General features: G+C 47.4%; 3 protein-coding genes across 5 annotated transcripts; 1 reads left to right on the top strand and 2 right to left on the bottom strand.

Moving 5' to 3' along the window:
- Nucleotides 1-13,942: 13,942 nt before the first annotated feature.
- CIB2 (calcium and integrin binding family member 2) lies at nt 13,943-50,505 on the bottom strand. Its single transcript, XM_075342654.1, has 6 exons — nt 50,179-50,505; nt 36,329-36,363; nt 31,085-31,196; nt 20,934-21,081; nt 17,807-18,002; nt 13,943-15,129 (listed from the first exon to the last, which is right to left on the bottom strand). Exons 1-6 carry the CDS (start codon nt 50,227-50,229, stop codon nt 15,108-15,110), a joined length of 564 nt encoding a protein of 187 aa, XP_075198769.1. The 5' UTR covers nt 50,230-50,505; the 3' UTR covers nt 13,943-15,107.
- A 29,058-nt stretch (nt 50,506-79,563) lies between these two features.
- Nucleotides 79,564-112,427, top strand: IDH3A (isocitrate dehydrogenase (NAD(+)) 3 catalytic subunit alpha). Of its 2 annotated transcripts, none has more exons than XM_075345500.1 (11): nt 79,564-79,647; nt 82,394-82,456; nt 92,699-92,782; nt 104,683-104,797; nt 104,885-105,072; nt 106,945-107,078; nt 107,237-107,339; nt 107,443-107,507; nt 109,251-109,335; nt 110,395-110,547; nt 111,021-112,427. In XM_075345500.1, exons 1-11 carry the CDS (start codon nt 79,615-79,617, stop codon nt 111,102-111,104), a joined length of 1,107 nt encoding a protein of 368 aa, XP_075201615.1. In that variant the 5' UTR covers nt 79,564-79,614; the 3' UTR covers nt 111,105-112,427. The 2 variants fall into 2 exon arrangements, with proteins under 2 accessions (XP_075201615.1, XP_075201616.1); XM_075345501.1 differs by lacking the exon at nt 79,564-79,647 and adding an exon at nt 79,735-79,809.
- A 1,653-nt stretch (nt 112,428-114,080) lies between these two features.
- ACSBG1 (acyl-CoA synthetase bubblegum family member 1) lies at nt 114,081-269,902 on the bottom strand. Of its 2 annotated transcripts, XM_075345498.1 has the most exons (14): nt 269,733-269,902; nt 230,523-230,610; nt 200,131-200,351; nt 193,931-194,019; nt 169,172-169,292; nt 156,783-156,863; nt 152,683-152,832; nt 140,998-141,174; nt 138,859-139,040; nt 134,018-134,251; nt 119,635-119,852; nt 115,734-115,873; nt 115,060-115,306; nt 114,081-114,729 (listed from the first exon to the last, which is right to left on the bottom strand). In XM_075345498.1, exons 2-14 carry the CDS (start codon nt 230,578-230,580, stop codon nt 114,647-114,649), a joined length of 2,001 nt encoding a protein of 666 aa, XP_075201613.1. In that variant the 5' UTR covers nt 230,581-230,610; nt 269,733-269,902; the 3' UTR covers nt 114,081-114,646. The 2 variants fall into 2 exon arrangements, with proteins under 2 accessions (XP_075201613.1, XP_075201614.1); XM_075345499.1 differs by lacking the exon at nt 269,733-269,902 and having other exon boundaries at nt 230,500-230,576.
- Nucleotides 269,903-281,122: the final 11,220 nt, after the last annotated feature.

Genomic DNA, 281,122 nt, shown 5'->3' with positions numbered 1-281,122 from the left:
GCCAGCATGATGAGCGATTGTGCCTAATACCCACATCTTGTCCCCTGAGGAATCCTTATGTATATGGAGCGGAGGAACGCGTTGGAACGGTACCCTCTAATCTCAGTGACCAGGAGTCCGGAATAAAGGATCTCTGCATCATACCTAAGCTAAGTATTCACTAATACTTTGCCCTTACAAGTAAAGGTACCATCTCACATAACGAGATCGCTAGCGAGATCGCAGCTGCGTCATGGTTTCTGTGACGCAGTTGCGATCCCGTTAGCGATCTCGTTATGTGTGACACCTACCAGCGATCAGGCCCCTGCTGTGAGATCTCTAGTCGTTGCAGAATGGTCCAGGCCATTTTCTTCAAAGGTGATGTCCTGCTGGGCAGGACACATCGCTGTATGTGAGTGACACTGTGTAACAGGATCACAGTGACTGCTGAGATCGTTATACAGGTCGCAACTGCGATCTGTATTGTTCTGCATCGCAGGTAAGATCTGACTGTGTGACATCTCACCTGCGACCTCACAGCGACTTACCTGCGATCCCTATCAGGTTTTCGGGATCGCAGGTAAGTCGTTATGTGTGAAGGTACCTTTACACAGTGTCAAACACAGCGATGTGTCCTGCCCAGCAGGACATCGCCTTTGAAGAAAATGGCCTGGACCATTCTGCAACGACTAGAGATCTCACAGCAGGGGCCTGATCGCTGGTAGGTGTCACACATAACGAGATCGCTAACGGGATCGCAACTGCGTCTCGTTATGTGTGACAGTACCTTTAATTAGAATGCCAACCTCTGCGTCTAGCAGGACACAGCTTCCAACTAGGACTTAAATAGGGAGTATTTGCATATAAGTCCTTATATTTTTACTCTTGGTTCCCTAATACACTAAAATATCTCCCCAGTCATACAAATTATATGCTACACGTCTGGGTCAACAGTTGACCCTATATGGGTAGCTTATCTATTTATTGTTTACACTAATCTTACTAATTATTTTGAGGTTATTTTTAAATAAATGTAAAAATAATTAATAAAAAAAAGTAAAGTTTTAAGCCGTGCACGACCTGACGTAACTTTACGTCATGGTTAGACAGGGGTACACAAGCTAAGAAGACGTAAACTTACGTCATGGAGATCGTGTGGGATCAGGAGCTATGCCCACATGATTGCTGTCGAGAGCTCAGCATAAATTATAGCCGAGCTCCAGCTGTCAAAGTCAAGGACGGTGCTCACGCTGTCTCTGGCTGTTTAACCCCTTCAAAGCCGCAAACAATAGCTATCACAGCTTTTAGGAGGCTCCCTGCGACTTGTTCTCAGGGACCATATCGTTGCCATAGTAACCTGAGGTCAAATAACGATCTCCAGGTTAGGTGGATATGGTTGGCTGTTAGACTATGTGAGGAGTATGGTCTAAAAGTCATTCTGTCAGTGTAAGACACCTCTCAGACGTCTTTGTTTCAAGTACGTGTGACATCCGTTTTTAACACGGATGCCACACGTACCTATGTTATTCTATAAAGTTACACACACGTCCGTGTTTTCACACACACTATGTGACACCGCGTGGCTCCGCATGCACACACTTAGACATGTCCGGTTTTTCTCTGGCAGCACTGATGTTACACGGCCTGCACACTGATGTGAACTGTGTGACATCAGTGTGACATGTAGTGGAGAAAACACGTGTCTTTGAAATAAAAAAGAAATAAAAAAATTTGAAACAAAAAGATTTTCTATACTTACCTGTATCCAGCACTGCTTACTTAGGCTCTGCTGTTTCCTGTTTCTGACCCCCGCTCATTATACACATAGAATATTCACTGCACCTTGGAGCTGGAAGCCGGAGCATCGCTCGGGACAGTGCCGGGTACCGCATCGCCGGGGACAGCGCTGGGGACAGGTCAGTATTCAGCAAGCAAGCAGTGTGTGTGCAGTTCCCAATGAACTCTGATGAACCCATGATTCACCATCGTGACACCTGCTGTAGCACGGATGTCACGGAGGTGTCATCAGGAGATCATCAGACTCCGATGACCTCCTGAACGTCACTGTGCACACATTGCTTGCTGGATACTCACCTGTCACAGGCAATGCGGTCCTCAATGCTGTCCCCAGCAATGTGGTCTCTGGCGATGTCCCCAGCGATGCTCCGGCTTCCAGCTCCCAGGTGAAGTGAATATTCAATGAGTATAATGAGCGGGGGTCAAAAGCAGGAGACAGCAGGGCCGAAGAACGCAGCGCTGGATACAGGTGAATATAGAAAATGTTTTTCTTTGAAAGACATGTGTTTACTCCAGTACGTGTCACACGTATGCAAACACAGATGTCACACGTGTGACACACATATGACAAACGTATGACCATCCCATGCGTGTGGTTTGTACCTGATTAAACACGGATGTCTGAAACCAGCCTAAGACTGACAGATATAATGTATTGCGATGGTTGTGTAACAAAGTGTATGGTTCATTTTCTTCAATTACCCTTTTTGAAAATTAAAACTCTGGAGCCAAAGAAACATTTTAGTGGAAAAATGGTAATTTTTAATTTTAACAGACCAATGTTATACAATTCCGTGACTCACTGGAGGGTTAAAATACTACACCCCTAGATTAGTTTCTAGAGAGGTGTAGTTGCTAGAATGGGTTCCCTTGTTGGGGGTTTCTACTGTTTTGATACATCAGGGGTTGTGGAAATGCGATATGGCGTCCACTATCTATTCCAGCCAGTTTTGTGCTCAAAAATTCAAATAGCGCTCCTTCCCTTCCAAGCCCTGCCATGCGCCAAAACAGTAGTTTTCCAACACATATATGAGGTATCGATGTACTCAGGTTTGTTTAAGAACAATAGGGATTGAACAGCATCATGAAAACAAAGGGACACACCAGACAGGTCAGAGATAAAGTTGTGGAGAAGAGTAAAGGAAGGTTAAGTTATAAAAAAAAATAGTCCAAGCTCTGAACATCTCACAAAGCACTATTCAATTCATCATTCAAAATTGGAAGGACTATAGTACAATTTCAAACCTACCAAGACATGGCCATGTCCATCTGAACTGACATCCCAAAAAGAGCACTAAATAGAGAAACAGCCAAGAGGTCCATGCTCACACTAGAGGAACTGCAGATATCCACAGCTCAGGTGCGAGAATCTATCCACAGGACAACTATTAGATGTATACTCCAATAATTTGGCCTTGATGGAAGATATACAAGAAGAAACAATAGAAAAAAAATTCTTCCAGCTGAAAATACAGTTAAAAAAAACAGAACTGTTTTCCAGTGGAATTAAAAAGTAGATGGCATCTTAAATTGCATTCAGCAATAGAGTATAAATGTCCTTGTTTTTCTGACTGTAAACCAGTCCTTAATCATAGATAACCAATTAAGGAGGAAGGACTGTTTTGCAGTCAGAAAGGCACAGGAAATGTATACTATATTGCTGAATGTAATTGAAGATGACATCTCCTTCTTAATTGCACTGGAATAAAGTTCTATGTTTTACCTGGATTTTCAACTAGAGGAAATTTTTACTATTGGATCTCTAAAGCGCTGAGTCTAGCAGGGGTGGCTTCCACTGTACAGAGGATCACAGTCAGGGCCGTATTTACCATTAGGCACCCGTGGTCCCGTGCCTAGGGCGGCAGGATGCAGGGGGCGGCACCTTCTAGCAGTAAAAAAAAAAAAATTTGAGGGAGGCTGATGCTGGGGGTGGCTGGGAGGAGAGAGGCTGATGCTGGGGGAGGCTAGGAGGGGGGAGGCTTTTGCTGGGGGAGGCAGGGAGGGGGAGGCTGATACTGGGGGAGGCTGGGAGGAGGGAGGCTGATGCTGAGGGAGGCTGATGCTGGGGGAGGCTGGGAGGAGAGAGGCTGATGCTGGGGGAGGCTGATGCTGGGGGAGGCTGGGAGGGGGAGGCTGATGCTGGGGGAGGCTGGGAGGAGAGAGGCTGATGCTGGGGGAGGCTGGGAGAAGAGAGGCTGATGCTGGGGGAGGCTGATGCTGGGGGAGGCTGGGAGGAGAGAGGCTGATGCTGGAGGAGGCTGATACTGGGAGAGGCTGCGAGGGGGGAGGCTGGGAGGGGGGAGGCTGATGCTGGGGGAGGCTGATACTGGGGGAGGCTGGGAGGAGTGAGGCTGATGCTGGGGGAGGCTGGGAGAAGAGAGGCTGATGCTGGGGGCAGAGAGGCTGATGCTGGGGGCAGAGAGGCTGATGCTGGGGGAAGCTGGGGGAGAGAGGCTGATGCTGGGGGAAGCTGGGGGAGAGAGGCTGATGTTGGGGGAAGCTGGGGGAGAGAGATTGATGCTGGGGGGCTGGGGGGAGAGAGGCTGATGCTGGGGGAGGCTGATACTGGGAGAGGCTGTGAGGGGGGAGGCTGAGGCTGGGAGGGTGGAGGCTGATGATGGGGGGGCTGATGCTGGGGGAGGCTGGAAGTAGTGGGTCTGATGCTGGGGGAGGCTGGGAGAAGAGAGGCTGGTGCTAGGGGCAGAGAGGCTGGTGCTGGGGGCAGAGAGGCTGATGCTGGGGGAAGCTGGGGGAGAGAGGCTGATGCTGGGGGAAGCGGGGGGAGAGAGGCTGATGCTGGGGGAAGCGGGGGGAGAGAGGCTGATGCTGGGGGAAGCTGGGGGAGAGAGGCTGAAGCTGGGGGAGGCTGGGGGGAGAGAGGCTGAAGCTGGGGGACGCTGGGGGGGAGAGAGGTTGATGCTGGGGGGGGGCTGGGGGGAGAGAGGCTGATGCTGGGGGAGGCTGATACTGGGAGAGACTGTGAGGGGGGAGGCTGATGCTGGGGGAGGCTGGGAGGGTGGAGGCTGATGCTGGGGGGGCTGATGCTGGGGGAGGCTGGGAGGAGTGAGGCTGATGCTGGGGGAGGCTGGGGGCAGAGAGGCTAATGCTGGGGGCAGAGAGGCTGATGCTGGGGGCAGAGAGGCTGATGCTGGGGGAAGCTGGGGGAGAGAGGCTGATGCTGGGGGAAGCTGGGGGAGAGAGGCTGATGCTGGGGGAGAGAGGCTGATGCTGGGGGAAGCTGGGGGAGAGAGACTGATGCTGGGGGAAGCTGGGGGAGAGAGGCTGATGCTGGGGGAAGCTGGGGGAGAGAGGCTGAAGCTGGGGGAGGCTGGGGGGAGAGAGGCTGAAGCTGGGGGGGCTGGGGGGAGAGAGGCTGATGCTGGGGGAGAGGCTGCTGGTGAAGGCGGGGGAGAGCGGCTGCTGCTGGGGGAATGGGAGAGAGGGGCCAATCCTAGAGACAGAGGACAAGGGTTGAGGGATAGTGCAATGACAAAATCGATGTAAGGACTCAGAATGAGAGGGGGGCAGCATTGGGAGCTCATTATGGAGAAGGGGCAGCATGTGTGGGCTCAGTATGGAGTGGAGCAATGTAGGGGAGTCAATATCAAGAGTCAGCATAAGCGTTAGTGTGGTGGTCTTAGTATGATGAATGGGGCAGCATGGAGGTGTCATTATGAAAAAGAGGAAGGCAGCATTAGGAGCTCATGGAGAGCGGCAGCATGCATGGGACATTGTGAGGAGGGAACAGCATGCATGGGAAACTGTGAGGAGGGAGCAGCATGCATGGGACATTGTGAGGAGGGGGCATCATGCATGGGACATTGTGAGGACGGGGAAGCATGCATGGGACATTGTGAGGAGGGGGAAGCAAGCATGGGACATTGTGAGGAGGGGGCAGCACGCATGGGACACTGTGAGGAGGGGGCAGCACGCATGGGACATTGTGAGGAGGGGGCAGCACGCATGGGACATTGTGAGGAGGGGGCAGCATGCATGGGACATTGTGAGGAGGGGGCAGCACGCATGGGACATTGTGAGGAGGGGGCTGCATGCATGGGACATTGTGAGGAGGGGGCAGCATGCATGGGACATTGGGAGGAGGGGCAACATGCATGGGACATTGTGAGGGGGGACAGCATGCATGGGACATTGTGAGGAGGGAGCAGCATGCATGGGACACTGTGAGGAGGGGGCAGCATGCATGGGACATTGTGAGGAGGGGGCAGCATGCATGGGACATTGTGATGAGGGAGCAGCATGCATGGGACACTGTGAGGAGGGGGCAGCATGCATGGGACATTGTGAGGAGGGGGCAGCATGTATGGGACATTGTGAGGAGGGGGCAGCATGCATGGGACACTGTGAAGAGGGGGAAGCATGCATGGGACATTGTGAGGAGGGGGAAGCATGCATGGGACATTGTGAGGAGGGGGCAGCATGCATGGGACACTGTGAGAAGGGGGCAGCATGCATGGGACATTGGGAGGAGGGGGCAGAATGCATGGGACATTGTGAGGAGGGGGCAGCATGTATGGGACATTGTGAGGAGGGGGCAGCATGCATGGGACACTGTGAGGAGGGAACAGCATGCATGGGAAACTGTGAGGAGGGAGCAGCATGCATGGGACATTGTGAGGAGGGGGCAGCATGCATGGGACATTGTGAGGACGGGGAAGCATGCATGGGACATTGTGAGGAGGGGGAAGCACGCATGGGACATTGTGAGGAGGGGGCAGCACGCATGGGACATTGTGAGGAGGGGGCAGCACGCATGGGACATTGTGAGGAGGGGGCAGCACGCATGGGACATTGTGAGGAGGGGGCAGCATGTATGGGACATTGTGAGGAGGGGGCAGCATGCATGGGACATTGGGAGGAGGGGCAACATGCATGGGACATTGTGAGGGGGGACAGCATGCATGGGACATTGTGAGGAGGGAGCAGCATGCATGGGACACTGTGAGGAGGGGGCAGCATGCATGGGACATTGTGAGGAGGGGGCAGCATGCATGGGACATTGTGAGGAGGGAGCAGCATGCATGGGACATTGTGAGGAGGGGGCAGCATGCATGGGACACTGTGAGGAGGGGGCAGCATGCATGGGACATTGTGAGGAGGGGGCAGCATGTATGGGACATTGTGAGGAGGGGGCAGCATGCATGGGACACTGTGAAGAGGGGGAAGCATGCATGGGACATTGTGAGGAGGGGGAAGCATGCATGGGACATTGTGAGGAGGGGGCAGCATGCATGGGACACTGTGAGGAGGGGGCAGCATGCATGGGACATTGGGAGGAGGGGGCAGAATGCATGGGACATTGTGAGGAGGGGGCAGCATGTATGGGACATTGTGAGGAGGGGGCAGCATGCATGGGACACTGTGAGGAGGGGGCAGCATGCATGGGACATTGTGAGGAGGGGGCAGCATGCATGGGACACTGTGAGGAGGGGGCAGCATGCATGGGACATTGTGAGGAAGGGGCAGCATGCATGGGACATTGGGAGGAGGGGGCAGCATGCATGGGACATTGTGAGGAGGGGGCAGCATGATGTGAGGACAATGTGCAGATCATATTTCATAATTGAGGAAGGTGTGGTGGGTATAATTTATAAGGGAGGGCAGTGTGTAGTTTATTAGGGGCAGTGTCACAGTCACAGTATATAAGTGGGGACAGTGTGGTGGGAATATTTTATACTCATGCTATGTTTTGATGTGCCCGTGGTGATCCCCATTGGGGGGGGTTTAGTGCCCTTCGTTTCTCATTGATACTTTTTCAAGTGTTTTACAGAGTAGATCTGCCTTACACAGATGTCGTGTGCGAAAACTCAGTGTTACGTTGTCACTAAGGGGCGCGACCACTTAAAGTGCCTAGGGCAGCACGAAGGCAAAATACAGCCCTGATCACAGTCATATAGCAGGGGTGACCTGGTTGTTCCTATTTATGCAAGAATTAAGCCATTTTTTTAAAGCAAGCCATAAGACGTGCCGTTTGCCGTTTGCAAAAAGCCATGTAGGGGCACAGCTAGAATGTGGAAGGTGCTCTGGTCTGATGAGACCAAAGTAGAACCTTTTGGTCCATTGGCGCACACAAACTGAAAATGGTCCCTGCGAAAGAAGCTCTTTTGAGCCCAAGAGCTAATAAAAATGCAAAATTGCACCTGCTTTGGAGGTAGAAATGGGCCCCCCTTAACTTTTGGGCCCCTGTGCGGCTGAACAGGTTACACCAATCGTATGTCCACATCTGTTTTGGTCAACAGTGCTGGCCAAAAGTATTGGCACCAATGCAATTCTGTCAGATAATACTCAGTTTCTTCTTGAAAATGATTGCAATCACAAATTCTTTGGTATTATTAACTTCATTTATTTTGCTTGCAATGAAAAAACACAAAAGAGAATGAAACAAAAATCAAATCATTGATCATTTCACACAAAACTCCAAAAATGGGCCAGACAAAAGTATTGGCACCCTTAGCCTAAAGGGGGCTTTACACGCTACGATATCGTTAATGTTTTGTCGTCGGGGTCAAGTTGTTAGTGACGCACATCCGGCGTCATTAACGATATCGCAGCGTGTAACACTGACCAGCGACCTTAAGCGACCTCAAAAATGGTGAAAATCGTTCACCATGGAGAGGTCGTCCCAAACTCAAAAATCGGTAAGGGTTGTTTAGCGTTGTGGTTCATCGCTCATGCGGCAGCACACATCGCTATGTGTAACACCGCAGGAGCGAGGAACGTCTCTTTACCTGCCGCCGGCCACAATGCGGAAGGAAGGAGGTGGGTGGGATGTTACGTCCTGCTCATCTCTGCCCCTCCGCTTTGATTGGCCGGCCGCTTAGTGACGTTGCGGTAACGTCGCTGTGATGCCGAACGTCCCTCCCCCTTGAAGGAGGGATTGTTCGGCAGTCACAGTGACGCCGCCGACCAGGTAAGTATGTGTGACGCTGCCGTAGCGATAATGTTCGCTACGGCAGGGATCACAAACAATCGCATGCGCGACGGGGGTGGGTACTTACACGCTCGCTATCGCTACAAATTGCTAGCTATATCGCTACCGTGTAAAGCCCCCTTAATACTTGGTTGCACAACCTTTAGCCAAAATAAATGCAAACAACCGCTTCCAGTAACCATCAATGAGTTTCTTAGGCTAGCATTGCGTTGTGTGACGGATGCAACGGATGCGTTGCATATTGTGGCACAACGGATGCTACGGATCGTGCAAAACAACGGAAGCTTTTTTTTTCTTTACAGTTTTACCGGCAGCAGACTATTGTGAACGATCAGCTGATCGCTCTCAATAGCCGGCAGCCGGGCGCTCAGCTGGGCGCTCTCACATGCCGGCGGCCGGGCATGCCGGCGGGCGCTCAGCTGAGCGCTCTCACATGCCGGCGGGCGGGCGCTCAGATGAACGTTCGGCTACTGAGAGACAAAATAAAGTTTGTGATTTAAAAAAAAAAAAGAGCATGCACAGTGAAATCCTACGGATTGCGCTGCTCAAAAAAAGTTACATGCTGCGTTTCTTCCACCCGACGCAGCGTCAAAATAACGACGCTGCGTCATCTAGCGGATGCAACGCTGACACTTGCGTTACAGTGCGTCGTCCATACAAGTCTATGGAGAATAGCGCAGTGCGATAACGGACTGTGCTATTCTCCATAGTGACGGACTCCGCTGAACGCAAGTGTGAAAGTACCCTTACAATGCTCTGCTGGAATTTTAGACCATTCTTCTTTGGTAAACTGCTCCAGGTCCCTGAGATTTGAAGGGTGCCTTCTCCAAACTGCCATTTTGAGATCTCTCCACAGGTGTTCTCTGGGATTCAGGTCTGGACTCATTGCTGGCAACTTTAGTAGTCTCCAGTCCTTTCTATCAAACCATTTTCTAGTGCTTTTTGAAGTGTGTTTTGGGTCATTGTCCTGCTGGAAGACCCTTGACCTCTGAGGAAGACCCAGCTTTCTCACACTGGACCCTTCATTATGCTGCAAAATTTGTTGGTAGTCTTCAGACTTCATAATGCCATGCACACGGTAAAGCAGTCCAGTGCCAGAGGCAGCAAAGCAACCCCAAAACATCAGGGAACCTCCGCCATGTTTGACTGTAGAGACCGTGTTCTTTTCTTTGCCTCTTTTTTTTTTTCCTGTAGACTCTATGTTGATGGCTTTTCCCAAAAAGCTCTACTTTTGTATCATCTGACCAGAGAACATTCTTCCAAAACGTTTTAGGCTTTCTCAGGTAAGTTTTGGCAAACTCCAGCCTGGCTTTTTTATGTCTCGGGGTAAGAAGTGTGGTCTTCCTGGGTATCCTACCATACCGTCCCTTTTCATTCAGATGCCGATGAATAGTACGGGTTTACACTGTTCTACCCTCGGACTGCAGGGCAGCTTGAACTTGTTTGGATGTTAGTCGAGGTTCTTTATCCACCATCCGCACAATCTTGCGTTGAAATCTCTCGTCAATTTTTCTTTTCCTTCCACATCTATGGAGGTTAACCACAGTGCCATGGGCTTTAAACTTCTTGATGACACTGCACACCGTAGACACAGGTACTTTCAGGTCTTTGGAAATGGACTTGTAGCCTTGAGATTGCTCATGCTTCCTCACAATTTGGATTCTCAAGTCCTCAGACAGTTCTTTTCTCGATGCTCAATATGGTACACACAAGGACACAGGACAGAGGTTGAGTCAACTTTAATCCATGTCAACTGGCTGCAAGTGTAATTTAGTTATTGCCAACACCTGTTAGGTGCCACAGGTAAGTTACAGGTGCTGTTAATTACACAAATTAGAGAAGCATCACATGATTTTTCAAACAGTGCCAATACTTTTGTCCACCCCCTTTTTTATGTTTGGTGTGGAATTATATCCAACTTGGCTTTATGACAACTTTTTTATTTTTTTTCATTGAAGACAAATTAAATGAAGATAATAATACCAAAGAATTTGTGATTGCAATCATTTTCAAGAAGAAACTGAGTATTATGTGACAGAATTGCAGGGGTGCCAATACTTTTGGAAAACTTACACTACACATCACTCTGAAAACACCATCCTCACCGTCACATATGGTGGTAACAGCATCATGCTGTGGAGATGCTTTTCTTCAGCAGGGACAGGAAAGCTGGTTACAGTTGATGGCAAGAAGGTTGGCTCTGAATACAGGGCAATCCTGGAGGAAAACCTGTAAGAGGCTACAAAACACTTGAGACTGGGACGTAAGTTCACTTTCTAGCACAAGGACTCTAAACAAACTGCTGGAGCTACAATGAAATGGTTTAGATCAAAGCATATTCATGTGTTTGAATGGCCCAATCGAAGTCTAGACTTTGACTGGGACATTGAGAATCCCATTGAGGATCTGTTACAAAATTCGAAAATTTCTGTTAATGCATTCTTTCCAGTCAATTTCACTGAGCTTAGAGCTATTTTGCAAAGAAGGGACAAGAATTCTGCCTCTCACAGACCTGTTACTTTTTCATTTACAAGCCCTCCTACTCTGTGCTCATTACCTGTATTAATTGCACCTGTTTGAATTTGTTACCTGTATAAAAGATACCTGACCACACACTCAGTCAATCACATTCCAATCTCTCCACCATGGCCAAGACCAAAGAGCTATCTAAAGACACCAGGGACATAATTGTAAATCTGCACAAGGCTGGGATGGACTACAGGACAGTAGGAAAGCAGCTTGGTGAGAAGGCAACTGTTGGTGCAATTCTTAGAAAATGGAAGATGACTGTCGATCTTACTCGGTCTGGGCTCCATGCAAGATTTCGCCTCGTGGGGTAAGGATGATTCTGAGAAAGGTCAGGAATCAGCCTAGAACCACACTGGAGGACTTGGTCAATGACCTGAAGAGAGCTGGGACCACAGTCTCAAAGATTACCGTTTATAACACACTACGCCGTCATGGATTAAAATCACCCTGCTAAAGTCAATACATGTCAAGGCCCGATTGAAGTTTGCCATTGGAAATCTGGATGATCTAGAGGAGGCACGAGAGAAGGTCATGTGGTCAGACGGGACCAAAATAGAACTTTCTAGTGTCAACGCCATTTGTTTGGAGGAAGTACAAGGATGAGTACAACCGCAAGAACCCTGTCACAAACGTGCAGCATGGAGGTGGAAACATCATATTTTGGGGGTGCTTTTCTGCAAAGGGGACAGGATGACTGCACTGTACTGAAAGGAGGATGGATGGGGTCATGTATAGCAAGATTTTAGCCAACAATCTCCTTCTATCATTAAGAGTATTGAAGATGGGTCTTCCAGCATGGCAATGACCAGAAACACACAGTAAGAACTAAGGATGGCTCTGTAAGATGCATTTCAAGGTTTAGGAGTGGCCTAGCCAGTCTCCAGACCTGAACCCAATAGAAAATCTTTGGAGGGAGCTGAAAGTCAATGATGTTCAGCGACAGCTCTGAAACCTGAAAGACCTGGAGAAGATCTTTATGGTGGAATGGGCCAAAATCACTGCTGCATTTTGTGCAAGCTTGGAAAATGACCGGCTGCTGTAAGGTGAGGTCACTGACCTTACTGAGGTCAGGGTACTTGCGATCACAGGTAAAGGACTGTGGGAACTGCCAGGTCTGACGGAAAATAACCTAACTGACGTCATCGGTCATAACGCAGCTCAGTCACTACCTGAAGCTCACAGTGGGCAGTCGTGTTCTAAGGCCACAAACTGTCAGCTCAGATGTAGCAGGAATCGTCATGAGAGCTCGTGAGTATTACATCAGACCTGAGCAATTTTGGGGTTAATAAATTGGTGAAAGAGGGTGTTTTTTGTACTTTTATTTCAAATAAAGGATTTTTCAGTGTTTGTGTTTATTTCTTTTCACTTACAGATTAGTAATAGGGGGGGTCTCATAGATGCCTCCCATTACAAATCTAGGGCTTAGTGGCAGTTGTGGGCTGTAATTAACGCCTTATAACCCCGATTGCCACCGCACCAGGACAATCGAGAAAAGCCAGGTAGAGTTAAGGGATTGTCATATCTAATAGATGCAACAATCCTGGTTGGCTGCAGACTGCTATTTTTAGGCTGGGTGGCCCAATAAGAATGGGTCTTCCCAGCCTGATAATACCAGCCCCCAGCTTTCGGGCTTTATCATGGCTGGGTATTAAAAATTGACGAGGACCACACACCATTTCTAAATTAAAAAAAAACCCACATGCGGTTGTTTTATTTTGATGCACAGCCAAGATAAGCACACATCTGGAGACTGCAGCCATCTGCTTTATCTGTGATGGGCAACATAATACGGGGAGACCCAGTGTCAATTTATTTATTTTTATACCACGATAGTGACCCCCAGAAAGGGTCTGTGTTGGCAAGCAGCTAGACACACTGTCACAAAGGTTGGGGGCACGTCTGACTGCAACCAATCACAGACGCCAGGACTGCCGGTGGGTGGGGGAAGCAGTGAATATGTGAAACTTTACGGATCTGGACTTTTACAGTCCGGGTCCACTTATCACTACTGCTGATCATGTGAAATTCGGAACCAAGAATTTTGACGTCTTTTTTTCTTGGCCATTTCCTGTGCAGTTGCAGCACACCTCCATTTATGTGGATAGAGCAGTGTTACAGTTCCTTGCACATTATATTTGGAATATTACTTAACTTTGTGACCCCCATCTTTCTCAGCATCAGTGTGGACACTCAGTCCCCACTGATCAGTTCACTTCTAATATTATTTCAGCACCAAATTTGCTCCTTGTTGCAGAAAACCACATTGAAACAGTTATTTAAGTAATTTAAAAAAAAAGCCACATGCGATTCCTATTTTGATACACAGCCAAGATAAGCAGAAGGCTGGGTGCTTCAGCATGTATGCTTTATCTGTGCTGGGTGTCATAATATGGGGGGAACCTATGCCAATTTTTTAATTTATTTTTACACCGATATAGACACATAAGTAAGTATAAAGCGCTTGTCCCATTCCCTTATCCTGTCTACCACCATTTTTAAGCGCCTGATTCAGGTCTCCATAGACTTATATAGGGACCGGTGTCCGGCCAAATATCTGGGATCAATTCTGGGCCCAAACCGAGGTTTTTTTAAACCAGGTTGGACACACCGATCTTGGGTATCTGCAAGTCTGCCCATCTCTAATCATCATGAAGAATCATATGTTAAAAAAGAGTGATAATCGTGAACTTGTGCAACAGATTTTTCTTTACTTAGAACAGAAGATATATTTAATTTATTTAACCGAATACAATTCTTTCAGAACAAAACAAATGTGTCCATTCCTTGAAACGGACAAAAACTCACAATGATTATAAAAGGCACCTTGTTAACTCCAAGAGAATCTTTACTACCTCTATGTACATCGCCCATATGAGCAATGCCTCTTAGAAATCCACTGATTTGTCACGCTAGAGGCCTTGACGTTTTGTGACCTCCTTTTTCATAGACTGCATGGATGAGAATAACTGTCCTTGAATTCAAGCTAGCCCTTATAATTGTCCTTTCTTCCATGATAGGTAGAGTGAAGCTCCGAGAATACTGCTACTACGTCTATGAGCAGATTAGTGGCGAGGCCATCTGGCAATACTTATTCACCGAATCTTCTTTTGTCGGACACAAGATATGACACGGAATGATTAAAATCGGTATTGAAAACCCAAATGGAGTCTGCAGGGTTTTCAACATTTGTTTGCAACACATATACGTGACTATAATAAGCCACCAAATGTCCCCACATTCCAACATCATGCAATGTATGCATGATAAGTCTTATTAGATCTTCATATGAAATTGTTGGTACATTCATGACTTTCCTCCTGCAAGACTTTCTTTAAAGTGTTCCTCTATTTAATTGTTCCTGAGACGTCTTAAATGCCGGTCAACGACAGTCCAAAGCGGCATTTCCTTCCAACCTCCAGTTAAGTTCTTTTTTCCACCAGACATACTGTAAGCCCTTTGTATTTCATGTTTTAGCCTAAATTGACAGATTTACACTTCGTAAAAAAATGAGTGATCAAAAATACATTGAAGAGGTGGATGAATATATTGTGCAGTTCTATATGAACATCCATGTGTTAAGGCCCCCGCATAGTCAACTTTCATCCTTTTTCTGAAGTGACATTCTGTAGAAAATCCACTTTTTTTTTTTTGCTTTAACAATGACAAAAGTTTCACAATGCAAAAATGCAGGCAAATTTGTCATTCAATTCTAAGAAGACTAATCTTCCTGTTGTGACGTCGGCTTTCTGTGAAGAGACGCCAAGAAATTTTTTGCAGTTTGGGAAGGCTGGGTCCTATGGATGCCTGAGATCCAATTGTTCTGAACCATTCATTGAATTACGTTGCAGCATATTCATATTCTTATATGAAAGGTACTACAAGAAAAAGAAAAGGAGTTATTCAGATAGCAATAAATAGAAAAACTACAAAAAGGCCTAAAAAAGTAACTTTCCTTTTCATTTTCCTTTCATAAATCAATAGTACATATGAAAATAAGAAACTTTGTAATATATCTTCGCTTCTTTTCCCTCCTGGACTTATTAATTCCTCTGTAAACTCTGTATTCAGTGGTAAAATCTGTATACACTGAATACTGTATTTTTCGCTTTATAAGACGCACTGGATTATAAGACACACCCCAAATGTAGAGAAAAAAAAAGGTAAAAAAATATGGGGTTTGTTTTATAATCTGATGGTGTCGTACCGGGGAGGGGCAGCAGCGGTGGTCACAGGAGGCAGGGGTGGGGCTGGAGTACGGCGATGCTGCGGGTGGTGTAGAGGGGGCCCAGATGCTCACTGCGGACTGCGGCACTGTCCTGGGACAATGGGCACTGCTCTGTGTTGGAGCTTGCTGTGAGTGGTGAGGCACGGGCCATTCTGAAGATGTCGGCGGTGTGGGCTTCAAAGAAATGAAGGCTGGACTCAGCGCAAGCACTGATGAGCTGGTAGCTCCATCTGAGCATGCGCCGACTCTGGGCGCCATTATTTGAAGCCCTCACCACCGACATCTTCAGAATGACCCGTGCCTCACTGCCGACATCTTCAAAATGGCCTCACCGCCAGCTGCACAGAGCCTCACAGCCCGTTAAATGGAGCCTCACCACCCGCCGCACAGAGCCTAACCGTCCTTTGCACAGAGCCTCACCATCTGCCGCACAGAGCCTCACCGCCTGCCGCACAGAGCAGCGCCCACAGCCCCGGCACAGAGCAGCGCCCGCAGCACAGCATTGCCCCTGCCTCCTGTGACCCCTCTCCACCACCCCCCAGTAAGCTACATTTGGATTTTAAGATGCACCCCTCATTTTCTTCCCAAATGTTTTTGAAAGAAAAGTGCGTTTTATAATCCAAAAAATACGGTACATATTTTCACATTTCTGTGAGATGGCAGATGTCATTTCAGGAGAACCTGGAGCAGAATACCTGTCTCTTTCTCAAGTTCCTCCTTCCTTCCACCCTTTACTTCTCCATAGAATCTTACGAGCAGCCAATGTCATCTCAGTAATGTGAAAGTCTCTATTCATGGAATACAGATTGCAACCATGAACTAAAAATACTGAGAATAAAACATCAGTCTAGGAGAAGAAAGAAGCTATTTTCTTTGATAAAATATATTATAATGTTTCTTATTTTCACATATTTAAAAATAAAACAAAATGATTTCTGCATAAAAAATATGGTCCATGCAATCAACTCAAGGAATCTAAATTAATGGGACATTTTAAAGAAGGTCTAATTCTTTTTAATGAACTAAGTTATTTAGTAAAAAATAGATAATTTTCTGAAACAAGATATATATATATATATATATCTATATATATATATTTAATATAGTCATAAAGATAAATACAAAATATGTTACCCTATAGTTAAAGGAGAAATCACAAAAAGTTAAGCCACCACCACTGTTTTAAGAAAACTACTGAAGTGATAGTATTCCCATTTCAGCAACTTGAAGGATGGGACATCAGGATGTCACTGTACGCTGTCCACCATACATCCTGGTATCCCAACCATTCCATTTACCTAAACCCGACTGGAGGACCAGATAGGATGGATAAGGTGCAGCGGTCCTGAATGGAGGTGAGTGTGTTATTCACAATTTTGTACTCACCACCATAAACTATTCCCTTAGAGGTCCACCCTTCTATCTATCAATATTTAGGCCTCCCTAGTTATAACAACTTGCGTTATATACGACTTGCCTACTTTGGACACATCATAAAAACAGAGAAATCACTGGAGAAGAACATCGTAGTCAGAAGAAAAGAAGGAACAAGGCGATGAGGAAGACCATCAACCCTATGGCTTGTTACAATCAAGTAAGCGGCGGAGAAGATGTTGGTGGACCTATCTAGGCTTGCACAAGATCGATCTTCCTACCTAGTGTTCATTCCAGTCACCCTGGCTTATGATTGAGCTGAAGGCCGTTATATAATAATAGTTGTATCGGCTTACTCGTGCATATCAATTTGCAGGACCTGGTCCATTGGCTATGTAATAGTTTTTTTGCTATTGGACTAGGGCCCTGAGAACCACATACTACCTCATGGCATTCACAGCTCTTCTTTTGATTAGACAACCTGGTGCAATGTCATGCATATCATCCCACCAGCTGTGCCGGCTAATCGGCCGCAAATGCCAGGAGATAATAGGAGGCTTTCAGGGCTAATGTCCAGCAGCCACAGATTACTGATGTAGCCGATGGACTGGGTCCTGCAATTTTCAACTACTTTATAGCACACCCTTTGGCACTATGCTTCACTATCCTATTACATGGAGGCACAGCATGGGAGATCCTTACAAAAAAATTGTGATGCATAAATTATTATGGATGGTATTGCATTATTATGGCATTCTCCCTTAGTAGCATTGCTGGACAGTCATGTGGCAACAGAGCACCTAATGGTTTGTTATATGGATGATAGTGACTCCATTTGCTGCCGCACCCAGGCTATGCCTTTAGCATTATTTCACACACAACTCCATTGCATGTGTAAACAGCTTGATATTACTGTACATATTCACTGTTCTTTACACAAAAAAGTCAATTACCTGAGAAAATCTGGTGCTTTAGAGATCATGTTCTCAAAGTCTGCAAATGCCAGTTTTCCATCCCCATCCATATCTGCCTCCTCAATAACCTTCTCACAAACCAACGTCACCTCTTCCTCCTCCAGTTCTTCTCGTGTCAGCTTATTGAGAGTTTTCTCCAGATCAGATTTACAAATAAAGTTATCTGTGTTGAAATCTAAGAACAACAGAAGGGAAAACACATTTTCAATATTTAAGGCCACTTTAGATGGCTCAATTGTGTCCATTAAAGAAGCACTCCCATCAGACTTTTTATCTTCTTAAAGGGAACCTGTCATCAGAAATTTAGCTATAAAGCTAAAAGTTTCCCCCTCTGCAGCTCCTGGGCTGCATTCTAGGAAGCTTCCTATAGTTTTTGTGGCCCCTTTTATACCAAAATAAATACTTTATAAACTTGTACCTTTTCGTATGCAAATTTTGAAAATTATCCATGGGGGCGGGCTGCCTGGTGTCGGTTACTGTCCTCTTGCCGATTTACGCCGCCCCCGAACGCTGAATTTCAAACCTCAGGATGCCGCCCCTGGGCGCCCGTGGTCCCGCGCATGCGCTGTGCGACTGTAGCGGTGCCGTGCACTGTGTGCACGTGTGACCGCTGGTGACGCTTTGCGCGGGCACGAGGTTATGGGCAGCGCTGTGAGTGTCATCAGCAAGTGCCGCCCATAACCTCGTGACCGCACTTTCCCCTTTGCCTCCTGCGTTCTGCGCAAGCGTCTCCTCGTAACCTGTGGTGGCCTGATCCGCTCCTCCCATCTATTTCCTGCTGCAGGGCAGGATGGGAAGAAGGTGACGTCGGATCATTTGGCCAGCACTTGCGCAGAAAGCAGGAGGCAAAGGGAAGAGCGCGGCCACGGTATTATGGGCGGGCATTTGTGATGCATTCACAGCGCCGCCCATAATATCGTGCCTGCGACCACGTCACCAGCAGTCCTCGTGTGCACGGGACCTCGGGCGCTGTGGGCGGTGTCCTGATCTATGAAATGAAGCAATGGGGGATGGCGTAAACCAGAAGGAGGGACAGTAACCGACACCACACGGCCCGCCCACATGGAGAATTTACAAGAATTGCAGACAAAAAGGTACAACTTTATAAAGTGTTTAATTTGGTTTAAAAGGGGGCACAAAAAGTACAGGAACCTTGCTAGAATGCATCCCAGGAGCTGCAGAGGGGGAAACTTTTAGGTTTAAAGCTAAATTTCTGATGACAGGTTCCCTTTAATATATTGCAATCAAATAAAATTTAATTTTATTAGCAAAAAATATATATCTTGCAAGGACAAATCAAGGAATGGACAACTAGTGAGAATCGTGACAAATTACCAGCAGAAGAGGGATTACAATGGTGATATATATAAATATATGGACCCGTAGAAGCAAGGTTACTTGCGAAACGGCTGCCGTCGGCCGACGTGGCACCCCCTCATCCTCCCTCACTACCTGTACCCTGATGTGATCGTGGAATAAAAGAAATTCTTTATTTGACCATTGGAGTGCGACCTGTTCATCTCTACCTTGTGGATCTTGTATCGTCTTTGCTTTGGGACACGCACCCAGGTCTCCACCTGCACGGAAGCGCAGCTTTGTCAGCCTCAAAGGGGATCAGCGGTGCCCGGTATCCTCCACCCAGCTTTATATATAATAATGTGATATGACAAAATATGTGTGACAATATAAATCACTTATCTGAATGACCCGCCCTAAACATTAGGTTTTCAATGAAAAATAATTCTGCAATATGGAAAGAAAGCACATGAGACCTGAATCACCCGGAAAACAGCGAGTGCACAGCAATGCAAGGAAAGTACATTGTACATAAATAAGTGACATATGCATAACATAATATGTGGATATATGTATATGTATCAAGGATAAATATGAAAACACATTAAGTACATAGCATCTTTTCTGTTTGTTCTGTATATTCTCTATATTGCAATCATCATATTATAAGCCACTGGATACTTAAAATTGCTCATTTTGTTTTTCTACCCAGTAAATTCATTTCTTTTCTCTGCTCTATGTAGAAAGAGATAAGGGTGGCTTTACACACTACGAGATCGCTAGCCAATGCTAGCGATGGCGAGCGTGATAGCACCCGCCCCTATCGTTATGCCGATATGTGAAGATCGCTGCCGTAACGAACATTATCGCTACAGCAGCGTCACACGTACTTACCTGCTCGGCGACGTCGCTGTGACCGGCGAACCGCCTCCTTTCTAAGGGGGCGGTTCGCTCGGCGTCACAGTGACGTCACTAAGCGGCCGCCCAATCAAAGCGGAGGGGCGGAGATGAGTGGGACAAACATCCCACCCACCTTCTTCCTTCCTCATTGCTGGCGTGTGGCAGGTAAGGAGTGGTTCCTCGTTCCTGCGGCGTCATACGTAGCGATGTGTGCTGCCGCAGGGACGAGGATCAACTTTGCCCAAGCGACAGCAGCGATAATTGGGAGAGGACTCCCATGTCAACAAGGAGCGATTTTGGACGTTTTTGCAACGATCCAAAAATTGCTCCTAGGAGTCACACAAGAGATCGCTACAGCGACCGGATGTGCGTCACAAAATCCGTGACCCCAACGAGATCGCTGTAGCAATCTCGTAGCGTGTAAAGCCACCTTAAGTCTCTTGTCCCTGCATGAATCATCCCCCTCTTCAACCCATGACACAGCTGCACCCTCCTACCTTCTGCTATTTACTTTGGCAGTGATGACTCCTGTAGGGAAGAGATTTCCTGTTTCTACATAGAGCTTAGAAGGATTCAGCTAGTCTGTTTTTAATCACTTGAGGTCATATACCAAATGGAAAACAGAAGAATCGGTAGAATGGTAAAATGAGCAATTGCCAGTAGTGTTATATAACATGATCCCTGCAATAAGTTAAGAGGATAAAAACTTTGATGGGAGTGCTTATTTAAATGACTGCTGACCGGCTACATGCCAACTAATCGGTGGCCATTTAATGGCTTGTTTAAACAGACCGACACTACTTCTATGTTCAAAGGACGATCGTTGATGTTTCGCTGAATCTCTTCTGACTTCCTCTATATTAAGACATACACTGAGGTATACATTAATATGATATTACATATAAATTACCATAGATCTTAAAGGCATAGATTGCTTTCAGCTCACGGGGAGCCATCTCGCTCATCACAGAGAACATATCCACAAAGTCATTGAAGCTAAGGTTCCCTTCTCCATCTTCAGAAAAAGCCTGAACGATTCTCTCCTTGAATGGATTTTCCTGGAATAAAAAGGTCATTTAGATTTCACTCTGATGTATGAACTAAGCTCCTTCAGTTTTATGCCTCTTATATTGATTGCCTTTATAAAGACCTCATGCAATACATCACATGATATGTGCCGCAGACTGAAAAATCCAAAGCAAAGAATAGTAACTGCACAAAAATTGTCCACAGCACCTGGATGAGATTTCTAAAATTTTACTCTGCTGTTACTGTAATCCACTGCAGATTTTCCATCCCCAAATTTAGTCTGAAAATCTGCGTCAAATCTCCAATGCGTGAATGTGCCTCAAGAGTCACATGCGTGTAAGTGCATTTTAATGTGGTGCAATTTAACTAGTTTAAAAATGATCTTTTAGCACTTCTAAAGGGTTAGTATTAGTGAAAACCATGACCATGGCCACAATAGGTCTTCTGGTAATTTTCATACCATGTGTACCTGATTAATAATGAGGCAGTACAAGCTGCCCTATGTTAATGGAGTGTATAATGTAGCTATAATTTTTATATGCTAGTAAAATAAAGGCAGAAAGGAGGATGTTGCTGAATTTTAGAAATGTTAGAATCACACCGGACAAAGTCAAAGATGATTTGGACAATGTGAGAGAGATATAGGAAAGAGTTGCATTACTAATTTAAAGAGGTGGTCCACTACTCATCAGTAGTAGCCACAGCAATATAAAGCTCACACAGAAGGCTTTTCTCAAATACCTTGTGTTGTAAATTCTGATTCTACGCGGCACTATTGTGTTATGCTCATCCCCATCACGTGACCCCCATGCTACATGACCTGTAAGATCCGATGATGTCACGTCAACTTACAGTTGACATGACATCACCTAGGCGGGACCCAGTCTGCCTGACTGGGCTGTGGGCGAAGTTTCATTGCTCGTCACAGCCCAGCATCACTCCTGCTTGCGGTGCTCTGCAACGAAGGAGAGAGCACAAGAGATGCTGGGCTATCATGAGTGGTGAAACTCCACCCACAGCCCAGTCACTCACTGAGACTGGGGCCCGCATTGGTGATCATGGGTCAACTGGAAGTTGACGTAACATCGCTGGATCTCAGAGGTCATGGAGCCTGGGGGTCACATGATGGGGCTGAACGGACCGCAATAGCGCTGCTCAGAATCAGAATTTACTACACAAGGTATTTAAGAAAAGCCTTCTCTATGAGCTTCACATCAATGTGGCCACTAATGCTCAGTAGTGGACCACCCCTTAAATTATAGATTTTAATACTTGGAGCTAAAATGACCAGGAAAAAATAGAAGGAACAGTAGAAAGCAGAGTTCTACTAAAGTTTATTTCAGCATTATGAAGTCTTAGGGAATGCAGATGTGAAGCCCCGAGAACGCTGTGTCGGTGCATTACCTTCAGGGACTCCACGTAGCTGGATCTGGTCACAGGTAGGAGATCTTCTTCTTGTCGTGACGCCACTCTCAGTATTGCGGCCAGTAGGGACCGCCACTGCAGGTTGAGGGTCGCCTGGGGCTGATGGTGTGTGCAGTTAGTTGGAATAGCCTCCTGAGAGTGAGGCAAGCCCCAGGGCCCGGTGTAGGTGCGTAGTACCACAAGGCGCAGAATGACTCAACACAGGCAGGATGTCTTTCAGGGTTTTTACTCACAGTTGATGGCAGGGTGAGTGACCCGGGCGTAGCTGGGATGAACCAAGTGGGAACCAGGTGTCCTTCAGGCTGACTTGTGAGGGTGACTACTAACTCGCCTTCCTTAGCCCTTGGTGGTTTGGGGTAACCCCGACTTTGAGTCCCTATGGGGGTCACCCAGGGAAGATGCTGCAGCCTCTCTCCCCTTCGTTTGCCGTTTGCTTGTCGCCTGGACCAGGCCACTCCAGCTGCTTGCCTCCTGTGACCTATGGGCCCTAACTGTGGCTACGTGGCTGCGGCTTTTGTGGTGTTGTGGCGTGGGCTTTGAGAGCCCCACACCGGCAGGTTTAGCAAAAGAAAGCTGGATCTATCTCCGCTTCGGGATCTGCCGCCCGTTTGGGCCTGGTACTCTCTAGCAGTCTCCTTACTTCCCACTCCGTGCTCTCTCTTTAGCTGAAGATGGATTTCGGGTAGCCCTCCTAGTTGACCGTTCTCCCCCGTCAGTATCCACTGCGCGGGCGCTGTCAGACTGCACAGCCCCAGGGATCTGCTCCTCACTCGAGCTCCCTGGACTCTACACTGCTCTGGCTCACTGCCCCTCCTCTCCTGTTCTTGCCTATGCCACCTAGCAACCAGACTCTCTTACCACACCCCTTGAGAGGAGATGGAGGCTTTTGGCCCCCTCCACTATTCCAGTGAAGGTGAAGGCTTTTCCCCCTCCTGGGATCCCCAGGGGTCCTCTCATGGGTACATGTGTGAGACCTGATCACTATGCGCCTGTGTTCCACACCCCAGTCAGCCTTCTGGATTACCTGTATGGTACTGTCCCCAGCATGGGTGCAGTACTCAGTGGTGCCTGACCAGGTCAGGGGCGCCACATTCCCCCTTAGTTATCACCAGCACGTCCTCGGGCTGCAAGACAACATTTTAAAATGCATAAAACATTAAAACATGTAAAACATTTTTAAAAGCACCAGGTACCATACATCACCACCCTCCACCCACAAGTCCGTTAACCCACCCAAAACCCTTTCACGTTGGCCGCGACTTCAGCCACTTCTGGCAGGATGTAGAGGCGGCTTTCATGGGCTGGTGGTCTTCAGGGTATACCTAGCCTGGTGGATCCGCGCCTTCAGCCTCTTCTGGCAGGATGTAGAGGCGGCCTCCACAGTTGGTGCTGACCAGGTACCCTCTTTGTGGTGGAGAGCCAGGCCCCATAAACAGGCATGCTCTCTGGTCGCAGGTAAGCCAAGGCCCTATATACGGACGGGCTCCCCGGTTGCAGACGAGCCAAGCCCCTAAACAGGCTGACTCTGGTGGTGGTGGTGCCCTTTTGGTGTAACTATTTACACTGCGAGAGTTTGTGGCTATAGCCAGTTCATAGCCTTAAGGTTTATTTCTCACAATAGTTTATGTGGGCACATTCTTGAACTTTAAAACGTTGCAAAACAAACTTTCCAAACTGGTCAAAACTTTAACTTTTCAACTGCTGTACTTCTTACTTTAGGCAGATTCCTCTTCACCAGGGCTTGGGCCTGTAGGGCTGCGGCACCTGTTGCTTTCTTGACCTTTTTCCTCATCTGTAGTTGTCTCGTCAGTAGGTCCTTTGTCTTTTCTTTCTTCTTCTTTGGGACATGGCACTACATCTAGCGCATACCACCCTCTTTCTCCTTGGTGCATGGTGAACTGCACTGTGTCTCCCATCTTTAAGTTTCTGCCAGGGTGTCCTCTGGGCAGATTAGCTCTGACGTCTCTCCTATTGACAAAAATGCCTTCTTTGATACCAGGTGCTACGATGAACCCGTATCCTGACTTGAGGCTGAAGTCATCCACTACTCCTCTGCAAAGGGGTCCTCGGACCTGTGCTTTGGCTCTTCTCAGGAACCTTTTTTCTTGTAGGTCTCTGGCCGTGATGTCATCTCTCTGCTCTGGGGATGGCGGTGCAGGGGAAAACTGAGTTCTGCTGCGGCGCTGCGTCTTGCGGGCTGGATTCTGCGAAGTGCAGCTTACAAGCTCCCAGGTAGGGCGGTTGGGCAGGTCTTCTTCGTCAGCAGGAGGTGTCAGGTCTTCTTCGTCAGCAGGAGGTGTCAGGTCTTCCTCGTCAGCAGGAGGTGTCAGGTCTTCCTCGTCCCAGCGGGAATAGGGCAACATCTCCGGCTCGGGGTATGAATCCACTGCTGGTGGCTCCTGAGTCAGCTCCTCAGCTTCCTGGCCTCCTCTCCCCCTTAGTTCTTCGCTGCACTCTGGTCGTGGCAGCGCCGGGGATGAGTGTTCCTCAGCTGGCCCAGGCGGTGGACTCTTCAGCGTGGTTGCTGCAGGGGTTGCCTTAGGGGTGTGCGGAGGGAGCATGTATCGGTCCACCATCTCCTGTGGGAACTTGGCCTCCATGTCAGCCTTCAGCTGCCAGTATGCGGGGTCCTCCCCCAGCGTGGGCTTTCCAGCAGGGACCTCTTTGGACTGGGGAGCGGTGTCTGCTCTGGCCTTGCAGGCCGGGGTAAGTGGTGATGCAATCTCTTGGCGGGCCGCGCCCTGTATGGCGGCGGCCTGGTCTTGGCGGGCCGCGCCCTGTATGGCGGCGGCCTGGTCTTGGCGGGCCGCGCCCTGTATGGCGGCGGCCTGGTCTTGGCGGGCCGCGCCCTGTATGGCGGCGGCCTGGTCTTGGCGGGCCGCGCCCTGTATGGCGGCGGCCTGGTCTTGGCGGGCCGCGCCCTGTATGGCGGCGGCCTGGATCGGCGTCGCAGCTGCGATGGGATCTGTGCAGGTGGAGCTGGGCATCGCTGCAGTGATCGGGGCTTGACGGGCCGCACCTGGCGGGGCTGCGGCCTGGTTCAGCATCTCACTTGCGGCTCGGACGAGCGTCGCTGCTGCGGTGGGGTCTTGGCGGACTGGGCTCAGCAGGGTGGCAGCCTGGGTCAGCGTCACACCTGCGGCACGGATGAGTATCGCCGTGGCAGTCGGACCTTTGCGGGCCAGGCGGGGTGTCGCTGCGGCGGCCTGGATTTGGCGGGCCGCACCTAGCGTGGCTGCGGCCTCGCTCAGCGTCGCCGCGCCAGGCGCCTCTTCTGGGACCGCGGTCGTAGCAGCAGGGGTCGGAGCACTTGCGCTGGCCGGGGCAACTCTGGACTCACCCATCGGTGGCACCATCGGGATCTGAGTCGTCGCCGCTCGATCTGGCAGGCGTCGCGCGGCTCCCTCCTCGTAGGTCCGAACCGCCGCAGCCATCTCCAGAAGCTCCATGCGTTCCTCTCTGAGCTGTCGCATAATCCTGGCCTCCAGCTGATCGCAGAAGATAGCAAGCTCCCGGCACCACCAGGCAGCAGAGCCTGGTTCTGGGTATCCACGTCCGGACTCCATTTCTTTTCTCTGCAGCAGCAGGCTTGTGGCTCTCTTTCCTTCCCGCCGTCTCCGGACGCTTCCGCTTTCTTCACAAGCGAGGTCAGAACTCTGCAGGGGATCTCTGGGTAGCCACACCTCTTCGTGGGCGGTAACTTCTCCCAGCGCGGGCTGCTGTTGTTTTTCAGCGCGCTTTTCATGGTGGCAATATGGCGGCGCTTCCAATTTTTCAAGCGGACCGCCCAGGCACATGGTCACCTGTCTGAACAGGTCTAGTCCTTATCCTGTTCGTGACGCCAGATGTGAAGCCCCGAGAACGCTGTGTCGGTGCATTACCTTCAGGGACTCCACGTAGCTGGATCTGGTCACAGGTAGGAGATCTTCTTCTTGTCGTGACGCCACTCTCAGTATTGCGGCCAGTAGGGACCGCCACTGCAGGTTGAGGGTCGCCTGGGGCTGATGGTGTGTGCAGTTAGTTGGAATAGCCTCCTGAGAGTGAGGCAAGCCCCAGGGCCCGGTGTAGGTGCGTAGTACCACAAGGCGCAGAATGACTCAACACAGGCAGGATGTCTTTCAGGGTTTTTACTCACAGTTGATGGCAGGGTGAGTGACCCGGGCGTAGCTGGGATGAACCAAGTGGGAACCAGGTGTCCTTCAGGCTGACTTGTGAGGGTGACTACTAACTCGCCTTCCTTAGCCCTTGGTGGTTTGGGGTAACCCCGACTTTGAGTCCCTATGGGGGTCACCCAGGGAAGATGCTGCAGCCTCTCTCCCCTTCGTTTGCCGTTTGCTTGTCGCCTGGACCAGGCCACTCCAGCTGCTTGCCTCCTGTGACCTATGGGCCCTAACTGTGGCTACGTGGCTGCGGCTTTTGTGGTGTTGTGGCGTGGGCTTTGAGAGCCCCACACCGGCAGGTTTAGCAAAAGAAAGCTGGATCTATCTCCGCTTCGGGATCTGCCGCCCGTTTGGGCCTGGTACTCTCTAGCAGTCTCCTTACTTCCCACTCCGTGCTCTCTCTTTAGCTGAAGATGGATTTCGGGTAGCCCTCCTAGTTGACCGTTCTCCCCCGTCAGTAGCCACTGCGCGGGCGCTGTCAGACTGCACAGCCCCAGGGATCTGCTCCTCACTCGAGCTCCCTGGACTCTACACTGCTCTGGCTCACTGCCCCTCCTCTCCTGTTCTTGCCTACGCCACCTAGCAACCAGACTCTCTTACCACACCCCTTGAGAGGAGATGGAGGCTTTTGGCCCCCTCCACTATTCCAGTGAAGGTGAAGGCTTTTCCCCCTCCTGGGATCCCCAGGGGTCCTCTCATGGGTACATGTGTGAGACCTGATCACTATGCGCCTGTGTTCCACACCCCAGTCAGCCTTCTGGATTACCTGTATGGTACTGTCCCCAGCATGGGTGCAGTACTCAGTGGTGCCTGACCAGGTCAGGGGCGCCACACAGATATTCGATATTCACTAATTCAGACCAGTCAGCAGAGCCTATAAGAGCCTCCATTAGGCCGGGTTCAGATCACTGTATAAATAAATTGTCACTTTTTCAACCAGTAATAAGACAGTTTTTCATAGAAACTGTCATCCATATGACAGCAGTATGTCTGTTTTTTTGTTATTCCTATGTCTTTACCTTTCCATCATGTACTTTGCAGTGGTCCATGATAACTTTCCAGGATCCATTCATTTCCAGGGCCATAGTTGGGGCACTGACATTTATGTTCCTATGTGCTGCTTCCTATGTGTCAGCAGACTAATTCTTAAATGCATATCTATCAATGTGTGATATTTCTCTTTCCATCACTTACATCTTCAAAGGAGTATACTCCCCTGTCAATAACATTTATTTTTCTTTCCTTTTTCTTATTTTTTCTGCCTCATTAAACATTGACATTTCAGCTGATTTTTGCCATGGTGCACATTGTTAAAGAGAAGGTGTCGCATTTTTTTATTTTGTATTAATAATAGTGATTATGAAATCAAGTATTTATAATACAAAAGTATATTAATTGTTTATTTAGTTTTTATTTAATTCTAGTTTTACTGAAGCCCTGGGCGCTGCTATCTTGAATTTGCTGTGAGTAACTCACCTCCTTTACGGCAGCCCCCAGGGCATAAAAGACTCTTGTCGGGCTCCGACTCTATACTGCAACATAGAGGAGGCATCTGCTGTGAAATGGACGCACCTCCTGGGCTGTCCAGATCACAGCAGAGGGAGGAGATCAGCGCCATCTTTGTGGAGCTCACAGAGTATGCTGTGTGCTCCACTTTCCCCCTGTCAACTGTCGGGATGTGTGACTAAGGGCCGCCCCTTCCCCCGCTACCATCTCCAATGACACCCCCTCCCCCCGCTCTACCCAGCCCCACTCCCCCACCCCACCGCCGCCGCTGCCGGCGTGCATGCAGCAGAGCATTGTGTGTGTGCGCATGCAGAGCATTGTGTGTGTGTGTGTATGCAGCAAAGCATTGTGTGTGTGTGTGTGTGTGTGCGTGAATGCATGCAGAGCATTGCGTGCAGGCGTGCGTGCATGCAGAGCATTGCGTCCACGTGTGCGTGCATGTGGCAGAGCATTGCCGCCCTCATGCTGCTCGGTCACACACACAGTACACACAGTATATAGTATATACACACACTGGCTCCGCCGCCCTCATGCTGGTCGGTCACACACACAGTATATACACACAGTATACATGGTATATAGCATATACACACACTGGCTCCGCCTCCCTTATGCTGCTCGGTCACACACACAGTATATACACAATGTACACACGGTATATAGTATATACACATGGTATATAGTATATACACACACCCACTGGCTCCGCCGCCTTCATGCTGCTCGGTCACACACACAGTATATACACACAATACACACAGTATATAGTATATACACACACACACTGGCTCCGCCTCCCTCATGCTGCTCGGTCACACACACAGTATATACACACAATACACACAGTATATCGTATATACACACGCTGGCTCTGCTGCCCTCATGCTGCTTGATCACACACAGTATACAGTATATAGCATATACACACTGGCTCCACCTCCCTCATCCTTCTCGGTCCCACACACAGTATATACGCACAATACACACAGTATATAGTATATATACACACACTGGCTCCACCACCCTCATGCTGCTCGGTCACACACACAGTATATACACACTGTACAAACACACTGTGTGCGTGCGTGTGGCAGAGCATTGAAGGCGGGCGTGTGGCAGAGCATTGTATGTGTGCGTGCATGTTGCACAGCATTGTGTGCGTGCATGTGGCAGAGCATTGTGTGTACATGTGTGTGGCAGAGCATTGCGGGCGTGCATGTGGCAGAACACTGCAAGTGGGCGTGCATGTGGCAGAGCATTGGTGGACTTGGGCATGCAGAGCGCTATGTGGGGAGCACTATGCAGCTGTCCTTGGTGACACGTTAGACATTTGTGGTCACCAACAAAATGGCTCCGCACTGTGTCCATAAATTTCATCTTCCCTTATCCTTTTGGCAACACCCAGATTGGGAGGGGGAAGTGACATCACATACAGATTCTGCCCACTTTTACTGCAGCTGTAATGTGAGCTAGTTCTACAGTAGCTCTGCAGCAGGATTTCAGCAGCTGCTCCCCCTAGTGTTTAAGAGAAGAAAATATCAAACTTTTTAATTGTTTTTTATATTTTGCTCAATTAAAATTTAAACAAAACATTAAAAAAGATTAATACTTTACATTTTTTTAGTTATTGAATTATTTTTTTTTTTGGACGACACCTTCCCTGGTTTTCCTCTAGTCATTATACATGGTTTATAAGGGGTTGTCCAGTGAAAACAAGTTATCACCTATCACTAGGATAGATGATTATTTACGGATAGTTTGTGTCACATGTATAGGGACAAGCTCAGGGCTAGCTCTCACCTGAGCATCTAGGCCATGCACTTTAAACGGGTTCTTTTCATTTAGGCACTCGTGGGGTTAATGCACATTCTGTTGCAGCAGCAGACTGGCTCAGCTGGCAGCAGTTTATCAATTGCTGGCCGGAATTTAAGCCCTCTGCTTCCTGGACTTGTTGCTGGTTATTTTTTCAGTTAGGATCTAGCCAGGGAGCAGAGAGGATGGCTTGTTAACTACTACTGCTGCTATCTGGTCTTTGTTGTAAGTTGTTCTACTACCTCCTTTCCTTTGTACCCTTACCCGTACACCTTCTATTATCCCCTGGTGCAGGTTTTTGGGGTGTATGTTTTTTGTTACTTCCGTCTGTTGTTCTCTGTTGGTGAGTTGTTGGGCTCCTTTCGGGTCAATCTCCTGGGTGGAGGGGACACAGTTGTTAGGGCCTGGACAGGAGACAGGGTCACGTTGGAGGCTCGACCCTGTTAACCATTAAGTCTACCGTTGGGATAAGGGGCAGCTCAGGGTCGCTAGTCATAGGGTCAGCCTAGGAGTCCCTGTACCATCCTATCCCCCTGTTGTTATAATTTGGGTCTGACTGCTGGGACCTTCCCCGATCAGCAGAGCAAGATATTTTATTTCTGTGACTTGGAACTTTTATCCATTACAAAATACAGGGGCAGATCAGCCACCCAACCACCACTACATTCATTCTCTAGAAGCTGGACAAAGCTGAAGAGTATAGCACTCCACATCCCCATGGGGTCAAGCATGACAATTACCACTCAAGGCTAGAAAGGATAAAAGAGACCAGCCTATTGGTGTGGTTTCCAGCAGTAGGATCCCCACAATCAACTTGTTATCACCTATCTTGTGGTCAGGTGATAATTTTTCACTAGAAAGCCACTTGAAGCTGAAGTGTCAGATATCCATTCATAGTATAATTAGGATATCAAACTCATTACAAGAAGACCCTTTGTGGTAATGCTATGTAAAACATGTTGACAAATCTATGACATTCAGTCACAGTCACGGATACATTTTATAGATTTTTCCAGTAGTATAAGAAACTTTCTAGTGAGATTGTTTCAGTAATAAAACCTTGAGAATCAATCAGCGTTATTTCCTCCATTCTATGGCATTCATTCATGATTCAGCAGCTAAATCTCACCATTAGTTCTGGCATATTAATGATCAGTTGCATGGGTAGCTTGACATCAGGGTCATCTGTGTAATCCATTGGGACTATACTAGGCGCCAGTTCATAAAACCTTCCGTGCAACCTGCAAGAAACCCATAAATATCTTCTGTGAAACGTTAAAACATATTAGCTAATTCAGGTGTCATTTCTAAGTGTTTATCATAATTCCAGGAAGCTATTGCCACTGTATACGGCAGAATAAAGAACGAGATACAGCATGTGCCAATATATCACCTGAATAGGACTATTTATCTTACATAATGGAACCTGTGTCAGATGTCAGTGTAACCAGTGTCACATGCAGTAGATGTCAATAACACTGAATTGCTGGCCGTTCATCTCATTGTCATCCACCAGCAAGCTAAAAGTGTGTCCTTGGATAAATCTTACATGTTTTAGATATAGCAGCCATAATATTCGGTTCTTGGTGTACCGGAACCAGGAAAAATTGACACGTGCGAGGATCTGAGCATCCTTGACACATGCAAATTGTGATGAACAGACAACTGTATCAGAGCATCTCTAAAACATCATGTCTTGTTGGGATATCATAAGATCATTGTTGTACTATACCAGGATCCACAATATAAAGGATATCAAGGAAGACCAAAAGTTGAAATGGAAAAAGGGACAGGGATGGATGCCACAGGCTTATGGATGCCCATGAACAGCAATGCTTATCCCATCTGCTCTTATCATTCTGCAGAAAGCTACTGTAGAAAAAAATTCTGAGCATCACAACTGGATTTTTGAATAATGGAAGAAGGTGGCCTGATCTGATGAATCCAGTTTTATACACCATGGGGATGGCTAGGTGACTACTTAGGAAATAGTTAGTACCAGGATGATATATAGGAAGCAGGCAAGCCAATCGAGATATTGTGATGCTCTGGGCAATGTTCTGCTGGGAAACATTGGGTCATGGAATTCATCTTGATGATACCTTAACACATACATTTTCCTTAAAGATGCCAGAAGCCACGTTTACCCTAATAAACATACAGTAGCTACTTCATACAGTGTAACAAACACTGCCAAGCTACAAAATTTGTTCCGGAATAATTTGAAGAACATGACAAAGCACTAAGGATGGTAACCTGGCCTCCAAATTCCCCAGATCTCAAGCTGATTGAGTATCTGTAGGCTGTGCTGGAACACAAGTCTGCTCCAGAAAGGCCTTGGCCTCACCTCACAGGACCTGAAGTAAACCTGTCACTCGATTCATGCTACCCAAACCATGGGCAGCCAGGTATGGTTTACTTTGCTGTGGTATGTCAGAGAAATTAAAGTTTGAAGCACTAACTGGGGGTTATATGGAGAGACCAGATTGGGTTAGCGTCAGCTTCTCCTTGCACCGCTCATTGATTGACATCTTTCCAATGTAAGTACAAAGCCAGAGACTTATCAAAAAGTGGAGTGGGGTGGGAAGCTGTCTGGTGGCCATGGTGGACTAGTCACATCTGTCCCTATAGTTCCCAGATGGATCCTCAAATTATGTTTTCTCTGAAAGGCCAGAGCCTTTCAAAGAAAAACTTAAAGCACCACTCCATTGGGTTTTTTTTCACCACTGGTGTGATGCTTTTAATCTAAGGTTTTTGTCCCCTGCCTTATTCTCACCTTCTGGCATCTTTGCCTTCTATCGCTGAAACTACAGTCGGTCTCCTACAGTTGACTTTTTGATCGCTACAGTGTTTCATGGAGAGAACCGAAGGTCACTGTTCTACGCAAGTCTATGATATCCTCGTTCTGACTTTCTTTAGACTTGCATTGAGAGCTTGTGACGTAACGTCTGACTTCTGACCATTCAAAAGTTGCGATTACAATATGGCACAGCAGGACCACAGCTGTGTTGATAAAAGGTGAAAACGCAGGAGAGTGAGTAAATGACAGGGAAGGGGGCTTAGATTTAAAGCACCACTCCAGTGCTGAAAACAAACAAACCACTGAGGTGGTGCATTAGCTAGTAGCAATAGTGCAGCAAGACTCTGATTCATGCTACCCATGGTTTGGGAAGTATGATTCAAGTGACAGTTTCCCCTTAAAACATCTTCTCCTAACATCCTGGCACCACATACAGATGTATCTCAATAAATTAGAATATCATCAAAAAGTTAATTTATTTCAGTAATTCAATACAAAAAGGGAAACACATATATTATATAGTCATTACACACAGAGTGATCTATTTCAAGTCTTTATTTCTGTTAATGTTCATGATTATGGCTTACAGCCAATGAAAACCCAAAAGTCATTATCTCAGAAAATTAGAATATTATATAAGACCAACTGAAAAAATGATTTTAAACTCAGAAATGTTGGCGCCTACTAAAAAGTATGTACAGTAAATGCACTCAATACTTGGTCGGGGCTGCTTTTGCATGAATTACTGCATCAATGCGGTGTGACATGGAGGCGATCAGTCTGTGGCACTGCTGAGGTGTTATGGAAGCCTAGATTCCTTGATAGCAGCCTTCAGCTCATCTGCATTGTTGGAACTGGTGTCTCTCATCTTCCTCTTGACAATACCTCATAGATTATACTGTTTAGGTCAGGGGAGTTTGCTGGCAAATCAAGCACAGTGATACTGTGGTTATTAAGCCAGGTTTTGGTACTTTTGGCAGTGTGGACAGGTGCCAAGTCCTGATGGAAAATGAAATCTCCATCTCCAAAAAGCTTGTCGGCAGAGGGAAGCATGAAGTGCTTTAAAATTTCCTGGCAGACGGCTGCGCTGACTTTGGTTTTGATAAAACACAGTGGACCTACACCAGCAGATGACATGGCTCCCCAACCCATCACCGATTGTGGAAACCTCACACTAGACCTCAAGCAGCTTGGATTGTGGCCTCTCCACTCTTCCTCCAGACTCTGGGACCTTGATTTCCAAATGAAATACAAAATTTATCTTCATCTGAAAACAATACCTTGGACCACTGAGCAACAGTCCAGTTCTTTTTCTCATTGGCCCAGGTAAGACGCTTCTGTCTCTGTCTATTGGTCATGAGTGGCTTGACACAAGGAATGCAACAGTTGTATCCCATGTCTGGGATACGTCTGTGTGTGGTGGCTCTTGAAACACTGATTCAAGCAACAGTCCACTCCTTGTGAATCTCCCCCAAATTTTTGAATGGCCTTTTCTTAACAATCCTATCAAGGCTGCAGTTATCCCAGTTGCTTTTGCACCTTTTTCTACCACACATTTCCTTCCACTCAACTTTCCATTAATATACTTGCATACAGCAATCTGTGAACAGCCAGCTTCTTTAGCAATGACCTTTTGTGGCTTACCCTCCTTGTGGAGTGTGTCAATGACTGCCTTCTGGACAGCTATCAAGTCAGCAGTCTTCCCCATGATTGTGTAGCCTACTGAACCAGACTAAGGGTACCTTCACACTTAGCGATGCAGCAGCGATCCGACCAGCGATCTGACCTGGTCAGGATCGCTGCTGCATCGCTACATGATCGCTGGTGAGCTGTCAAACAGGCAGATCTCACCAGCGACCACTGAACAGCCCCCAGCCAGCAGCGACGTGCAAGCGACGCTGCGCTTGTACGGAGCCGCCGACTGGAAGCTGCGGAGACTGGTAACTAAGGTAAACATCGGGTATGGTTACCCGATGTTTACATTAGTTACCAGCGCTGTGTGCAGGGAGCAGGGAGCCGCGCACACTGAGCGCTGGCTCCTTGCTCTCCTAGCTGCTGTACACATCGGGTTAATTAACCCGATGTGTACAGCAGCTACATGTGCAGAGAGCCGGAGCCGGCAGCACAGGCAGCGTGAGAGCTGCGGAGGATGGTAACTAAGGTAAATATCGGGTAACCACCTTGGTTACCCGATGTTTATCTTGGTTACAAGCTTACCTCAGCTGTCAGACGCCGGCTCCTGCTCCCTGCTCGCTTCATTTGTCGCTCTCTCGCTGTCACACACAGCGATCTGTGTGTCACAGCGGGAGAGCGGCTTTGAAGAAAACGAACCAGGGCTGTGTGTAACGAGCAGCGATCTCGCAGCAGGGGCCAGATCGCTGCTCAGTGTCACACACAGCGAGATCGCTAATGAGGTCACTGCTGCGTCACAAAAAGCGTGACTCAGCAGCGATCTCGGCAGCGAGCTCGCTGTGTGTGAAGCACCCCTAAGGGACCATTTTAAATGTTTAGGAAGCCTTTGCATGTGTTTTGTGATAATAATTCTAATTTTCTGAGATAATGACTTTTGGGTTTTCATTGGCTGTAAGCTATAATTATCAACATTAATAGAAATAAACACTTGAAATAGATTACTGTTTGTAATGACTCTATATAATATAAGCATTTCACTTTTTGTACTGAATTACTAAAATAAATTAACTTTTTGGTGATATTCTAATTTATTGAGACGCTCCTGTATCTCAAGACACATTTAGAAGTCTTTTGTACTTCATGTTGCCGATTCATTAAGGTCTGAAAAGTTGTGTAAAAGCTTTGAAAAATTACAAAAAAATGTTGCAACGTTTGGCGTTTTCATGCCAGTTTGAAGTAGCTCCACCAAAGTTGGCAGAGCTGGTGAGGGAGGCTGTGTGGTGGTGAAATCTGCTTGAGTCCCCGAATAGACACCTACCCAAAATTAGGTGGGAGGTTTTAATGTTGTGACTGATCAATATATGGGGTATAAGACCTGCTTCATCTACATGCAATTATTCTGCAGTTACCTATAGACCCTAGGGAAAGCCAACTGTATACAGACTTCCACAGTTCCCATTGAGTTCAATGCGAGCTGTATAAAATTATCTACAGTTCAAACTCCTTTCTCAGAACAGCCCTGTCCCCTGACTGCACTTTATTCACCCCCGTCAAGCTCTGAGTCTCCACCACTGTCTGTTATTGTCTGCAGCGTTCAGGTCATGTTGAAAGAGCTGCAGCCCATCAGTGAGCTCATTGGCTCTGAGGAGCTTGTGTTGTCACCTCAGACAGAGCTGCTGAGCTCACTGATTGGTGCAGCATTGCAGACATTAACAGACACCATGAGCAGCGGAGGAGACTCAGCACTGGAGCTTCGGACTTTGATAAAGGACAAGTTTTTTTTTAAAACAAACTACAGAAAGAAGGCAGGGTCTTTCTAAAAACAGAAGACCCCGTTAATTTAAAAAAAAGTGTAGTATAACTAGAGATGCTGGCAGTGGGTAGTAAAGCCCAGTTTTTAGGGCCCTTTGATTTCTGTGTATATGCTTGAGCAATACTTACCGGAGGATCTCTTTACGTGTGAAAAATGTACAGTCCTAAAAGATAAAATCAAAAACGGTTTGCATTAATTTGTAAAAAAAAAACACCTCAATTGCAGCAGAGTCAAATTGTGTTATTTATATAGTTGGTACTTCTGCAAAAAGTACTGTTGTGAAAGTTCAGAAGTTTAGTGATGAGACCAAAGTACTGGATAAATATAAGAGATAATAAGACATACATACACATTATATCAGTCATAGAAAAACATGTAAATATAATTAGCCCATATTGAATAGGGGACACTGACTAACCATTTTGGATTATAAATAGATCCTAATACTAACCATCCATTAGTGTGAACGTAGTGCTACAATATTTAGTTACAACTTTTAAAAGGACCCTATAATCAGAAAATGACCTATTGTTTAACCCCTTAAAGGGAACCTGTCATCAGAAATTTCGCCCAAAAGCTAAAAGATTCCCCCTCTGCAGCTCCTGGGCTGCATTCTAGGAAGGTCCCTGTTATTATTGTGCCCCATGTGAGACCAAAATAAAGCCTTTATAAAGTTCTACCTTTTTGTATGCAGCTTCTGTAAATCCGTCACGGGGGCGGGCTCTCTGCCGTCCGTTATTCTGCCTCCTGGTCCTGTATGCCGCCCCCCATCGCTCCTTTCCATATCTGATGCACCGCCCACTGCTCCAGCCATCCCCACGCATGCCCAGTGCCAGTCTCACAGGACTGAGCAGTTTGACCGCTGGTGACGTGTGCGCAGGCAAGTGATTATGGACGGGGCTGTGACTGTTATCAGCAAGTACCCGGCCATAATCTCTTGAGCGCGCAAACCTCTCCAGCATTCACACTGAGCTCAGTGTAGATGCTAGACTGTATGGGCTGCTTCCAGGAATGACGTCCCTTTGTCATGTGATAGGGGCGTGTTCGAAATACTATCACGTGACAAAGGGATGTCATTCCTGGAAGCAGCCCATACAGTCTAGCATCTACACTGAGCTCAGTGTGAATGCTGGAGAGGTTTGCGCGCTCAAGAGATTATGGCCGGGTACTTGCTGATAACAGTCACAGTCCCGTCCATAATCACTTGCCTGCGCACACGTCACCAGCGGTCACACTGCTCAGTCCTGTGAGACTGGCACTGGGCATGCGCGGGGATGGCTGGAGCAGTGGGTGGTGCATCAGATATGGAAAGGAGCGATGGGGGCGGCATACAGGACCAGGGGGCAGAATAACGGACGGCAGAGAGCCCGCCCCCGTGACGGATTTACAGAAGCTGCATACAAAAAGGTAGAACTTTATAAAGGCTTTATTTTGGTCTCACATGGGGCACAATAATAACAGGGACCTTCCTAGAATGCAGCCCAGGAGCTGCAGAGGGGGAATCTTTTAGCTTTTGGGCGAAATTTCTGATGACAGGTTCCCTTTAATGTTTTTGTTTTTTGAGATCCCCGCATCCAATCAGCGCCAGCTTCCTTCTTTTAGCTACTTGACATCTTTTTTAAAAGCAGATAAAAGACACTCAAAAGCCTGAACCTATGCACAAAAAAGCAAGTAAAAACGTGGCTAAAACACACAGTAAAAATGCCTTAAAAGGTGTCAAAACCAAGTGTATTGTATGCAGCATTTTTCCTGCTATGGCCGCCTTCACGCTGCGTTCCTCTCCCTGTTCAGTGGTCCCATTCTGTACGACCCCCCCCCAAAAACGGGTTTTAGAGGTATGCGCATACGGTGAAACTGACTATAATGGTGCAGACGGAGCCACACTATGCTCTGTCTGTACCATATTCAGGAGTATACGGCTACTGGAGGTGGATACCCAGACGTAGTAGATCACATCCAGGTGTCCACCTCCAGTAGCCGTATACCTCCGAAAATGGTGCACGACAGAGCACAGTGTGACTCCATCTACACAATTATGGTGAGTAGTCCCTTTGGCACCTACGTCCGAAACCGGTTTTGCGGGGGTTCGGACAGAAGCCCCAATGGGACTACTGAACGGCGAGAAGAACGCAGTGTGAAAGCGTCTTAAGGGTACTTGCCCACTATCAGGACCTGCTGCATCCTGACCTGCGGGGCCGTGAGTCTCCTCTGCAGGAGATTGTAGCTGCCCAAGTCCCTGATCAGGGTTTGGGGTGCTGCGGTCTCTCGCTTGTGTTCTCCCTATGGAGAACACTTGCGACTCCACAGCAAAGAATTGACATGCTTGTGGCTTGGAAAGCCACACACCACAGGTCAGTGTTCGCTGCTGGCCATACACGCACTGTGGTCATGGGGTTTCTATAAATCCCATCCACTTTGCTTGTACTGTACATTGCAGCCTTTTGGAAGCAGCAAAAACACACTGCATCCCAAATGCTGCAAACACTGATTGTGGGCATGGGCCCTAATACTCTGGGTTTTGGTGACAGCAAGCTCAGAAGTGTCAGGGTGTGGTTACAGCTATCGCACACACTGTACTAGGCAGTGACTATAGTCATGCAGGCTATGTTTCTATGACTGAAAGCTGCTGGGAGGCATATAGTTCATCTCCTCCCAGTAGCCGAGCTTTCAGTGTGGCGGACGCGTAATGTTAGAACGCTATTAGCTAGCAGATTAACCCCATATCTGCAGATTAGTAGAGTTCTTTTTACATGACAGGTTCCCTTTAAGCCTACTTCATTATAAATTAGTAGCAGAGAACTGTATTGTAATATAATTATAGCGCTGGACACAGGCTAATAATATCATTGGAGCTGCTGAAATGAAAAGTGTCAAATCCCAGAGATCCATTACTTAACCAGGTAAATATGGATTTGTTTTTGTTTATTCCATGTACAATACTTTCTATGTCGTCATGACTTAAAACCTAATCACAAAGAAGTCTATCACACATGCACACAGTGCATTTAGGGACAAGAGCTAAGGCTGACTGCACTGTATCTGAGTCAGGCAGGAAGAAAGAATTTGTGAATGATGAAAATAGAGATTTATTGCTAATTTCCTTCCAAATCCCCATCTCTTTGTGATAAGCCTTTCCAAAATCCAAGAAATGAAACGCATGCAGTACAACAAGAACTGGCGGTGACCTTAGAAGCAGCAGTGTGTTAATCACAGCACAATCTGAGACGATATCACTGTGCTGCTTCAGCAAAATCCAAGGTAAATGAGCGGGCCAAAAAATGCCTCGTCATATTCCAGCGGCTTGCTGACAGAGTATACATGCTTCACCGGAACGTGCATGAACTTGGTCTCACAATAAGAGAAAATTGGCTGTCTTCAAACTTTGGGGGTAAGAACTCATTATGGAGCTTTTTTTGTAGAATTCTGGTGTGAAACGGTTTGAAAATCTTTGCACAATTTGTAGTTGCATAAACGTTTTACGACTTCTGGCATCTATGCCAATTCTTTCTTAAAAAAAAAAAATAGGTAGAACTTTGCCAGAAGTGGCATGGCCAAACGTGGCTGGCAAATTCATAATTTATGCCCCAGTAGTGTCATAAATTATGGGTACGTCACTTTTTGACTCAATGCACTGCTTGCAGTGGTGAAGATTGATTTCCACACATGAGATGAATGTTGCTTTATAGAAAAAGAATTGCATGTTTGCAATGTGCAAGGCCGTGGAAATAAACTAAAAAAAACAAAAAAAAATACTAAGCCAGGGTTTTCCTACTTTTTGTGCCCTCCCTAGTTTGGGCTCCTGCTGTCAGTCCTTGCCATCGCTCCTCATTTTGGCTCTTTCACGTTTTCATCATTACATTGGTTACGAAAACAATATTTGATTTTCATTTTAAAAGTATACACCAATAAAAGAGAAATAAGTTATCAAAAACAATTACATTTTAACTTGGCGGTAATAGATACATCTCTGCCCAGTCGACATTATTAGACTCTGAGGATCCATGTAAAGTCCTGACGTGCAGAGTACTGTCAGACATGAGGACGCTAAGGCCACGCGTTCTCGTTCAGAATTTGGAGAGTTTTTTACCTCAGTATTTGTAAGACAAACCAGGAATGGACCAATCAAATGGAAAGTAGAATAACAACACGGGCATCACAAGTCCTGGGTAAAAAAAAATCACCAAATAGTCAACGTGTGCATGTGGCCTATAGTAGTCACTGGAGCTCTTGTTGTCTTATCTACTGATGACCAGATTTGGTGCTCTTTGTTCGTTTATGTGCTGTTTTTAAAAATGGACCTAGGTCATTTTTAGTGATAAATTTATTAAGTTATTTTTTCGGACTTTTTCTTTCTTTCTATATACCTGTTGCTATATTTGGTTTACTCTACCCAGGTATTTTTCTGGAACTATGGTTAGTGGTATCCTGCCATTTAGTCAGAAAGTGATAAGAGCTTGGATGTGTGGTTTGATTACAGATGACTTTACACAGTTAAGGTGGATTTAGACACTGCAACATCGCAAACGACATCGCTGTAACGTCACCGGTTTTGTGACGTTATAGCAACCTCCCCAGCGACATTGCAGTGTGTGAAACGCATCAGCGACCTGGCCCCTGCTGTGAGGTTGCTGATCACTACACATCTCTCAGGACCATTCTTTGGTCCTTTGTTTCCCACTGTGCAGCATGATCGCTAGAAAGTCTCAGTGTGTAAAGGGGCCTTTACAGCGACTTCGTTAGCGACTTCCCTTTCAAAAAGCTGCTTTACAACGTCCCCAATAACTAGCTAGGTCGTTCTGCAGGTCCGGATCGCTGTTGCGTCGTTGGCCAGGTTTGCCTGTTTGACAGCTCACCAGAGACTTTGTAGAGATCCCGGCCAGGTTGGGATCGCTGGTGGAATCGCTAGAAAGTCTCAGTGTGTAAAGGGGCCTATACCCATCATCCATACCTCCTTCATTCAACAAGAACATAACAAAACATGCTATTTATGTATATGTAGACTCTGTCTCCCAGTTTCCCTCATTTGCTCACATGTGGGGATATCTGATTGGCTGCCTAAAGACTGATTGGATTATTCTTTGATATTGTCTCTTGTTTGAACTTTTCCTTTGAAATGTAGTGGTCAAACCACAGGACTCCAACACTCATGATTAGAGGCTTGGCATGCATTAACTGTTAGGGTACCTTCACACTTAGCGATGCAGCAGCGATCCGACCAGCGATCTGACCTGGTCAGGATCGCTGCTGCATCGCTACATGGTCGCTGGTGAGCTGTCAAACAGGCAGATCTCACCAGCGACCAGTGAACAGCCCCCAGCCAGCAGCGACGTGCAAGCGACGCTGCGCTTGCACGGAGCCGCCGTCTGGAAGCTGCGGAGACTGGTAACTAAGGTAAACATCGGGTATGGTTACCCGATGTTTACATTAGTTACCAGTGTGAGCAGTGAGCAGGGAGCCGCGCACACTGAGCGCTGGCTCCTTGCTCTCCTAGCTACAGTACACATCGGGTTAATTAACCCGATGTGTAATGCAGCTACATGTGCAGAGAGCAGGGAGCCGCGCACACTGCTTAGCGCTGGCTCCTTGCTCTCCTAGCTGCTGTACACATCGTGTTAATTAACCCGATGTGTACAGCAGCTACATTGCAGAGAGCCGGAGCCGGCAGCACAGGCAGCGTGAGAGCTGCAGAGGCTGGTAACTAAGGTAAATATCGGGTAACCACCTTGGTTACCCGATGTTTATCTTGGATACAGCTTACCTCAGCTGTCAGACGCCGGCTCCTGCTCCCTGCTCGCTTCATTTGTCGCTCTCTTGCTGTCACACACAGCGATCTGTGTGTCACAGCAGGAGAGCGGCTTTGAAGAAAACGAACCAGGGCTGTGTGTAACGAGCAGCGATCTCGCAGCAGGGGCCAGATCGCTGCTCAGTGTCACACACAGCGAGATCGCTAATGAGGTCACTGCTGCGTCACAAAAAGCGTGACTCAGCAGCGATCTCGGCAGCGAGCTCGCTGTGTGTGAAGCACCCCTTACAGAAAATAATGGTCTACTATTTAACATATTGAAAGAAAGGCATAAACTGTTCCTACCTGCCACAGCCAGGGGTGTTAGCTTTTCAAACTAAACAAAGATACAGTCAATCTCTAAATTCTTGCATAGAAAATTAGATCTTATTGTCTCCTTCCCTCATCTACATATGCAAAAGAGACTTTGTAGGTGTCATATTGTGGACTTCATTGTTAGGGCTAAGCCACACGGCGAGAAAATCGGTGCGAGTGGAGTGCGATAAAACATCGCATTCCCCTCGGACCAATTCTAGCCTGTGTGTCAGCACACATGGGCGATTATTTTCTCAGCCCTAATCGGACCGAGAAAACAATCGCAGCATGCTGCGATTGTAATCCGAGACTCTCTCTCTCGCACCCATTCAAGTGAATGGGGCGAGAGAAAAATCGCACTGCACTCGCAGTACACCGGTGTACTGCCAGTGCAATGCGAGAATGGCTATAGCTGACTACGCAGGAGAGAGGGAGAGAAATCCCTCCCTCCCCTCCTGAGTGCCGGCCCGCCCCCCGCAGCTGAGGTCTGCTCCCACGAACGGACCTCAGTTGCAAGGACACACGCATGACACTCGGCTCTGCTGTACTGCCAGCACGAGCCGAGTCTCATGCAAGGGGATCGCAGTAATCCCCGTGTGGCCCCAGCCTTATGTGAAGTCAAAACAGAGGTGGTTGCAAGGGAACTGGCTGATTGTATTTACGTAAAGTTAGATATCCCCCACTGTAAAGCTGGCTTTACACACTGAGACTTTCTAGCGATCCAACCTGCGATCTCAACCTAGCCGGGATCGCTACAAAGTCTCTGGTGAGCTGTCAAACAGGCAGACCTGGCCAACGACCTAACAGCGATCCGGACCTGCAGAGCGACTAGCTGGTCGTTGGGGACGTGTCAAAAAAGCAGGTGAACTTCACCCGACTTCATTTAATGCCGCGCGGCTCTGTGTGCCGTGTAAATAAATAAATAATTAAAAAAATCCGGCGTGCGGTCCCCCCTATTTTAATACCAACCAGATAAAGCCATACGGCTGCAGGCTGGTATTCTCAGGATGGGGAGCCCCACGTTATGGGGAGCCCCCCAGCCTAACAATATCAGCCAGCAGACGCCCAGAATTGCCGCATACATTAGATGCGACAGATCTGGGACTGTACCCGGCTCTTGCCGATTTGCCCTGGTGCGTTGGCAAATCGGGGTAATAAGGAGTTATTGGCAGCCCATAGCTGCCAATAAGTCCAAGATTAATCATGTCAGGCGTCACCCCGAGATACCTTCCATGATTAATCTGTAAATTACAGTTAAAAAACACACACCCGAAAAATCCTTTATTAGAAATAAAAAACACTAACAAATTCCCTCATTACCAATTTATTACCCACAACAAAGCCCTCCTTGTCCGGCGTAATCCACGGTCCTCCAGCGTCGCATCCAGCTCTGCTGCATGCAGGTGACAGGAGCAGCAGAAGACACAGCCGCTCCTGTCACCTGCACGCAGCTAATGAAGAGAGCCGTGTGATCGGCTGAGCTGTCACTGAGGTTACCTGGATCCAGCGGTGGATGCAGCGGTGGCCGCGGGTAACCTCAGTGACAGTTCAGCTGATCGCGTTACTCACCTCATTTGCTGGTGATTTCCCCCCCTCTCTCATACTCACCGATCCCCGATCACCGGCGCTGCACGGCGTTCACACTGCTCCGGCGGCTTTTCCTTTTTTGAAAAAGCCGGCCGCTCATTAAACAATCTCGTATTCCCTGCTTTCCCCGCCCACCGGCAAATGTGATTGGTTGCAGTGAGACACGCCCACACGCTGAGTGACAGCTGTGTCACTGCACCCAATCACAGCAGCCGGTGGGAGTGTGTATACTGTGCAGTAAAATAAATAAATAAATAATTAAAAAATCCGGCGTGCGGTTCCCCCTATTTTAATACCAGCCAGATAAAGCCATACGGCTGCAGGCTGGTATTCTCAGGATGGGGAGCCCCACGTTATGGGGAGCCCCCCAGCCTAACAATATCAGTCAGCAGCCGCCCAGAATTGCCGCATACATTAGATGCGACAGTTCTGGGACTGTACCCGGCTCTTCCCGATTTGCCCTGGTGCGTTGGCAAATCGGGGTAATAAGGAGTTATTGGCAGCCAATAGCTGCCAATAGGTCCTAGATTAATCATGTCAGGCGTCTCCCCGAGATTCCTTCCATGATTAATCTGTAAGTGACAGTAAATAAACACACACACACCCGAAAAAATCCTTTATTAGAAATTAAAAACACAAACACATTCCCTCATTACCAATTTATTACCCACAACAAAGCCCTCCTTGTCCGGCGTAATCCACGGTCCTCCAACGTCGCATCCAGCTCTGCTGCATGCAGGTGACAGGAGCAGCAGAAGACACAGCCGCTCCTGTCATCTGCACGCAGCTAATGAAGAGAGCCGTGTGATCGGCTGAGCTGTCACTGAGGTTACCTGGATCCAGCGGTGGATCCAGCGGTGGCCGCGGGTAACCTCAGTGACAGTTCAGCTGATTGCGCTACTCACCTCATTTGCTGCGTGGAGCTGACCGGAGCGGCGGTGAGTAGCGCGATCAGCTGAGCTGTCACTGAGGTTACCCGCGGCCACCGCTGCATCCACCGCTGGATCCAGGTAACCTCAGTGACAGCTCAGCCGATCACACGGCTCTCTTCATTAGGTGCGTGGAAATGATAGGAGCGGCTGTGTCTTCTGCTGCTCCTGTCACCTGCATGCAGCAGAGCTGGATGCGACGCTGGAGGACCGTGGATTACGCCGGACAAGGAGGGCTTTGTTGTGGGTAATAAATTGGTAATGAGGGAATTTGTTAGTGTTTTTTATTTCTAATACAGGATTTTTCGGGTGTGTGTTTTTTAACTGTAATTTACAGATTAATCATGGAAGGTATCTCGGGGAGACGCCTGACATGATTAATCTAGGACTTATTGGCAGCTATGGGCTGCCAATAACTCCTTATTACCCCGATTTGCCAACGCACCAGGGCAAATCGGGAAGAGCCGGGTACAGTCCCAGAACTGTCGCATCTAATGTATGCGGCAATTCTGGGCGGCTGCTGGCTGATATTGTTAGGCTGGGGGGCTCCCCATAACGTGGAGCTCCCCATCCTGAGAATACCAGCCTTTAGCCGTATGGCTTTATCTGGCTGGTATTAAAATTGGGGGGGACCTCACGCCGGATTTTTTAATTATTTATTTATTTATTTTACTGCACAGTATAGACACGCCCACCGGCTGCTGTGATTGGGTGCAGTGACACAGCTGTCACTCAGCGTGTGGGCGTGTCTCACTGCAACCAATCATATTTGCCGGTGGGCGGGGAAAAGCAGGGAATAAGAGATTGTTTAATGAGCGGCCGGCTTTTTCAAAAAAGGAAAAGCCGCTGGAGCAGAGTGAACGCCGTGCAGCGCCGGTGATCAGGGATCGGTGAGTATGAGAGAGGGGGGGACACTTCAGTCACTCGGGGGATTAGCGGTCACCGGTGAATCCTTCACCGGTGACCGCTAATCAGGACGCTACACAGACAGAGCCGCGGAGTCGCTGTAAAGTCCCCTTTACACACTGAAACTTGCTAGCGATGCATGCTGCACAGCGGGAAACAAAGGACCTAGGAATGGTCCTGAACGATTTGTAGCGATCACAACTTCACAGCAGAGGCCAGGTCGCTGATAGGTTTCACACACTGCAATGTCGCTGGGGAGGTCGCTGTAACGTCACAAAACCGGTGACGTTACAGCGATGTCGTTTGCGATGTTGCAGTGTGTAAACCCAGCTTTAGTTCAATCCAGAAAATTGGGAGTAAAAAGTCAAACACTTTGAATAGTTGCAAAAACTTAGCAACTTTCATGTTTTCACATCAGTTTTCAACCCGCCAAATTAATGGAAAGAGGCAGTGTTTTTTTACGCCGGAAATGTCACCTTGGCCTTCCTGGGGTAACATTTCTGACAAGGCACACACCACTTATGACATGCGCTGAATTCATTATTTCGGGAAATCTTAATCCTGCACACCCATCATCAAGATCGGTGTATGAAACGCCAGTCTTGAGGAATCAGGGGCCTATGTCCTTTATGGCAGGTCTAGTATAGCGTTTTACGGGGGATCAGAAATGTATGCATGATTGGCAATCCTGACTGAAATGAGGAGATAAAGTTTGGTGTAATGTTAGTGAATGCGTTTTTATCAGTGATTGGGCTTGTTCACACACTGCAATTTTCCCCACACGCTTATGCCATGGAAAAAAAGTACAGCGTCTTCCAGTTTCTGCACAGTAATGAGCATGTGCTACTTATTTTTTTCTTGCGGATTTGAAACAATAAAGCGTTTTTTCAAATCCGCAGCATGCACATTTTTTCAGTGTTTTTCACCAATTCCAATGATTGGGGAAAAAAAACCCAAATAAAAAATATGCCAACCCGGCATGAGACAAAAACCCAGCAGATAGGCACTGCCCCATTGTTTAACACTGGTGTGAGTGCAATCCAATATTTTATCGTATTGCAATTGTCCATGTAAAATGCAAGTGGAACCGAGGCCTAACATAAACTGTTCTTTCTCGGGCTGTTAGTTCAGGTCAGGAAACCCAAGGTCAGGTGGGAAATAGTGACTGTAACATGGGCTTTTCTTTATGAGGCTGTTAGATCAGGAGACCCAAAGTAAAGTGGGGAATAGTGACTAATATGGATTTCTTTTTGAGGCTGTTATTTCAGGTCTTGTGGGGAATAGTGACTGTAATATGGACTGTTCTTTTTGAGGCTGTTAGTTCAGGTCATGTGGAGAATAGTGACTGTAATATGGACTGTTCTTTTTGAGGCTGTTAGTTCAGGTCTTGTGGGGAATAGTGACTGTAATATGGACTGTTCTTTTTGAGGCTGTTAGTTCAGGTCTTGTGGGGAATAGTGACTGTAATATGGACTGTTCTTTTTGAGGCTGTTAGTTCAGGTCTTGTGGGGAATAGTGACTGTAATATGGACTGTTCTTTTTGAGGCTGTTAGTTCAGGTCTTGTGGGGAATAGTGACTGTAATATGGACTGTTCTTTTTGAGGCTGTTAGTTCAGGTCTTGTGGGGAATAGTGACTGTAATATGGACTGTTCTTTTTGAGGCTGTTAGTTCAGGTCTTGTGGGGAATAGTGACTGTAATATGGACTGTTCTTTTTGAGGCTGTTAGTTCAGGTCTTGTGGGGAATAGTGACTGTAATATGGACTGTTCTTTTTGAGGCTGTTAGTTCAGGTCTTGTGGGGAATAGTGACTGTAATATGGACTGTTCTTTTTGAGGCTGTTAGTTCAGGTCATGTGGGGAATAGTGACTGTAATATGGACTGGGTTTTTTTAGGCTGTTAGTTCAGGTCATGTGGGGAACAGTGACTGTAATATGGACTGTTCTTTCTGAAGCTATTAGTTCAGGTCAGATGACCCACGTCCCAGCTGCGACATTATAAACAGCAACTAAAAACCATCAACTTTGTTCATATGAAAGCACTAAGACAAAGTCATAGTGGTCCAAGAGGATGAATAATCACTAAACCACTTCTCAGCAGATAAAACCAGGTGAACATCACCACTACACTCAATAATGGGCCACAGCGGTCACATGCCACATACTTTACTGGTGAACATTATCGCTAAGGGCACTAACTGGTTGCATTGGTCATGTGTTGGCCGCTAGTAAAAAAAAAGAACAATAGATCCATTAGAGGTTCAGCTGTGGCTCTATGGGGAAAGAAAAGGTGAGTGGTGTTTCTTTTTATTTCACATCATTTGTATTTATTTTTTTTAAACTGGATAAATTAATTGACTAGTCACTATTGTTTTGGAATTGGTTTCCTATAAAATTGGTCCTAGATTGTTTATGCCCTATTTAGAGAAGAAAATGATTTTATAAGCATATTGAAATAGATGACTACTAGTGCATTCTATGCAGCCTGGATGAAATGTGTTGGGTGTTAATAATAACTGCAAATAAATGCATAAATAATAACCGTGCATCATAAAATCTAAATATAAATGTACTTCCCAGAACTCGAATAAGGCCAGGGTCTGATGGCTGTAATACTAATGAAAGCGGCCTAATATAATAGTCATTAGCTTCAGCGCAGGTTTATACTGTCATTACTACAACATATATTACTATGCTATGTGTTCTATTTAACTTCCATTACTAGCAGTCACAGGGTTAATGACCGGAGGGGGATGGGTAGGGAGGCTGTCAGAATGTTCTGGAGGATATGTTATCATTGTCTAGAGTTCCAGGTTTGTTCTCTAGAGTCTCTGGGATGAATAATTCAGGCCTGTGCTAAGGATAAGATGGCACTCTGTATATATGGCAAAGCATTGACGGCTCTCTAAACATATTAGATCTTCTTATCTGTATTCGGCATCGCCGCTCTTCTCCAAGATCTCTATGGTTCAATGACCCCCCCCAGAATCCCACTGGAATAGTGTCTTGCTCTAAATTAGGATTCCTGACAATTAAAAGTAATAAAACCTACAGAATACAGGGGATGTAGTATAAATATTGTGGTATGATAGAATGATTAAAATATAAGACAACACAGTAGTAAATATAAACGTAACAATATAAACTCTAAAGTCTAAACTGACTCAGAAGCAGCGTGTAGATGCTGCAATGATAACCGTTCTCTCCTCAAACGCCCCCCGTAGGTCATGAATTGTGCCCCTGACGGAATATACTCCCCTCATTGCCGGATATTGTTTGTCTGAAGAAAGTATAAGTATTTTGTCAGCTCCAACTCATAATCAGTTCTAAGGCTAGATCGCTTCTCTGACCCAGTCTTGGATATTTGGCCAAGCGTGGTCAACCTATGCTAACCATTTTCTTACATATGCTGAGGATAATAAGACACATATTAATAAAGAGGGAGATTATGTGCAGAATTTGGTGTTTTTCCTGTTACAATAATAAGGTTTTTTTACATTAACGTTATATACTGGTGATCTGGTCTCAGGCTTCACAATCCATAGAAAGCCTTGGCATGCCTCAGAGGATGTCTATCAGGACAACTCCTGGGAAAAACTGATAGTAGGGGACACAGGTGCTAGGACCCTATGTGATTTGGGGACAATGTATATGTTTAATCTTTGCATTCTGAAGCAAAATGGTAGTGATCAGTGGCGTAGCTTGGAACTCATAAACCCCAATGAAAAAATTCCAAAGTCGCCCCCAGTAATTGCAAGTCTTTAATAGCATTGGTCTTTTCATATAGACCAAATGACTTTTGGGGCCCCCTAGGCTCTAGGGCCCGGGTGCGAAAATGCATAGATATTATTTTAGGTAAACCAGCCTCAATCTATACCATTTCTTATCAGCAGTCTTAACATATCCAATGCTCCAACCATGTATCATTCCAACTTTCCAAACTGCGGCCCCTAATCCAGTCCACAAGTTCACATATAGATTTGTCATTCATTCTGCTTTTTTCTGTTATTCTCAACTAACAACAAAGACAACAATTATGACCCGCACTCACCATTGCCTAGTACAATCGCACTGGACAATGCCTCGCAATGCTCTGCCATCCCCTCTGTAGAGGATTTATGGCAAGGCCATAATGACCATTCTATGTGAGTCACACAACAGTAACATATCATTTCCTGTGAGCTGGGTCTGCGCATCACAACAACTTAATGGAGTTGGAACACAGTTCATATACAAGATTAATGAAATCACACTATTTACAGGTCAGAAGAAAAATATAAAAGAGGATATATATAATATTCACACCAGAAATAATCTGTGAATAAGAGAATTTAGATGTGTGTATTACAATCATACATACTGACTGCACTATATAAATGCATAAATAAATATATATATATATATATATATATATATATATATATATATATATATATACTGACAGATGACCGTTAAACCTTACCTGATAGGCATCTAGCTGTTCATCAGTAAATATGGTTTGCTTATTTCCCATGATAGATGAGGGATCCTTAGTCTCCTGAAATTCATCACACAGGGAGGAGTAGGATGACTACCTGGTGCAGGCATTGGCATTTACACTGGGGCAATGAGGGGCATTGGCTTCATCTGAAAGCTTCTTTAAAGCATCAAGCAAGGCCTTAGGAGACATCCATTCGCTACTGTTCAAGGGTTAAAGTGGCTTTAATTCAATGCTCGCAGCTCCTTGCCTCCAGATCTTCTGTGCATGTTTTATGTGCTTCTCTGGGCATCAATAAGGACAAGACACTCCCTCTGAGATAACACATCTCAGCAAATCTCCAAGAAGGCACTAGGGGGCGCTAAGAAGGCAGATTGTAAATACAGACTTTCAGTCTTTTCAAATGCTGAAAGAGTAAATGCAATAGGCAACATTACAAGCAGAAAGAACTATATATATGTATTATCTTAGTGGAAAAGTAAATTTAATCTTATGTATTTTCTGTTAGAATCAATGCACAGAGGCATAAAAACAGATAATACATTACATTATTGATGGTTAAATGGTTACCCTCACCTACTGTATCCTCACCTATCCCTTGTAGACTGTGAGCCCTCGCGGGCAGGGTCCTCTCTCCTCCTGTACCTGTCTGTGTCTTGTATTGTTTATGATTATTGTACTTGTCCCTATTATGTACACCTCTTTCACATGTAAAGCGCCATGGAATTGATGGCGCTATAATAATAAATAATAATAATGATGAAGGGGTCATATGGTTAAACAATTGTAGGATAGGTGATAACTTGACTGTTGGGATCTGCACAAATTAGGGCACCTTTCCCCAGTCAGAATGGAGGGGCAGTGGTACACCGACCTGCAATCCATTCACTCCACTTACGGTTGTCGGGCACTGCGCTTGGCTTTTTCCACACAGCCCAATAGGAAATGAATGGCGCAGGGGTCGGGAGCCCATCGGATGCTTTATTTTGTAAAAAGGTTAAAAGTGTGCCCCATTGGGGATAAAAATTCAGATCAATGCGAGTTCCAGCAGTGAGAAATCCACCCATCAGAAAATTATCATCTACCATGTAGCTATGTGATAACTTACTTTACCCAGAGCAGCCCATTAGGAATGTTTTCAGCCCATCAGATTTCTTGACTCCAAAATTAATAATATACCTGGAGGGTACATTGTTATATATACAGAGATATTTCACATGTGTTCAAATGTCTTAGACCCCTCCAGGGCTGCCATCAAAAAATGTCTTGCAGTTTCTTATTGCATTATATCTTTTGCATTGTTTAGTCTCATTGACTGTGTTGTATTTACGCTGCAAGTCTTACTATTATTTTTTTCTTCCCTTTATTGATTTACTGCCACAAAACCTTTTAAGGGGAGGCTCTACAGCCAGGTATTGTGTGTTTTGTGTTTATATTATTTATCTGCATTGTTTACATATTTATTGTGTATTCTATTATCAGTGCTCTAATAGTTCATTGGGGATATGTACAGAATAATTATGTCCATTCACTTATTCCATCTACTCTTTTTCTCTTGTTTTTGTTTTTAACCTTTGTTTTTTGTCAGCCTTATATGTTTTGTATCAATAAAAGCAATGTTTATATATATATATATATATATATATATATATATATATATATATATATATATATAAAACTGGGTATGCACACTTTTACTATGCAGTTTTTTTCCTCTCATGTTGCAATTCATTTTTTTGCATAGTTTTTGTTAGCAACCCTCCCTCCCTTTATTTATATTTATTACCATGTGCCCACTACTTATTTCTTAACAAAGTATTGTGAGGGGGATATTATACAGAAGGGCAGTGTGTGTGTGTGGGGGGTATTATACAGAGGGGCAGTGTGGGTGATTGGGTATTATTCAGAGGGGCAGTGTGTGGGGGGTATATTATACAAAGGGGCAGTATGTGTGAGGGGATATTATGCAGAGGGGCAGTATGTGGAAGTATGTGGGAGGTATAATATAGAGCGGGGCAGTATGTATGGGGATATTATACAAAGGGGCAGTGTGTGTGTGGATATTATACAGAAAGGCAGTGTGTGGGAATATTATACAGAGGGTTAATGTGTGGGGGATATTATACAGAGCGGCAGTGTATAGTGTAGGGGAGAGATATACAGAGAGGCAGTGTGCGTGTGGGGATATTATACAGAGAGGCAGTGTGTGTGTGGGATATTATAGAGGCAGTGTGGGAGAGATATTATGGACAGGGGCAGTGTAGGTGTAGGGGGTGTATTAATTTTCTGAGGTAAATACTTTATTTTCTGGAAACATTTCAAGGGTGCTAACACTTTTGGCCATGCCTGAGTGTATATATACATTTATACAACCAGCAGCTTCTATAATAAATATATATTTATATTATATAAATAATATTTTCACCCAGCAGATGGTATTTGATGGGAACTATTAATATGTGATTGGGGAGGATGTTGGGAGCATGTAGTGCAGAAGTGGATTTTTTCCAAGAGTGGCGGTGAGACTGTGGAAGGTTTGAGGTGTGGTGGCGGAGCTGAGTCCTGTGTCCTATACAAAATCCAGCTCTACTACCAAATCAGCTCTGCTGTTCATGGCGCTGTCCACTCCCTCAACTCTGCTGTATCAAGCAACCTGCCGACCTTCTCATCTCTGCTAATCCAAGGTGCTGCCAGTACTGTTCACATGTGCTATATTTGTGGAGAAACCTCAGTAATAGCAATTTAGTGTATGCCTATGCTGTATAGCATAAATACAATGCTGTTGTGTATTTGTCTTATTTATTATTTAACTCAACTCTTCTATATCCTATGTGAAGTAGTCTCTTATAGCAGAAGCCTGGTGATTGCAAGGGGCAGAGCTCATGAATAAATGATAGCACTAGAAGTGAAACAGTAGAGCTGACTGTCCAGGGTTATCTTCCATTCAATTAAATCCTATAGCTATTTACTTAACATTTGAATTCTACTGATAAACAGCTATGCTAATGCTGAATAATTAACATTCAGTTTCAAAAAGCGTTTTATTGACATGTTGATGACAATTTAACAAAAGAGCATTCTGTGCAATTTCCCCACACCGGGGGTCTGATATACCTAAGTAAAGAAAAGGGGGAAGGGGTGGAGGGAATGGCAGACCCCCTGTAGGAAACCGGAAATAAAGTAAAATATACAATCACCAAAAAATATAATGTAAGAAAATAAAATACAAATTCATATAATCAAGAGTCAGAGAAATCATATGCTACTAACAGAAAACCAAATGATACCAGGCTATTTATATTTTGGGGATAAAGTCAGGGTGGAAGATTTAAAGGCCCCTTTACACATTGCAACATCGCTAGCGACATTGCTGTAACGTCACCGGGTTTGTAACGTAATAGTGACCTCCCCAGCGACATTGCAGTGTGTGACACGCATCAGCGACCTGGCCTCCGCTGTGAGGTCACCGATCGCTACAAGTCGTTCAGGACCATTCTTTGGTCCTTTGTTTCCCGCTGAGAAGCATGCATCATTGTGTTTGACACCGTTACAACGACTTTGTTAGCGACTTCCCTTTCAAATAGCTGCTTTGACACGTCCCCAATGACCAGCTAGGTCGTTCTGCAGGTCCGGATCGCTGTTGCGTCGTTGGCCAGGTCTGCCCGTTTGACAGCTCACCAGAGACTTTGTAGCGATCCCGACCAGGTCGGGATCGCTGGCAGGATCGCCAGAAAGTCTCAGTGTGTAAAGGGGCCTTAATGCATGGTTTAATCAGGGATCTGGTTGGAGGTCAATCCAAGGAGTAAACACATTAAAGAAATGCTCTAGAGTTTCATTTCTCGTAGCTTCAATATCCTCATACAACATCAAGGCATTAATTTTACCTTTACCGTCTGACAAACATAAAACGGAGGATTTCCAATTTGAGGCTTTATGTACCCGTGAAACAATAGTAATTATGTAGTTAATTATAATTAACTTACAAATCGTGTTTGTAACTATGAAAGGGTTTATCTCCAAAGAACAAAACCTTTGGACCAAGTTGGATACTCATAACAATTATATTTAGCTATTAAAGTGTTGACTTGTTGCCAAAACGTTTTAACTAATAGACAAGTCCTCCATATACTGTATGTTTCATATCTCCTGGCAGATCACATCCCCTGAAACAGCTAGTTGCATTAGGACATACAGTTGAAACCAGAAGTTTACATACAATATCTAAAAAGACACCTATGCATGTTCTTCTCACTATCTGACATGAAATCGGGATAAACCTTTCCTGTTTTAGGTCAATTAGGAACCAAAATTATTTATATTTGCCAAATGCCAGAATAATGAAAGAGAGAATGGATTAAGGCATTTTTATTACTTTCTCCAAAGTCAAAAGTTTACATACATTAGTATTTGGTACCATTGCTCTTAAACCGTATAACTTGGGTCAAACATTTTGGATATCCTTCCACAAGCTTCTCACAATAGTTGGTAGGAATTTGGGCCCATTCCTCCTGACAGAACTGGTGTAACTGAGCTGTTTTTGTAGGTTGCCTTGCTCGCACTGTTATTTTCAGTTTTGCTCATACATTTTCAATAGGATTGAGATCAGAGGTTTATGATGGCCACTCTAAAACGATGACTTTGTTATCCTTAAGCCACTTTGTAACCAGTTTGGCAGTATGCTTCGGGTCATTGGCTATTTGGAAGACCCATTTACGCCCAAGTTGTAAGTTCCTGGCGGATGTCTTGATATATTGCTTCAGTATTGCCACATAATCTTATTTCCTCATGATTCCATCTATTTTGTGAAGTGCACCAGTCCCTCCTGCAGTAAAACAAGCCCACAACATGATGCTACCACCCCTGTGTTTCACAGTTGGGATGGTGTTCTAAGGCTTCAAAGCTTTTCCCTTTTTCCTCCAAACGTAACTGTGACGCCCTGTCCTATCACGTCGTCACAAGGGTGCCGTGCAATATGCCCTTCTGCATGGTACCCGCTCCTCCTTGGTTACGGGTCCTGTCAGTTTGGTGTTGCTACCAACAGGTGTACACAAATCCTGAGGAACACTCTGCACCACACCCACCAACCACCCATTGGACAGCCAGAGGGGAATAGGGCCACCCAAATGGGGGGATGGAAGAGATGTCAGTAGTTGAGTTGAGTAGAGTTGAGCAGTGAGACAGCGGTGACAGTGCAGGTCACGCTGTGGAGCTGGGCTTCTGTACCCGTCCCAGGTGCCAGACGTTGGCCTGGCCAGAAGGAGCTAGAACCCCAGTCGCAGGGGGTAGTGACAAGGGGTACGGTGCTGCTACAGAGAGCAGGCTGGCTGCCTTGTGCTACAACCGGGCAGGGGCCAGGGCACAACGGAGTACACGGACCCTAGGCTGGGAAGTAGCTTCACGCAGCCCAGTAATTCATCCGACGGGAACGGAATCTTTAGGAACCGTTCCCCACCCGCTTCAGAATCGGGGTACTAGCACAACAAGAGGGATAGGACTTCCCAAAATTGTCCAGAAAATCCCAAGCGTGAACCCTGAGAGCAGGCTCACCTTGCTAGCCACGCAGGTGAGCGGGACCCAAGTAGTCTTAGGTGAAAGGGATCCACCAAGTTACACACAGTGCCAAGGGACAAGGCTTCAGACCAACCAGCAACACCAAAGGGGCACGGACCCAGCGTGCTCGACCAAGAAAAGCAGAGCATTTCAAGAGTTTGGTTTACCTGGTGTCAGCGTCAGTGACTTTGGACTGTGTGAGTACCCGACATCCCTTCGCCCCGACGGGTTCCCCACTCCATCCCATCACCGGGCCCCAGGACACCAAGCCCCCTACCCACGGAGGGGTTAAAACATCCTGCTGCTTCAACATCGTCACCGGGCTCCCCAACAGCAGCGATGGTCTCTCCTATTACCACGCACCGTGGGTGGCGTCACGAACATTATCCCATTCACCACCCAAAAAAATTCCCCTTTTTATTTCCGAGGTAGCCGTGCAACTCCGCCTCGGATCCGGAGACCCCTCGAGCCACTGCGGATCCGGGTCCGAGCAACCCGTTGGCTGTTGCGGGGGCGGCACATAACAATGGTCATTATGGTCAAACAGTTCAATATTAGTTTTGTCAGACCACAGGACATGTCTCCAAAAATTAAAATCTTTGTTCCTGTGTGCATTTGCAAACACTAATCTGGCTTTTTTTTTTACTTTCCAAAATGTTTTATTGAATTTTTTAACAACATAAAATATAACATTCCCAGCAGAATTATTTCCCATCACATATGGCTTTTTATGTTTCTTCTGGAGTATTTGCTTCTTTTTGGCAAAATGGCCTTCCAGCCCATGTTGATACAGTACTAATTTCACTGTGGATAATGAGACAATCTTACCAGCTTCCACCAGCATATTCATGAGGTATTTTGCTTTTGTTCTTGGGCTGATATGCACATGTCTGACCAAAGCATGTTCATCAGAACTCGTCTCCTTCCTGCGTGGTATGATGGCTGGACATTACCATGTTTTTGTACATGAGTTTAATTGTTTGTACAGATGAACGAGGCACCTTCAGGTATCTGGAAATTGTACCCAAGGATGAACCAGACTTGTGCGAATCCATAATCCTCTTCCTGAGATCTTGGCTGATTTCTTTTGACTTTCCCATGATGCTACACAAAGAAGCAGTGTGTTTCAGGTGTGCATTAAAATACATCCACAGGTGTGTCTCTAATTAACTCAGATTAACTCAGACGTTGCCAATAAACCTATCAGAAGCTTCCAAAGACAGGACATCATCATATGGGCTATCCCATATTGTTTAAAGGCATAGCACTCTTAAGCCTGCTTTACACGGTACGACCGATTGTGCGATTTCACAAGAGTATTTCATTACAGTACAATACATTTTCAACAGACTGTAATGTTAAAAAAATGTTAATGTTTAGTGTACAGTTTTTTGGGAAAAGGCAGAAAGACGTAGTAGTATATGTTTTCATTTACGTTTTACTAAACGTATATTTAACAAACGTATGAAATTTTTGACATGCGTTAGCATCCATTTATGTACTTGATGAAAGTCTATGGATGCGTTGACATATTCGATAGAATCCGTTTTGAGTGGTTTCTAATGTATGCATCTGACGGACTGCACAAACACCCTAAGGGTACCGTCTCACTAAACGACGTACCAGCGATTCCGACCATGATACGACCTGGTCAGGATCGCTGGTACGTCGCTACATGGTTGCTGGTGAGCTGTCAATCAGGCAGATCTCACCAGCGACCAGCCACAAGCAACTCGTGTAACGATGCTGCACTTGGTAACCAGTGTAAATATTGGGTAACTAAAAAAAGCACTTTGCTTGGTTACCCGATATTTACCCTGGTTACCAGCCTACACCGCTTACAGGCTGCCACTGCTGGCTCCCTGTATACGTAGCTAGGGTACACATTGGGTTACTAAGCAAAGCGCTTTGCTTAGTTACCCGATGGTTACCAGCGTACGCTGCTTACACAGAGCCGTGCTCGCTGGTCTCCCGCCGTCAAACACGCCGATGTGTGCTGCACAGCGGGAGCCCAACGACCAAAAAATGAACCAGAACAGTGTGTAACAATCAGCGATTTCACAGCAGGGGCCACATCGCTGCTTAGTGTCACACACAGCGAGATCACTGATGAGGTCACTAGTACGTCACAAAACCTGTGACTCAGCAGCGATCTCACTAGTGATCTCGCTATGTGAGAAGTACCCCTAAGAGATGTTTCAGTGAGTGAAGTCTGATTACTTCCCTTTTGTATTGCAGCAATTATACCACTATCACTGGACATTGTAAAACCTATATCTTCTTCTTATTGTTCCATAAACCCCATTTTTTCTTCTTAGGGGGAATTAAAAGTAGAATAAAGATATGAGATTTTCCCTCTTCCCAAGGATCAAAGAAGCATTTTTGTTCAAAAGCTTTGGCTTACCAGAGAAGTCAATTTTTCCACAAAGTTAAGAAAAGGAACATGTATGGAGCATTCATAGGCATATTGGGAAGTATCCGTGACCACATGAGACCCAACATGGATTATGGTGATAGAAGTAATGACTCTAGGTTTACCCATCTAGGTGCATTATTGTAAAGCTCACCGCCAGGGATGGTACTGCGGTGAGCAAAAGTGGACCCACTGGACCACAGGAAGACCCCGGGCCTACCCTAACATGAGGTAGAGGACTGGGACTGTAGCAGCTGACCCTCAGGACAGGGGCGAACACAGGAGCAGACATGACTGAGTCTCAAGTGCAGACAGGAACCACGAGGGTGGCTCAAGACAGACAGCACAGGCAGGATTGACAGGCAAAGTGTCTAGTTCCAGCAGGGCAGGACGGGCTGGCAAAGTCACTAGCAAGGCAGATGGCACAGCCAGGTTGGACAGGCTGAGTCAGTAACAAGGTAGATGGCATGGCCAGTACAGACAGACAGAGTTTCTAGCACCAGCAAGGCAGGACGGACTGGTAGCAGATAAAGGCAGGGACAGGATTGAACCAGGTGCCAACAGGGCAGGATGGGCTGGTAGCCAGGTATGGGCAGGACAGGACTAGAACTAGATGCCAATTGGCAGGAAGGACAGGGATCAGATACAGGCAGGAACATGACTGGAACCAGGTGACAACAGACAGGACAGGCTTGGACCAGGAACAGGCAGGGACGGGACTGGAAACCAGTTACCAATAGGCAGGACGGCTAGGACCAGGTACAGGCAGAAACAGGACTGGAACCAGGTGCCAATAGGCAGGACAGGCTGGGACCAGGTACGGGGCAGGACATGACTGGAACCAAGTGCCAAGAGGCAGAACGGGCTAAAACCAAGTACAGGGCAGGACCGGACTGGAGCCAGGTGCCAACAGGCAGGACAGGCTTGGACCAGGTACAGGGCAGGACAGGACTGGAACCAGGTGCCAACAGGCAGGACGGGCTGGGACCAGGTACATGTGTGTCGCCCTGGGTAAGCCAGGGGACACGGGTCACAACACCACCACACCCCACACTCCAGGTAGGCACACCAATGCTAACCACAAATCCTTGTTGCCTTCCTCCAGGAGTTTGATGATGCACACCAGGGGGTGGGCCAGGTGGTTGGCTCCGCCCACCGAGGAGCTCACAACTCTGGAGGCGGGAAAACCAGGCAGATTAGCCCAGGCAGGGCAAGTGTGAGGAACTAAGAAGAGGAGTTAAGAAAGTGAAAGTAGTGAAAGTGGAAAAGGAGGAAAGCAAGTGGAGTGACGGTAAAGAAAGAAAGCCTGAAGGTCCAGCTAAGTGTAGGGCCAGATCAACAAGGTCAGCGACGGCGGTGACTGTCTGGAGGGGGACCGTTTGGAAGTTCCTGGAAGGACCCCGTTGGCTGTGTGCCCGGTGGTCTGGAGCAGTGTTCCGAAGGACAGTCAGCACCAGGGCAGGGGCCTCTCGGACCCCGGCAAGGCTAGGAGTCGCCAAATTTGCCGAATCCGTCAGTGACGGGGACGCAGATCCCCCAACAACCAAGTCCCGATTGAAGGCAACAGCCCAACCCGTATTGGAGAGACACCGCCACCGCCACGGCACCAGTTTCTCAGGGCCAGCGCCTGCGGGCAAAGTGTAGAGCTCCTCCGGCCCAGATTGCAGTCGGGGAGCGGGTAACCGGAGGGAATCCACCGCTACCACAAGTCAAACATAGGTGCAAGGAAGAGGGACATCACCGTCACCTACCGGGAGTGCAGGTGCAGCCGTCTGTGGGACCGTCCTACCAGCCGTTTGGTTTACCGTACAAACTGTGTCCGTGTCTCAGGCTGAGTAAGTACCACAGTGCCGCAAGGCACAGCGCTGCCCCCCGCGTCCCTGCGCCCATCAGGCCCCGCACCTACTTCTCCATCACCGGGCCCCGGGATCACCAACCCCTACCCACGGAGGGGCAACACAACAACTGGCTGCTCCGCATCACCATCCCCGGGAGCCCCATATTGAGCAGCGGTGGTGAAATCACCACAACCGTGGGTGGCGTCACGAACTATAACAATCCCCACACCCAACCACAAAACCCCCCTTTCACTCACGGGCGAGGAGTGTCGCTCGAGAAACCCCGGGATCCGGCCCACCGCTCGAGCCACCACTGAGCAGCTGCCGCACCCGAGCAGAAGGGGTGAGCGCGGTGTGCTGACACCCTCCTCCCCGCCCGCGACAACTTGGCGTCACGAACAGGATCTTACCGCTCTGCCGTCAGGTAGAGGTGCGCCTTGTTACCGCCGGAGGCATCCGGCAGGAAAATTTCAGAAGCCGCCATCTTTGGCGCGAAAAGTTCCCGCTCGAGCGTCTTCTCGAGCAGTAGAGGCGCGAAGGCCAAAACTCCGCCCCGAGAGAGGAGGGGCCGGAAAGAGCTAAGGGGGACGCGATGTCGGCTGGCGGCATGTAGTCGCGAATATAAAAGCAGGGACGCCAGGACTCTGCAAACATACTGGGTTCCTGGAAGGCACGATTGCCAAGATGTACGACCCAACTCCCAACGAAGAAGCCCCTGCGCCCGGCACGGCGACGTGGTTGAGGGACCGGACTGTACCGCTGAGTAACCGTCTGCAGGCCCATATGCAACTCCTCCTGGAGGAGTGGGAGACCGACATGGCGGACGTGGTGGCTTCTATGTGGAGACGCGAGGCAGAAGAGGATTTGGAGGAGCGGGTAAGCGACCCACGCCCCTGTATTCCTGAGGGATCGGCCGTTGGAGCTGAGGGGCCCGGCCGGCTTCCGCTCACCCTGCCTCTCTCCCTGCTACCCGTAGTAGCTGCTGCCGCCCCGCCATTAGGCCCGCTACCTGCCCAACCGGTAGCGATACCCTGCCCAGCCGCTCCGGCGGACCTGCCGGCTGCAGACGTCCGGGACATCCCTGAAGTATGTCAGGGGGAACCGCTGGAACCGCGACCCCTTAACAGCATGGTGCCAGAAGTCCCGGTAGAGACTGTGCCAGACCCTGAGCCCAAGACCGTGGCCTGGATGAAGGCCCGGGTGATGCAATTCCACCAGCGTCAACAGGATCAGATCTTCCGGAAGATGGAGCAGTGGACCAACGAGGTGGAGGAGCTGCTTACAACTGCCCCGAGGTACGGAGGGGGAATGGATGTAGCAGAGCCGACTGGTGACCCACGTCCCTATGTCCTACCAGGACCGGCCGCTGCGGCTGAGGGGCCCGGCCTAGTTTCGGCCTATGCATCACCCTTGCCGTTACTTATGAGGCGCCTTAATGTCAGCTCGCCTAATCTGCTGCTCCGTGCTACCGCAGAAGGGGCTGAAGTGCTGGATGTGGGAGGCCAGGAGGCTGCGACAGCTGGCGGCAACCCGCCTGACGCAGAAGCACGAGATGACGACTCCGGCTCTAGTCCCGGGTCTGCTGCTGAGTTTGAAGAGGCAAGTGAGCGTTCCCGCTATGTGCGGGACCCCGTGGTTGTCCATACCCCGTGTGCCGGTGGAAATGGGTATCGGGTGCCCCTGTCACCGCAGGTATGTCAGTGCATGTTTGACGTGCCGGTGGCAGAGGATGGGTCCGCCTCAGCAGAAAAGTATGAGTAGGGCAGCGGAGGCCCGTTGCACCGTCCCCGTTGGGACCACCATTGAAGTTGTTGTTTGTTTGAAAAGTTGAGAATGATGAGAAAATGATGATTACCGAACAGTAACCTGATTTGCTTGTGATTGAACCGGCCGGAGCCGGCACCGTTGTCCCCGTGGGGACCGTTTAAGTTTTGCATGGGAACTATCCATGGACAAGCCCGTGAACTTGCAGGGCACCACAAACGTTAAGTGGCTTGTAAATATGTTGGTTACCGTTACCGTTTCCGCAATACCGTCTCCGGAGAGGCAGGTTGGAGGGAGGGCCCTGAGCGGAGCAGGCTAGGGCCCAGCCACCAAAGGAACCGGTGGCCACCCTCTGGAGGGGAAGGACAGATCCCGCTCGGGTGACTTGTGCTGGACTGTGGGTCAAGGGGTGCTGCCTGGGTTTTAGGGGCAGCATCAGGGCCAGGTTGCTTGGGTGGGAGAGAGCGGAAACCGTGACCGTAAACCGTTGCAACGTTTAAGTAAATGTGCCTCCCGTCTTGGGAAGAGTTTTGATTAAAAATGTTACTTATGTTTGTTTAACCTTGTTACCCCTTTTTACAGAAAAATAAAACCGGTGTAGGACGGCAGCCCGCGGACGGTCTGCATTTTGCTAAGGGGGAATGTGTCGCCCTGGGCAAGCCAGGGGACACGGGTCACAACACCACCACACCCCACACTCCAGGTAGGCACACCAATGCTAACCACAAATCCTTGTTGCCTTCCTCCAGGAGTTTGATGATGCACACCAGGGGGTGGGCCAGGCGGTTGGCTCCGCCCACCGAGGAGCTCACAACTCTGGAGGCGGGAAAACCAGGCAGATTAGCCCAGGCAGGGCAAGTGTGAGGAACTAAGAAGAGGAGTTAAGAAAGTGAAAGTAGTGAAAGTGGAAAAGGAGGAAAGCAAGTGGAGTGACGGTAAAGAAAGAAAGCCTGAAGGTCCAGCTAAGTGTAGGGCCAGATCAACAAGGTCAGCGACGGCGGTGACTGTCTGGAGGGGGACCGTTTGGAAGTTCCTGGAAGGACCCCGTTGGCTGTGTGCCCGGTGGTCTGGAGCAGTGTTCCGAAGGACAGTCAGCACCAGGGCAGGGGCCTCTCGGACCCCGGCAAGGCTAGGAGTCGCCAAATTTTCCGAATCCGTCAGTGACGGGGACGCAGATCCCCCAACAACCAAGTCCCGATTGAAGGCAACAGCCCAACCCGTATTGGAGAGACACCGCCACCGCCACGGCACCAGTTTCTCAGGGCCAGCGCCTGCGGGCAAAGTGTAGAGCTCCTCCGGCCCAGATTGCAGTCGGGGAGCGGGTAACCGGAGGGAATCCACCGCTACCACAAGTCAAACATAGGTGCAAGGAAGAGGGACATCACCGTCACCTACCGGGAGTGCAGGTGCAGCCGTCTGTGGGACCGTCCTACCAGCCGTTTGGTTTACCGTACAAACTGTGTCCGTGTCTCAGGCTGAGTGAGTACCACAGTGCCGCAAGGCACAGCGCTGCCCCCCGCGTCCCTGCGCCCATTAGGCCCCGCACCTACTTCTCCATCACCGGGCCCCGGGATCACCAACCCCTACCCACGGAGGGGCAACACAACAACTGGCTGCTCCGCATCACCATCCCCGGGAGCCCCATATTGAGCAGCGGTGGTGAAATCACCACAACCGTGGGTGGCGTCACGAACTATAACAATCCCCACACCCAACCACAAAACCCCCCTTTCACTCACGGGCGAGGAGTGTCGCTCGAGAAACCCCGGGATCCGGCCCACCGCTCGAGCCACCACTGAGCAGCTGCCGGACCCGAGCAGAAGGGGTGAGCGCGGTGTGCTGACACCCTCCTCCCCGCCCGCGACACATGCAAGAACAGGACTGGACAAGCAGGATGAGGTGGGTGACCTAACAATAAGCTAGACAGAGTAAAACCGAGTAGGAACTGATGGTGTTAAACAGGCACCTTCCCTAGTGGGAGCGTGCATTACATACCCAGTACCTCAGCAATAGGCTGAGAGGCACTTCCTAGGAGTGACGCGCTGGCCTTTTAAGAGAGGGCCAGTGGCACGCATGTACTCTCTAGAAGGGCTCCCAGAGGTCCTGTGATGCACACAGACTCCGGGAGGGGGAAGGAGGAGGCACCCATGTTGAGGAGCGCAGGGACGCCGAGCAGCATGGTGGAAGCCGGCCGCGGCAGTGAGTGACAGCATGTCCCTGCAGAAGGGGAGAGCAAGGAGTGCAGGGAGGCAGCGTTACAATTATGCTGGAAAGAGACCCAGTTTAATTGAGCAAACTGTGCAGCTTTATAATATAGAGCAGTAACTCTGTAACCTGTAACTCGGGAGCCACATGTGGCTTGCGGGCCCATTATGTGTGGCTCACATCTGTTTGCCAGCTTAGGGCCTTAACACCACATATAGCAAATAACTATGGACAGCAGGTCTTCACATGGTGACTTTTGTAATTAGCCCCGTACAAAAGAGCTGGTCTGAAAAGGGGTAAGGTAGGAACCAATGAATCTTGGCGTACCGCCTCATTGTGATTTCTGAGGAAAAGCTTTGGCTGTCATTATACCAGTAGTCGAGGCTCTGAATGTGGCTTGCAACGATCTCTCAGAACTGAATGTGGCTCTCATATTCAAAAAGGTTTGGGACTACAAAATTGGGAAGAGACATCCCTCCTAGTCATCTCTGTAGAAACATGATTCGCTGAGGAATTCTAGGAGGTTTACCCTGCCATACAAACCTTGAAATCATAGAATTAATATTGAGGAAAGCTTATTAGTAATTGCTATGGAGAGGGATCTAAATAAGTAGCGGGAGTGAGCTAGTGTCACCGTTTTTATGAAATGAATACAATATCAACAATCTCAAGGTTATATGTCCATCTCCAGAGATCTTGATGTTCCTTTGTCCACGGTGCGTAACAGAATCAAGAAGTTTACAACTCATGGCACTGTAGCTAATCTTCCTGGACAAGGACGGCAGAGAAATATTAATGAAAGATTGCAATGCAGGAAAGTCCGGATGGTGGATGAGCAGCTTCAATTAAGTTCCAAAGAAATTACAGCTGTCCTGCAGGCTCAGGGTGCATAAGTGTCAGCACCAACTATCCGTCGACATTTGATAAAATGAAATGCTATGGCAGGAGAACCAGGAGAAACCTACTACTGACAGAGACATAAAAAGCTAGATTGCATTTTGCAAAAATGTACACGTAACTCAAAATCCTTCTGGGAAAGCATCTTGTAGACAGATTAGAGCAAGATAGAACTTTTGGGTAAAGCACATTATTCTACTATTTACCAAAAACGGAATGAGGCCTACAAAGAAATGAACACAATACATACAGTCACATATGGTGGAGGTTTAAAGCTAGTTTGATGGTTGTAGGAGGAATTCCAGCACGCCCACTCAAGCAATTATATTAGTAAAACATTTTATTTTATTTAGGCATCATTAAAAAACATGAAAAGACAAAACCATGGAAAAAGTTAATAAAAAAGCATAATACATCTCAAGCACAACTGCCTTTAATCATACCATGCTATGAATAAAGGTAATCTGTCACCAGGATTTTCCAACCTAATCTGAGAGCAGCATAACATAGTTATAACAGAGATCCTGATTCCAGTGATGTGTCACTTACTGGGCTGCATAGTGTAGCTTTTATAAACTCACTGTTTATTTAGCAGGAGATTACCATTAGGGTACATGCCCACAATCAGGACCCACTACATCCCGGACGCGGTGGGTCCTGACCTGTGGGGCCACGAGTCTCCTCTGCAGGAGACAACAGCTACTTATGCCCACGATCAGGGCACTGCTGTCTCTCGCTGCTGCGATTCCGCAGCAAAAATTGACATGCTTGCAGCTCGGGAGGCCAAACTGCAGGTCAGTTTTCACTGCGGGCCGTACACGCACAGTGGGCATGGGATTTCTAGAAATCCCATCCAGTGTGCTTGTACTGTACAACGCAGCATTTTGGACGCAGCTGAAACACGCTGCATCCAAAACGCTGATAACACTAATCGTGGCCATGTACCCTTAGAGGACTACTTGGTGTGCTGCCAAGTAATACAGCAGATGCATGAACTCGTTATAACCCTGCTCTACATTCAAATAACTGCTAGATCTGCAGCAGAGAAAACGGTGAGTTTATCAAAATGACAGGAAACAGCTCAGTGACACATCACTGGAATCAGCGTCTCTGTCTCTACATTATTTTGCTCTCAGATGGCGTAGCAAAAACCTAGTGACAGATACGCTTTAAGGTTAGTTGTACTCGAAATACATCATGCTGTTTTATTAACTTTTTCCATGGATTTATTTGTCTTCTCATGTTTTTTAATGATGCCTAAATAAAGCAAAATATTTTTTACTAAAATAATTGCCTCAGCAGAATTCCTTTTCCTTCTACTGTTTCTGCTATCTTACATCAGCAGGATGAGTACCCGCCAGGCCTGGATCCCATTCAAATTATGGACTTTAAGGCTGTGTGCACACGATCAGTGTTTGCAGCGTTTTGGATGCAGTGTATTTTCGCTGTGTCCAAAACGCTGCGTTGTACAGTACAAGTGTGCCGCCCCTGTTCCAGCAGCCGCCGCTGCTCCGATCCGGGCCTTCAGGGGTGGTGGCTCGAGGGTCTCCGGATCCGGGGGTCTTGCGGACACGCCGAATAAAATGGGGGGACGTAGATGTACGGGCTAGGCCGTAATAGGTTTGTGACGTCAGCCACGGTGTGTGGTGAGGTGGGACATCACCGCTGCTGTTACGGGGCACCCGGGGGAGATGTTGTGCAGCAAGATGTTAACCCCTCCGTGGGCAGGGATGGTGGCCCCGGGACCCGATGGCTCTGGTGCAGGGGGAATGACGACCGCAGGGAGTGTTGGTGTACTCACTTTCAGTAAAACACACAAGTCTCTGGTAAACCAAGGTGATGGTGGCCGGTGCTGTGGCCGGTTGCGTTCGGGATCCCCCACCCGGCTGGTGGTCTCTATCCTTTTCCTGCACTGTTTAAGTAAAAAAGACTTCCCAGAATGAAACGTAGGAGTCCGCTCCCAGCTGGATGTGGCCTAACGAGCCGAGCCCGCAGACGCTGGCCCGTGGGATATATGGGCCTTGGCGGTGACCTCTTATCCCTAATCGGTGGGCTGTTGTCTTCTATGAGGGACTTTGGGAGGGACAGGACCTCTAGTCCTGGCCTCAATCAGTTAATTAACCAGTTCCAGTAGGTTCTGGTTCCTGGCTTCAGGGTCCGAGTGCTACGGTTTCCGGGTCGGTTTCCCGTGTCGGTACCGGCGGGCTACAACCCTGGCCCGGTCCACCTCAGTTCCACCGAGCCGTCTTCCCGTCTCCTGCTGACGGAGACCACCGTCTGCCTCCTAGCCAGTGGCACCAGGGCTCCTACCCTGGTACCTGTCAGTCAGCTTCAGGCCTGACACACAGGCCTGACCTCCACTCTACACTCCTCTGTCCTTGAACTCCAAGACTGAACTGCTGGTTTTCCCACCCCCGGGCTGTCTGGACCCCTGGCTGGGTGTGTCTCAACCGCCTGATCACGCCCACTGGTGTGTCTATCTTTCCCTAAGGGGGGGGGTGACTAGGGTTTAATGGTTGGCTGTGTGTTTCCTAGTGAGGGAAGGTGTTATGCAGGGGCCTATTTGTGGCTACCTGGTTTTGCTAGGGCGTCACACTCCCCCTTGGTTGAACACAGACCGTCCGCGGGCTGTCCGACCACCACCGGTTTATTTTTACTGCAAGAAAATAAAAGAATCAAACATTTTACAAGCATAATAACGTATTTACATTTCAAGAATATTTGGATTTCTTCCCTTACGGGAGGCAGGTTACTTAGACGTTGCATAACATAACCGGGACGGCACGGACCAGGTCCTTTCCACTTCACCCACCCAAAACAACCTAGCCCTGGTGCCACCACTAAAACACAGGTTGGCACCCCTTGCCCAAGTCCAGGCTAGGTTCGGGTGTTGCCCAAACGGGCTGGGTAAAAAGTTCCTTACCCGGCAGTCCTTTTCGGGGTCCCCACGTTCAGGGGACCCCTGACCCGGAGAGTAGTCACCGGTCTCGTTGGTGACAGGGCCTCGGCCTACTCTACTGCAGGCCCGTCCTCCAATCAGCCTCTCCAGAGACTGCAGTTTGGTGAATAGGAGGTCTGGGGGCTATTTACAAAGCCCAAAGGTTTATGGGTTGGCCTGCAAGTTCTCAGCCATTGTCTTTGGTTTTAACTTTTAACTGCAACGGGAAATATCAAAGGCACACTGTCCCAACGGGGAACTGAACTGTGGGTAGCCGGGAACCACTACCTAAACATCTTAATCTGGTGACAGCCTCGGTTGATTGGTATTCATTCACACTCGTATTTACACAATCCACAGGCACCACTCACTAGATTGCGGTCTCCGTGTACCTAAGTGGTGGCTGGCCCAAGTTAGGGCGCGTGGACCTTCTGGGCCCTCTAGGTTCACATAGAAACGGTGGGGGAGCTGGGGGTGCAGACCCCTCTTCCCCAACGTCAGGTATGGCTGGCAGAGACCTATGGGGTCGGGGTGTAGGTGCTTTTCTGGGCGCTGGTGTGGGTACACTACTGACAGGCTCTTCTGGTTCGCTTTCCTCCACAGGTTGTGGGAACATGATAAAGGGAACAATCACTGCTCCATTCTGCATAGGCCAATCAGCTGGAAAATCACCCATCACGGTGTGGATCACCTCTTTCTTTTGCTCCACGTTCGGTGTAGGAGGGAGGACCTCTTCCATCCCCCTTAGGGGTTCTGGGCACTTCTTCAGGTGGTCCCTGGAAACAGTGGCCGTAGTTCTTCCCTGATCTCGACTGACAAGGTATGTTTTCTGGTCTTCCCATCCAGTGGGTTGCATAACGTAAGGGGTTCTTTCCTACTGGTCGTCCAGCTTGTGCTTCCTTCTCTTTCTCTTCAGTACCACATCTCCGGGTCCAAAGGGAGCAGCCCGAGCCCGCCTGTTAAAACGCTGCTCTTGCCTCTCTCTGTTCTGGCGCAGGTTCTTCTCTACATATTTCTGAATCTGCCGATACTGCTTCTGGCGTGACATCCCAATTGGCAGTGGGGGAGATGTTCTCAGGCACTTCGACGTCCAATTCTAGGTCCACCGGCAGATTCCCAGGCCGGGCTCTCATCAGGTATGCAGGCGTGCACTTCGTGGAACCGCAGGGAATATTATTGTACATGTCCACTAGGTCGGGCAGTTTCTCGGGCCACAAGTTTCTCTCTTCCAGAGGAAAGGTCTTGAGGAGATTGAGAACCAAATGATTAATTTTCTCACACATTCCGTTAGTTTGGGCATGGTAGGCCGTGGTCCTGATTTTCTTGCACCCGTATAAGTTGCAGAATTCTTGGAAAACCTCTGCCTCAAAGGCCAGGCCCCAATCCGTAAGCACCTTCTCCGGGTACCCGTGCGGTCGGCAGAAGTACGCCTGGAAGACTCTTGCTGCAGTGCGACCTGTTAAATCCTTGACAGGGACTACCACCATAAACCGGGAATAGTGGTCTACGATGGTCAAGGCGTACATATATCCGCTCCGACTAGGCGTGAGCTTCACATGGTCCAAGGCAACCAGCTCCAACGGCTGGTGAGTAACAATTGGCTGCAGTGGAGCCTTGGCTGGTTTCGTCCCGTCTTCTCAGCGCACAGGGACCACATTCTCTACACCACGCCTCTACGGACTCTCTCATCCCGCTCCAGTAGAAGCTCTCCCTCAGCAGCATCTCCAACTTCTTCCAGCCGAAATGTCCGGCCCCATCATGATAAGCCTTCAGAACCATAGGTACGTATGCTTGTGGTACCACCAGCTGGCGGACTTTCTCATGCGTCTTCGGGTTGATCAATCCCCGGTACAGCTTGCCTTGTTGCAAGTAGAGGTGGTCCCTCTCTTTCCATAACTGCTGCGCTTCAGAGGGGGCAGTAGGCTTTAGCCTGGAAACATCTTGAGAAATCATTGTTTTGAGTAACTGGACTGCGGGTTCCTGATCTTGGGCTTTTCGCCACCTATGGCGGGGTAACGGGTCAAAGTTCGCCTGCTGCTGGCCAACATAAGGCCTTTTATCCCTTGGTTGGTGGAACCCGGGCAGCTCGGTCTCTTCCAACCCATCTTCATCCACCCCTTCATCTGGTAGGTGCGGCATCCGGGACAAGGCATCCGCGTTGGTGTTCTTGCGGCCGGCTCTGTACTTAATGGTGAAGTCGTAGTTAGCTAGCCGGTCTACCCAGCGCTGTTCCAGGGCTCCCAGTTTTGCCGTGTCCAGATGTGTCAGAGGATTGTTGTCTGTATAGGTCGTCGACGCCAGGTAGTGTTTGAACCTCTCAGTTATCGCCCAGACGAGTGCCAGGAACTCCAACTTAAAAGAGCTGTAGTTCTCGGGATTTCTCTCTGTCAGCCGGAGCTTTCTGCTTGCATAGGAAATCAGTTTTTCCCTGCCATCTTGCATCTGAGACAGGACAGCACCCAAGCCCAGGTTGCTGGCGTCCGTGTGGAAAATGAACGGGAGGCCATAGTCAGGATAGGCCAGGATCTCTTTTCCAGTTAGGGCCGTCTTCAGTTGCTGGAAGGATTCCTCGTGCTTCTCACCCCAGGCAACCGGGGGTCCGGGAATCTTGCCATTCTTAGTCTGTCCCACGAGGAGGTCCTGCATGGGAGCAGCCATCTTGGTGTATCCCTTGATGAAGCGACGGTAGTAGCCCACCAGGCCCAGGAACTGTCGCACCTCCCTAACCGTGGTGGGCTGCGGCCAACTCTGGATGGCAGTGATCTTCTCAGGGTCCGGGGCCACACCTTCGGCACTCACCACATGTCCGAGGTACTGTACTCTGCACTTCAAAAGGTGGCACTTAGAGGGCTTCAATTTCATCCCGTACTTGGAGAGGGCTTCAAAAACGTGCGCGAGGTGTTCTAGATGGGCTTCATACGTCTTGGAGTAGACGATAACATCATCCAGGTACAACAGGACCGTCTCGAAGTTGCGATGTCCCAAGCAGCACTCCATGAGCCTCTGAAAGGTTCCCGGGGCATTACACAGCCCAAAAGGCATGCTCTTGAACTCGCAGAGTCCCATCGGGGTAGCGAATGCCGTCTTCTCGCGGTCTAGCCACTAGTGAGGTTAAGAGTAGAGAAATAATTAGCTGCCTTCAACGCGGCCAACGACTCTTCAATGTGGGGGAGAGGGTACGCATCCTTATGCGTTATCTGATTAATTTTCCGGTAATCCACACACATTCTCATAGTGCCATCCTTCTTCTTTACCAGGACCAACGGAGCTGCCCAGGGACTACAACTATCACGGATGACCCCTGCCTCCTTCATGTTCCTCATATCTTTGGCGCACTGGTAATGTGCGGGTGGGATTGGCCTGTACCTCTCCTTGATAGGTGGGTGTGTGCCGGTGGGAATATGATGCTGAACCCCCTTAATCCTCCCAAAATCTAACAGGTGTTTGCTTAATACCTGTTCATACTCATGCACTACTCTGTACACCTCTTCCTTGTGATGTGTGGATGTGGATTCGGTGCCTACATGTAACGCCTGGCACCACTCCTCTAACTGTCTGGATCGGGTATCACTGCCTGGCTGGGGTGCGGTCATAGTGGAGGTTGCCGCTTGGATGGCATCTGCATATACAGTGAATAACTTAGCAATGGTGGCGTAGCGGGGTAGCCTGACATCTTCCTCTCCGCAGTTCATTACTCTCACGGGCACCCGTCCTTTCTTGACATCAATCACTCCTCTGGTTGCCATTACTGTGGGCCAATGGTCGGAAGGCAGAGGTTCCACCACTGCCGGGTAATCCTGTCCACGGGGTCCCACTGCCACTCTACACAAGATCATCATCTCGCTCCACGGAGGCACCACTAGAGGCGCCACATCCATCACTCACACACCACCAATCTCTCCACCTGACATGTTCACTTGCTGCCTCTGCAGTAGGGACCGGATTTCACGTTGTAAAGCCCTCTGCTGCCCCCCTCCTGCTGTGACGGACAGTTTTTGCAATAGGTGCAGCACTTCCCCCATGCAGTTCTCGATCACGTTGGTCCCTAGGACCATTTTTGGGGTACGGTCACTAGGGTCATTTTGCACCATGATTAGCCCTTGGTGTTTCAGCTCTACCCGCCCCACCTTCAAGGTTACCTCCTTAAACCCCACCTGGGTCATAAGGAATCCGTTAGCTTCAATGGTGGTCAAACTGGGGTCTGGGAGCGTGAGCTCGCTATCAGACCAGTATTGCTTGTACAGTATATAAGGCATAGTTGTTACCTGCGGACCGGTGTCGAGAAGGGCGTAGGTCGGGATACCTTCCACAGCAATGGAGATGATGGGGTGGCCTCCAACGTATCAATCACGCCAGTCGGCTGGGCCTTGAGGGTCTATTCCTGAGGATTGGCCCTTGGCCTCAGGGGTTACTCGTTTAAAGGGCACCGGCGAGAGTAGTGACCAGTCTTGTTACACTTATAGCAAACGGGTGGTCCATACTGGCTGTCGTTGTTCTTCCTCCACTGCATCCATGGGACGTCCTCCGGGCTGTCAGCGAGCTGTATCTTCTCCGCTGGCTTGGCTTTCGGTGGTAGCTGTAAGGCGGCGAGGATCCTGGCGACGTCATCACTCAGGCACTGTACTTGCGATGACAGGTCCTTCAGGGTCCCAGCTGCTGCTGCAGGAGCTGGCAGGGCCAACAAGGGGGGCGCCACCGAGACGGGAGCAGTGTCAGCTGGCCAGGGTGGTAGGTCAGCGGTAACGGCATCGACCGTCTGCAGCGCTTTAGAGGCTCTTTCTTTCAGAACCGCAAAGCTCAAGTCCGCGTGTTCCAGAGACCACAGCCGTAGTTGTTTACGATCTTCGGCGGACCCCAGTCCTTGCAGGAACTGTTCCACCAGCATTTTGTTGCTCTCAGCCTCATTAATAGTGTCCACCTGCTTTAGGGTGCGTAGGGCCGTCTGCAGCCTCAGGGCGTAGTCTCGGATGCTGTCCTGCGGGCGCTGTCGGCAATTATAAAACTGCATCCGCAGCTCCGCTTCAGTACGGGTCTCAAAAGCGACTTGCAGTTTGTCGAAAATGGCGGTTACCGAGACCAGGTCGGCGTCTGCCCAGGTCTCCACCTCCTGCTCAGCGGCGCCGGTCAGCTGCCCGAGTACCACAGATGCACGCTGCTTGCCGGTCATTGCATACAAATCAAGGATAGTACAAATTTTCTTTCTGAACATCTGCAGGGCATTGGGCTTCCCGTCATACTGGGGTGGCCAGGCAGCACCAGGCACATATGGCAAGGAGATCTGCATTACCTGAGTGACCGCCGGGGCCACTGCTCCCCCCACTCCTGTGACCAGAGCGAGAGCCGCCACATTTCCGTCATCTGCCCCATCCGCTGGCGCCGCCACTTCAGCGGCCGGCGCCACTCCGCCATCGGGGTTAGGCGCAGACATCTTCCCGCTTCTCCCCCTTGGTCTTTTTCTGGCACTCCTCTTGCAGGCCTTTAAGTTTCGTTTTGCGACTTCCGGCCTCGGTTTCCGGCCGCGTTCCCAGAGGGCGGGGCTTCGGCTTTCGCACCCTTTTCGCAGGGAAGAAGATGCTAGGCTGTAATTTTTGTGCCCAAAAATGGCGACAAGATGGCGACTTCTGAAAATTTTGCAACGGATCACCGCTGACTGTCCAATACAAGGCGCACAAGGTAAGTGGATGGGTAAGTATCCTGTTCGTGACGCCAAGTTTTGAGGTGTGCCGCCCCCGTGCCAGCAGCCGCCGCTGCTCAGATCCGGGCCTTCAGGGGTGGTGGCTCGAGGGTCTCCGGACCGGGGGTCTCGTGGACACGCCGAATAAAATGGGGGGACATAGATGTCCTGGCTAGGCCGTAATAGGTTCATAACGCCACCCACGGTGTGTGGTGAGGTGGGACACCACCGCTGCTGTTACGGGGCACCCAGAGGAGATGTTGTGCAGCAAGATGTTAACCCCTCCGTGGACAGGGATGGTGGCCCCGGGACCCGATGGCTCTGGTGCAGGGGGAATGACGACCGCAGGGGGTGTTGGTGTACTCACTTTCAGTAAAACACACAAGTCTCTGGTAAACCAAAGTGGTGGTGGCTGGTGCTGTGACCGGTTGCGTTCGGGATCCCCCACCCGGCTGGTGGTCTCTATCCTTTTCCTGCACTGTTTAAGTAGAAAAGACTTCCCAGTATGAAATGTAGGAGTCCGCTCCCGGCTGGATGTGGCCTGAGGAGCCGTGCCCGCAGACGCAGGCCCGTGGGATCTATGGGCCTTAGCGGTGACATCTTATCTCTAATTGGTGGGCTGTTGTCTTCTATGAGGGACTTTCGGTGGGACAGGACCTCTAGTCCTGGCCTCAATCGGTTAATTAACCAGTTCCAGTAGGTTCTGGTTCCTGGCTTCAGGGTCCGAGTACCCCCTTTATGCTACGGTTTCCGGGTCGGTTTCCCGTGTCGGTACCGGCGGGCTACAACCCTGGCCCGGTCTACCTAAGTTCCACCGAGCCGTCTTCCCATCTCCTGCTGACGGAGACCACCGTCTGCCTCCTAGCCACTTGCACCAGGGCTCCTACCCTGGTACCTGTCAGTCAGCTTCAGGCCTGATACACAGGCCTGACCTCCACTCCACACTCCTCTGTCCTTGAACTCCAAGACTGAACTGCTGGTTTTCCCGCCCCCGGGCTGTCTGGACCCCTGGGTGGGCGTGTCCCAACCACCTGGTCACGCCCACTGGTGTGTCTATCGTCCCCTAAGGGGGGTGACTAGGATTTAATGGTTGGCTGTGTGTTTCCTAGTGAGGGAAGGCGTTATGCAGGGGCCTATTTGTGACTACCTGGTTTTGCCAGGGCGTCACACAAGCACAGTGGATGGGTTTCTAGAAATCACATGCCCAATGTGCGTGTATAGCCCACAGCGAAAATTGATCTGTGGTGCGGCTTTCCGAGCCTCAAGCATGTCAATTCTTTGCTGTGGAGTCACAACCGTTCTCCGTAGGGACAATACAGAGAGAGATCACAGCGTACCAAACCCTGATCGTGGACACATACCCTAAGTGTGGGTGGGCTATTTTTTTTTCTTTAACCACATGTTTTGGGGATGTTTTGCAGCCTCTGGCGCTGCATTTCTTCACTGTGTGCACGGCATCATGAAATCTGAAGATTACCAGAGGATTTGGGATCACAATGTAGTGCCCGGTGTCAGAAATCTGGGTTTGCATCGTAGGTCATGGATCTTCCAGCAGGACAATGATCACAAACATACTTCAAAAAGCCCCCCAAAATGGATGGGAACAAATAGCTGGAGGCTTGTGGATTGGCAGCAATGGGCAAGATCTAAATCCCATTGAACGCCTGTGGAGCGATCTTACAGTTAGGGCGGCGCCACACGCTACGATATATCGGACGATATGTCGTCAGGGTCATGGATTCTGTCGCCTTCAAATATGAGAGACCTGGAGCAGTTTGCAAAGGAAGAGTGGTCCAAAACTCCAGTTTGTTGATGATTATAGGAAGCGATTGATTGCAGTTATTTATTACAAGGGGTGTGCAATCAAATATTAAGATGAGGGTGCCAATAATTTTGTTCAGCCCATTTTTGGGGGGGTTTGTGTGAAATTATGTCCAATTTGCCTTTTTTTTCTTTTCTTTGTGTTGTTCCAATACACAAAAAGGAAACAATGTGTGTATAACAAATACAGAGAAAAATATTTCATTTTTTGGAACAATTTCAAGGGTGCCAACACTTTCAGCCATTACTGTTGTGGCGCCCTGGACTAGCCAGGTAGCCACAGACAAAACACACGCACACCCCCACCCCCCAGACAGTTACATTAGTCAGACAAAAATCCTTGTTGCCTCCCTCCAGGGCCTGATGTCCACACCAGGTGGGGCGGAGCCAGGCTGTTGGCCCCACCCACCAAGGAGTTCACAGGCCTGGAGGCGGGAAAAGGAGCAGTTCAGTTCAGGAGGTGAAAGTGAGAGGTCACAAACTGCAGGTGTCTGGGTCGGAGCCCAGGCACTGACAGCAAGGTTGGCAGACGGTGGGGCTGGGCGGTGGCCCACCGATACCGGACCGGAACGGAGTGAAGCTAAGCACACCCAGGCAGGGCCATCGGACCCCGACCAGGCTTGGAGCCGCCGTTAATAGTCAAATCCGAATGTGACAGGAACCCCCGGGGTTCCCTAACAACTTGGCTTCTATCCCCATCACTGCTTTCTGCTCCCGGAACTTTCGCACTTCACACAGGACTCCTGGGAGCGCGCTTAGGATGCATGCGCTCCTTCCCTCTCGAAGGCTATGTGTCCACCTTGCTTTTTAACTGCTTTTTACCTGCTTTTTCAACTGCAGCGTTTAGGCTGTGTCCACGTTGCTTTTTACCTGGTTTTTTGCTGCTTTTTCAACTGCAGCGTTTAATGCCAAAATGGATGTGTTCTGCTTTTCAAGCATAGTCTATGGGAATTTGGGTTTCTTGTCCGCACTATGCAGTTCAAACTGCAGCCTTTTTGTGGCAGAAATTTGGGCAAAACCTCTGCTTTTCAAAGAAGCAACATGTCAATTGTTTTTGCCATTTGCGTTTTGAACTGCAAAGCAGAGTTTTTGCCCAAATTTCTGCCACAAAAAGGCAGCATTTTGAACAGCATAGCACAAGAAACCCAAATTCCCATAGACTTTGCTTGAAAAGCAGAACACATCCATTTTGGCATTAAACGCTGCAGTGGAAAAGGCAGCAAAAAAGCAGGTAATAAGCAACGTGGACACATTGCCTTAAGGTGCCAGGGTGCCATAACTCAGAAGTGCCTCTCAGCTTATAAAGGCACTGGGTATAAAAGGGATCCTACCCCTTTGGGAGGTGCCTGTGCAACGTGTACATTCACTTGATGCATGTTTGCTAGTATTCAGGTCCTGTATCCTGTGCCCCCTAACCTGTACCTGTGTTCCAGGACCCATCCAGTGTACCTGTCCTGTTAGTACCTGTATCAGCCTGTATCAGTCGTCCAGCCTGAACCTGAGTCCGTCCCTGCTTCCCTGACACCTGGGGTCAGCTGCTACAGTACCGAGAGTTCCCCTGGAGTGGTACCTGGCGGCTACCTTCAATGACAAGCTTAACCTCGCCATCATCTCTAGCTTAGTCACACCCCTCCAGGGTGAGCTCGGTCCCGTGGCGCAGTGGTTCCACACCCACCAGTGTGACATAATGACAATCAGTTAGTTAGCTGCTAGTGGTCATAACCATGGGGATACCTAAGTTGCAGTGTCCTACACATGAGATAAACAACATAGCTAATTAGGAGAACTATACTACATTTCTAATTGGAGGTATTTGCCAATATTAGTATTATTATACCTACTACATATTGGGATAGGATCTTTGAGATGGGAAAAACCTTTTAACTCTCCATATTAATGTCACGTGGACAATAATTTATCATTTATTATGTGTCTGTAGTTATAGGCACTGTACTGCTTCTGGCTGTGAATGTGAGGGGACGTTTGCCTTCCACCATGTTAATTATGTGTTAAAAAATGTTTTCAACTCATTACAATAGAACATAGCCTATTTGAAAGGGCCATCTTTTGTAAAGGGTGTTTGCATGATCTTGCTATTCTGTGCACCACATTTTGGTGGATATTGTAGGACCAAGTAAGACAACTAATAGATGATGTTAAGCAGCTGGAGCCAATGTGATAAGTTCTGTGCATTTTAAGACATTCTAGGCTAAGGGCCCCAATACACATCAGACTAACCTAGGTTGCCCCCCCTGATGTCAGTGAGCTTAAACAAGTCTAGTTTGTATAGGGGCCTCACGACTCCCCTACAACAAATGATATTGGGGCAGGTAATATCCGGCATGTCCAATTTTGAGGATATGTATGGAATAGTTGGGAGAAATAGCTGCCAGCCGAACGATCAGCCAAACCACTGCTTGGCCCACAGCTACTTAAGCGGGCTTTACATGCTGCGACATTGCTAATGCGGAGTCGTTGGGGTCACGGAATTTGTGACGCACATCCGGCCACATTAGCGATGCCGTTGCGTGTGACACCGATAAGCGATTTTGCATCGTTGAAAAAACGTGCAAAATCGCTCATCAGTGACATGGGAGTCCATTCTCAAATCTCGTTACTGCAGCAGTAACGAGGTTGTTCCTCGTTCCTGCGGCAGCACACATCGCTCCGTGTGACGCCGCAGGGACGAGGAAGCTCCCCTACCTGCCTCCCGGCCGCTATGAGGAAGGAAGGAGGTGGGCGGGATGTTACGTCCCGCTCAGCTCCGCCCCTCCGCTGCTATTGGGCGGCCGCTCAGTGACGTCGCTGTGACGCCGCACGGACCGCCCCCTTAGAAAGGAGGCGGTTCGCCCGTCACAGCGATGTTGCCGGACAGGTATGTATGTGTGACGGCTGTTGTGCGCCACGGGCAGCGATTTGCCCGTGTCGCGCAACAGATGGGGGCGGGTACCCACACTAGCGATATCGGGACCGATATCGCAGTGTGTAAAGTAGCCATTATTGTATATCGGACCCTTTTTTATTAACGGCCTTTTATGGCTCCGTCATTTCTATAGTGGCTGCACATTACAGATGCCCTCCCAGTATAAATTAATAGACATGGATCTGTAGTTCCTGGCCACGGCCACTATGGATCTGACAGTGTCCCGGCAGCGTCTGAGAAATTCCAGCCGGTGACAGTACCAGCGGCAAGCCGGGTGTGCCGGGCGTCTGACCCCACCGATCAGATACTGATGGCCTACCCTGAGGATATTATCTATCTACTGCCGTACTGTTTTGTAGTAAACCTTAGCTATATAATCACGTATAATGTGACTACACCGTGGCCCGGTGATCAGCGCTGTGCTGGGACTTTGACATGTCCTTATCAGAGAGGTCAGTGAATTGCCTTATGACATAATACTGGTGCCAATCTTCGCATCCTGCCAGTGCTGTTTATTTGTAGATCGGAGGATAATCATTATTATGGCTGCCATCCTCAGTTTTGGATACGGCTCACTGTCAATATTATTTTTGGAACATGAGTATTCCTCTCCAGCCTCCGAGGAGCAAGTGGATGAATAAGACTAGAGCCCTTTTCCCTTCTCATCAGCGCACTATGGGTTCATGTTTCTGCTGGATTTACATTTTTATCCTATAATTGATTGCCGGATTATCAGATTCCAGACTCTTATGAGCAGAATTAACGTCATTACGTATCTGGATTACATTTTGTTTCCACCAGCCGGCAGCCAATCGGTGAATAATCATTGATCGGTGGATGTTTGGATGTTTACACAGATCTGCACTGAACGATCTGTGATAAATCGGCCGTGCACATAGGAGGCCATTGTTTTTGGCTGCACGGTTCTTGTTTACACTGGACAATGTGCTGCAGACCATGTCACCCACATCCTTCCATCCATCCGTGCAGCCTGTTTACACTTCACATCACCATGAATTGAGTGTCCTAATCTGGACCTATAGTGACAGAACACCACGTTCCCCTAAGAGCACTGATGCCACTTTGCACTTTTTGGATATCATATTCTAGTGGATCCTAATCTGAGTTTTTGATAATCCAGAATATGATAATCCAGAGCTGGTTTATAACACAAAACTGCGTCATTACACAGAATATGCTGCAGATAAGTGCTGGGAGAGTCCTCTATGGCACAGCACACACTCCACCCTCCCTGCACGCAGAAACCCTCGCTAGCTGATAGCCCCTCTAGTTAGTTACTAAGCAACATCCACTTCCGGCGCGCTAAAGCCGCTTCCGGTGGGGGCGTGGGCGTGTGCTGGAAACGTCACTTGCTCACTCCGCCCCTCACGGTCCCGCATGAACATGGCTGGCAGCGCCTGGAGGTCACTGGTGAGTGGTGGTGCCTGGAGGCAGCGGGCACAGCCGGGGTGGGCAGGCCGGGGAGCGGTGCCCTCTGTGCGGCTGGTGAAGGTCACCGCACCCCTGTACTCTGCCGTCACGGTCCCTGGCAGCAGGGGCAGATCTGGTTTCCTCCTGCCCCTCAGATGACTGGTAGGTGCTGGCATTGACCCTGCAGCTGCCTTGGCTGATCTGAGGCTCCTGTATAGTGTGGCGGCTCCGCATAAGTTCCCACCAGCGGAGCCTGTATCACGGGGGCAGAATTAGGAGTGGGGAGTGCTGGACTCTCGTGGAAATTCCTGCAGATGAAGTGACTGGCACTATTTGGGTGGCTCAGTGGTTAGCACTGTAGTCTTGTGGCGGCTCAGTGGTTAGCACTGCACTCTTGTGGCAGCTCAGTGGTTAGCACTGCACTCTTGTGGCAGCTCAGTGGTTAGCACTGCACTCTTGTGGCAGCTCAGTGGTTAGCACTGCACTCTTGTGGTGGCTCAGTGGGTAGCACTGCAGTCTTGTGGCGGCTCAGTGGTTAGCTCTGCAGTCTTGTGGTGGCTCAGTGGTTAGCACTGCAGTCTTGCAGCACTGGGGTCCTGGGTTCAAATCCCACCAAGGACAACATCTGCAAGGAGTTTGTATGTTCTCCCTGTGTTTGCGTGGGTTTCCTCTGGGGTCTTTCCACACTCCAAAAACATAATTTAGATTGTGAGCCCCAATGGGGACAGTGTTGCCAATGTGTGTAAAGCGCTATGGCACTAACAGCGCTATATAAATGAATAAATATTATTGTTATTTGAAATGCATCTTCCATGCTGCAGATGGCATGGATATAAAGCATGTAGCCCCCAGCAGGGACCCCAGCCCGCCATCCACATCAGTTATTCCAAAACACGCAGCTTCAGGGGAAAACACCTGAAGGCTCCGTTGGGCTGATGGGCATCTTCCTTTCCATGGCTCGGGCAGCATAAATCAGCAGATGGTCCCTATAAGAGTATGTGCCAGATTGTGAGATCCCTACCCTTATAATAAGGGTTCTCAGGCGTCCGTGATCCTTGGATCAGTCTCGGATGGCACCGCACGCAGTGGCTGCGCCTCGTATGTCTGAGGCTGTCCCGGAGAAGTGGCCGGTCCATGCAGTGCCATCAGAGATCGGATGTCACGGGCATCTGAGAGCCCTAAGGGATAACAGAAGGGGATTGGCTTTAAACAAGCTGGAAATATTTAGCAGTTCTATACAGACAGGCCGCACCTATCCACAGGCACAGAACAATCTGTAGTAGATGGCTCAGTGCACATAGGCTGCCATTGTTCTCAGCTGTGCAGGTCCTCTTTACACAGGACAATGTGCTGCCAAGAAGCACAAAAGGTAATACCCCTGAAGAAGGAACGTGCTAAGGAGTTACTGTTCTCGGTGTAAATGCCCCTCTTCTAACACCTGGAGCCCCCTTCACTGGGGCTGAACATGTAGGGGGCATTTTTTATAGAAACCTGTCCACACTTCCAGCTTCCTTCCATTCTGTGTTCTCTTCTCATCATCACACCCCTTGTGACCTCTCATCTTTGTGGGGCCAGTCGTACTCTTAGAAATGTCGTGTTACACAGAGTCTGGGTCTCGGAGATGGAGCCTCCTCCCATTTATGTCAAGCATTTGGGCAGGGTCTGCCAAGTCTGTAGTCGTGTGTACATTCCTTAGTTTCCACTTTAAGAAATAATTGGGAACCTCCTAAGATTTTATTTTCCATTTAAACAAATGTATATTGAGCTGTTGTGCTGAAATTATAGCTCTACTGTAGCCGTACACTTTAGAGAAGAGGCTGATTCCCACACAGATTGATAGAAGGGTCTCCCAACTGACCCCAAAGGTAAACTGACATGCACTAGGGCCTAGGTAACATTTGTACATGCCATAAGATGGACCCATTTCTTGCACCAGTTCTATATTTCTGTTTTCAAAATGGAACAGAAAAAACAGAAAAACTTAGCTCATAATGTCAGTGTGAACCTAGCCTTAGGGTACCGTCACACTTTAGTGACGCTCCAGCGATCCCACCAGCGATCTAACCTGGTCAGGATCGCTGGTGCGTTGCTACATGGTCGCTGGTGAGCTGTCAATCAGGTAGATCTCACCAGTTACCAGCCACCAGCGATGCGTAGTTACCTGATATTTACCTTGGTTACCAGCGCACACCGCTTAGCGCTGGCTCCCTGCACTCGTAGCCAGAGTACACATCGGGTTAATAAGCAAACCGCTTTGCTTATTTACCCGATGTGTACTCTGGCTACGTGTGCAGGGAGTCGGCACTGGCAGCCTGAGAGTGGCGGACGCTAGTAACCAAGGTAAATATCGGGTAACCAAGCAAAGCGTTTCGCTTGGTTACCCGATGTGTACCTTGGTTACCAGCATCCGCAGCTTCCAGACACCGGCTCCCTGCACATTCAGATTGTTGCTCTCTCGCTGTCAAACACAGCGATGTGTGCTTCACAGCGGGATAGCAACGTCCAAAAAATGAACCAGCACTGTGTGTAACGATCAGCGATCTCACAGCAGGGGCCAGATCGTTGCTCAGTGTCACACACAGCGAGATCGCTAATGAGGTCACTGCTGCGTCACAAAAAACGTGACTCAGCAGCGATCTTGCTAGCGATCTCGCTATGTGTGAAGCACCCCTTACCTTTCAGATCACTCAAAATGCCCCCCATGGTGTTTAATTTACTGATTGCATTATCTACTGTGTTTCTACAGATCAATCGCTTGGCAGGAGCCATCAATACTCCCCAGAATGGAGTCCGGGCTTTCTCTAATCATGTGAGTATACGTGAGGCATTCTGTAATATTACTTAGAATATATATTTCAGGAGTCTGAGTCATGGAGATGGTAGAAATGTTCTAACGTTGGCTTTAGGGCTCATTCACATGACCGTTGTGTTTGTCCTGGTCAGTTCCTGGTGATTGCGGACCTACTGACAGGAGCATCTTTTCAATGTCTTTTGTGTAGGTTCGGATGGCACATGTAAGCACTTCCGTTTGCATCCGATCCTATAAAAGAAAAACAGATTGGATGCCATATGTTCGTTACGTTATTATGGAACATGTCCCATTCTGTTCCGTAAGAATGGACCGTGACTCAATATAAGTCAATGGGTCCGCAAAATCCCCGGAAGCCACATGGAAGCACTTTTGTTGGGTGCCCGTGCAGTCTATGTCCCTTTCCAGCCCCGCAGCTGCTCGCACTGCAGTGTGTCAGTGTCTGCCCGCACTGTAGTATCAGCAGCTTCTCACACAGCAGTGCGGGCAGCCGTGGGGATGACGAGCGCTGCTGTCAGAAGGTTAGATGAAATCATTATTACCTGCTATGACGATCTCCTACACTCCTGACATCAGCGCTCGTCACTGACTTCTATGCTAGCCGCGTTCTCACATTAAGTCTCGCGGGTGGCCTGAGACTGTGACTAGCGGTGACGTCACGGACTCCCGCGATACTTCGCTGTGAACACCGCAGACAATGGAAGTCAGTGACGAGCGCTGACATCAGGAGTGCAGGAGATCGTCACAGCAGGTAATGATCTCATCTAATCTGCTGACGGCAGCGCTAGTCATCCCCTGCAGTGACCTGGGCTGACCTCATGATGTTAGCTCAGGTCACTGCACTGCTCTCCCAGCCAAAAGGGAAGATTTTGTTCCTCATTGACTGGGACAGTGAGTATGGAGCGTCGTGGGACCCCCTTATTGGATTACACCGGACCTAGATTTGATTGTTCTTTCCAGTAAATGGGTGAAAGAGGGAATGTTTTGGGGAGTGTTTTTTTTTTTCCCAAATAAAATTTTTTTGTTATACGTTTTTTTTTTTATTATTATTATTAGTGACTGCATAAGTGATGTTGGGTATCTGATAGACGCCGTGACATCACGAACCCCAGGATGCCAGGGGACACTACACATCTGGCATCCACCCCATATATTACCCCGTTTGCCACTGCACCAGGGTAACTGGATGAGCCGGGGCGAAGCGCCAGGTTTGGCACATCTAATGGATGCGCCACTTCTGGGGCGGCTGTGGCCTACTGTTTTTAGGCTGGGGAGTGTCCAATAACGGTGGACCTCCCTAGTCTGAGAATAAAAGACCACAGCTGTCCGCTTTACCTTGGCTGGTGATCCAATTTGGGGGGACCCCACGTTTTTGTTTTAAATTATTCATTTAATTTAAAATAACAGCGTGGGGTACCCTCTGTTTTGGATTACCAGCCAAGGTGAAGCTGCCAGCTGTGGCTACAAAAGATAGGGGGACCCCACAGTGTTTTTTTTTTTTTTTTTTTTTATAATTTATTTTTTGTCTAAATACAAGGCTAAGCACCCTTTAGTGCCACATGAAAGGCACCAAAGGGTGCAAGATTACAAAATGCTGGGGAGTGGGACATTATATGTCTTTCTCATCTATCTATTTATCCCTCTGTCTCTCTATTTATCCCTCTATCTCGATATCTATCCATCTATTTATCTTTCTAGCTGCTTCCGTTTTTTGTGGTCCGCAAAAAAAATGAAAGGCACATGGCTGAGGCACGGAAGACACACGGCCCATATACGGAACGGATGTCACACGGATGCCACACGAATGCATCCGTGAAAAAACAAGGACTGTTTTTTGCGGACTGCAAAAACAGGACGGTCGTGTGAATGTAGCCTTAATAAGAACAATTTCTATTATTGTGTAAAAACAAAATAAATAAAAACTTTAATGTAAGTTCAGAAGTGTTAATACATATTTATTGTGCTACGGTATCAATCTACGTCCCCAATTCATAAAAGAGGCAGTGGAAACGGGAATCTGTCACCAGGTTTTTGCCACCTAATCTGAGAGCAGCATAATGTAGGGAAACAGATCCTGATTCCAGCCATATGTCACTTACTGGGCTGCTTAGTGTAGTTTTGATAAAATCACTTATTATTCAGCAGTAGATTATCATTAGGACTACTTGACCTGCTGCCAGATAGTCCAGAATATTCATGAGCTCTGTATAACTGCTAGATCTGCAGCAGAGGAAACATTGATTTTATAAAAATGACAGCAAACCGCTCGGTAAGTGACACAACGCTGGAATCAGGGTCTCTGTCTCTACATTATGCTGCTCTCAGATGGGGGAGCACAAACCTGGTGACAGATTCTCTTTACCCAGGAAGTTCTAGTGGTGATAAAAAAAAGTTATTCCACCTCTTGTCCTTTAGGGTATGTTCCCATGACAGTATTTTTGGTTTGAGCTCTCTCCATATAAAATTTGACCACACATACAGCATTTGAACCAATATTATTTAATTTTGTTTTCAGTTGAGCTTTTTCATATTGATCGAATGTCTGTGAAAAAAATCACATCAACTGTCTGGGTTGCGCAACCAGCACCTGGGTCAAGCAGCAGCAACCAGAGCTAGCTCCCGTCGCATACTTTACAAAGTGGCTATCGAATGGATTAGTGTGTGTGTGTTTTTTTTTTTTTTTTTTTTATCAGATGCTTTTTTTTTTTTTTTATTAAAGATTTTTCTAATACTTAGAACAATAACCAAAAATATGATCCCGTATGAATCACATAAACCAATACAAAAAAGCATTTCTTTGTCGCTCCATTGGGAGACCCAGACAATTGGGTGTATAGCTTCTGCCTCCGGAGGCCACACAAAGTATTACACTTAAAAGTGTAAAGCCGCTCCCCTTCTGCCTATACACCCTCCCGTGCATCACGGGCTCCTCAGTTCTAATGCTTTGTGCGAAGGAGGCACACATGCACGCATAGCTCCACTGTTTAGTCAGCAGCAGCTGCTGACTATGTCGGATGGAAGAAAAGAGGGCCATACTAAAGGGCCCCCCAGCATGCTCCCTTCTCACCCCACTCTTGTCGGCGGTGTTGTTAAGATTGAGGTACCCATTGCGGGTACGGAGGCTGGAGCCCACATGCTGTTTTCCTTCCCCATCCCCCTTAGGGCTCTGGGTGAAGTGGGATCCTAATCGGTCTCCAAGCACTGAGACCGTGCTCCATCCACAGCCCCTGGGGATTCTGCTGGACAAGGAGCCGAGTATCACAGGGACAAGGCCCTGCTACTTTGAGGTACTCTGTGTCCCCGTGGGGACCGCGCACAGACACACTGCAGCACTGCTGGGTGTGTTAGTGCACCGGGGACGGCGGCACTGACCGCGCTTGTGCCATTACACACTGCAGCGTAGCTGGGTGTGTTAGTTTATTGGGGACTGCCGCGCTGACCGCCGCTGCCATTTTTACACTGCGGCGCGGCTGGGACTGTTAGTGCGCCGGGGACTTCCGCGCCGACCGCGCTTATACGCCGGCCGCGCTTATCACTTTAGTCCCCGGCTTTTGCGGCCTAGTCTCACTGTTTCCCGCCCACAGGCCTGCCAGTCAGGGGAAGGGCGGGACGCTGCACAAGACGTCAGCGCTGAGAGCTGGAGCATGCTTTGCATACTCCACCCCTCTCACTGAGCACAGTGGGGACGCCGGATTCCCGCACTTTCTGGAGCACGCCCACGGCCCCCTCCTCTACACAGGACGCCGGCAGCCATTCCTGTCAGCTTTTCTGTTGCTGGAGAGGGGAGACAAGCTCTGGGGGTCCCAGACAGGAATTCTGGTGATCACATAAGCAGCACCTGAGGTGCTGACCCCACTAGTGCCGAAGTGTACATATATATTTATATGCTTGTATGCTATACATTGCACTGTACGGTCGCACTATTGATTTTTGGCTATATACCATCCTGGATTGCTCAGAGGAGATAACAGCATGTTGTCCCCGAAAAGCAAAGGTGCCAAAGCACAGGTTTACTATGCTGCCTATACCGCATGTACGGCTATACTACCGGCAGGTTTCACAGACCTTCATTGTGTGCAATGCACGGCCCCTGTAGCACTTACTAAGCCGGAGCCTCTTCTAATGGTGGCCCAGGGAGACCCACCTGTTAACACTGTCCAGGTGACGGGGACGGAGTTGGCAGTTTTTTGCTGATAGACTTTCTGAGACTATGGCTGGGATGCTCGAAACCTTGCAGTCCAGACCGGTATCTCAGACCATGGGCACCGTTGAATCTTGCACCCTGGTCCCCCCCGTTGGACCGACAATGTGCTCCCGGGGTGTCTCATAGGTCCCAGGGTGAAGGCTCTGACACGGACCGCAGTCCCAGACCTCCTAAGCGAGCTCGCTGGGAGCTTCCCTGGACATCATCACATTGTTCAGGGTCTCAGCAACTCTCTGTATGATGAAGCGGAGGTAGCTGATCAGGATTCTGATCCTGAGGCCGCTCTCAACCTGGATACACCTGATGGTGACGCCATAGTGAATGATCTTATAGCGTCCATTAATCAAATGTTGGATATTTCTCCCTCAGCCCCAACGGCTGAGGAGTCAGCTTTTCAGCAGGAGAGATTCCGTTTCAGGTACCCCAAGCGTACATTGAGTACGTTTCTGGACCACTCTGACTTCAGGGAGGCAGTCCAGAAACACCGAGCTTGTCCATAAGCGTTTTTACAAGCGCCTTAAGGATACACGTTACCCTTCCCCTCTGACGTTGTCAAGGGCTGGGCTCAGTGTCCCAAGGTGGATCCCCCAATCTCCAGACTGGCGGCTAGATGCATAGTTGCAGTTGAAGATGGGGCTTCACTCAAAGATGCCACTGACAGACAGATGGAGCTCCGGTTGAAATCCATCTATGAAGCTATCGGCGCGTCTTTTGCTTCAGCATTCGCAGCCGTATGGGCACTCCAAGCGATCTCAGCGGGTCAAGCGCAAATTGACGCAGTCACACGTACGTCTGCGCCGCAAGTGGCGTCTTTAACCTCTCAGACGTCGGCATTTGCGTCCTACGCCATTAATGCTGTCCTGGACTCTGCGAGCCGGACGGTGGTTGCGTCCGCCACTTCGGTGGCAATACGCAGGGCCTTGTGGCTGCGGGAATGGAAGGCAGATTCTGCTTCCAAAAAGTGCTTGACCAGTTTGCCATTTTCCGGCGACCATTTGGTTTGGTGAGCGATTGGATGACATCATCAAACAATCCAAGGGAAAGGACACATCCTTACCCCAGGCTAAACCGAACATACCCCAACAGAGGAGGGGACAGTCGAGGTTTCGGTCCTTTCGGGGCGCGGGCAGGTCCCAATTCTCCTCGTCCAAAAGACCTCAGAAGGATCAGAGGAACTCCGATTCATGGCGGTCTAAGTCACGTCCTAAAAAGACCGCCGGAGGTACCGCTACCAAAGCGGCTTCCTCATGACTTTCGGCCTCCTCACGCCGCATCCTCGGTCGGTGGCAGGCTCTCCCGCTTTTGCGACTCCTGGCTGCCACAGGTAAACGACCGTTGGGTGAGAAACATTCTGTCTCACGGTTACAGGATAGAGTTCAGCTCTCGTCCTCCGATTAGATTCTTCAGAACATCCCCGCCTCCCGAGAGAGCCGATGCTCTCATGCAGGCGTCGGGCACTCTAAAGGCAGAAGGAGTGGTGGTTCCGGTTCCTTTTCAGCAACCGGGTCACGGTTTTTTACTCCAACTTGTTTGTGGTTCCAAAGAAGGACGAGTCTTTCCGTTCGGTCCTGGACCTAAAACTGCTCAACAAACACGTAAAAAACAGGCGGTTCCGGATGGAATCCCTCCGCTCCGTCATCGCCTCAATGTCCCAAGGGGATTTCCTGGCATTGATCGATATCAAAGATGCTTATCTCCACGTGCAGATTGCACCAGAGCATCAGCGCTTCCTGCGTTTCGCCATAGGGGACGAACACCTTCAGTTCGTGGCACTGCCTTTCGGCCTGGCGACAGCCCCATGGGTTTTCACCAAGGTCATGGCAACGGTAGTAGCGGTCCTCCACTCTCAGGGACACTCGGTGATCCCTTACTTAGACGATCTGTTTGTCAAGGCACCCTCTCAGGAGGCATGCCAACACAGCTTCAACGCTACTCTGGAGACTCTCCAGTGTTTCGGGTGGATCATCAATTTTCCAAAGTCAAATCTGACACCGGCCCAATCGCTGACATATCTTGGCATGGAGTTTCATACCCTCTCAGCGATGGTGATGCTTCCGCTGAACAAACAGCGGTCACTGCAGACAAGGTTGCAATCTCTCCTTCAAGGTCAGTCACACACCCTGAAGCGCCGCATGCACTTCCTGGGGAAGATGGTGGCAGCAATGGAGGCAGTCCCTTTCGCGCAGTTTCACCTGCGTCCTCTTCAATGGGACATCCTACGCAAATGGGACAGGAGGTCGACGTCCCTCGACAGGAACGTCTCCCTCTCTCAGGCAGCCAAAGATTCCCTTCGGTGGTGGCTTCTTCCCACTTCATTGTCGAAGGGGAAATCCTTCCTACCCCCATCCTGGGCGGGGGTCACGACGGTCTGTCAGGGTGGGGAGCAGTCTTTCTCCACCACAGGGCTCAGGGTACGTGGACTCAGCAAGAGTCCTCCCTTCAGATCAATGTTCTGGAGATCAGGGCAGTGTATCTTGCCCTAAAAGCTTTCCAGCAGTGGCTGGAAGGCAAGCAAGATCCGAATTCATTCGGACAACTCCACAGCGGTGGCTTACATCAACCACCAAGGCGGAACACGCAATCGGCAAGCCTTCCAGGAAGTCCGGCGGATTTTGATGTGGGTGGAAGCCACGGCCTCCACCATATCCGAGGTCAGATGCCGCCGCGCCATTCTCGTCGCTCCAGAATGGCCGAGGAGGTCGTGGTACCCGGATCTGTGGCATCTCACGGTGGGCCAACCGTGGGTACCAGACCGACCAGACTTACTGTCCCAAGGGCCGTTTTTTCCATCTGAATTCTGCGGCCCTCAACCTGACTGTGTGGACATTGAGTCCTGGATCCTAGCGTCCTCAGGGTTATCTCAAGAGGCCATTGCCACTATGAGACAGGCCAGGAAACCAACGTCTGCCAAGATCTACCACAGGGCGTGGAAGTTATTCTTGTATTGGTGCTCTGCTCAGGGAGTTTCTCCCTGGCCATTTGCCTTGCCCTCTTTTCTTTCCTTCCTTCAATCCGGATTGGAAAAAGGTTTGTCGCTCGGCTCCCTTAAGGGACAAGTCTCAGCGCTCTCTGTGTTCTTTCAGAAGCGCCTAGCCAGGCTTCCTCAGGTACGCACGTTCCTGCAGGGGGTTTGCCACATAGTCCCTCCTTACAGGCGGCCGTTAGAACCGCGGGATCTAAACAGGGTTCTGATGGCCCTTCAGAAGCCACCTTTCGAACCTTTGAAGGATATCTCTCTTTCTCGCCTTTCGCAGAAAGTGGTCTTCCTAGTTGCGGTCACATCACTTCGGAGAGTGTCTGAGCTAGCAGCGCTATCATACAAAGCTCCTTTCCTGGTGTTTCACCAGGACAAGGTGGTACTGCGCCCGGTTCCGGAATTTTTTTCCGAAGGTGGTATCCACCTTTCATCTCAATCAGGATATCTCCTTACCTTCTTTTTGTCCTCATCCAGTTCATCAATGTGAAAGGGATTTGCATTTGTTAGATCTGGTGAGAGCTCTCAGAATCTACATTTCCCGTACGGCGCCCCTGCGCCGCTCGGATGCACTCTTTGTCCTTCTCGCTGGGCAGCGTAAGGGATCACAGGCTTCCAAATCCACCCTGGCTCGGTGGATCAAGGAAACAATTCTCGAAGCCTACCGTTCTTCTGGTCTTCCGGTTCCCTCAGGGCTGAAGGCCATTCTACCAGAGCCGTGGGTGCGTCCTGGGCTTTGCGGCACCAGGATACGGCTCAGCAGGTGTGCCAGGCGGCTACCTGGTCGAGCCTGCACACTTTCACCAAACACTATCAGGTGCATACCTATGCCTCGGCAGATGCCAGCCTAGGTAGACGAGTCCTTCAGGCGGCGGTTGCCCACCTGTAGGAAAGGGCCGTTTTATGGCTCTATTACGAGGTATTATTTTACCCACCCAGGGACTGCTTTTGGACGTCCCAATTGTCTGGGTCTCCCAATGGAGCGACAAAGAAGAAGGGAATTTTGTTTACTTAACGTAAATTCCTTTTCTTCTAGCTCCAATTGGGAGACCCAGCACCCGCCCTGTTCCCTTCGGGCTGTTGTTTTTTCGTGTACACATGTTGTTCATGTTGAATGGTTTCAGTTCTCCGATAATTCTTCGGATTGAATTTACTTTAACCAGTTTATTAGCTTTCCTCCTTCTTGCTTTTGCACTAAAACTGAGGAGCCCGTGATGCACGGGAGGGTGTATAGGCAGAAGGGGGGGGGCTTTACACTTTTAAGTGTAATACTTTGTGTGGCCTCCGGAGGCAGAAGCTATACACCCGATTGTCTGGGTCTCCCAATTGGAGCTAGAAGAAAAGGAATTTACGGTAAGTAAACAAAATTCCCTTCTTCCACCACCCTGTCTTGCCGGACCACAGGACCAGGAACTATTTTTATAGGGAGAAACTGAAAAGTAACTCCTGCAATACACAGGGACAATACAATATATTCAGTAAAGTCAAAGAGTAGTTCAATATGCAATAATCTGTCAAATGGAAATTATCTTCCAGCAAAAGTCCATTTACAAAATCCACATTTTGCCTAGAAAGGGAAAGTTAGTTTGCTATTCTTACACGGGATGGTCATGTCTTTAGAGCAACTACCACAAGGCAACTGCTTAGTAAAGTAGCGCGGAGTTTGTGCAAAGAGCGAGCTCTTTCGATAAGACGTGAGGTTTGCGGGATCCTTTTCTGTATGCCTCGAAGCCACAACCCTGAAGTTCAAATGCGACCTTTGCCGGAAAGTCAGTTCCTTAAGGGTCCACTAGGGATCCTGGCGACCACTTATTATATTAGGGGATAGTTGGAAAAATCTCCGGTCTGAGGGTACCCCCTTCTCATAAATGTAAAGGGCAGCCTGAAACTGGTGATGGGAGCGTTTAAGGCTATGTTCACACAGTGCATCTTTTACTTATTTTTTGCTGCGGTTTTGAGGTCACAGAGATGCACCTACATGCATGCATTTCCTTCCCCCAGCAAAGTCTATGAGATTTCTATTTTACTGTCCACACTGGGCATCTTTTGTTGGCTGCATCTTGGCTGCGTTTTTGAAGATGCAGCATGTCAATTCTTTTTGTGTTTTTGCCTGCGTTTTTGAGCCCTTCCAGGCAATAGATCTGACTTAAAAAACACATTGGTCAAAAGGCGTAAAAAAAGCATGAGTTTTTTGATGCGTTTTTGGGGCCAAAAACGCTGCATCTTTGTGGTTAGAAAACGATGCACTGTGTGAACTTAGCCTTAAGGGTACTTTACATGCTGCGATATCGGTACTGATCTCGCTAGCGAGCGTACCCGCCCCCGTCGGTTGTGTGTCACGGGCAAATCGCTGCCCGTGGCGCACAACATCGCTTACACCCGTCACACATACATACCTTCTCTGCGACGTCGCTCTGGCCGGCGAACCGCCTCCTTTCTAAGGGGCGGTTCGTGCGGCGTCACAGCAACATCACACGGCAGCCATCCAATAGAAGTGGAGGGGCGGAGATGAGCTGACGTAACATCCCGCCCACCTCCTTCCTTCCGCATTGCCAGTGGACGCAGGTAAGGAGATGTTCGTCGTTCCAGCGGTGTCACTCATAGCGATGTGTGCTGCCGCAGGAACGACGAACAACATCGTACCTGCAGCAGCAACGATATTAAGTAAATGAACGACGTGTCAACGAGCCACGATTTTTCATGTTTTTGCGCTCGTTGATCGTCGCTCATTGGTGTCACACGCTGCGATGTCACTAACGACGTGACCCCGACAATATATCGCTAGCAATGTCGTAGCGTGTAAAACACCCTTTAGTGTGTTATGAAGTGGCTTCATCCTTGCTGGCTGTGGTGGTGGTGGTGGTGGTGGTATACCTTTTACCATATGGATGAGTAGTCCACGAATGGTTAAGCTATAGTTAGCAGACAAACATCCTCCATTAGTTTTAAGTCACTATAGCTGATTAAAAACAAAGTTTGTTTTCTGATTTTTGCTTCCATGTTGTAGTTAAGACCCTCTGGGCAGGGGAAAGGAGAAGCTTTATGTGTGATTTCTTTTTCGCAGATGCAGACTGTCACCCTAATACCAGGCGATGGGATAGGACCTGAGATTTCGTCTGCAGTAATGAAGATTTTTGAGGCAGCCAAAGTAAGTGTGATGGGTAACGATACACATTTGTAATGAGTGACATAGTAAAATGTGTTGCATCAGGTATGTGTGCATGCTTGTGAAGATATGTAGCATTGTGTCTGTATAGGCCACAAAGGCCTGTATGTTTATACTCACAACATGAATATTCTGTTCTAAGATAAGCCAGGGTTTAGCATGTCGGCCATGTTTGGTGTACTAATATTTTAGTATTCGCACATAAGGGATATTCACAAGTTGTCTCTCGGTTGCTTTATATCATCTTACTTTTTTTATTTTTATTTTGGAGTGCACTAGGTTTTTCTACTATATTTACATGTAGAAATAACAGGGCATTTAGATCAAGCACAAGACTCAGGAAAGTGAGAGCCATGATTAGAACTGCTCTAGACCATGCGAGGCCTGATAGGGTTCTGATAAGAGTCCAATCAGGAGCTGAGAGGGAAGTGAGCAGCTAATTGCTGTATAGATATCGGTGGGCTGGATCTCACGGAGATTTTAGGAGATACCTGTGGGAGGAAGCCTTGTGATCTTAGCATTCATGTGGGTGGTGACATATACCACATACAGTTGTGCTCAAAAGTTTACATACCCCAGCAGATTTTTTGCCGTCTTGCCTTTTTTTTTCAGATGTCAATGATGACACAAAATCTTTTTTTCCACTCATAGTTAGTGGGTGGGTGAAGCCATTTATTGTCAAACTACTGTGTTTTCTCTTTTTAAATCATAATGACAACCAAAAATATACAAATGACCCTGATCTAAAGTTCACATACCCTGGTGATTTTGGCCTGATAACATGCACAGATGTTGACACATATGGGTTTGAATGGCTAATAAAGGTAACATCCTCACCTGTGACCTGTTTGCTTGTAATTAGTGATGGGCGAACCCCCCAATGTTCGGTGTTCGGGAGATTCGCCCGAACATTTTGTAAAGTTTGGGTTCTGATATAACGCGAACTTGCGTCCGAACACCGAACTTGGACTTTACAGTTATGGGATGGGGCGGTGGGGGCTGTAAAATAAAGAATATAGTTAATAATAAACATTGTCATCATACTTACAGGTCCCACAGTGCGTCCTGCAGACTCTGTCTCCTGCCGCTTCTCCTTACAATCATCGCTGTGCCCTCCCGGTAACCAGCACTGATGATAGGACCTTCCGTGACGTCATAGCATGTGACCAGTCACGTGTGTGTTATCTCATTGGCTACAGACTGGTCACATAGCTATGACGTCATTCTAGGTCCTGTCGGTGCATCTCGCCAGTATGCGGTGCTCGCCCAAGCATCTCAGTATACTCAGCGAGTGCCGTGTACCAGCGAGATGCTCGGGTACATGCTTGGCTCCCCGTCCCTGCATGTCGGCGCTCTTTACAGAGTTAGCCCACATGCAGGGACTGGCTGCCACAGCCGGTGAATTGCGGCGTCGGGAATTAGGTGATTGGAGATCACCGTTGCTATAGTAACCCGCCTGTCAGGTTACTATTGCAACGGTGGCAGCGGTGATGTCACCGCTCACCAACCCGCAGCTTCTGCTCCCTCATTGAGTGATTAGACGGCACGTGGGAGCAGCAGAGGCGTTTTCTTCCCATGCAGTGCTGTCTGATGTAGCAGAGCTGCATGGGTTGAAGGAGAAAGAAGACATGGAGTCTCTAAGTGTGTATGTGTATTATTTCTAGTAAAGTATTTTTTCTCTGTGTGGTGTCTTTTTTTTTTTTTTTTTTTTTTTTTTCTTTTTTAAACCCTTTATTGGAGATTCTTAATGGCCGGGTCAAACTTGCCTGACATTAAGAATCTCTGGCTTAATACTAGCTTGTAAAACTAAGCTAATATTAACCCCTCATTACCCAGCGTGCCACCCGTCACCAGGGCCACTGGAAGAGTTGGATACAGCGCCAGAAGATGGAGCTACTATGAAAGCGCCATTTTCTGGGGCGGCTGCGGACTGCAATTCGCAGAGGGGGGGGGGTGTTGGGGGCAGAAAGCTTGGGCCAACTGCGCTGCGGATTCCAATCCCCAGCTGCCTAGTTGTACCTGGCTAGACAACAAAAATGTGACGAAGCCCATGTCGTGGTTTTTTGTTTTTTTTTGTTTTCTTTTTTAAACTCCTGAAATAATTAAAAAAAAAAGGCTTCCCTATAGTTTTAGTTCTGAGCCGGGTACATAGGTAATAGGCAGCTGGGGGTTGGGGGCAGCCCGTACCTGCCTACTGTACCTTGCTAGCATACAAAAATATGGCGAAGCCCACGTCAATTTTGTTTCGTTTTTTGGCAAAAAAAATGCTTCCCTGGATTTTCCATTGCCAGTGAAGGTAACACCAAGCAGTTGGGGTTAGCAGCCAGTAGCTGCTTGGATTACCCTTGGCTAGCAATAGAAAAAAATGCAGCGGGAGTCCGCACATTTTTTTTTAAAATTATTTATTTAAATAACTAGAAAAAAAAAAAAATATGGGCTTCCCTGTATTTTGATTGCCTGAGATCACAGTACTGTAAAAATAAATCATTAAACAAAAATGACGCAGTTCTTTGTGGTATTTTTGATTCTCAGCACAGATAAAGCAGACGGCTACAGGCTGCCACCCCCATCTGCCTGGCGTTACCTTAGCTGGCAATCAAAATACAGGGAAACCCATGAATTTTTTTTTTTTATTTAAAATAATTAATAAGAAAAAATGCCTGGGTTCCTGCCATATTTTGATCGCCAGTCAGGTAAAGCCAGGCAGCAGGGGGCTGGGATTCTCTGCAGCCCGCAGCTGCCCCTGGAAATGGCGCATTGTTTCTTGGCGCCATTTCCAGGTGCTTTACCCAGCTCGTCCAGCGGCCGTGAATGCGGTGGCTTGCTGGGTAATAAAGGGGGTAATACCAGCTTTGTATTCTCAGATGGTACTAAGCCCGAAATTCATGGTGTCATGCCAAAATAGACATAGCCACCATGAGTTTCTAGGAAACAGTAAAAAAAAAACACAACACAGAGATTTGTTTTTATTAGAAATAAAACAAAAAACATTTAGAGACTCCATCTTTATTATATATATATATATATATATATATATATATATATATATATATATATATATATATATATATATATATATAAAAAATCCTTAGTCCGACGTAATCCACAGGGACAGCCATGTCAGCTTCATCACTGTGCACAGACAGTCTATACACAGTGAGAAGCAAAGAGCAAAGTCAACTCTGCTTCATCTCGTGCACAGACAGTGCCTATGCACAGTCAGAAGCACAGAGAGCCATGTCAGCCTGCTACATCTTTCTAGTCAGAGCGATGCAACAGGCTGACAGTGACGGGATGATTCCACTTGCGCCTCGCCGTGTATCACCCCACTCTCCCGACAGTAGCACCGCAGCTGTGGAAATACATGCAGCTGACTCGCTGCTGTTGGGTGATTGGGTGCCGTAATGCGATGACACTCGCATCATGGCACACCAGGACCTGTTATGACGTCATACTCACGTGACCAGTCTGTAGCCAATGAGGTAATACAACATTCATACGTGACTGGTCACATGGGTATGACGTCACGGCAGGTCCTTTTAGCCAGAGGTGCTTACCGGGGGGAACAGCAATGATCGGACGGACACGGAAGCCGAAGCGTCTGCAGGACGCGTCGTAGGACCTGTAAGTATGATCAGAATATTTTTTTAATAACGTGCTTTTTTTTTTTTTTTTTTTTTAACAGCTTCTGGACCCGTATGGTTACATGAACTGTAACACAAACGTCCCAGAAAGCTCGTGTTCAGGGTCATGTGCATGAACACCATGTGTTCGGTACGGACACCGAACTTTATAGTTTGGGTTCGCCCATCCCTATTTGTAATCAGTGTGTGTCAGCATAAAAGCTGAGTGAGTTTCTGGGATCCAGACAGACTCTTGCATCTTTGATCCAGCCACTGACGTTTCTGGATTGTGAGTCATGGGGAATGCAAAAGAATTGTCACCTGATCTACGGGAAAAGATAGTAGAACTGTATAAAACAGGAAAGTGATAAAAAAAGATATCCAAGGAATTGATAATGCCAGTCAGCAGTGTTCAAACTGTGATTAACAAAGGGAAAATCAGGGACTCTGTAGAAACCAAACCATGATCAGGTAGACCAACAAACATTGCCACAACTGCCAGGAAATTTGTTCGGGATGCAAAGAAGAACCCACAAATAATACCAGCTGAAATACAGGATTCACTGAATATAGTGGTGTGGCTGTTTCAAGATGCACAATAAGAAAGCACTTGAAGAAAAATGGGCTGCATGGTCGAGTTGACAGAAGAAGGCCATTACTGCGCAAATGCCACAAAGTATCTTGCCTACAATACACCAAACAGCACAGAGACAAGCCTCCAAACTTCTGGAACAAGGTAATTTTTGAGTGGTGAGACCAAAATTGATCTTTTTGGCCACAACCATAAACGTTACATTTGGAGAGGTGTCAACAAGGCCTCCGATGAAAGGAACACCATTCCTACTCTAAAGCATGGAGGAATATCACTGATGATGTGGGGATGTGTGTGCTACAAAGGCACAGGAAACTTGGTCGAAGTTGAAGGAAATATATATATGCAGCACTTTATCAGCAAATACTGGAGGCAAATTTTCACTCATCAGCCCGGAAGCTGCTCATGGGACGTACTTGGACGTTCCAACATGACAACAAGCCAAAACATAAGGCCAAGTTGACCTGTCATTGGCTACAGCAGAACAAAGTGAAGGTTCTGGAGTGGCCATCTCAGTCTCCTGACCTCAATATCATTGTGCCACTCTGGGGAGAACTCAAGCGCTCAGTACATGCAAAAAAAAAAAAAGCCCAGGAATTTACAGGAACTGGAGGCTTTTTGCCAAGAAAAATGGGCAGCTTTACCATCTGAGAGAATAAACAGCCTCATCCACAACTAACGCAAAAGATTTCAATCTGTCATTTATGTTAAAGGGGGCAATACACGGTATTAAGAACTGGGGTTTGTGAACTTTTGACCAGGGTCATTTGGATGTTTCTGGTTGTCATTATGATTTAACCCTAGAACGCATACTTGGGGCCTCGCAGGCCTGCTAGGTTACTTGTTTTCTATGGTTGATTTCTATGGTTGTGCGTTCTAGGGATAAAAAAGAAAACACAGTAGATTGACAATAAATGACTTCACCCAACTAGGAACCCTTAGTGGGAAAAAACATTGTGTTATTAATATTCCCTGAAAAAAAAAAGGCCAAGAAAGCAAAAAATCTGCCGGGGTATATAAACTTTTGAGCACAACTGTATCTAAACATTACCAAGAGATCAAATGCACCCCTGATGGCAATACTATCCCTAATGGAAATTGCCTATTACAGCAGGATATTAATCTTTGACACAACAGAAACTGTCCAGGAATGGATTGATGAACTCCATCCTGCTTCCTTCTGCTCAGGCAATGTTCCCCAACTCTGAGGACTGTTTGTTTTTTTTCTAGCAGGACAATGTTCCATGCCACACAGCTAGGTCAATCAATGTGTGGATGAAGGACCACCACATCAAAACCCTTTCATGGGAAGCCCAATCTCCAGACCTGAACCCCATTGAAAACCTCTGGAATGTAATCAAGAGAAAGATGGATGGTCACAAGCCATCAAACAAAGAAGAACTGATTAAATGTTTGCACCAGGAGTGGCATAAGGTCACCCAAAAGCAGTGTGACTGGTGGAAAGCATGCCAAGACGTATGAAAGCTGTGATTAAAAATCATGGTTATTTCACAAAATATTGATTTCTGAACTCTTCCTGAGTTAAAATATTATTAGTATTGTTGTTTCTAAATGATTATGAACTTGTTTTCTCTGCATTATTTAAGGTGTGAAAGTAATGCATTTTTTTTTGGTTATTTTGTCCATTTCTCATTTTCAGAAAATAAATATAAAATGTATTGCTTGGAAATTCGGAGACATGTTGTCAGTAGTCCACATATAGTGACAGTAGTGAACACATCACAGGTGCACCGATAGGTGTGTGAAATGATGGGTACCCCTGCTGGCGTTCGTTAAATGCTGATGTCACAGATTGACCTTGGCATTTAAAGGTTAACATCTCTCCTCCACCCGTTTCTTTTAGAGGCTGATAATGGCTTAATAATTCAGCCATCATCTGCTGGTGTGAGAGTGTGGGTCAAAGTCAGTGACACAGCATGTCTTCAAGGGGTTAATAAATACATCTCTGTGGTGTATATACAGTATATCGCCCCACCACCGTGCGGAGCTGCCGCCCCACCACCGTGCGGAGCTGCCGCCCCACCACCGTGCGGAGCTGCCGCCCCACCACCGTGCGGAGCTGCCGCCCCACCACCGTGCGGAGCTGCCGCCCCACCACCGTGCGGAGCTGCCGCCCCACCACCGTGCGGAGCTGCCGCCCCACCACCGTGCGGAGCTGCCGCCCCACCACCGTGCGGAGCTGCCGCCCCACCTACACCCCACCTACTGTCTCCTCCCCAAAATCCTTTAGGATGTAAGCCCGCAAGGGCAGGGCCCTCTTCCCCCTGTGCTAGTCTGTCTATTGTAACGTGTACATGTATTCTGTATGTAACCCCCTCATGTACAGCACCATGGAATCAATGGTGCTCTATAAATAAACAATAATAATAATAATAATAATAATAATATATCTATATATTATATAGATAGATCTCTTCCATGAAAGAACAGAACAAAAGGTCAAAATTTTTTTTATAGAACAATAGAAGCACAGGTCTGGTTTACCTTCTTTGATGGACAATAGATGTGGCAAAAAAAAAAATGGTATAGATTAGTCTCATGCTATTATATTCCTAAGTGCATATACATCATACCATTGGGTATGACACATAGATCAATGTAAATGGTAAATGTTGCATTGGTGTAATCTAAAGTTCAATGTGCAAAAAGTGCATGAATCAATACCACGATAAGGCAGAGCCACAGTATTTAGCGATTGTATAACAAAGACCAATGTAGTATCTGCATCAGTGATGTCCAGAATACAATGTAGGTAACAACACCAAAGGAGATCCAACCACATATACTTATAACTAGCCTATACGCTGAAATATATTAGGGTAGCTGATAATGGATCATCATGTGTATTAAGGCAAGAAGATAATAAACTCAAGGAGAACAGTACAGAGTGTGGTGCCCTTTCAAAATGAATACAGATTCCACACTTTCTGTGGGATACCATACTACAAACTACTCCCACAAATGTGGGCCATTGATTGCAAACAAGATTTGCTCAGTAAGAGCATAAAAGATGGGTCGTGGCTGGGTCTTCCAGCAAGACAATGACCCAAAACACACAGCCAGGGTAACTTAAGGTGTGGCTCAGTAAGAAGCATTTCAAGATCCCAGAGTGGCTTAGCCAGTCTCCAGACCTGAACCTAATAGAAAATCTTTGGAGGGAGGTGAAAATCAATGTTGCTCAGCGACAGCCCCGAACCTGAAAGATCTGGAGAAGATCTGTATGGAGGAGTGGCTGAAAATCCCTGCTGTAGTGTGTCCAAACTTGGTCAAGAACTACAGGAAACATCTTTCCTGTGTAATTGCAAACAAAGGTTTCTGTACCAAATATTCTGTTCTGTTTTTCTATTATATCAAATACTTATTTCATGCAATAAAATGCAAATTAATTATTTATAAATCATACAACTCACAGATCTGCTCTGCCTCATTCACTAACGTTGGTCCGAGTGGAAAGGTGTAATTTTTTCACATTGCACTCGTTTGATTTATATGCTCATGTGAGTGTACTCTTACACAATGTTCTCATATATGTGTGCATCAGTCATTGTCTAAATTGTGTGTGTAAATATCTAAAATGTGTAATTAACTTAGTGTGTTTATTACAACTGTTGGGAATATATACTGCTATATCGGGTATTAGGCTTTGTTTCCACATTGCATTTTTCTTTATCGTTCCTATGGGAGACACAGACATTGGGTGTATAGCTTCTGCCTCCGGAGGACACACAAAGTACTACACTAAAAAGTGTAGCTCCTCCCTCTGAGCATATACACCCCCTGGATAACCAGATCTAGCCAGTTCATTGCTTTGTGTTCAGGAGGCATACATCCACACATGCATCTCATCTGATTTTTCATTTTTGGAAAGATTTTGAAGAAAAGCGGGTCCAAGTCTGGACCCCCGGCATGTCCCCCTTCTCACCCCACTGTGTCGGCGGTGTTGTTAAGGTTGATTCCAAGGCTGGAGCCTTACATGCCGCGCTCCTTCACCATCCCTCGGGCTCTGGCTTGAAGTGGGAGCCAGCACGGTTCTCCATGCTTTGCAGGAGACCGGTCTCCATCCGCAGCCCTTCAGGATCCTGCTGGACGGAGCACTCATCCCCAGGGACGTGGCTCTGCGTCTCAGCAAGCTAAGTACCTGAGACGTTTATGTTCTGGGGGTCCCTGTACTTTTATTATGTGGGGAGAGTGTGCTGAGTGTTTTTTGTGACATTTCCGGCGGGTTCTCTGGCTGTCGCCTGAGAACCGCGCCGATGGTGCCTGCGCGCCGGCCGCACCGCTCAAATTTAGGCCCCGGCTTCGCCGGAGGCCTACTTTCGGTTTCACTGCCCCCGTCATGTCATTCATGCAGAGGGACAGTGTGGCTCCGCCCAGCGGCCGTTCTTCACAGAGGAGAAACACTCCTCACTGAGTACATGTCTCCTCCCCTGTAAGTATCATAGTATCATAGTATCATAGTTTTTAAGGTTGAAGGGAGACTCTAAGTCCATCTAGTTCAACCCGTAGCCTAACATGTTGATCCAGAGGAAGGCAAAAAAAACCCAATGTGGCAAACAAGTTCCAATGGGGAAAAATTTCCTTCCTGACTCCACATCCGGCAATCAGACTAGTTCCCTGGATCAATACCCTGTCATAAAATCTAATATACATAACTGGTAATATTAAATTTTTCAAGAAAGGCGTCCAGGCTCTGCTTAAATGTTAGTAGTGAATCACTCATTACAACATCATGCGGCAGAGAGTTCCATAGTCTCACTGCTCGTACAGTAAAGAATCCTCGTCTGTGATTATGATTAAACCTTCTTTCCTCAAGACGTAGCGGATGCCCCCGTGTTCCAGTCGCAGGCCTAGGTGTAAAAAGATCTTTGGAAAGGTCTCTGTACTGTCCCCTGCAATGTTGGAGGTTCAACGCATCCTTCAGTGGACGGAGGACTCCAAGTCCACCATATCCGCAGTCCACATCCCAGGCGTGGAAAACTGGGAAGCAGATTATCTCAGCCGTCAAACCGTGGACAGTGGCGAGTGGTCCCTGCATCCGGCAGTGTTTCAGTCAATCTGCCGCAAGTGGGGCACTCCGGAAGTGGATCTAATGGCATCCCGGCACAACAACAAGGTTCCGGTTTACGTGGCTCGCTCCCACGATCCTCAGGCCTTTGCAGCGGACGCTCTGGTTCAAGATTGGTCCCAGTTTCGTCTGTCCTACGTGTTTCCCCCTCTAGCTCTCTTGCTCAGAGTTCTGCGCAAGATCAGAATGGAGGGCCGTCGGGTCATCCTCATTGCTCCGGACTGGCCCAGGCGAGCTTGGTACCCAGACCTGCTCCATCTGTCCGTAGAGGTGCCGTGGCATCTTCCGGACCGTCCAGACCTTCTCTCACAAGGTCCGTTTTTCTGCCAGAATTCTGCGGATCTCAGATTGATGGCGTGGCTCTTGAGTCCTGGATCTTGACGGCTTCTGGTATTCCTCCTGAAGTCATCTCCACTATGACTCGGGCTCGGAAGTCTTCCTCGGCCAAAATCGATCATAGGACCTGGAGAATTTTCCTGTCCTGGTGTCTCTCTTCCGGCCATGCTCCTTGGCCTTTTTCCTTGCCGACCCTTCTGTCCTTTCTACAGTCCGGTCTGCAGCTAGGACTATCCCTCAATTCCCTCAAGGGACAAGTCTCGGCTCTGTCAGTGCTGTTCCAGCGGCGTATCGCCCGGCTGGCTCAGGTCCGCACCTTCATGCAGGGCGCGTCTCACATCATTCCGCCTTACCGGTGGCCCTTGGATCCCTGGGACCTCAATTTGGTCCTCACGGCCTTGCAGAAACCCCCCTTTGAGCCTCTTAAGGAGGTTTCTTTGTTTCGTCTTTCACAGAAAGTGGTCTTTCTAGTGGCCATAACTTCCCTCAGGAGAGTCTCTGATTTGGCTGCGCTCTCTTCGGAGTCACCTTTTTTGGTTTTTCATCAAGACAAGGTGGTTCTCCGTCCGACTCCGGACTTTCTCCCTAAGGTAGTTTCTCCTTTCCACCTTAACCAGGACATTTCCCTGCCTTCCTTTTGTCCGGCTCCTGTTCATCGCTTTGAAAAAGCGTTGTATACTCTGGATCTGGTGCGGGCGCTCCGGATCTATGTGTCTCGCACCGCTGTTAGGCGGTGCACCTCTCTTTTTGTGCTAACCACAGGTCGGCGTAAGGGCCTCTCGGCTTCTAAGCCGACCTTAGCTCGTTGGATTAGGTCGGCCATTTCCGATGCCTACCAGTTTACTCGGGTGCCTACCCCGCCGGGGATCAAGGCACACTCGACCAGAGCTGTGGGTGCCTCTTGGGCTTTCAGGCACCAGGCTACGGCTCAGCAGGTCTGTCAGGCTGCCACTTGGACTAGCCTGCATACCTTTTCAAAGCACTACCAAGTGCATGCTCATGCTTCGGCAGATGCGAGCTTGGGCAGACGCATCCTTCAGGCGGCTGTCGCCCATTTGTGAAGTTAGGCTCTGCCTACTTCTCAGTTTTTCTGTTTATTCCCACCCATGGACTGCTTTGAGACGTCCCAATGTCTGGGTCTCCCATAGGAACGATAAAGAAAAAGAGAATTTTGTTTACTTACCGTAAATTCTTTTTCTTATAGTTCCGTATTTTAGAGACCCAGCACCCTTTCTGTTGCCTGTTGGCAGTTTCTTGTTTCGCGTGTTATCACCGGCTGTTGTCGTGGACAGAGTCTCCGGTTGTTCCGGTTCTTGCTCTGTCTTTACTTGTGGGTGGCTATTCTCCTTCAGCTTTTGCACTAAACTGGCTAGATCTGGTTATCCAGGGGGTGTATATGCTCAGAGGGAGGAGCTACAGTTTTTAGTGTAGTACTTTGTGTGTCCTCCGGAGACAGAAGCTATACACCCAATGTCTGGGTCTCCCAATACGGAACTATAAAAAAAAGAATTTACGGTAAGTAAAAAAATTCTCTTTTTTTGCCACGGTTACAGTAGAATCATAAAACTTTTGCAGCGATGTTTGAAAATTGTGGTAAAAACAATGCATTGGTGCAGCAATTACAGAATAAAATGCACTGTGAACGCCCACTTAAAAGCGGTTGTCCCACAACGTTCATTTTAAAGTGCATTGTAATCAATAGATCTTGGAATAATAATAATTTCCACAATTGGATGTTATATAAAGTGTTCCTGTGCTTAGATAATCTTATATATGTGTCCTGCTATGTACTGTGTAATGGCAGTGTCTGACCGTACAGGGACATGGTCTGATCGTACCACATCTCCTGGGTCGAGGAGGAAGTAAAGTATACAAACATTACAGCACGGGATCACAAATAATTCTTTATTTGAGGTAAAACGTTTTATTTTAAAACACGGAAATGTTTTACCTCACAAAAAGAATCAGCTATGATCCCTTGCTGTAATGTCTTTATACTATTTTAATTCCTCCCTGGCCCAGGAGCTGTGGTATGATCAGACCATGTCTCTGTACGGTCACACTGCCATTACACAGTACATAGCAGGAACACTTATATAAGATTATCTCAGCACAGGAAAAGTTTACATAACACATCCAATTGTGGAAATTATTAATATTCGAAGATCTGTTGATTAAACTAAGTTTGTCCGTAGGAAAACCCCTTTTAATCAATATTTTTCTAAATGGATCACTGTTATTCTAGGCACCTGTCCAGTGGGAAGAGAGGAATGTTACTGCTATTAAAGGACCTGGTGGCAGGTGGATGATCCCTCCAGAAGCCAAAGAATCCATGGATAAAAATAAGATGGGGCTTAAAGGTAGCTTCAAGTTCCAAAATCATTTTCATAAACTTATGCATTAAATTCTGTCCCATAACTTAACGACTCTTGCCATGTGCTCATCAGGGCCCTTGAAGACGCCAATTGCTGCTGGACATCCCTCCATGAACTTGTTACTTCGAAAAACGTTTGACCTTTATGCTAATGTGCGACCATGTGTTTCTATTGAGGGCTACAAAACTCCTTACACTGATGTGGACCTGGTGACCATACGGGAGAACACTGAAGGAGAATACAGTGGGATCGAGCATGTGGTACGTCACACCGTACTGTAATCTGGCGTGGATTTTCCTCTATGTGCATTGTAGTTTATTTGTTTCTGCTGGACATTAGCACTAATACATTTTGTAGCAGCAGGTTGCACAACTTTTTTTTTTTCGGCGGGGGTGGCGGTGGGGGTCCATGAGGGACAATTTCAGATTCAAACAATCCTAAAGTGTGCTTTAAACGCTGCGAAATCGCTAACGATATATCGTCAGGGTCACGTCGTTAGTGACGCACATCTGGCGCCGTTAGCGACATCGCAGCATGTGATGCCAAGAAGCGACGATCAACGATCGCAAAAACGTCCAAAATCGTTGATCGTTGACACGTCGCTCCTTTTCATATTATCGTTGGTGGTGCATGCCGCTGGTTGTTCGTCATTCCTGCGGCACCACACATCGCTATCGCTATGTGTGACACAGCAGGAACGACGAACTTCTCCTTACCTGCGTCCACCGGCAATGCGGAAGGAAGGAGGTGGGCGGCATGTTCCGGCCGCTCATCTCTGTCCCTCCTCTGCTATCGGGCGGCCGCTTAGTGACGTCGCTATGACGCCGAACGCACCTCCCCCTTGAAGGAGGGATTTTTCGGCGGTCACAGCGACGTCGCTGAAAAGGTATGTGCGTTTGACGTTGCCGTAGTGATGATGTTTACGGCAGCGATCACCAAATAGCACCCGCCCCCCGTCGTTCGTGTGACATCGCGCATGACATCGCTAGTGATGTCGCAGCGTGTAAAGCACCCTTAACACGAAGTCCCAGAGAGGGGTCATTTAACATTTCTACCATTGGAACCCTATAGAGCTCGAAATTCCTGGGACTTCTAGTGTTAAGAGTCAGAATAATACAGAAAGAGGCATTACTATGCAAAATATTTATGGCATATTGTTGTCCTGTGCCATAATATGTATGCTAGGTGCCGTTTTCACTTCCAGGATTCCAACGTATCCGAGAAATGGAATACCCGGTTCAAAGTTCAGAAAAAGAAAGTCATTTATTTGTTTCTTCTCCGTCGTAGTCTGTGAGGGTTACTGAAATGGCCGTTTCCTTAGCACTATGAATATAGCTGCAGATATGCACGACTACATCTCCACCTCATCCACTCTCAAGGCTGGGGCTGACACAAGTTACACGGCCAAAGATCGCTACGTGTTGATGCTACGAATAGGGTTGCATTATGACTCCTACGTTACAGCGACTGCAACAAGCAAGTTCCACAAAATTCAATCTGTCTCAGTTTTTTAAATTTTTTTTGTTAATTTTTCCATATGTCCATGTGAAAAAATAAATAACATTTATGGTCAAAATAATTGCACAAGAACTAGTCTGGACTGCTCTGTTGACTAGAATAGGAGGCAGGACCTACCCCATTCTGCGATTTGGATGAACACACAGTGGTGTACATGTTTCTAGTCACTTCTGGTATTTGTGGATGAGACTGGACTAATCTTAACAACAGTGAAACGGGAGTCAGGAGATGCCCATTATCCCACAGATGGCCACATTCCTGCTTCCACTTATGCACCACATCTCTTCTCTCTGATATGGAAATGTGAGCGTACATTAATAAGGATGGTTGGGGCAGCACAGAGTGGCTTGTAGGCTGCGTGCGGTTCCTGGGCAGCGGTTTGTGCAGCCCTGTAATTAAGTAGTTTAATTGCATAACTCTTTGAAACATCGGACCCTAAGGAAGCTGGAATAATTGGCCTATTTGTCATTCTTGGGTAACTCCAGTGTTGCAGGTATCCATCTGACCATCAGCCAGCACACTTTAGATCTGTGTATTTATATCAGAATATTCTCTTTCGATCTCTTTGTTGGTGTTACGTTTATTTGTACCTAATGCTATTTGGTTTCTTTTAGATTGTGGATGGAGTAGTGCAGAGCATCAAGCTGATCACAGAGGAAGCCAGCCACAGAATTGCAGAATTTGCCTTTGAGTATGCACGGAACAACCAAAGAAGCACGGTGACTGCGGTGCACAAAGCCAATATCATGTGAGCTTCTCTGTTCACAAAGGGGTATAACATTGGAGACCACATATGCCGGCTTGGCACTTTCCGCAAGGAAGAACATCCCCCTTCCTTAGAAACCTTTCTTGAATTATATTTGTTGTGTTCACTGTCTGTTTTGTTTTGTTTTTTTTTTTCCCCAGGAGAATGTCTGATGGACTTTTCTTGAAGAAATGCAGAGAAGTTGCTGAAAACTACAAAGATATTAAATTTAATGAAATGTACTTGGATACCGTGTGTCTCAATGTGAGTTCTTAAGTAAAAGCCCAATAGAGTTAATGCATTTATTCTGATTTCTGGACTCCAGTCACGTGTAATTGTTTCCTTGAGCTTTTTTTTCTGTCTTTAGATGGTCCAGGATCCTACACAGTTTGATGTTCTTGTTATGCCTAACTTGTATGGAGACATTTTAAGGTTTGTCCTTCATATATCTAAATGTGACCCTATTATGTAGAATTTCCCTGGATTACCATAACCTCTGCATTGCAAGGCACGCCAGATATTTTTTTTATCAGGTCTTTATCCCCCCAAAATTGTTTTTATATGGAGATCATATTTAAAGGGGCTGCCCCCTGTTTTGTGAGAGGGTATTAATGGGCTATTGATTAGCTGCAGCGCCACTTGACGCCCTCTACATAGACACCAATGGGGAAACAGGCAGCAGTAGAGGAACAGTCAGTGTCTCATTTTATTTTATTTTTTAATTCATTTAATATATAGTTATATTTCTATATTATGGAAGAAAAAGAGAAACCGGGCACAGCCAAAATCTTGTGACCAAACTCTGTCAGATCGCATGAGAATCGCAAAGTACAGGTGCACATCCAAAAAAGAGAAAGTCCAAATAGCTTTATCCATGAGAAGGTAGAAGAGGCAGCACTCGCCGTAACTTCAATGCGGCTTTATTGAATCTTGCAGGGGATGAGTACAAGCGGAGGGTAGGGTGAGGAGCTTGCAATGCTGGACGACGGCGAGCCGTTTCTCACTGCTTGTGCGTCAGATCCCGTTGAAGCATAAGCTGTGCGAAACGGATGACGGCGAGCCGTTTCGCACAGCTTATGCTTCAACGGGTCCTGACACACAAGCAGTGAGAAACCAGTGTTGCAAGCTCCTCACCCTACCCTCCACTTGTACTCATCCCCTGCAAGATTCAATAAAGCCGCATTGATATTTCTATAGTATAAGTTTTCTTTATTCTTACACCACACAGGATATGTATTTGCTTGCCTTGGTAATAGTTGTGGTAAAATGATTCTTTTGATGTCCTAATCCTACTTCATATTAGTTTTCCCTTTGTATTGGAAACTCCCCATAATACTGCAGCCTGTTTTTGCTTTTTAGCAGTGACCTTTCTTGGCACGAGATGAGGCTAAAGTTTTTTCCTACTATTCACTGATCACATGTTTCGACGTGGTCACCTACCTAGTGTTATTAGGGGTCTAAAATCTTCATCAAATCTCAATTTACTAATAAGCCATGTGCTCAGGGAGCCCATTATTATTATTTTAATTATTTATTTATTTATAGAGCACCATTAATTCCATGGTGCTGTACATGAGAAGGGGTTACATACAAAATAAATAATAAAGTACATCACTCCTTTGTTATGTATATTGTTTTCAAAGTGCTACTGCTAATAAACTTACTAATAGGGATGATTGAATACCTCAAATATTCAGCTTCGCGAATATTTTCCGAATACCTCGCCGCTATTCGACTATTCAATGTGCAATGTAAGTCTATGGGAAGCCCAAATAGTTTTTATTCGGGTTTCCCATAGACTTACATTGTGCATCGAATATTCGCAAATAGTTAAATAGCGGCAATATATTCGGAAAATATTCGCGAAGCCAAATAATTGAAGTATTTGATCATCCCTACTTACTAATCATTGAATTCTCTCATTGTTCTCATCCGCACCATGTGACCCATGGACTGCCAGTCACTTTTCATTGCATTCCCTTTTGACCTCCAATATGAGTCTTAGAGGAATGCAGAGAAAAAGTGACTTTCCATCCACACAAGACTATGTGATCTGGGTAGTTTCATTGCAGGTCACTTGCTACAGATTGACGAGATCTGATCTAATGGGAGAATGCATCAATTGGTAAGTTTACAGCCCTAAGGTTTAATTATTTCTTTTTTTTTTCTCTACAGTGATCTGTGTGCAGGGCTGATCGGTGGTCTTGGGGTGACGCCAAGTGGAAACATTGGTGCTAATGGCATTGCAATATTTGAGTCGGTAAGTAAACAGTTAATATTAATCCAGATGCATTCATTTTCACTTATTGGTACAGGTGTCAATGCATTAAGGAATTTTGCTTAAAGCGACACTCCGTTTTCTTTTTCTTCACTGGTGGAGTGGAGCTTTTTATCTAAGATCTCTGCCCCTAGTAATATACTTACCTTCCAGCGTCTTAGGCAGTTTAAGAAAGAATACAGAGATGCATCTCTATGTTGGAGGTAATAAAAGTGAGTGAAATAAAGCAACACTAAAGCTAAAATCTGCTTCTAATGGTATGAGATATTTGTTTTAGATTTTCTCTTCGGGCTATTTCCTATATTCATATATATCTGAAAAATACTGTATAACCCCTTCTTAAATGCTCAAGTATCTCCGATAAAATAACAGTAATGCATGGTGGCTCAGTGGTTAGCACTGCAGTCTTGTGGTGGCTCAGTGGTTAGCACTGCAGTCTTGCAGTGCTGGGGTCCTGGATTCACATCCCACCAAGGACAACATCTGCAAAGAGTTTGTATGTTCTCGCCGTGTTTGCGTGGGTTTCCTCTGGGGTCTCCAGTTTCCTCCCACATTCCAAAGACAAACAGGGACTCTAGATTGTGAGCCCCAATGGGGACAGTGTTACCATTGTATGTAAAGCGCTGTAGAATTAATAGCACTATATGCATGAATATATATAAACATATATATTATATACTCCCCTCCTAGAGCGGTGCTGTGTCTTAGCCACAGCCTTTACTGTTCTATCTATGAAGCCTTCAGCCCTATTGTTCTGAAGTAGTCATAAATGACCGGTAAAGGCTTTAACCGTGAGACAGTGTCGTTCTAGGAGGCGAGTATGAATTCTTCATTGTTCTGGTGACATAATGTTGCATGGCCGCCAGGAGGCACTGAGCCAAAATTGCTGGTCTGGGAGGTGAGTATGGGTATTTTATCTGGGGTACTTTAGCATTTAAGAAGAAAATGTGAGGTAGAGGACAACCCTTTTTAATCAAAGAAAATAATATTTTATGTACTAATGGAAACCTCTGGCCTGAATTTAGAAGTTTTCATTTTTAGGTCCACGGTACTGCCCCGGATATAGCTGGTAAGGACTTGGCTAACCCTACTGCCCTGCTGTTAAGTGCTGTGATGATGCTGCGACACATGAAGCTGCAGGACCATGCACGAAAAATAGAGAATTCCTGCTTTGAAACCATAAAAGCTGGCAAGGTAAGAGAAGATATCTGGTACTAATTGGAAGAGACAGTGGTGTTAAATAAACCAAAATTCTCAGCCTAGGGTGTGTGTACCAGAGGAGTTACAGGCCACACTTGTAATCTATGGCCGCCGCCCTATGAAACTCCAATCTGCATTCCTAGCGCCTCTTCTGATTAGTAGGCCGAATGCAGCTACTGCGGATGTTGTGCTGGGCTTACAAATCTAAAAAGGCAACCTGGGATGCCGGGAGGTAGTAAGAGACTTACCGAATCCGGTCTAGGGGCCATGGACTCCTGACTTGGCTGATGGATCTGGCATACCTTTAGGTACTTGTTTTAGAATATTAAAAGGTTTGGTTGAGCAGGTATGCCCTCTGCTGTTTTGTAATAGATGCCATCTGCCCTGTTGGAACACATTTTTACCAAATAGTTTTCTTTTTTTTTTTTTTTTTTCTCCTTTTGTAAATGTATGTTTATTTCTCACAGGCTCTAACTAAAGACTTAGGTGGTAACTCAAAGTGCTCGGATTTTACAGACGAGATCTGCCGCAGAATACGGGACAGCGAGTAAGCCTCTGCCTCTGTCCCCAGCTTGGCCAGCTGATTCCACACGCACATCCTGTTCTGCTGACCCCAATTTCAGTCTCCCCCCTATCCCTTCATTTACAATAAGCAATGGAAAATACAAAGATGTGAGGCAATGTGCTGGAGATCTCTCTGAAAGTGAAGGGAAGACAATATCGTCACCAATCGGAATTCCCTGCAGCTAATGGATCCTTCAAATCCACAAAGAGGAGTTTACGGGTTTATAGGTTTAACCCAACACGGCTTTAATATTAAAGAAGAACTCTACGTTTGCTTTAAAATAAGGTTGATGGTCCTGATATGTTCACCAATATATACTGTGCCCCTTTTCTTGAATTGTTTCCTCTACTGGTAGTTTATTTGGAGGGAGGCCAAAGATTCCTTATATATTCATTACTGCTGCATTATCTCTCCATTTAATCTTTTCTGCAGTGCATATCTAACATTGAACTATCAATTCCGTTTATTTCAAGTTACCACTTTATATTTGCATCTTATTTTCCCACTTAAAGGGAATCTGTCACCAGGTTTTTGCCCCCCCACCATCTGAGCAGCATAATGTAAAGCCCGAGACCCTGGTTGCATCAATGTGTCACTTACTGAGCTTTTTGCTGTTATTTTGATAAGATCACGTTTTCTTAATTGCAGATCTAGCAGTTTTTTGAATGATGGACTACCTGGCAACACACCAAGTAGTCCTCTAATGATAATCTACTGCTGATTAATCAGTGATTTTTATCAAAACTACACTAAGGAGCCCAGTAAATGAGACATTGCTGGAATCAGGGTCTCTGTATTAACCCGCTCTCAGATGAAGGTGCAAAAACCTGGTGACGGATTCCCTTTAAGGACTATATGGGCAGCTTGTTGAGACTGCCTTTGTGGCTTCTTTCTCCTGAATTCTTTATGCAGGCTTGCAAAATTAATCATTCATTTAAGGCGGGTGCAACCTAATGGTTTTGCATGTCTGCATCTGGATTGCCTTTGTCTGTATCGTTATTAATATGTTGTATCATCCCACATTGGATTGCAGGCCTTGCTGAAGAGTAGTGTTTCCATCAGCCACTAGAGGGTGCTGCAGCACATTGTTCACTTGTGGGATAAAGCACAGTCCAAATCGGAGCCCACCTTTATGAATGTCTTGTCTTGCCTTAATCTTTTTATTTTTGGAATTCTATTTATTATACTGTTTTGGGGAACTCATCCTGTACTTGTGATATATGCGCTGCTCTGTGTTCCTATTGCACTTCTTTTTTTACGCAAATTCATTAAATGTGCAAGGTGTTTAAAAATATAAAAAATCCAACAAGTTGTTTTTATGTCATTTCTTTCTGGTTAGAATTCCTACTGAGGACCAAGACATTCCTTCTTGGGCTTCATTCACACATCTGTCTATACTGTTGGGGTTTTGTTTTTTTTTTCGTTTTTTTTTTTTCTTGGGCAGCACATGGACCATTCCATTGATCCATATACACGTGTTTTAAAAATGGATCCGTGTCGCTAGTCCGAGATTCCGAGCATGTCCTATTCTCATCCATTTTGCAGGTCAACCTTTTATTAACTCCTTCACGCCGCAGACTATTTCCATTTTTCGTTTTTTTTTCCTCCCCTTCTCCCAGGGCCACACTTTTTTTTTTTTTTTTTTTTTTTTTTTTTTCATTTTTTTGACTACATAGACTTGTCTTTCTTTTTTTTTCCTAGTATGAATTGCATTTTTGAATGGCGCCATCCATTTTACCACATAGTGTACTGGAAAATGGACAAAAAATTCCAAGTGCTGTGAAATTGTGAAACCCCCCCCTCAATTTGAGTTTTTTTTTTTTTTTTTCAGGGGGAATTGTTTATTCATTGTTCACTGTGGTAAAACAGCCTGGCCATGTGATCCTACTTATCAGTACGATTGCGGAGATACCAAACATGTCCAGTGTTATTATTTTAGTAAAGAGAAGAAGAAAAATCTGAATTTGTAAAAAAAAAAAAAAAAATTAAGAGGTCGTCGCCATGTTTCATAATAGTTTTAATTTTTCGGTTGATGAAACTTGATGTGGCTTATTTTTTGAAGGGCGAATGATGTTTTGATCCCTTTTTACAGCAGGTTTTTGTGGTATTGTAGTGGCCCCAAAAATTTTAAAATTTAATGTTCTTGAATTTGTTTAAAATGTTTACCAATTGGGTTAATTATTTTAATATTTCGATCGAATTTTTGTGAACACAATGTTTAGTTGATTTTTTTTTCTATGGTAAAAAGGCAGGTGATTTGACATTTTTCTAAAAAAACCTGTTTTTATATAACTTTTTACTGTATATGTTAGCCCCTTGGGGAACTATAATCTGTGATTTGTCTGATTGCTTGTGTTATATACAGCACTGATGATATATATAGATAGATAGATAGATAGAGAGAGACAGAGAGAGATTTAGAATCTCATGGTCTCCTTTGAAGCCTGGCCACAGGCAGGAAGCTCTGTAATGAAAGGCACGAAGGTTTTCAATAGATCCTCTGCTGTCTTAACCCATCAGAGACTCGCACTCATGTCACAGGGACACTGATCGGTGCATAGAATCACCCCAGAGTTTGACAGCGACATTTGACAGGTTCATAATCGCACCGCCCAAGATTGTTAGAGGTAAGTAGTGCACAGCCATTGCTTGCTGAGTATGGAGAGAGCTCACCCTGTGAGGCCGCAGCATACACCCACTTCTGAACTTCACCATACATGTACAGAAGGTATCGTGATGGGGTTAAAGTTAAGGGGACTTTAATGAAACGTGGAAGATACTAAAGTGTGCAAAGTGTTTTTACCTGATCAATGGATAAAGACTCTGCCTACCTGCTTTAGTGGAAAGATAACAGATGCAATTAGGATGACACCCGTGGAAAAAAAACCTACTTATTTTTCTTGGATGATCACATTAACATTGTGAGAATGGAGCCTAAACCACACAAAGAAAAAGCAAAGCATTTCTATCCAACTCTGTAAATCTTTTTATTTGTTAAAGGATCGTTTTGTTTTTCCATCTTCGGGCCACACAATTCAGACAAAGCTGCTGGTTTCTGTGTTACCAGTATTGATGCCAAGGGAAAGAACTCGGCGAATTTTAATGTCTGATCCTTTTTTACCCAGGGATGATCAACTGCCACCAGAATTGTTTGGCTGCAGCTTCTTCTCTTTCCATTCAAAATGCATGCATGCTCAGGCAAAGCGGGAGTGCATGTGTCTTGGTGGGAAGGATTGTAAGAAATAGCAGATGGCCAGACGAGCATTTGGCTGACATGACAGATATCTGATGTGCATGGCCAGGTTGAGGGAGTTCTTATTTAAAAGATTTCTACATTACATTATTTGTAAAAACATTAAAAAAAAGTAAACTTTTTATAACATTTTAACTCAAATATTTAATTTGATATTATGCTACAAATGTATTTTGTCATCAGCTCAGAAGGTGGCTTGTTCGTATTGTTGGACTGTGCTGTTCTCGGGTAGATGTACAGATTGCACAGCATTTTGGCTTCATGTTTGGACATTTCTAATGTTCTGATGAATAGAAAGCTTCTACATCTTGCTTGTACTTGTCTAAGATGGCGTGTCGTTTTATCTTCATTGTGGGTCCTAAAGAGTTGGGAGAAAAAGCATATAAGTATAAAATAATGAAATGTTCACAGTCTTAAAGGGGTTGTCCTACATTTAGTACAGTTTAGGTGACAGGTGTTTGAGCGCTGCGGCACTGCTGTGGTCCCCGGTTGGGATGGAGTGTTCCATACCTTTTGAATAGAACATGGTTGAGTGCCATTTTCTGTGGGAACCCAAGTAATTGGACTAGTAAACTGTATTGCGACACAACTCCTTTAATGCTAATCTGTACAGATTATGATGATGTCCTATTATAAGGTGAATTCAGAATGATCAGATAATGCGATTAATAAGCTATTGACGTCTCACCCATTTCACCACCCGCGATTGAGAAGTCCTTGGGGAGTATTGTCCACTTCTGGATACGCTGAGCATTGGACACCGCTTCACTGTTGACCTTGTCTAGGCCTTCTTGAATAGCTCTGTACACAGCCTTGTCATTCTGAGCCACAATCTCGGATACTGTTGTTGCCTTACTGCCAACTTCCTGGCAGAATTGTATTGCTTCTGAGGTAAGTTGATCCAATGGTTCCAAAGTGTCTAGGTCCACCGTGCTCTGGTAAGGAACAGAGTAAGTATTATGCTGTAAATGTTATATTTGTTATCCCATTTCAGAAAACCCCTAGCTGCTAAAGATCCAAAAACTGCTTTACTCCCCCTCCCTGAGTCTAGCTCAGAGTATCGCCTTCTGCTCCCAGTGGCTTATTATCTGTATAGCTGACGTCATGTTGACAATGCTGCAGCCAATAACTGGGCTTAGTTGACACTCCCTGAGTTGACGGCAAGAGCTGCTCCGAGCAGTTGAGCTCACTGATTGGCTGCAGCACTGTCGATGTGATGTCAGCACTGCAAACAATAAAGGCACAAGAAGCTGGTGTGACGACTCCGCATTGGACTCACGAAGGGGGAGTAAAGCATTGTTTGTTTTTTTGGAGAACTGGAAACCCCTTTAATATCTCCCCAGTATCTATTAATTACAATACCTTGAGAGTAAGCAGCATAGAAAGGAACTTTCTTCTATCTCCAATCAGCACTGCATTGCTCACAATTGGTAAATGTCTTTTCACTGCATCTTCAATGAGGATTGGAGGAATGTTCTCTCCACCAGCAGTAATAATCAGCTCTGCTTATACAAAATACAACTATAAAAATATTACAGTGGCCTAAAGAGGACTTCTTAAATAGAAAGCCTGCCTATAGAGCTGTATAAAGGTATACAGCAGCACCAGCCGTATGCATTTTCAAGAATTTAATTGCTCAGGGAGGGGTCAAATAATTTGGTGCACCTTCCCACCTGCTTGTTTTCAATCTATGGCTAGTTTCACACATCCGGCTTTTCGCCGGACTCGGCGCACTCCAGTACAGTGTGATACAGTACAATGGCAGCGTGACAAGCTCCGGTCACGTTGTCACGTGACCGGAGCATGTGACCCGGAAGTTGCCGCGCTGCCATTGTACTGTATCACACTGCACTGGAGTGCGCCATATCCAGCGAAAAGCCGGATGTGTGAAACTAGCCTAACTGCCTATTTTTGTCTTTATAAAGCCAGAGGTGTCCAACAAAGGAGGGTGTGAGGGGGGAGTATGGTGAAAATGAAGGAAAACAAGTGGGGAAAGTGCACTTTAATGTTTAGCTACACTAAGGGTGTGCCCACGATCAGTATTTGCAGTGTTTTGGACACAGCATGCTTCAGCTGCATCCAAAACGCTGCGTTGTACCGTACAAGCATAGTAGACGGGATTCCTAGAAATCCCATGCCCACTGTGCTTGTTTTTTCCAAAGCAAACACTGACCTGCGGAGCGTCTTTCCATACCGCAGCATGTCAATTGTTTGCTGCATCCTCCATAGGGAGAACACAAGCGAGAGACCGCAGCGCACTGAATCCTGATCGTGGACAGTCAGCTGCCGGTTCGGACCCGCTGCGTTCTAAATGCGAGTCCTGATGGTGGGCACATACCTTAAGGCAGAGGTCTCAAACTCTGCTGGGGGTATGGGCCGCACAGAGGAAAAAAATAATTTGGGGTGCCACATTCTTTGCAGGACAAAGTGACATTTTTATTGGTACCATATATTTTTTTTTTCTTTTTTACACTCCTTTTGGATCACTGATTTTGAACATTTTTCACTTGTTTATTATAACAAATGTGCACATTCTTTGGTTAAATATATATAAAAAAATAAATTTTGATGGTAAAAAAAAGTTTTGTTTTTTTTTTGTTTTTTTTATACATTTTATCCCTTTCTTGTAGCTAATAGTGTTACAATGATCACTAGAAATTGTGGCCAACATCTTTTAGTAATGTTCCCCAACTTGTTGTAATGTGCCCATCCTTGTCCCCTTGTAGTATTTTGCCCCATCCTACAGTAATGTGCTCATCCTTGTCCCCATCTTATCGTAATGTGCCCATCCTGTAGTAATGTGTCCAGCCTTGTCCCCATCTTATAGTAATGTTCCCCATTCTTGTCCCCTTGTAGCAATCTCCCTATCCTGTGGTACTGTCCCCATCATATAGTTGTCCCATTCTATAGTAATGTGCCCATCCTACAGTAATGTCCCTATCCTATAGTAATGTCCCTTGCCTTGTCCCCATCTTATCATAATGTGCCCATCCTGTAATAATGTGTCCATCCTTGTCCCCATCCTATAGTAACGTCCCCAGCCTTATCCCTTTCCTATAGTAATGTTTCTCATCCTTGTCCCCTTGTAGTAATGTCCCTGTCCTGTAGTACTGTGCCCATCCTTGTCCCCATCCTATAGTAATGACCCCAGCCTTGTCCCCATTCTATAGTCATGTGCCACCTTGTCTCTATTCTATAGTCATGTGCCCACCTTGTCTCTATTCTATAGTCATGTGCCCACCTTGTCCCCATCCTATAGACATGTGCCCACCTTGTCCCCATTCTATAGTAATGTTCCCATCCTGTAGTAATGTGTGTGGGGGGGGGGGGGCTATAACTTACCGAATCCGATCGCTCTCCAGTCCTCAGCTCTCACAGACACCGGAGTGAAGTTGAGGGGGCGGTCACCAGCTCCAGATCCACAGTGATTGGAGAGATCGGTCACAAGGCCGGTCTCTCCAATCAGAGCTGGGGGTGGGTGAAACAGAGATCACCCAGCTCCAGCTAATGATCGGTGCTACAGCTGCACAGATCATGGCTAGATTTCAATGTTTTAGCCATTTTCAATGGCTGAAACATTATAGTGGCTGTGATTGGCTGAGCGGCGTTCGTCAGCCAATCACAGCCTCCGTAGTTCCGGGGAGGAAAAACCACCCCTCCTGAGGTCAGGCAGAGGTCCCCCTCCTCCCTGAATAGAAGGTATTTGCAAAGCAATCGCAGCCACCGGGGCTCCGGGGCCACGATTTCGGCATGACGTACTGGGTACGTCATGGGTCCTTAAGTACCAGGGAGTCATGACGTACCCAGTAAGTCATAGGTCACTAAGGGGTTAATGTGCCGTCCTTCACATACACACAAAACCCCCCCAAAACATTCTTCTCACCTGTCCCGCGTTCCCTCGGCTGCCCATCTCTTCTTCTTGCTGGCTTTAGGCCGTGCCCCCGGTGACTATCGCGGCCCGTGCAGGGGCCGCAGTCCCTGGCAGCGATTTCTGTCAGATGATTGTTTTGCCGGCGCTGTGTGCAGAGCCCTTGACTCTGAGATCAGCGCCGGCAAAACATTCATCTAACAAAGTGCAGACAGTGGCTGCGGCCCCTGCACCCGCCGCGATAGTGAACAGGGGCACGGGCCTGGGGGCCGCGTGTTTGAGACCCCTGCCCTAAGGGTTCTCACACTGGTATATAAATCGGACAGGGGCAATGTGAGAAAAAGAAATCGCAAGGCCCTCGGACCAATGTGAGTCAATGAGGCAGAGCAGATCTGCAAGTGTTTCCTCAGCGGAGATCGGACTAGTGAAAAAAAAAACCCGCAGAATGCTGTATTGCACTCGTCTATCAGACATGACTCGTCAATGTGTGTGAAAAAAAAAATCTGACCATCCGTATGCTGGTTGTTATTTATGGATTCATTATCATTCTGTAGCATAGGACACTGTAAATGATTGTAGAATAATAGTTGCTGAGAAAAAAAACACATTGCATATGGATACTAGAGGAGAAAAAAAATGCATACCGGTACTCGCATAACAAAGTTACCCATACGGATTCCACTCATCCAACTTTTCAGGAGCGGAATGAGACCAGATTTTTACACACTAATGTGAGAATACCCAAGGTTGCACCTAGTGCCTGTGCTTGATTTGAATAGTCATTCTGTGCTGACAGACCTCCTTTAAAGGAGCACAGGATGACTGTTCAAACCAAGCACAGGAGCTTGTGCATTATGGAGGGGTTAATCATTTATATACACCTTCCCACCTGCTTGTTTTCCATGTACTTCTGCCCTTCTTTGGCTCTATGAAGCAAGAGCTGTCAATCAAAGACAGGGAGGAGATACATGGGGAAACAAGCAGGTGGAAAGGTGCACTTAAATGTTTCGCTACACAGGGTGAAACAAGCGCTTGTGGTTGGTTTGAACAGTCATTCTGTGCTGACAGAATCCCTTTAAAACAATTTATTGCGAAGGTGCAGTGATAGGCAAGCCAAGACTAAATGAAGTGTCTACTTTGAACAGTCATTTTGTGCCGACAGACTCTAACTTTTAGGCCAATTGCACATGCTAAGTATTTGATCAATATTTTACCTCAGTATTTGTAGCCCAAACCAGGAGTGGGTGATAAATACAGCAGTGGTGCCATGTTTCTATTATGTTTCCTCTGATTGTTCCACTCCTGGTTTTGACTTACAAATACTGAGTAAAAACGTCACTAAATGCTCAATGTGTGCGTGTGGCTTCAGCTTTTCTTCATACGTTTCCAATGTACCTTTGATTCTGCCTGTCACTTGTAGAAAGCCTTCAGAATCTATCTTCCCAATGTCTCCTGAATGTAACCAACCATCTTTGTCAAAAACCTCTCTTGTTTTATCCTCCATATTCAAGTAGCCCATGAAGACTGTCCGCCCCCAGAAACAGATTTCTCCATTTTCATCCAGGTCCTTGTTCTCAAGCTTCATTTGACATCCAGGGACGGCCTTGCCACAACTGTAACAATACCAATGGCATAATTATTACAGATATGAAAAATGGGACAATCTTATTGGCACCATGTTGCTGTGATAAGATAATTGTGAATATGATGCTATGGAAATACATAATCCATCATGAAGTATTTTGAACAAGTGCCCATTAGTGATGAGTGAGCACTACTATGCTAGATACTGGTAATGAGTGTTCGGATGGGCTTGACTCGTTTACTAAGTATAATATAAATCAAAGGGAAATTCGAGCATGTTCCTTGAAGATCTTCAGGAAAAATGCTAGCGTTCCCCTTGACTTCCATTATACTTAGTACACAAATCGAGCCTGTCAAAGCTCGTTACGAGTACCCGAGTATTCTAGTGCTCGCTCATTACTAGTGCCCAGCACTATAGGCATGAGAAAAGTCACCCTTGTTTTAGTAACCATTCTCATGGTTTGGATCCTAATAAAGAGTGAAGGGTCAAGTGTTCCTTAGGGAAGCCAGTCCTTTCTTATGTCTGGTTCTTTCCAAGTATATTTGATTTTTCTTTTGACACCATCATGACTGAAATGTTTTGCTGTATTTTTTCCTGGCAGTTTATATTTCCCCAATGTGCTGCAACCAAATACTAAACTGGAAACTAAAATGTCTAGAGCAAAATGGAGAAAACTCTACATACAACACACCCTATAGACCGAGATCAGTGTTGCTCATGCCAGCCTTAATGAGGAGATGGGCTGGAGTCAGACACTCCTGATTTATGAAGCAGGGTATGGATGAGGGTGTGTACCTCAACAAAAATGCTACTCCAGTCCCTGCTGGAGTAAGATTTGTGTTGTAGCAAATACCACCACTTATGCATTTGATGAGCAGCGGTCATCATGCCCTGCTCTGCCCAAGCAAGGCAACTTTGTCAGAGCCAAGTGAAAACAGCATGAGTGCCAAAAGTCACAAAATTTTAGAGCAGTTTCAAGTTGAACCAAACCTTTGCAACTTTTTAAGCCAGAATTCTGGTGTAAGAGCTTTAATGAATTGGGCCCATTATGTTTTTTTTGTGGTGTTTTTGTGGTCTTGTAGTATTTTTTCCCAAAAAGCCAGTGTGCCCATACATTACAAGACCTCCTTTTCTTAAGTATGAACACAGACAGCCTGGGAGATCATGAATTTTAACTAAAAAAAATTCTAAAGGTCCAGTCACACTAAGCAACTTACCAGCGATCCCAACAACGATAGGGATCGCTGGTAAGTTGCTAGGAGGTTGCTGGTGAGATGTCACACTGCGACGCTCCAGCGATCCCACCAGCAACCTGACCTGGCAGGGATCGCTGGAGCGTGGCTACACTAGTTGCTGGTGAGCTCACCAGCAACCAGTGACCAGCCCCCAGCGCCGCGTGGAAGATGCTGCGCTTGGTAACTAAGGTAAATATTGGGTAACCAACCCGATATTTACCTTAGTTACCAGCGCACGGAGCTACACGTGCAGGGAGCAGCGCACACTGAGCGCTGGCTCCCTGCTCTCCTAGTTACAGCACACATCGGGTTAATTACCCGATGTGTGCTGTAGCTACATGTGCACAGAGCAGGAGCCGGCACTGACAGTGAGAGCGGCTGAGGCTGGTAACAAAGGTAAATATCGGGTAACCAAGGACAGGGCTTCTTGGTTACCCGATGTTTACTGTGGTTACCAGTGTCCGCAGAAGCCGGCTCCTGCTGCCTGCACATTTAGTTGTTGCTGTCTCGCTGTCACACACAGCGATCTGCGCTTCACAGCGAGACAGCAACAACTAAAAAATGGCCCAGGACATTCAGCAACAACCAACGACCTCACAGCAGGGGCCAGGTTGTTGCTGGATGTCACACACAGCAACATCGCTAGCAACGTCACAAAAGTTGTTCGTTAGCAGCGATGTTGCTTAGTGTGACGGGGCCTTAAAGGCTCTGGAGAGGCCATAAAAAGGGCTGATAATAGTGAATGAGCATTATGTGTAAATGGCCAGTAAACATCCAAAGCGCTAGCAAATCACTCATTGATCAGCAGGTTTAAAAAAAATCAACATCGGCACCACATCACCCAGAGATTTGCATCCAATAACATGATATCTTATGCACACAGAATCATTGTATCGACAATCAATCTGTGCGCACACAATTCTGATGAGCTTGTCTAAACAGGCCAGTAAATGAGCCCCATTTGACTTGTATATAGCAAGCAGCGGTCGTTTAAAGGTACTGTCCAGTCTAAATACACAAGTCTGCAGTGCCTCCGTGTGACTGCAGACTTGTGAATCCTCACATCACACACCCTGTACGCTGTGAGGATTCGCCAATGACAAAACCGGGAACAGTGGTCATGTGGCCGGAGTATTTGATGTGCATACTCCCAGCCAGAATCCGACTAGATGGGCCCCGTCTCACTCAGTGCAAGCGTTTATACTCCCAGTGTATAGTAATGGAGTACAGACAAGCCAGTCAACCAGACTTGGAGGTCTTTCACACATCTGTGCAATTTGGTCCAATGATGGATCACAATGCATGGAATGTTCTCCAGACCTGAGTGTGACAGCTGCATAGCAATACATCAGATTGAATTGCACGGATGTGCGAAAGAGCCCTAAGGAGTAAGCAGTGGTATGCAGGCAACCTAGATATGTTTTTTACAGCACTGAAAACAAATGACTCAATAAAGTGATATGCAAAATTAAAGGGGTTGTCCAGTAATTTTATATTGATAACCTATCCTTAGGATAGGTCATCAATGTGTCATCGGCTGGGGTCCGACACCCCACACCTCCTCCAATCAGCTGTTCTTGGTGGCGGCAGCAGCAGGGAGTTGGAAATGCTCCGTTCCGGAGCTGCTCCGTATTCTGATAGCGGCCATAGCCGGGTACTGCACATTCGCCTCCAATTCAAATCATTAGGAGGCGAATGTACAGTACCCAGCCGCGACCACTATCAGAAGATGGGGCAGCTCCGGAACTGAGTATTTCTGGCCACCTGCTGCCGCCGCTGACACCGAGAGCAGCTGATCTGCAGGAATGTGCGTTGGCAGACTCCAGTCTAGCAGACATTGATGATTTATCCTAAGGATAGGTGATCAGTGTAAGAGTAGTGCACAACTTTTTTAAACAACTTTCAACTCTGCAAAGCAAAAAAAAAATAAAAAAAAAAAATATATAATATGTATATAAAAATAAATTAAGGTTCAGCTGTTCTTTAAAGGGAACCAATCACCAGGATTTTCGTATATAAGCTAAAGCGAGTGCTATGCTGGCACTATCAGGCTAATTCTCTACATACCTTTAGTGGTCAGCTCGGATACATAGGTTTTGAAATCCAAGAAAGTAAAGTTTATAAAATTTGTTGCTTGTTGAGGGACAGGACCTGTGTGAGGTCATACCCATGTGACCTGGTTTCCAGCTTTGTTGGCTGAGGCCCTGCCCCTTCTGGTCACATGGGTATGACCTCACACAGGTTCTGCAAGAGACAAAGTGAATGGTTTGTATAATACTTATGATAATTCTAACAGGGGGAGGGGATAACTCTGAATATATTATCTGATCCTCAGCTGCTGTCACTCAACAAGCAACTCATTTCATAAACTTTACTTTCTTGGATTTCAAAACCTATATATCCGAGCTGACCACTAAAGGTATGTAGAGACTCAGCCTGATAGTGCCAGTATTGCACTGGCTTTAGGTTATATACGTAAATCATGGTGATTGGTTCCCTTTAAGTATGACATATTTAAAATGTATGTGATAGGGGAGCAAAGGGGTTTTCCTGAAGAAAAAGCTGGTTAGCTTTAAAATGGGTAGAATAAACTGTATGTTCTGCTCGTGTGTGTTTTGGAATCCTTCCTCATGGCTCATCCTTCACAGCAGCGCAAAGCAAACACACTACTTTCCATTTCATCTCTGCTTTTGTAAAACGTTGGCATTCACATGTTCGCGTTTCACAGTCTGTGTACACAACCATAACCATAGTCTCTGGACCGACCAGAGGACTCCTGACAAGAACTAACAACCTCACATGTTGTTAGTTTGGGTCAGTTGGCCCTGGAATTGTCCATATACAGACTATGAAACATGCACATGTGAATATAGCTTTAAAAGGTTATCTGATTGTTTTAAAAACATCACCTAAAAAAATGATACTCTGTGTTAGGCCTTATGCACGTCCTGCGGGTGACACACCAGTTCTTTCTATGGTGTTATTTCCATCTCTGCATCATACATTACCCACTAAAGTCTTTCAACAGCCATAAAACTGTATTTATGCATTGCCAGGAATTTTTAAAGGATTTAGCCAGATTATCTGCAGAAAAGGGAACGGATTGTTTACAGGTGTGAAGCTACAAGTGGTACGGGAACTACATAGAAGCAGTAGCTTAAGAGGCTGCAAAATCAAGTAACTGAATTTAGAAAACTAAATCAGAAGCAAAATTATCCAAAGACTTTTGTTTTTGCACTTTTTAAAATTGTGGTAGTTCAACATGATCAATGGCATGAACACTAACAAGAAACTGCTCCTAAGGCAACCCTCTGCCTGCACACCCCTGATGGTGTCATATTGTGGCGTCAAATAGTGCTCAATAGGTGTCAAGCACATAGCGCAGTATTACACCTACATGAATCAAACCCGGGGCACCCAACCTGTTAGAGCAGGAAAACTGCACAAGCTCCCACCTTCCAACCTGGCCATTTTAACACTAGAAGTCCCAGAGAGGGGTTATTTGACATTTCTACCATTGGAACCCTATGGAGCTCGAAATTCCTAGGACTTCTAGTGTTAAAACACATTTTCCCTGCAGAAATTTGTGCGAGTCAGTTTCCTCTGATCACAACCACTCATCAATAATGATCAAACAGGCAGGCGTAAACTAATCTTTAAGTTTACATTTTGAAATAGGCTTGCAATTGCAACTACTGATCTGGTATTAATTACTGAAAATATATAGTACCTTAAATAAGTATTCATACCCTTTGAACTTTTCCACATTTTTTTCACATTATACCCACAAGCAAATGTATTTTATTGTAATTTTGTGTGATATACCAACATTAATTTGCAAGTGTTTGTGAAGTGTAAAAGAAATGATTCACGGTTTTCTAAATATTTAGAAAATATAAATTTGAAAATTGTGTCGTGCATTTGTAGTCAACCCCCTGTAGTATGATACTTCTAAACAAAATCTTGAGTGACTAATTGCCTCCAGAAGTACCCTAATTAGTAAATTGTGTACACTTGTGTGTAATTTATTCTAAGTATAACTACAGATGTTCTGTGAAGCCCTATGAGGTTTGTTTTTGAACATTCGGGATTAAACCACATCATGAAAACCAAGGAAAACACCAGACAAGTGAAGGATAAAGTTGTGGAGAAGAGTAAAGCAGAGTTTGGTTATAAAAGAAAAATAGCCCAAGCTCTGAAAATTTCATGGAGCACTGTTCAATCCATTATCCAAAATTGGAACGAGTAAGGCACAGCTATAAACCTACAAGATGTAGCCATCCACCTAAACTATCCCAAGCAAGGAGAGCACTAATTAGAGAAGCCATCAAGAGGCCCATAGTTACTCTGGAGTAGCTTCTAAGATCCACAGCTCAGGTGGGAGAATCTGTCCACAGGCCAACTAGTAGTCATATATCCCACAAATATGACCTATATGGAAGAGTGGCAAGAACAAAGCCATTTTTGAAAGCAAGCCATAAGAATTCCCTTTTGCAGTTTGAAAAAAGCCATATAGGGGCACAGCTAGCATGTGGAAGAAGGTGCTCTGATGAAATGAGACCAAAGAAAAACTTTTTGGGCTAAATGCAAAATGCTATGTGTGGTGGAAAACTATCACTGCACATTACCCTGAAAACACCATCCCCAATATCAAACATGGTGGTGGCAGCATCATGCTGTGTGGATGCTTTTCTTCAGCAGAGACAGGGAAAATGGTCATATTTGATGAGAAGATGGATGGATCTAAATACAGGGCAATCCTGAAAAATAACCTGTTAGAGGCTGCAAAAGACTGGGGCATAGGTTCACCTTCCAGCAGGACTAGGACCCTAAACATACTGCCAAAGCTACAATGGAATGGTTTAGATCAAAGCATATTCATGTGTTTGAATGGCCCAGTCACAGTCCAGACCTAAATCCCATTGAAAATTTGGGGCAAGACTTCAAAATTGCTGTTCACAGATGTTCTCCATCCAAATTTATTGAGTTAGAGCTATTTTGCAAAGAAGAATGGGCAAACATGTTAGCCTCTATATGTGAAAAGCTGAAAGAGACATACCCAAAAGACTTGCAACAATAATTGCTGTGAAAGGTGGTCCTACAAAGTATTGACACAGGGGGGCTGAATACAAATGCATGTCATAATTTACAGATTTAATTTTTTTTTCTTTACACGTCATATATACTTGCTACTTAGTGTTGGCATATTACATAAAAGCACAATAAAATATTTAAAGGGGTGGTTCACCCATATTTTTTATTGTCTAGATTGATATTATATTGAGAAACAATGTTTCTCTCAAATACCTTATGTTGGCAATAGTGCCTGTGAGAGGCGCTATTGCAGACCGCTGTTCCCCATTCCATGACCCCCGGGCTCCGTGACCTCGGGGATTCGGTGACATCACGTCAAGTTCCTGATACCGCAGCCGGCCGCAGTGTCCGTGAGTGATGGGCTGTGGGCTGTGTTTCACCGCTCGTCACAGCCCATCAGCTCCCTCCTCCCTCACAGCAGAGCGCTGCAAGCAGGAGACACGCTGAGCTATGACAAGCCGTGAAACATCGCCCACAGCTCAGTGAGTCAGGAAGACTGTGGCCGGTTGCAGGGATGTGACGTGTCCGGAACGTGACATGACATCACTGGATCCCCGAGATCACGGAGCCTGGGGTCACAGAGCAGGGAACAGCGGTCTGCAATAGCGCCTCTCACAGGCACTATTGCCAACATAAGGTATTTGAGAGAAACATTGTTTCTCAATATAATATCGATCTAGACAATAAAAAAATCTTTAAGTTTGTAGGTGTAATGTGAAAAAATGTGGAAACATTCACAGGGTATAAATACTTTCTCACGGCACAGTAGGAAGTTTAAGAAGGGGAGATATCATAAGGCCTGTCACGCTGTACTCTAAGATGTACAATAGCAGTACAGCGCAGTAATGTGGGACTGAGAGTATTCCTGAAACTATCTGAGAAGGTAGTTAGCTGGTAAACCACTAGGGGGCGTAAAAGTGGAGGAAACGTATGAGCAGGGAATTCCCTAGCAGAGGTAATACTAGTCAAGCCCACCAGATGGCAGTAGAATCGTCAGAAAGCCGTGTCACAACATGAGGTCTTTGTAAATACACAAGGGCAAAGTCTAAACGTAGTCAGAGGGAAGCAAATAGTCAGTAGCTGGGAAATCAGAGCCTAGAAGCGAGGGGGAGTGGGAAGACAAGACAGAATTAAGGTAAACAGATAAGGAACGAACAGGGAGACAGCGGGAGAGACACTGATGGAAACAGACAATAGAGGAGGTTAACAGGTCAGGTGAACACGGAGGTCAGGAGGGGGCAGGGCTGACAACAGGTCACTCAAGAGCAGAACACAGCAGTGCCAGAAGTATCACTGGCGAAGTCCAAGAGAAACAGTGCCCTAATAAAGCAGCCTGACCTCCAGAACGAGGCAGGAAGGATTAACCCCTAACGTGACCTGCATCAGAAGTGAAACTAAAAAAAGGCTCAGCTCCAGCTGAGCCAGAAGTCAATCATAACAAGGCCTTTGAAAATGACATGACAATGTGAATGTTCATATGTAGGATTGTTTGTTTTCACCTAAACACTGTGTATATATTACAGGGGTTTTCCACTGTTTGTTTGTGTTAAATCTGACCAGAGAGAGCAGATCCTTATAACATAACATAATGAAATAAATGTTACACTTCCAAAATCCTACTACTTCGGCCTCTTGTGCCAGGACTAGAAGTCCCAACAGCCCTTCTATTAATCAGTATACACTGTAGATCTCAGGGGTCAGAAGACTCAATGGACGAGACATCATTACCTCAGTCCTAGCAGAGATCAATGCCGTGGGGGTAAGGTAGCCAAATTTTTAAATTTTATTAAAATTGTTTCCTCTTGGCCAGTTTTCAAAAAGTGATGGAAAACCCTATTAACATTCAGGGTATTTGAAGCATAAAAATATTTTATTGCATTGTTAGGCTGGGGCCACACAGGGACTACTGCGATCCCCTTGCATGAGACTCGGCTCGTGCTGGCAGTACAGCAGAGCCGAGTGTCATGCGTGTGCCCTTGCAACTGAGGTCCGTTCATGCGAGCAGACCTCAGCTGCGGGGGGCGGGCCGGCACTCAGGAGGGGAGGGAGGGATTTCTCTCCCTCTCTCCTGCGTAGCCGGCTATAGCCATTCTCGCACTGCACTAGCAGTACACCGGTGTACCGCGAGTGCAGTGCGATTTTTCTCTCGCCCCATTCACTTGAATGGGTGCGAGAGAAAGAGTCTCAGCTTACAATCGCAGCATGCTGCGATTGTTTTCTCGGTCCGATTAGGGCTGAGAAAATAATCGCTCATGCGTGCTGACACACAGGCTAGAATTGGTCCGAGGGGAATGCGATGTTTTATCGCACTCCACTCGCACCGATTTTCTCGCCGTGTGGCTTAGGCCTTACCTTAAGTCATGTTTACAGAGCATTATGATGAAACGAGGGTGTGGACACATGTTGAAAGCCTATGCACACCCATCCAAAGGTCTATTGGTTTAGCATTAGGGTATGTGCGCACGTTGCTTTTTACCTGCTTTTTACCTGCTTTTTTGCTGCTTTTTCTTCTGCGCTGTTTAATGCCAAAATGGATGTGTTCTTCTATTCAAGCAAAGTCTATGGGAATTTGGGTTTCTTGTTCACACTATGTTGTTCAAAATGCTGCCTTTTTGTGGCAGAACTTTGGTCAAAAACTCAGCTTTGCAGTGCAAAACCCAAATGGCAAAAACAATTGACATGTTGCTTCTTTGAAAAGCTGAGTTTTTGACCAAAGTTCTGCCACAAAAAGGCAGCATTTTGAACAACATAGTGTGAACAAGAAACCCAAATTCCCATAGACTTTGCTTGAATAGAAGAACACATCCATTTTGGCATTAAACAGCGCAGAAGAAAAAGCAGCAAAAAAGCAGGTAAAAAGCAACGTGCGCACATACCCTTACATGGCAGAGCCATATGCAGAGTATGGGTATATTCCCATCTCACATTTTTGCTGTGTTTCCCTATATTTTTTCTATGGATTTTCTTTGTGAATAATTGCATTTTACTGTCCCAGATTTCTGACATCTCATGCACGTAACTTATTTTACACATCACTTAATATAGAGCAGAATTAAGTATGTTGAGCAGCAGCTACAGTTAATACATGTTACAATATGCCTTATTGTTACATGTATTTTTACTGGTAGCAGCTAATCAAAACCTTAAAATGTTTCATAAAGTTTAAAAAAACTATACTGCTCCTGTTAGTCAGCCTTAAATGAATGCAATAATTATGATATCCCCGCAACTCCACATACAATATGATGTCCCCACAGCCCACACACAGTATGATGTCCCCATACACAAGTGCAGTATTTTGTCCCGCACAGCCCCTCACACAGTATAATGTCCCCACAGCCTCTAACATACAATGATGACCCCACAGCCCCTCACCATCATAGCCCCTCAAACAGTGTTTTGTTCCCACAGCCCCTAACACAGTATAATGACTCCACACACAAGTGTGATGCTCCACAGCCCCTAACACAGTATAATAACATGACATAGAAGTATTATGTGCCCACAGCTCCTCACACAATTATGATGCCCCCACAGCCCCTCACACAGTATGACGTTCCCATGAACAATTATGATGTCCACTGTCCCTCAGACAGTATGATGTCCCCACACAAGTATGATGTCCCCACAGCCCCTCATACAGTATGAGGTACCCAGAGCTTCTCACATAGAATGATGGCCTCACAGCCCCTCACACATGCATGAGGTTCCCACAGCTCCTCACAGAGTATTTTGTTCCCATAGCCACTCTCACATTACGATATCCCTATACACAAGTATGATGTCTCCACAGCACCTCACATAGTATAATGGCCCCATAACCCATCCCACAGTATCATGTCCCCATACACAATATGATATGCTCACAGCTCCTCATATACAATGATGTCCCCTCACACAGTATGATGTCCCCACAACCTTTCATATGTGTATGATGTCCCCAAAGCCCCAGACGCATTATTATGTCCCCACAGCCCCTCACACAATTATGATGTCCCTACAGCCTCTCACACATTATGATGCCCCCACAGCCTTTCACGCAGTATGATGTCCCCACTGTCCTCAAAGCCCCTGACACATTATGTCCCCACAGCCCCTAACACAATTATCAAGTCCCCACAGCCCCTCACGTAGTATAATTCCCCCACAACCCATCCCACAGTATGATGTCCCCATACACAAGTATCTGTTGAAGACAGATTTTTCCTGTGAGTTGAGAACATTGAAAGTTAAAGACAGTAACCTTTAAAAGGATTGTGGAGATCTGTGCATGATCAGTAAGTATCAGGCATATGTTGTCTACTAATGAACATGACAAGTGCATAATACCTCCTGACTGTGTGAGTGTCTTAGAAGGTGTGTGGAGTCATAACATCGTCAGCACTGCTTAGGGCTGCTTCACACACAGCGAGATCGCTGCTGAGATCGCTGCTACGTCACGGTTTTTGTGACGCAGCAGTGTCCTCATTAGCAATCTCGCTGTGTGTGACACTGAGCAGCGATCTGGCCCCTGATGTGAGATCGCTGCTCGTTACACACAGCCCTGGTTCGTTTTTTTATTGTTGCTCTCCCGCTGTGACGCACAGATCGCTGTGTGTGACAGCGAGAGAGCGACGAAATGAAGCGAGCAGAGAGCAGGAGCCGGCATCTGGCAGCTGCGGTAAGCTGTAACCAGGGTAAACATCGGGTAACCAAGGTGGTTACCCGATATTTACCTTCGTTACCAGCCTCTGCCGCTCTCACGCTGCCTGTGCTGCCGGCTCCTGCTCTCTGCACATGTAGCTGCAGTACACATCAGGTTAATTAACCCGATGTGTACTGTAGCTAGGAGAGCAGGGAGCCAGCGCTAAGCGGTGTGCATGGCTCCCTGCTCTCTGCACATGTAGCTGCAGTACACATCGGGTTAATTAACCCGATGTGTACTGTAGCTAGCAGAGCAGGGAACCAGAGCTAAGCAGTGTGCGTGGCTCCCTGTTCTCTGCACATGTAGCGACGTTATGATCGCTGCTGCGTCGCTGTGTTTGACAGCTAAGTAGCGATCATAACAGCGACATACAAGGTCGCTGCTACGTCACAGAAAATGGTGACGTAACAGCGACATCGTTGTCGCTGTCGCTATGTGTGAGCCCAGCTTTACTTTCAGTGTGGAAGTGAGCAGCTTTGGAAGGAGCTGTAAAATCCTTTAAAGATTAACTACACTTGTCATAACAGTTGCTCGGCAGCACTAATTAGAATTATTACATTGAAAATACTGTAATGTTTTACTAACAACATATTTAAAGGTGTAAAGGCCGCTTTACACGCTGCAATATCGGTACCGATATCGCTAACGTCGGTACCCTCCCCCATCTGTTGTGCGACACGGGCCAATCGCTGCCCGTGCCGCACAACATCGCCCAGACCCGTCACACTACTTACCTGCCTGGCGACGTTGCTGTGACTGGCGAACCGCCTCCTTTCTAAGGGGGCGGTTCGTTCAGTGTCACAGCGACGTCACAGCAGCATCACTAAACTGCCGCCCAATAGAAGCGGAGGGGCGGAGATGAGTGGGACGTAACATCACGCCCACCTCCTTCCTTCCGCATAGCGGCCGGGAGGCAGGTAAGGAGAGGTTCCTCGTTCCTGCGGTGTCACACGGAGCGATGTGTGCTGCCGCAGGAACGAGGAACAACCTCGTTACTGCTGCAGTAACGATTTTTGAGAATGGACCCCCATGTCACCGATGAGCGATTTTGCACGTTTTTGCAACGATGCAAAATTGCTCATAGGTGTCACACGCAACGGCATCGCTAATGCGGCCGGATGTGCGTCACCAATTCCGTGACCCCAACGAGTTTGCATTAGCGATGTCGTAGCGTGTAAAGCCCCCTTAAAGGGAACCTGTCAGCAGAAATTTCCCCTAAAACCTCACAGATTCCCCCTCTGCAGCTCGTGGGCTGCATTCTAGAAAGGTCCCTGTTAGTATTGTGCCCACTTTCTGACCAAAAAAAAGAGTTTATAAAGAGGTACCTTTTTGGCTTCGGATTCTATAAATCAGACACGGGGGCGGGCAGCCTGATGGCCGTTATTCTGCCCCCTGGTCCTGTATGCCGCCCCCATCGCTGATTTCCATACTTTTGGACGCCGCCCACTGCTCCAGCCATCCCCGCGCATGCCCAGTGCCAGTCTCACGGGACTGAGCACTGTGACTGCTGGTGACGTGTGCGCAGGCAAGTGATTATGGGCGGGACTGTGACTGTTATCAGCAAGTACCCGCCCATATTCTCGTGCGCGCGCAAACCTCTCCAGCGTCACACTGTGCTCAGTGTAGATGCTAGACTGTATGGGCTGCTTCCAGGGATGACGTCCCTTTGTCACGTGATAGGGGCGTGTTCAAAATACTATCACGTGACAAAGGGATGTCATACCTGGAAGCAGCCCATACAGTCTAGCATCTACACTGAGCACAGTGTGACGCTGGAGAGGTTTGCGCGCTCACGAGATTATGGGCGGGTACTTGCTGATAACAGTCACAGTCCCGCCCATAATCACTTGCCTACGCACACGTCACCAGCAGTCACAGTGCTCAGTCCCGTGAGACTGGCACTGGGCATGCGCGGGGATGGCTGGAGCAGTGGGCGGCGTCCAAAAGTATGGAAATCAGCGATGGGGGCGGCATACAGGACCAGGGGGCAGAATAACGGCCAAAAGGCTGCCCGCCCCCGTGTCTGATTTATAGAATCCGAAGCCAAAAAGGTACCTCTTTATAAACTCTTTTTTTTGGTCAGAAAGTGGGCACAATACTAACAGGGACCTTTCTAGAATGCAGCCCACGAGCTGCAGAGGGGGAATCTGTTAGGTTTTAGGGGAAATTTCTGCTGACAGGTTCCCTTTAAGTCCATGGTTAACATGTTCTATACTAAATCTCGGGCCAGTCACATCTACTGATGGCAAATGTGACTGTCTCTGTGTGCTTATCTGCATAATGTATAGGTGCATGAGTCTGGTCCATAAAACAAACCGGAGTTGTACATGCTGCCACTTTATTTACATGGACCATTGTTTCATATGAAAATTCACCCCTGTGCCCTTACCCAGCAGTTATTGGATGAGTGTCTCTAATATAGGTGTAAGGGGTGGGCAGACCCCTTACAAGGAGGTACAGTTTCCCCAGAGTGTTGATGTGATTTAATAAAAATGTTTTATGGTTATTACACTGTTTTAGTGGGATCCCCTGGTGGCCGGGTGGGACGGCTGTCTCCACAGAAACAGGGCAGAGGAAAGGAGGAGCCGGCAGAAGAAAGGGGAGGGAGAAGGAGAGTTGTGAGGGAAAAAGTTAGAGCCAGCAGGCAGTCGAGTCCGGGACGGGAGAGAAGAAGCAGAGAAGGGGCAGAGTGTGGGAGCTGGGTGAATAGGAAAGCCAGAGAAAGGAAGAGGAGAAGTAGCCTCAAGTGCGAGCAGTACTGGTGTGGGTCCAGTTTATGTTAGCCGGAGTGGGAGCCAGGTGAAGAGGATTAGCCGGGCACATCCCCACTGGAGGATACGTCAAGGAACAGGTTTTTCCCCTTAGCAAAAAGTGTGAAGTCACCTGAAGTGTTGTGCCTCTGTGAAGAAGAAGTGCTTAATAAAAAATGCCTGCTGGTTCAATTGATCCATGTCTGCAGAGTCTCTGTACAACTGACGACGGCGTCTGCACCGCCACACTCTGCCCCACCAAGTCATCTCCTGTCCCCAAAGTGACGGCGGCACCAGGGGTAAGCCTAGCAGTAGGGGCCACGACTACAATCCCCGAGGCACCCCTGGCACCCCGTTACATAGGCTCGTCTGAATGATCCCTAGAGGCCAGCCTTTTGTATCATTTCATGAAAAAATTAAGCATTCTTACCACTGAAAGCGATGGTTGTGAGGGCCAGACATAACATGGGGCCCTGATGTCTCACTCATGCCATAAGCTTCATATAAAGTAATATTGAGTCCCAGGAAAAATTCCAGTGTCTCTGCAGAGATTGGAGCCGCACCTGAGAAGTGTTTGTGGCAATGAGAAAACCCCAACATCTTGCGAATTTTGGATAAGACCAAGAAGTCAGCCACGGTTGGAAGAAATGTCTTCAGTTCACCACTGAGAACAAATAAGCACACCAATGATTAATGTTTTGTATATTTTCTTATGGGCTTGTTAATAATACTCAAATATTACTACTGATTATAGTTTTATAGATGAAAGGAGTATGTCAATTATTGTTATAGCCAGATGTACAAATATTTTTTTTATTAAAACTGGTTTTCCACTTTTATTATTCTTAAGAAAAGCAAAATCATATTCAAGAGAGAAGTGATTAATAAATATTTCCCTCATCATCCTCTGAGATTTGTTCCCACTCCTCTAAGTTGAGCGCACAGCTTTAACATCCCTTCTGTTACAACCTAAAGGGTGTTTTACACGCTGCGACATCGCTAGTGATAGCACCCACCCCCGTCGTATGTGCGACATTTGGTGCTCGTTGCTGTAGCGAACATTATCGCTACGGCAGCGTCACACGCACATACCTTGTCAGCGACATCGCTGTGACCGCCGAACAACCCCTCCCTCAAGGGGGAGGTGCGTTCGACGTCATAGCGACGTCACTGCGGCGTCACTATGCGGCCGTCCAATAGAAGCAGAGAGCCGGAGATGAGCGGGACGTAACATCCCGCCCACATCCTTCTTTCCACATTGCCGGTGGATGCAGGTAAGGAGATGTTCGTCGTTCATGAGGTGTCACACATAGCGATGTGTGGTGCCGCAGGAACGGCGAACAACATCGTACCTGCAGCAGCAACGATATTAAGGAAAGGAGCGACATGTCAACGATCACCGTTTTTGAACGATTTTGCAATCTTTGATCGTCGCTCCTTGGTGTCACACCTGCGATGTCGCTAACGGCGCCGGATGTGCGTCACTAACGACGTGACCCCGACGCGACGATCTATCGGTAGCGATGTTGCAGCGTGTAAAGCACCCTTAAGGCCCCATATTGTCTCTTCACTTAACATTATGTATAGTTCTATATAAAGTGTTGTATATTTCTATGTAGACTCTCCATAGTCCTTATAACACTGGATATTTATATGGCAGTATACATGGCTCCAGTGAAATGCATGAGGCTTAAGAGAAAGCTTTTAATGTCTCTCTTTTGGATCAATTCCCAATTTTTGCATGGAAAAACCTCACCAAAATGCACTCTATGGCTATGTGCGTACGTTGCGTAATTACATGCAGTTATGCTGCGCTTTGTAGCGCAGCGTAACTGCATGCGTCCTGCGTCCCCTGCATAATCTATGAAGATTATGCAGGAGCCGTGCACACGTGGCGTCTTAGAGCGCAGTGCTTCGGCTGCTGCCCGAAGCGCGCGTTCTAAGAAGTGACATGTCACTTCTTCCGTGCGCTTTGCCTGCAGTCCCTGCTCTGTCTATGGGAGGAGCAGCAGGCAGAGCGCATGGAATCGGCTTTTTTTTTTTTCACTACGGACATTTTCTGCAGCGATTTGAAGCGCACGTGTGCTCTTCAGATCGCTGCAGAAATTTCTGCAATGACTGTACGCAACGTGTGCACATAGTCTATGAGCTAGGAAAACAATGTTGGCAGTTACATAGTTTACTGTTTTTATGGCTCATTAACCTCTACAACAAGAAATGATTCTGGTGCCATAAAGCCTTTCATGGCTGCATAAAATAGCATTTTATAACCAAATAAACTATTCTACACTGAGGAAGATATGGGTAACAGGAATAAGCATGAGCTAAAAGGGAATGTCCGATACATAAAATGTCCTGTATAAATATCTATCTTTAAACCATAGCCACATTTGTACTTTGCCTTGATTAAAGATTCCCTACTGTTCTCCCTGTCCTGCCAATCCCTATATCTGTTTTTTTATTTACATTACTTGACACATTTTATTTGAGGGGAGTCTTAAAGGGAATCTGTCAGCAGGTTTTTGCTCTTCAATCTGAGGTCAACACAATATAGGGCAAGAGAGCCTGATTTCAGGGATGTGTCAGTTACTAGGCTGGGTGTTGTAGTTTCAGTACAATCAAGTGGTGTTTATTGCTCCATTACTAGGTCTCACATGCTCAGCAGTCAGGCTAATCTGTATAACCCTGCCCACATCACAAATTTGATGCTTGCTAACAGTTCACAGTGTACATGGCCAATCTGGAGTGTGGGCGAGGTAGTAATAAGCCCAGAAGTCTGAGCTCTGCCACATTTACATTAGGTAAAACAGAAAACTACACCAAGCAGTCCAAGTGATACGTCCCTGAAATCAGGCTGTCACTGACTGGAAGTGACCTATGGAGCTTTGTTCTGAGAATGTTCTCAGAACAAAGCTCCATAAGCATCAATTGGCATCGTGGGACATTACTCCACTGGATTACATCGGAACTGCCAGGATTTCTTTTTACTGGGGGGAGTGTTTATTCACCAATTGGATTACGTCGGAAGTGCAATGATTTTTTTTATTCAATAAATTGGTGAACGAGGAAGTGTGGGGAAGTGCTTATCCAACTAAACTACTTTTCCGTGTGTGTGTGTGTGTGTGTTTTTAACTCTATACTTACCGGGTCAGTAATGGGGGTGTCTGATAGATGCCTCTCCATTACTAACCCCTGGCCTTGATGTCGGCTGTCAATTCACAGTTGATATCAATACCAATAGTATTACCCTGATAGCCACTGCACTAAAGCAGGGCAAAGCACCAGAATTGGCACATCTAATGGGTGTGCCACTTCTGGGGCAGCTGTGGGCTGCTATTTTTAGGCTAGGAGGGGCCAAATAACCATGGGCCTACCCAGCCTGATAATACCAGCCCTCAGCTGTCCGCTCATCCCTATCCCTAACTTTACAGATGAACATTCACCATTGTGGGTGCGGCATGCAGGAAGACGAAGACAAAGACAGCAGCCAGTGAGCACTCTTAGTCTGATGAGGAAGCTGTCATCAGCCAGCATTCCTCTCTTCTTGTATGACACTCAACCTTTTTGAATGCCTGCCGCTATCAGCATTACGGCCCTGAATTGAGGATGCAATTTTGTGGAACTTCCATATGACAGGTTCTCCTCCTGCATTTATTTGTGCAGCTTTCCTCATAAACCTCATAAATTGCTTGTCAAAGGCTCAAAATTGGAGAAGGCTGATGGACTAGTCTGATCACAAGCTTCTCCTCCACACCAGTAGCCATTTATTGGACAAGTGAGCAGTACAATTTGTGAGGAAAAGTGCACTAATAAATGCAGGAGGAGTAAAGGTACCGTCACACTTAACGACGCTCCAGCGATCCCACCAGCGATATGACCTGGCAGGGATCGCTGGAGCGTCGCTACATGGTCGCTCGTAAGCTGTCAATCAGGCAGATCTCCACAGCGATCAGAGCTCAGCCACCAGCGACCCGTGTAACGACGCTGTGCTTCGTAACCATGGTGCAAATTGGGTTACTAAGCAAAACGCTTTGCTTATAGTTACCTGATGTGTACCTTGGCTACAAGTGCAGGGAGCAGGGAGCCGGCTTCTAGAAGCTGCGGACGCTGGTAACCAAGGTAAATATCGAGTAACCAAGCAAAGCCTTTACTTGGTTACCCGATGTGTACCTTGGTTACCAGCGTCCGCAGAAGCCGGCTCCCTGCACATTCAGATCGTTGCTCTCTCGCTGTCAAACACAGTGATGTGTGCTTCACAGCGGGAGAGCAACGAGCAAAAAATGGTCCGGGACAATCAGCAACAACCAGCGACCTCACAGCAGGGGCCAGGTCGTTGCTGGATGTCACACACAGTGACATCGCTAGCAAGATCGCTGTTGCGTCACAATAAACGTGACTCAGCAGCGATGCCGCTTAGTGAGACGTGGCCTTTAGTGCCACACCATTATGTCCTCAACATATCTGTTACCTTAAAGATAACGTGGCCAATTCTTTAAGCCGGATGAAACAACAGTGACAATGTAAACAATTTTCATTAAAAGATAATATCGATGATAATAAAATTAGATAAAAAAAAATAACCAAGGCGTACCACTGGCATAAAAGCTTCGCCTTTCTATCTTTCTGATTGATAATGGTTCTGGCTGCTTTTACTGAACAGAATAATCTATCCTGCCTGTCAATGTAAAATATTTGTAATCCAATAGACGACTGAGCGGCAGTGGTGTAATGTTGGTGGCCAGCACTCGGGGCAGGGCAAGAATTTTGTGCTCCCTAGCTCATGGACTATTAGCACTCTCGAAGTCTAATATGGGCTCAGAGTAGGCACTCACTACACCAGCAGCAGAAATATATAATCCCTGCTTTTCTCCCTTGATAGCTCTTCTTCTTATGGCTTATTCTTGGAGCCCCTGCAGATGCCTGAGATCCAAGTAATAGTTTTAACAATAAAAACATTGTCCTTTCTATGCCAGGTTTACACAAGCATATTTAGCCATTAATATACGGACCGCAATGCTCGATGTGGAGGTGGATCTCCCAGCCCAAATTTACAACCTCATAAGAACCTCAAAATTTTAGATCAGGAGACCTGCTGCCAGACCAGGCCATGTAGTCTGCAAACAGACTGCAAAATAAGCCACCCTCATAACAGTATCCTAAAGGACAATACCACTTGAAGCTTTTTAGGTCCACTTAAAAAAGCAAAAAAAGTAATTTTTTTGTACCAAAGTATAAAGTTTCTAAAAGAAATATGTTTTATGTATTTCATACTTCCTTGATAGATTCAAGTTTCTTTCCAGGCTGATGGACATTGCCCAGGACAGCATCTTTCTCTTGACTATTCCTGCTTGTGCCGACACCTCTTTAATACGTTCCATGATCTTCTCCCAAACTCTTGGGACTCCCATGTGTGATGTGGGTTGTGCCTCCTTCAGTGTATCCACCAAGGTACCCTGTTATCAAAACACAGCACAATAACTACTAAAACACAAAGGTCTAATAGGCTATATCAATCTTTTAGAGATGACATATGCTATGGTATGTCATTCTTGCATGATCAATACAAGTTCAACCACTGGCATCGCCATTTATTCTGGGAATTAAGAAAGGAATTCCCACAATTAAAGCGGGCTTTACACGCAACAACATCACTAACGAGATGTCGTTGGGGTCACGGAATTCGTGACGCACATCCGGCCTCGTTAGCGACGTTGTTGCGTGTGAAACGCACGAACGACCGTTAACGATCAAAATTACTCACCTAATCGTTGATCGTTGACACATCCTTTTAATCCCAATTATCGTTGCTGTTGCAGGACGCTGGTTGTTCGTCATTCCTACGGCAGCACACATCGCTACGTCGCTGACACCGCAGGAACGAGGAACATCACCGTGCCCTGCGGCCACCCGCAATGAGGAAGGAAGGAGGTGGGCGGGATGTTCGGCCCGCTCATCTCTGCCCCTCCGCTTCTATTGGGCGGCCACTTAGTGACGCCGCTGTAACGCCGAACGAACCGCCCCCATAGAAATGAGGCTGTTCACCGGCCACAGCGATGTCGCAAGGCAGGTAAGTATGTGTGATGAGGACTAGGGATGTTGTGCGCCGCGGGCAGCGATTTTCCTGTGACGCACTACCGACGGGGGCGGGTGCTTTCACCAGCAACATCACTAGTGATGTCACTGCGTGTAAAGCAGCCTTTATTCTGCATAGGTGCAATATGAAAGAGAAGTATAGGAACAGGGCGAGGAGGGGGAAGAATACAAATGTACAGTACTTATACTGACATTTAGAGTTTGCTCATCTTGGTGATGATTCTATTATGCGAGAAAATCGGATGCATTATGCAATTTAATACTAGGATCAAATTGTGCTCTCATTAGGAACTGAGTGTCATTCACTGTGCTCCTCTTCTCTCGCATGTATCGGCATATATTGTATCGCACTTGAATATCATCCAAGTGCTGTCTGAGGTTTTTCATACATCCATAGACTTGTATGGGTATGCACCGTCCAATGTACGCTGCCAATTACAGCATGCAGCAATTTTTTCTCATGCCAAATCAGGCTGGGAAGGGCCAAATAACCATGGACTTTCCCAGTCTGATAATATCAGCCCTCAGCTGCTTACTTTACCTTTCCTAGTTATCAGAAAATGGAGAGACCCCATAGCCTGTTTTTCATTTAATTTTTTATTTATTTGGTCACTATCTGTACAATCTATCTAGCTATCAGCTACCTATCATCTATCTCTCGATATAATTTCTCTCTAGGTATGTAGCTAATATCATTTATCGTCTATCTATCATTTATGCATGTATGGATTTCTTTATCTATTTATCTATCTATCTATCTATCTATCTATCTATCTATCTTATCTACCTACCTACCTATCTATCTCTCTCTCTATCTATCTATCTTTCTATCTTTGCACATCATTAACACATTCATATCAGTGTCATGCTTTTTTTTTTTCCAGTATGTGCAATATGGATGACACATGGATTACATACTCGTACACGTGGATGACATGTGGATAGCACACAGATGACACATGTACACACGGATTGCATATGGATAGCACGCAGATGACACACGTAGACACAGATGTCACACACACGGCACACCATGTCATACACACGGATGACACATGGGTGGCACACAATGTCATACACACGGATGGCACACGGACGGCACAAACATACACACGCATGGCCGCACTGATTGTCAAATCGGAATGTGCCACACTTGCATTTTCTTGTGCACAGGTGTGAAGGAGCCTTAGCATCAGGAGAATATAAATGCACAGGTATGGGAGCCAGTCTGGGGACGTATCTATGAGGCAAGATGTGCCTTGATTTAATACGATTCCTTCGCAGTATGAAATATCTTGTAATATGAATGTATAATACCCTTAGAGCATCAGGGTTTGCAAAGTACACATGTTCTCCCCACTTGATTCCTGTCCACAGGTCGTATATCTGAGCTGCGATGTGACTAAGTGGCAGGTAACTGACAATTGACTCTTGTTGGATTTCTGCAGGCTGCATGTCTCCGGCACGGCTGGCATGGGCGGCTGTCCAGGTGATCTGTGTGAGAATAATGCATTTTTAAACCAAATTAGAAATATAATTTTTTTTGTTGTATAAGTCAATCGCAGTGTTAACTTTCATCTGAAAAATACATGTAATGTTTTGCAATCAAATGTCAGAAGATGTTAAATCCCTTTCCGCATTCTCTGTCTCTGTCACTTTAGACTATGTGAAGGACATTTTACACTAAGGCAAATAATAAACTGGTTTTGCTCCATTCCATTGTGCTATTTTGTTTTCTGTATACCCCATATGGTCTGACTTTTTCTGTAACTTATAAAAATAACCTATTCCTTCTAGAAGTCTATACATATAGTGCCCTTGAGAACCTGTCCATTAGTCATTGAGGCTGTATATAGTCATATAGCCAATGGACTCCACCATAAAGACATCAGCCATTGGGCTGTGTTGTGTGAATGAGTTCTAAAGGTGCTCTTAAGGCCACGTCTCACTAAGCAACATCGCTAGCAACATCGCTGCTGAGGCACGACTTTTGTGACGTTGCTAGCGATGTTGCTGTGTGTGTGACATCCAGCAACAACCTGGCCCCTGCTGTGAGGTCGCTGGTTGTTGCTGAATGTCCTGGACCATTTTTTAGTTGTTGCTCTCCCGCTGTGAAGCACACATCGCTGTGTGTGACAGCGACAGAGCAACAACTAATGTGCAGGCAGCAGGGAGCCGGCTTCTGCGGACGCTGGTAACCAATGTAAATATTGGGTAACCAAGAAGCCCTTTCCTTGGTTACCTGATATTTACCTTCGTTACCAGCGTCCGCCGCTCTCACGCGGCGAGTAACGGCTCCCTGCTCCCTGCACACATAGCCAGACTACACATCGAGTAATTAACCCGATGTGTACTCTGGCTAGGAGTGCAGGGAGCCAGCGCTAAGTGGTGTGCGCTGGTAACCAAGGTAAATATCGGGTTGGTTACGCGATATTTACCTTAGTTACCAAGCGCAGCATCGCTTCCACGCGTCGCTGCTGGCTGGGGGCTGGTCACTGGTTGCTGGTGAGATCTGCCTGTGTGACAGCTCACCAGCAACCCATGTAGCGACACTCCAGTGATCCCTGCCAGGTCAGGTTGCTGGTGGGATTGCTGGAGTGTCGCTTAAGCGGGCTTTACACGCTACGATTTTGCTACAGCAATCTCGTTCGGTCACGGAATTTGTGACGCACATCCAGTTGCTGTAGCGATCTCGTAGTGTGTGACTCCAATGAGCGATTTTGGATCGTTGCAAAAATGTCCAAAATCGCTCCTCGCTGACATGGGGGTCCGCTCCCAATTATCGATACTATTGCTTTGCCGTTGTTGTTCCTCATTCCTGTGGCAGTGCACATCGCTGTGTGTGACCCCCGTAGGAACGAGGAACATCTGCTTACCTGCCGCCGGCCACAATGCGGAAGGAAGGAGATGGGTGGGATGTTCGTCCCGCTCATCTCCGCCCCTCCGCTTTCATTGGGCGTCCGCTTAGTGACGTCGCTGTGACGCCGAACGGACCGCCCCCTTAGAAAGGAGGCAGTGCGGCGGTCACAGCGACGTCGCTATGCAGGTAAGTATGTGTGACGCGGGTGAGCGACGGGCAGCGATATGCCCGTTTCGCACAAACGATGGGGGCGGGTCGCATGCTAGAGATATCGGTACTGATATCGTATCATGTAAAGACACCCTTAGTGTGACGGTACCTTTACACCTCAGATAGCCTTTGGTAAACGTTCTCCCGACTCCCCCATACACATGAACACAATGCCGAGCGTTCATATGTTCTCAATGAGGAGAAAGGAGAAAGCTGCTGGTAGACATCTCTGACAGCAGGTTATTTATTGCTGAAACAAAAGGATCAGGCTTTTGAATACCACTACCCATTCCTTCTCTCCTATTAGACCCCAATACACATTAAATATTGACCACTTTGACCAATATTTGTCCTAATGCCGTCCCAGAAACAGTACATTAAAAAAGTGCTAGAACAGAGATTTGATTTGCAACATGTGTGATGTGTTAGTGCCTACAAGTACTGTGTAATTATTCATGCAATCGAAGGCTAAAGAGAAGACTACATTTTCTGCTTTACTGATGATTGCACAGTTATCAGCCCTTCCATCCCCTCAATAAGCACGATCAGCTCGGATAAATATTTCTATTTTGTCTGTAAATGAAGGACAGTTGGGATACTGTCTGACATTCCATAATGCGGTCTGAAAGAGATACACGGTTCATTAAAAATAGATCAGATGCCTTGAAGGGAAGCTGACATCAGAAGATTATTGAGCTCATCCTCCAGCATTTACGTGATAACAACAATGATGTCTATAGCTAAACTGTGTGTAGTGGTTTTGCTATAGTTAGAACGTAAAAACTTTCCTCCGTGAATGGAAAACCTTTACCCAGAGTCATCAGGGCAGTACAGTATACTGACAGAGTCACCGAACCATGGATTGAAAAAACATCCTTTCCCTTTGTCCGATTGATCCAGGCTCAGAACGCTTCTGTCTTGCGCAGTTGTATACAGCTCAGCCTCCCCACACTTGTGACAGAGGTGTTCTGAGGCCGGATCTATCACCCAAAGGGAAAAGATGCTTTTTAAAACCATGACCCGGTGACTCGGACAATATACCGTACTGCCCCGATGACTCGGTAACTGTTTTCCACTCAAGGAGACAAGTTATTAATTTCTAACTATAGCAAAACCACTACACACATAGTTTAGCTTCATAGCTTATTGTAATTATCACTCAACTGTGCAAAAGCTTGGGATTAGCTTAATAGGAAATTTTATGATGTCAGGTTCCTTTTAAATGCCAGATATATGAATGATACATCCAATTCACACATATGGTTGGTGAGAAGTGCAATCTCTCTCAGACCATCTCTAGAGCTGTTGGGCCATTAGAATAAGATTTTCCAAGTTGTTGGTAAAATCTTATTGTATTGATCAATTCTAAAAAATATTAAATCTCTCTGGGGCGGACATATTATTGGTGCAACATGGGTCAGGTCAGGGGGGCCATTTCTGCCTCCAAACCAGGTGGAATTGTGATATTGGACTGCAAGGGACCCTCTACTGTCTGTATCCGCCAGTGATATCTCTGTTACGAGGGGGACCCGGGGAAGCGTGCCAAGATGGGAAATGGACTGCTTCCGCCGGTCAAGGTCCACTGTGCGGTGTAAGGGACCGCCGCTATGGTGGGTGAAGAGTGAGCGGGTTGCTGCTAGCGATCGTCTGGAATGTCACAGACGATCTATGTACACCGATCTGCCCTAACCCGTGAGGGTTGTATGGCACAGATCTCACGGCTCGGTGTACCTGTTGCACGGGGAAGCACAGAGGTGCCCACGCACGTGTGCCAGTGGAAGTCACGAGAATATGGCACGAGGGTAGCACAGAGGTGCCCACGCACGTGTGCTTTCAATAACCAGGTGAGTCCAATGGAGACCTGAGGAGCTCACCTGGGACAGGAACACGGCCTGTTGACGGGGGTACTGCCGGAGCAGCAAGGCAGGAACACGGCCTGCAAACGAGGTACTGCCGGAGCAGCAAGGGCCAAGCCCACAAGAGACAGTAATGCCTGAGCAGTGGCGTGGCAGCACGCTGCCAGACATCCAAACATAGAAGGACGGTCGCGCGCCGCCATGATGACAGGGGGAGCTTTTAAGGAGGTGCAGCTCCACCCGAGGGCGGGCGCGAGGCGGAGATGACGGACTTGACCCAATCAGGGTCCACGACGTCCCAGCCTGGCCAGTCAGGATTCACCACGTCACCAGCCTTGTCATCAAGCCGTGTGACGTCAGTGAGCGAATCAGGACCCACCACGCATTGCACATGCTCACCCTCCTGCCTCTGGGAAATAGAGGCGGGATCCTCGGTCTCACAATGTGGAGAGATAACGGGAATCTCACTGCTTCCCTGAGCAGTAAACCTCTGCACATTGCGCAGCCTCGCAGACCTTCGGGGCCGCTGAGCAGGAGAGTCTGCGGCAGGCCAGGAATGGGAGACCGCTTCACTCCTTGTAACAGGAGAACCACTAGGTGTCACCCTTCTGCTGCCTCTCTGAGAAGGTATCTCCTGCCCACTGCGCAGTCTGGCAGACCTTCGGCGCTGCTGAGCAGGAGTGCTCGTGGCAGGCAAGGAATGGGAGACTGCCTCAGTCCTTGCCTCAGGAGAGCCACGAGATGTAACATTACCCCCCCGTCTAGGCCCCCCCTCCTGTCCGTGCTCGAAGGCCGCTATCAAACCCGGGGTGCGGATATGATCCTCCAACTCCCAGGATCTATGCTCCGGACCACGGCCGGCCCACTCCACGAGGTAGTACCTCTTGCCCTGTATGACTTTTGTCTCCACAAGTTTTGCCACCTCAGGGTCGTCGGACGGGGAGTCGGTTTGAGCCGGCAGGGACCCCGAGAATTTATTAAGTCGTACGGGTTTCAGGAGGGACACGTGAAAGGTGTTGGCTATAGCCCAGCGTGGAGGGAGCTGGAGTCGATATGCCACTGGGTTTACCTGCTGTAGTACTTTAAACGGACCCAGATACCTAGGGGCGAATTTGGCTGCCTGTACCCGTAGGTTAACATTCTTAGAGGACAGCCATACTAGGTCACCAGGGGCGAAGGATGGTGCAGGGCGGCGGCGAACATCAGCCGTTGTCACCATCCGGTCTTTAGCCCTTTTAAGAGCCTCTTGGGTTGTCATCCCAGATCTCCCGGGCCTTGGTCGCCCAATCCTCCACTCTAGTATCGGGTGACGTAATGGGCATCGGAACCGGGATTCTGGGATGTTGTCCGTTATTGAGTAGGAACGGAGTCTGGCCAGAGGATTCATGGACCGAATTGTTAATGGCAAATTCGGCCCAAGGAAGGAGGTTAGCCTAGTTGTCGTGGTGCGCGGATATAAAATGGCGGAGGTAAGTTACCAAGGTCTGATTAGTCCTCTCCACTAGTCCATTGGTCTCGGGATGGTATGCGGAGGAGATGTTCAGCTCTATCTGCAGGAGCTTACAGAGCTCTCTCCAGAAGCGAGACGCGAACTGGGGACCCCGGTCGCTCACCACCTTGTCAGGCATGCCATGCAACCTAAATACATGCCGAATGAACAAGGTGGCGAGAGCACATGACGTCGGGAGTCGTGGGAGAGGCACCAAGTGGACCATTTTAGAAAAGTGGTCCGTGATGACCCATACGACCCTGTGCCCTGCTGACTTGGGCAGATCTCCCAGGAAGTCCATCCCCACCACTTCCCAGGGACGATCCGGCACTGGCAGTGGGTGAAGAAGACCTGCCGGTCTCTGCCGGGACGGCTTATTCCGAGCACACGACATACAGGCTCCCACATATTCCTGTATGTCCTGGGGTAGTCTCGGCCACCAATAATGCCTGGTCACCAGGTCTCTGGTCCTTTTGACCCCGAAGTGACCCCCGACCTTGGAGGCATGGGCCCACGATAGCACCTCGTTCCGTAGTTCAGGGGGAACGAGGGTTTTGCCAGGTGGCAACTGGTCCAAAGAAGTGGGAGTGACCATCCTCAAGCTGTCCGGGGGTAGTATAAGACGAGGCTCCTCCTCGTCCTCCTCCAACACAACCATACAACGTGACAAGGCATCGGCCCGTACGTTCTTCTCACCGGCCAGGTGGCGGATAATAAAGCGGAACCGGGAGAAGAATAAAGACCAACGGGCCTGCCTTGGGTTCAGGCGTTGTGCTGTCTGGAGGTATGTGAGGTTTTTGTGGTCAGAAAATACCTCAAATGGATGCTTCGCACCCTCCAGGAGATGCTGCCATTCCTGGAATGCTAGTTTCATCGCCAGTAACTCCCTATCCCCTATGGAGTAGTTCCTCTCGGCCGGAGAAAAGGTCTTGGAGAAAAAGAAACACGGATGTTTCCTTCCTCGTTCGTTTTTCTGGTACAGGACTGCACCTGCACCGACCGAAGAGGCGTCTACCTCCAGTAGGAAGGGTTTGGAGATGTCTGGACGATGAAGGATGGGAACTCTGGAGAAGTGAGTTTTGAGAGTGTGAAATGCCTCTACCGTTTCCCGTGTCCATGCTTTGGGATTAGCGCCCTTGCGGGTAAGGGCAATGATGGGTGCTGCCACCGTCGAGAAGTTGGGAATGAACTGGCGATAATAATTGATAAACCCCAAGAATCGCTGGATCGCCTTCAGCGAGCGGGGCTCAGGCCAGTTCATCACTGTCTCCAACTTCCCCGGATCCATTGCTAACCCCTGACTGGACACTATGTACCCCAGGAACGGCAAGGATTCCTGTTCAAAAACGCACTTTTCCAGCTTAGCATATAACGAATGGGTGCGGAGCCTCTTAAGTACTCGGATGACATCCCTCCGATGGGTGGTAAGATCGGGGGAGAAGATAAGAATGTCATCCAGGTATGCAACCACGGAAAGATACAAATCCCGGAAAATGTCATTCACAAAGTCTTGAAATACGGCGGGGGCATTGCAGAGTCCGAAGGGCATTACTAGATACTCGTAGTGACCGTCCCTGGTGTTAAAGGCGGTCTTCCACTCATCGCCCTTTCGGACTCGCACTAGATTATACGCCCCGCGTAGATCCAGCTTTGTGAAGACCTTTGCCCCGCGGAATCGAACAAATAGCTCAGTAATGAGGGGCAAAGGGTATTTGTTCTTGATTGTGATTGCATTTAATGCCCTGTAATCGATACAGGGGCGCAGATCCCCTTCCTTCTTCTGCACAAAAAAGAACCCTGCACCAGCCGGTGAAATAGACTTGCGAATGAACCCCTTCGCCAGGCTGTCCTGAATATATTTGGACATAGCCTCCGTCTCTGGAGCAGAGAGTGGATACACTCTGCCCCTAGGGGGCTCGGAGCCTGGCTTCAGGTCTATTCGGCAATCATATGGCCGGTGGGGAGGAAGAGTATCTGCGGCCCTTTTGGAAAAGACATCCCTGTAGGCCTCATAAGGTGTTGGTAAACCCGGCCCCTCAGTATTCCCTGAGGACCCAACCGACCTAATGGTAGCGGGTGGTTCGGTAGTCACGAGGTGCTCTCTACAGGATCCTGCCCAGGATGAGATCTCCCCTGTTGCCCAGTTGAGAATAGGAGCATGCTGTCTCAACCAGGGAAGGCCCAGTAGGATCTCATCCGTCCCCCCTGGAAGCACCAGGAAGGACACCTGCTCATGGTGTCCCGGTGGTACATCCATCCTGAGAGGGATGGTGATCTGGGTGATAGGATCGAGTAGTATGGACCGGTCGACTACCCGGACCCTGAGTGGCTTGGGCAACAGAACCAGGGGAACTGAGTATCTGGTTGCCAGGGAGGTCGAGATGAAATTGCCTTCAGCGCCTGAGTCCAAGCAAGCCAGGGCAGAGAAGAGAGTAGTGCCGAACTGCAACTGGGCGCTGATAGTCAACCTAGAGGGAGAAGTAGCGTCTAGAGTCCCCCCTCTGATAGAAACTAGACGCTGTCTTTTCCAGACGGTTTGGGACATAGGGTAGCTATGTGTCCCCTCTGCCCACAGGAAAAGCAGATGACACAAGACCGAGAACCTGGGGCAGAGGAGACCACCTTGGACACCTCCATTGACTCCACGGAGTCGCCTACAGGACTGGCTGGGGGACCTGTCTGATGGAAGACGGGAGTCAGACGCTTTTTAGGCCGAGAAGACGTGGGTGCTGAAGAGACCTCGAGCCTTCGCTCCGCCTGGCGGATGTCTATGCGAGAGGCAACCTGAATCAAGGACTCTAAAGTGGCAGGCACCTCACGTGTGGCCAGTGCGTCTTTGACAAACCCTGCCAGGCCCTCCCAAAACACAGGGACAAGGACCTTATCCGGCCAGTCCAGCTCTGCGGCCAGTGTCCTAAAGTGTACAGCAAAGTCCCCGACTGAAGCAGACCCTTGCCGAAGTCGTAGGAGGCGCAGCGCGGAATCGTGGGTGACTTGAGGCCCGAGGAACACCATTCTCATGGCCCCAAGATAAGCTGCTAAGTTATTCACCACACGATCTCCGCGCTCCCACAACGGCGTGGACCACTTCAGCGCTCTCCCTGTGAGCAGGGACTGGACGAAGGCTACCTTCGCCTTCTCGGTAGCGTAAAGAGTCGCGGACAGCTCTAAGTAGGTGGTAACCTGGTTTATAAAACCACGGCACTCAGAGCTGTTGCCGCTAAAGCGCTCTGGAAGCGCAAGGCGAGGAGACCTTCCGCCCAATAGCACAGCCTGGGTAGCCACCTGGGTGGCGACTGTCGTCTAAGTAGTCTTATCGGAGGAAGACTGCTCCACTGCTGCCAATCGTGACTCCAACTGCTGCACATAACGCAGCAACTGCTGCTGCTCTTCAGCCATAGCCAGACCTTTGGCGCGACCGTAATGTTACGAGGGGGACCCGGGGAAGCGTGCCAAGATGGGAAATGGACTGCTTCCGCCGGTCAAGGTCCACTGTGCGGTGTAAGGGACCGCCGCTATGGTGGGTGAAGAGTGAGCGGGTTGCTGCTAGCGATCGTCTGGAATGTCACAGACGATCTATGTACACCGATCTGCCCTAACCCGTGAGGGTTGTATGGCACAGATCTCACGGCTCGGTGTACCTGTTGCACGGGGAAGCACAGAGGTGCCCACGCACGTGTGCCAGTGGAAGTCACGAGAATATGGCACGAGGGTAGCACAGAGGTGCCCACGCACATGTGCTTTCAATAACCAGGTGAGTCCAATGGAGACCTGAGGAGCTCACCTGGGACAGGAACACGGCCTGTTGACGGGGGTACTGCCGGAGCAGCAAGGCAGGAACACGGCCTGCAAACGAGGTACTGCCGGAGCAGCAAGGGCCAAGCCCACAAGAGACAGTAATGCCTGAGCAGTGGCGTGGCAGCACGCTGCCAGACATCCAAACATAGAAGGACGGTCACGCGCCGCCATGATGGCAGGGGGAGCTTTTAAGGAGGTGCAGCTCCACCCGAGGGCGGGCGCGAGGCGGAGATGACGGACTTGACCCAATCAGGGTCCACGACGTCCCAGCCTGGCCAGTCAGGATTCACCACGTCACCAGCCTTGTCATCAAGCCGTGTGACGTCAGTGAGCGAATCAGGACCCACCACGCATTGCACATGCTCACCCTCCTGCCTCTGGGAAATAGAGGCGGGATCCTCGGTCTCACAATGTGGAGAGATAACGGGAATCTCACTGCTTCCCTGAGCAGTAAACCTCTGCACATTGCGCAGCCTCGCAGACCTTCGGGGCCGCTGAGCAGGAGAGTCTGCGGCAGGCCAGGAATGGGAGACCGCTTCACTCCTTGTAACAGGAGAACCACTAGGTGTCACCCTTCTGCTGCCTCTCTGAGAAGGTGTCTTATTTCACACACATATATAGCTTGGTCCCTTGCTTCCCATACAGAGCAAGTTTTTTAACTGCAGGTGAGGTTACACATAGGTTAGGGACCCCAAAAATAGAGATTACCTTGGCGTTTGGTTTTGGGGCTCCTTTGCATTGATCAATACAATGGCTAAATATCTCTCATTCCTATTTTTCATAGCAGTTATGCAGATACCATTTTCATATTTTTCACTTATTTCACATAGTCCATTGTATTTTTCAGTCTAGTATTCCTATAGCAGTTATGCTTTTCATTATTCCCCTATACATTGTGACTGGTGTGCAACTCTTTATCCTATTGTTTAGTTGTATATTTTTAGTCTTGCACCCTGTTCACACCATTGGTGTTCCAGACATACATTCTTTAGTTAGTATGCACTTTTTGTCTGAGAACCCTGCCCCACCCATAGCCATGTGTCTTATTTCACACACATATATAGCTTGGTCCCTTGCTTCCCATACAGAGCAAGTTTTTTAACTGCAGGTGAGGTTACACATAGGTTAGGGACCCCAAAAATAGAGATTACCTTGGCGTTTGGTTTTGGGGCTCCTTTGCATTGATCAATACAATGGCTAAATATCTCTCATTCCTATTTTTCATAGCAGTTATGCAGATACCATTTTCATATTTTTCACTTATTTCACATAGTCCATTGTATTTTTCAGTCTAGTATTCCTATAGCAGTTATGCTTTTCATTATTCCCCTATACATTGTGACTGGTGTGCAACTCTTTATCCTATTGTTTAGTTGTATATTTTTGAGTCTTGCACCCTGTTCACACCATTGGTGTTCCAGACATACATTCTTTAGTTAGTATGCACTTTTTGTCTGAGAACCCTGCCCCACCCATAGCCATGTGTCTTATTTCACACACATATATAGCTTGGTCCCTTGCTTCCCATACAGAGCAAGTTTTTTAACTGCAGGTGAGGTTACACATAGGTTAGGGACCCCAAAAATAGAGATTACCTTGGCGTTTGGTTTTGGGGCTCCTTTGCATTGATCAATACAATGGCTAAATATCTCTCATTCCTATTTTTCATAGCAGTTATGCAGATACCATTTTCATATTTTTCACTTATTTCACATAGTCCATTGTATTTTTCAGTCTAGTATCCCTATAGCAGTTATGCTTTTCATTATTCCCCTATACATTGTGACTGGTGTGCAACTCTTTATCCTATTGTTTAGTTGTATATTTTTGAGTCTTGCACCCTGTTCACACCATTGGTGTTCCAGACATACATTCTTTAGTTAGTATGCACTTTTTGTCTGAGAACCCTGCCCCACCCATAGCCATGTGTCTTATTTCACACACATATATAGCTTGGTCCCTTGCTTCCCATACAGAGCAAGTTTTTTAACTGCAGGTGAGGTTACACATAGGTTAGGGACCCCAAAAATAGAGATTACCTTGGCGTTTGGTTTTGGGGCTCCTTTGCATTGATCAATACAATGGCTAAATATCTCTCATTCCTATTTTTCATAGCAGTTATGCAGATACCATTTTCATATTTTTCACTTATTTCACATAGTCCATTGTATTTTTCAGTCTAGTATTCCTATAGCAGTTATGCTTTTCATTATTCCCCTATACATTGTGACTGGTGTGCAACTCTTTATCCTATTGTTTAGTTGTATATTTTTGAGTCTTGCACCCTGTTCACACCATTGGTGTTCCAGACATACATTCTTTAGTTAGTGAGCGAATCAGGACCCACCACGCATTGCACATGCTCACCCTCCTGCCTCTGGGAAATAGAGGCGGGATCCTCGGTCTCACAATGTGGAGAGATAACGGGAATCTCACTGCTTCCCTGAGCAGTAAACCTCTGCACATTGCGCAGCCTCGCAGACCTTCGGGGCCGCTGAGCAGGAGAGTCTGCGGCAGGCCAGGAATGGGAGACCGCTTCACTCCTTGTAACAGGAGAACCACTAGGTGTCACCCTTCTGCTGCCTCTCTGAGAAGGTATCTCCTGCACACTGCGCAGTCTGGCAGACCTTCGGCGCTGCTGAGCAGGAGTGCTCGTGGCAGGCAAGGAATGGGAGACTGCCTCAGGAGAGCCACGAGATGTAACATATCTCCCCATGCACATTCTAGACCTCAGGCCGAAAAATCGAACTGTGTGTCACAGCTTACGGTCTGTCATCATTTTCTCATACATTATCATGACTCAACATCACTCCTTTTGGGTTTCCAGTGGTCCCAGAGGTATAGATAAGGACACAGCATTGATTCGGTTTCTGGGATTGTATAATGTCATCCAGGAGCTCATCACTGACGTCATTTCCCAGCTCCATGAACTCTTTCCACTAGAAAATCATAAAAAAGCAGAATTACTGAATAATTGTTCATAACACCTTATATATCTTATGTATCTTGTATATTATACTATATATACTGTGTATATACTATATATATACATATATATATATATATATATATATACATACACACAGTCATATGAAAAAGTTTGGGCACCCCTATTAATGTTAACCTTTTTTCTTTATAGCAATTGGGTTTTTGCAACAGCTATTTCAGTTTCATATATCTAATAACTGATGGACTCAGTAATATTTCTGAATTGAAATGAGGTTTATTGTACTAACAGAAAATGTGCGATCCGCATTTAAACTAAATTTGACCGGTGCATAAGTATGGGCACCTCAACATAAAAGTGACATTAATATTTTGTAGATCTTCCTTTTGCAAAAATAACAGCCTCTAGTCGCTTCCTGTAGCTTTTAATGAGTTCCTGGATCCTGGATGAAGGTATATTTGACCATTCCTGTTTACAAAACAATTCCAGTTCAGTTAAGTTTGATGGTCGCCGAGCATCGACAGTGCACTTCAAATCATCCCACAGATTTTCAATGATATTCAGGTCTGGGGACTGGGATGGCCATTCCAGAACATTGTAATTGTTCCTCTGCATGAATGCCTGAGTAGATTTGGAGCGGTGTTTTGGATCATTGTCTTGCTGAAATATCCATCCCTTGTGTAACTTCAACTTCGTCACTGATTCTTGCACATTATTGTCAAGAATCTGCTGATACTGAGTTGAATCCATGTGACCCTCAACTTTAACAAGATTCCCGGTGCCGGCATTGGCCACACAGCCCCAAAGCATGATCGAACCTTCACCAAATCTTACTGTGGGTAGCAAGTGCTTTTCTTGGAATGCCGTGTTTTTTTGCCTCCATGCATAACGCCTTTTTGTATGACCAAACAACTTAATCTTTGTTTCATCAGTCCACAGGACCTTCTTCCAAAATGTAACTGGCTTGTCCAAATGTGCTTTTGCATACCTCAGGCGACTCTGTTTGTGGCATGCTTGCAGAAACGACTTCTTTTGCATCACTCTCCCATACAGCTTCTCCTTGTGCAACGTGCGCTGTATTGTTGACTGATGCACAGTGACACCATCTGCAGCAAGATGATGCTGCAGGTCTTTGGAGGTGGTCTGTGGATTGTCCTTGACTGTTCTCACCATTCTTCTTCTCTGCCTTTCTGATATTTTTCTTGGCCTGCCACTTCTGGGCTTAACAAGAACTGTACCTGTGTTCTTCCATTTCCTTACTATGCTCCTTACAGTGGAAACTGACAGTTTAAATCTCTGAGACAACTTTTTGTATCCTTCCCCTGAACAACTATGTTGAATAATCTTTGTTTTCAGATCATTTGAGAGTTGTTTTGAGGAGCCCATGATGCCACTCTTCATAGGATATTCAAATAGGAGAACAACTTGCAAGTGGCCACCTTAAATACCTTTTCTCATGATTGGATACAACTGCCTATGAAGTTCAAAGCTCAATGAGGTTACAAAACCAATCTAGTGCTTCAGTAAGTCAGTAAAAAGTAGTTAGGAGTGTTCAAAACAAGAAATTGATAAGGGTGCCCATACTTATGCACCTGTCAAATTTAGTTTAAATGCAGATTGCACATTTTCTGTTAGTACAATAAACCTCATTTCAATTCAGAAATATTACTCAGTCCATCAGTTATTAGATATATGAAACAGAAATAGCTGTTGCAAAAACCCAAATTGTTATTAAGAAAAAAGGTTAACATTAATAGGGGTGCCCAAACTTTTTCATATGACTGTTTATATGCTATCTTATATTAGAGGTTGCAGTATATACAATATTTTGCATTTCTTACATGTGCTAAAGTGTATTTCTTATTAACCTCTTAATGACCTGGGAATTTTTGCGCTTTCATTTTTTCCTCCCTATTTTCCAAGAAGCATAATGCTTTTATTTTTCCATCTACATAATTGCATAAGGGATTTTTTTTTTGCAGAACAAGTTGTAGTCTTGAATAACAGCATTAATTTAGCCATTAAATGTACTGAAAAGTGAAATGAACTTGTAAAAAAAAATGGAATTCTGCCATTCCTTTTTGGGTTTTGGTTTTGTGGCATTTATAATATGGTAAAAAGGTTATTCTCGCAATCATTTCAATTACAATGTTTATTACCAATTTCTTCACATATGTTTCTTTTAATGGTAAAAATGTTTTTTTAAATTTGTACAAAAAAATAAAATCTTTTTTTTGCTTACTCCTGGTTTTGGCTTACAAATACTGAGGTAAAAAACTCACCAAACACTCAATGTGTGCACGGGGCCATGGAAATCAGCCATTCACAACGACATTTAAATGGTTACCAGCAACAGCTGAAGCTTAGCTCCAGTCTCTGGTGTTAGAGGTAGTGCCTGGTTATTTAAAATATCTAATATTTTCTATGTGAGGAACAGATTAGTTCCTAAACCTGCTCCACACATCTTGACCAACTCCATGATGGATACATCTGTCATGGTGCATTAAAAGGAACCTGTCAGGTCCCTTATGCATTCTAATCTAGAAGCAGGGTGATGTGTGGCCTAGTAACCCCTTCCTACCCATCCCTATGTTGTAATAGTGTGTAATATGAATGTATAAAAATGTTTTATTACTTATGTGTTCTGTATATAAATGAGCAGGGGTTCTAGTCTCCTGGGCATCGCATCATCCTGTGGGCATTTGCATGTTTTCCGTGGTATCACGCCCCTGTGGGCATGATACCATGGATTTATATGAGTGATGTCCCCGTCGCTCCTTGAGATCCCGTGTGTGCGCACTTACCATTTCCGCAGCCTTCTTATCCAGGCGCTTGCTTCTCGGCTTCAGACGCGCACTGCACATGCTGAGAAGACTCCTGCGGTTCCGGTCATGCACAGAGCGTGTCTGAAGCCGGCAAGTAAACAGCCGAGACAGTGCATGACCGGAATCGCAGGAGTCTTCTGAGCATGTGCAGTGTGCGTCTGAAGCCGAGAAGCAAGCACCCAGATAAGAAGGCTGCGGGAATGTTAAGTGTGCACGCGCAGGATCTCGAGGAGCAACGGAAACGTCGCTCATGTAAATCCATGGTATCACACTCACAGGGGTGTGAGACCACGGAAAACATGCAAACGCTCACAGGGCAATGCGACGCCTATGGGGATAGAGCCCCTGCTTATTTACATACGGAACACATAAGTAATAAAACATATTTTTATACATTCATATTACACACTATTACAACACAGGGATGGGTAGAAAGGGGTTACTATGACACACATCACCCTGCTTCTAGGTTAGAATGCATAAGGGACCTGACAGGTTCCCTTTAAGAGGTTAACACAATCATGTATAGCTTATATGTACTATACTGTAATGGCCCATCTAAACAAGTCAATAATCGGTGACTCCACAGGCTGGCTTTAACCTGATGAATGAGCAAAACGTGCGTTCATCAGTTGCAATGACTTTTAAGCCAGCTTAAAAATGATAGTCCTGTGTAAATAGGTGACGTGCTTACGATAACATATTATTCTACAGAATGATCTATTAAAGATCGTTCTGTGCCCATAGAATGTTCATCTAACCAAGCCAATAAATAAGCACTAAGTGGTTTGTATATAGATTTGTAAGATTTATACTCTTTTACAGGGCCGATCTAGGCCATAAACAGCCACCGATTTGCTATAGACAAGGGGTACAAACAATGTGATGTCTTATTGGTGATAGATCGTTTTACAGACATTGTTGTATGTACAGTACAAATCTGTGATCTCTTACATGAACTGTGGCAATAGAGTGTTCAACTTATAACAACTTCTACTTTACCTCCTTATGTAAAGTGTGAGCACAGCTGTAGACAAAATAGCTATGCTGATATTGCTTACTGGAAACTGAATGTTTGAACTTGATGTCCTTGATGTAACCTGAATTTATGACATACCGTGTACAGATCTGAACGCTTGACTTGTAAACTGCCTTTGTATTGCACAACAGCTTTAAGATGTGGCAACTTTTCCCATATCTGTGAATAAATTAATATCTGTTATTAACAAGGTTTTATTGACTGTTTAAAACATTAGTCAAGACACATTCCAATTGTCATGAAACACTAAATATATACTCACATGAATGTGATCATCCACACAATGGACTCTAACATTTGACCTAATCTCCTACAAACATGCATACACATATGTTGCGGACGGGGGCCGCTGCCGCTTCTCTCGGGGGCCTGCTCAAATCCAGGTTCGCTGCTGCGGCTTGAGTGGTGACCGGACCCGGGCTCGCACGGCTGCCCGTCCTCACAACCGTCGGAAAGGGGATATTTACAAGGGAGGTGTTGTGTCTGTGACGCCACCCATGGGTTGCTGTGAGGGATGGTGGCACCACCGCTGCCTGGTGATGGGGCGCCCATGGCTGATGGAGCAGGGCAGCAAGATGGAATCCCCTCCACGGATAGGGGAGGTGTAGTCCCGGGGCCTGCAGTCTGAACACGGGAGTGATGGCTGCTGGAGGTAGCGCGCTGGATTGGACTGGGGGTCAATGCTGTACTCACAATTCAGTAATTGCACACAAGTCCAGTAGTAAACCAAGTTGCCAGTGGCCGGCTGCCTCTGGAGGGTGTATTCGGGTCCCACACCCAGATTAATAAACAGGTGTCCCTTCCTCCTGCTCTATGTGTTTTCCTTTCCTTTTGGACAACTTTGCATGGAACGGAGAAGTCCACTCCCGGTTCTGTATGTATTTGGGAGCTGTGGCCCACGAAAGCTGACCCTTGGGATCTCAGTGGGTTCTGACGGACACCCTATGCCCCGCGTTGGGCTTCTGTTTCGCCCTATCTGGGCAGTTAACTGGACAAAGTCTGGAACCTTGTCACCGGCTGATTAATTGGAGAGGGGCTTGCAACCTTCCTCGCACTAGGGTCCAGGCACCCAGACTGTGCACGACCTCCGGACCGGATTCCCGCTGTCGGCACCGGCGGGCTACAACCCTTCCCCGGTCCACTTTAGGTCTCCCGCAACCGGATCTCCGTCGCCTGTGGCCCTGTTCACTGTCTGCCACCTAGCCGGGTAGTTCAAGAGCTCCTACCCCTGACTACACTGCACACTTCGCTCCTCTCACTTCAACTGTCCAAACTCAACTGTTCTCTTCCCGCCCCTGACACCTCAGGACCCCTAGGTGGGCGTTCTCATCCACCTGATCTAGCCCACTGGTGTGTCCTTATTATCACGGGGGGTGGCTAGAGTTTAATGGCTGTGTGTTGTACCTGAGTGTGGGTTTCTGGTGGTAGCAAGGAGGATGTACACTTTTGTGACTACCTGGTTTTGCCAGGGCGTCACACATACACAGATGTATATGAAAATCTGTACATTAAGGGTACATTCCCGAGAAGCTTCTCCTGAATATATCATTGTAGGAACGATGCAGCTGAGCAGCACATATAAATCCGTGGCAGCGGCATAAAGTGATATACTGCTGATCTCGCATCCACAGAGCGAGCCAATGTATGCTGCTGATATTTTCTGCAGGAAGTGCATGAGTTTTCTTAAAGGGAACCTGTCACCAGATTTGGCCCCTATAAGCTGCGGCCACCACCAGTGAGCTCTTATATTCAGCATTCCCGAATACTGTATATAAGAGCCCAGACCCTTTGTATGATGTAAAAAACACTTTTATTATGCTCACCTATGGGGCGGTCCGGTCCGATGACTGTCGCTGCTCTCCAGTCTGGCGCCTCCTCTCTGCAGCTTTTGCCATCCTCCTTCTACCCAGCCCAGTGTGGATGACGTGTCCTAAGTCATACAAATAGGCCGACATTGTGCTCCTGTGCAGGCGCACTTTGATCTGTCCTGCTGAGGGCAGATCAAAGTACTGTAATGTGCAGGCGCGAGTAAAGGTGAAAGACCGCCCATGCATGCACGCTACAATAGTTTGATCTGCCATCAGCAAAGATTGTATACATTGCCTAGGTATTCTATAGAATGTCGGGTTTTCATACATTGCCTGTAAAATATATTAGAAGATAGACTGGTCAAAAATACAATCAATCAGAACATCCCAGGCCACAATATATGTGGGCAAATGCCACTGTGTTTGCCTATGGGGAGCCAGTGTATTTACCACAACTCCCTGATGAAGGCTACACGCCGAAATACGTGTAGGGTCCTGGTGTCGGCACAGCAGTGATGGATCGTGGCCTTAGGTATACACCTTTGACTGTGGACATGTGTCACGCTCCCCGGGTCCCCTGCTCTGATCCCCGGCTCACCTGCCACGCTCCCCGCTCTCCAGCCGCCATGTCCTGCAATCCCCAGGCCTCCTGGTCCCCGCTCCCGGCGCCCGTCGGTTTCCCAGCCCCAGCCCGGCTCTGCTGCTTCCTCCTCTCAGCTTCCTGCTCTGGCTTCTGGCACCCGGGCCGCGCGCATGCGCATTAGGGCGCGCGCGCGGTCATTGACCCTTTCTTAAAGGGCCAGCGTCCACTGACAGGAAATGAAGCACACAGGTACAGGGTATAAAGGGGTTTAGTGTCCAAGTGGGCGGGGCCTGTTCTTCGTGTTTCCCAAGCTAGGAGTCAGGTCTCCTTGTGTTCCTGTGAGATACTCACCTCTCTCTCTTCTAGAGCCGATCCTGTCTTGCCATCCGGTCCTGCCGAATCCCAAACACCGAACGCTGTCTATCTGCCATCCTGACCGTTCGTACCATCTCTGATCCCTGCGGTGACCCGTCATCTCGCTCCAACGGTTCCGGACTCCGCCTGACATCATCTCGGCTTCCGAACCTGAGCTCCGTCACCCGGACTACCATCAGTGACTCCGTGGTCCCAGGGACTTCACCATTATACTCGTGTGCTCGGACTGTCCTGTTATCTGTAGTGCTCCAGCTACCGGACCCTTACCATCATCAAGGAGTTCGGCCCAGTGGATCCACCTCCTGGGTCTGCCCGTCCACCTGGCCCTAACAGTAAGAACAGGCCATGGATCCCGCTGCAGCACTAGCAGCCTTACAGGAGGAACTCTCACGCCAGCGTGAGACTCAGACCCGCATGCTGCAATTCATGTCTTCTGTGGACGCCCGCCTGAACACGCTACAAGCGTCAGTGACATCTTCAGCATCTCGGGCTTCCACTAGTCAATCCACGGCTCCAGCTCCCGTGGCAGCCTCTTCGGATGCTTCCAGACTTCGTTTGGCCTCACCACCCCGGTACGCCGGAGATCCCAAGACCTGCAGGGGATTCCTAAACCAATGCTCCCTCCATTTCACGCAGCTGCCGCATTTGTTTGCCTCCGACCAAGCCAAGGTCGTCTTCATCATGTCCCATCTAGAGGGTGAGGCACTGGCGTGGATGAACCCCTTGTGGGAAAAGGAGGATCCGGTGACCAAGAACATCCAAGATTTCCTGCAGGCTTTTCGTGGCACCTTTGACGAGCCCGGACGCGCCTCCGCGTCTGCCTCATCTCTTCTCCGGTTACGTCAGGGGACTCTGACGGTGGGTCAATACGCCATCCGTTTTCGCACCTTGGCTTCGGAACTCGGGTGGAACAACGAGGCCCTAACCGCCGCCTTCTGGGAAGGACTCTCGGGTCGAATTAAAGACGAGCTGGCTGGTCGTGACGTACCGTCCACCCTGGATGCCCTGATTACCTTAGCGACTCGAGTGGACATTCGCTTTCAGGAGCGATCCAAAGAGGTGTCCCGTGAGAGACGTCCGGTACGACATTCCTCTCCTCCGCAGAAGCCCGCCGTACTCCAGTCAACGGCATCTGGTGTCTCCGTCCACGAGCCCATGCAGATCGACCGCGTGCGGCAGTCTGAACAACGTCGAGCAGAGCGGCTCGCCAAGGGCCTCTGCTTCTACTGCGGAGAGGGCACACACCTGCTACGCTCCTGTCCAGAGAGGCCGGGAAACTCCAAAGCCTAGGGTTGGTAGGAGAGGCCACCCTAGGTGCTGGGACTCTCTCAGACCCGGTTACATGGACTGTGCAAGTGACAACGGGAGAGACGCGGTTCACGGCTGAGGCGTACCTCGATTCTGGGGCAGCAGGCAATTTCATCCAGCAGGCCACTGTGGACAAGTACCAGGTGCCTGTTACTCCACTCGACAAACCCCTCGTGATAGCCTCTGTGGATGGGAGACCCCTCTCTGACACCATCTCCTGGATCACCAAGCCGGTCGAACTGCGTATCGGTGCCCTGCACACCGAGAACATCGCTCTCTACGTCCTCCCACACATGTCCCATCAAATCCTGCTGGGACTTCCCTGGTTACGGACGCACGAACCATCCGTCAGCTGGGGCACTGGTGAAATCACCCGATGGGGCTCTTCTTGCCATGAGAACTGTCTGAAGACCATACAACCCATCCGGCGACCTCCGGTTCCAGAGTCCCTACCGGGACTGCCCTCGGCCTACTGGTCCTTCGCGGACGTCTTTGATAAAAAGGAGTCAGAGGTACTTCCGCCACATCGTCCTTACGATTGTGCCATCGACCTGCTCCCGGGAACTACACCACCTCGAGGACGGATATATCCACTGTCTCCAGCCGAAACAAGGGCCATGTCTACTTACATCACAGAGAGCCTGGCAAGGGGATTCATTCGGAGATCCTCCTCTCCTGCTGGAGCAGGTTTCTTCTTCGTGAAGAAGAAAGAAGGCGACTTACGCCCATGCATAGACTACCGGGGATTGAACCAAATCACCGTGAAAAACAAGTACCCCCTGCCGCTCATCCCCGAATTGTTTGATCGGCTTAGAGGAGCTCGTGTGTTCACCAAGTTGGATCTTCGGGGTGCCTACAACCTGGTCCGCATCCGCTCTGGGGACGAATGGAAGACCGCGTTCAATACTCGCGATGGGCACTATGAATACTGCGTGATGCCCTTCGGCCTGTGTAACGCACCAGCGATCTTTCAAGAATTGGTGAACGACGTTTTCCGGGACCTTCTCTACGTCTGTGTGGTGGTGTATCTGGATGATATCCTTGTCTTCTCTCCGGACCTCCAAACCCACAGAGAGAACGTGCAGCTGGTTCTACAAAGACTGAGAGAGAATCGTCTGTACGCCAAGTACGAGAAGTGTGTCTTTGAGCAGTCTTCTCTCCCCTTCCTGGGTTACCTCATCTCCGATACCGGACTGCAGATGGATCCGAAGAAGGTCTCCTCCATTCTCAACTGGCCTCCTCCTTCTGGACTGAAGGCAATCCAACGCTTTCTGGGATTCGCCAACTATTACCGCCAGTTCATCCCTCATTTCTCTGCTCTGACTGCTCCTCTCTCCGCCTTGACCAAGAAAGGGGCTAATCCAAAGGACTGGTCACCTGCGGCCGACGCCGCGTTTGGTTCTCTGAAGCGGGCATTTGCCTCCTCTCCTGTACTCCACCGTCCGGAGTTAAACCGCCAGTTCACCTTGGAGGTGGATGCCTCCTCCTCGGGAGCCGGAGCAGTGCTCATGCAGAAGTCCTCCTCCGGGAAGATGGTGACTTGCGGTTTCTTCTCCAAGAGCTTCTCAGCGCCCGAACGCAACTACACAATCGGTGACCGAGAGCTATTGGCAGTCAAACTGGCTCTGGAAGAATGGCGCTACCTTCTGGAAGGAGCAGTGTACCCCGTTATTATTTACACGGACCACAAGAACCTAGAATACCTGCGGTCTGCTCAGCGACTGAACCCACGGCAAGCCAGGTGGTCCTTGTTCTTTGCCAGATTCGATTTCCAGCTCCATTTCCGACCCGCGGACAAGAATGTACGCGCTGATGCCTTGTCCAGGTCTTTCATGCCCATGGAGCAGGAGGAGGAGACATCCCAACCCATCATCTGTCCTAGTAAAATCATTCCGGTGGCCCCTGTCACCCTGGCCCAGATACCGCCCGGGAAGACCTATGTCTCTGAGACTGACAGGCAAAAAGTGTTACACTGGGGCCATGCCTCGAAAACAGCCGGTCATGCTGGTCAGAAGAGAACTTGGAGTGCGATTGTACGTCATTATTGGTGGCCATCCCTTCGCACGGACGTCGCCTCTTTTGTCTCTGCCTGCTCCTCTTGTGCCAGGAACAAGACGCCCAAACACCTGCCATATGGCCGTCTTCTGCCTCTGCCTATACCCTCAGTTCCGTGGCAACACATTGCGATGGACTTTATTACAGACTTGCCATTGTCCTCCGGACACACAGTCATATGGGTCGTGGTGGATCGGTTCTCTAAAATGGCTCATTTCGTCCCTATGGCTGGACTGCCCTCTGCCCAGGAACTCGCGGACGCCTATATACATCACATCTTCCGCTTGCATGGCTTTCCATCACACATTGTGTCCGACAGAGGAACTCAGTTCACCTCCCGCTTCTGGAGGGCTCTCTGCAAACATCTGGGAGTGACTCTGGACTTTTCTTCAGCCTACCATCCTCAGTCGAACGGCCAAGTGGAACAGGTCAATCAGATATTGATCTCCTTCTTACGTCACTACGTCAACGCCCATCATGACGACTGGTCCACGCTTCTTCCTTGGGCTGAATTCTCCCATAACCACCACGTCAGTGAGTCCTCTTCCAGCTCTCCCTTCCATGTCGTTTACGGACTTCAGCCTTCCGTCCCATTACCTGTATCCTCTTCCTCGGATGTCTCTGCTGCTGATGCTGTAGCCCGTGACTTTACAACCATTTGGGACTCTGTTAAGGCGTCCCTTGCACATGCCTCCCTGCGGATGAAGAGACACGCAGACAAGAGACGTCTGGACCCTCCGTGTTTCTCTCCTGGAGATCTCGTCTGGCTTGCTTCCAAGTATGTCCGATTGAAGATACCATCCTACAAGCTGGGACCTCGCTACATCGGGCCGTTTAAAGTCCTCAGCAAGATCAATGAGGTCTCCTACAAGCTGCAGCTCCCGGCCACGATGAGGATACCCAATTCCTTCCACGTCTCCCTGCTCAAGCCGGTTGTCCTTGGTCCCTTCTCCGCTGCTACCAGTTCGGCTCCTCCTCCTATTGCCGATGACGACATCTATGCGGTAAGGGATATCGTGGCCATGAAGACCGTACGGGGTCGACAGTTCTTCCTGGTGGACTGGGCAGGGTATGGTCCTGAGGATAGGTCCTGGGAGCCCCGGGAGAATGTGGGCACTCCTCTGATCCGTGCCTTCCTGTCCCGGTTGCGGGGAGGGGGGCGTGGGGGGCGGGTACTGTCACGCTCCCCGGGTCCCCTGCTCTGATCCCCGGCTCACCTGCCACGCTCCCCGCTCTCCAGCCGCCATGTCCTGCAATCCCCAGGCCTCCTGGTCCCCGCTCCCGGCGCCCGTCGGTTTCCCAGCCCCAGCCCGGCTCTGCTGCTTCCTCCTCTCAGCTTCCTGCTCTGGCTTCTGGCACCCGGGCCGCGCGCATGCGCATTAGGGCGCGCGCGCGGTCATTGACCCTTTCTTAAAGGGCCAGCGTCCACTGACAGGAAATGAAGCACACAGGTACAGGGTATAAAGGGGTTTAGTGTCCAAGTGGGCGGGGCCTGTTCTTCGTGTTTCCCAAGCTAGGAGTCAGGTCTCCTTGTGTTCCTGTGAGATACTCACCTCTCTCTCTTCTAGAGCCGATCCTGTCTTGCCATCCGGTCCTGCCGAATCCCGAACGCTGTCTATCTGCCATCCTGACCGTTCGTACCATCTCTGATCCCTGCGGTGACCCGTCATCTTGCTCCAGCGGTTCCGGACTCCGCCTGACATCATCTCGGCTTCCGAACCTGAGCTCCGTCACCCGGACTACCATCAGTGACTCCGTGGTCCCAGGGACTTCACCATTATACTCGTGTGCTCGGACTGTCCTGTTATCTGTAGTGCTCCAGCTACCGGACCCTTACCATCATCAAGGAGTTCGGCCCAGTGGATCCACCTCCTGGGTCTGCCCGTCCACCTGGCCCTAACAACATGTTTCTTTCTATATACATTGTGGTGTTCTGCATGATTATCTTACTCTGCCATGTCTACTCTATGAGCAGTTGATATGTCTTTTGGTAAATGCACATTTTGGATGTTAATTTGAGTGTCAATTTATAAGATAATAAATCTTTAACTCTTCCATATTTCTCAGTGATTCTGAGACTGTTTTTTCGTGACACATTATACTTCATGTTCGTGGTAAATTATGCTCGATATCTTTTGCACTTATTTATGAAAATTATGAAAATTTGTAAAAAAATAAAAAAAAGTATCAATTGTCAAACTTTTAATTTTTATGCCCTTAAACTAAATAGTTATATCACGCAAAATAATTAATAAAATTTCCCACATACAGTATCTATTTTACATAGGCACCATTTCTGAAAGAATATATAGCGGACTTTTTTTGTTAAAAAGTTAGAAGGGTTAAAATTTTATCAGCAATTTCTCATTTTTCCAGCAAAATTCACAAAAATATTTTTTTAGGGACCACATTATATTTGAAGAGACTTTGAGGGTCCTGTGTGAGAGAAAATACCCAAAAGTGACACCATTTTTAAAAACTGCACCCCTCAAACTGCTCAAAACCACATCCAAGAAGTTTATTAACCCTTTAGGTGCTTCACAGGAACCAAAGCAATGTGGAAAGAAAAAAAATGAACATTTTACTTTTTCCTGCAAAAACATTGATTTAGCCTCATTTTTTTCATTTTTACAAGGGTAAAAGGAGAAAATGTACCACACATTTTGTTGTTAAAAGAAAAAGGTTTTGGTACCGTGTTAGCCAGTTGAAAAATGATTGATTGCTCTCAGTGAGAGAAACAAAATTTTAATGGCTAACTAAAATAAAAATAAATTATTTAATTTAATTATTTAATAAATTATTTTTATTTTAGTTAGCCATTAAAAGGTATCAAAACTACAAAATTTTAATTTTGTTTCTCTCACTGAGAGCAATCAAACATTTTGTTGTGTAATGTCTCCTGAGTACGCTGATACCATGATATCATGGTAGAAAATTATTGTTTGGGCGCACTGCAGGGGTTGAAAGGGAAGGAGCACTATTTTAATTTTGAAGTGCAAAATTGCCTTGAATAGATAGCAGACACCATCTCGTGTTTGCAGAGACCTTGATGTGCCTAAATTGGGGAAACCCCCCACAAGTGACCCCATTTGGGAAAATATAGCCCTGAAGCAATTTATCTAGAGGTGTGGTGAGCACCTTGAACCTGCATGTACTTCACAGAATTTTAGAACATTGAGCCATAAAAATGAAAACATACATTTTTACCACAAAAATGTTATGACAACCCCAATTTTTTCATTTTCACTAAGTTACAGATGAAAGAGGACCATACAATTTGTTGTGCAATTTCTCCTGAGACCAGGGATACCCTGTATATGGTGGGAAATTGCTCTTTGGGCACACGTAGGGTTTGGAAGGAAAGGAACACTATTTGAATTTTGGAGCTGAAAAATTGGCTGGAATAAATAGTGGACAACATGTCATGTTTGATGTGCCTTTATAGTGGAAATCCCACAGAAACGGCCACAAAATTGGCTGGACAAACGTTGAACCTGCATGTGCTTCACAGAATTTTATAATAATGAGCCATGAAAATAAAAAATATATTTTTACCACAAAAATATTGCGTTAGCCCCAATTTTTTCATTTTCACAAGGTAAAAGGAAAATGTGGACCATACAATTTGTTGTGCAATTTCTTTTGAGTACACCAATACACCATCAGAGGTGGAAAAAACTGTTTGGGAGCACGGCGGGGCTTGGAAGGGAAGGAGCACAATTTGAATTTTGGAGCAACAATAGTCTGGAATAGATTGTGAATGCCATGGCCAGTTTAAAGAGCCCCTTACATTCGAAAACAATAGAAATCCCCCACAAGTAAATCAATTTTGGAAACTACACCTCTTAAGGAATTCATCTAGGGGTGAAGTGAGCAATTCTAATCCTCAGGTGATTCACGGAATTGTATAACTTTGGGCTGTGAAAATAAAAAATTACCATATTTCCACTAAATGTTGCTTTGTTTTAATTCTCAAAAAGGGTAATAGGAGAAAATGGACCTTACAATTTGTTATATAATTTCTCCTGAGTTCACCAATACCCCATATGTGGTCATATATATGTGGTCATATATATACTGTCGATGTGCATATATATGTATATATATATATATATATATATATATATATATATATATATATATATATATATATATATATATAGATAGATACCTTGCCTTCCCTCCCCTGGAAGTGCTTTGCTTATGGCTAGCTATATGTAAGCGGAGAGCCAAACTGTCAATCAGTGACTTCCATTGGGGTTCAGGTCAAGTCTAAAACAGAACTTCATCTAAAGTCCGGCTGAACCGAGCAAAGCCGAACTTCAACTGGTTTGGTCATCTCTAGTCTTAACGTAGGGGCAAACATACCATTGGTGTAACCTGTGTAGACGCACAGGAGCCAAGAGAGGAATATAGAGCACCTCCAAAGCAGCTTCTGTCACTGACACATAAAGGGGGGCATTACAGTCATGGCCAAAAGTTTTGAGAATGACATCAAAATTATATTTTCACATGATCTGTTGCCCTCTGGTTTTTAATTGTGTTTGTCTGATGTTTACATCACATACAGAAATATAATTGCAATCATATTATGCGTACCAAAAGGTTATATTGACAGTTAGAATGAGTTAATGCAGCAAGTCAATATTTGCATTGTTGACCCTTCTTCAGGACCTCTGCAATTCTCCCTGGCACGCTCTCAATCAACTTCTGGATCAAATCCTGACTGATAGCTGTCCATTCTTGCATAAGCAATGCTTGCATTTTGCCAGAATTTGTTGGTTTTTGTTTGTCCACGATGTGTCTTGATGATTGCCCACAAGTTCTCAATGGGATTAAGATCTGGGGAGCTTCCAGGCCATCGACGCAAAATCTCTATGTTTTGTTCCATGAGCCATTTAGTGATCACCTTTGTTTTATGGCAAGGTGCTCCATCATGCTGGAAAAGGCATTGTTGGGTGCCAAACTGCTCTTGGACAGTTGGGAGAAGTTGCTCTTGGAGGACATTCTGGTACCATTCTTTATTCATGGCTGTGTTTTTAGGCAAGACTGTGAGTGAGCCGATTCCCTTGGCTGAGAAGCAACCCCACACATGAATCGTTTCAGGATGCTTAACAGTTGGCATGAGACAAGACTGGTGGTAGCGCTCACCTCTTCTTCTCCTAAGAAGCTGTTTTCCAGATGTCCCAAACAATCGAAAAGGGGATTCATCTGAGAAAATGACTTTACCCCAGTCCTCAGCAGTCCACTCCCTGTACCTTTTGCAGAATATCAGTCGGTCCCTGATGTTTTTTCTGGAGAGAAGTAGCTTCTTTGCTGCCCTCCTTGAAACCAGGCCTTGCTCAAGCAGTCTCCGCCTCACAGTGCGTGCAGAAGCATTCACACCAGCCTGCTGCCATTGCTGGTAGTCCGATCCCGCAGCTGAAACAGTTTTAAGATACGGTCCTGGCACTTGCTGGTCCTTCTTGGGCGCCCTGGAGCCTTTTTGGCAACAATGGAAGCTCTCTCCTTGAAGTCTTGATGATGCGATAGATTGTTGACTGAGGTGCAATCTTTGTAGCTGCGATACTGTTCCCTGTTAGGCCATTTTTGTGCAGAGCAATGATGGCTGCACGTGTTTCTTTAGAGATAACCATGGATAACTGAAGAGAAACAATGATACCAAGCACCAGTCTCCTTTTAAAGTGTCCAGTGGTGTCATTCTTACTTAATCATGACTGATTGATCGCCAGCCCTGTCCTCATCAACACCCACACCTGTGTTAATGGAACAATCACTAAAACAATGTTAGCTGATCCTTTTAAGGCAGGAATGCAATGATGTTGAAATGTGTTTTGGGGGTTAAAGTTAATTTTCTTAGCCAATATTGACTTTGCAAGTAATTGCTGTTAAGCTGATCACTCTTTATGACATTCTGGAGTATATGCAAATTGCCATTAGAAAAACGTAAGCAGTAGACTTTGTAAAAATTAATATTTGTAGCATTCTCAAAACTTTTGGCCATGACTGTACAATGAGCTATTGGACTACAATGGGCCCCATATGCTATTCTTGTACAGGGGCCTTCTTCTATCTGTGAAATGGCAAATACTGCTTCTAAAATAGCTACAATAGAGGCAGTCATCATTTTAGGCTACATTTTTTGCAGAACAATAATGCGTCCAGTAACATGTAACGTAATCATGTGACCAAACCAAAACTGTATTTTTATACTTTGTGTTATCACTGTTTCTTGCAAACATTTGCTCCAATTATACATTTGTTGTCTGTTTCTAAAAGTTTGGTGGAATGACCTTGCTAAACTGCATAGGATGAAGAAACAAGAAAATAATGTTTACCTGTAAAATCTTCTCCAACTGTTTGTGATTTTCAACCACAATAACATTGGCTCTGCAGTCATTCGCAACATAGTGGCACGCTTCAGGGGAGTTAGTTGTATAAATCCCAGTTGTAATTCCCCTAAGGCATAAAAAAAGAAATAGTTATAGCTATGTGAAACAGCATTCATTAAAGCTTTTTTTTTTTTCAAATCATTATGGCCCTCACGTGCATGGCCATATAAAAAAATCTTCTAAAATCTCTGGCATGTGCATAAGCCTTTTATGTTTGTTATAATAAAATAGTAGGAAAATGGCCTACGAAATAAAATATATTTACTGACACGATAAAATGATATTTTCTAGTATGCAGGAAAGACACTGAGGATATTAAATGCCCCTGATACTTATCAAGGTTTACAATAGCTCTAGTGTTTGTGTGGTGTATTTGTGTGTGTGTGTATATATATATATATATATATATATATATATATATATCTCAATCAGTGCCTTGCAAATGTATTCGGCCCCCTTGAATTATTCAACCTTTTCCCACATTTCAGGCTTTCAACATAAAGATAAAAAGTTTAATGTAATGGTGAAGAATCAACAACAAGTGGGACACAATTGTGAAGTTGAACGAAATGTATTGCTTATTTTAAACTTTTGTAAAAAAGAATAAACTGAAAATTGGGGTGTGCAATATTATTTTGCCACTTTACTTTCAGTGCAGCAAACTCACTCCAGAAGTTCATTGAGGATCTCTGAATGATCCAATGTTGTCCTAAATGACTGATGATGATAAATATAAGCCATCTGTGTGTAATCAAGTCTCCGTATAAATGCACCTGCTCTGCGATACTCTGTGTTCTGTTTAAAGCACAGAGAGCATCATGAAGACCAAGGAACACAACAGGCAGGTCCGTGATACTGTTGTGGAGAAGTTTAAAGCTGGATTTGGTTACAAAAAGATTTCCACAACTTTAAACATCCCAAGAAGCACTGTGTAAGTGATCATATTGAAATGGAAGGAGTATCATACCACTGCAAATCTACCAAGACCCGGTCGTCCCTCAAAAATTTAATCTCAAACAAGGAGAAGACTGATCAGGGATGCAGCCAAGAGGCCCATGATCACTCTGGATTAACTGCAGAGATCTACAGCTGAGGTGGGAGAGTTTGTCCATAGGACAACAATCAGTTGTATACTGTACAAATCTGGCCTTTATGAAAAAGTGGCAAGGAGAAAGCCATTTCTCAAAGATATCCATAAAAAGTGTTGTTTAAAGTTTGCCACAAGCCACCTGGGAGACACACCAAACATGTGGAAGAAGGTGCTCTGGTCAGATGAAACCAAAATCAAACTTTTTGGGCACAATGCCAAGCGATATGTTTGGCGGAAAAGCAACACAGCTCATCAGCCTGAACACACCATTCCCACTGTCAAACATAGTGGTGGCAGCATCATGGTTTGGGCCTGCTTTTCTTTTGCAGGGACAGGGAAGATGGTTAAATTTGATGGTAAGAGGGATGGAGCCAAATACAGAACCATACTTGAAGAAAACCTGTTGGAGTCTGCAAAAGACCTTAGACTAGGACGGAGATTTGTCTTTCAACAAGTCAATGATCAAAAACATAAAGCAAAATCTACAATGGAATGGTTCACAAATAAATGTATCCAGGTGTTAGAATGGCCAATTCAAAGTCCAGACCTGAATCCAATCGAGAATCTGTGGAAAGAGCTGAAAACTGCTGTTCACAAACGCTCTCCATCCAACCTCACTGAGCTCGAGCTGTTTGCAAAGGAAGAGTAGACAAAAATTTCAGTCTCTCGATGTGTGAAACTGATAGAGACATACCCCAAGCGACTTGCAGCTGTATTCGCAGCAAAAGGTGGCGCTACAATATATTATCTTAAAGGGGCTGAATAATATTGCACGCCCCATTTCAGTTTATTATTTTTTATAAAAGTTTAAAAAAATCAATACATTTCGTTCAACTTCACAATTCTGCCCCACTTGTTGTTGATTCTTCATCATAAAATTTAAATTTTTTATCTTTATGTTTGAACCCTGAAACGTGGGAAAAGGTTGAAAAATTCAAAGGGGCCGGATACTTTTGCAAGGCACTGTATGTATATATATATATATATATATATATATATATATACATACACACAGTATATATATATATATACACATATATATACAGTATATATATATATATATATATATATATATATATATATGCAGTACAGACCAAAAGTTTGGACAAACCTTCTCATTCAAAGAGTTTTCTTTATTTTCATGACTCTAAAAATTGTGGATTCACATTGAAGACATCAAAACTATGAATTAAAACATGTGGAATGAAATACTTAAAATAGTGTGAAACAACTGAAAATATGTCTTATATTCTAGGTTCTTCAAAGTAGCCACCTTTTGCTTTCATTACTACTTTGCACACTCTTGGCATTCTATTGATGAGCTTCAAGAGGTAGTCACCGGAAATGGTCTTCCAACAGTCTTGAAGGAGTTCCCAGAGATGCTTAGCACTTGTTGGCCCTTTAGCCTTCACTCTGTGGTCCAGTTGACACCCAAACCATCTTGATTGGGTTCAGGTCTGGTGACTGTGGATGCCAGGTCAGCTGGCGTAGCACCACATCACTCTCCTTCTTAGTCAAATAGCCCTTACACAGCCTGGAGGTGTGTTTGGGGTCATTGTCCTGTTGAAAAATAAATGATGGTCTAACTAAACGCAAACCGGATGGAATAGCATGCCGCTGCAAGATGCTGTGGTAGCCATGCTGGTTTAGTATGCCTTCAATTTTGAATAAATACCCAACAATGTCACCAGCAAAGCACCCCCACACCATCACACCTCCTCCTCTATGCTTCACTATGCTTCACGGTGGGAACCAGCCATGTAGAGTCCATCCGTTCACCTTTTCTACAAAGACACGGTGGTTGGATCCAAAGATCTCAAATTTGAACTCATCAGACCAAAGCACAGATTTCCACTGGTCTAATGTCCATTCCTCGTGTTCTTTAGCCCAAACAAGTCTCTTCTGCTTGTTGCCTGTCCTTCCTTAGCAGTGGTGTCTTATCCGCAATTTTACCATGAAGGCCTGCTGCACAAGGTCTCCTCTTAATAGTTATTCTAGAGATGAAGAGATGAGAAGATGTGTCCAAACGTTTGGTCTGTACTATATATATATATATATATATATATATATATATATATATATATATATATATATATATATATAAATATATCCTTCTGGTTCCTTTAAAATTAAAGATACCTGTCATGTCCCTAAATGATATTAACCTGCAGGTAATAAAATTCAAAAGCTGTGTGGCTGCAGTACTGAAAGTGCATCTACTGAGGGAGTACATTATCTTTATTCCTCCCAGTAGTACATTAATGCTGAGGTGGATATCTGTCAGTCCTGGTGCTAACTTGCAAGCACTGTGCTGGTTGGTGTTAGGAGGTAACAGCCCATTCCAGGGATCCTAGATAGCTTCCAAACATTGCTTACAACCTCAATAGAAAAGAAGTTGTAAGAACTGCGCATGTTCTGCTGTCTAGCAGTAGTGGTCGGCCTCCGAGGCAACAAGCTGTATACAAAACAAAAGTGTTATTTACCCCAAAATAAGACCTACCCCAAAAATAATCCCTAGCATGATTTTACAGGAGTTTTGGAGTTGACCTGAAATATAAACCCTACTGCAAAAAGAACGAATTACAGTCAGTGCCAGCGTTAGAGGGAGTCAAACTGCAATTTCTCAGGGCTGCAGCTCTCTTAGAGACAGCAACATTTATATTCTGAGGTTAAGATTGTTTAAAGACATTTGATGACTTCACAGTGATGTGACCAAAAGTCTCTTAATTGCAGAGACCTTTGGTCACATCACTGTGAAGTCATCAAAGGTCTTTAAAAGAACTGAACAGGAGAAAGACTGGCATTAGGAAGAAGGAGAGCAAACTGAGCAATATCACAGGGCCTCCACTCACCTATGGCTCCAGCGTTTATATTCTGATGATAGGACTGCTTAAGGACCTTTGTGACATCACATCATGTGACCAAAGGTCTCTTAATTGCAGGAGTCTGAAGCTGAAGAGGAGACAAGCGCGCGCACGCGCGTGTGTGTGTGTGTGTGTGTGTGTGTGTGTGTGTGTGTGTGTGTGTGTGTGTGTAGATAGCAGATAGATAGATAGATATACAGACAGACAGACACACGTGTTACACACAGGGTTATGTTGATGTTTCAGAATGCAATATGATTTATTTATATTTATAAGACCTGGTTTAATTTTCTGAGAAACACGGGTATGTCAAGAACATCCAAAAATTTTAAGATGCAGTAAATTGCAAAATTAGAAGCATTATCTAATAATACCCATTTTTGAACATTGCAATAACCCTTTAACATACTTCAAGTTATACATATTGGTTATAGCCATCATCACATAACCAAACAGGCAGCATTCCATCCCATAGCTGTAGGGCAGGGTTCAGCAATCTGCCGAACTCCCCAGCTTCATGGCATGCTGGGAGTTTTAGTTTTACAAGGGCACAAGTCCTGCAGGTTGCTGAGCAATGAAACGCTAACTTATTATGATAGTAACCAAAAACAGTAGAAAGGACTATAAAAAAGAAAGCGCTCCAGGTGAGCTTGTATTTATCATGTGCTTAGAATAAATTGTGATAAAAGCAGAATTCAAAGGATGTTTGTTGTTATCCTAAATAAATCCAGATACTTGTGGAAGTGACTTGATAATTTATATTTCATTGTGTATTTGACCATTAAAGTAGCCAGAAAAATGTGCCATGGACCAGGAAGAAAGTTTCTTCTTTGTAAATGAATCTAAAGCTGTTTTGCAGGATTCAGAAGTTTATATTGACAACAACCATACAAAATAGGTAAAAACTTCTCACATCCACATTCAAGCCCCTTTTAGTCATCAAGTTTCCCTTAAACATGATTATCATGTCTATTAAATTAATAATCAGGTTTAGTTTAACACCAAGAGTTGAGTTCATCACACTTGTCCCTTAGAGGGAACCTGTCAGGTATACTATGCACCCAGAGCCACGAGCAGTTCTGGGTGTATATTGCTAATCCCTGCCTAACTGTCCCTGTATACACTAGCATAGATAAAGGAATCTTTAGAAACAGTATTTCTAAAGATGGTTTATTATATGCTAATGAGGCCAGTGACTAGTCGCAAGAGCATGAGTTCCCTTGGCTAGTCGGTCCCCTTAGCATGTAAGCACAGCCCCTGTGGACGTACTAACATGCGACGCCGCACATACCTCACTCTTGATGACGGCTGGTGGAAGATGGATGCGCACTGCGCATGATCCGGAGTACCCGGGAGTTCTGGTCATGCACACTGTACCTCACTGAAGCTGGGAAACTTACAACCAGCATCAATTTAGTGTGCATGATCGTCCGATCATGCACACTAAATTGATGCTGGTTGTAAGTTTCCCAGCTTCAGTGAGGTACAGTGTGCATGACCAGAACTCCCAGGTACTCCGGATCATGCGAAGCGCGCATCCATCCTCCACCAGCTGCCATGAAGAGTGAAGTATGTGCGGTGAAGCTGCGCATTCATTAGCATGTTATTATATCCACAGGGGCGTGCTAACATGCTATGTGAGCCGGCTAGCCAAGGAAACTCACGCTCTTACGACTAGGCGTGGGCCTCATTAGCATATAAGAAACGATCTTTAGAAATACTTTTTCTAAAGATCTCTTTATCTATGCCACTGTATACAGGGATGGTTAGGCAGGGATTAGCAATATACAGCCAGAACTGTCCGTGGTTCTGGGTGCATACTGCACCTGACAGTTCACTTTAAAAAAAGTTAGTACTGCTCTTACTGTATATTTCAGAAGTGATTAATGGGATTATCCTCTACCTTTATTTTGATGACCTATCTTTAGGATAGGTTATTGTGGCGCCCCTGAGGATTCAGTCGCTACAGGGTACTGCATTTCACTTAAGACACAGTACTGATCCCGAGTAAGGAAGAGGTTATTCACTGGTGTCTCTCACATTCACAAACCACACACAGTTAGGTGCTTTACCACTGGGGGATGGCCTGGGATAAATAGGGGGGGTGGCCATCACGAAGCATGGGACTTTCCCGGTCACTAGGACAACCACCTGGGGGGGGGGCGGGCACCACTTGGGGAAAGGGAAGGAGCATCTACACACTAGAGCAGTTATCCTGGGCACAGGTTTGGGTGAGGAGCATGGTCAGGACCTCGGTCCAGGCATCACCATCTAGTTCCTGAACACCACAAGACCCGTGGCTTGGAGCAAACAGCTCAGCCAGGCTCTTTACAGCTACCGGGGATTCCAGGGTCTGCAGAGAGTGCAGGAAACTTCTGCAGCCCATTCCACATTCCATTCACGGGATTGGAGGGACCCCAACCAGAAAGGACACACAGTGGGAACATCGGTGGTAACCTCCGAATTATCCGGGATTGGCTGGGGCCCATCACGGCAGAGACCGGTACTCCCAGGGCAACAACTGGACAGTGAGTAAAAACCTTGAACTGCAACTACTGAGTCCGCCCTTCCTTGTGGTCACCACCGCCCCATCATCCTCCCTGGGGCCTAGCTCTACCTGTGGGGAGCTGAACCATACTGGCTGTGATACCATCCGCCCCAGAGGATATCACCTGCAGCGACGGCTAATCCCTGGCCACATACTACAGGTGGTGTCACGAGACAACTCCCAACATCCTCAACCCCTTCATCCCACTATCCATCATCCATCTCCTTTTTGTGGACACCTCGGGGTCACGAAACCAGACAGGGCCGCCCGTGACAACCCCCTGACCCTTCACCGGCCCAGTGACTAGTATTCCCAATGCCCCGTGGGGTGCTCCATTATCAATATAAGTCCTGGGGGACTGACATGCCAGATGTCATCTCCTTCAGGAACACAGCTTCATACACTACTTAGTTGTAATAAGAGCTGAAGATTTGTCTGGAGACCACACTGACAAATCATAATCCGTGCTCCCTGATTATACTTTGGGCTGAGATGGTAGCCAGACCGACCCCTCTAGCCTTCATTCCAGGAATACTAACTGCAGTGTTACATTGATTTGATCGTGGAACCAGTCATACGGCCAATTCTTAAGTATCCCATGATCGGTTTTCAATACAACAATGTCAATCCACATGTTTATATTGAACAAATAGATTGGGTAACAGATGGATATTCAATGCAAAATAAAGGGCCACTCAAAATAGCAATGAGGAAATGTAGAAGGTTGAGTTTCATATGGCCAAACATAGTTCCAAAGAGATGACAAGTACACCCACGTAAATAACAATTATTTATTACAGATAATTCACATATAAATAGGGGTACTGTTATTAGAAAAAGCTGGATTCATAAAATACAAAACAGTGAAGGATTAAAGAACAAACAGAGAAACCCTTCCAGGGACCCAGACAGCATTAGTAAATATTCTATATAGGCAGACATACTGCACAACCCATGGGGTAAAGTCTCATTCATGAGGCCCACCAAAGGGTATAACACACAGAGAAGCCCATAGGTTGTGCATAATTTAGAGCAACTGCTTACCCATATTAAATGTCTATATAGTAGCCGTGTCCAAGGTCCGGTAAGGAGAGGGAGAAACGCCCCGACGCGTTTCGCTTGTGGTGCTTCCTCGGGGGGCGATGTGACCCAATGTGATGCGTCCCAGGTATATATACCCACTTTAATTGTCTTCAGATAGCCGCCGTCTAAGTGCCGCATGCGCTGTGACTACGCCCGCACCACGCGCGTCACTTCCGGGTCTCCCGGCGGAAGTGACGTTCACAATGGGAACGTCACTTCCTACCGTTCGGAGCACCTCAGTGCGCGCGCGTCTGCAGGCAGCACAGGGCATGCGAAGCCCGCGCGGCCATCTTAAGTGGTGGTAAAGTCCCCATGTAAATAGCGGGTTTTTGCCCATAGTGTGGAGAGGATATTATGTCATCGTCAATGCACGTAAAGTACGCGCGGCCATCTTATGTGCTGGTAAAGTCCGGATATTAATATAGGGATTTGCCCATAGTGTAAAGAGAAAATCACGTCATAGTCAGGTGGAAAGAAGAAAGTATTATAAATATCTTAGGTGTAAAGATGCTAGCCACCATTCTACGGTGATACCCACAGTGGGGAAAACCAATAGGGAATATATGGGAAGAGAAATAGTAATAATAATAAAGACCCCCCCGGGGTCCACCACATGTCCCCACCCACTACAAAAGATAAAAGGACATAATACGTGCCCGTGTTTAAAGCCCTGGCACCAGCACCAGAATGTAGAGTTTCATCCACAATGGCCTGAGATCACGCAATCCATACATGGAATTTACATAAATCAATTGCCGATCCCAGGTCATAGAGACATATCCACTCTCGCATGCCAGTACCACAGCAAAAGTCAGGCGCAATGAATCAGGGACATGAGGGTGGATCCAAGGGGGAACACTGGGACAATAGACATTCCTATACAAAACAATGTCATCACACGGAAGATGACCCAGTAACATGGACCAAGAAATCCCATGTAGTGACATACAGCGTACTAGATATCCCATATAATCCATAAACTAGATATCCCATATAATCCAAGAAGTAACATATATTATAACAGATGTCCCCATTCACAAGAAATAGGTAAATTTATTTCACATTAGCTTATAATACTATCTATCTCAATAAACACTATTATATCACAGTGCAATTATACAATTTGAACAGTATAGACATAAATATATGCTGTCAGGAAGGGGAATCCATAATCTTGACCATGGATGGCATAGGTGAGATGAGATTCAGTGTCCCCGCATCATATGATCCAGTATGGCAGGGCAATCAACGCATATAGGCATACAGGGAAACAGCCTTATGGGTCACGTCTCAGAAAAAGGAGAGAAAAAAGAAGGGAATTAAAATCACAATAAATTAAAAAACAGCGGGACACAAAAGAGTGAACCGCTACCAGAGAGACAGTTGCGAATCTATAAAAATGAGGAGAAACTCATTTTCTCATTCAAACCAGAGGGTGATAAGGTGCCCAGGCGCACTATCCAGTTGCATTCACGCTGAGACAGCATCTTGGTGTAGTCACCGCCTCTAGTCCCCAGGTGAACGACATCAATACCCCTGACTCTAAATTCCTTGGGATTACACCCATGTTCCAGTTTGTGATGTCGGGGCAGAGTCTTCATCTGGGGATCATCAAGACCGATGTCCACGGCAGCCAAGATGCCCCTCACATGCTCACGTGTGCGGAACCTCAATTCACGAGTGGTGAGGCCCACGTAGATTTTACCACAGCCACATGTGGCGTAGTATATAACATTGCATGTTCGGCACGTAATATGATGTTTTATTGTGAATTCAGTATTGCCATCAGCTGATAGGAAAGAGGATGCCCTTACCATATTGCGACACGCAATCCAAGAGCCGCATGGGAAGAATCCTTTTAAGGGTTCCCCCCCACCAAAAATACGGGGTATACTAGCCACATAGTGGCTCTGAACCAATTTGTCACGTAAGTTGGGTGCACGCCGAGAGGTCACTAGGGGAGTAGGTTGTAATAAATCCCCAATGGATGGATCCATTTTCAGAACACCCCAATGACGTCTAAGTACTGTACACATCTCCTGCCAACGATCATTAAAAGTAGAAATGAAACGTACGGGCGGAAAAGACTCTTCCTTCTGTTTAGGTTTAGGTACCAGAAGGTCAGTGCGTACTGCCTGCCGCGCACGTTCAAAACCACGGCGCACACTCCTCCCACTATAACCTCTGGATGTAAATCTCTCCTGGAGATCTAGGGCCTGCTCCTTAAAGAGGGCATCGGTGGAACATACCCTCTTTGCCCTCAAATATTGCCCAATAGGGATTGCAGAGATCGTGGAGGGAGTGTGCGCCGAGGATGCATGCAGGAGGCTATTGACTGACGTTTTTTTACGACATATGGTTGTTTGGATCGAGCAGTCGGGATGCACCATGATACGAATATCCAAAAAATCTATTGTTTTCTTATCACAATTAAAAGTAAGTTTAATGTTAGAGTCATTCAAGTTTAAATCATGAATAAATAATGAAAAATCAGAAAAAGTGCCCTTCCAAAAAATCAAAATGTCATCAATAAAACGGAGCCAGCACTGCGCCTGGGACACGGCGGGCACGCCCTCGCCGAAAACCTCCCTCTCCCAGTAGCCCAGAAAGAGGTTTGCGTACGAGGGCGCGCACGCTGCGCCCATCGCAGTGCCACGCTCCTGTAGAAAAAAACGATCTTTAAACAAAAAATAATTGTGAGTCAAAATAAATGAAAGTAACTCCAAAATTAATTCGACCAATGGTGCATCCAGACTGCTCATCTCCAAAAAGAATCTCACCGCCCGCAGTCCATGCTCGTGTTTTATCGAGGAGTAGAGAGATTCCACATCTACTGTGGCCAGAATGACGTCAGGGTCCACAAAGATCCCATCGATCTGCCGCAGGACGTCCATGGTGTCCCTGATATAGGAGGGCAAAGTCTGAACCAAAGGATGCAGGTAATATTCAATGAACCTGCAAACCGGTTCAGACAGCCCCCCAATGCCAGAGACAATGGGACGCCCCGGGGGGACCAGGGGATCTTTGTGGACTTTAGGTAATAAATAAAAAGTAGGAATCTTGGGGTTCTTTACTAATAGTCCATCCATGATTTTTTTGGGGATGATCCCTTTTTGAAAGGCCAAATCAATAATTTTAAAAAGATCCGCCATGTAGTTATTCGTCGGGTTAGAGGCTAAGGAGGAATATGATGATCTGTCCCTCAACTGTCTAAAGGCTTCCCGTTCGTACATCTTAACGGGCCAGAGCACCACGTTCCCCCCTTTGTCTGCTGGTTTAATAACCACCTCAGGCAGATTACTCAGTTCTCTAAGAGCTCTCCTCTGCCCAGCCGTCAGATTATCCCTCCTCCTACCACTGCCTTCCAAGGTCTTAAGATCATTGGCTACCAACTTGTGGAAGATCTCAACGGCCGGGCATAGGGAGAAAGGGGGAAAGGTGGTCGACCTCGGGTAGATGGATTTTGGGAAACTGCCCTTACTGACAGAGGGGGAGGGATCCTCCAACTCCTCCAAGATGGCCAATGCCTCACTCTCCGACACACCTACATTGGCTCTATGTATGTCCTTATTTGCGTGCAATTTTTGTAAAACCAGCTTACGTGAGAATAGGTTCAGATCCTTCAATGCTGTGAAGTAGTTGAAGGGACTATTGGGAACAAAAGACAGCCCCAATTCCAACACCTCAATTTGGGGCCCAGTGAGTGTAATACTTGAGAGATTAATTACCTCCAAGCTGTTACTTTTGTTCCTACTCTTCTTCTCAAGGGGTTCAGGAGGAGTAATCTTCCTCTTTGTAGCGGCCACTACAGATTGCTTCATTTTATTGGGATTCCACTTACTAACAAAGGGAGTCACGAAGCCTATCCTTTCAGATCCGTCCTCATCCATAGAGGAATGAGAGGACACAGACGCAGATCTGATTTGATTGGAGAATTGAGAGGGTTTCCTCCTCTTTTGGGAGTGTTTCCATTTATATACAAAGTTGCTGCGGTAGTCTCCCATGTCACGCTTATATTTTTTAGTTTTAGCTTCAATTATATCTTTCTCCCATTTGGTGAATGATTTCTCCAAATCAGTATTTAATTTCTTAAGGGAATCCTCAGATAATTTAACAGAGAGGTCTTTTCTGAAATCCTCAATGTCGCCCTCTAGTTTGGAGAGTGTTCTGTCATTCATTTTGATCAACAGCCCCATGAAGCCCCTTGAACATTTAGTGGCCAGTTCCTCCCACTCCCCCTTAATGTCCTCATCTTCTACATTGAAGGAGGGGAACACCTGGACTCTCAGCCCTCTTGGTATAAGTCCTTTAGCTAGGTAGCGTTCCATGAACGCCTTGTTCCACCATACTCTGGTTTTATGGTTTAATGCAAATTTTAATTTTTCAATAGAGCTATCTGTCTCTCTGGAATTCTGTATATCAACATTCTCTGGTTCTTCACCAAACACTTGTTCCAATTTGTTTTGCCACGTGCTTTCACGCGCTATGTCCATCTGTCCCTTAGAAAATGCTGTGGATACACACAGTATATAAGTTAATGAACAAATAGATAGGGTAACAGATGGATATTCAATGCAAAATAAAGGGCCACTCAAAATAGCAATGAGGAAATGTAGAAGGTTGAGTTTCATATGGCCAAACATAGTTCCAAAGAGATGACAAGTACACCCACGTAAATAACAATTATTTATTACAGATAATTCACATATAAATAGGGGTACTGTTATTAGAAAAAGCTGGATTCATAAAATACAAAACAGTGAAGGATTAAAGAACAAACAGAGAAACCCTTCCAGGGACCCAGACAGCATTAGTAAATATTCTATATAGGCAGACATACTGCACAACCCATGGGGTAAAGTCTCATTCATGAGGCCCACCAAAGGGTATAACACACAGAGAAGCCCATAGGTTGTGCATAATTTAGAGCAACTGCTTACCCATATTAAATGTCTATATAGTAGCCGTGTCCAAGGTCCGGTAAGGAGAGGGAGAAACGCCCCGACGCGTTTCGCTTGTGGTGCTTCCTCGGGGGGCGATGTGACCCAATGTGATGCGTCCCAGGTATATATACCCACCTTAATTGTCTTCAGATAGCCGCCGTCTAAGTGCCGCATGCGCTGTGACTACGCCCGCACCACGCGCGTCACTTCCGGGTCTCCCGGCGGAAGTGACGTTCACAATGGGAACGTCACTTCCTACCGTTCGGAGCACCTCAGTGCGCGCGCGTCTGCAGGCAGCACAGGGCATGCGAAGCTCGCGCGGCCATCTTAAGTGGTGGTAAAGTCCCCATGTAAATAGCGAGTTTTTGCCCATAGTGTGGAGAGGATATTATGTCATCGTCAATGCACGTAAAGTACGCGCGGCCATCTTATGTGCTGGTAAAGTCCGGATATTAATATAGGGATTTGCCCATAGTGTAAAGAGAAAATCACGTCATAGTCAGGTGGAAAGAAGAAAGTATTATAAATATCTTAGGTGTAAAGATGCTAGCCACCATTCTACGGTGATACCCACATCCACCCTCATGTCCCTGATTCATTGCGCCTGACTTTTGCTGTATCCACCCTCATGTCCCTGATTCATTGCGCCTGACTTTTGCTGCATCCACCCTCATGTCCCTGATTCATTGCGCCTGACTTTTGCTGTATCCACCCTCATGTCCCTGATTCATTGCGCCTGACTTTTGCTGTGGTATCCACCCTCATGTCCCTGATTCATTGCGCCTGACTTTTGCTGTGGTACTGGCATGCGAGAGTGGATATGTCTCTATGACCTGGGATCAGCAATTGATTTATGTAAATTCCATGTATGGATTGCGTGATCTCAGGCCATTGTGATCCACCCTCATGTCCCTGATTCATTGCGCCTGACTTTTGCTGTGGTACTGGCATGCGAGAGTGGATATGTCTCTATGACCTGGGATCGGCAATTGATTTATGTAAATTCCATGTATGGATTGCGTGATCTCAGGCCATTGTGGATGAAACTCTACATTCTGGTGCTGGTGCCAGGGCTTTAAACACGGGCACGTATTATGTCCTTTTATCTTTTGTAGTGGGTGGGGACATGTGGTGGACCCCGGGGGGTCTTTATTATTATTACTATTTCTCTTCCCATATATTCCCTATTGGTTTTCCCCACTGTGGGTATCACCGTAGAATGGTGGCTAGCATCTTTACACCTAAGATATTTATAATACTTTCTTCTTTCCACCTGACTATGACGTGATTTTCTCTTTACACTATGGGCAAATCCCTATATTAATATCCGGACTTTACCAGCACATAAGATGGCCGCACGTACTTTACGTGCATTGACGATGACATAATATCCTCTCCACACTATGGGCAAAAACCCGCTATTTACATGGGGACTTTACCACCACTTAAGATGGCCGCGCGGGCTTCGCATGCCCTGTGCTGCCTGCAGACGCGCGCGCACTGAGGTGCTCCGAACGGTAGGAAGTGACGTTCCCATTGTGAACGTCACTTCCGCCGGGAGACCCGGAAGTGACGCACGTGGTGCGGGCGTAGTCACAGCGCATGCGGCACTTAGACGGCGGCTATCTGAAGACAATTAAGGTGGGTATATATACCTGGGACGCATCACATTGGGTCACATCGCCCCCCGAGGAAGCACCACAAGCGAAACGCGTCGGGGCGTTTCTCCCTCTCCTTACCGGACCTTGGACACGGCTACTATATAGACATTTAATATGGGTAAGCAGTTGCTCTAAATTATGCACAACCTATGGGCTTCTCTGTGTGTTATACCCTTTGGTGGGCCTCATGAATGAGACTTTACCCCATGGGTTGTGCAGTATGTCTGCCTATATAGAATATTTACTAATGCTGTCTGGGTCCCTGGAAGGGTTTCTCTGTTTGTTCTTTAATCCTTCACTGTTTTGTATTTTATGAATCCAGCTTTTTCTAATAACAGTACCCCTATTTATATGTGAATTATCTGTAATAAATAATTGTTATTTACGTGGGTGTACTTGTCATCTCTTTGGAACTATGTTTGGCCATATGAAACTCAACCTTCTACATTTCCTCATTGCTATTTTGAGTGGCCCTTTATTTTGCATTGAATATCCATCTGTTACCCTATCTATTTGTTCATTAACTTATATACTGTGTGTATCCACAGCATTTTCTAAGGGACAGATGGACATAGCGCGTGAAAGCACGTGGCAAAACAAATTGGAACAAGTGTTTGGTGAAGAACCAGAGAATGTTGATATACAGAATTCCAGAGAGACAGATAGCTCTATTGAAAAATTAAAATTTGCATTAAACCATAAAACCAGAGTATGGTGGAACAAGGCGTTCATGGAACGCTACCTAGCTAAAGGACTTATACCAAGAGGGCTGAGAGTCCAGGTGTTCCCCTCCTTCAATGTAGAAGATGAGGACATTAAGGGGGAGTGGGAGGAACTGGCCACTAAATGTTCAAGGGACTTCATGGAGCTGATGATCAAAATGAATGACAGAACACTCTCCAAACTAGAGGGCGACATTGAGGATTTCAGAAAAGACCTCTCTGTTAAATTATCTGAGGATTCCCTTAAGAAATTAAATACTGATTTGGAGAAATCATTCACCAAATGGGAGAAAGATATAATTGAAGCTAAAACTAAAAAACATAAGCGTGACATGGGAGACTACCGCAGCAACTTTGTATATAAATGGAAACACTCCCAAAAGAGGAGGAAACCCTCTCAATTCTCCAATCAAATCAGATCTGCGTCTGTGTCCTCTCTTTCATCTATGGATGAGGATGGATCTGAAAGGAGAGGCTTCGTGACTCCCTTTGTTAGTAAGTGGAATCCCAATAAAATGAAGCAATCTGTAGTGGCCGCTACAAAGAGGAAGATTACTCCTCCTGAACCCCTTGAGAAGAAGAGTAGGAACAAAAGTAACAGCTTGGAGGTAATTAATCTCTCAAGTATTACACTCACTGGGCCCCAAATTGAGGTGTTGGAATTGGGGCTGTCTTTTGTTCCCAATAGTCCCTTCAACTACTTCACAGCATTGAAGGATCTGAACCTATTCTCACGTAAGCTGGTTTTACAAAAATTGCACGCAAATAAGGACATACATAGAGCCAATGTAGGTGTGTCGGAGAGTGAGGCATTGGCCATCTTGGAGGAGTTGGAGGATCCCTCCCCCTCTGTCAATAAGGGCAGTTTCCCAAAATCCATCTACCCGAGGTCGACCACCTTTCCCCCTTTCTCCCTATGCCCGGCCGTTGAGATCTTCCACAAGTTGGTAGCCAATGATCTTAAGACCTTGGAAGGCAGTGGTAGGAGGGGGGATAATCTGACGGCTGGGCAGAGGAGAGCTCTTAGAGAACTGAGTAATCTGCCTGAGGTGGTTATTAAACCAGCAGACAAAGGGGGGAACGTGGTGCTCTGGCCCGTTAAGATGTACGAACGGGAAGCCTTTAGACAGTTGAGGGACAGATCATCATATTCCTCCTTAGCCTCTAACCCGACGAATAACTACATGGCGGATCTTTTTAAAAATTATTGATTTGGCCTTTCAAAAAGGGATCATCCCCAAAAAATCATGGATGGACTATTAGTAAAGAACCCCAAGATTCCTACTTTTTATTTATTACCTAAAGTCCACAAAGATCCCCTGGTCCCCCCGGGGCGTCCCATTGTCTCTGGCATTGGGGGGCTGTCTGAACCGGTTTGCAGGTTCATTGAATATTACCTGCATCCTTTGGTTCAGACTTTGCCCTCCTATGTCAGGGACACCATGGACGTCCTGCGGCAGATCGATGGGATCTTTGTGGACCCTGACGTCATTCTGGCCACAGTAGATGTGGAATCTCTCTACTCCTCGATAAAACACGAGCATGGACTGCGGGTGGTGAGATTCTTTTTGGAGATGAGCAGTCTGGATGCACCATTGGTCGAATTAATTTTGGAGTTACTTTCATTTATTTTGACTCACAATTATTTTTTGTTTAAAGATCGTTTTTTTCTACAGGAGCGTGGCACTGCGATGGGCGCGGCGTGCGCGCCCTCGTACGCAAACCTCTTTCTGGGCTACTGGGAGAGGGAGGTTTTCGGCGAGGGCGTGCCCGCCGTGTCCCAGGCGCAGTGCTGGCTCCATTTTATTGATGACATTTTGATTTTTTGGAAGGGCACTTTTTCTGATTTTTCATTATTTATTCATGATTTAAACTTGAATGACTCTAACATTAAACTTACTTTTAATTGTGATAAGAAAACAATAGATTTTTTGGATATTCGTATCATGGTGCATCCCGACTGCTCGATCCAAACAACCATATGTCGTAAAAAAACGTCGGTCAATAGCCTCCTGCATGCATCCTCGGCGCACACTCCCTCCACGATCTCTGCAATCCCTATTGGGCAATATTTGAGGGCAAAGAGGGTATGTTCCACCGATGCCCTCTTTAAGGAGCAGGCCCTAGATCTCCAGGAGAGATTTACATCCAGAGGTTATAGTGGGAGGAGTGTGCGCCGTGGTTTTGGACGTGCGCGGCAGGCAGTACGCACTGACCTTCTGGTACCTAAACCTAAACAGAAGGAAGAGTCTTTTCCGCCCGTACGTTTCATTTCTACTTTTAATGATCGTTGGCAGGAGATGTGTACAGTACTTAGACGTCATTGGGGTGTTCTGAAAATGGATCCATCCATTGGGGATTTATTACCACCTACTCCCCTAGTGACCTCTCGGCGTGCACCCAACTTACGTGACAAATTGGTTCAGAGCCACTATGTGGCTAGTATACCCCGTATTTTTGGTGGGGGGGAACCCTTAAAAGGATTCTTCCCATGCGGCTCTTGCATTGCGTGTCGCAATATGGTAAGGGCATCCTCTTTCCTATCAGCTGATGGCAATACTGAATTCACAATAAAACATCATATTACGTGCCGAACATGCAATGTTATATACTACGCCACATGTGGCTGTGGTAAAATCTACGTGGGCCTCACCACTCGTGAATTGAGGTTCCGCACACGTGAGCATGTGAGGGGCATCTTGGCTGCCGTGGACATCGGTCTTGATGATCCCCAGATGAAGACTCTGCCCCGACATCACAAACTGGAACATGGGTGTAATCCCAAGGAATTTAGAGTCAGGGGTATTGATGTCGTTCACCTGGGGACTAGAGGCGGTGACTACACCAAGATGCTGTCTCAGCGTGAATGCAACTGGATAGTGCGCCTGGGCACCTTATCACCCTCTGGTTTGAATGAGAAAATGAGTTTCTCCTCATTTTTATAGATTCGCAACTGTCTCTCTGGTAGCGGTTCACTCTTTTGTGTCCCGCTGTTTTTTAATTTATTGTGATTTTAATTCCCTTCTTTTTTCTCTCCTTTTTCTGAGACGTGACCCATAAGGCTGTTTCCCTGTATGCCTATATGCGTTGATTGCCCTGCCATACTGGATCATATGATGCGGGGACACTGAATCTCATCTCACCTATGCCATCCATGGTCAAGATTATGGATTCCCCTTCCTGACAGCATATATTTATGTCTATACTGTTCAAATTGTATAATTGCACTGTGATATAATAGTGTTTATTGAGATAGATAGTATTATAAGCTAATGTGAAATAAATTTACCTATTTCTTGTGAATGGGGACATCTGTTATAATATATGTTACTTCTTGGATTATATGGGATATCTAGTTTATGGATTATATGGGATATCTAGTACGCTGTATGTCACTACATGGGATTTCTTGGTCCATGTTACTGGGTCATCTTCCGTGTGATGACATTGTTTTATATAGGAATGTCTATTGTCCCAGTGTTCCCCCTTGGATCCACCCTCATGTCCCTGATTCATTGCGCCTGACTTTTGCTGTGGTACTGGCATGCGAGAGTGGATATGTCTCTATGACCTGGGATCGGCAATTGATTTATGTAAATTCCATGTATGGATTGCGTGATCTCAGGCCATTGTGGATGAAACTCTACATTCTGGTGCTGGTGCCAGGGCTTTAAACACGGGCACGTATTATGTCCTTTTATCTTTTGTAGTGGGTGGGGACATGTGGTGGACCCCGGGGGGTCTTTATTATTATTACTATTTCTCTATATATTCCCTATTGGTTTTCCCCACTGTGGGTATCACCGTAGAATGGTGGCTAGCATCTTTACACCTAAGATATTTATAATACTTTCTTCTTTCCACCTGACTATGACGTGATTTTCTCTTTACACTATGGGCAAATCCCTATATTAATATCCGGACTTTACCAGCACATAAGATGGCCGCGCGTACTTTACGTGCATTGACGATGACATAATATCCTCTCCACACTATGGGCAAAAACCCGCTATTTACATGGGGACTTTACCACCACTTAAGATGGCCGCGCGGGCTTCGCATGCCCTGTGCTGCCTGCAGACGCGCGCGCACTGAGGTGCTCCGAACGGTAGGAAGTGACGTTCCCATTGTGAACGTCACTTCCGCCGGGAGACCCGGAAGTGACGCGCGTGGTGCGGGCGTAGTCACAGCGCATGCGGCACTTAGACGGCGGCTATCTGAAGACAATTAAGGTGGGTATATATACCTGGGACGCATCACATTGGGTCACATCGCCCCCCGAGGAAGCACCACAAGCGAAACGCGTCGGGGCGTTTCTCCCTCTCCTTACCGGACCTTGGACACGGCTACTATATAGACATTTAATATGGGTAAGCAGTTGCTCTAAATTATGCACAACCTATGGGCTTCTCTGTGTGTTATACCCTTTGGTGGGCCTCATGAATGAGACTTTACCCCATGGGTTGTGCAGTATGTCTGCCTATATAGAATATTTACTAATGCTGTCTGGGTCCCTGGAAGGGTTTCTCTGTTTGTTCTTTAATCCTTCACTGTTTTGTATTTTATGAATCCAGCTTTTTCTAATAACAGTACCCCTATTTATATGTGAATTATCTGTAATAAATAATTGTTATTTACGTGGGTGTACTTGTCATCTCTTTGGAACTATGTTTGGCCATATGAAACTCAACCTTCTACATTTCCACATGTTGATATTGCTACTATGAGCAGCTTGCAAGGACTAAACAAGCTACCATGGCCTGCTTTGTGTCCAGATTTGTCTATCATCAAACACAGCTAAGACGTCATTAGCTGTCAATTGCAAAGAGAGATGCCAGCTTCGGATTTTGATGATTTGCGTACCCAAGTACATTAGGCATGACAGAACATTCCTCACACAACAATTGAATCTGCCACCAAATATTTACTATGTTACCTGAGAGTCACATAATGTGGGGGCAGAGACCCTGATTCCAGCGATAGTATACGCAGAAAGCTGCCAATTAGTGGAGTGAGAGGGGTTACACAGAGCTCAGCATTCTAAATATTGCTAGATTTTCAGCTGAGAAAACAGGGATTTTATCAAAACTGCACCAAACATTATAGTAATATAATGGTTGTTGCAGTTTTAATAAAATCACTGTTTTCTCAGCTGAAGATCTAGCAATGTTTAGAATGCTGAGCTCTGTGTAACCCCTCTCACTCCACTAATTAGCAGCTTTCTGTGTACACTATATACTGGCAAAGAGCTGTCTACCAGTGATTGGGGTGGGGTTACACAACTACATGGCAGGAGACAATGAGTCCTGTAGTGTGTCACAATTACTATGGGATAGCGGGGGATCGGGCCTCCTAGGCTGTCCCTCAAGCTAGGGGGCCCTATGCTATCCCTAACCTCAGTGATACTCCTGATGGGGGAGATGCTTGAGTCTTCTTCCCGGCTCTGCTCCTGACCAGTCTTGATCTGATTCCCCCTTAAAATTCCCCCAGGTAGGGACAGGACAGGATTGTGATGAAATCCACAGAAAAAGACAGACAGGGCAAAATCAAAACTCTGTCAAACAGCATGTACACACAAAGGTAAAGGCAATAAGAGGTTCAGGAGGAAAAACAAGAGCAAGGAGGAAGCGACAAAACAATAGAGGTAAACTTCACAACAAGCAATGAGCACAACTTTCACAAGCAATTCTTGGACATCACACCTCTCAGACCAACATAGAACAAACTATAGCTGTCATGGGTGTAAGATTTCAACCAGCATAAATAGGAGGGGAGCAGATGTGATAGACCTCCCACAACATGTGACCAAAGGAGCAAGCAGACCAACAGAGATTAACTCTTGCCAGCCTGCCTATGAATCAGCACACAGCAGGTCGACATCCGAGTCTGCCTGTGTTGATCCCAGACACCAGAGATACCATCGGGCGGAGGGTTCAAAATCTACAATTTGAACAGAGCCCAAAGCCGCCATGACAGTCAGCGAAGTTTCTGCAAAACTCTGTGTGATATAGTGATGATCTCCTGCTGATAAAACACTGATTGTATTGAAACTACTCTACACAGGTTAGTAAGTGACATACTACTGGAAACAGGATCTCTGTCCTTACATTATGCTGCTCTATGCTGTCAAATTCTCTTTAATAACGTCACTGATAGCATGACAAGGCATGAAAGTGTGTGTGTTTCTGCACAAGACACTCATACTTGATACTGAATAAATCTACAGGCTTTGAAAAATGTTGTTACCACTCGTTCATCATTAACATGTCTATTGATTCTGTGATTTCCATAATGCCACAATATTTCCTTCGCAGTTTCGTTGTTGAGGGGTGTATATGTCACATGACTAAAGGATACTGTACATCGCTTGGAGTTTTTTCTTGCATGTATATAAATGAATTTGTATTTAACACTTTGTTGTAACACTCATCTGTTATACTTTTTTATGAAAAGTTTAACATTGATTAAAGAGATACTTCCTAACCCACGCATGAGCGATCGCACCCGCCTTCATCGTTTGTGCGTCACGGTCAATTCGTTGCCTGTGGCGCACAATGTCGTTAACCCCTGTCACACGTACTTACTTCCCTAACGACGTTGTGTGGGCGGCGAACATCTTCTTCCTGAAGGGGGTGGGATGTTCGGCGTCACAGCGACGTCATACAGCGGCCGCCTAATAGAAGCGGAGTTGCGGAGATGAGCGGCCGGAACACCCCGCCCACCTACTTCTTTCCTCATTGCCGTCGGCCGCAGGTAAGCTGTGTTCGTCTTTCCCGGGGTGTCACAGGTAGTGATGTGTGCTGCCTCAGGAACGACGAACAACCGGCAGAAGGAGGAACGACATTATAAAAATGAACGACGTGTCAACGAGCAACAATAAGGTGAGTATTTTTGCTCGTTAACAGTCGTTCGGAGGTGTCACAAGCCACAACATCTCTAACGATGCCGGATGTGCATCACAAATTCCGTGACCCCGACGACATATCGTTAGATATATCGTAGCGTGTGACGGGGCCTAAAGAGGAATGGCACAATGCACAGTCCTATGAAAAGATATTACAGAATTTTTTATTGAAAAATAGAATTATTGACTAAAACAGTTGTCAGAAGAGCTGACAAGTCTTTTTTATCCTCTTTAACCGAGTTGGCTCATCATCAGCTGGCTAGACAATCTGCTGATAATCAAGGTCGGGTTCTCGGCATCCCTGGCAAACTGCTGCGGTCATCGAGGCAGGACAAATATTGTACAAGGGCATATACTACGAGGATGGCTTGAGCCTGCCAGAACGTGACCTGCTCGCAGGAAGGAACTCTGCTCTGGATTATGGAATGATGTTCGTATACTATTCATGTTCATGAAAAAACATCTACATCTAAGTGTGTTTTTGCACATTTTGCGAGACGATTAGAAATGGCGACTTTTGTTTATAATTTAATCTTACAGGTTTAGATGTCAGCAGGAAGTTACTGATATTTACACAACTTTCTAGTGTCATTCTCTTGACTATAGCTTGTCACTTAGTTCTGTATGAAATCCTGTCCATTACTTATCTGGTCTTGTTAAATCCTATCATGTTTTATTCTGTGCATTGTCATACAGTTGTCATTAAATGGAACCTGTCAGGTGAAATATGCACCCAGAACCAGGAGCAGTTGTGGCTGCATATTGCTAATCCTTGCCTAACCTTCCCTGTATATACTAGCATAGATAAAGGGATCCTTAGGAAAAGTATTTCTAAAGATCTTTTACCGTATGCTAATGAGTGAGGGCAGTAATCCCCTAGGCGTTAGTTCCTCTTGCCAGTTGGCTCCATTAGCATGTTAGTACACCCCTGTGGGTGTGCAAACATGCTAATGAATGCGCAGCATCAGAGGATGATCTCACTCACCTCTCCGCTGCCTTTGCGTCCAATGAGGGATTTCGGCTCAGTGCGCATGACCCCAGAGTTTGGGTCATGCACACTATGAAGCCAGGTGTACGCATCCTGGCTTCAAACTGAAATAGTGCGCATGACCCAAATTCCAGGGTCATGCGCACTGACTGCAAAAGTGGCTGGAATCATTAGCGGACTCAATGTTGCGTTTGGAGACCCCCTGAGGTGCCTAACCAATGGAGTTCCCCCACAAGTGACCCCATTTTGGAAACTAGAGCCCTTAAGAAATGTATCTAGATGTTTGGTAAGCACTTTGAACCCCTGGGGGCTTCACAGAAGTTGATAACGTTGAGCCATGAAAATAAAAAAAAACTTTTTTACCACAAAATTGTAACAATTCAACCAGGTAGATTTTTTTTTTTTACAAGGGTATCAGGAAAAACATGCACCATAAAGTTTATTGAGCAATCTCTGTGGAGTACGCTGATACCTAATATGTGGTGGAAATCAATCAGAATGCTACGAGTGCCATTTGAATTTTTGAAAGCAAAATTAGCTGGAGTCATTAGCAGATGCCATGTCACGTTTGGAGACCCCCTGAAGTGCCTAATAGTGGAAACCTCCCACAAGTGACCCTAATTTAGAAGCTAGACCCCCCCAGTAACCTATGTAGATGTGTACTTAGCACTTTAAACCCCCAGATACATCAGTGAATTTTATAAGTTGCACCAGGAAAATGATGTAAAAATTTTTTTTACCACAAAAAATGTTCTCTTAGTCTTTATTTTTCATCTTCACAAGGGCAACAGGATAAAATGGATCAAAATGTGTTGGGAATTTCTCCTCAGTATTCTGATACCCCATATGGGGGGGGGGGAACCACTGTTTAGGTTGTCAGAGCTCAGAAGGCAAAAAGCGCCATTTGAATTTTCAAATGCAAAATTGTCTGGCATCATTAGCAGACGCCATGTTTTGTTTGAAGAGCCCCTAATGTGTCTACATAGTGGAAAGCCCCCCACATGTGACCCCCCCAGGAACCTATCTGTGGGACATTGTGTAGCGTGTGTGAGGTGTGTGAAAAAATAAAAAAAAACAACACAGAAAACTATACTTTGTGTGTGTGTTTCTCTGAATCTATTTTCTTTGAGTAGAAAAAAACTAGAAAGAAAAAAAGAAAATAGAAAGGAGATTCAAATTTGGTAACATAAAAAAGAAACAAACTAAACACTCTAAAATGTATGTTTTTTTATTTAGTTGCGTAATATAGATATTTTTCTAAGAAAGACAAAACCTTACTTTTATTTTTTTAAATATTCAGATTTCTTAAAGTGGTTGACCGGTTTAAATCTAGAAGTCTGCAGTCTCTCTATGTGTCCCTCTATATGACTACGGACTTGTGAATTGTCACATGCACTGCAAGGATTCTCTGATGCCAGAGCAAGGAGCAGCGGTCTTGTGGCCATGAATATGCAATATATATATATATACATTCCTGCCACATTTCGTCTAGAGGGGCGCAGCCTCACTCAATGAAAATATATTGAATGAGGCCACTACCCCTCAATCAGATTCTGGCCAGGAGCATGTATATCGCATACTCTGGGCCACGTGACTGCCATTTTCCAGCATTCTGGCGGATCTTCAAAGTGCACAGTGCACAGTGCGTGCAATGTGAGGATTCTTAAGTGTGCAGTCGCATAGAGGGTCACAGAGTGACTATAAACTTAACCCCTTTAACCTTTTGGACTGAACGACAAAACTGCAGTTGTTCATAAATAAAATGATTCATTAAAAATACAAACTGAGTAATATTTGTACACACAGTGTACCATGCCTGTTGATAAATCGGCTGAACACTGTTCCTGCAGTACTGTTGACCATCATTGCTGTGCATCCTGTGAGAGTTATGATGGTACTTACCCAGCAAACACTGTTCCAATCGCTGAAATAAACCATTCTGGTGAATTAAAGCCAAGAATACCGACGCTATAAAATTTCTTCAATCCCAGCTGCAAATAGAAAATATAAATGGCTAGTAAGGCAGATACTGTCACATGGGATCATACACATTAAACTCTAAAATGCAGAGGTTGTTGAAGGTTATATATATTTATGAAGGAGGATTCAAAATGCATTGAGCAAAATAGAATGTCCCTTGAAGCACAGAAAAGTATGAGCAAAGCTAATAAAAAGAATTTGCTTGAGAAAATCTTCTGTCCTGGTTGGTACCCTGTGTTAGTCTCCTAACACCCCTGGCAATAAGCCAAAAGAGGTAACTATCCTAAGACAGAATCACATGAATACACATACAGTATAGTCAACTGATTGACAAAAATGTATTAAGCCCGCTTTACACACTACAATATATCTTACAATATGTCGGCGGGGTCACATCGTAAGTGACGCACATCCGGCATCGTAAGGTACATTGCAGTGTGTGACAGGTTTGTGCGATTGCGAATGAACGGTAAAACGTTCATCGCACGCACGTCGTTCATTCCTCATAAATTGAACGTCAGGTTGTTCATCGTACCCGGGGTAGCACACATTGCAGTGTGTGACACCCCGGGAACGATGAACAGATCTTACCTGCGTCCTGCGGCTCCCGGCCAGCAATGCGGAAGGAAGGAGGTGGGCGGGATGTTTTCGTCCCACTCATCTCCGCCCCTCCGCTTCTATTGGCCGGCTGCCGTGTGACGTCAATGTGACGCTGAACGTCCCTCCCACTCCAGGAAGTGGACGTTCGCCACCCACATCGAGGTCGTATGGACGGGTAAGTACGTGTGATGGGGGTTAATCGTTTGTGCGGCACATTCAACAAAATTGAACATGCCGCGCATACGATGGGGGCGGTTACGATCGCATACGATATCGTATGAGAAATCGTAACATGTAAAGCAGGCTTTAGGTTGAAGAGTTGTACAGATCTGACTTGGTTCACACATACAGTATAGAGAGTGCTCTCTCCTCAGGACTTGTTTGGGGTTTCCATCAGAATCCCTGAAAAACAGCAATGGAAACTTAACAGAGCCATTTACTATTATGAGGCCAACAAAGGGAACTCCATCTCTGGCCTCCATCCCAGCAGTCTGTTTTTACAGACACCATCACATGTTTCTCAACGCTGGCAGGTAACTAGCCAGGTCTTTCACCGGGAAGGAACAACCACGGGAAGGGCAGTCTCCAGTCAAGGAAACCACCTATGCCAAAACATGGTATCCATCCACAGACAGCTGTTTCGGGGTATTTGCCCCTCATCAGTGTGGAGTAGGAAACTGACTAGTGGGAGCAATACCTAGTAGAAGACTACATAGGTAAGGATGGTTGACCTTAGGGAGATCAACATCCAGCACCGCGGAGCACCATCACGTGTTTCTCAACGCAGTGATTCTAAAGCAATGCCCCCTGTGAAATATGTAAAACAAGGAAGCCGCGGAGACACCATCACATGTTTCTCAACGCTGGCAGGCAACTAGCCAGGTCTTTCACCGGGAAGGTGAACATGTGATGGTGTCTCCGTGGCTTCCTTGTTTTGCATATTTCCCAGGGGGCATTGCTCTAGAATCACTGCATTGAGAAACACATGATGGTGCTCCGTGGTGCTGGATGTTGATCTCCCTAAGGTCAACCATCCTTACCTATGTAGTCTTCTACTAAAAATTGCTCCCACTAGCCAGTTTCCTACTCCCCACTGATGAGGGTCAAATACCCCAAAACAGCTGTCTGTGGATGGATACCATGTTTTGGCATAGGTGGTTTCCTTGACTGGAGACTGCCCCTCCCCTGGTTGTTCCTTCCCGGTGAAAGACCTGGCTAGTTACCTACCAGCGTTGAGAAACATGTGATGGTGTCTCCGCGGCTTCCTTGTTTTGCATATTTTCCAGGGGTCATTGCTCTAGAATCACTGAATCACTGCGTTGAGAAACACGTGATGGTGCTCCGCGGTGCTGGATGTTGATCTCCCTAAGGTCAACCATCCTTACCTATGTAGTCTTCTACTAGGCATTGCTTCCACTAGCCAGTTTCCTTCTCCACACTGATGAGGGGAAAATACCCCGAAACAGCTGTCTGTGGATGGATACCATGTTTTGGCATAGGTGGTTTCCTTGACTGGAGACTGCCCTTCCCGTGGTTGTTCCTTCCCGGTGAAAGACCTGGCTAGTTACCTGCCAGCATTGAGAAACATGTGATGGTGTCTCCGCGGCTTCCTTGTTTTGCATATTTCCCAGGGGGCATTGCTCTAGAATCACTGCGTTGAGAAACACGTGATGGTGCTCCGCGGTGCTGGATATTGATCTCCCTAAGATTAACCATCCTTACCTATGTAGTCTTCTACTAGGCATTGCTCCCACTAGCCAGTTTCCTACTCCACACTGATGAGGGGCAAATACCCCGAAACAGCTGTCTATGGATGGATACCATGTTTTGGCATAGGTGGTTTCCTTGACTGGAGACTGCCCTTCCCGTGGTTGTTCCTTCCCGGTGAAAGACCTGGCTAGTTACCTGCCAGCGTTGAGAAACATGTGATGGTGTCTCCGCGGCTTCCTTGTTTTGCATATTTCCCAGGGGGCATTACTCTAGAATCACTGCGTTGAGAAACATGTGATGGTGCTCTGCGGTGCTAGATGTTGATCTCCCTAAGGTCAACCATCCTTACCTATGTTTTTACAGATGTGCACCAAACTGTGGCAGACTACTCTTTCATGCACAGTTGCGGCCCTTGTCTTTTCTACTCTTATTCACATTGAGGTCGGCTGACACAGGGTAAGATTTTAAAGGGAACCTGTCATCAGGTTTATCCCCTATGAGCTGCGACCACCACCAGTGAACTCTTATATACAGCATTCTAGAATACTGTATATACTGTCAGAATTAAACAAGAGAACAAGAGTATAGCGTGCACATAATATAATTTTATTGAACAAAAGGAGGATCTCTTTCCCTGATGAAGCAATAAATACCCTTGCGAAACGTACGTTAGGGGTCTCCAGGTTCTCTAGGGGATAGCTGTAACTGATCGGAACATTTTCTGGATACCATTCTGCACTAGGCACTTTAGGTAATATATACATCCTACTTCCTTTTGTTATATATAGTGCTGTGCCGTGATGGGTTTTGGCCAGGTACTTTTTACCATCTTTTCCACCCACTGTGTTCTAAGCTCTTCTGCACTTAGCACTTCAGATCAAATTTTTCTTACATTTGCATTTCATTACTGTGCCTGAGGCAGGAGGTGTTGATGATATTTATATTGATACATATCTGTTTGATAGCACTTTTGCTCTTATCTTTCCTCCATTGTGTTACTTATATATGTGTGTGTATTACACTCATTACTGACCCTATATTCTGTATATTTAATACACAGTGTTTTTATTGATTGTTCTATTTGTGATCCACCTTTTGTTCAATAAAAGTACAGTGCCTACAAGTAGTATTCAACCCCCTGCAGATTTAGCAGGTTTAGACATTCGGAATTAACTTGGCATTGTGACATTTGGACTGTAGATCAGCCTGGAAGTGTGAAATGCACTGCAGCAAAACAGAATGTTATTTCTTTTTTTATTTTTTTTTTTAAATTGTGAAAAGTTTATTCAGAGGGTCATTTATTATTCAACCCCTCAAACCACAAGAATTCTGTTTGGTTCCCCTAAAGTATTAAGAAGTATTTGAGGCACAAAGAACAATGAGCTTCACATGTTTGGATTAATTATCTTTTTCCAGCCTTTTCTGACTAATTAAGACCCTCCCCAAACTTGTGAACAGCACTCATACTTGGTCAACATGGGAAAGACAAAGGAGTATTCCAAGGCCATCAGAGACAAGATCGTGGAGGGTCACAAGGCTGGCAAGGGGTACAAAACCCTTTCCAAGGAGTTGGGCCTACCTTTCTCCACTGTTGGGAGCATCATCCGGAAGTGGAAGGCTTATGGAACTACTGTTAGCCTTCCACGGCCTGGACAGCCTTTGAAAGTTTCCACCCGTGCCGAGGCCCGGCTTGTCCAAAGAGTCAAGGCTAACCCAAGGACAACAAGGAAGGAGCTCCGGGAAGATCTCATGGCAGTGGGGACATTGGTGTCAGTCAATACCATAAGTAACGTACTCCACCGCAATGGTCTCCGTTCCAGACAAGCCCGTAAGGTACCTTTACTTTCAAAGCGTCATGTCAAGGCTCGTCTACAGTTTGCTCATGATCACTTGGAGGACTCTGAGACAGACTGGTTCAAGGTTCTCTGGTCTGATGAGACCAAGATCGAGATCTTTGGTGCCACGTGACGTTTGGAGACTGGAGGCACTGCATACGACCCCAAGAATACCATCCCTACAGTCAAGCATGGTGGTGGCAGCATCATGCTGTGGGGCTGTTTCTCAGCCAAGGGGCCTGGCCATCTGGTCCGCATCCATGGGAAGATGGATAGCACGGCCTACCTGGAGAGTTTGGCCAAGAACCTCCGCTCCTCCATCAAGGATCTTAAGATGGGTCGTCATTTCATATTCCAACAAGACAACGACTCAAAGCACACAGCCAAGAAAACCAAGGCCTGGTTCAAGAGGGAAAAAATCAAGGTGTTGCAGTGGCCTAGTCAGTCTCCTGACCTTAACCCAATTGAAAACTTGTGGAAGGAGCTCAAGATTAAAGTCCACATGAGACACCCAAACAACCTAGATAACTTGGAGAAGATCTGCATGGAGGAGTGGGCCAAGATAACTCCAGAGACCTGTGCCGGCTTGATCAGGTCTTATAAAAGACGATTATTAGCTGTAATTGCAAACAAGGGTTATTCCACAAAATATTAAACCTAGGGGTTGAATAATAATTGACCCACACTTTTATGTTGAAAATTTATTAAAATTTAACTGAGCAACATAACTTGTTGGTTTGTAAGATTTATGCATCTGTTAATAAATCCTGCTCTTGTTTGAAGTTTGCAGGCTCTAACTTATTTGCATCTTATCAAACCTGCTAAATCTGCAGGGGGTTGAATACTACTTGTAGGCACTGTATATTATGTTGCATGCTATACTCTTGTTCTTTTGTTTAATTGTTGTTCTCTGAGCAGTGCAAAGCAATGGTCTAGCCTTACCTGGCATACCAGTTGCTATTATGTTTGGCATCAGTTTGAGAATTTTTGTATTGATACTGTATATAAGAGCCCAAGGTGCTCTGCATGACATAAAAACACCTTTATAATACTACCCACAGGGGCAGTCCGGTCTGATGGGTGTTGCTGCTTTCTGTCTGGCGCATCCTTCATCTTGTGTGATCACCGTCCTCCTGCCTAGCCCCATGTGGATGACATGTCCTATGTCATACACACAGAGACCTTCATTGCACTCCTGCAGTTTCATCTGCCCAGCTGAGGATAGATCAAAGTATTGTAATGAGCATGTGCAGGCGTTCTTTCACCTTTTCTTGTGCTTGTGCATTACAGTACTTTGCACTGCCCTCAGTTGGTGATGGTTCACTACCACATTATGGGTGTCAGGTCCGAGCATTCCTACATGAACAGTGTTCTGGAAAGTGGATTGGTCTTTAAGGGCCAGTTGAATGGCCACCAAGGTCTCCCGATCTGGTCCCCTATCTTTGGGGTCATCTGAAGGCAATTGTCTATGCTGTGAAGATACAAGATGTGCAGCATCTGAAGCAACGGATACTGGAAGCCTGTGCTAGCATTTCTTCTGTGGTGTTGCTATCAGTGTGTCAAGAGTGGGAGAAGAGGATTGCATTGACAATCCAACAAAATGGGCAGCATTTTGAATACATTTTCTAAGTGGTCATAAAATTGTAAATAACTAATTAACAAATAAAGTTACGTTAAAACCAAGCACACCATTGTTTTTCTTGTGAAATTCTCAATAAGTTTGATGTGTTACATAACCCGTTGGAAAAAATAAAGTTGGATCCAAAATGGCCGACTTCAAAATGGCCACCATGATTACCACCCATTTAAAAAAGTTTCCCCCCTCCCATATACTAATGATCCACAAACAGGAAGTTGATATCACCAACCATTTCCGTTTTATTTAGGTGTATCCAAATAAATGGCCCACCCTGTATATTCCAAAAGGTACCTTTTTATCTAATCTTGGAAGAAAAACAGCACTTACAATAATCTCACCTTCAAAAATGCCTTGGCAGATTGACGACATAGCTGATAATACTCCTTGAACTTAATATGTTCCCACAGACCATCTTTCTTACTTGACAGTGCATTTAGAGAGCCATATTTATCCACGCAGTCCAAAAACATTTCATGCACTGTTACGGGAGGCTGAGGACAGGAGGAGTCCATTCGCAGTCGAACTGACCCATCAGCTACTGTGGTCCATAATTTCTCTTCTGCAAAATGAAATAGGATGTATTATGGTAAAAAGCATGCTGAAAATGCTCAGCTTATACACAAAATAGCACAGATAGATACATAGTGGAAGCAAACATTTCCCTTCCCAAAGATCTGCAGGATGAGGGGTAAGTTCCTGATCATGTTGGTCCTACTGCCCCATCATGATTGAAGCAGAGGTGCTGATATTCTGTCTTCGAGACATCAAATCGCATATTCAGAGAGACGGTGCGATTAAAATTTGAGCAAAACTGGCCTCTTGTGACCAGGTGACAGGTCCTCTTTTTTTTTTATGTTAATCCTCACAAGGATATGGTAGTCATTTCCCAGTTTGGAAGACCTTTCTTCTTAGGTCTCACTAAGGCATCCATTTTCAAATAAGTGTTCTACCCAATTTTTTCACAGCTAGAACACATCCTCATTATAATCTATGGAGCTATATATATATATATATATATATATATATACTAGCTGTACTACCCAGCTTCGCCCGGGTTAATAAATAATGTTAACAAAATAGAATGTATTAACAGAAATTTAATTATTAAAAGGCAAAAACTAAGCTAATAGAAGCATTTCACGACATATATTTCAACACCCCATATATTCCACACAGATTTAACTAAATTGGCCAAGTAATGTGCTCCGTCTGTCTCTTTCCAGGTCTGTCTCTTTCCCCGTCTGTCTCTGTCTGTCTCTTTCCAGGTCTGCCTCTTTCCAGGTCTGCATCTTTCCAGGTCTGCCTCTTTCTCCGTCTGTCTCTTTCCCAGTCTGTCTCTGTCTGTCTCTTTCCCAGTCTGTCTCTTTCCCAGTTTGTCTCTGTCTGTCTCTTTCCCCGTCTGTCTCTGTCTGTCTCTTTCCAGGTCTGCCTCTTTCCAGGTCTGCATCTTTCCAGGTCTGCCTCTTTCTCCATCTGTCTCTTTCCCAGTCTGTCTCTGTCTTTCCCAGTCTGTCTCTTTCCCAGTTTGTCTGTGTCTGTCTCTTTCCCAGTCTGTCTCTTTCCCCGTCTGTCTCTGTCTGTATCTTTCCCCGTCTGTCTCTGTCTGTCTCTTTTCCCGTCTGTCTCTTCCCCATTTGTCTCTTTCCCCACCTGTCTCTTTCCCCATCTGCCTGTCTCTTTCCCCATCTGCCTGTCTCTTTCCCCATCTGCCCGTCTCTGGATGTCTCTATCTCTCTGTTTCTTTCCCCATCTGTCTCTTTCCAGCTCTGTCTCTTTTCCCATCTGCCTGTTTCTTTCCCCATCTGCCTGTCTCTTTCCCCATCTGCCTGTCTCTGTCTGTCTCTATCTCTCTGTTTCTTTCCCCATCTGTCTCTTTCCAGGTCTGTCTCTTTCCCCGTCTGTCTCCCCGTCTCTTTGTCTGTGTCTTTTCCTGTCTGTCTCTTTCCCTGTCTGCCTGTCTCTGTCTTTCCTTGTCTGTCTCTATTTCTCTGTCTCTTTCCCCGTCTTTCTCTATCAAGGTCTGTGTCTTTCCCCATCTATCTTTGTCTGTCTCTCTGGCTGTCTCCGCCTTTCTTGTCTGCCTGTCTCTGTCCCTGTCTGCATGTCTGTCTGTCTCTTTCCCCATCTGTCTCTTTCCAGGTCTGCCTCTTTCCAGGTCTGCATCTTTCCAGGTCTGCCTCTTTCTCCATCTGTCTCTTTCCCAGTCTGTCTCTGTCTTTCCCAGTCTGTCTCTTTCCCAGTTTGTCTGTGTCTGTCTCTTTCCCAGTCTGTCTCTTTCCCCGTCTGTCTCTGTCTGTATCTTTCCCCGTCTGTCTCTGTCTGTCTCTTTTCCCGTCTGTCTCTTCCCCATTTGTCTCTTTCCCCACCTGTCTCTTTCCCCATCTGCCTGTCTCTTTCCCCATCTGCCTGTCTCTTTCCCCATCTGCCCGTCTCTGGATGTCTCTATCTCTCTGTTTCTTTCCCCATCTGTCTCTTTCCAGCTCTGTCTCTTTTCCCATCTGCCTGTTTCTTTCCCCATCTGCCTGTCTCTTTCCCCATCTGCCTGTCTCTGTCTGTCTCTATCTCTCTGTTTCTTTCCCCATCTGTCTCTTTCCAGGTCTGTCTCTTTCCCCGTCTGTCTCCCCGTCTCTTTGTCTGTGTCTTTTCCTGTCTGTCTCTTTCCCTGTCTGCCTGTCTCTGTCTTTCCTTGTCTGTCTCTATTTCTCTGTCTCTTTCCCCGTCTTTCTCTATCAAGGTCTGTGTCTTTCCCCATCTATCTTTGTCTGTCTCTCTGGCTGTCTCCGCCTTTCTTGTCTGCCTGTCTCTGTCCCTGTCTGCATGTCTGTCTGTCTCTTTCCCCATCTGTCTCTTTCCAGGTCTGTCTCTTTCCAGGTCTGTCTCTGTCTGTTTCTTTCCCCGTCTGTCTCTGTCTGTCTCTTTCCCTGTCTGTCTCTGTCTGTCTCTTTCCCTGTCTGTCTCTATCTCTCTGTCTCTTTCCTGTCTGTCTCTCTCTGTCTCTCTCTGTCTCTCTATATCCGTCTCCCCACCGATATCTTATTACCTCACATATAAGCTTCTTGCACTATGAAAGTCGTTTGTTCCTATAGCAACCAATCACAGCTCCTACTAATAACCTGTAGTTCCAGGCTCCATTAACTTTAATGGAGGCATGTTTTTTGCAGAGTAACTGTAAAGCATGGGGTTAAATTTTCCTGTCAAAACATAGTCTACGACGTTCCCTGGGTCAGATGAGGTGTCTGTGCAAAATTTTGTAATTGTAAATGCGACGGTGCGGATACACTTTTCATTTCACTTTTTCCCCATTATGTAGATAGGGGCAAAATTGATGGGTAAATTGGAACGCGTGCGTGGGGTTAAAATTTCACCTCACAACATAGCCTATGACGCTCTCGGGGTCCAGATGTGTGAGTGTGCAAAATTTTGTGGCTGTAGCTGCGACGGTGCAGATGCCAATCCCGGACATACACACATACATACATACAGTGGTACCTCGCTTAACGAGAATTTCGCTTAACAAGCAAAGCTTTCTGTAAATTTGTAACCCGCTTTACGAGAAAGCTTTGCTGTACGAGCAAAATTCTCACCGCACACACTTCTGGTTCTGTACATCCACCGCGCTCTGACCCGTACTTGCAGTCCACACAAACACACACATGTACGCACAAACACACACGCACACACACACATACAGTATTATGCTCACCTTACCTTCCATTCCCCCGCAGGTCTCATGGTTCTTGTAGTTCCCGGGTACATCGCGACGTCCTCGCGGCGAACTACAAGTACCATGAGGCCGGCGGTGGAACGGAAGGTAAGGTGAGCATATAATATGTGTACCTTCCATTTCATCGCCGGCCTCCTGGGTCCTGTAGTTCGCCGCTCCACTCCACTCCAGGCTGTGCATCGGCATCCATAGCGACGAAGCAGGACCTTCCTTTCACCGCTACTCAAAGGCAGCGCGCTGGCCAATCAGAGGCAAGCGGCTCTGCCTTTGACGTCAGTGCGCTGGGAGCGGAAGTTCCTCCCTCATCGTTATGGTAACCCGATACACATCCCGTACTGGAGAACAGCAAGTCCAAGGAGACCGGCGATGGAACGGAAGGTAAGGTATGCATATAATATGTGCATGTGCATGCGTGCTTGTGTGTTTGTGTGAGTTTGTGTGTGTTTGTACGTGTTTGTGTGTGTTTGTGCATGTGTGGAATGACAGAATAGGGGACCAGGATGGGACATTTAACAAGTTGTGGAACGAATCGTCTGCATTGCAATGATTTCCTATGGGAAATCTTGCTTTGCTGAACAAGTAACTTGGTTAACAAGCACACTCCCAGAACGGATTGTTCTCGTTAAGCAAGGTTCCACTGTACACACATTCAGCTTTATATATTAGATATACAGTACAGACCAAAAGTTTGGACATACCTTCTCATTCAAAGACTTTTTTTTATTTTCATGTCTCTGAAAATTGTAGACTCACATTGAAGGTATCAAAACTATGAATTAACACACGTGGAATGAAATACTTACCAAAAAAGTGTGAAACAACTGAAAATATGTCTTATATTCTAGGTTCTTCAAAGTAGCCACCTTTTGCTTTGATTACTGCTTTGCACACTCTTGGCATTCTCTTGATGAGCTTCAAGAGGTAGTCACCGGAAATGGTTTTCACTTCACAGGTGTGCCCTTTCAGGTTTAATAAGTGGGATTTCTTGCCTTATAAATGGGGTTGGGACCATGAGTTGTGTTGTGCAGACGTCTGGTGGATACACAGCTGATAGATATACTGAATAGACTGTTAGAATTTGTATTATGGCAAGAAAAAAGCAGCTAAGTAAAGAAAAACGAGTGGCCATCATTACTTTAAGAAATGGTCAGTCAGTCCAAAAAATTGGGAAAACTTAGAAAGTGTCCCCAAGTGTAGTGGCAAAAACTATCAAACGCTACAAAGAAACTGGCTCACATGAGGACCGCCCCAGGAAAGGAAGACCAAGAGTCACCTCTGCTGCGGAGGATAAATTTATCCGAGTCACCAGCCTCAGAAATCGCAGTTTAACAGCAGCTCAGATTAGAGACCAGGTCAATGGCACACAGAGTTCTAGCAGCAGACACATCTCTAGAACAACTGTTAAGGGGAGACTTTGTGCAGCAGGCCTTCATGGTAAAATAGCTGCTAGGAAACCACTGCTAAGGACAGGCAACAAGCAGAAGAAACTTGTTTGGGCTAAAGAACACAAGGAATGGACATTAGACCAGTGGAAATCTGTGCTTTGGTCTGATGAGTCCAAATATGAGATCTTTGGATCCAACTACCGTGTCTTTGTGCGACGCAGACAATGTGAACGGATGGACTCTACATGGCTGGTTCCCACTGTGAAGTATGGAGGAGGAGGTGTGATGGTGTGGGGGTGCTTTGCTCTTGACACTGTTGGGGATTTATTCAAAATTGAAGGCATACTGAACCAGCATGGCTACCACAGCATCTTGCAGCGGCATGGTATTCCATCCGGTTTGCATTTAGTTGGACCATCATTTATTTTTCAACAAGACAATGACCCCAAACACACCTCCAGGCTGTGTAAGGGCTATTTGACTAAGAAGAAGAGTGATGGGATGCTACGCCAGATGACCTGGTCTCCACAGTCACCAGACCCAAGATGGTTTGGGGTGAGCTGGAGCGCAGAGTTAAGGCAAAAGGGCCAACAAGTGCTAAGCATCTCTGGGAACTCCTTCAAGACTGTTGGAAGACCATTTCCGGTGACTACCTCTTGAAGCTCATCAAGAGAATGCCAAGAGTGTGCAAAGCAGTAATCAAAGCAAAAGGTGGCTACTTTGAAGAACTTAGAATATAAGACATATTTTCAGTTGTTTCACACTTTTTGTTAAGTATTTCATTCCACATGTTTTAATTAATAGTTTTGATGCCTTCAATGTGAATCTACAATTTTCAGAGTCATGAAAATAAAGAAAACTCTTTGAATGCAAAGGTGTGTCCAAACTTTTGGTCTGTACCGTGTGTGTGTATGTATATATATATATATATATATATATGTGTGTGTGTGTGTATACATACGTATATATATATATATATATATATATATACATATATATATAAAATTTACAGCTCATATTTCCATTCTTCTGTGTATTTTTGCTGAGGCAGAGATGCAGCGTCTAAGGGTTTGTGCCCACGATCCGGACTCGGGCAGTTGCGGTCTCTCTCTTCTGTTCTCCCTTGCAACACCGCAGCATGCAATTGACATGCTTGTGGTTCAGAAAGCCGTACCGTAGGTCAGTTTACGCTTCGGTCATTACATGCCCAGTGGGCACCGGATTTCTATAAATTCCATCCACTGTGCTTGTGTGTCGCCCTGGGCAAGCCAGGGGACACAGGTCACAACACCACCACACCCCACACTCCAGGTAGGCACATCTGCTAACCAGAAATCCTTGTTGCCTTGCTCCAGGAGTCTGTTGATGCACACCAGGGGGTGGGCCAGGCGGTTGGCTCCGCCCACCAAGGAGCTCACAACTCTGGAGGCAGGAAGTAACCAGGCAGTTAGAGTCCAGGGAGAGTCGAGTGAGGGAGGAGGAAGTGGAAGGAGTGAGGAGTAGCCCAGGCAGGGGCTAAAGTAAACAACAAAGTGAAAGTAAGGAAAGTAGTAAAGGAGAAGAGTAAGCAAAGTGACAGAAGGAAAGAAAGCCTGAGAGCCCCGCTTTGTGTAGGGCCAGAACAGCAAGGTCAGCGACGGCGGTGACTGTTTGGAGGGGGACAGTTTGGAAGTTCCTGGAAGGACACCGTTGGCTGTGTGCCCGGTGGTCTGGAGCAGTGTTCCGAAGGACAGTCAGCACCAGGGCAGGGGCCTCTCGGACCCCGGCAAGGCTAGGAGTCGCCAGATTTGCCAAATCCGTCAGTGACGGGGACGCAGATCCCCCAGCAACCAAGTCCCGATTGACGGCAACAGCCCGACCATTACCGGGGAGACACCGCCACCGCCAAGGCACAAGTTTCCCCAGGGCCAGCGCCTGCGGGCAAAGTGTAGAGCTCCTCCGGCCCAGATTGCAGTCGGGGAGCGGGTAACCGGAGGGAATCCACCGCTACCATCAGACAACATAGGTGCAAGGAAGAGAAACGTCACCGTTACCTACCGGGAGTGCAGGTGCAGCCGTCTGTGGGACCGTCCTACCAGCCGTTGGTTTACCGTACAAACTGTGTCCGTGTGTCAGGCTGAGTGAGTACCATAGTGCCGCAAGGCACAGCGCTGCCCCCGCGCCCCTGCGCCCTCCAGGCCCTACACTTTACATCTCATCACCGGGCCCCGGGATCACCAACCCCTACCCACGGAGGGGCAACACAACACCTGGCTGCTCCGCATCACCATCCCCGGGACCCCCACACTGAGCAGCGGTGGTGCAATCACCACAACCGTGGGTGGCGTCACGAACTATAACAATCCCCACACCCAACAAACACCCCCTTTCACTCACGGGCGAGGAGTGCCGCTCGAGACACCCCGGGATCCGGCCCACGGCTCGAGCCACCAGGAGCAACTGCCGGACCCGAGCAGAAGGGGTGAGCGCGGTGTGCTGACACCCTCCTCCCCGCCCGCGACAACTTGGCGTCACGAACAGGATCTTACCGCTCTGCCGTCAGGTAGAGGTGCGCCTTGTTACCGCCGGAGGCATCCGGCAGAAAAATTTCAGAAGCCGCCATCTTTGGCGCGAAAAGTTCCCGCTCGAGCGTCTTCCCGAGCAGTAGAGGCGCGAAGGCCAAAACCCCGCCCCGAGAGAGGAGGGGCCGGAAAGAGCTAAGGGGGACGGAAACAAGATGTCTGCGCCCGACGGAGCCGCTGGAGGAGCGGTGGTCGCAGCCGCAGCGGCACCCGCGGATGGGAATGGGCTTGCCCAAGTCCCGGTTGTACCGGCGGGAGGTGCCGCGGCCCCCGCGCTTGCTCAGGTCATGCCGTTTTCCTTGCCCTATGCACCCGGAGCTGCCTGGCTACCGCAGTATGACGGGAAACCGGATGCCCTACAGGCTTTCTGGAAGAAGCTTAACCCGTTGCTAGAGCTGTATCCCCTGACTGATAAGCAACGTGCGGCGATAGTGCTAGGCCAGTTAACCGGTGCGGCGGAGCAGGAAGCGGAGACCTGGGCCGAGGGGGACCGGCTCTCTGTAGCCGCCATCTTCGAGAGGTTACAGACTGCCTTCGAGACCCGGACCGAAGCTGAGCTGAGGATGCAGTTTTACCAGTGCCGGCAACGAGCTGGGGATAGCATTCGGGACTATGCTCTACGTCTGCAGACCGCCCTCCGCACGCTGAAGCGGGTGAACTCTATTAATGAGGCGGATAGCAACAAGATGTTAGTGGAGCAATTTGCGCAGGGGATGAGGTCCCCTGAGGATCGTAAACAACTCCGGCTGTGGGCCCTAGAACACCCTGATGTGGACTTTGCTGTGTTAAAGGAGCGGGCTATTAAAGCACTACAGCCCCTAGCTGCTGAAGTTCTGGAACCCGTCCCGTGGCCCGTCGAGACAGCTCCTGTTATGGCGGCCTCAGCCAACCCAACCTCTGTAATGCCTGCAGCTCCGAACAGCACCGTCGAAGAGTTGGCCGCCCAGGTCCGTCGCCTGGACGGAGACCTTGCCAAAATCCTTGCTGCACTGCAACCTCTGACCAGATCCCAGCCTCCAGCGCAGATACAGCTCGCCGACAGTCCCGAAGATGTTCCCTGGATGCAGCGGAGAAGCGTTAACAACCCGCGGAGCAGACCTCCAATCTGCTACAAGTGCCGTAAGCCGGGCCATTATTACCGACAGTGCCCGTTAAACGAGCAACCCCTGGGGCCCCGGGCCAATCCTCAGGAGTAGAACACCGTGGCCCCCCGGACTGGCGAGACCGATATGTCGGGGCCCGCCCTATCATCCCCGTGGCTGTGGACGGCATACCAGTGATGGCTCTCTTGGACACTGGATCACAGGTAACTACCATACCGTACACGTTGTATCAGCAGTATTGGGCCACAGACGAGCTGGCGCCTCCAGACCCTAGTATAAATTTGATTGCCGCTAATGGACTTCCATTGACCCAGGTGGGGTATAAAGAAGTGGCTATGACAGTGGGGCAAGCTGAACTGCAACATCAGGGCATGATTGTGATCATGAATGAATCCAGTGATCATAACCCGAAAATAGTGCTGGGAACCAATGTGATGGAACACTGCATGGCTGATGTGTTGAACCTTTTGCAACGGCTAGCCGCCACGGCGGCGGGGAGCCGGCAGAGGGCTGTGCAGCGTGAGATCCGCGCCCTGATGTACCGCCAGCATGTAAGCTCGACCGGAGGGGAGATTGGTGGAGTGCGAGTGATGGATGTTGCTCCATTGACTGTGCCCCCTAGGAGTGAGATGATGATCTGGTGTAGGGCAGCAGTAGGGCCTCAGGGGCGTGACTACCCTGCGATGATGGAGCCCATGCCTTCCGAGCACTGGCCCACTGTAGTGGCCGCCCGAGGGGTGGTAGATGTGAAGAAAGGGAGAGTGCCTGTGAGAGTGTTGAACTGTGGGGAGGAAGAAGTCAGGCTCCCCCGGTATGCCACCATTGCCAAACTGCTCACCCTGGACCCTCACACTATCCAGGAAGCCCGTCCATCCACACTCCCACCTACCACCCGCACTTCCCCACCCCAGGGGGACACCAAGGAGTGGCACCAACAGCTACATGTGGGCACTGATGATACCCCTACACATCACAGGGCAGGGGTACACAGGGTAGTGCAGGAGTACGAACAGGTTTTCAGTAAGCACCCCCTAGACTTTGGGCAGATCAAGGGGGTCCAACACCACATTCCCACGGGTGAACATCCCCCTATCAAAGAGAGGTATAGACCTATTCCCCCTGCACATTACCAGTGTGCCAAAGATATGTTGAAGAATATGAAGGAGGCAGGGGTTATTCGGGACAGTTGTAGTCCCTGGGCCGCTCCGTTGGTACTGGTCAAGAAGAAGGATGGTACCATGCGGATGTGTGTGGACTACCGGAAGATCAACCAGATAACCCATAAAGATGCCTATCCATTGCCTCGTATTGAAGAATCTTTGGCTGCACTGAGAACTGCAAACTACTTCTCGACCCTTGACCTCACCAGCGGATACTGGCAAGTGGCCGTGGCCCCCGAGGACCGGGAGAAGACCGCCTTCACCACCCCGATGGGGCTCTGCGAATTCAATAGCATGCCGTTTGGGCTGTGCAATGCCCCCGGGACCTTCCAACGGTTGATGGAGTGCTGTTTGGGACATTTAAACTTCGAGACCGTCCTGCTGTATTTGGATGATGTGATTGTTTATTCCCAGACGTATGAAGCCCATCTGGAGCACCTGGCCGAGGTGTTCGCGTCCCTTGCCAAGTTCGGGATGAAGTTGAAGCCCTCGAAGTGCCATCTGCTGAAACCCAAGGTGCAGTATCTAGGACATGTGGTGAGTGCGGATGGTGTTGCCCCCGACCCTGAGAAGATCACTGCCATCCAGAGCTGGCCGAGACCAACCACAGTGAGGGAAGTAAGGCAGTTCCTGGGTCTGGTAGGGTACTATCGGCGTTTTATAAAGGGGTACACGAAGATGGCTGCCCCCATGCAAGATCTCCTCGTGGGACAGACCAAAGGTGGTAGACCCACTGGGGCCCCACTGTTGTGGGAGGACAAGCATGAGGAGTCCTTTGGCCAGTTAAAGGCGGCCTTGACCGGAGAAGAGGTCTTGGCGTACCCTGACTATGGGCGCCCGTTCATTCTCCACACGGACGCCAGTAATGTGGGACTAGGAGCGGTCTTGTCCCAGGTCCAGGATGGAAAGGAGAAGGTGATTGCCTACGCCAGCCGAAAACTCCGGCCGACCGAAAGGAACCCTGAGAACTATAGCTCCTTCAAGCTCGAGCTATTGGCGTTGGTGTGGGCTATCACCGAGCGGTTCCGCCACTACCTGGCGGCAGCAAAATTCACCGCGTTTACGGACAACAATCCGTTAACTCACCTGAACACGGCCAAGTTGGGTGCGCTGGAGCAGCGGTGGGTAGCCCGGTTAGCCAACTATGATTTCACCATAAAGTACCGAGCTGGTCGTGTCAACATCAATGCAGATGCACTCTCCCGGATGCCCCATTTGTCAGAAGAGGAGTGTGAGGACGACGACCTCGAGGAGATTGAGTTGCCTGCGTTTCACCAGCCGCCTACTGAGAGGGTACAGGTATGTCAGCAAAAGGTGGATCTGGACCCGCGGCCCAGTCAAGAGTGGCAGGACGCCCAGGACCAAGCGCCGGCTGTCCGCCTTGTCAAGACTCTGGTGGAACAAGGCGCCATGGGAATGGACCCCAGCGCTCCAGCCGAAGCCCAACGCTTGTGGAAAGAACGGAAACGGCTTTACCTACACCAAGGGAGGCTGTACCCTGAGCTGATCAACCCGAAGACCCATGAGAAAATATGCCAGTTAATCGTTCCTCAGACTGATGTCGCTACTGTACTGCGGGCATACCATGATGGTGCCGGCCACTTCGGGTGGAAGAAGCTGGAGATGCTGTTGAGAGAGCGGGTCTATTGGAGTGGGATGCGTGAATCGGTGGAAGCCTGGTGCCGAGAGTGCGGTCCTTGTACGCTGAGGAGAAAGGACGAGACTAGCCAGAGGGCACCGTTACATCCCATCGTCACCCATCAGCCGCTGGAACTGGTCGCCCTAGACCATGTTAAGCTCACCCCTAGCCGAAGTGGGTACACCTACGCATTGACCATGGTAGACCACTACTCAAGATTTATGGTGGTAGTCCCCGTCAAGGACCTGACTGGTCGAACTGCTGCTCGTGCGTTCCAGGCGTATTTCTGCCGACCTCATGGGTACCCCGAGAAGGTGCTGACTGACCAAGGTCCGGCTTTTGAAGCAGAGGTGTTTCACGAATTCTGCCAGTTGTACGGCTGCAAGAAGATCCGGACCACTCCGTACCACGCCCAAACCAACGGCATGTGCGAGAAAATGAATCATTTGGTCCTGGGGCTCCTCAAGACGCTACCGCTGGAAGAACGGAACATGTGGCCGGAAAAGTTACCCGACTTGGTCGACATGTACAATAATATCCCAACCAGCTCGACGAAGTGCACCCCAGCGTATCTGATGAGGGCTCGGCCTGGCCGCCTGCCGGTGGATCTGGAGATGGGGTTGGAAGCTCCGGAAGCACTCCCTTCAACGGCAGAGTGGGAGAGTCGGAGGAGGGCCCAGTACCGGCAAATCCAGGAATATGTAGAGAAAAACCTCAGTCGAAGTCGAGAACAGCAAGAGCACCGGTTCAACCAGAAGGCGCCTGCAGGTCCTTTCCAGCCAGGAGATGTGGTGCTGAAACGGAAGAGAAAAGCCCACAAACTGGATGACCAGTGGGATCAAGTCCCTTACGTCGTACAACCCACCGAGTGGGACAATGGGAAAACCTACCAGATCAGTCGTGACCAAGGGGGCACCCTGGCCACAGTTTCTCGGGACCATCTAAAAAAATGCCCCCCAGCATTGAAAGCAGAGGCCGAAGTACCAGTTTCTCCACCAGTGGAAAAGGCAGCAGAGGTAATCCACACTGTAATGGGTGACTTCCCAGCAAACTGGCCTACACAGAACGGCGCGGTGATACTTCCAGTGATACTGTTCCCACAACCCGTGGATGAAGAAGTAGTGGAAGCGGTTAACCGTGAGCCAGAACCTGTGCCAGTGCCCAGGGATGAACCTGTACCCAGCCCCCCTGCACCTCCGCCTGCTCCACACTATAGCCGGGAGGAGGAACCGATTGTTCCCTCTACCCCACTGTCTAGTACCACTGACACTGGGCCCCGAAGGTCCACCCGTTCCAACCTAGGTAGACCCCCACTTAGGTACAGGGAGACCTTTCTATGAATGAAAGGGGCCCGCAAATGTAAAAGAGTGTTGTGTGTTTGTTTGAAAAAGTTGAAAGTTTTGAAAAATGGAAAAACACTGATTGAACCGAGTTTTCACCTGATTCACCGTGTGATTTGCAACCGGCTGGAGCCGGCACCGTTGTCCCCGTGGGGACCGTTTAAGTTTATTTGCATGGGAACTATCCATGGAGAAGCCCGTGAACTCTGCAGGGCAACCACAAACGTTAGTGGCTTGTAAATATGTTGGGTACCGTTACCGTTTCCGCAATGCCGCCTCCGGAGAGGCAGGTTGGAGGGAGGGCCCTGAGCAGAGCAGGCCAGGGCCCAGCCACCAAAGGAACCGGTGGCCACCCTCTGGAGGGCAAGGACAGATCCCGCTCGGGTGACTTGTGCTGGACTGTGGGTCAAGGGGTGCTGCCTGGGTTTTAGGGGCAGCATCAGGGCCAGGTTGCTTGGGTGGGAGAGAGCGGAAACCGTGACCGTACACCGTTGCAACGTTAAAGTAAATGTGCCTCCCGTCTTGGGAAGAGTTTTTGATTAAAAATGTTATTGATGTTTGATTAACCCTTGTTATCCCCTTTTACAGAAAAATAAAACCGGTGTAGGACGGCAGCCCGCGGACGGTCTGCATTTTGCTAAGGGGGAATGTGTCGCCCTGGGCAAGCCAGGGGACACAGGTCACAACACCACCACACCCCACACTCCAGGTAGGCACATCTGCTAACCAGAAATCCTTGTTGCCTTGCTCCAGGAGTCTGTTGATGCACACCAGGGGGTGGGCCAGGCGGTTGGCTCCGCCCACCAAGGAGCTCACAACTCTGGAGGCAGGAAGTAACCAGGCAGTTAGAGTCCAGGGAGAGTCGAGTGAGGGAGGAGGAAGTGGAAGGAGTGAGGAGTAGCCCAGGCAGGGGCTAAAGTAAACAACAAAGTGAAAGTAAGGAAAGTAGTAAAGGAGAAGAGTAAGCAAAGTGACAGAAGGAAAGAAAGCCTGAGAGCCCCGCTTTGTGTAGGGCCAGAACAGCAAGGTCAGCGACGGCGGTGACTGTTTGGAGGGGGACAGTTTGGAAGTTCCTGGAAGGACCCCGTTGGCTGTGTGCCCGGTGGTCTGGAGCAGTGTTCCGAAGGACAGTCAGCACCAGGGCAGGGGCCTCTCGGACCCCGGCAAGGCTAGGAGTCGCCAGATTTGCCAAATCCGTCAGTGACGGGGACGCAGATCCCCCAGCAACCTAGTCCCGATTGACGGCAACAGCCCGACCATTACCGGGGAGACACCGCCACCGCCAAGGCACAAGTTTCCCCAGGGCCAGCGCCTGCGGGCAAAGTGTAGAGCTCCTCCGGCCCAGATTGCAGTCGGGGAGCGGGTAACCGGAGGGAATCCACCGCTACCATCAGACAACATAGGTGCAAGGAAGAGAAACGTCACCGTTACCTACCGGGAGTGCAGGTGCAGCCGTCTGTGGGACCGTCCTACCAGCCGTTGGTTTACCGTACAAACTGTGTCCGTGTGTCAGGCTGAGTGAGTACCATAGTGCCGCAAGGCACAGCGCTGCCCCGGCGCCCCTGCGCCCTCCAGGCCCTACACTTTACATCTCATCACCGGGCCCCGGGATCACCAACCCCTACCCACGGAGGGGCAACACAACACCTGGCTGCTCCGCATCACCATCCCCGGGACCCCCACACTGAGCAGCGGTGGTGCAATCACCACAACCGTGGGTGGCGTCACGAACTATAACAATCCCCACACCCAACAAACACCCCCTTTCACTCACGGGCGAGGAGTGCCGCTCGAGACACCCCGGGATCCGGCCCACGGCTCGAGCCACCAGGAGCAACTGCCGGACCCGAGCAGAAGGGGTGAGCGCGGTGTGCTGACACCCTCCTCCCCGCCCGCGACACTTGTACTGTACATCGCAGCGTTTTGGAAGTAGCTGAATCATGCTGTGTCCAAAATGCTGTGAACACTGATCGTGTGCTTGCAGCCTTACAGTTCAAACAAGGTGGATGGGATTCATAGAAATCTCATGCCCACTGTGCTTCTTTTCCACTCAGCATAAACTGATCTGTTGTGTATTTTTAAATTCTGCAACATGTCAATTTCTCTTGCGATAAAAAACACACATGCATTGTTAGTGCATTTCCGCATTGGTAATGAATGAAAAAACGCATGTAATCCGCACATGACTGCAAGGCTATGTTCACACCTTAAGTATTTGGTGCATTTTTTACCTCAGTAGTTGTAAGTCAAAACCAGGAGTGGGTAAAAAGTGCAGAAGTGGTGCACATGTTTGTTTCTATTATACTTTTCCTCTCCCCCATGACAGTACCCCATGGGAGTGGGATCTGTCCCACAAGAACAGGAAACCTACTGAATAAGAAGGAGGCACCTCTCCCCCGCATCGATTAGTTTCCTGTCCTTGTACGGAAGCTACCACAAGAAGAAGTGTCTCTCTTACCAAGGCGTAGGAGCAGTGTCTCTACTGCAGTGAGGGCACAACCTGTGGGGACTTGAAGCACCGCAGTGTGTCCAGTGGGGGGCTCTAGCTGATGAACATCCTCTGTGAGTAGCTATGTTGTTGGGGGTGTGCTGGCAGAGGAGTGCCCCAGTGGTGAGTGTGTCGCGGGCGGGGGACAGACCACGGCAGGGGGGCTGCTCGAGACGCTTGGATCCGGGCGGTTGCTTTGACTCGAGTGGCAGCCAGACCCGGGCTCGTGCAGCAGTCAGTCGTCCACAACTGAATAGGGGGTTATTTACAGGGGAGAGTTTGTCAGTGATGCCACCCGTGGGTTGCGGTGATAGTTGGTGGCACCACCGCTGCCTTGGTATGGGATGCCCGGGGCTGATGGAGCGGGGCAGCAGGATGGTATCCCCTCCACGGGTAGGGGAGGTGTTGTCTCGGGGCCCAGGTGTAGGTGGAGTGCTGGGACGCAGTCTGCAGGGCTGGACCGGATGATACCGGTGTACTCACTGTTTTTAATGAAATCACACTGAGTCCAGATAGTAAACCAAGTGCTGGAAACCAGTAACCTCCGAAGGGGTGTGCTCAGGTCCCACACACCGGTAGACAGGACAGAGGCCCTTCCTGTTGTCTTGTGTGTTGACTAGTCTGCATGAAACGGGGAAAGTCCACTCCCGGTGACTTTTCTGTGGGAGCTGTGGTCCGTGACATCTGACCCTTGGGATTTTAACAGGCACTTGCAGACGCCCTATCCCCCGCGTTGGGCTTCCATCTCGCTCTATCTGGGCTGCTAGTGGGACAAGACTTGGAATCTTGAACCCTGCTGGTTAATTGGAAAGGTGTTTGCAGCTGTCCTCGCCCTTGAGTCCAGGCACCCCGACTGTGCATGGCCTCCGGACCAAATTCCCGCTGTCGGCACTGGCGGGCTACAACCCTGCCCCGGTCCACTTAAGGTCTCCCGCGACCGGATCACCGTCGCCTGTGGCCCTGCTCTGCTGTCTGTCACCTAGTCAGCTTAGGTAGTCCAGTAGTCCGGGAGCTACAACCTCCGACTACCACTTCACTCCTATCACTTCCACTCTCTCACTTCCACTGTCCAAGGTTATCTTACTTGTTCCCTCCCCGAACACCTCAGTACTCCTAGGTGGGAGTCACCATCTGCCTGGCCCCGCCCACTGGTGTGTCCCTATTGTCCTGGGGGGGGTGACTAGGCTTTTATGGCTGGTGTTTGTACCTGTGTGGGGTTGTGTTGGAGGGAAAAGGATGAGAGAGTCCTGCATCTGGAAGATGGATGCAGTCTTCTGTGACAACCTGATTTTGTCAGGGTGTCACAAGTGTGCCTTGGAAGAGACATGCCCTTTCAGCGAGCATGCTGGGAGACTTCTGACCTGGAAGTCACACCTTTCACTGTTGGCTGCTTCGTCATTTAAATATGAGGTCTGGCTGCGAGATATTGGGATTTTGTGCTCTGGCTATCTAACTGGATATGGACACACAGAAGCAACAGCAGCAGAAGTGGCAGCAGTAAAAGCAGCAAAGGATGCAGCATTGCTTGTAGCAGGGTCAGGACAGAGCCGATAGTGGTAGTTACACGAGTGACATGAACAACACTGTGAGCAACATTAAGACCAGCCATAGTGAAGCAGAGTAGATCAAGAGGGATCCACGGCCTCCAGGGAATAGCACTCTGGTGATTTGACCTTGTCTCCAGATACGGTACCCTTATTAAAGCAGATGATGGTGAGTGATCTTCGTGAAAGTTCCCCAAAGCTTCTTTTGCATGGAGGAGCAGCTTTTTTGGTGAACATTTCTGCAGACTCCAGAGAAGTGGAAAAAGCCAGCAACCATCTTGGAAAAACTCTGAAGCTTTATTGTGAAAAATCCATAAAAAACATACAGTGGATAAAAAGCTCAGCGTGTAGACAAGGATTGATTTTTCACAATAAAGCTTCAGAATTTTTCCAAGATGGTTGCTGGCTTTTTCTACTTCTCTTGTTCATCGCTATTACACCAGAATCCGACCTGATGTGCCTGGCACCATCCACCATTTGGGATACATTTAGGTCTAGGTGAGCTGTGATTACATTATTCTTTTTATTTCTGCAGACTCTGTTATGCCTCTGCCACACTCACGTGAAAATCACGCACATGCCGAGAGACACGTATTTCCCCTGTGTGTTGCGTGCAGGTAAGTACGTGTCTCTGGTACGTGCGGGCCACGTGTGTTCTACGTGTGCTATCCGCGATAGCACACGTAGAACCGGTAATTTACATACTCGCCTGGTCCTTCCTGCTGTCCGTGCTGCTGTCTGTGGTGCTGATCCTCGGTCTCCAGCCCTCCCGTCTCCCCGCTGCTGCTGCTGCCAGGCAGTGAAGTGAATATTAAATGAGAATAATGAGCGGCGGTCGGCAGCAAGAGGCAGCAGCGGCAGAGACAGGAGGGCTGGAGAAGGTGAGTTAATGTTTTTTTTTTTTTCACTGACACGTGTGTTTTCTCCGGCGCGTGTCACACGGGACCGCATCCACACTACACCCGTGTGGTACGGGTGCGGGCCGTGTGACACCTGTGCTGTGGGAGAAAACACTGACATGTCAGCGCTTTGAAAAATGCACACACGTACAAACGCACACGGACACACATCCGTGTGGTTTTACGTGTGTGTGCCTGCTACAATAGGGTAGCATTGCTTAACGTGTCTCCGTGCCGCCGGTACGTGTAAAAAATGACAAACACGTGCCGGCGGCACGGATGTGTGTCGCAGGCCTTATGTTGGCTGCCAGATCAGCGAGCTTGTCCAATGCAGCTCATATGGTGCTGTGGCTCAAGTGTTGGCCATGTGATGTTCAATCTAAGGCCAGATTATGCTCTATTCTGAGTGAGGGTGAGTTCTGTTCTGTATGACATTCCAAACAAGACAGGGGATAGAAAGAACGGATTTCCTAACCGTCTATCCTAAAAAATAGGAGATTTTTCCGGAGGGTAAGATATGGCTAAAATAGACCTTTCTGTGATCAGGAAAAATGGGATGGCAAGAGAAATAAGAACAGAAGTTTCATGTTTGGTGGTCCCTCTTAAGGAGCAAAAAAGTCATCACAATAAGGCTGTCCCCTGAGTAGGAGGAAACCTCTCCCTCTTCTTCACTGCCTGGGCAAAGATCTGATCCAGCAGTTGGATCCTGGATATAGTGAAGTCAGTCCTGGACCTGGAATTCTGAATGACTCCACCATAGACATTTATTTAAGAAGATCCTTGAAACAGCAGGCGGCTCTTGAGATGGAAGTCTTAGATCTGATACGGAAACAGGTGCTTAAGGAGGTATCAGCGGAAATAGATCGAAGGTAACAGCAGGGCAGATCAATGTGCGTATGCACAGGAGCACAATGGCAGCCTCTGTGTGGATGACGTAGGATGCGAAGGGAAAGAGGGAAGGCGGGAGGAGTACGTCAATGGAAGGAAGATAGGAGGCGCCGGATCTGCGACACCCATCTGACCTGACCGCTCTGCAGGTGAATATAATAAAAAATGTTTTTTATGCTTTACAGAGTGGCCTGGGCATTTATATACAGTATTCTAGAATGCTGTATATAAGAGCATACTGGTGGTGGCCACAGCTTATAAGGGACAAATCTGGTGACAGGTTCCCTTTAAAAGAGCTTCTGGTGGTAAAATATCCAATTAAGTATTTCCTCTCAGTTCTCCAGAACCAGCATGTCCATGTCCTGTCAGACAATGGTTGCATATATCAACCATGAGGGTGGAACAAGATCAAGGCTTCTTATCTCAAACAGGGGGAGTGGGCTCTGAATTAGAGGATCTTTCTACAAATTGTGCACCTATGGGACCTTCCAAGTATAGACCTTTTCGCAAACAGGTGAAACCTCAAGGTAAAAAAGTTTGGTTCCTTAAATTCCAGGGAGAAGCCTCATGTGGTAGATGCATTCCAGATTGCTTGGGACTTTGACCTGGCTTATGCCTTTCCTCCCATAATGCTGATTCCAGTGGTCTCATCCTGATAGCTCCATTCTTGCCCAAAAGACTGTGGTTTTCATGCATGAGACTAATGTCTATCTCCAATCCATGGATTCTCTCACATATCCCTGATCTTCTCAACCAGGGTCCGTTCTGGCATCCACAGGTGACTGGGCTTCTATTGGCAGCCTGGAATTTGAATGCTCACTTTTAATCGATAAAGGTTTTTCCCCAAATTTAGTGTCTAGCTTGCTTGGCAGTAGAAAAATGATAACAACTACGATATACAGTATGGTAGAACCTGGGGGAAATTCCTGTCGAATCATGGGGGTTAGTTATGGGACTAGTGACAAGCCCACACCGGGGCCTGGGGTGACTCGTTACCAGGCAGCGGAGGTTGAGTCCGGTGCACCATTCTTAAGTATACCTTCCCTGGTCCTCTTCCTGCGCTTGCTTCGCCCTCCTGCCTTGCGCCCTCGCTCACTGAACCCTGTGCCAGTGCCCGTGGATCCTGTTGAGTGGCGTGAAGCTCTATCCCTTGTTCCTTTTGGTCACCTTCTAGCGAATTTGTGTGCGGATGTGGCTTCGGTGCTTGAAGTCACCTCAGCCTCTGGTTTTACTAGTGGAGTACGTAGGTTCTTCTCCTCTAGCCTAGCGACCAGTCCCCGTGTTGCGACCTAGTCCTTCCACCCGTAGATTATATGTGGAACAAGGCCACTAGAGGGTAACTCCCATGGTCTCTAAGACCGCTTCTGTCTGTGCCCGAGGAGGAAAAGACCAGCACCAGAGAGGTAAAAAAAGATGACAACTCCTGTTGCCCCGGTCACTGAGGACACCCTCTTGGGACCCCTTTCAGCTACCACTGCCCATGCACCCGGGTAGGTGCAGCGACGCTTGGCCTGGGATGTCATGGCCGGTGGTGGGAGAGGACTGGCGGCCTCTTTAGCTCTCCCCCAGACTGCTAGTGCCATCGCGGTGTCCTGCCAGCAGCAGTTGCTGAAACTGCAAGCGGAGCGGGAACAGCGCCAGGCGAGATGGGAGAAGAGGGAGGTCCGCAATATGGCCACAAAGAAGCAGCTCCGCAAGGCCCGACCATCTGAGCGGGGACCGCTGAATTACGGGACGGTCGTCCAGTTTGACCTGGAGAAAGGATGGAGCTTTGTTAGCGAGACCGATCTCGTGAAGAACATCTTCGTCTCTCGCCGGGACGCAGAAGCCCAGCTCCAAAAATACAAAAAGGCCATCTAAAACGTGACTCTACCTTGGTGATGTGGTCGCGTATAATCGCTACAAAGGCAAAAGAGGATGGTACGCACTAAATGTGCAGTGCCTGGAAATTGCACCTGAGTGTGCGTCAGGCTGGGAGGCTGGCAACTAAGTTCTGATAATGTTCAATGTAAATATGCTTTGATAATGTTTTTTTTAGTGTGAGATAAATGGACATCTGGGTCAGTAGACTATGGGTGACCAGGACTTCCTGTGTAAATAGTTGCGTTGATTACAGCGTCCCCTAGCAGAATTCTCAGATCACAGGATATAAAACCCGTCTGTTGTGGCAGAAGCAATGAAGCGTTATCAGGAACACTCTGTCGCCCACCCAGAGCCCATGTTGGGGCTTCTTTTGTGGCGGGTCCAAAACTTTGTTTATTTGCTGCTACAAGTTTGCACATCACAGGAGCGGTGCAAGGACATTTAGCATCGTGCTCTTCAACAATGTTTTATTATGCAAAAGCTGATGTTTTATACTGTCAAGTTTTTATAGTGTAATGTAAGAGTTTATAATTTTGGTAATGTTCGAGAGTGCCTCCCATAAAGGGAAGAAAATGTTTATAATGTTTACAGCATACAAAAATTTGCATGTCTTCACACCACTGTATTTTTGTTTTGTTCCAGCCCGAGGACGTGCTGGGATTTGCTGTGGGGGAATGTGGTGCCCCTGAGGCTTCAGTCGCCACAGAGGTACTGCACCTCATCCAGAGGTGTGGTATTCCATCCTGGGTGAGGAGGAGGTCATCACCGGTTCACACAAAAGCACAACACCCAGGCTCAGAAACACCTTCAGACATGGCAAGGGCATGATTATACCCAAAGCCAGGCTGGGGGGGGGTGTCTTAGGAGTGGGAACACAGTAATACAAGTGGGAACACACTATGGAGTGTGGAGGGAGTTAGCAGAAGGAGAGGAGCAGCGGAGGAGTGAAGACCCGAGGCCTGGAGCTGGTACCGCTCGGCCCGCTGGGCTGGTGATGCGCGCTCCATTAGGGCATGTCTCTCCACTACCATTTCCATCATCGATGCTTGCCATTGCTGGACCGCACCTGCTTGGAGCTCCAACAGCCGGTGAACCAGCCACTTCACCTCCTCCTCTAGGAAGTCGGAATCCGGGACTGGTCGCGGCATTGGGGAATTCTCCAGACAACCAGGGTAGCTGGTCGCTGCAACCCTGCGCTGCAGGTTGTCCCGGCTTCAGCTTGTCATGGCGCACTCCAAATCCTTCTGCGCAGTCACTTCCTGGGAAGGCAGAACTTCTGGGCCCTTGGGTAAGTTTCGTTTCTGATCTGGTGGTGCAGGGGGCAGGCACGGCTTTTCGCGCCATACCACTACCCAGCCCACGAAGGTCAGATACACCCAAGATGGATGGTTGCACGTGGTGCCTGTTCTTTTTCATTGGCCGACAGTGCATACTCTTTTCACACAGTCTGTTAAGGCGCACATTACCCGTGGCAACAGGCACGACAATCCTGTTTGTGACACCAAGTTGACACACCCACACCAGGGCCTGGGGTGCCAGCTCCGTGACCCTGGTGGTGTCTTTTAGGGAATAGGATGGGGATGATGACAGTTTATTTGTGACGCCACCTGTGGCATGCGGCAGGTTAAGTGCCGCTGCTGCTGGATGGGGCTCCCCGAGGCAGATGGTGGTGCAGCAGATGGTGCAGCTCCCCACAGGTAGAGCTGGGCCCCAGGGCAGATGGGGGTGGTAGTAGTCTATGATGCCGGACGCAGGCAAATAATGGAGCAACACAGGGATGCAGTCTCAAGGTTTTTACTCACTGTAGCAGGTTCCAAGGTAACACGACAGGCCAGTAACCGCTTTTGGAGTGCTGGGTTCCACTGTAATGGGCTCCAGCCGATCCCGAGTAGTTTGGAGGTCGAGTCGGTGCACCGGTCTTAAGTGTACTTTCTCTGGTCATCTTCCTGCACTTGCTTCACCCTCCTGCCTTGCGCCCTCGCTCACTGAACCCTGTGCCAGTGCCCGTGGATCCTGTTGAGTGGCGTGAAGCTCTATCCCTTGGTTGTTTTGGCTCACCTTCCAGCGAATTCATGTGTGGATGTGGCTTCGGTGCTTAAAGTCGTTGCTTAAAATCACCTCAGCCACTGGTTTTGCTAGTGGAGTACGTAGGTTCTTCTCCTCTAGACTAGGGAACAGTCCCCGTGATGCAACTTAGTCGTTCCACCCGTAGATTATATGTGGAACAAGGCCACGAGAGGTTAACTCTCATGGTCTCTAGGGCCCCTTCTGTCTGTGCCCGGGCCGAGCGATACCAGCTCCGCTTCAGGCCTCGGGTCTTCGCTCCTCCACTGCTCCTCTCCTTCTCCTGACTCCTCCACACAGGGCCGCCATTAGGGCATTACTACTGTGCCTGGTGTAGGGAGCCCGGTGAAGAAAGGAGGCCCGGCCAGGCCCGGGGTAAATACTTATTTTTAGCCTCAGGCAGGATGGGCCCCTTCTCTTCACCAGGCCCCAGTCACAGGAGCAGCAGCAGCAGAGGGGCCCCGCAATGTCGCTCCGTTACCAGACATGACTAATTTGCATGCGAAGGGGCGGAGCATGCAAATTAGCCATGTTCTGTAGTGGAGGAAGGGTGATTGGAGCAGAGCAGGGCGCCGGCGCGTCATCGCTGAGCCATCCAGCAGGAGATGAGGTCACCACTCTGAGACCTCATTACACTCCTGCAACAGCGGCTGAGGTGGCGAGGACGCGGCAGCCAGCGGCACAGGTAAGCGCTGTGAGCTGAAGATTTGCTGATCTCTGCCCGGGGCCCGCGCTCATCTCTGCCCGGGGGAAGGGGAGGCGCTGATATCTGCATGGGGCCCACTGATCTCTGCCCGGGGGGAGAGTGGCACTGATCTCTGCCCGGGGCCCACGCTGATCTCTGCCCGGGGGAAGGGGGGGCGCTGATCTCTGCCCAGGGGGGCGGCACTGATCTTTGCCCGGGGCCCACTGATCTCTGCTGAAGGTGGTGGTGGGGGGGTGCTGATCTCCGCCCGTGGCCGCCCGCCAACCCCAGCCCCTCTCTTGCTTCAGCTAGAGCAGGGATGGGGAACCTCTGGCCTGTGGTCTCCTGGGCTCTCTGCTGTGAGCCTCCTGGCCTCTCTGCTGTGAGCCTCCTGGCCTCTCTACTGTGAGCCTCCCTCTGCTGTGAGCTTCCTGACCTTTCTGCTTTGAGCCTCCCTCTGCTGTGAGCCTCCTGGCCTTTCTACTGTGAGCCTCCCTCTGCTGTGAGCCTCCTGGCCTCTCTGCTTTGAGCCTCCCTTTGCTTTGAGCCTCCTGCCACTCTGCTGTGAGCCTCCTGGCCTCTCTGCTGTGAGCCTCCTGCCTCTCTGCTGTGAGATTCCTGCCTCTCTGCTTTGAGCCTCCCTCTGCTGTGAGCCTCCTGCCTCTCTGCTTTGAGCCTCCTGCCTCTCTGCTGTGAGCTTCCTGCCTCTCTGCTGTGAGCCTCCCTCTGCTGTGAGCCTCCTGCCTTCCTGCTTGGAGCCTCCCTCTGCTGTGAGCCTCCTGGCCTCTCTGCTCTGAGCCTCCTGGCCTCTCTGCTGTGAGCCTCCTAGTCTCTCTGCTGTGAGCTTCCTGGCCTCTCTGCTGTGAGCCTCCCTCTGCTGTGAGCCTCCTGCCTCTCTGCTTTGAGCCTCCTGCCTCTCTGCAGTGAGCTTTCTGCCTCTCTGCTGTGAACCTCCCTCTGCTGTGAGCCTCCTGCCTTCCTGCTTTGAGCCTCCCTCTGCTGTGAGCCTCCTGGCCTCTCTGCTGTGAGCCTCCTGGCCTCCCTGCTGTGAGCCTCCTGCCTCTCTGCTTTGAGCCTCCCTCTGCTGTAAGCCTCCTGCCTCTTTGCTGTGAGCCTCCTGGCCTCTCTGCTGTGAGCCTCCTGGCACTCTGCTGTGAGCCTCTTGCCTCTCTGCTTTGAGCCTCCTGCCTCACTGCTGTGAGCCTCCTGCTTCTCTGCTGTGAGCCTCCTGGTCTCTCTGCTGTGAGCATCCCTCTGCTGTGAGCCTCCTGCCTCTGTTTTGAGCCTCCCTCTGCTGTGAGCGTCCTAGCCTCTCTGCTGTGAGCCTCCTGGCCTCTCTGCTGTGAGCCTCCTGGCCTCTCTACTGTGAGCCTCCCTCTGCTGTGAGCCTCCTGGCCTCTCTGCTTTGAGCCTCCCTTTGCTTTGAGCCTCCTGCCACTCTGCTGTGAGCCTCCTGGCCTCTCTGCTGTGAGCCTCCTGCCTCTCTGCTGTGAGATTCCTGCCTCTCTGCTTTGAGCCTCCCTCTGCTGTGAGCCTCCTGCCTCTCTGCTTTGAGCCTCCTGCCTCTCTGCTGTGAGCTTCCTGCCTCTCTGCTGTGAGCCTCCCTCTGCTGTGAGCCTCCTGCCTTCCTGCTTGGAGCCTCCCTCTGCTGTGAGCCTCCTGGCCTCTCTGCTCTGAGCCTCCTGGCCTCTCTGCTGTGAGCCTCCTAGTCTCTCTGCTGTGAGCTTCCTGGCCTCTCTGCTGTGAGCCTCCCTCTGCTGTGAGCCTCCTGCCTCTCTGCTTTGAGCCTCCTGCCTCTCTGCAGTGAGCTTTCTGCCTCTCTGCTGTGAACCTCCCTCTGCTGTGAGCCTCCTGCCTTCCTGCTTTGAGCCTCCCTCTGCTGTGAGCCTCCTGGCCTCTCTGCTGTGAGCCTCCTGGCCTCCCTGCTGTGAGCCTCCTGCCTCTCTGCTTTGAGCCTCCCTCTGCTGTAAGCCTCCTGCCTCTTTGCTGTGAGCCTCCTGGCCTCTCTGCTGTGAGCCTCCTGGCACTCTGCTGTGAGCCTCTTGCCTCTCTGCTTTGAGCCTCCTGCCTCTCTGCTGTGAGCCTCCTGCTTCTCTGCTGTGAGCCTCCTGGTCTCTCTGCTGTGAGCATCCCTCTGCTGTGAGCCTCCTGCCTCTGTTTTGAGCCTCCCTCTGCTGTGAGCCTCCTAGCCTCTCTGCTGTGAGCCTGCTGGCCTCTCTGCTGTGAGCCTCCCTCTGCTCTGAGCCTCCTGCCTCTCTGCTTTGAGCCTCCCTCTGCTGTGAGCCTCCTGCCTCTCTGCTGTGAGCCTCCTGGCCTCTCTGCTGTGAGACTCCTGGCCTCTCTGCTGTGAGCCTCCTGTCTCTCTGCTTTGAGCCTCCTGCCTCTCTGCTGTGAGCCTCCTGCTTCTCTGCTGTGAGCCTCCTGGCCTCTCTGCTGTGAGCATCCCTCTGTTGTGAGCCTCCTGCCTCTGTTTTGAGCCTCCCTCTGCTGTGAGCCTCCTAGCCTCTCTGCTGTGAGCCTGCTGGCCTCTCTGCTTTGAGCCTCCCTCTGCTGTAAGCCTCCTGCCTCTCTGCTGTGAGCCTCCTGGCCTCTCTGCTGTGAGACTCCTGGCCTCTCTGCTCTGAGTCTCCTGCCTCCCGCTGCTGTGTGCCACCCTCCCAGTGCTGTGTGCCACCCTCTCTCCAGTGCTGTCTGTGCTCCCTCAGTCCTGTTCATGTCTCCAGTCCTGTTTGTGCCCCTCTACTGTTGTCCGTGCCACCACCAGTACTGTCTGAGCCCCCGCCCCTCCTGTGATGTGTATATGCCCCCAGTCCCTCCTGTGATGTATATACAGTGCCTTGCGAAAGTATTCGGCCCCCTTGAATTTTTCAACCTTTTTCCACATTTCAGGCTTCAAACATAAAGATAAAAAAATTACATTTTATGGTGAAGAATCAACAACAAGTGGGACACAATTGTGAAGTTGACTGATATTTATTGCTTATTTTAATTTTTTGTAAAAAATAAATAACTGAAAATTGGGGCAGGCAATATTATTCATCCCCTTTACTTTCAGTGCAGCAAACTCACTCCAGAAGTTCATTGAGGATCTCTGAATGATCCAATGTTGTCCTAAATGACTGATGATAATAAATATAATCCACCTGTGTGTAATCAAGTCTCCGTATAAATGCACCTACTCTGTGATAGTCTCAGTGCTCTGTTTAAAGCACATGGAGCATCATGAAGACCAAGGAACACAACAGGCAGGTCCATGATACTGTTGTGGAGAAATTTAAAGCCGGATTTGGTTACAAAAAAAAATTCCAATACTTTAAACATCCCAAGGAGCACTGTGCAAGTCATATTAAAATGGAAGGAGTATCATAGCACTGCAAATCTACCAAGACCCGGCCGTCCATCCAAACTTTCATCTCAAACAAGGACAAGACTGATCAGAGATGCAGCCAAAAGGCCCATGATTACTCTGGATGAACTGCAGAGATCTACAGCTGAGATGGGAGAGTCTGTCCATAGGACAACATTCAGTCATACACTGCACATATCTGGCCTTTATGGAAGAGTGGCAAGAAGAAAGCCATTTCTCAAAGATATCCATAAAAAGTGTTGTTTAAAGTTTGCCACAAGCCACCTGGGAGACACACCAAACATGTGGAAGAAGGTGCTCTGGTCAGATGCAACTAAAATCGAACTATATGGACACAATGCCAAACGATATGTAACAGCAACACAGCTCATCACCCTGAACACACCATCCCCACTGTCAAACATGGTGGTGGCAGCACCATGGTTTGGGCCTGCTTTTCTTCAGCAGGGACAGGGAAGATGGTTAAAATTGATGGGAAGATGGATGGAGCCAAATACAGGACCATTCTTGCAGAAAACCTGTTGGAGTCTGTAAAAGATCTGGGACTGGGATGGAGAGTTGTCTTCCAACAAGACAATGATCCCAAACATAAAGCAAAATCTATAATGGAATGGTTCACAAATACACGTATCCAGGTGTTAGAATTACCAAGTCAAAGTCCAGACCTGAATCCAATCGAAAATCTGTGGAAAGAGCTGAAAACTGCTGTTCACAAACGCTCTCCATCCAACCTTACTCAGCTCCAGCTGTTTACAAAGGAAGAATTGTCGAGAATTTCAGTCTCTTGATGTGCAAAACTGATAGAGACATACCCCAAGCGACTTGTGCTGTAATCGCAGCAAAAGGTGGCACTACAAGTATTAATTTACAGGGGATACATAATATTTCACGCCCCACTTTTCAGTTATTTATTTTTTATAAAAAGTTTAAAATAAGCAATAAATTTCGTTCAGCTTCACAATTGTGTCCTATTTGTTGTTGATTCTTCATCAGAACATTAACATTTTTATCTTTATGTTTGAAGCCTCAAATGTGGGAAAAGGTTGAAAAATTCAAGGGGGCCGAATACTTTTGCAAGGCACTGTATATACTAGAATGTGCCCAGGAGGGGGATGTATATAGCAGGAGAGGCCCAGGATGGGACATATATACCTAAACGGGGACATATCTACAAAGAAAGGGACATATATTTCAGGAGGGGAACATTATATATATTATACATACCGTATATATATTACACATGTTTTTCCAAGAGGGGCAGTGAGACTGAAGGAGGTTTGAGAGGTGGAGGCGGAGCTGGGGTGGAGTCTGGGCGGAGTCCCCAGGGGGCCCGAAAATGTTGCCAGTATGGGGCCCTGAAATTCCTAGTGCCGGCCCTGCCTCCACACTCCACACTCCACACTGTGTTCCCACTTGTATTACTGTGTTCCCACTCCTAAGACTCCACCCCCCAGCCTGGTTTCAGGTATAATCACGCCCTTGCCATGTCTGATGAGGTGGTTCTGAGCCTGGGTGTTGTGCTTTTGTGTGAACCGGTGATAACCTCGTTCCTACCCAGGATGGAATACCACACCTCTGGATGAGGTGCAGTACCTCTGTGGCGACTGAAGCCTCAGGAGCGCCACACTAGATTCTGGTGGTGTCCATCCTAGAATTCCTTCAAAAAGGGTTAGACCTGGGGTTATCCACCACCACTCTTAGGATACAGATATCAGCGTTAGAATTTTATTTAATAGAGACCTGGCAGGCAACAGATGGGTTGCTAGATTTATCAATGCATGCAATAGAGTTGTCTGTTCATATTCCTAGGGTTCCTGTTGGGATCTGAACTTGATGCTGAAGGCTTTAACTGGTCCTCCCTTTGAGACATTAGAGTCCTCTACAGTAAAAAATCTTGCCTTTAAAACAAAACTCTTGGTGATGCTGACTTTGGCCCTTAGGGGTACTTCTCAGATAGCGAGAGCGCTAGCGAGATCGCTGCTGAGTCACAGGTTTTGTGACGTACCAGTGACCTCATCAGCGATCTCGCTGTGTGTGACACTAATGCAGCGACCTGGCCCCTGCTGTGAAATCGCTGATCGTTACACACTGTTCTGGTTCATTTTTTGCTCATTGGTCTCCCGCTGTGCAGCACACATCGGAGTGTTTGACGGCGAGAGACCAACGAGCACCGACTCTGTGTAAGCAGCATACGCTGGTAACCAGGGTAAATATCGGATAACTAAGCAAAGCGCTTTGCTTGGTTACCCGATATTTACCCTGGTTACCAGCGTACACCACTTAGCGCTGGCTCCCTGCACACGTAGCCAGGGTAAATATCGGGTAACCAAGCAAAGTGCTTTGCTTAGTTACCCGATATTTACCCTGGTTACCAAGCGCAGAGTCGCTGGTGGGCTGGTCGCTGGTGAGATCTGCCTGATTGACAGCTCACCAGCGACCATGTAGCGGCACACCAGCGATCCTGACCAGGTCGTATCGTGGTCGGAATCGCTGGTACGTTGTTTAGTGAGACGGTACCCTTAGGATCAGTGATATCCAGTCTTTGTCTTTCGAGCCTCCTTTATGCGGATATTTGAAGATAGGGTTGCTCTATGACCAGACTCAGCCTACTTTCCAAAGGCAGCATCTAAATTCCATATAAGTCAGGAGAATATACGGTCATCCTTTTGCGCTAAGCTTAGTTGACTGAAGGAGAAAAACTTTCTGTTAAATTACATTTTCATGACCAAACTATGGAGTAGGAATGGATGCTATTTGTCTCCTTTCAGGGCTCTAAAAGAGGCATAGGGGTTCCGAAGGGTACTATAGCAAGATGGATTAGGAAGATAATTCGCTTAGCCTACTACTCTGATGGAAATCCAGTTGTGGTAGGCATTAAGGCTCATTTGACTCGAGCATGTTGTAATTTCCTGGGCTGAGAAAGTGGAGGCATCGATAAAATATGTAAGGTAGCAACTTGATCCTCTCTTTTAACAATCTATAAGCACTATAGATTGGATCTATCCTCTTCTGATGACCTTTCCTTTGGAAGAAGGGTTCTACAAGTGGTGGTACCTCCCCAAGGGATTTATTTTCTTTAAATCTCTCATGTGTTACTGTCAGGAGGAAAGGAAAATATTAAATAACTTACTGGTAATGGACTTTCCAGTACCCATGACAGCACCCTTATAAACCCCCCTTATCACTGGTTTGGGTCTACACTAATCATATTCTGGGACTGTAATTCATTCCGCTTGCTGCCAATTGTTGGTGATGATATGTATCTATAACTATCTAGGAGGTCCTCTCATGCTCTGCCACTCAACTAATAAAGTGGAGAGGTTTCCCCTTTTATTCAGTAGGTTTCCTGTCATTGTGGGGAGATCCCTCTTTCATGTGGTGAGGTCATGGGCTCTAGAAAATTCCATTACCGGTAAGTAATATAGTCTCTTCCTCTGATTGTTCCACTCCTGGTTTTGCCTCACTAAATACATAATGTGTGTAGTGCACACATGGCCTAACAATAAAGTTTTGTTAAAGCCAAATACCAGCATATATATAAAAAAGCAGCTTTATTTAAAGCATCACATAACAATAAGAAACAAAAAATGCAGCATCAAATTATTAATAAAAATGCAGCATCAAATTATTAATAAAAATGCAGCATCAAATTATTAATAAAAATGCAGCATTAAATTATTAATAAAAAATGCAGCATCAAATTATTAATAAAAATGCATGAAAAAGATGCACTCCAAAAACGCAATGAAAAAACATACATAACCTAATTTACTTTATAGGTGCAGAAATGCTGCAGAAAATCTGCAACATCAAAAACTCCCTAAAAGGTCATCATGGGAATGTTATCTAAAAATTACACATTTCTAAGTTATTCTTAGGAATCTGCTATCAAGATCAATTAGCTATTAAATTCCCTATGCGATCTTAGACAAAAATACAAACATATTAGACACAAACAACAGTTAACATATAGGTATGTCCAAAGTATTTTTATTACTTTATTACTACTACTTTCTTCACCTTTAAGATAAGTAGTGCTGGTGACTTCCAGGATTGGTTCAGCAATGGGAGAGTCCATGGCCCCTGAGATCCAATCTGCAGATTATACCTGGGAAACAGTTACAAAAAATGGAAGAAATGTAACAATATCCTATAATGTATTATATAAATGTATTATTATTTTGATTTATCATGAACACAAATATGAATATCTATACAGATTCTGATTGAAAAAGAAAGGCACTTAAAGGGTTTGTCTTCTCTGACACATCCCCTGTCCATGTGACCTTATTTGGTATCTGGAAATTATGGAAAGTGGATCCTCTACTTGGGACTCCCCTGAAAAATCCAGACTAAAGATTGCCTCTGTATGAGCAGCATCTGTACTGATAGCCTCAAACAGTCCTTGAATTGAATGTACGGCCATTTGTTTGCAGATTGCTTTATATTACTAAATTTGCACTCGAGACTTAGGGTACCGTCTCAGTAAACGATGTACCAGCGATTACGACCATGATACGACCTGGTCAGGATCGCTGGTCAGTCGCTACATGGTCGCTGGTGAGCTGTCAATCAGGCAGATCTCTTCAGCGACCAGCCACCAGCATCCAGCGACTCGTGTAACAATGCTGCGCTTGGTAACCAGGGTAAATATCGGGTAACTAAGCAAAGTGCTTTGCTTGGTTACTCGATATTTACCGTGGTTACCAGCGTACACCGCTTAGCACTAGCTCCCTGAGCATGTTTCATACACGTGACCCCCCCTGAGGAAGTCACGTGTATGAAACGCGCGTCGGGCTATAGAGGCGTGCTGGGATCGAACACTGTCATCTGATTATATACAGGTATGCAGCTGGGATTCACCTACTATTTTGGCATCCATGCCATTAGCATTATAAATATTTAAATGTTAATGGTGTTGTGGCAGGATGTGGCCCTGGTGGGATTAATTTATTTACTTTACTCTGGGTGTATTGACACTCTAGTTACCCATAAAATACTAGGGATCACTAGCAGCAGATTGAGTATCGCTGTGGTATTGCCATTTTCAAGAGTGTTTTTAGGATATAATTCTCTGCATACCGTCCCAGCAGCCTCTTTTTCTGTGTGTACCCTTTGCATTGGAGGCTCCATTATTGTATTGTATTTATTAAGTGTATTTTAATTCTTCTTGTTAATAAAAAATATTTTTAATAATAAAAAAAAATATTATTCTACTAAAAAATCTTCTTAAAGTCATTATTTTTCTTCCGGATTATTTTTCCTAAAGGAGATACACAGCATGCCTGAATGATGAGAATTTTATAAAAAATTACTATACAAATGGAGCTGCAAAGACATATGAGTTATGCAGCATAAGAAAATGTGTTATCTTTTCAAGGTCATAGTACATTTCAAGGCTTACCTATTGGTTAGTTTAATTTATAGGTTCCTGACAATATGTTTCCTCCTTACTTGTGTTTGCTTATGAGCAATCACCTTATCGCTGTCCCACCAAGAACTAGAAATAAAAGTCAGCAAGCTTGTTTGTCTTAGTTAAGACCTTGGTATTAATTCCTTCTCAACCCTTGAATAAAGAAATAAAGAGCGTATTTTAGTGATGGGCTAGCGTGCTTGCCACTAATCATTACTCGAACGAGCAATGGGTTTCACTGATGAGACTTGAGTACCAAGCATAATTGAAGGTAATGGGAACTCAGGCATTTTCAAACTCAGATGCTTGAGCTCGACCGATTAATGAGCTGCGGCTAGCATGCTCGCTGATCTAGGGCATTTCTGACCTTTTTTTGTTATTTTTTTTAATTGAAGCCATATTGGATGTAATTTCTAAATTTTAATATTTCTAAATATTTGAACAAAAGTTGAAATTATGTACAATAACAAGTTGGGTACACATTTCATTATTAACCCTTTAAATGGAAGCTGATCAGAAAATGACCTATTGGTTAAACTTGTTTTTTTGCGTTACACGTATATATTTTTTATGTTATGATCTTTATTAAAAACAACAACAAAAAACAAAATTGCTATACTTTCTCTGGCCACTGAGACTTTTTAGATTCAGCCTTCCTGTTATTTTAGGCAATGTGCACACAGTGCGTTTTTCGCGGCTTTTTTGTTCAGAAAACTGCATGACTTTGCTTAACCAGCAAAGTCTATGAGTTTTCATTTTTGCTGTCTGCACACAGCGTTTTTTTTAAGCTGCGTTTTTGTGGAGCCCAAAAAAACGCAGCATGTCAATTATTTTTGCGTTTTTCACTGCGTTTTCCACCCATTGAGTTCAATGAGATGTTCAAAAACGCAATGAAAAACGCAAATTGCAAATATACGAGCTGCGTTTTAGTGCGTTTCTAAGACTAAAAACGCAGCTATAAATGCAAGGGGTGGGTAGTACAATGACATGATGAGGATTCGTTCTGTTGGTAAACACAGAAGCATGAATCCTCCCGGTATCGCCACCGCTGCTTCCACCTCCCGTCCGGCGCCATGTCCGCTCCTGTCCTGCGCCATGTCCAGATGGGAGGTCGAAGCAGCTGTGAAATCAAAAGTGAACAGTAGAAAAAAAAAATGTCATACTCACCTGTCTGCAGATTTCCGGTACATTTCCGCTCCCAGCTCCTCTCCCGATACCGCCACCCGTGCTCCGGCTGTGTGCAGACTCCCGGGACACGTCTGATGGCTGCAGGACCTGCCAGTGATCAGCTGATGCGGTCACCTGATGCGGCACCTGACTGCATCAGCTGATCGTATAAAAGTCTCACGGTGAGGCCGGCTTTTTACTGCCCGGCCGGCTTAAACTATCAGCTGATGCCGTCAGGAGACTGCATCAGATAATTACTGCCGGGTCCTGCAGTGATCAGACGGGAGTCTGCACAGAAGTGAGTAGTTTTTTTTTTATTGCACTGATGCATCAGCTGATTGTATAAACGGCGTTTATACAATCAGCTGATGTGTGATGTGATTCACATCCTTGAACCTGACACATCATCTGATCGCTTTGCCTTCCAGCAAACCGATCAGATGATATTGGATCCGGATTGGACGGCGTGGGACCCTTGACCCAGGACTACTGCGTAGGGGGGAGTTCTTTATTTCAATAAAGATGGAGTCACTAATTGTGTTGTGTTATATTTCTAATAAAAATATTTTTCTGTGTGTTGTGTTTTTTTTTTATCTTTACTAGAAATTTATGGTGGCCATTTCTAATATTGGCGTGACACCATGAATTTCGGGCTTAGGGCCAGTTGATAAGATACAGCTAGCCCTAACACCATTATTACCCAGAGAGCCACCAGGCATCAGGGTAGCTGGAAGAGTTGGATACAGCGCCAGAAGATGGCGCTTCTATGAAAGTGCCATTTTCTAGGGCAGCTGCAGACTGCAATTCACAGCGGGAGTACCCAGAAAGCTTGGGCACCCTGCACTGCGGATTCCAATCCCCAGCTGCCTAGTTGTACCTGGCTGGACTCAAAAATTGGGCGAAGCCCACGTCATTTTTTTTTTTAATTATTTCATGGAATTCATAAAATAATTGAAAGAAAAAAGGGCTTCCCTATATTTTTGTGTCCCAGCCGGGTACAAATAGGCAGCAGGGGGTTGGGGGCAGCCCGTACCTGCCTGCTGTACCTGGCTAGCATACAAAAATATGGCAAAGCCCACGTCATTTTTTTTGTGGGCAAAAAACTACTGCATACAGTCCTGGATGGAGGATGCTGAGCCTTGTTGTTATGCAGCTGCTGTCTGCTCTCCTGCATATACTAGTGGATGGAGCAGGCTGAGCCTTGTAGTTTTGCAGCTGCTGTCTGCTCTCCTGCATACACTAGTGGATGGAGTATGCTGAGCCTTCTAGTTCTGCTCCCCCTGCCTCTCCCTCCAGCATACAGTCCTGGATGGAGCATGCTGAGCCTTGTAGTTCTGCAGCTACTGTCTGCTCTCCTGCATACTCTAGTGGATGGAGTATGCTGAGCCTTTTAGTTCTGCTCCCCTGCCTCTCCCTCCAGCATACAGTCCTGGATGGAGCATGCTGAGCCTTGTAGTTCTGAAGCTGTCTGCTCTCCTGCATACACTAGTGGAGAATGAAGAACATATTGAAGAAGGAAATGACATCAGACCTTTTGTTTTTTCAACAATCTTTAATGGCATTGTTCACGCATAAAAAAACGCATAAAAACGCAGTGAGCAAAAACGCAGCAGAGCGCAGCAAAAAGCGCACCAAAACGGGGTAAAAACGATGCGTTTTTTGCCGCTGGTGCGTTTTTGTGCATTTTTTGCAGCAACAAACGCACAAAAATGCAGCGTCAAAAAAACAGTGTGGGAACTTACCCTTAGGAGTTTTCAACAAAGCTCCTTATCAGCAAAAACAGGATTAAAATGACCGACAACAACTGTATACACATCTTATAATAAAGGATACACCAATCAGCTGACCTTGTTCCCCCTTCCTTCACATTGACCTTTGCACTGGTTCGTTAGATGCTACAATGCAAAAAATAGGGTTGGGATCTGACTATTTTAATGTACCTAATGGACATGTGTTGTTTCCTGAAACAATAGGAAGTGAGAGTCTGAAAAAACCCCAGTGGTCAGTGGGAAAACTGCAAGATTTCAATTTTTTATTTTTAATACACATAGTGATTTTTTTTTTTTTAAAATAATTAATGCTATATTTAAAAAAAAAAAAATACAGTTAACATAAAAACCTGATTTGAAGACTACTGTAGTTAATTTTCTGATGATAGTTTCTTTTTTGAGGGAATTGGACTTTGTGGCAGGGAATGCTCAAGTCTCTACCCCAAGAATTGCTAACAACTAATGTGAAAATGGGAAATAGACACCTGGACACAGTCCAAAATCGGCAGAAATCAATTTCTAATATGACAGGTCAACTCTGACTTCTTGCACAACTGTATACAGGAGGATGGTCAGGTGAGGCTGCAGAGAGGTAGACCTGTTTAAAATAAAATGTGGGTCAAATGCCCAGAAAAAAAAGCAAGAAAATGCTCTAGTTACTGTATAGTTACATGAAGGGAAAGGTTCTAATGAAGCCTGTGGCAGTTGGACATTGCCTGAACAAGTCCATTGCTACATTCTGTCCCTTAAAGAACTGTGAGAGCATTTGCATGGCAGGCAGCAACAGATGACCCAAGAGAGCCACAGAAGAATGAGGGAAGTCAAGCCAAGAAAAAGTGCAGGAGGGTTGCCCAGGACACTCAAGAATGGATTCACCTCTTCAGAAGCAGACAGGATAGAGTTGAGATGGCAAGAAATTATGCTCTTACTAGGCTCCTGACAGACCGATTGATAAAATTTCCAACAAGAGGGTGCATGGTGTAGCGCCATTACCGGCATCCCCTCACAGTGAGGATGCTGGCACACTCACCCTCGTTGTCTCCCAGTGGTAGTTTCTGTGCCTTCAGTCCCTGCCACCGGCTCCCAGAGATTGCACATGCCATGCAGGTCTCCTGGGAACGCTCTTAGGGCGCGTGTGCACATCTAGTCTTAAAGATCCATGGTGCCCTTGTAGCGCCCCTGAGACACTCAGGGCACTACAAGGAACTGCATTCTCTTGGGGATGCAGGACCTACCCTCTGGGACCTGGAGTAACAGTGGCGATACCACCAAAACACAACCAAAATCCAAGTTCTCCACTCCACACTGGGCATAGAGAGTTAACCATGGAAGGGGATGGTCACTATGGGAACGAGTCCCTGGAATTAGCCAGCCTGGTGGGAGGGGTCAGCAGTCAGTTTGGAGAGTGTGGCACACAGAAGAGGTGTGCGGACGTGCCTGTGCTGGGTCCATGTAACGGTGACCCGGGGACACAGGAGAGAGGTCGCCAGGACGGGTAACAGAGATACCGCTGGGACTGGAGCTCGAACGGGGCACAGGGCCCTAGATCAGGTGACAGTTTTAAACGGCTTGGTAAATACCTGCCCGGTGAGGACACCTTCACGGACTTCACCGAACCAAATAATCCAGGGGCATCAGCAGTAAACTAGGATTGGGGTTCGGACACTTACCTCCCCACAGGGTCCGCACTGCCCACCGTACGAAGAAGGAGACTGTACCCCAAAAGGGAGAGTCGGGCCCCAAATGCTCCGTGCTACGGGGACCCAAACAACAGAGAGTGGCGGGGACAGAGCAACCTGGGTCACTACATTGGCACTGATACTCCTGGGACCTGGACCAGCAACCCCTGGGTCCAAGTGAGTAGAGACTGTTAAAGACAACCTGGTGTGTCTCTGTTATTACCCTGCAATATCTCCCAGGCACGGCTCTACCTGCGGAGGGCCTAAAGTCATTGCTGCAATCACCACCAGCTCTGGGAGTACCCACATTTAGCAGTGGCGGTTCTCTATCCTTAACCACATCCTGCAGGTGGCATCACATAACATTAATTCTTATCTCCCCTGTAAATATCCTCCTTACAAAAGGGACCCAGGGCACGAAAGCGGGCAACGGCCACCAAAGTGACATTCCCAATTACAAGTACTACCCGGGGCCGAGTACCCCCTTCCCTGGGCGACACAACCCCTTTTTCTGGCGTCACGAACAGGATACAGACAAGGCCCGCTAACATGGGTGACGTGTGCCTTAAGAACTGTATTTAATGGACTGTTTGTGTAAAGATGCTGAAAAATGCTGAAAAATTTGCTGCGCCATCACTGTGCCCAAAAGAGCGCAAAACTGTAAAAACGCCCAAATGTAAGCCCCGCCCGCGAGTCCTGAGAGCGCGGGCGGAAGCCGCCAGTAACCGGTAGCTCCCAGTGTGCCCCAGTCCCCAGGAGAGTGGTGAGAAATAACCGAGGGGGACTGACAAGATGGAGGCTCAGAGAGACAGCGACGGCCCAGGAGCTATAGCGTCCGGTGCAGTTGTACCGATCATGCCAGCCACATTGCCACTGAAGAAGGAGACGGCAAGCTGTGATGAACCAGCCACGGCGGCCGCGGACGTCGACCAAGTCGTCCCAGCCCCCACCGCCTTAGACCCTGAGGAGATAGACTCCGGCTCCAGCACACGGGAGGCAGTCTGGGTTCCGCACTTCAGAGGGAACGGCTACCGTGCCTCCCTGTCAACACGTTCAGTGCCGGAGATGCTGGTGGTGGAGCATGAGGAAGAGTCCCCATCGGATAAGGAGCCTCCATTTGACACCCTTAATGTCATGGTACGGATCTGTCGCCGCTGCAGCCTGCCAGGACACTTTGCCCGGGTGTGTTTGGGGAATGCCCGACGCCAGGGAGCCGGGACCGGATGCCAAGCGCAACCATGGTAGCTCAAACCAGATGGCTACCCAGATATTTTAGTTGAAAAAGTTAAAAATTGTTCCAGAACTTGTCACCCTTGTTGAACCTTTTTAATGCGTTCAGTCATAGTTAAAAGGCCACCAGGGACTTGGGTGATGCGAGATGGCCCCAGAGGCCCTAGGTGGAGGGTGGCAAGGAAGTTAATGCTTAAAATGTTCATTGTGCCATCCTTGTTGAACCTTTTTGCATTGTCTGGTTAAACCTAAAAAGGCCATCAGGGTCCTGGGTAGTACGCCACTGGGAGGTGGTACCAGAGGCCCTCGGTAGAGGATGGCACGGAGGGTAATGGCTCCGCAAGGTTACCCAGTTATGTGTGCATTTATTGTTTTCCCCTAAAAATCTGCATAATTCTGAAAAAAAAATCTGCATAATCATTTGAAAAATGTTTTGTTTAAAAATATGTGAAAATTCCTGGAAAAGTAACCTGATTTTCTACACGTTAAGTTAAATATGGACCACGGCTGCAGGACTGGCAGCAGCCAACACAAAATTGTGTCTAGTAAACAGTTGCACCAAGTGTACCTTCCAGAGTATCCCTTATCACCATCAGGACATTGATGCCACCACCAAGGAGAGGAAGGTTGGAGGAAAGGTCTGGGATAGAGAAGGCCTAGACCTGGTCACCAAAGGGACCGGTGATCAGCCTCCTCAAAAGGTTTTGGTGAACCAGGGCCTTTTTGGGTGGTGGGTTGATGGGGGGATGCTCCAAGTTCGCAACGTTAAAGAGAATTGCCTCCCCTGTGTGGGAAGAACGTTATGTACTGTATAACCATTCTTTTTCTTTCCGGTTACAATAAAATTCTATCTTGCATACAGCCCGAGGATGTGCTGTGTTTAACCAAGGGGGAATGTAGTGCCCTGAGACACTCAGGGCACTACAAGGAACTACATTCTCTTGGGGATGCAGGACCTACCCTCTGGGACCTGGAATAACAGTGCCAATACCACCAAAACACAACCAAAATCCTAGTTCTCCACTCCACACTGGGCATAGGGGTTAACCATGTAAGGGGATAGTCGCTATGGGAACGAGTTCCTGGGATTAGCCAGCCTGGTGGGAGGGGTCAGCAGTCAGCTTGAAGAGTGTGGCACACAGAAGAGGTGTGTGGACGTGCCTGTGCTGGGTCCGTGTAATGGTGACCCATGGACACAGGAGAGAGGTCGCCAGGACGGGTATCGGAGATACTGCTGGGACCGGAGCATGAACGGGGCACAGGGCTCCTAGATCAGGCAACAGTTTTAAACGGCTTGGTAAATACCTGCTCGGTGAGGACACCTTCACGGACTTCACCGAACCAAATTCAGTGAACTAGGATCGGGGTTCGAACACTTACCCCCCCACAGGGTCCGCACTGCCCACCGTACGGAGAAGGAGGCTGTACCCCAAAAGGGACAGTCGGGCCCCAACCAATAGAGAGTGCCGGGGACAGAGCAACCTGGGTCACTACATTGGCACTGATACTGCTGAACCAGCAACCCCTGGGTCCAAGTGAGTAGAGACTGTTAAAGACAACCTGGTGTGGTCTCTGTTATTACCCAGCAACATCTCCCAGGCAAGGCTCTACCTGCGGAGGGCCTAACATCATTGCTGCAATCACCACCAGCTCTGGGAGTACCCACATTTAGCAGCGGCGGTTCTCTATCCTTAACTGCAACCCGCAGGTGGCGTCACATGACATTAACTCTTATCTCCCCTGTAAATATCCCTCATTACAAAAGGGGCCCAGGGCACGGAAGCAGGCAACGGCCACCAAAGTGACATTCCCAATTACAAGTACTGCCCGGGACCGAGTACCCCCTTCTCTGGGCGACACACCCTAACCCGGAAATAACTTTCAACCATTACAATACACTCGCTGTACCATTCGTGCCTACTGTACTAGCCAAACCACCTACACCCGTCAGTACCTGCTGTTTCCACTGTATCTGTCTACACCGGCTGTTCGGTCAGCACCTGACCACACCTAAGACTATCTATATCGTATGCCTTGCCCTTGAGGTCAACTGTCACAGTACCGGGACTCCCTGGAGTAACACCTGATGGCTATCGTCAGCCAAGGCCATCTTCACCATGAGAGGCTCTGGTGAATACCCAGTAGTCGCTTAGTTACGCCCCTACAGGTTCAACCGATGTTGCGTCCCAGTGGTTCCTCTCTTACTCGCATTACATATAGCTATCATTTTAGGCTTAGATGATCATTTCTCGGGAATCTAATTCTTCTAATTTACAAGATACTACAATATAGTTCTAGATCTTTTGACAACAGGAACATTATCAACTTTAAACTCTTCACCAGTACAAAAAAATGGTTTAAGAAGAGTTTTTAGAGAGCTGGTTAAGAACAAGAGGCTTTGGGTGAGACACATGACAAGTCTTGGGTACTGCCAGATATTCAAAAATCTATCCGTGGCCGGCGAACCGCCTCCTTTCTAACGGGGCGGTTCGTTCGGCGTCACAGCGGCATCACTAACCGGCCGCCCAATAGAAGCGGAGGGGCGGAGATGTGGGGGCCGAACATCCCGCCCACCTTCTTCCTTCCTCATTGCGGGCGGCCGCAGATACGGTGATGTTCCTCGTTCCTGCTGTGTCACACATAGGGATGTGTGGTGCCGCAGGAACGACGAACAACCAGCATCCTGCATTAGCAACGATAATCCAGAAAGCAACGACGTGTCAACGATCAACGATTAGGTAAGTAATTTTGATAGTTAACGGTCGTTCCTGTGTTTCACACGCAACGACGTCGCTAACGAGGCCGGATGTGCGTCACAAATTCCGTGATCCCCAACGACATCACATTAGCGTTGTCGTTGCGTGTAAAGCCCACTTAACAGTAGTGTCACAATTCCACCCAGCTCCGGTCTTCACCCAGCTCTGCCCTTTCTGGTTGGGCTAGACAAAACTGGGGTAAAAACTCCAAAAGCAGCAAAACTTTTGAGCAATTCAGAAATCTGCCAGAATTGCTTTCATGAACCAGACCCATGTCTAGCTGGGTAACATCTCTAGTATATATATATATATATATATATATACAGTGCCTACAAGTAGTATTCAACCCCCTGCAGATTTAGCAGGTTTGATAAGATGCAAATAAGTTAGAGCCTGCAAACTTCAAACAAAAGCAGGATTTATTAACAGATGCATAAATCTTACAAACCAACAAGTTATGTTGCTCAGTTAAATTTTAATAAATTTTCAACATAAAAGTGTGGGTCAATTATTATTCAACCCCTAGGTTTAATATTTTGTGGAATAACCCTTGTTTGCAATTACAGCTAATAATCGTCTTTTATAAGACCTGATCAGGCCGGCACAGGTCTCTGGAGTTATCTTGGCCCACTCCTCCATGCAGATCTTCTCCAAGTTATCTAGGTTCTTTGGGTGTCTCATGTGGACTTTAATCTTGAGCTCCTTCCACAAGTTTTCAATTGGGTTAAGGTCAGGAGACTGACTAGGCCACTGCAACACCTTGATTTTTTCCCTATTGAACCAGGTCTTGGTTTTCTTGGCTGTGTGCTTTGGGTCGTTGTCTTGTTGGAAGATGAAATGACGACCCATCTTAAGATCCTTGATGGAGGAGCGGAGGTTCTTGGCCAAAATCTCCAGGTAGGCCGTGCTATCCATCTTCCCATGGATGCGGACCAGATGGCCAGGCCCCTTGGCTGAGAAACAGCCCCACAGCATGATGCTGCCACCACCATACTTGACTGTAGGGATGGTATTCTTGGGGTCGTATGCAGTGCCATCCAGTCTCCAAACGTCACGTGTGTGGTTGGCACCAAAGATCTCGATCTTGGTCTCATCAGACCAGAGAACCTTGAACCAGTCTGTCTCAGAGTCCTCCAAGTGATCAAGAGCTGTACTGAACTGCAGATGAGCCTTGACATGACGCTTTGAAAGTAAAGGTACCTTACGGGCTCGTCTGGAACGGAGACCATTGCGGTGGAGTACGTTACTTATGGTGTTGACTGAAACCAATGTCCCCACTGCCATGAGATCTTTCCGGAGCTCCTTCCTTGTTGTCCTTGGGTTAGCCTTGACTCTTCGGACAAGCCTGGCCTCGGCATGGGTGGAAACTTTCAAAGGCTGTCCAGGCCGTGGAAGGCTAACAGTAGTTTCATAAGCCTTCCACTTCCGGATGATGCTCCCGACAGTGGAGACAGGTAGGCCCAACTCCTTGGAAAGGGTTTTGTACCCCTTGCCAGCCTTGTGACCCTCCACGATCTTGTCTCTGATGGCCTTGGAATGCTCCTTTGTTTTTCCCATGTTGACCAAGTATGAGTGCTGTTCACAAGTTTGGGGAGGGTCTTAATTAGTCAGAAAAGGCTGGAAAAAGAGATAATTAATCCAAACATGTGAAGCTCATTGTTCTTTGTGCCTGAAATACTTCTTAATACTTTAGGGGAACCAAACAGAATTTTTGTGGTTTGAGGGGTTGAATAATAAATGACCCTCTGAATAAACTTTTCACAATTTTAAAAAAAAAAAAATAAAAAAAGAAATAACATTCTTTTTTGCTGCAGTGCATTTCACACTTCCAGGCTGATCTACAGTCCAAATGTCACAATGCCAAGTTAATTCCGAATGTGTAAACCTGCTAAATCTGCAGGGGGTTGAATACTACTTGTAGGCACTGTATATATATATACAGCTCTGGCAAAAATTAAGAGACCAAATTTTCAGTTTTTCTGATTTTTTTCTTTGTAGGTATATTTTTGAGTAAAATGTAAAGTGTTATTTGATTCTATAAACTACTGACAACATAGTAGTAAAATTCGGAGACATGTTGTAAGTAGTTAATAGAATAAAAGAACGATTTACATTTTACTCAAAAATACACCCCTAAAGAAAAAAATCTGAAAAACTGAAAATTTGGAAGTGGTCTTTTAATTTTTGCCAGAGCTGAATATATATATATACATTATATATACAGTACAGACCAAATGTTTGGACACACTTTCTCATTCAAAGAGTTTTCTTTATTTTCATGACTAAAAATTATAGATTCACATTGAAGACATCAAAACTATGAATAAAATCATGTGGAATGAAATACTTAAAGTGTGAAACAACTGAAAATATGTCTTATATTCTAGGTTCTTCAAAGTAGCCACCTTTTGCTTTGATTACTGCTTTGCACACTCTTGGCATTCTCTTGATGAGCTTCAAGAGGTAGTCACCGGAAATGGTTTTCCAACAGTCTTGAAGGAGTTCCCAGAAATGCTTAGCACTTGTTGGCCCTTTTGCCTTCACTCTGCGGTCCAGCTCACCCCAAACCATCTCGATTGGGTTCAGGTCTGGTGACTGTGGAGGCCAGGTCATCTGGCGTAGTACCCCATCACTCTCCTTTTTAGTCAAATAGCCCTTGCACAGCCTGGAGGTGTATTTGGGGTCATTGTCCTGTTGAATAATAAATGATGGTCCAACTAAATGCAAACTGGATGGAATAGCATGCCGCTGCAAGATGCTGTGGTAGCCATACTGGTTTCGTATGCTTTCAGTCCATCCGTTCACCTTTTCTACAAAGACACGGTGGTTGGATCCAAAGATCTCAAATTTGGACTCATCAGACCAAAGCAGAGATTTCCACTGGTCTAATGTCCATTCCTTGTGTTCTTTAGCCCAAACAAGTCTCTTCTGCTTGTTGCCTGTCCTTAGCAAAGTTTTCCTAGCAGCTATTTTACGATGAAGGCCTGCTGCACAAAGTCTCCTCTTAATAGTTGTTCTAGAGACGAGAAAGTGTGTCTACACTTTTGGTCTGTACTGTATGTAGCGCCCCTGAAACCCTCAGGGCACTACAGGGACATGAACTGCATCCTCTTGGAGATGCAGGACCTACCCCATGGGACCTGGAGTACCAGTGCCAGTTCTACCAAAACACAATCTAAATCCTAGTTTTCCTCTCCACACTGGGCTTAGAGGGTTAGCCATATAAGAGGATGGTCGCCATGGGAACGAGTCCCTGGGTATAGCCAGCCTGGTGAGAGGGGTCAGCAGTCAGTCTGTAGTCAGTTAGTGAGACGGTAGCACACAGGAGAGGTGTGCGGACATGCCTGAGCTGGGTCCGTGTAACAGTGACCCGGGGGCACAGGAGAGAGTTTGCCAGAACGGGTACCGGAGATACCGCTAGGACCGGAGCACAGGGCCCTAGGTCAGTTTTACACTGTTTGACAGATACCTGCCCGGTGAGGACTCCTCCACGGACTTCACCAAACCAAATAATCCGGGGGTATCAGCAGTAAACTAGGATCGGGGTTCGGACACTTACCTCCCTGCAGGGTCCACACTGCCCGCCATACGGAGAAGGAGACTGTACTACAAAAGGGATAGTCGGGGTCCCCAAATGCTTCATACTACGGGAACTCAATCTACAGAGCGTGCCGGGGACAGAGCAACCTGGGTCACTACATTGGCACTGGTCCTCCTGGGACCTGAACCAGCAACCCCTGAGTCCACAGTGAGTAGAGACTGTTAAAGACAACCTGGTGTAGTCTCCATTATTGCCCCACTACATCTCCCAGGCACAGCCCTACCAGCGGAGGGCCTACCATCACAGCTGCCACTACCACCAGCCCTGAGAGTACCCACATTCAGCAGCGGCGGTTCTGTCGCGGGCGGAGGAGGACGCGCTGTGCTCTCCCACTGCTCGGGTCCGGCTGCTGCTGCGGCTGCTGCTCAGTGGTGGCTCGAACGATGAGCCGGATCCCGGGGACTCGAGCGGCGTTCCTCGCCCGTGAGTGAAAAGGGGGGGATTGATTGTGGGGATTGGATATTGTCCATGACACCACCCATGGTTGTGGTGAGGTTGTGACACCACTGCTGCTCTGGACGGGGATCCCGGGAGCGATGACTGGGAGGAGCTTAGATGTTGGTTCTCCCCTCCGTGGGTAGGGGGTTGGTTGTCCCGGGGCCCGGTGAGGGTAGGTGGGGATGGATGGCAGGTGGGTTGCGGGGTCTGGTGAGGTGCAGGGTCGCGGGGGTGTGCCGCACGGCACGGTGGTACTCACTCAGCCAATGATGAGGACACAGTTCTCGGTAAAACACACGGCTGGATGGACGGGTCCCACAGACGGCTGCGGTGTTGTTTCTCCCGGCAGGTTGATGGTGACTGCCTTTCCCTGCACCTATGTAGTGTAACGGTTCCAATGGGTTCCCACCGGTAACCCGCTCCCCGGCTTGGATATGGGCCGGAGGAGCCCCTTTTGTCCGCAGGCTCTGGCCCTGGGAACGGTAGCCTTGGCGGTGGCTGTGTTTCCCTCTCTGGGTTGGACTGTTGCCTTCTGTCGGGACTTGGCTGCTGGGAAACCCAGGAGGTTCCCTTCGCTAACGAATTTGGCAAATTCACGGCGACTCCTAGCCTTGCCGGGGTCCGTAAGCCCCTGCCAGATGGTGCTGACTTCTCTTTGTGTACCGGTCCGGTACCGCTGGGCCACCACCCGTTCACGGTCCTTGCGGTAAACTCCGATAGGCCACTCCTGCAGACGGTCACCACCGTCTGCCAACCTTGCTGATCCGTCCGGGCCACACACCTGGACTAACTTCAGGCTCCTGAACTGCCACTTCACTCCTCTCACTTTCACCTCCAAACTTAATCTGCCTGCTTTTCCCGCCTCCAGGACGGAGAACTCCTCGGTGGGCGGAGACCAACCGCCTGGCTCCACCCCCTGGTGTGGACATCAGCCCCTGGAGGAAGGCAACAAGGGTTTCTGTGTGACTTCGGTGTGCCTGACCGGGAGTGTGGGGTGTGTTGGTGTTGTTCTCTGTGGCCCCTGGCTTGTCCAGGGCGCCACATTCCCCCTTAGTAAAATGCAGACCGTCCGCAGGCTGCCCGTCCATCACCGGTTTTATTTTCACAAACTGAAAAAGATAACGGTAAAATAGGTTACAATTAGAATAACATCTTCCCACATCAGGAGGTACTCTTACTTTAACCGTTACTAACGGTACAGCTTCCGCTCTCTCCCACCCAAGCAACCTGGCCCTGATGCTGCCCCTAAGCAAATGGGAAGCACCCCTTGACCCCAGTCCTGCACAAGTTGCCCGAGCGGGTTCTGTCCTTTTCAGGGGACCCACGTCCATGGGGAACCCCTGAACCCCTCCAGAGGATCGCCACCGGTTCCGGTGGTGGCTGGGCCTCAGCCTGCTCCACTGCGGGCCCTTCCTCCAATCTGCCTCTCCGGAGGCGGTCACGGTTTAGCCAACAAAACATTTTTATTTACATGCCACAAGTTTGTGGTTGCCCTGCTAGTTCTCGGGCCTGTTCGTAGTAGTTTCTACGCATAATTTGAAAAGGGGGTCCCAACGGGGACCAGCTGCCGGCAACGACCGGTTCCAATCAAGTTGTCAATCAGGTAACTTTCACGGTATCATTCACTTCTTATCATTTTCAAAACTTGCAAACGATACTTTCAACACACAAAGTTGTCCCAACGGGGACAATTGCAACGGGACTCCGCTGCCATTATTCTGATTCTTCGGCTGAGGCGGCCCCATCCTCTGCTACCAGCAGGTCAAACATACAGTGACAGGCCTGTTGAGAGAGGGGTGCCCGGTATCCATTTCCACCGGTGCGCGGGCTATAGAACACCACTGGGTCTCCTTCATAGCGGGGACGCTCACTCGCCCCCCCAAACTCTGAGGTGGGCCCGGCGCCGGGGACGGAGTCATTACCATTTGTTCCTGCGTCAGGCGGGTTGCCGCCAGCTGCCACAGCCTCCGGGTCCCCGGGCCTCGGCACATCAGGCTCCACTGCTGTAGCACGGTGCAGCAGATCAGATCGACCAACACTGGGGCGCCCCATAGGCAATGGCAGAGACGATGCAAGAGCCGAAACCGGACCGGGCCTCCCAGCCGCAGTGGCTGGTCCCTGTGGGACATGGAGGCGTGGGTCGCCCGTCGGCTCCATCACGCCGGCTCCCATCGCATACATCGGGAGAGTCGCAACCAGCGCTTCCACCTCGCTGGTCCACTGCTCCATCATCCGGAATATCTGACTCTGCTGACGTTGGTTAAATTCAACTACTCTGGCCCTCATCCACGCCACAGTCCCGGGCTCGGGCACGGAACCTGGTGCAATCACTGCCGGGGCCTCCGACACATTTTCATTAAGGGGCCTCGGCTCCGGTGGCTCCTGGGGAAGCAGTTCAGGGCTGCCCCAGGCGTCTGCAGCCGATCGGTCCGCTTGGGCGGACGGGCAGGGTACCGCTACCGATGGTGGTGGTAGCGGGCCTAGTGGCGGGGCGGCAGCGGCTAACGCGGGTAGCGGGGGAGGCAGTAGGGTGAGCGGGTGCAGGCCGGGCCCCTCAGCCACAGTGGCCGATCCCTCAGGAATACAGGGGCGTGGGTCTCTGACCCGCTCCTCCAAATCTTCCTCCACCTCGCATCTTCGCATAGCAGCCACCACGTCCGCCATGTCGGCCTCCCACTCCTCCAGGAGGAGCTGCATGCGGGCCTGCAGACGATGATTCAGCGGGGTGGTCTGGTCCTCCACCCACGCTACTGTGCCGGGCGCAGGGGTCTCGCTGTTGTTATTTGGGGTGGACATCTCAGCAATGGTGCTTTCCAGGAACTAGCAACAAGATGGCCGCAGGGTCCTGGCGTCCCTGCTTTTTTTTTTTTAAACATATTTTATTTGATGTCAGCAAGCACATATTATCAACAAGAGAACATGTTGTTACATTCCATAAAATGTCTCCGGATCGTACAATGCTTCTGTTACATCATTTTCTTTTTCATTGTCACAACAATTTCATCTCCATAGAATTATCTTAACAATAATTTACTCTAACTTAACAACCTAACCTATTTGTTCCCTTCAGTTGGTCCTTTGGATGCTCCCTGCCTTCAGTGTCCCTAGTGTCCCTGCAATGTCTTCCACACAATACCAAGACGTGTGTTCAAATGCTTTAATTAACTGGGTGATTTCCGTTTGTGTGAAGCTTTGCTCAATAAATGTTCTCCACTTTTTGAAGAATCTTTTAGTGGACTTCTCCTTATGTTTCTGCGAATCCAGTTTGTCGTACATCATTATTGTTTTTAGGGTATCAACTATTTCTGTATTTCTCGGAGTCTGTCTTATCAGCCAATTCCTAAGTAGGCATTTCTTGACTACAAGCAATACTATGTGTATTACACCTGGAATGTGAGCACTTGCTCTGTCAGTTTCCGTAGGGGCCTCTATACAGTGAAACAAACAGGCCTGAGGGGTGACGGGTATAACTACTTTCCAAATCCTCAATATGTATGCCACCGCTTCCTCCCATACCCCCCTCACCTGTGGGCATTCCCATATGCAGTGAAACAGTTTTGCTTTATGGAGTCCACATTTAGGGCAATGGTCCAAGAAATGCACTGGTGAGCTGCTATGTGGTATATTAAAGGCGTATGTTGCGTTGTGTACTAGCTTGAATTGCATCTCCCTCCATTGTTCATTTATCATTACTTTCTTAACAGATTCCAACCCCCTTACAATTTTATCATAGATGTCCGGATCGCCCAGAGCCTTCTCCCAGGTTTTAAATATTTGCTCTTTCCAAGGGCCCTGTACTTGATCTCTCAATCGTTGGTATATGATCGAAAGGGATTCATGTTCCGCTCCCTGACCAATCAATACATCAAAACTCCCCTTCTACTCAGCCTTCCCGACCTCTTTTACCACTGATGTGTAATGTGTTGTTATTTGTAAGTATTGTAGGTAATGGTGATTTTTCATGTTAAATTTTTCCGATACCTCCGTCCAGCTCAGAACTCTCCCCTCCTCTGTTTTAAGTAAATCACCCAACCTCCGTATCCCCCCCTGCTTCCATCCTTGAAATAATTTGTTTTGAGACCCTTGAGTAAAATTTGGATCCTCCCACAACGGGGTAAATTTTGAAAGACAATAAGGGAGTCTATACAGTTTTCTCAGTGCTCTCCAGGCCCCCACCGTGTCCTTTATTAAACAGCTCTGTTTCACGTACGTTGGTATTTTATCTAGCTTCATATGTAATACCGCTACCAAGTTAAAAGGGCTTGTTAGCTCCCTCTCTAGCTGAACGTTAGAAAAGAAGGTTGTCCCATTGATCCAGTCTTTTATATGTCTGGCAAGTGCCGCTAAGTTGTACAATCTAATCATGGGCATTTGTACCCCTCCGTCTTTTTTCTGTAGACACAGCTTTGAGTAGGCTACTCTTGGTCTCTTTCCCTGCCATAAAAATTTTACAAACGCTTTTTGCAACTTGTTGATATCGGTGTGTTTCAGCAGTAAGAGAATAGTTTGTAGAGGCTAGAGCAAGCGGGAGAAGCTGATCATCTTTATCAGATGTGCTCTGCCAAACAGGGACAGGGAAAGATTTTTCCACCTGTCTAGCTCTTTAGTTATTTTTTCAATTAGGTGTGGATAGTTAAGTCTATATAATGACATTGAGTCTCTGCCTATTTTAATTCCTAAATAAGTGATGTAGTGCGGGGCTATGCCTACTTCTATTCCCTCACCTTGCCTATTTCGCAGGGGTGTCAAATATAGAATCTGACTTTTACTGATATTTATCCTGTAGCCTGAAAAGGAGCCAAAGTACATCAGTTTGTCTATTACCTTCTTCAGATGGTTGTCTGGGTCTGACATAAATAAAAGCATATCGTCTGCAAAGCAGGTTAGTTTTATCTCACTATTCCCCACCTTGATTCCTGAGAAATCTTCTGATTTTATTAAGTATTGGGCTAGTGGTTCAAGGGCCAAGTCAAACAGAAGAGGGGACAGGGGGCACCCCTGCCTAGTCCCCTTCTGTAGCTGAAAAGATTTTGACAGAAAGCCCATTGTGGAAATTCTAGCTTCAGGCGTAGCGTAAAGTGCCTCCATATAGTTCCGAAAAGTACCCATTATGCCAAATTTATCTAATACTAGCCCTAACCAATGCCAATTTACATTGTCAAAGGCCTTTTCCGCGTCTAAGGTCAATAACGCAGGGTTCCCCTTTATCAGGCCCGGTCTTTTTGTTCCATCTAGTACCGCCAACACTGTGCGAATGTTGAATACTGCTGACCTATTTTTAACGAACCCCAATTGATGTGGTCCTACTATCGATGGGAGGATCAATGCTAGCCGGTCTGCCAGGATTTTAGAGATTATTTTAATGTCTTGATTTATCAGCGATATGGGACTGTATGACGAAGGGTCCGAGGGGTCTTTTCCTTGTTTGTGTATTACCTTTATATACGCCATATGGCCAGACTGTAGTAGAATTTTATTTTGGAGAGTGTAGTTGAAAACTTTTACTAAAGTGGGCATAACATCTTCCTGTAGTATTTTATAAAATTCCCCCGTCATTCCATCGGGTCTGGGGCCTTGTTATTTTTAAGGTTTTTCACAACTCTTCTCACTTCCTCCTCTTTTATTGGGGCATTTAACATTTCCCTGTCCGATTCCGTAATTGTGGGTAATGACAGATTGTTTAGGAAGATGCCTCCTTCTGTGTCATTTGCTGGCCCTTGTTCATATAATTTTTTGTAGAAATCTCCAAATATGTCATTGACTTTCTTTGGGTCATTGTGACTAGCCCCAGATGGGTCCCTCAAATGAGTTATGGATGTTAAAGGAGTTATTCCCTTTGCCATTCGTGCCAGAAGCGAACCTGCCTTGTTCCCGAATCTAAAATAATGTGATGCAATTCTCTGGCCCCTCATCCTCTCTGCCCTGTCCAATCACAAGTCAAGTTCTGCTTTCTCTTTTATCCACTTGTTCCTATTACCAATAGATGGATTATTAATGTAGTTTCTGTATGCTTCTATGGTCCTTCTGCTGGCTTCAGTGTATGCTTTAGTTGTTTTGTTTCGCAATGCTTTCACATATCCCATTATTCTTCCCCTTAGTACTGCCTTAGCTGCGTCCCAGTATAAATGGGAGTTCTCCTCATGCGCCTTATTATCCCATGTATATTCCTGCCACCACATTTTTACCAGTTTTTGGAAGTTCTCGTCTTGGGCTAAGTGTGAATGGAATCTCCACAGTATGTCTGTTCCCTTGGGGTAGGTTTCTTCTAAGTCTAGGAGTAATGGGGCATGATCTGATATCACCAGATCTTGTATGTTGATCCTCCTCATTTTGTTGAGTAGACCCTGTGTTAGTAGAAAATAGTCTATTCTAGACCATGTATTATGGACGTGGGAGAAATGAGTGTACTCTCGGTCTGCCGGGTGTGAGTTTCGCCAAGCATCTATTACTCTAGTATGTTCTGTGAATAGATTCAGCACCCTGTCATGTGTCCTGGCTACCATGCGTTTGTGTCCTGTGCCCGACCTATCTTCTCTGACATTCATTACCGTATTAAGATCCCCTCCTATTAATATGTTCCTCTCAGGGTCCTCCAAAACCTGCCTCTCCAACTCCTGGAAGAAAATCTTATTACTCTTATTTGGTGCATATACATTATAGATTTTGAGTCGTCCACATGGGGTATCAAGCAAAGCTTTTTGTATTCTCCCATCTCCATCATTTTCCTGTGTTATTACCTTACAATTTGCCTGCTTATGGAGTAGTATTAACACACCTGCTTTATTATTTTGGGCTGAGGATCCCATCACTTCTCCCACCCACATTTTGCACATTCTGGTGAAATCCTGATTTTTCAAATGGGTCTCCTGAAGTAGGGCAATGTCTACTTTAAGCTTCTTTAAGTGCCTCTATATCATTCGTCTTTTGTGTGGCGACTGCAGGCCTTTAACGTTCCATGACACAATTCGCATCCTTATATATTACTTGAAATCTTACTTCTTATCCTATCTTAACTAAAACCTTCTTAAAACCTGTCCACCACGTCTCTCTCTGGTGGTGCAAAAAAAAAAAGTCAATGAAACCAAGAAAATAACACCGCTATCCTATATCCTTTTGTAGGAAAACACAGTTGCGGACTTCACTTTTTTCCCGCATGTATGTAGGGACTCCTACTGATCTCTCTTTCGCTCCTCAAAATATGTTCGCTTTCTTGAGCTTCCACACTTCCCTTAACCCCTTCAGCCCCCAGCCTTAAAGACCCGGCCATTTTTTGCAATTTTGACCAGTGTCAATTTGACAGGTTATAACTCTGGAACACTTCAACGGATCCTGGCGATTCTGAGATTGTTTTTTCGTGACATATTGTACTTCATGTCAGTGGTAAATTTAGGCCGATATGTTTTGCGTTTATTTGTGAAAATTTCGGAAATTTGGCGAAAATTTTGAAAATTTTGCAATTTTCAAAATTTGAAATTTTATGCCCATAAATCTGAGAGATATGTCACACAAAAAAGTTACTAAATAACATTTCCCACATGTCTACTTTACACCAGCGCAATTTTTGAAAAAAAAAAAAAATTCCGTTAGGAAGTTAGAAGGGTTCAAAGTTCATCACCAATTTCTCATTTTTCCAACAAAATTTACAAAAAAAAATTTTTTAGGTACCACATCACATTTGGAGTGATTTGAGAAACCTAGGCGACAGAAAATACCCAAAAGTGACCCAATTCTAAAATCTGCACCCCTCACTCTGCTCAAAACCACATCCAAGAAGTTTATTAACCCTTTAGGAGCTTCACAGCAACCAAAGCAATGTAGACGAAAAAATGAAAATTTTACTTTTTTAACACAAAAATGTTACTTTAGCCATAAAAATTAGTATTTTCACAAGGGTATCAGGAAAAATGCATCATAAAATGTATCGTGCATTTTCTCCTGAGTACACAGATACCCCATATGTGGTGGTAATCAAATGTTTGGGCACACAGCAGGACTCGGAAGGCAAGGAGTGCCATTTGAATTTTTGAGTGCAAAATTAGCTGCACTCATTAGCGGACGCCATGTCGGGTTTGAAGACTCCCCGAGGTGCCTAAACAATGGAGCTCCCCCATAAGTGACCCCATTTTGGAAACTAGAGCCCTCAAATATTTTTTCTAGATGTTTGATGTGCACTTTGAACCCCTGGGGGCTTCACAGAAGTTTATAACGTTGAGCCGTGAAAAGAAAATTTTTTTTTTTTACCACAAAACTGTTGCTTCAACCAGGTAGCTTTTTTTATCACAAGGGTATCAGGAAAAAATGCACCATAAAATGTATTGTGCATTTTCTCCTGAGTACGCAGATACGCCACATGTGGTGGAAATCAAATGTTTGGGCGCACGGCAGGACTCGGAAGGCAAGGAGCGCCATTTCACAGCAAAATTGGTTGGAATTATTAGCGGACGCCATGTTGCGTTTGGAGACCCCCCTGAAGTGCCTAAACAATGGAGCTCCCCCACAATTGACCCCATTTTGGAAACTAGACCCCTCATGGAATTTATCTAGCTGTTTAGTGAGCACTTTGAACCCCTGGAGGCTTCACAAACGTTTGTAATGTTCAGCCGTGAAAATATTTTATTCTTTTTTTACCACAAAATTGTTTTTTCAAACAGGTAGCTTTTTTTTCCACAAGGGTATCAGGAAAAAATGCACCATAGAATGTATTGTGCAATATCTCCTGAGTACGACGATACCTCATATGTGGTGGAAATCAATTGTTTGGGCGTACGGCGGGGCTCAGAAGAGAAGGAGCGCCATTTCACAGTAAAATTGATTGGAATTATTAGCAGACGCCATGTTTCATTTGGAGACCCCCTGAGGTGCCTAAACAATGGAGCTCCCCCACATGTGATCCCATTTTGGAAACTAGACCCCCCCCCATACAAAAAAAATTAGTTTGGCGAAATAAAAAATACAGACATCAGTAAAAAAAAAAAATAAAAATGAGCGCCTGCCACTAAGACCAGTGCCAAACGTGAGAGCAATGCACGAGTCTCGCATCGCATCATCCACTGCAGTCTGGAAGCGAGCGACTGCGCTGGATAATGCGATGCGAGAGGGCGGGGCGGCAGATGAGAAAGGGCGCAGCGGATGGAAGATGGGAAAGGGCGCAGCGGGTGGAGGAGCGGCAGAGGATGGGAAAGGGCGCAGAGGATGGATGATGGGAAATGGCGCAGCGGATGGATGGGAAATGGCGCAGCGGATGGAGGAGCGGCAGAGGATGGGGGGGAGGTGAGATGGGGATACCTACCTTACAGGATGGATCTAGGCAGCAGGATCACAGCAGACAGAAGAGGCAGCAGATGAAGGAGGCAACAGATCGAGGAGGGTGAGAGGGGGCAGTAGATGGAAAATGGGAGACAGCAGGCAGCAGATCGGGGAGGGGGGCAGAGTCTGATGGGAGAGAGAGATGGCACATGGAGGAGGGGGGGCCCCGGGGGGAGGGTGGCTTGCAGCACATGTAGGGGGAGGGTGGCTTGCAGCACATGTAGGGGGAGGGTGGCTTGCAGCACATGTGGGGGGAGGGTGGCTGGCTTGCAGCACATGTGGGGGGAGGGTGGCTTGCAGCACATGTGGGGGGAGGGTGGCTTGCAGCACATGTGCTGCAAGCCAGCCACCCTCCCCCCACATGTGCTGCAAGCCAGCCACCCTTCCCCCACATGTGCTGCAAGCCAGCCACCCTCCCCCCACATGTGCTGCAAGCCAGCCACCCTCCCCCCACATGTGCTGCAAGCCACCCTCCCCCCACATGTGCTGCAAGCCACCCTCCCCCCACGTTGGGGGAGGGTGGCTTGCAGCACATGGAGGGATAGGAGGTGTGGCGATGGAGAAGGGGCAGCCGATGAAGGAGGCGGCGGCCGCCGATCGGAAACAGTGGGGGCCGATTCGGGGGCAGCAGCGGCTGAAAAAGGTGGGTGCGACGGCGGCGGGGACAGCGGTGGATCGGGAGTGGCGGCGGGGACAGCGGTGGAGCGGGAGCATGGCGCCGGGGACAGCGGTGGATCGAGAGCGGCGGCGGGGACAGCGGTGGAGCGGGAGCAGCGGCGGGGCGATCGGAGACAGCGGCGGGGACAGCGGTGCATCGGGAGCAGCGGAGGGGACAGCGGTGGAGCGGGAGCATGGCGCCGGGGCGAACAGAGACAGCGGCGGGGACAGCGGTGGAGCGGGAGCATGGCGGGGCGATCGGAGACAGCGGCGGGGACAGCGGTGGAGCGGGAGCATGGCGCCGGGGCGATCGGAGACAGCGGCGGGGACAGCGGTGGAGCGGGAGCATGGCGGGGCGATCGGAGACAGCGGCGGGGACAGCGGTGGAGCGGGAGCATGGCGCCGGGGCGATCGGAGACAGCGGCGGGGACAGCGGTGGAGCGGGAGCATGGCGGGGCGATCGGAGACAGCGGCGGGGACAGCGGTGGAGCGGGAGCATGGCGCCGGGGCGATCGGAGACAGCGGCATGGACAGCGGTGGAGCGGGAGCATGGCGGGGCGATCGGAGACAGCAGCGGGGACAGCGGTGGAGCAGGAGCATGGCGCCGGGGCGATCGGAGACAGCGGCGGGGACAGCGGTGGAGCGGGAGCATGGCGGGGCGATCGGAGACAGCGGCGGGGACAGCGGTGGAGCGGGAGCATGGCGCCGGGGCGATCGGAGACAGCGGCGGGGACAGCGGTGGAGCAGGAGCATGGTGGGGCGATCGGAGACAGCGGCGGGGACAGCGGTGGAGCGGGAGCATGGCGCCGGGGCGATCGGAGACAGCGGCGGGGACAGCGGTGGAGCGGGAGCATGGCGGGGCGATCGGAGACAGTGGCGTGGACAGCGGTGCATCGGGAGCAGCGGCGGGGACAGCGGTGGGGCGGGAGCATGACGCCGGGGACAGCGGTGGATCAGGAGCGTGGCGCCGGGGATAGCGGTGGATCGGGAGCAGCGGCGGGGCGATCGGAGACAGCGGCGGGGACAGCGGTGGATCGGGAGCAGCGGCGGGGCGATCGGGGACAGGGGCGGGCGGCGGGGACAGGGGCGGGCGGCGGGGACAGCAACTTACCGCTCTCCTCGGCTTCCAGGGACGGTCACAGGCCGCAGATCCACATTGATTGGAGAGAGCGGTCACAAGACCGGTCTCTCCAATCAGAGCTGGGGGCGGGTGAAGCATCGATCACCCAGCTCCAGGCCAATGGCCAGTGCTACAGCAGCACTGATCAGGGCTGGATTTCAATGTTCCAGCCATTTTCAATGGCTGGAACATTACAGTGGCTGTAATTGGCTGAGCGGCGTTCGTCAGCCAATCACAGCCTCTGTAGGTTCGGGGAGGAGGCACCACCCCTCCTGAGGTCAGGCAGAGGTCCCCTCCTTCCCGAATCTACCGTTTAAGTAAACAAATTTCACTCCCCGGGGCTCCGGGACCACGATTTCGCCATGACGTACTGAGTATGTCATGGGTCGTTTAGCACCATGTCACCATGACGTACTCAGTACGTCAAAGGTCGTTAAGGGGTTAAAGGCATGCTAAACATAGCTTCAGAAATATATACAAGTATCCCCAAGCCCTGAGGACTGAAAGTAGGTTGAACCTCGACCCAGTATATAGAGGCTCATTCCCAGGAGAGATGAAGAAAAAGAAAAGAAAGAAAAAGGAAACAAGAGGAAGAAAGGAGGGAAGAATGGAGGAGGGGTCCAGAGGATGGTTATGGGAAGGAGAAGGGTCGTAAATGGGGAGAGGTGTGAATGGGATGGGGGAGTTGATTGGGACGGGTGGGGTGGGAGGTAGTTTGTGGGTGGGAGACAGTGTGTAGTCGGGGGGGGGGGGGGCAGGAGAGGGTTTGTTTGTGGGTGGCAAAGGGGGTGTGGGCGGTAGGGGGTGGAAAGTAGTTTGTGGGTGGGGGAGTGTAGTTGGAGGGAGTGGGAGGGGAGTGTGGGTATGGGGGTAGAGGGAGGCAGTTATGTGTTGGAGGGGGGTGCGTTTGCGTGATGGGATAATAACGGGGTTGGGCAAGACAGGGAAAGAAGAAGGACAGAGGAAGAAAGAAAAAGAAGAGAAAAAAAAAAGAAAGGGAAAAGCGGGGGTATGGAGAGGGACTGTGGGTGTCTGGGTTATGGTAGAGTTAACGCTTTCAGGCCCACATCATGAACTCCAGACCCCCATACAAATCCCCCTCCCCCATCGCTCCTTTACAAACAGCATCAATACTCCACATTAATCATCAGCAATTTTGCCCCTGTAAGGGCTATTTTATGTCCTTACGCCCTCTGGGGAGTAGCATCCCCACTCTTCGCCAGAGGCGACGCTTTTGCAAAAGTCTTGTCTACATAGCTTCTTGCCTGATCAGGGGCCGTGAATGTCTCTGTACCTCCTCCTGGGGCAAAGATTTTAAGGATGGCCGGGAATTTCAAAGCAAATTTTATCTTCTTTTTGAAAAGCTCTGTGCAGACATCACTGAAGGCTCTTCTTTTCTTTGTGACCTCCGCCGAATAGTCACTGAATATCAGAATCTTATGTCCTCTTACCACCGTGGGGGATGTCTTCTTCCGAAATGCTTGTAAGATGTTAGTTTTATCCACAAAGTTCAAATATCTGACAATCACTGGTCTGGGTCTTGGAGGTGTGTTTGCACTTGTGTGCTGGGCTGGGGGTCCCACTCTGTGTGCCCTTTCAGCCTTGAGTGTATCAGCAATCCCCAGAGCGTGAGGTATGTCCTCCATGCATATCCCCATTAGCTGGTGAGGGGTGATAGTTTCTGGGAGCCCGATGATTCTTAAGTTGTTTCGTCCGGAGCGATTCTCGAGATCATCAATTTTATCTGCAAGTTGCTGGTTCAGCCTGGTGACTCTTTGCAGCTTGGCCTGCACCTCTCCCAGCTCATCCTCCGCAGTGCTGAGTCTATTCTCCACTGTAGCCAGTCTTTCTGATTGCTGTGAGATGGCTTCCTGCATTTGCTTCAGGGCATCAGACACTGTCTGCTCCAGCATTTCCTGAAGCTTGGGGGTTAACATCTTTACCACCTCATCAGCTAGGGACTTGTAAGAAATGCTGAGACCTGCAGTGCTTATCTCCTGCTCACCCCCTCCCTCCTGCTGGGTAAGCTGATTACCAGGTTTATTGCTTTTCCTGGGCTTGGTCACCTCCAGAGCCATTTTAGCCTTAAGGCCCCGTCACACTAAGCAACATCGCTAGCAACATCGCTGGTAACGAACAACTTTTGTGACGTTGCTAGCGATGTTGCTGTGTGTGACATCCAGCAACAACCTGGCCCCTGCTGTGAGGTCGTTGGTTGTTGCTGAATGTCCTGGGCCATTTTTTAGTTGTTGCTGTCCTGCTGTGAAGCACAGATCGCTGTGTGTGACAGCGAGACAGCAACAACTAATGTGCAGTGAGCAGGGAGCCGGCTTCTGCTGAGGCTGGTAACTAATGTAAACATCGGGTAACCAAGAAGCCCTGTCCTTGGTTACCCGATATTTACCTTTGATACCAGCCTCCTCCGCTCTCACTGCCTGTGCTGCCGGCTCCTGCTCTGTGCACAGATAGCTGCAGCACACATCAGGCAATTAACCCGATGTGTGCTGTAACTAGGAGAGCAAGGAGCCAGCGCTCAGTGTGCGCTGCTCCCTGCTCTGTGCACATTTAGCTGCAGCACACATCGGGTTAATTAACCTGATGTGTGCTGTAACTAGGAGACTGGGGGCTGGTCACTGGTTGCTGGTGAGCTCACCAGCAACTCGTGTAGCCACGCTCCAGCGATCCCTGCCAGGTCAGGTTGCTGGTGGGATCGCTGGAGCGTCGCAGTGTGACAGCTCACCAGCAACCTCCTAGCAACTTACCAGCGATCCCTATCGTTGTTGGGATCGCTGGTAAGTTGCTTAGTGTGACTGGACCTTTAGCCTGGCTGCTCCTTTGGGCTGGGGAAGATCCCTGTCCTACAGTCCCGTTCTTGTGTACATACCTCTCCATTATGTCTGAGGGGCATGCACACTGTCTTATCTCCTCTTTCCCACCTCTTATCAGCTGGTTTGTGTGCTTGGGACTGCAGGGGTCTTGATAAAGAAGCAGGAGCTCTTCTCACACGCTGCCTTCCATGCGAGCGCAGAACCCGGAAGTCGCGTCCCTGCTTTTATAGTCACGCTCACATGCGACCAGCCGCCATTCCGTCCCCCTTAGTCTCTTTCCGGCTCCTCCTCTACAGGGGCGGGGTTTAGGCCTTCGGGCCTCCACTACTCGAGGAGACGCTCGAGTGGGAATTTTTCGCGCCCAAGATGGCGGCTTCTCAAAATTTTCAGCTGGACACCTCCGGCGGTCACAAGGCGCACCTCTACCAGACGGCAGAGCAGTAAGATCCTGTTCGTGACGCCAAGTTGTCGTGGGCAGAGGAGGATGCGCTGCGCTCTCCCACTGCTCGGGTCCGGCTGCTGCTGCTGCGGCTGCTGCTCGGTGGTGGCTCGAGTGGTGGGCCGGATCCCGGGGACTCGAGCGGCGTTCCTCGCCCGTGAGTGAAAAGGGGGGGATTGATTGTGGGGATTGGATATTGTCCATGACGCCACCCACGGTTGTGGTGAGGTTGTGACACCACCGCTGCTCTGGATGGGGATCCCGGGAGCGATGACTGGGAGCAGCATAGATGTTGGTTCTCCCCTCCATGGGTAGGGGGTTGGTTGTCCCGGGGCCCGGTGAGGGTAGGTGGGGATGGATGGCAGGCGGGTTGCGGGGCCTGGTGAGGTGCAGGGTCGCGGGGGCAGCGCTGTGCCGCACGGCACGGTGGTACTCACTCAGCCAATGATGAGGACACAGATCTCGGTAAAACACACGGCTGGATGGACGGGTCCCACAGACGGCTGCGGTGTTGTTTCTCCCGGCAGGTTGATGGTGACTGCCTTTCCCTGCACCTATGTAGTGTAACGGTTCCAATGGGTTCCCACCGGTAACCCGCTCCCCGGCTTGGATATAGGCCGGAGGAGCCCCTTTTGCCCGCAGGCTCTGGCCCTGGGAACGGTAGCCTTGGCGGTGGCTGTGTTTCCCTCTCTGGGTTGGACTGTTGCCTTCTGTCGGGACTTGGCTGCTGGGAAACCCAGGAGGTTCCCTTCGCTAACGAATTTGGCAAATTCACGGCGACTCCTAGCCTTGCCGGGGTCCGTAAGCCCCTGCCAGATGGTGCTGACTTCTCTTTGTGTACTGGTCCGGTACCGCCGGGCCACCACCTGTCCACGGTCCTTGCGGTAAGCTCCGATAGGCCACTCCTGCAGACGGTCACCACCGTCTGCCAACCTTGCTGATCCGTCCGGGCCACACACCCGGACTAACTTCAGGCTCCTGAACTGCCACTTCACTCCTCTCACTTTCACCTCCAAACTTAATCTGCCTGCTTTTCTCGCCTCCAGGACTGAGAACTCCTCGGTGGGTGGAGACCAACCGCCTGGCTCCACCCCCTGGTGTGGACATCAGCCCCTGGATGAAGGCAACAAGGGTTTCTGTGTGACTTCGGTGTGCCTGACCGGGAGTGTGGGGTGTGTTGGTGTTGTTCTCTGTGGCCCCTGGCTTGTCCAGGGCGCCACAGTTCTCTCTCCTTAACAGCAACCTGCAGGTGGCGTCACATGACAAAAAAAACCTCCCCTGTAAATACCCCCCATTAACAAAAGGGGCCCAGAGCATGGGACTGGGCAACGGCCACCGGAGTGACATTCCCATTTGTTACCGCCCGGGACCGAGTACCACCCTCTCTGGGTGCTATATATATTATATATATATATATATATATATATATATATATACATACACACACATATGGTCAAATTGTTTGTACCCCTCGTTTAATGAAAGAAAAACCTACAATGATCACAGAAATAACTTGATCATGACAAAAGTGATAATAAATAAGAAAATCTATGAAAATGAACAAAAGAAAGTCAGACATTGCTTTTCAACCATGCTTCCACAGAATTTTTAAAAAATGAAACTCATGAAATAGGCCTGGTCAGAAATGATGATACCCCTGGAAATAATGTGACAAATGGGACATGTTAAATCAAGTTGTATCCACTAATTAGCATCACAGGTGTCTCCAATCTTGTAATCAGTCAGTGAACCTGTATATAGGGCTGCAGATACTCACTGTGCTGTTTGGTGACATAGTGTGTACCACAATCAACATGGACCAGAGGAAGCAAAGGAAAGAGTTGTCTCAGGAGATAAGAAAGAAAATTGTAGACAAGCATGTTAAAGGTAAAGGTTATAAAACCATCTCCAAGCAGCTTGATGTTCCTGTGACTACAGATGCACATACTGTATTATTCAGAAAGTTAAGATCCATGGGACTGTAGCCAACCTCCCTTGGACATGCTGCAGGAAGACAATTGATGACAAATCAAAGAGAAGGATAATATGAATGGTAACAAAAGAGCCCAGAAAAATGTCTAAAGATATTAAAGGTGGACTTCAAGCTCAGGGAACATCAGTGTCAGATCGCACCATCCTTCGTTGTTTGAGCCAAAGTGGACTTCATAGGAGACGACCAAAGAGGACACCATTGTTGAAAAAAAATCATAAATTAGCCAGACTGGTATTTGCCAAATTACATGTTGACAAGCCACAAAGCTTCTGGGAGAATGTCCTATGAACAGATGAGACAAAAATGGAACTTTTTGACAATGCACATCAGCTCTATGTTCACAAACTGAAAAATGAAGCATATCAAGAAAAGAACACTGTCCCTACTGTGAAACATGGAGGAGGCTCTGATATGTTCTGGGGCTGGTTTGCTGCATCTGGCACAGGGTGTCTTGAATCTGTTCAGGGTACAATGAAATCTCAAGACTATCAAGGTATTCTAGAGAGAAATGTACTGCCCAGTGTCAGAAAACTTGGTCTCAGTCGCAGGTCATGGGTCTTGCAATAGGATAATAACCCAAAACACACAGCTAAAACACCCAAGAATGGCTAACCTAGACAATAGTGTGCACTTTTCTGAATGAGACTGGAATTTTTTTTGTAGATATATATTTGCTGTCTCTGTAAGAGAACATTATTTCCAGATATTTTAGGGAGCAGTCGCATCAATGATGGACACAATATAAGGGAAAACTGGAAACTGGGTTATTACAGAACTCATTGTGGCTAATCTTCTTGTTGCCAAGCAATCTTGGAAAGCATGCAAGGAAGTTAATAACGAGGAAGTGAAGAGCCATGTCTTTCTGCAAGATAATTATAGCTGTGACAATTTTCTCTATTTATTTTTGCTAAGAATATTTCATGTGCATCAACTAACAAAAAGACACACTGATAGGGAATTTAGATTGTGAGCCCCAATGGGGACAATATTTCTGATGTATATAAAGTGCTGTGGAATTAATGGAGCTATATAAGTAAATAATACATATGCGAGATTCAAAGAAGACAGATTATTGAATTTCTAGCAGGAGTGTCTCACCTTAATCTTTTCTCTGAAAGAGAGCTTGAAGTTAGCAAGGCTCTTGTCAGGGGCGTAATGACTGTGGTTGCAGAAATCGCGACCGGGCCCAGCAGGGTTAGGGGTTCGGTGTCCTCCCTGCAGAGCAGCAGCCGACTACTCGCAGTGAGAAAGAATCTGTAACAGCAGACCACACAGCCACTATGGGGCTCGTGAGTCTGGGGAGTGCGGGACCAGTGGTGGCACCAGCCCCCCCTCACCCATCATTGCTCACAGCAATGATGAAGGATGGAGCAGTGCACTCTGCTCCATTCTTCATTATTTTCCCCCTGTGCCTGCCCTCGACATCTGAGCGCAGCAGAGTGAGCTAATGTCACTACTGCGTGCCTGCTGTGCTGACATGGTTGAGCCTAGAATGTATGGGCTCCTTCCAGGTTAGTGGCCGTGACCATATTAGTTAGTGGGTGCTGAGACATACAGATGGGAGGACACCCTAACCGGAGCAGCTGGGGAATGAGGAGAGGAGAAGTGAGTACTTGTTTTTTGTGAGTGCACAGTGGCTAGAGGCCTGTGGATGTGGATTATATATGGAGAACTATGGGGCTGCATAATACAATATGAAGGACTATGGGGCTGCATTATAATACAAGGGGCTTCTGATAAGTCTTTGGCTTTGTGATCTTTTTTGTTTCTATGGTAATGAATGTTACATCACATGAAAGCCTTATGTGTCTAATATATGTTTTCAAAATTTTGTGTTTGTTGCTTATAGCAAAAAGTGTTCTACGCACGCGGGAAAACAAAATGGCCTAGTCTAATGTGATATTCACATCAACTGAGAGCAGAGGAGTGATAAAATTCTTGTTTCTGAAAGAAAGGTCCGCAAAGGATATGCATTGCAATATATCGCAGACATTGGGGGATCAATGCCCTTCATATTCCACAGTTAAGAACTGGATTGCCAAATTTAAAACGAGCCACTTCAGCACCAATAATGTTATTCTTGCAGAAATCGTCGATGCTGTGCACAACCTCATACTGGAGAATCAACGAATTTCAGCTAAAGCAATAGCTGACATCATGGGATATCCCGTGAACGTGTTTGTGTCATTATCCATGAACATTTGGACATGAGAAGCTATCTGCAAAGTGAGTCTGACAACAGATTAGAGAAGCATGTGAGTGAATACTTCCCAGTCCATTTGTCAGCGTTTCCGGACTCATAAGAACTTCTTGGATCGACTGGTCACTATGGATAAGACCTGGATTTATTTGTATGAACTTGAAAACAAAGAGCAGTCAAAAGAGGGGAGGCACAGTGGTTCTCCTCGTCCAAAGTAGTTCAGGGTGCAAAAATCAGCCACTAAGGTGATGGTGTTTGTGTTCTGGGATAAGGAGGGCGTGCTGCTAGTGGACTATCTTCAGGGTTCCACTATCAATGCAAGATATTATATTCAACTTTTGGACCAATTGAAGGCAGCTTTGAAGGCCAAAAGGTTCGGCAAGCTGTCCAAAGTAATCTTGTTTCTGCAAGATAACGCCTCCGCTCACTGTTATGAACTGGTAACCGTGGACGATCACAAAATATCCCATTAATCAGGAAAAAACAAAACCACAAGAGTAGTTGGAAACTAAGCTGACCGCAATCCCCTATCTATCGGACAGCACTGGACGTAGCAGTGGGAAGTTCCTAACACATCTAGACACCTCATCACTGCTGGAGAAACTTGCTACACCTCAAAGATAGAAATAAGGAATCCTAACTTGCCTCGGAGCAGTCCCCAAAGGAATAGCAAGCCCCCAACATGAAACGACGGTGATGTAAGAAAACACAATACACAGATAGAAAATATAGATTAGCAAAGGAGAGGCCCGACTTACTAGATACAACAGGACAGGAAAGATAATTTATTGCGGCCAGCAAAAAACCCTGCAAAAAATACCAAACACCTGATAAGTAAAAATCCTAAGACCACACGGTCTCTCCCCCACTATATCAGGTACTCTTGTGCCAGACACTTTAAACAGAACTGCAGATATAATGGGAAGAAACAAAAATCACAGAACAAATAATATTCTAAAGTGCAAATAATCCAAACATGAACAGGGAGCAAGCTCCCTTTCTTGCTGGAGGAACTGCCCTATTCACAAAAAGCAGAGAGACAGATTCTCACAAACAAGAAACCAAAACACAGAACAAAATGGAATAAGCAGAAACACCCTTAAGTGCATTTCCAGCAATTAAGCACAGAAACTAGTAAACGTAGCTGGAGTAGATTCAGGCACAGAATAAATAGGAAAAACTAAAGGAAAACTTCCAGCCATCTTCAGAAGCAGCAGGAAACATGCAACACCTGCGGCCGCCAGGCAGAAACTGCTCTCCTAAATACACTAGGCTGATCTGCAATAGGACTTTCTGGATTCCTAATTAATGCCATCACCTGTTTGAGTCACAGATTCAGACTCAGCTTAATTACCATACCTGGCCACCAGAGGGAGCTCCACACCAGCACCCACTCGGATAACATTCACAATAGTACCCCCCTTGAGGAGGGGTCACCGAACCCTCACCAGAGCCACCGGGTCTGTCAGGATCGGCATGAAGAAAGGCATGAACCCATCTGTCAGCGTGACTGTCAGAAGCAAAAACCAAGGAACAAGGTACTGAAGCTTACGTCTATTAAGGCGGGAATCCAAAATTTTCTCTACTTCATACTCTAGATCCCCATCTATCAACACAGGATCAGGAGGGGCCGCCGTGGGAACTGCTGGTTCCACATATTTCTTCAACAAAGACTTATGAAAAACATTGTGAATTTTAAAAGACTCAGGAAGAGCCAAACAAAAAGATACGGGAATAATAATCTCCAAAATCTTATAAGGCCCAATAAATCTTGGCTTAAATTTAGGAGAAGAAACTCTCATAGGAATATTTTTAGAGGACAACCAAACCATGTCCCCCACTTTAAACCGGGGACCAACAGTCCTACGCCAGTTGGCAAACCTTTGGGCATTTTCCTGGGACTGAAACAATTTGTCCACTACCTGACTCCAAATCTGCTGCATTTTCACCACCACAGAATCAACTCCCGGACAGGCCAAAGCTTCAACCTGCCCTGAAGAAAACCTGGGATGAAATCTAAATTTGCAGAACAGAGACAGCAAAGTAGCAAAGTTAGCCCTATTATTGAGAGTAAACTCTTTCAATGGCAGAAACGAGACCCAGTCGTCCTCCTGATCTGCAGATACAAAACATCACAAATAGGTTTCCAAGGTCTGGTTTGCTCTCACAGTCTGACCATTGGTCTGAGGATGAAACGCAGAAGAGAAAGACAGCCCTATTCCTAATTTAAAACAAAATGCTCTCCAAAATGTGGACACAAACTGAACTCCTCTGTCTGACACAATATTCTCAGGAATACCATGTAAATGAACCACCTGTTGAAAAAACAAGGGCACCAACTCTAATGAAGACGACAACTAATGCCGGCGTCACACGGGACAATCTATCGTGCGATCACACGAGCGATCGTACCCGCCCCCGTCGTTTGTGCGTCACGGGCAATTAGTTATCCATTGCACACAAAGTCGTTTTCCACCCTTAACAGGCACTTACCTCCCGGATGACCTCGCTGTGGGCGGCGAACATCCACTTCCTGAAGGGGAAGGGACGTTCAGCGTCACAGCGACGTCACACAGCGGCCGGCCAATAGAAGCGGAGGGGCGGAGATGAGCGGGACGTAAACATCCCGCCCACCTCCTTTCTTCCGCATAGCCGGCGGGACGCAGGTAAGCTGTGTTCATCATTCCCGGGGTGTCACACGGAGCGATGTGTGCTGCCCCGGGTACGATGAACAACCAGCGCAGACAAGAAGAAACGACTTTTTGAAAATGAGCGATGTGTCAACGAGCAACGATAAGGTGAGTATTTTTGCTCATTCACCGTCGCTCGTAGCTGTCACACGCTACGATATATCAAATGATGCAGGATGTGCGTCAGTTACGACGTGACCCCGCCGACATATCGCCCGATATATCGTACCGTGTGACGCCGGCATTAGGCAATGGTACCAAATGGACCATCATAGAAAATCTATCACAAATAACCCAAATAACCCAAATAACCGTCATCCCCCAAATCCATAGCGATATGAGTCCAAGGTCTCTTAGGTACAGGCAATGGAAATAACAACCCACTAGAACGGGAACAACAAGGCTTGGATCTAGAACAAACCCCACAAGATTGCACAAAACTCCTGACATCCCGAGATAAAGAATTCCACCAAAAAGACCTACTCACTAGATCCCTAGTACCAAAAATCCCAGGATGACCACCCAATACGGAACAATGAATCTCGGACATAACTCTACTCCTCCATTGATCAGGACCATACAGTTTCCCCACAGGACATCTCTCAGGTTTGTCACCCTGAAATCTCTCAAGTGCTAACCTCAAATCGGGCGAAATGGCGGAGAGGACCACACCTTCATTCAGGATAGTAGATGGCTCAGCAACATCAAGAGAATCAGCAAAGAAACTTCTAGAGAGGGCAACTGCTTTAATATTCTTGGTACCCAGTAGAAATGAGACAACAAAATCGAAATGCGTAAAAAATAGAGCCCACCTGGCCTTCCTAGGATTCAGTCTTTTGGCAGATTTAAGGTAGGTCAGATTCTTATGAACAGTGAGCACCACAATTTGATGTCTAGCCCCCACCAACCAATGTCTCCATTCTTCAAAAGCCCGCTTCATAGGCAATAATTCCCGATTACTCACATCATAGTTTCATTCAGATGAAGAAAATTTCCGAGATAATGAGAAGGCACAAGGCTTCAGTTTGGAAGTTATAGGTTCTCTTTGAGACAAAACAGCTCCTGCTCCAATCTCTGAGGCATCTATCTCTAGTTGAAACGGAAGAGAAACATCAGGTTGCTGCAGGACTGGGGCAGAAGTGAACCTCTTTTTAAGCTCCTGGATGGCCATAATGGCCTCTGAGGTCCAATTCTCAACAGCAGCTCCCTTTTTGGCCAAATCCATCAAAGGCTTAACAATACTAGAGAAATTGCCTATAAATTTACGGTAGAAATTTACAAAACCCAACATTTTCTGAAGGGATTTTAAAGAAGTAGGCTGAACCCAGTCATAAATGGCATGAACCTTGACCGGATCCATTTCAATAGAAGACGGGGACAAAATAAACCCCAAAAAGGAAATTTTTTGTATGCCAAAGAGACATTTTGACCCCTTAACGTACAATGCATTGTTCTTAAGAACCTGAAAAACAGTCCGAACTTGCTCAACATGAGAGTCCCAATCATCAGCAAAAAAAATCAAAATATCATCCAAATAGACGATCAGAAATTTACCAATTAGTTCCCGGAAAATATCATTCCTCAATGACTGGAAGACGGAGGGGGCATTAGTGAGCCCAAAAGACATCACTAGGTACTCAAAATGCCCCTCATGGGTATTAAAAACCTAGAAAGACAGACGGGGAAAGAAACAGCCCTGTAAACAGACAGCCCTGGAAAAAGACAGCCCTGGAAAGAGACAGCCGGGCAAAGAGACAGCTAGGCAAAGAGACAGACTGGGAAAGAGACAGACTGGGAAAGAGACAGACGGGGAAAGAGACAGACGGGGAAAGAGACAGACCTGTAAAGAGACAGCCGCGCAAAGAGACAGCCAGGCAAAGAGACAACCGGGCAGACACAGCCCTGGAAAGAGACAGACCTGGAAAGAGACAGACGGGGAAAGAGACAGACGGGGAATGAGACAGACAGATAGAGAGACAGACACAGACAGACACAGAGAAAGAGAGAGACACAGAGATAGAGACAGAGATAGAGAGAGAGATTGATACAGAGACAGACAGAGAAACTGATACAGACAGAGACAGACACACAGAGACAGACAGAGACAGACAGAAACTCGAAGGGAGATAGTTACTATCCCGGGCAACGCCAGGGTAATACAGCTAGTTAATAATATACATACTCTGTGGAAGATGGTAAATTACTATCCCATTCCTACAGGGCTCCTGTACAAAATCAGCATATGAACCTCTTGTCTGTAGCACACAGTACACCATTAATCTACGTATCTCATTCCCCAACATGCTAACAGACAGAAAACAGTGATGGCAGTGAGCTCCTTATGTACAGTGTATATACTGTGTGTGTGTATATATATATATATATATATATATATATATATATATATACAGATGATACATAACCATCCTGTTATATTTTACACACTATATGACAAATGCTGTATTACTATCCAACTACATTGAGTACTTGTTATGCAGCAGGTGTCACATGACTATCCACTACATTCTACAGATTCTGTATGCCATGTATTGCTTTATTACTCCCTTTCATTAGGCATATACAGTATGGTGAGCACTACATTACTATTCCTTCACATGTCATGCTGCCTTTAGTAGGTCTACTACTAGTACTTCCAGAATAACTTTCAAGATTAACTAAATTCTGCCATCAATATGGTGCATTCATCCTTGTCTATGTCACTTTGTCTCCATAACTGACACTATTATATCCTTTACCTCTTCTTCAAATCCTTAGATATTAATTTAAATTATGTTTCTGCTGCAAAGTCTTCCAAATGATATATAGTTAGTTGTAGAGCAAATATATAATCTACTGATATTAGAAATCTTTCACTAAAGATCATCCCACTTTTGGGACTGATGAAATAGTCAGGTCGTTTACCATACAACTGTGAGCTTTGGTGATAAGCAGTGTGCTAAAGTTCTGTGCTGCTGCTCTGTGAAGCTCCGAGGAAGGAGAAGAGGAAGGGTATGTGCACATGGTGTCTTTTTTTAGCAGATTCTTCCTAGAACTCACCTGAAAAGTGCTCAATAAATAATAAAAAAATGAACATATGTCCTGGAAATTCAAGGCAACTTGTTGGGCATATGTTCTGGGTTTTTTTTGTGACTATTTACGGTAACTATTTCAGACTTCGAAAGCCATAAAGTGGCTAAGAGAAGTGATCTGATTATTTTTTAAGCATCATCTGCTTGTAAGCTACCACTACGTTGTATATAAATTAAAACAAAAATCACAAAAACGATAAAGGACAAGCACTCCTGGCATATTCCTGAAGTGTCTTCTGCTTTAAAATCTATGCAGGTACTCCAATATCTATAAGATGTCATATGCACATACCCTAAGTATGCATTATGACGAGTCCTAGTAGGATACTGCGCACCACAATGCAGTACCATACACTGGCAATACAAAATTCACAAAGACTTACTTATTACATGCATTATTTAATGTTTCACCTTGCAGAACCATGGTACAACCCAGTTTATAATCCTGAGAATAGTGCTACATCCCTAAATAGTTCAGGTATTATCACTATATATATTAGACACACACACACACACACACACACACACACACACACACACACACACACACACACACACACACACACACACACTGACTGTTAAGGTATTAAGGTATATATCTATATATCGTATACCTTAACAGTCAGATGAAGAATGCCCTAAGTATGTACATTCAGGCAATGTACAGTGAATTGCTTAATACATTCATTATCTATATGTAGTGTTATGTGCACTATTTATCTTTAAGATATCTATGCACTAAACTCATGGTGTATATTTTATTATAAATTCTTCTATATTCTTTCTATTCAAAACATCTGCAATGTCTCATTTCTATACAACAATACTTGAACTGACCCAAAATACTATATTTACCTGTGAGGTAAAGGAAACTTGCCGCGTGATCCTCAGAGAGAATAATATCAGCACATTGATATTATTTTTAATCCACAAAATACTTAGACACCCAGGATGTTTCTCCCATGGGAAGTTGGTTGAATTTGTCTGGCATATGTTTGGAATCCTTCAAAGTTCTTGCTTTCTCACTGTTTTGGACATGTGAGGAATTTCAATGAGAACTAAGCTCTTTTACATGCAAATCCGACCTTTCTCCACACATTGGCCAATCAGTGATATTTTCCAAGTTGTGGAAATCAGTGCCCCTCTATAAGTCATTGTGTGGACGGATAAAAGAGACACAGTGGAATTAGGATGAGATTTAGAGCGCTGAACAAGCAGATCTTTGTGAGACGTTGAGGCTTACAAACCTTTCCCCAATGCCCTTCCCTGAACAGCAGCCAATAGTGCTCCAGCATTAATTGTGCCCATTATTAAAAGGGGGAATACTTCAATTGGGATGTTTTACTCCATAAGAAATGTTGTACTATTTTTTTTCTAATGAGACTTTCTGCGGCACTTACCATTGGAAACAATTTATTTTTTTTCAATCAGTTGGAGATATATTGATGACATTACTGTCATGAACATCAGGAAAGATAAAATATGATGTATTATTGTTGTATCGATCTTTTTATGCTTTCAAAAAAGACTTTTAATCTTTTATTCAATTTGCATCCCTCTGATGTAAGCTCTTTCCACCACATAATGAAAGTATCCAAAGTTCTGACAATATAATGAGGTCAAACCTCAAGACAGGGGTCATGGTCATGAGCCCAGCACTGTACAAACCCATATGAAGCTAAAATGTCAAGCAGATAACTTTTAATAACTTTTTAATGATCAGAAAATCATATTTCATGGATGGTCCAATTAAATGTTCATGGCATTGTTCAGCCACTAGCAGGCTCAATGTACCTTCTAAAGCGGGCTTTACACGCTGCGACATCGCTAATGCGGAGTCGTTGGGGTCACGGATTTTGTGACGCACATCCGGCCGCATTAGCGATGCCGTTGCGTGTGACACCGATAAGCGATTTTGCATCGTTGCAAAAACGTGCAAAATCGCTAATCGGCGACACGGGGGTCCATTCTTAAAAATCGTTACTGCAGCAGTAACGAAGTTGTTCCTCGTTCCTGCGGCAGCACACATCGCTGCGTGTGCCGCCGCAGGAACGAGGAAGCTCCCCTTACCTGCCTCCCGGCCGCTATGCGGAAGGAAGGAGGTGGGCGGGATGTTACGTCCCACTCATCTCCGCCCCTCTGCTGCTATTGGGTGGCGGTTCAGTGACGTTTCAGTGACGTCGCTGTGACGCCGCACGGACCGCCCCCTTAGAAAGGAGGCGGTTCGCCGGTCACAGCGACGTCGCCGGACAGGTAAGTATGTGTGACGGCTCTGGGCGATGTTGTGCGGCACGGGCAGCGATATGCCCGTGTCGCGCAACAGATGGGGGCGGGTACCCACACTAGCGATATCGGGACCGATATCGCAGTGTGTAAAGTAGCCTTTACATTTCATATAGGTCCCAATGAAAGGCACTCATCAACCACAATTGTTCATTTTAGAGCTTCTTTGTGATGACATAATGCAATAAACTAATGGACTAATTTGTTGATGGGAGTTGGCAGGTTTAAAGATCAATCACAATGGAAATCTCTCTACTTATGGATCATTTATATGGGCTGATTTCAGCCAATCAATCATAAGTCAATTAGCTCCCATTTATTGACCTGTCTACACAGTCTACACAGCCTGACAAACTGATAATGAGGATTTTCATGCCAGCATTATTTATTATGCATTGCTTATATAGCACCATCATATTCTACAGTGCTTTACAGCCATCATCATCACTGTCCCCATTGGGGCTTACAATCTAAATTCCCTATAAATGTGTCTTTACAGTGTGGGAGGAAACCCACACAATAGCAGGGGGAACATACAAACTCCTTTCAGATGTTGTCCTTGGTGGGATTTGAGACCAGGACCCTAGCGCTGCAAAGCAGCAGTACTAACCACTGAGTCACTGGGCTACCAAATAACAATGCTGCTACATTATCAAGTAAACATGGAAATATTGAACCAAATAATATAAAACTCTATATTCCTCTGTAATATACTGTTCTGAGATAAGGTAGTATAGGAGATATAACAAATGCAGTTTAAAGGGAATCTGTCACCAGACTGTAAGCTGCAGCCACCACCACTGAGCTCTTACAGTAGGGAAAAAAAGTATTTAGTCAGCCACCAATTGTGCAAGTTCTCCCACTTAAAAAGATGAGAGAGGCCTGTAATTAACATCATAGGTAGACCACAACTATGAGAGACAAAAGGAGAAAACAAATCCAGAAAATCACCTTGTCTGATTGGGCAAGATTTTTTTTGCAAATTATGGTGGAAAATAAGTATTTGGTCAATAACAAAAGTTCATCTCAATATTTTCTTATATCTCCTTTGTTGGCAATGACAGAGGTCAAACGTTTTCTGTAAGTTTTCATAAGGTTAGCACACACTGTTGGTGGTATGTTGGCCCATTCCTCCATGCAGACCTCCTCTAGAGCAGTGATATTTTGGGCCTGTCACTAGGTAACACGGACTTTCAACTCCCTCCAAAGTTTTTCTATGGGGTTGAAATTTGGAGACTGGCTAGGCTTTCAGATGGTGGAACGCTGTCCATCGAGGGTAACAAGGCATTTGTCTCTACTAATGAGATCCCTGCAGAGATTAATCTGAAGGACTCCTATCTCCTCCAGTATTAGTTAATAAGAAGATTGCATAAATTGTTGTTGGACATTTTCAGGTATTGCTAATATCCCCTAATGAACCCTGGGAACTTCAAGGGGGGTAATGCGTTGGGATGGTTGATTACCCCAGCAGATAAGTAAACTGGGGTTTTTCTAACTTGTCATATAGGCCCTGTTATTGTGCAGTTATGAGATTTATTATTATATGACCATAGATATTGGAAAAAAGTTTGTTTAGCCCAGCAGACAAGCTAACTGGGGATTCTTCTGATTTGTCATATAGGTCTTGTGATTATACAGATACGGGAATATAATTTGATGACATTACGTATTTAAGAACATCTATCTCTTCTTTGACTGTGCACAGTCTGCACTTTGGGTGTTAGTGCTGGTATTTAGCATTGGTAAGGACAACCAGGTCTCAGCCGATGTGGAGCGGGGGCACCCAAATCAGTAAGGTGTATTTACCTCCGCTGTCAGGCAGTAATAAGCCTCGGAGAATATTAGGCCCTTGCCCTATAATATCCTGGCTTCGTAATTATTGCCACTGTACTATCTGTGGCACTACAATATTGATACACCAGTTGTCACTCACCATCCAACCTAGTATTTCACTTTGGTCACCTTCATATGACATCTGTCTGTTATATAACTGTTCCGGCCCCACGTCAGTAGCAGCCGGGCTGCTCGGATCCGGATCCGCAGTGTGGCTTGAGGGAGTCTCCGGACCCGGGGGTCAGACGGACACTCCAAATGAAAGGGGACGTATTTGTACGGGATTTGCTGTAGTCAGTCTGTGACGCCACCCACGGTGTGTGGTGAAGTGTGGCACCACCGCTGCTGTTGTGAGGCACCCGGGGGCGATGGGATGGCAGCTGGTTGTTAACCCCTCCGTTGGTAGGGATGGTTGCCCCGGGCTGGTGACTCGGTGCAGGGGACGGTGATGGCAGGGGCCAGCGCGCCTGGTCAGACCAGGGAGTCTCAGTTTACTCACGATTAAATAAATCAGACAAGTCCAATGGTTAACCAAGGTGCTGGTGGCTGGCCGCTGCGGCCGGGTGTACTCTGGGCCCTCACCTGGGGTGATGGTCTGTGTCACTTTCCTCTGCACTGTGTTGTGATATGGTGGACTTCCTGGTGTGGAACACGGGAGTCCGCTTCCAGTACTTCTGTTGGGAGCCGTGCCCGCTGACGCTGACCCATGGGATCTACCGGGCCCTGGCGGATGCCCTATCCCTTTCTGTGGGTGGTTGTCTGCTTTTGGGACTTTGGTTGGGACAGGACCTGTAATCCTGCCCTCAATTGGTTAATTAGCTAGGCCGTTGGTTCCGGTCCTGGCTTCAGGGTCCAAGTACCCCCTCTGTGCACGGTTTCCGGGTCGGGTCTCCGGTGTCGGTACCGGCGGGCTCCAACCCTGCCCCGGTCCACCTTGGATCTCCGGCTGCCATCTTCCCATCTCCTGTCAGACACGGACCACCGTCTGCCACCTAGCCAATACACCGGGGCCCCAACCCCGGCACCCCTGATCTTAGACTGCACTTTCTCCTCCTGCTCCACTCCACTTGAACTTCAACTCAGACTCCACTCAACTGACTCTTTTCCCGCCCCGTGTTCTCTAGACCCCTAGGTGGGCGTTCTCCATCCGCCTGGTCCCGCCCACTGGTGTGCCTTTCCTACTCGGGGGGGTGACTAGGATTTGGTTGGCAAGGTTGAACCCTGTGACGGAAGGTGCTGTGCGGGGGCCTATTCTGTGTGACCACCTGTAGGTGCCAGGGCGTCACATAATTGTATGGAAATTATTCTATATGGTTTTAATACTACATATCTTTTTTAAAATTATTGAATAAATATTTGCCCTCACACAAACATCCATAAAGTATAATGATACCCACACAACATAATGGCTCCCACAAAGCCCTCCACAGTATAATGTTTCCCACACAGCCCTCAACATAGCATAATGGCTTCCATACAGTATATTGGCACCCACAGAGCCCTCCGCTCAGTATAATGGCAGTGCAGAGCCCCTCACACAGAATAATGTCTCTCACACAGTCCTCCACACACTATAATTACGTCCACAAAGTCCACCAAACAGTATAAATTCCCCCACACCCTTCCAACAGTATATTGGCTAGTACACAGCCCTCCACACAATATAATGACCCCCACAGCCTTCCACATAGTATAATGGCCCTCATTTTCCTCCACATAATATAAAAGACCCCACACAGCCCTCTCTCTACACAGTATAGTTGCACCCACATGGCCATCCACCCAATGTAATGGCTTTTAAACAGTATAATGCCCTCCTCACAATATAATGGCCCCACACAGCCCTACTGACAGTCAGCTCAGCCCAATATATAGTTAATGGCCCTTAGAGATCCCCACGTTTTATAATCACCTTACATCCCCTTGTTGATATTATGATGGCCCCATACTCATATATAAAATAGTAATTAACCCCTTTTTGACTTTTGACCTATATGTACTTCAAATTAATTTCTGTGCCTCTTATGCGGACTTGCACTCCGAGCCCACAACTTTTGATGCACAATACAGCTGATTTCACCATCCATCATGTGCCTCTAAAGGCCCCTTTACACACTGAGACTTTCAGCGATCCCACCAGTGATCCCAACCTTGCCGGGATCGCTACAAAGTCTCTGGTGAGTCTCTGGTGAGCTGTCAAACAGGCAAACCTGGCCAACGATGCAACAGCGATCCGGACCTGCAGAACGACCTAGCTAGTCAAACACTGGAAACGAGTGATGTGTCACAATATCTGTCAATCACTATTCTCTGTCAGTCGGTCTCTCCCTCTCGGTCTCTATTCTCTCTCTGTCGGTCCGTCACTATCTCTGTCCCTCTCTCACAGTCTGTCGGTCATTTTCCCCTCCTCTCTCATACTCACCGATCCCCGGCGCAGCGCTTCACGGCATTCACACTGCTGCGGCGGCTTTTACTATTTTGAAAAAGCCGGCCGCTCATTAAACAATTTCGTATTCCCTACTTTCCCCGCCCACAGGCGCCTATGATTGGTTGCAGTGAGACACGCCCCCACGCTGAGTGACAGGTGTCTCACTGCACCCAATCACAGCAGCCGGTGGGCGTGTCACTATGGAGTCTAGAAATAAATAAATAATTTAAAAAAATGGCGTGCGGTCCCCCCAATTTTAATACCAGCCAGATAAAGCCATACGGCTGAAGGCTGGTATTCACAGGATGGGGAGTGCCACGTTATGGGGAGCCCCCCAGCCTAACAATATCAGTCAGCAGCCGCCCAGAATTGCCGCATACATTATATGCGACAGTTCTGGGACTGTACCCGGCTCTTCCCGATTTGCCCTGGTGCGTTGGAAAATCGGGGTAATAAGGAGTTTTTGGCAGCCCATAGCTGCCAATAAGTCCTAGATTAATCATGTCAGGCGTCTCCCCGAGATACCTTCCATGATTAATCTGTAAATTACAGTAAATAAACACACACACCCGAAAAAATCCTTTATTAGAAATAAAAAACACAAACAAATTCCCTAATCACCAATTTAATCAGCCCCAAAAAGCCCTCCATGTCCGGCGTAATCCACGGACCTCCAGCGTCGCTTCCAGCTCAGCTGCATGGAGGTGACAGGAGCAGCAGAAGACACCGCCGCTCCTGTCACCTCCACGCAGCTAATGAAGACAGCCGCGTGATCAGCTGTGCTGTCACTGAGGTTACCCGCTGTCACTGGATCCAGCGGTGGATGCAGCGGTGGCCGCAGGTAACCTCAGTGACAGCTCAGCTGATCGCGCTACTCACCGCCGCTCCGGTCAGCTCCAGGCAGCAACTGAGGTGAGTAGCGCGATCAGCTGAGCTGTCACTGAGGTTACCCGCGGCCACCGCTGCATCCACCGCTGCATCCACCGCTGGATCCAGTGACAGCGGGTAACCTCAGTGACAGCTCAGACGATCGCGCGGCTGTCTTCATTAGCTGCGTGGAGGTGACAGGAGCGGCGGTGTCTTCTGCTGCTCCTGTCACCTCCATGCAGCACAGCTGGAAGTGACGCTGGAGGTCCATGGATTACGCCGGACATTGAGGGCTTTTTGGAACTGATTAAATTGGTGATCTTTTTTCCCTGAAGAAGGAGACAGTTGGGGTCTCCGAAACGCGTAGGAATGAAATAATAAAAGAATCATCTGTTCTGACATCAATGTCTGTGGTCTTCAAGCCCGGCAAAAAACCTGTTTTCTCCAGTTTTTTCATTTGATGTTCCACTTGTGCAACAGGACTGCTGCTGGACCGCTTGGGCGCTCACTTTTTGCTGTTAAAGGAGTTGTGACTGGCACAACCCGATCAGGTGAGTGCATCACTTCTTTATGATTTTGCCCAATATATCGGGTAAGACCCTATTGCGCCTTTTCTCTCCCTTATAATACTCTTCTTGTGAACTTTGGCTGCAAGCCAGCATTCATAGGAGATTGTCAGATTGTCCTTTCATATGATCATATTTTCTGCAATACATGATGCAATGCTATGTGTAGCACAAGTGATCAGATGATTGCAGCTTCAAGTCCCCTAAAAGGACTATTAAATACTATAAACAGTAAAAAAAATGTTTTAAAAAATCAAAATTACATTTTTTGGAATGCTGCAGCAATGCAATAAAATGCAATAAAGTGCGGTCAAAACATTGTATCTACCCCCAAATGGTACGAGTATAACTAAAAATGTCAGCTCAGGGCACAAAAAGTAAGCCCTCACACAGCCTCTGATCCCAAAAAATGAAAACTTTACTGGCGACACAAGCAAAATTTTCCTCATTTAGAAATTTCCAATTCTTTTTTACCACTTAAATAAAAAGAAAACAAAACTATACATGTTTTTTTTTTTATCTACGTACTTGTACTGAATCATATTTCCTGGTCAGTTTTACCATATAGTGAACATGGTAAATAAAAAGCGCCACAAAAATTGTGTAATTGCACTTTTTTGCAATTTTAACACACTTTGATTTTTTTTCATGTTTCCAGTACACTATATGGTAAAATGAATGGAGGTATTCAAAAGTACAACTCGTCCCCACAAGAAACAAGCCCTAATGCAGCTGCATTGATCGAAAAATAAAAATGCTATGGCTCTTTTAGAAAAAGGGGAAGAAAAATAAATAAATAAATAAATAAAATGGAAAATCGCCCAGGGGTGAAGGAGTACTTACCTCTTCAAAAAAAATAAATAGAAATCTAGTATAGGGATGGGAGGACCCATACTTTAAGAGTCCAGATCCACACAGTTTCAAAGGTGCCGGACCCGGGCCTGGGATTCCGGGTGTTTGATTCAGATTCAGCACTCGAGAAATTAAAAAAATTAAGGAACGAGCGCTTCATACTTACCGAGGCTCCGGCCCGGCTGTTCACTGCTCCTGTACTGCTGTACACTGCTCCTGTGGCCACCCTGGGCCTCTCACTATCTCTCATTTCATATGCACTGCTTCCCCCCCCACCGGCCAGCCTGGCCTCTGTGATTGGTTTGGTTGCAGTCAGATGTGCCCCCAGCCTGTGTGATGGCATCTGCCTGCATCCAGTCATCGCTCATGCTGGCATATTCATTCTGCACTCACAGCGCGCAGTCATGCTACTCTATGGCCTCTTGCTGTGGTATTCAGATGTAGCATAGCTAGAATTGCCGCAGGACGTCGTGTGGATTACGTCGGACCTGCAAGGGTGTGTTGGGATTAATAAAGTGGTGAAAGAGGGTGCTTTTTATATTTTATTCAAAATAAAGGATTGTTTTGGTGTTTGTGTTTATTTACTTTCACTTACAGATTAATGATGCAGGTGTCATAGATGCCTGTGCCATCACTAATCTAAGGTTTAGTAGCAGCTGTGCACTGTTGTTAACACCTTATTAACCCGATTGCCACCGCACCAGCGGCAACGGGAAGAGCCATGTAAAGCACCAGGCTTGTCACATCTAGAGGATGTGACAATTCCAGCCGATATTTTTTGGATCTCCTCATCCTGAGAATACCAGCCCCCAGCTGTTGGGCTTTATTTTGGCTGGGTATCAAAATTGGGGAGAACCGCATGTTGTTTTTTATAATTATTTATAAAAAAATTTATATATAAATTTATATAAAGCCACATGCGATTCCTCTTCTTTTGATACACAGCTCATACATTCTAGGCTCACGGTATAGCTAGAGTGTATGGGCTCCTGCAGTTACACTGCTTTCCTCGCCCACCGTCTGTCCTGACACCTGTGATTGGATGCAGTCAGCTCACATGCTGACACTCAGGGTGGGGGCGCATCTGACTGTAATTAGCGGCCCAGGAAGTGAATGCAAGGCCTGGAAGCAGCGTACAGCCATGTTGGAGCCTTGGTAAGTCCACCGCTTGTGCTCCCATTCCTCTATCCTTTCTACCACCATTTTTAATCTCCGGATTCTGATCCCCATAGACTTATATGAGAGCTGGATTCTGGACCAGGTCTGGATTTTTTTTAAAAAGAGAGCAGGGACCCGCCGATCCCGGTTTTCTGCGAGTCAGTCCAGCTCTAATCTAGTACTTACCTCTCCACTTTCCCCTGCTGCTCCAGACTATGCAGATTGCGTTCTGAAGCACAGCACAGTGGGCACTATGTCGTGATGTCATTGCGCCAGCTGCAAGTAGATGTTAGAGTGCTGATGTACAGGGAGAACTGATGGCTCCTTGTTCTATCATTGCTTTCAACAGTATCTGCATGGCAAGGGAGGAGGCGCCGACTTATGGATCCCATAGCAGCCACAATGTCTGACGCTATTATTGATACCTCTTGATAGTAACTTATAGGAAAAGTATTTCCTTATGATACAGTTTTTTTAACTAATGACAATATTTGCAGATGTACAGTATGTAATTTTGAGCAATGTTTAGCGGTACTATTCAAAATATATTACAAATACAGAACTCAGCTGCAATATGAACCTAGTCTTAGCACCTTCTTACAAAGTGAAAAAACTGTAGGTGAAGAGGGCTAATCAGTGACTGCACACAAAATAATATGAGGGGTTGTCGCGCCCAGGGATATGGGGTACTCGGTCCCAGGCAGTGTCTCTCTTGGGAATGTCACGGTGGTGACCGTTGCCCGGTTCCGTGCCTGGGTCCCTTTTTGTAATGGGGTGTATTTACAGGGGATTTAAGTTAGTGTTCATACGTGATGCCACTTGCGGTGTTGTGGCTATATATTTGGAGCCGCCGCTGCAGAATGTCACTAATGGGGCTGGTGTTAATTGCAGCCTGGATGGTAGGCCCTCCGCAAGAAGGGCTGGGCCCCAGAGGATGGGTGATGTGACGGCCGTCGGAAGAAGGTAGTCCACACAGAGTTATAGTGCAACTGGTTTTTACTCACTGCTGGTTGTTGGTAACAGGTTACCCGAGGCAGGCTGGTTTCACCTCCAGGTCCCCTTTGTCCAAGTGCCAGTTTAGTACTCTGGTACCTTCTTCCCCTGCACCTGTCTCTGGTAAATGGGTCCCCATGGCGTAGAACAACTGGGGGTCCCCGTCCGATGGTTTGTCCACTTCTGTCCGCTTGACGGTAGCGTGAACCCTGTGGGGTTGGAGTCTCTGGTCCTGTCCCCGGTTCTCCCTTTGTTATTGAGTCTTTGGATTCTTAGGGTCAGCGAGGTCCTTGATGTTCCCCTCACTGTGCAGGTGTTAACAGGTCAGCTTGAAGCTGTTTCCTGTCCTAGGTTCCTGTACCCCATCGGTGCGTAGTTCCGGAGGTACTCCACCGTACTCCACTGGTAACTACTCTCCTGGGTACCAGGTCACTGTCAACCCGAGTCAGGACATCGCTTCGCTTCCACCTTCACTCCTCTCCTGCTACAGTCAACTCACACTGACTGCTCTCCACAGTCTGCCCCTCCCACCTGGTCAACTAGTCGACTTGACTGGATCCATCTCTAGGCAGCTATCTATAGATCCGACCCTAGCTAAGTACCATTGTATGGGGGATTGTTGGGGAAAACTAGGATTACCTGGGTTTTTGGTGTTACCGGCACTGGTCTCCCGGGGCCCTAGGGGGTAGGCCCTGCATCCTTTGTGGGGATGCAGAACTTTGTAGCACCCTGATGGCTTCAGGGGCACTACAATAACATAATATGACTGAAAAATAAAACAGAATAATTTTTAATTAGACTTAAAAGTGAACCTGTCAGTTCCAATATGCACCTAGAACCACGAGCAGTTCTCGGTGCATATTGCTAATCCCTGCCTAACCATCTCTGTATACACTAGCATAGAGAAAGAGATCATTAGAAAAAGTATTTCTAAAGATCTTTTATAGTATGCTAATGAGTGAGGGGACTAGTCCTCTGGGCGTTAGTTCCCCTGGCTAGTCACCCCCATTAGCATGTTAGTATGCCCATGTGGGCGTGCTAACATGCTAATGAATACGCAGCATCACAAGATGATTTCACTCACCTCTCCGCCACCATCGCTGCCCAACGCTGGATTTCGGCTCAGTGTGCATGACCCCGGAGTTTGGGTCATGCTCACTACTTCAGTTTGAAGTCAGACTCAGGACGCGTACGCCTGGCTTCATAGTGGGCATGACCCAAACTCCGGGGTCATGCACACTGAGCCGAAATCCAGCGTCGGACGC

Source organism: Anomaloglossus baeobatrachus, chromosome 4 (assembly GCF_048569485.1).
Source record: "Anomaloglossus baeobatrachus isolate aAnoBae1 chromosome 4, aAnoBae1.hap1, whole genome shotgun sequence".
NCBI lineage: Eukaryota > Metazoa > Chordata > Amphibia > Anura > Aromobatidae > Anomaloglossus > Anomaloglossus baeobatrachus.
This window is presented reverse-complemented; position numbering and strand designations above follow the sequence as displayed.

What these genes read in the sequence shown, in the direction of transcription:
- CIB2 (XM_075342654.1), bottom strand. Translation starts at nt 50,229, where the DNA reads ATGGGAAATAAGCAAACCATATTTACTGATGAACAGCTAGATGCCTAT. An exon ending in ACACGTAAAGAGATCCTCCG is followed by an intron (nt 31,197 to 36,328) that starts GTAAGTATTGCT and finishes GGTTTCTTGCAG; the next exon opens with GTTGCACGGAAGGTTTTATG. An exon ending in TTAATATGCCAGAACTAATG is followed by an intron (nt 21,082 to 31,084) that starts GTGAGATTTAGC and finishes TTTTTATTCCAG; the next exon opens with GAAAATCCATTCAAGGAGAG.
- IDH3A (XM_075345500.1), top strand. Translation starts at nt 79,615, where the DNA reads ATGAACATGGCTGGCAGCGCCTGGAGGTCACTG. An exon ending in AGATTTTTGAGGCAGCCAAA is followed by an intron (nt 92,783 to 104,682) that starts GTAAGTGTGATG and finishes CTGTTATTCTAG; the next exon opens with GCACCTGTCCAGTGGGAAGA. An exon ending in GCATTGCAATATTTGAGTCG is followed by an intron (nt 109,336 to 110,394) that starts GTAAGTAAACAG and finishes TTTCATTTTTAG; the next exon opens with GTCCACGGTACTGCCCCGGA.
- ACSBG1 (XM_075345498.1), bottom strand. Translation starts at nt 230,580, where the DNA reads ATGGACTCTCCCATTGCTGAACCAATCCTGGAAGTCACCAGCACTACT. An exon ending in CAGCACTACTTATCTTAAAG is followed by an intron (nt 200,352 to 230,522) that starts GTGAAGAAAGTA and finishes TTCATTTTGCAG; the next exon opens with AAGAGAAATTATGGACCACA. An exon ending in AGTGACAGGCAGAATCAAAG is followed by an intron (nt 115,874 to 119,634) that starts GTACATTGGAAA and finishes TTGTATAAGCAG; the next exon opens with AGCTGATTATTACTGCTGGT.